At 52.1% G+C, this 282,842-nt stretch overlaps 5 protein-coding genes across 9 annotated transcripts; 3 read left to right on the plus strand and 2 right to left on the minus strand.

The window, feature by feature from the left end:
* The first annotated feature begins 4,255 nt into the window (after positions 1–4,255).
* On the plus strand, positions 4,256–41,722 carry DRC1 (dynein regulatory complex subunit 1). 2 transcript variants are annotated; one of them, XM_040993947.1, is made up of 17 exons: positions 4,256–4,410; positions 9,019–9,106; positions 13,634–13,746; positions 15,907–16,090; positions 22,054–22,191; positions 23,110–23,196; positions 24,450–24,572; positions 30,177–30,316; positions 33,622–33,756; positions 34,078–34,313; positions 35,478–35,578; positions 36,449–36,538; positions 36,950–37,036; positions 39,188–39,477; positions 40,564–40,707; positions 40,951–41,053; positions 41,606–41,722. In XM_040993947.1, the coding sequence occupies exons 1-17, from the start codon at positions 4,256–4,258 to the stop codon at positions 41,660–41,662; spliced, it is 2,271 nt and encodes a 756-aa protein (XP_040849881.1). In that variant the 3' UTR covers positions 41,663–41,722. The 2 variants fall into 2 exon arrangements, with proteins under 2 accessions (XP_040849881.1, XP_040849882.1); XM_040993948.1 differs by having other exon boundaries at positions 39,245–39,477.
* A 1,074-nt stretch (positions 41,723–42,796) lies between these two features.
* Positions 42,797–118,547, minus strand: OTOF (otoferlin). Of its 3 annotated transcripts, XM_040993950.1 has the most exons (47): positions 118,287–118,365; positions 104,118–104,176; positions 91,001–91,089; positions 87,095–87,194; positions 85,651–85,832; positions 80,387–80,431; positions 74,121–74,194; positions 72,874–73,000; positions 72,442–72,496; positions 67,296–67,427; positions 63,082–63,144; positions 62,612–62,696; positions 62,187–62,346; positions 61,251–61,437; positions 60,760–60,946; positions 59,192–59,415; positions 58,690–58,798; positions 58,232–58,412; positions 58,034–58,154; positions 57,712–57,812; positions 57,515–57,605; positions 57,281–57,397; positions 56,903–57,055; positions 56,486–56,675; positions 56,241–56,365; positions 55,816–55,950; positions 55,043–55,204; positions 54,779–54,898; positions 54,224–54,385; positions 53,923–54,085; positions 53,402–53,472; positions 52,540–52,569; positions 52,061–52,192; positions 50,458–50,524; positions 49,300–49,436; positions 49,089–49,223; positions 48,827–48,964; positions 48,448–48,575; positions 48,169–48,339; positions 47,651–47,811; positions 46,983–47,125; positions 46,573–46,661; positions 46,017–46,115; positions 45,696–45,937; positions 45,061–45,239; positions 44,853–44,953; positions 42,875–43,055 (listed from the first exon to the last, which is right to left on the minus strand). In XM_040993950.1, the coding sequence occupies exons 1-47, from the start codon at positions 118,363–118,365 to the stop codon at positions 42,875–42,877; spliced, it is 5,982 nt and encodes a 1,993-aa protein (XP_040849884.1). The 3 variants fall into 3 exon arrangements, with proteins under 3 accessions (XP_040849883.1, XP_040849884.1, XP_040849885.1); XM_040993949.1 differs by lacking the exon at positions 80,387–80,431 and having other exon boundaries at positions 42,797–43,055; positions 53,402–53,538; positions 118,287–118,547; XM_040993951.1 differs by lacking the exon at positions 80,387–80,431.
* Positions 118,548–121,920: 3,373 nt separating this feature from the next.
* On the plus strand, positions 121,921–135,212 carry FAM166C (family with sequence similarity 166 member C). Its single transcript, XM_040992758.1, has 4 exons — positions 121,921–121,994; positions 132,605–132,866; positions 133,630–133,742; positions 135,068–135,212. The coding sequence occupies exons 1-4, from the start codon at positions 121,921–121,923 to the stop codon at positions 135,210–135,212; spliced, it is 594 nt and encodes a 197-aa protein (XP_040848692.1).
* Positions 135,213–136,874: 1,662 nt separating this feature from the next.
* Positions 136,875–190,918, minus strand: CIB4 (calcium and integrin binding family member 4). Its single transcript, XM_040993964.1, has 7 exons — positions 190,865–190,918; positions 190,430–190,464; positions 180,650–180,746; positions 149,247–149,388; positions 138,740–138,849; positions 138,157–138,245; positions 136,875–136,905 (listed from the first exon to the last, which is right to left on the minus strand). Exons 1-7 carry the CDS (start codon positions 190,916–190,918, stop codon positions 136,875–136,877), a joined length of 558 nt encoding a protein of 185 aa, XP_040849898.1.
* A 46,923-nt stretch (positions 190,919–237,841) lies between these two features.
* Positions 237,842–270,950, plus strand: KCNK3 (potassium two pore domain channel subfamily K member 3). 2 transcript variants are annotated; one of them, XM_040993954.1, is made up of 3 exons: positions 237,948–238,230; positions 269,950–270,481; positions 270,554–270,950. In XM_040993954.1, the coding sequence occupies exons 1-3, from the start codon at positions 237,948–237,950 to the stop codon at positions 270,948–270,950; spliced, it is 1,212 nt and encodes a 403-aa protein (XP_040849888.1). The 2 variants fall into 2 exon arrangements, with proteins under 2 accessions (XP_040849887.1, XP_040849888.1); XM_040993953.1 differs by having other exon boundaries at positions 237,842–238,230; positions 269,950–270,950.
* The last annotated feature ends 11,892 nt before the right edge of the window (positions 270,951–282,842 follow it).

A 282,842-nucleotide genomic window follows, 5' to 3' on the forward strand; every position in this document is an offset into this window, starting at 1 on the left:
GTGTTAAATTAGCCACTGAAACGTCATCATGCTCTCCGCATTTTAGGATGCATAGGTAAATCACTAGTTTTACTGACTATGTAACCCACGTGATTTGTATTTTTCTGTTTTCATCTTTGATAGCGGTATGAGCGACTGACATTGGCAAGCACTTACTTTAGGGTATACAAGCAACCATAGTTGCTTTAACTTTTCTGGAGAAAGTGGTGATGTCTGCTTCTTCCTTGCATGGAACCATGGGAACTGGATTGCTTCAGTAACTCATTTCCACTGGTTTTTATAGTACAAGATAAATATAACATTTTAAAACTTGCATGTCAGTAATATGCTTTGCTCTTTAATAAATATGGAATAGGTAGTGAGGTAGCTGGACTTTTTCTTTTTATGTAAGTTAACTTTTAGGATAATGAGTGAAATTTTGCCATTGTAATTGTGTCCTAGGTAGCCTTAGCAAGGGAGTTGTGTTGCTTTTGGTTGGAGGGCCAAATTCTCAGAATTGGAAAATGCCACATGGGCTATTGTGGAATATTTGGATAAGGGTTTGTGCCTAGGACAATTCATTTGACAGAACACAGTGTTTCGGTGTGGAATTGTAGTGTTCTAACCAGTGTCGACTACAGTACTAAACACCTGCCCATGGATTTTGTTGTTCTTAACAAGCACATGTTACGATCTTAATCATTCTTGGGATGATTATTGTGGCATAATGGGGAAAACTGCTACCAATGATGCTGGCATCTCATATTGGCGCCATTTGTGTCCCAGCTGGGCCTATCTGACCCAGCTCCCTGCTTGTGGCCTGAGAAAGGCAACAAGGATGGCCCAGCTGGCTGGGCCCCTGCCATCCACATAGGAGACCCAGAGGAAGCTCCTGGCTCTGTTCTAGTTTAGCTCTGGCCATTGTGGCCACTTGGTGGGGAGTGGGTATCAACAAATGGGAGAATCTCCCCCTTCACCTTACTCTCATTCCCCCACCATTGCAGCTCTTTAATTTATTTTGAAAAGAGTTAAGTTCTTGAACTGAAACATGTTTAGTTGTTAGTAAGCTTGTGATAGAGGAGGTTAATTTTGCAAAATCTGTGAAAACTGTTATAAGTGCTTGTATTACTGTTACTCAGTATTGGATTTTGAGTTTAATTACTAATTGGAACAGCTCACAATACTAACACTTTTTGTAGGTTATTTTGTTTGTATAGCTAGCTTGGTTAGAAAAGCCACTCAAGAGACAAGAGACCTAGCTAAGTTTAATGATTAATTCATTTTGACATGTGCCAAGAAAGCAGTATCACTGTTGAACTCCAAATTTCAATTTTCTTAAAAAAAAGGATTTATTTTTATTATTTTTTTTTATTGGAAAGACAGATATACAAAGAGAAGGAGATACAGAGAGAAAGATCTGTCCACTGGTTCACTCCCCAACTGGCCACAATGGCCAGAGAGCTGAGCTGATCCTAAGCCAGGAGCCAGAAACTTCTGGGTCTCCCACACAGGTGCAGAGTCCCAAGGCCTTGGGCCATGGTCTCCTGCTTTCCCAGGCCACTAGCGGGGAGCTGGATCAGAAGTGGAGCAGCTGAGACATGAATTGGCACCTATGTGGGGTCCCAGTGGATGCAAGGCAAGGATTTAGCCATTAGGCTGTCGTGCTGCCTGACTCCCTCCCACCCTCCCCCCCCTCCTTTTTTTAAACATAGTGTTTCCTTTGGGTATAGGGGAAGGCAATGAGTAATTGCCAAGGGGGACCTTTTTGCTGCCTGCCTTTCTCCCAAGCCCGTGCTGCTTTTACCTAATGTACTAGATTAACTATGTAGCCAGCTGTAGAAAAGGAAATCGATACTTCGTAAGTGTAATGCCCTGTGAACTAAGAATAGGCCGACAGAATCTTGGCCAAATCCATTATTGATGTGTTTAGCTTGGTCCTGTTGTGGCTGGCCTTCTGTAGTGTTCTGAAACACGAGGACAATTCCATTCCTTCTCAGGTACCCAAAAACAGCTCTACCAGAGTGAGTGGAGTATATTTGCTACAGAGCAGACTTTATCAGAGAGGAAGATGACTAGGATTTGCTGTGTTCTGAATAATGTAGCATTTATTTAATCTGGTTGTGTGTGCTAAGTGTATATAGACACTTCATATGTATGATATATTCATGTATACATGCCATCTACTCTTATCAGCAAAACAGTAAGCCCTTCCAGCTGTTTCTTGTTGACTTAATCGTAACACAAGCCTTTGGTGGATCTGGAGCCAGTCCATCTTCTTCTTCATCTCGGTCCTTGAGACAGACTCTTTCTTTTAACCAAGCATGTATGTGAGCCAAATGATGGCTGCCTTCACTGGGTCTGCACTGCAGGGTAGCTCTGGGGGCAGCTGGTGGGGAGAACTTTTCGCTCTCCGAGCAACTCAACGTCTTGCCTGCTCCAGCTACTTAGCTGGAATGTTGCTCAGATCAGCTGGTGTGCACTGCCATGTTACATTTGCATTATCTGTATTACTGTTCACCACCGCCAGTCCAGATAGTCAAGACCGGACTGTTTCTTGTCACCAGGTTTTGGAAGTCTTGTCCTTACAGCTGGATTTGTTTCTTTCTATTGTGAAACCCCAAAAGTAATGCTATAGATTTTAATTTTAAATTGTTTAATTCTTTTATTGATAAATATTTATTGTAATAAAAATAAATAATTTTTAAATCCTTTTAACTGTTCTCAGATTGTCTTTCTTTGTGCATCCTTGGTAAGTCCTAAGGGGAGAAAAGTGTAATGGAAAAATTACAGTACTTGCTTCAGAGCCATTGGTTATTTCAAAGCAAAAACATTCCAGAGGTGTTCTCAGTTTTAGAAGTATCAGCCTGCTGGCTGCTGGCTGGCGGCTGGCCTCTGTTCCCATGGCTTCTTTCAGAATGCAAGAGCACAGGGTAAGCACAGTCACAGGTGTTCCCAACACACGTCTCTCCACTCTCACCCACCAGGCCACGGGGCAGCCTGAGCAGTGCTCATGATAACCATGACAGGTGTCTGCAGTGGTACTGGAAACAACTTTGGGGTCAGTGTCTCATGGGTCATTCTAAGTGGATTCTGATGGTCCCTTTGTTCTCTTAGCTATGTAACAGGTCAATATGCCTTTCTCATGATCTCCCTTCTTGGCCACAGACATGCACACACAGGTACTTGTGTCTCTCCATAGGGATGGTACCAACCAGGACCAGGAGGAACTTGTGGTTAGACACACCTTTCCTGTTCCATGGCCCCTACTGTTACAACCAAAGGACGGAGACTTGGCTGAGGGCCCTGAAGCTTGGAAACAAACTTGGAAAAGTGAATTTCAAAAACCTCCTTTTGACACTGGACAGGTGTTGCTAGAGGACTTCCCAGGGACCTGTCAGTGGAGCGGACAGGACAACGCTGAACCTCAAATAATCCTCAACAAGTTGTGACTTGCCCAAGGTGACAGGGCAGCACTAGGCCCGGTATGCACATTTTCTCATCCCTCGCCTACCCAGTTGCCTTTCCATAGGCTTCCATGAGCGGATGGGACAGGATTCTCTCAGTGCCCAGTTTGCAAGGGAAGATCTTAATTCTTGGTGTGAACATTGTCAACAGCCATGCATGATGTCTCTGCATCTCCCACTTGAGCTCCGCACCCTGCTCTCCTTCCCCCTGCCCCTCGTTTCCTCTTTGTGATGGCAGGGGGCCATGGTTACCAGATCTAAACCTGCTAATGGTCAGCATTAGGGAAAACAGGGCCACGTAGCCTCTAGCAGAGCTTCCAAGCAGCTTGTAAATGACACAGGCAAGGTCCTTTAGTGGTTACTCTGGATTCTCCATGTGGAAGGCACAGTTCCTGTATCTGAAAGGCTAGTCCAGCACGTGACATAAGAGGCACTGAATTACGTCTCACAAGTATGAAATTTAGGACTGTTCATCTGGTGTGGGAAGAATGAATGAGCTAATAAGGGTCAGTCAGCCACAAAGTCACAGAGTGGCTCAGGTCGAGAATGAAGATGAGGCTGCAGTTTCCGCTGATAAGGACAGGCCTAGGTGGGGATCAGAACCTTACCGGTACGAGCTGCAGAAGAGGAACAGAGCCCTAGTGTGAGATGAGAAGTGCCCGGTTCAGGAGAGTCATGGGTGGGTTCAGAAGGGCTGCGCACGCAGCCACTCGCGCTGCGGGTCAGGTGACTGCTTTCACTTAGCAACGGTTTGTTTCTAGCAACCTGGTGGTGGTCCAGCCGGGCTGCCTGGGGGGCGTGAAGCCCCTGCCATGAATCCAGCAGCGTCCCTTGGGGTCCTGGAGCAGAATCCGGACGAACATGCCTCCGCACCGATTCTTGGGCCCTCCGTATATTCTGATAACCCGCAGGAGCGGATCCAGGCTCGGCGTCTCCGCATCGCGGCGCGCCTGGAAGCGCGGCGGCGGTGAGGGGGCATCTGGGCGGGCTTTGTGCTTGGAGCCGAGGGCTTCGGGGGCGGAGCCGGAAAAGCCTTGTGCAGAATTGGGGGAACCGCCGCCAGTTGCCCGGGAGTGTGGGCGGGACTTATTTTGTGAAGAGTTGGGAAACATTTCTTCTCAGGAGTGTCAAGCAGAGCGTCGTTGTAAAGTCAGAGGCGTTTGCCCCTTGGCGCAGGCGTCGTAGTCTATACGCAAAGGCCTGGGGTCAGCGCTCAGGGTCCTGGTTTTCCTTCTTCCACAGGTGCGTGTGTCGTGGACCTCGGCTGAGGCTTCTGTTAAACCTTGCCTCTGGCGTGTTCCTTCACAGCTACTAGTAGGATTTATTGAGGGGAGGGGTACCTCAAGGCACCCCTGAGTTCCCTCTTGCCCAGTAGGATGGTGACTGCTCTTCCGGTCTGCTGGTGGTTAGTGGCAAGTGAGAGGTTCCACGTCAGCAGGTGACCTGTGGCTCTGTGGGAGCCAAAGACTTTGGGGACGTCAGCGTTGTGGAGACAGGAACCACACAGCGCCCAGTGGGTCTTCAGGAAGTAAGCTAAGGGGGGCTATGCCAGACTCCACACACTGCTGACACAGCCACTCTTAAGTTTCTAGGTTGGTGCAGTGCCTATGTTGGGGAGGCTGGCTCCCTGGTCCCCTGGGCACTGCCTTCAGGCCGCAGCTTCTGCTGGCCGCTCCAGGACCACCAGGCTGGTTTGACTTAGATGGTAGGCTGGGTGACATGATTTGCAGGCGTGGGCCCACTTGTGCACCCTGTGCCACCTGGAGAGTCTGTGGTGTCAGACTCCCTGGCTGAAGATGCCACAAGCCTGCAAGGCTCTCAGGCCAGCCCTGGGTGTGCCTGTCACAAAGCGGCTGTTTATCTTCAGTCTGAACAACTCTGATAACCCACAATTAAACTTGGGCCCTTTCTCCTTCACTCGGGAGGGAATCCCACTCATGCCACAGGCAGGGGTGTAGGTACAACAGCAGGCTGCGACGTGGGGGTCTGAGTGGAGCCGGTATATATCCAGCCCATGATTTCTGCTTTTGGATGGCTGCACAGCCCATGATTTCTGCTTTTGGATGGCTGCACACTGGGTCCCCTTTGCTTTCTGCCAGGCCTCAGGAGAGCTTGCTGAGATCTGTTTTCAAAAGCGCTGTCTGCTGCCGATGACATGCCTTATGCTGTGACTCTAGAGCCTGCCATGAATGCCATGGGGCATCTTCTCTGCTTGCTGCCTCTGATCCTGCAGTCCAGTATTGACCTGGCTTTTCGCAGTTTCTTTTCATGCTCTAGCACCACTCAGAACTGACAGCTTTTCATGTGAGCTGGAGCAGCGTTCCTTCATGTGGAGTGTGTTACCCTGTAAGATCCACAGTCTGGCAGGCTGGAGGGGGTCTTCTGGGGTTAGAGAGTGCCAGGACCAGTAAGCCAGCCTGTTTAACTTGTTGGGGCATCCCACTGGACCTTGGAAAATGCCAGTGATGGGACAGGGGCTGAGTCTCCGTGGAGTTAAACACCCTCCTCCTCCTTTGCTGTCTCTTGCTTGTGCTGCCTGGCTGCCTAGCTGTGGTGATGCTGTCCCCATGTGAGGCAGGGTTGGCAACCGATGGGAGATATTTCAGGCTTTGCAGACCTTCTGGTTTTTGTCCCAGCTGCCCAGCTCTTTGCCATTAAGGCAGCCATAGGCAGTCTGAAAACCAAGGGCTAGGTGCTGACAGAGCCCTGTGGACGTTTTTGTTTGTTTTTTACACATGAAGTACAAATTGGTCTCCTTGCTCTTAGACCAGCTAAGATTTTTTTTTTAAGATCAGTTTTCAAACGTGAGCAGAAGGTGTAGATTCTGTGTTACGCCTGGTCCCCATGTGCCAGTCAGCTTCCCACAGCAGGGCTTCATTTGCTGTAGCCACTGGTCTCATTCCAACAAGAGACCCTAGGATTTCCCCCTTGGTGCTGTGCATTCTGTAGTGTCAAGCACTTAAAAAAGTGTTTATTTATTTATTTTTTTTTTATTGAAAAGACAGGGTCAGAATTAGAACAATTGGGACTCAAACAATTTGGGATGCTGGTGCTGCAAGCCACTTACCCACTGTATCACAAGGCCAGCCTTTTTTTTCTGTTTTTTTTTTTTTTTTAAGATTCTATCTATATCTATCTATCTATCTATCTATCTATCTATCTATCTATCTATCTATCTATCAGGCAGATTTATAAAGAAAAAGAGAAAGATCTGTCCACTGGTTCATTCCCCAGTGGTCACAATGACTGGAGCTGAGCTGATCCAAAGCCAGGAATTTCTTCTGGGTCTCCTACTTGGGTGCACGGCCTCAAGCCTTTTGGGGCATCCTCTGCTGCTTTCCCAGGCCACAGGCAGGGAGCTGGATGGGAAATGGCTGCCAGCACTTGTGAAGGCAGTGGTGGGTGGGGTAGTGAGGAGGAGGTGGAAAACAAGACTTGGGCTTAGCACCTGGGAAGCCAAGTTGGATTTTGTAAGATGTTAACATTGAGATGTTAGGTAATCGACTGTGGGTTTGAATCTCAGACACCCTGGGCAGAGGGTGTGCAGCATTATAGCTGATTTAAAATCATGAGAATGAGTTAAATTACAGTTGGGGCTAGGGCTAAGATGGAGAAAAGATCTGAAAGCCAGCTTCCAAGGAAACCCAGCATATGTGAACTGTGGCCTGGGAAAGTAGCAGAAGATGGCCTAATGCCATGGGACGCTGCACCCACGTGGGAGACATGGAAGAAGCTCCTGGCTCCTGGCTTTGGATTGATCTGTTATGGTCATTTGAGGAATGTGAACCAGCGGGTGGAAGACTTCTGTCTCTCCTTCTCTCTGTAACTATCTTTCAGATAAAAAAAAAAATAATAAATATACATAGTGCAGTATGCATCCCTGCATCCAGACTGAAGGTGGAATCCAGGTGAAACTGTTGAATATATCCTGACAGTTGGACACTGACTTTCTGACATTGTCCATACCTACAATGTCGGAAAACACTTTAGTATTGGATTGATGGACTTGTGACTGTTCATGAAGGACTACTCATTGTAATACTAGGGGAGAAATCAGTAGATGGGGAAGGTACTTGGGGGGGTTCAGTCCCAGAGCCTATGGAACTGTATCATAAAATAATAATAATTACACACACACACACACGGGCTGGCCTTCTGAGACAGTGGGTTAAGAGGCTTGCAACACCAGCATTGTATATTGGAGGTCCTATTTGATCCCAGTGGTTTTGATTCCAACCTAGATCCCTACTCATGCACCTGGAAAGGTAGCAGAAGTTAGCCCAAGTGTCTGGGTACCTGTCACCCAGCCATATGCGGAGACCCAGATTTGGTTCCTGGCATATCTGAGTAAAGCAGTGGTTTGAGGATATCCCTGTCCTTTCCCCCCCCCTCTCTGTCCCTCTGCATTTCAATTAAATACATACATCTTTAAAAAAAAAAAAAGCTTGAGTGGGGGCTGGTAACGTTATCTGAAAAGCGGTGTCATATTGTGCAGGGCTGAGCTGGACTTTGATCAGCGGGGGTGGAGATGGAAGTTAGAAGTCAGAAGGAGTGAGATAAGAGGAGCTCGTGTTCCAGGATGGCTTAGTTTTCTCTGGCGGTGCTGGGATCCTCTCCCTGACGTATACAGGAATCATGAGGAGAGAGGGGTATGAGCAGGGGTCTGCTGTTCATGAAGTTCCCTCATGCCGTGTCTGATATTAGCCACCTTTAACATCTCTCCTAGAATGAGAGAAGAATAATGATATCGCACAAGACATGTGTGAAGCTGTTGGTATTTCACAATGTCTGTCTGCCATTTGGATTTCTGTTATAAATCTCCTGTTCTTGCCACATATTCTCTTTGGTATTTCTCTCTCTTTCTCTGCTCTGTATAGCATTGATTTTAAGGAGTTTTATTTAGTTTATGGGTTTCTGGGGTACGAACCAGTGCCCATATGAGATCTAGGCATGTGTAAGGCTAGGCCTTTAGGATACTGTGCCAGGCCCTATTCCTTGAGTTTTTTTTTTTTACATATTATTATTATTATCATTTTATGATACAGTTCCATAGGCTCCTGATATTTCCCTTATCCCAGCCCCAATTCCCCACCCCCCCACCTAGTTTGGAGACATTGTGGGCTCAATTGTACTATTGTATGTATGTATGTATGTATGCTGTGTGTCATTGCCTTACGTCGCTAAAGATGTTTTTATCATAACATGATTGATCAATTTGAGGTGTTATACCAGTTACAGGAATCACTTCACATTAGAAAAACAACAACACCACCCTCAGGAGAATTCTATGAAACATCAGAGAGGTGACTGAGTGTCCGTACAATGGGTGAGGCAGCAATGAGGTGACCAGAGACATTCTCCTGGGCTTTGCCATGCAGCCAGAAACTCCTCTCAGGGTTGCTAACCGAGAAGCGGTGCTCATCACACACCCATGCCATCCGACCCAACTGCATGGCTCCCCACAGGTGTATGTTGGTGTGTGTCCTGAGGAGCTCTGGAACCCCTGAACCCTCTGCCTGTAGCATTGCAGTCCTGGGCAGCGTAACTGTGGCACTCTGTTTCTTCTCCATTGCAGGGAAGCACTTGGCGAATACATAGATGGCAAGAAGGAGAGCGAGGAGGAGCAGAGCAAGAGCTACAAACAGAAAGAAGAAAGCAGACTGGTATGAACTGCTAACCTGTGGGCCTTGTCCCTAATAATGGACCAGGGAGCTGGGTGTGATATCATGGCTCTCACATGGAGCCCTCCTTTTCTCTGTACCCAGGCACGCCTGGGTTGGACACTGAGCCTAGTGAAGCTGACATTATTGTTTCTTATAGTTATATTTTCTTTTTTAAAAAGATTAATTTTATTGGAAAGGCAGATAAGATTTATAGAGGGGAGACAAGATCTTCCATCCTCTGACTCACTGTCCAAATGACCACGATGGTTGGAACTAAGCCGATCCTAAGCCAGGAGCCAGGAGCTTCTTTCAGGTTTCCCATCTGAGTGCAGGCTTCCAAGGCTTTGGGCCAGCCTGTACTGCTTTCCATGGTACAGTTAAGGAGCTGGATCAGAAATGGAACAGCCAGGACATGAACTGGTGCCAATATGAGATGCCAGTGATTGTAAGGTGAGGGATTTAACTATTGAGCCATTGTGCCAGGCTCCTGGTAGTGCACTTTAATGGTGGTTCACTCTTTGTAGGATAAAACCCAGAGACTCTAGCTTGCCATTCAAGACCTGTGCTAGTCTGTGTTACCATCTTACCATTCTAATCAGTTCTCCCAATGGTCACCTAATTCATGTCTTCTGCTGTGGTTGAACTGATTCATGAGTTCCCCCACCCCGAGGGGCCTTTGTTCACCCTCTGCTCCAGGCATTAGATCATCTAGACCAAGTGTCGGGTCATTTGGAATGGACAGGTCCCCACTCCCTCCTCTGTCCTCTCTTGACCCTGGGAAGACATCCCCATTCTGTCACTCCCGCTTGCAGCTCCTCAAGTCCCTTAACCTGGTCTAAGTCCCTGCAGATGTACCAGTTGTTTCATTTTAGATTCTTTTCTGCCTTGGATGACTGTTGTGGTGTGTGTGTGTCCCTAGGGAGAGTGTCACCGCTGCACAGGGTGCTGCAGAGCTTGCGCCCAGTAACCAGCCCAAACACAATTGCTGATCACTCTTGTATGACAATGACAGGGCTCTCAGGATATTAAGTGAAAGACTTGGAACCCAAGTATGCAGGAAGGATAAACCACAGTTCCAGCCAGCCAGCCAGCACTGGCAGAGTGTGGCATTTAATCCATGCTAAATGAGAGGCAGGCACTAGGAGACTACACTGAGTTACATCAAGCTAGACTGGGAGAAAAGGTTGTGTAGAAGAACTAGGACTTGAGACAAGTCTCACAGCAATAAAATGGGCTTTCAAAAAATGAATGAGAGAGGGAGAGCAAGAGAGGGGTAATGGGACTGGTATCATGGCACAGCAGTTAAACTGCAAACTGTGACACTGGCATCCCATATGAATGCCAGTTCAAGTCTCAGCTACTCCACTTCTGAACTAGCTCCTTGTTAGTGCACCTGGGAAAGCAGTGGAAGGTCCAAGACCTTGTGTCCCTGCCACCCATGTGGGAAACCCAGAGAGAGTTCCAAGACTCCTCGTGTCATTCTTGCCCAGTTCTGGCTGTTGTAGCAATTTGGGGCGAGGACCAGTGGATCTATCTTTTCCTCCTTCTCTGTAACTCTGGTTTTCAAATGAAGCACAGAATCTTTATAAAAGTCTGCAAAAATAGGGGCTGGTACTATGGCATAGATGATGCAACACTGGCATTTCATGTGGGTCCTGGTTTGTATCCTGGCTGCTCCACTTCCAATCCAGCTTCCGGCTAATGGCATGGGAAAGCAGCAGGGGAAAGCCCAAGTCCTTGGAACCCTGAACCCACATGGGAGAGTTCCTGGCTCCTGGCCTAGCCCAGCTGTTGTGGCCATTTGGGGAAGGAACCAGCAGGTGGAAGATCTTTCTTTCTTTCTCTCTCTGTAATTCTAATATATATATATGTATATACATATATACATATATATGTATATATATACACACATATATGTATATATACATATATATGTATATTTATGTATGTGTATATATGTATGTATGTGTATATATGTATATGTATATGTATATATACATATATAAAAATATATATATTATATATATAAATATATATATATTTATGTATGTGTATATATATGTATGTACATGTATATGTATATGTATATTTATGTATGTGTATATATGTATGTATGTGTATATATGTATATGTATATGTATATATACATATATATACATATATATAAATAAATATTATATACACTTATTTCTGCAGAAATAAATGTCTTGAGTGGGATAAAGGATTCTGGCTGCTGAAGTATTTTGCTAGAACCTAAGAATGTGGAGTGCTTGCATGATGTTGTGTCAGTAGTAAGCCGTTTGATTCTGGTGGAGAGAATATTGGACTGGTGCAGATTCTCAGGTCTGCTGCGTAGTAGATGATTCATGTCACTTCTTTGTACTCGGCTAGCTTCATCTAGTGGCCAGTAATCTCAGAACATTTCTGTGTTTGATTAAAGAATCTTAGAGTCTTGAAAGCCTGAGGTTGTTTCTGAACGTTTGTAGAAAAAGGACTTAACAAAGAAGCTTATTTTGGCACCCAAATTATTGGAATTCATGCATAGTATTTTTCATATTAATCTGCCTTTTCTATCTGCTTTTTGAAGATGCATGTTTGCATGGACTGCAACAGTTTTTGCATCTAGATCAGTATCTTTTATTTCCCATTTTCCATAAGCTTTCTGAAGTCCCCTCATACTGATATTCAGTTCATTCTGAGCTCTCTTTGCTGAGAATAAAACTAAATAAATAGTGTTGTTTAAAGCAAATTTTCAAGATTCTTCTTACCCAGAGCCTGAGTAATGAAGAACATTGACCTCATGGAGAAATCTATAACAACAACAACAACAAAAAATGCTGCATCCCTCTGGAGCCACTGCTGGTTCTACCCTAGACCTTATCAGACTAATCCTTGCCCTGGATTCTGTGCTTTGTCAGTCATTTAAAGAATTGTCTTCTGTGAAATCTTCGTCTATTTAAAGTTTATGAAGGTGTTCACCTATATTTCCTTCCAGAAGATTTATTCTGCCATTAACATTGGGTCTGTTATGCTGATTGATTTTTGTGCGTGGTGTTAGGTTAAGTTTTTTACTCAATGACTGTTTTTATCTGCATAAAGTTTTTTTTAAGATTATTTATTTGAAAGATTTGGAGAGAGGAGAAAAACAGAGAGAAAGAGCTCTTCCATCTGCTGTTTCACTCCCCAGATGGCCTCAATAGCTGGGTTGGGCCTGGCTGAAGCCAGGAGCCTGCAGCTTCATTCAGATCTCCCACATGGCTGCAGAGGCCCAAGAACTTGGGCCATCTTCTGCTATTTTTCTTAGGCCATTAGTGTGGAGTTCTATTAGAAATGGAGCAAACAAACCCTACCCATATGGGTACTATGCCACAAGACTGGCCCCTCCATGTAGAGTTTTAAGCAACCCTCGCTGTGTTTCTCATAAAGCTGAGTCTTCACTCCCTGCATTGAAGTGTGTTTTTGTTGTAAATCAGATGATTGCATGTGTGAGTTTGTTTCTGGGTTCTCTGGTCTGTTCATTATTCATTCTGACTGCCTTTGTTCCAGTTCCACATTAGTTCAGTTACTGTAGCTTTATAACAGGACTTCAATTCCGTCCTCCAGATTGTCTTGGCTTTCCTCCTTTTCTTTCTTCCCTCCTTTCCTCCTACCTGCTTCTTTTCTGAGAAGCAGAGAGTCAGCTGGGGGTCAGAACCCTGAGCTCACTGTGCTACGGGTACCAGATCCCATGTAGGGCTGTGTTATGGCATAACGGGTTCAGCCACACACTTGCACCGTCACATCCCATAGTGTGTGTGTTAAATACGCAGCTGTTCTACTTTCCATTCAGCTCCCTGCTAATACACCTGGGAAAAATGAGGATGGCCTAAGTGCTTGCCTGTCACCCACGTGGGAAATTGGAAGAAATTCCTTCATTTGCTCATCACATCGTTCCTCAGGCCCACATGGCACCCCATGAGAAAGGAAGAGCCAGGACAGTGGAGGAGACGCCTCTTCCCTTAAAGGCACCACTTGGGAGTGCACATCTCTGCTCACATGTACTGATCAGTCCTTATTCTAGTTGTAAGAGATGCTGGGCAATGTACCATGCCTAGCTTGAATTCGGGGGTTTTGTTTCCAAGCAGTGTGGGAACAAGGAGACATGAGCATTGTAGATCCACCACCTTGATTGGCCTCATGTCCCTAACAGATTTCTATAGAGGACTCCAGTCATGTCAGTCACGTGGACATTTGTCAGGGAAGGTACTGAGATATTCTGGCAGCACATGCCTGGTTTGTGGTTGGCCGATCACTGCTAAGGAGAGTGGGCTGCAGTATGTGGAGGATGGCTGGCTGCTGTTTGATTTGTCAGCAGTGACATTACAAACGACAATGCCCAGTAGATGCTGCCATTACAAATCTTAAGGTAGCTATTGAGTTCTGTTTGCTGGGACACTGGAGCTACAGAGTTGTTAAAAAATGTGTCTGACTTTTTAGATTCTTGGCAAGGCATTAGAACATTTACAGTTCTTACCTATTTGCTTTCAGAAATTGGCCAAGCTGCTATTGTGTGGCACTGAGCTGGTGACAAATGTCCAGGTGGCTGTAGACAACAGAGAGATCCACAGGAGGGTGGAAGAGGAAGAGATAAAGCGTCAGAGGTAAGGAACCACAGGTTGCAGCCTGGTGGGCATGAAGGTCATCTCTGTGGGCCTCAGGGTCCTCTCCAGTCTTAGAAGTGACTTTATTCAACTTAGTCGAATCCCCTTCTTATCCCTGAGAAATCCTCCTTCTTCCTCATATCCTTTTTTTGCATCCCTTCTTCCATTCCTGCAGCATTATGTTGCTGATATGTGCCAAACTGTATAGCAACAACAGGAAGGAAATGCAGCCTCTGTGATAGATACAGGAACATTCAGCCATAATTCATGGTAAAATAAAGGGAGGAGGCTGGCACTGTGGCACAGTCAATTATGCTGCCACGTGTAATGCTGGCATTCCATATTGGATCCTGGATGCTCTATTTCCAATATAATGGTCTACTAATGTACCTAGAATGGCAGCAGAGGACAGGTAAGTGCTTGGGTCCTTGCCATATTGGAGACCAGGATAATGTTCCTGGCTCCTTGCTTCAGATGGAAGATCTTGTTTTCTCTGTATATTCTATCTTTCAAATAAGTAAGTAGATAAATCTTAAAAACATAAAGGCATGTGTCAAGAATTGTGGAAACATGCATGAGGAAGCCTTGAATTCTCTTTGCTAGGATTATAGCAAATTTCCCATTTGGGGTTGAGCTACAAGAGATGAACAGGAGTTTGCAGAGTTGAAGAGAGGGTGTTTTAGATGGAGGCAACACTTGAGTAGAATCTTGACATCCCATGATGTTCTTGCTTCTGGATGAGAGGAAAGGGTGTGTGTGTGTGTGTGTGTGTGTGTGTGTAGGGTGGGTTTGGGAGCTGAGGAAGAAGAGAGGTGAGGCTGAGTTGGTTTTGGACAGTCCTGGCTTTAAATTGGTGAGAGTGGCCAGAGCCACAGACATTGCAGCATTAGAAACCATGGTAGCAGCATGTGCCTAGAAGGAGAGAGGGTCGGAGGAAGCCAACTCTAGCCATCTGTCATCAGTGACTTTAATTTCAAAACTACCTGCTGCCTATCTGGGTTGCATTAGGAACTGAAATAGCTGATGCTTAGCAGGGTGGACTTGTGAAAGACCCCAAACATCCTACTAAGGTCAGATTTCATCCTACAGACACTGAGGGAAAGTAGAAGAACTTAAGGAGAAGAATTGCAAATTCAGTGTGTTTTACAAACACAGCCTGGAGCTGATATTGTGGCACAGTGGTTTAAACCACCAGCTGCAATGCCAGCGTCCCTTGGGAGTGCTGGTTCAAGTTCCAACTGTTCTGCTTGCAAACTAACTCCCTGCTAATGTGCCTGGGAAAGTTGTGGAAGATGATCCAAGTGCTTTGGCCCCTACATCCAGGTGGAAAACTCAGGTAGAATTCATGGCTCCTGGTCTTGGCCTGGCCCAGCCCGCTCTTGAACATTGCAGTGATTTGGGAAATGAACCAGTACATGAAAAATCTCTGTCTGTGTCTCTACTTTTCAAATAAATTAGAGAAAAAAAAAAGAGAGAGAGAGAAGAAAAAAAAAAGGAAGACAATAGTGGTTTCACATTTCTTGAAAAGAAGAGTTCACTAGAATGGTGTGTACTACCTGCTGTAATGTAACAGGCAGGGTAGGGGACAGAAGTGGGAGGATGGAGAACAGCACAGGATGTGTGTGCCTCCTGCCCCTCAGGGGCTTCACTCTTGTGTGACAGATTGCAGCGAAGTCTCTGGTCTGTGTCTATTGATTGTTCTCAGGAAGGGCTCGCATCTCACTATTCCTTCCATCTTGTCTCACCCTCCATGCATTCGTTGCTTCCTCCCCAATATTACAGAGGAGAGGAGGGAGGCTCGAAGAGGGCCAGCAACTCGTCTGTGATTGACAGTCAGCAGCAAGGTCAGGACTTGAGCACAGCTTTTGAACTCCAAGGACCAAGAGCCTGTGGCTCTCATGTGTCACCATCAGAATGAGACTGGTTGACCCTTGGTGTGTGAGTGTGAGTGTGTGTGTGTGTGTGATGTGTGTAAGCCTGTGAAGTGTCCCTTGGCATTCTTACAGTTATGAAGCTAACAGAAGATTCTTCCGTGAGTTGTTTGGTTGGGGCAGGTGTGTTGAGGCCGCTGCCTGCACTTTGCCCTGTCTTGTGGACTCTAGAGAAGTTGCCCACTCACCTGGAGCTGGGCTGGCCTGGCTGTTCTATTTGTATTTGCAGAATCGAGAAGCTGGAGAATGAAGTAAAGACCAGCCAGGACAAATTCGATGAGATTATGTCCAAGTGGGAGGAGGGCAAGCAGAAGAGAATTCCCCAGGACCTGTGGGAAGTGCTCAACACTCAGCAGGTGCACTGTGCGGGGCTGATCGAAGATAAGAACAAGCTCATCAGCGAGTTACAGCAGGCAAGCCTGGGCTGCCTGGGGGCGCTCCACTTCTTCACTTTTACAGAAAGGAGAAATTACCAAAAATGCAACACTCAGGCTCAAGTCCTTATTTTTTTTTCTTTATTATGGTTTAAAAAAATGGCATAAGATTAGAGTACCCTCTTCATCTTGTAGCCCTGCAGCTCTTCAATTCCCTCTCCCCTCCCTGCTCCTGGGATTTCAGATGCTTTCCAAAGTAACTTTGCAGGACTCACATTTGTCCTTCGTGATGTGGCATCACCTCTTTGAGGTTCACCTAAGCTGGAGTGCGTGGCAGGTCACCTTATTTAAGGCTGCGGAATATTCCATCCTGTGTGTATGTGCCACATTTTATTGGTTCATCATCTGTGAGGGCAGACCTACCTCAAAAGACACTGCCCTGAATACGGCAATGCACATTTCACATCAGAATCCCACTTTGGGGGTTGCTGGGTCATTGGTAATGCTATACCATTTTCCTGCAGTAGCTATAGCAGTAGTCCCAAAGACAGCGCATCAGTGTTCCAAGTTCGGGGCGCCCTGCCAACACTTACTACATCTGTTGTTTTGCTGGTAGGTGTTGTTTTAATGGGGGTGAGGTGCTATCTCATAGTGATTCTGATTTGCATTTTCCTGATAATTAGGGATGTTTTGCATCTTATGTGCTTATTGGCCATTTTTGTATCATTTTTAGAGAAATGTGTTTAAATTCTTTGCATGTTTTTAGGTTGGATCATTTTTGTTATTATTGTTGAGTTACAGAAATTTTTTTAAAAGAATTATATTATTTTTATTGGAAAGGCAGATGTACAGAGAGGAGGAGAGACAGAGAGGAAGATCTTCCATCCGTTGGTTCACTCCTCATGTGACCACAGTGGCCAGTGCTGAGCCAATCCAAAGCCAAGAGCCAGGAGCTCTTCTGGGTCTCATGCGGGTGCAGGGTCCCAAGGCTTTAGGCCATCCTCAACTGCTTTCTGAGGCTGCAAGCAGGGAGCTAGATGGGAAGTGGAGCTGCGGGATTAGAACTGGCACCCATATGGGATCCCGGCACGTTTAAGGTGAGGACTTTAGCTACTAGGCCACTGCGCCAGGCCCTGAGTTACAGAAATTCTTTATGTATTCTAGATACTAGCATTCTACCAGATGTACACTCACCCTTTCCCCTTGTTGCCTTTCTTACTATCTTTATTGCTTCTTTGGATGTACAGAAGTTTCTCAGTTTGGTGCAGTCTCATTGATCAATTTTTATTTTAATTTCGTTGCCTGTGCTTTTGGTATTATTATGAGGGAAATGACTGTCAAATCCAATGTCCTGAACCTCTTCTTTTAGAAGTTTAACAGTTTTAGTATTATTATAAGGGAATTTATTGTCAAATCCAATGTCTGGAAGCTCTTCTTTTAGGAGTTTAACAGTTTTAGGCATTACATTTGGGTTTTTAGTTCATTCGTAATTCATTTTCTATGTGATATCAAAGTTTAGTCATTCTTTTGCGCCTGACTCCAGCTACCATGTGCACATGGTAAGCTGTCCCTGGGCCTGCCTGGGCTCTGGGGGCTTCTCCCCTCAGGGTGAGAACACCGAGGGGGACAGTCACGGGGGCCCGGGCAGGCACAGGGCCCACCCACTGCCATCAGTGGGCAGGGGATGGGATTGGAGGGGGCGTGACCTTGGGCCTGGGGGCTGAAACCTCTGGCAGCCTTCTGGCAGCTGGTGGGTCTTAGGCCAGGGCGTCTCCATGCTTGGATCCCTGACTCCAGCCACTGCGTGCACATGGTGAGCTGTCCCTGGGTCAGCAGGCGGAGCCTGGCACCAAATGGCACGCTGGCCACCTGGCCATGAGCTCTGGGGTTTTATTTCTTTAAATCGCTGCTTATGTAGCACCACGTTGAATCCACTGTGCTTCTGGGAAGTGAATCAATCCTATAGATTCCAAACGACAGAGTAACTTTTCCCTTGAAGAATTTGTAATCACTGAACAATGGTAACCACCGAACACTAGTCCATGCAAAACCTAAGACTTGGGGCTTGTCTAACAGGATCATATCCTATTACCTGACATGATGGTGGGTCACATTAGACAGAGCCACAACATTAACAAGCACGCCAGAGAACCATATCCGGAGGTAGATTCTGTGCGGGATGTGTGGGCCAAACCCTGTGGAAATTCTAGCCCTACATGTTAGTTCAAGAGTTGGGGTGGTGATGGACTAAGTTAGGTGTGACCAAGGAGCCTGCCATCAATCACAGGTTAAGGAACCGACAATAGTTTGGACTGGTCAAGGCAGCAGCACCTGAATGTGCATCCTGAATAGGGTATGGGGTGGACTGGGCTGAAACGTTCACCAGCTCATAAAAGGCCAAATGGAAGGCAGACTACGCTGGGCACTGGCCTAAAACCCAATCATATGTATCAGAACTGGGTATGGGAGTGGATCAAGTGGTGGAACTTGGGAAACTCCCCTGGTGAGTCATAGCTCCTGCTGGTGAACATGTGGTCCAGACCTGGGGTTCGGACAAGCTGCACAAAGTAGCTCCAACAGTTGGCTAATGTGTGAATAGGTAATAGAACAAGGTGTACCGGGCAGGACTGAGCAAACCTTAGCCCACAAATAAAAATAGAAACCAGGATGGAGCACAGGGCATTCTGAGCTAGGATCTTGCACCTACTGGTCTGCGTGAGTCAGGGACGCAAAACCACAGTGTCTAAGGCAGGGGTCGGGACAGGTGAGGGGCTGTGCCAAGCTGAATCAGAGCAACCACTGGCATGTGCATGATCTATGGCTGGGAACAGGCCTGGTTGGGGAGCTAAGGGGACACCCTAGCTGGGTTGAGCTTTCCAATAAGGGGCGTGTGGGCTGGAATAGGGGCTGTGTTCTGAATAGGAAACGGTTGTAGTCTCCCTTGGCACAAGTGTGGACTGGGACTGGACACACCTAGCCGGGCCAGACTCTAACACCTTCTGGTGTCCTGGAGGACCAGGGTAGATGTGCGATGGACTAGGCTAGGTCTCAACCCCTATTGAGCCGTGTGTGAGCCGTACGTGGTTACGGACGAGCCATGGCTGGGCTGAAACATCCAACGGCAAGAACCAGTTTGGGTTGAAGGCCAGTCAGGAAAAGCCACTGTTCCTGCTAGGACAGGAGGTGAACTGAGTAGGGCTGGCTCATGGACCCCCTGGTATGCGCAAAATCTGGCATTGGGAGAGGTTCTGATGGAGGAGCCTGGGCAACTCCTCAGGCAGGACACAGACCCGGCAGGTAAGCACAAGAAGCATGAAAGCAAACAGCCCAGAACAGGCCATGGAAAGTTTCCCATTGGCATACATTTGGCATGGGTTGGGGGAAGACCAGGCTGGACGAGTTCATGTCACCCACTGGCGAATCCAAGCACCAGCACAGTGTGGGTCGAGCCAGGTTTGGTCGTGACAAAAACCAGTGCACATTACAGAATGCCAAGGTGAAGTTACCTGTACCAGATGTGACCACAGCGCCCAAGAGCACACATGAGAACCAGGAAGGGAGGGGGCGGAGCCGGCAGGGGGAATATAGGGGGATTCCCTTGCTGGACAGCTACTCCCACTGGAGAGTGTGAGCTGGGATGAGGGCAGACCAGACTAGGCAGGGCTAAACACCTGTGGGCCTCATGTGGACTAGATCAGGGAAAAGTCAGGCTGGGCTGATTGTTCCTACTGGTGCAAACCACAGTTAGGAGGATAGTTTGGGCTTAGCCGCAGCATCAGCTGGCAGAAGCTGGCACTGGGGGCTAATTCCATCAAGTTAAACCACAGAACCACCTGGAGAGTGCATAATCCGGGAGTGGCAGAGGCCTGGGAGGGAAATAGTGGGCTCCTCCCTCTTGGGTTACCACTCCTACGGGAGGGCATGAAAACTAGGACAGGGGCTGGGGTGGCTAGACAGAGAGGCACCCGACAGCATCTGTGAGGGCTTGATAGTTGAGCTGGTTAGATGGAACTAGGCTTTAATACCCATTGACATGTATGAGAGCCGAATGGGATGTTGAACAGACTGGACTAGTATGCTACACATACTGGCAAACCAGGGTAGGGGGCAGGCCTGGTGGGGATTATGTGGGTTGCTCCGACTAGGCTGCAGTTCCTACTGGTTTATGTGAGGATCAAGTATGTGCTGGGCGAAGCCAGGCTGGACTGCAATACCCATTGGATCCAGTGGAGGACAGAGCTGGAGACAGGACTAGCCCAGCAACTGCAACCACCAGCTCATTGGGGCAATGGACTGTGCTGGGCCCTGTACTTGCTAGTACATACAAGAATCTGGTCTGGGAACACCTTAGACAAAATTTCTTTGGGGATGCCCCCATTCGAACTGCTGGGCTCAGAACCCTAATCATGAAAAGACAGAGGACAGAACAAGTCAATCAACCACCTCAGCTATATGTTGGCAGTGAAAAGCTGAGCAAACAGAGACTCTATGATGGACTGTTAATCAGTGGATTCTTCAATGACCTTATCGTGCTTGGAGTGGTGAGATTGGCAGCAATTTATAACTGTTGAACTATCAAAACCACTTGAGCAAGACCCTTGGAGCATGCCCCACATCCGGGACCTGGGGTGGGTGGGAGACTGGGTGGGGCTTCTTCCTTAAAATCCCCCTTTACCTCAGATATGTGAAGGAAACAATATGGAATAATAGTCTTACCCATTTTCCTGTAGCCCTTGAATGTTTCTGCCCTAATTAACTATGTAAAAATTGTCAAAAATACAATTAAAAAAGTAAAAAACAAAAAAAATCATTCTTTTACACGTGACTATGTAGTTTTCTCACAACCTTTGTTAGAGAGACTGCGCCTTTTTCAGGTGTAGCCTTGTCAAAAAAAACAGCATTATATCACTTCTGTAGGGGGTTTGTTTCTGGGCCCCCTCTGTTCCACTCCCTTGGTCTCTGGATCTACCTTCGTGTCAGTGTCAGCCCTTCTGCAGGACCTCGGCTCAGTGGGGTGTGTGAAAGCCAGGGAATGTGAGGCCTCCATTGTGTTCTTTGTCAAGATCAGTGTGGCTCTTCAGGGTCCCTTGAGATTCCATCCTGATGTGACATTAGTATGTCTTTATTTCTGCAGAAAATGACATTGGGACTTGTGATGGATTGCCTTTGACTGTAGTCCACGGTGGGGAGAAAGGACAGTCCCCAGCACTGGGGGTTGCACACACACAGGATGTGTGTGTGTGTGTGTGTGTGTGTGTGTGTGTGTGTGAGGTTTTTCAATGTACAGGTCTTCTGCTTTCTTGGTGAAGTTACTCCCTACTGTTTCATCACCTTTGATGTGACAGTAAGTGGAGTTATTTTCTTAATTTCTCCTTGGGTTGTCCATCATTTGTGAATAGGAGTGGAACTGGCTTTTGAGTGTTGAGTTTGTGTCCTACAGCTTTGCTGAATGTATCAGTACTAGTAGCATTTTTTTTTTTTTTTTTGTGGGTTGGACCTTCAGGTTTTCTATGTCACCTAGGAACAGAGGTGATTTTTCTTTTTCATTTCCAATTGGCATGACTTTTCCAGTGGTAAGGTTTTGATCACAAGAAGTGATTTTGTAGTGATTTTGGAATGATTTCCACCTACTAGATGCCCTTTAGTGATAAATGTCGCCTCAGGTCTTATGTTCTTAGGGATTGGGACTTGGAACCTGGGACACTGACTCCTCGGCTGGGACACACTAGGCTTTCTGGGAGCTGGCAGGGAGATTTACAACAAAGGATAGTCCAAGAGCTTGATCCTGTTCTGACTGTGCCCTGAGCCAAATCCTGCTTCTCCACCCATCTGCTTCTCCTCGGGCATCCCCAGGCCCTTCTGAAATCACTTGTTCTTTGCACAGTTTTAATCTCTGGTGCTTACAGCCCCAGATGAGCAGGAGCCAGGGGACACTGTGCTTGGCACCTGTCACTTCTGTCTCAACTGATGAGCCATCTGCCTTCTACATGTTCCTTTTAAAGGAGCTGAAAATAAAAGATGATCAGTATGTGAAGGACTTGAAGAAACAGTCTGATGACATCTGCCTGCTGCTGGATAGGATGGAAGAACAAGTGAAGAGCGTAATGAAGAGCTTCCGGCAGGAGCTGCATCACATTGAGGTGACGGCTGGGAAAAGGGGCCTGCTCTCTGTACCCGGGAGACCTCTGGGGAGAGGGGCTAGGTAGGTCCTCGTGATCTGATATGCCTGCTTACTAATTTATCTACTCACTCATTTCATTAGTCAACAAATAAGCTTCAAGGGTTTGCTGTGTGCCAAATTCTGTTGCATGGGACAGGTGCACAGCCATGAAAACAGTGAGGGCCTTGGTGGGATCTGTGTTATAGCTAGGCAAGAAGCAGCTACATTACCCAGTAGCTATCTGAACAGGTGGTAGTAAGTGCTTTGAAAGAGAACAAGTGAGGGAAGGGGATGGTGGGGGAGCTAGGGAGGCTGTACCCCGCAGGCTTGGGTACACTTGAATCAGTTATTTCTGGATGGCAGTCAGAGAGGAACAGATAGAGTGGACAATGCCAAATAGCATTTGAAAATTGATACCGTGAAGTTAAATGCCATGTTGAGGTTTAGGTCTTTGCAAGACGAAAGAGAGCCAGGAAGGTGGGGACCTCCCTCCCTCCCTTGAGGTCATTTCAGACTCATTTCTGCATGCCCAGACCTCTGCAAGCTCCATGTTGCCCTTTGCTTCCTGGGAACTTGGCCGTGGCAGTGCACCAACCCTAGTCAAGGTCGGGTTGCATGCCAACCAGGGCTCTGGCCTCCCTCCAGCTGCTGCCTACCTCTGGCTGACAGTTGACTTGTGGGCAGGTTTCCTCTTGCCGTGTCTGCAAGGTCTAGTCTTTCTAACACTTGATTTTTCTATGCAGCTCTTCCTGCAAGCATTTGGTTGTATGAAATGTGGCAAGTTCACACTTGAGATCGACTTTGTATATGGGGTTGGCAAACATGAAAGTCCTTTTATACTACCAGGAACCGCCTACACCAGGCAGCCCCACAGAGCCTTGTTCCTTGTTGGTTGTAGAAAGCATTTGAGGTGGAGCGGCAGGAGCTACTGGCCAGTAATAAGAAGAAGTGGGAGCGAGCGCTGCAGGCACACAATGCCAAGGAGGTGAGGCTGTGGGAGGGTGCCTGGGCAGATCCGTGGAATCTTGGCTGGTATTGACTATGACCACATTTGTCAGCCTTTTTTGTGCCTTGGGTGGGATTGCCATGGCAGAGTCATATTGCCACACTTCACCTATGATCAGCCTTGTGGAGAGATCTCTTTTGAGGTATTGGGAACTACCTTTGTAGCCTTCCAGAGGTTCCACGGTCTTGTCACTGTCTCCTAGGAGATTTGCCTCAGCCATGGATATTTGTGGTTCACAAAAGTGTTTTAAAACACATCTAAAAAATATTTATGGGACCTGTGTCATGGCTCAACAGGCTAATCCGTCACCTGTAAGCACCAGCATCCTATATAGATGCCGGTTCATGTTCTGGCTGCTCCACTTCTGATTGATCTCCCTGCTGATTACCAGGAAAAGCAGCAGAGGGTAACCCAGGTCCTTGGGCCCCTGCACCCATTTGGGAGACTCAGAAGAAGCTCCTGACTTCTGGCTTTAGATAGGCCCAGCTTTGGCCATTGCAGCCATTTGGGGAGTGGACCAGCTGATGAAAGATATCTCTCTGTAAATCTGCCTTTATAAAAAATTATTTAGTTTTATTTGAAATGTACACAGACACACAGATCTGCCATCCATTGATTCATCCCCCTTGTCCCATCCCAAATGCCTGTGACAGTCAAGGCAAAGCTGGGAGCTGAGCACTCATTCTGGACATCCTACACGAGTGGCAGGGACTCAAGAACTTGAGCCATCACCTGCTGCTCCCCACGATGCTTGTTAGAAGGCACTTGGAATCAAGAATAGCCTGAACTCCAACCCAGGTACTCTGATATGAGATGCAGGCATGCAGGTGGCATTTTAACCACTAGGCCAAACATCCGAGACATATTTTTTTGAAGGGTGTGGAGTTATCACTTAATGTCAGAGACGCACAGAACAAAGAGACGTGGCTTTGCCAAGATCCGGTGGATTTTTTTTAGGCATCTGCACATCTGATTGTGTTCATTTTTCAAGGGAGTATTCTTGGCATTTCTACAGAGAGAATCCCATTAAAGCAATATGAGCCGTGATCTGAGAGTTCAAATCTGTGCTTAGGGCTTCCAGAAGCCATTAGAATGCCTCTGGGGCAAGGAGGGGAAGAAGATTTGAAACCGTCAAACCTCCTGTGCCAGCAGGTGCATCAGGGCCACCTGAAGAGCGGAGCTGGAGCAGGGATGGTCCCTCACCCCACTCCCCTATCTTCCTGTGTCTGCAGCTGGAGTATCTCGTCAATCGCCTGAAGAGGGTGGAGGACTACGAGAAGCAGCTGAACAAGCAGAGCATCTGGGACTGCGAGGAGTACAACATGATTAAAGTCAAGCTGGAGCAGGATGTTCAGGTGCGGCCGTCGCTCTTGCATAGGGCCCGGGGGAGTACCTGTGGGTGCTTCAGCATTATCGCCTGCCCAGGATGTTCTAGAGATTAAATGTGCAATAGCTGTTTACCATCGGACTTGCTGTAACTCAGCTTCTTGAAGAAGAGCTTGTTTTAGGAAGCCACTGGAGCTGGGCTGCCAGGATGCCCCAGGAGTCCTGAGGCCCTGGTAGGACTGAAGCTTCTAATGGTTAGACCTAACGAGTATGGAAGAGGGTGTCCCATCCAACAGATGTCATGAAGCTGAGTGCTTGTGGCTGTCTCCCATGTAGAAGATGTGTGTGTGGGGGCAGCCAGGCCATGGGGGTGTGTCCTACAGTGGGAGGAAGTGAGATGTTCTGGTTTTCAAGATTTCTCTCAAGCCAAGGATCTGTTTCAGCATCATCTTGGAGAAATGCATCTCTAATGACATCCAGATGTAGTACAATTACATCTCAGTAGCCACACTCACAGATTCATTTCAGGGTCAATGTAGACAAATGTTTGAGTTCCCACCTACTCTGGAGCTTCCTGCCATAATGTTGGATTAAAGACCCCATTAGGCTCTAAGTGCATTTACCAGTCTGGAGAATGTGCTCAGGTTTTCCCATTTAATGTCACAGAGTTGGAGTTAAGATGAAGAACCATGCCACGTCTCTGATAGGGGTGGGCTATACCTGTTAGGGTTTTCCTGAAAGCAGCTTTCTGAATGTATATAGCAATCAATGTGGAAAAATGACATACTCTTGGCCTCGAAACAGGGAGCTGTATGTTACCTCTTGTTCTTAAACCAATGTTCAGATACTTGAATGAAGCCAGAAATTCTAGGACATGGAGAGTTGGGGTGGTGGTGAGTGAGATGGGAGGTGAGGTTTAGCCAGGGAGCCTGAGACCCCTTCACCCTCCTGGATGTCCCTGCCCAGATGGGCTGACACTAGAGTGTGTGGATATGGGAGGCAGCACATGGAGCCTTTCAGGCTGGGAAACAGGGTGTAGCTCTTTATATCACCGTTCTTTCCTGTCTTAGGTTTGGCCAGAGCAGTACTCATTGCCCTTTCACTGGGGGGTGGGGGATGCATAGTTCTGAGACTGCCCACCCTGCACACACTGGATATTTTAATGCCTCCTGCTAGTCACAGCTCCACTCACTCGACATGTGCATCCAGTGGCACTGATTCTACCAGGAAGATGGTAGAAATCTGACATAACTCAGCCTAAAGTGTGCTCTACCCAGCTCAACCTCAGACCTGTCACAAACCACCACAGTGGACAAAGTCTCACATGTGATTTAGGCTGAAGGTCAAGGTGACAGTAACTGGCGCAGAGGGACGCTCAGGAACCTAAGACATTGGAAAGGGATTTTCCCTACCCTCTTCTGCCACCCCCGGATAAAACTGCTAGAGGCCATTGGGCAAGGTGATTCATCTTGACCTGGGGCCTTGCACCTCAGGGATCGTGGTGTGATGGTCCCTTTCACCTTCAGACATTGTTAGCTTCAATCCCAGCATGTGAATCAGAAAAGATTTCAATGTTATTTTTTGTTATCTTATGTTGGGCAAAGTTCAGAGGTAAACACAGTTAGAGCCCTGCTGCCAGGGGCTTGTTCCCCATTGAGTAAGAGCACAGGCTGTCATGGTTGTGTCAGAAAGCATGTGTAAAAGCAAGGACAGGCAAGCTGTGCTGTGTGCTGGACAGGAGCTGGCTGGGTTGTACCTGGTTCTAGAGGGTGTCCTGTGTGCCTTTCCTAGGGCTGAGATTGATGGCAGAAAGGCCCATGAGGGCCCCTGGAAGCAGGCAAGCGGGGTGAGCCGGGGATTTGGAGAAAGGCTGTTCTAACCCTTTCTTGGGGAACCTCTTTCCATGGGCCTGCGAGCAGGAGCTGGCCCTCAGCAACAGAGGAGTTTGGGTTGGCTTGGCCCTGGAGAAAAAGGGGCCAGGGTGGGCAGCGTGTGGGTCCATGAGCCCTGCGGGATGTCTGCAGCAGGTTTAGTTGCAGTCTCTGTGCATTGTTCACAAACGCTGGACACCGTGTTGGATCCAAGTCCTGGTAACCTATTTGCAAAATCACATCTTTGGATCCTTGACTGGTGAACACAGGTGTTGAGTAAAAGCCATTCTACTTTATATATATATATATACAACTAAATCCCATGTCCAACAATCAGGGATGATTCTGGATGGAAACTGCAACACGAGGTGGTTAATAGTAACATCAATGCTACTAAAAGGAGCCTGAGCCGAAGCTGAGAGTAGCAGTTTGGAGGTCATGGTTTGGGCTGCTGCTCACTGCAGGCTGTGTACTTGAAGGAGCCACAGGCTGTGACCAGGTCTGGGGGTGCCCAGCCCACACCGCTCCTAATCTAGCATGATTTAAGATCTTTCATATCACAAAGAAAAAGACATAACTCATTTCCTTTAGCTCAGTGTTTTGTTAACTGTGTTTATGTAGGTGGAATACTTGAAATGTTTCATCAGTGCTAACAAAGATCATGATGTCATTGATGCTTTTTACCTTTTAGGATATTCAGGTTTGTAGGCAAAAATATACATAATCCATGTACACTGTCATTATTATTAGGATGGAATCATCTGCCTTTAAGATTGAAGCTCATGAGAGGTCATGTGGTAGGGCATGCTCTCGCAATGTTATAAAAACTGTCCCACAGCGTAGGAATCTGGGAGGTACTGTCAGTGAAAGGGCTTAGTGAGATGCCATAAGGGGGAGAGCGCCCTGCAAGTTATCTGAGCAGGTGTTGGATATCTGGGTCTTGGCTCCCCACCAAGACTGCAGGAGCCACTTGTGTCACCCCCCAGCCCTTTTTTGGGCTGTAGCCATCTCATGGCACAGTGACCTCCCTTGTGTCCAGCCCATGTGTGTTTGGTGTGTGCTCTGGGTCTTGCCCATTTGGTAGGGACCAGAGCTGGGCCTGTTAGTGGCAGCAGGGCTGGTGCCATTCGCAGATTTGAGGGTATAAATCTTCACAGCTTTCCAAAACAGCAAAGAAGCTGACATCTCCTTTCTCAGATGTCATTCAGGGACAGCTCAAGAAGGAGTGCCCAGAGCCACTCATCCTGGGGCCACCTCAGGCCACCCAGGTCATTGTGCTTGAAATGAGGCTATGCCGTCAGTTTCTCCCATTGGCCATGTAGGATTTGGTGCACGTCAACATTAAATTTGGGTGGACAGAGGCAAGTGGAATTTCCCATAGCTCCCTGCTGTACCCAGAGTAGCCCCAACCAAGGGCCACCCTCTTCCTGGGGGCTCTTGGCTCTGCCCTGCCCGATGTCAATGCTCATGGTGTGTGGGGAGCCAAGATTTGTGTCCACAGCCCGTGGGAGCATGATCCACACTCTGCCTCACTGCAAACCTTGGGCCTCGTCATGTCATGTCTGAGAGTCTCCCTTAAAGAAGTTTGATACATAACTTATCCCAGCATTATTTTGTAACAGTGAAAATGATCAAGACAACATAAACATCCACCTGTAGGGAAATGATACATGTTAAGTAGTAGAACATATAACAATGTTAAGTGATGCTGAGAAAGCTTTACTAACATGGACGTTTCTTGTCACATTATCTAGTGAGCAGGCAGGCTGTAATAGCGCAGACATAGTTTTTTCCATCTTGGAAGCTGTCAGGAGGGTGAGGTGCCAGTATGTTCACTGAGGGTGCCTTTGGCACTCTGGGTCATTTTCCCTCCCTCCTCCTCTGTATCTTCACTGTCTTTTTCATTTGCTGTACTTTCCAAATTTTCAACAGTGAGTGAATATTGCTTTTGCAATGAGAACAAATATTTACAGCGTGGAGTGTCTAACTCAAAAAAGTATATGTAAAATGGACTAAGTGAATAGAGACATTAAGAGATGCAATAAGGTGTCCCCAGAGGGACTGGTGTGTCCACTCCTGGGCCATCTGTTGAGGAACAGATCTTACACTCTTGTGCTCTACAGGAGATGTTCCAATATTTGTCTCAGAAGGGAGACTAAGGTGGTCTCGCAATAGGGGCAGGCATTTTGCTTGGTGCTTAAGACACCCACATCCTATATTGGGGTTCAATAGCTGGCTCTGGCTCCAGATTCCAGCTTCCTGCCAAAACAGACCCTGGGAGCAGGGGTGATGGCTCTGGGAATGGAGCTCCTGCTGCCCAAGGGGGAGGCCTGGGTTGAGCTCTTAGATCTTGGCTTTGCTATCCCAGGTGGAGCTGGCCTTTTGGGAAAGTGAACCAAGAGGTAGGCATTCTCCTTTGCTCTCGCTCTGTCTCTATGCCTCCAAATAAATAATAACAACAACAATGATAACCTCCTCTGCAGTAGTTAGTAGAATATGCTTAACCAGTTCCTTCAGCACGTGGCGGTCATGACATTCCACACTGAGTGCTTGAGTGACTCTCCTGCCACCTGCTGCTGCCTCACCTCCTAAGCAGGACCTTCCATGACCCCAGGTGGGGTCATGATGGCTGTGGGCACTGTAGGTGTTCCTGGCCTGGTCGGGGTACCTGGAGGCAGCGTGCAAGCACAAGCCTGTGCGGTTGGATCGGGGCTCTACCTGTGATGGCTTTCTCTTTCTGACCTTCCCACCTGGGCTGCCATGGCCCTACCGCAGCCTTGCTCTGTCTCAGCAGCGGTCATGGTGACCCCTGCCACTGTGCCTGCTGGGTCATTTCCCAGCCCTGCTTCTCTAACCATGTTTCCCCAACTCAAGGAGATACCACCGGGTAGTCTCTCACAGCCGGCCCATCTTGCTTTCTCTGTACCTGCTGAGGTGCTGGTGGCTCTCACGTGCCCTCTTTCCTGCCTCTGTTTTCAATCGATTTTCATTTTCATGGTGCAGGGGGAGGAGAGAGAGAGAGCACATGGGAGATTTTCTGTCCTCTGGTTCACTCTCCAGGTGTCCACAACAACAGGGGCTGGGCCAGGCCAAAGCCAGGAGCACTGAATCCATCCGGGTCTTGCACATGGTTGGCAGGAACCCAGGTACTCAAGTCATCACCTCTTGTCTCCCAGCATGTGCCTCAGCAAGAAGCTGGGACTCGAACCCTAGACATTCGGATGGATGGTGGAGTATGGTGTCAGAATGCCCCCTTCACCCTAGGTCTCATGTTGCTTCTCTCCAGCATGCTGTCCCCTCAGGCGGCAGATGACTCCCACTCGCTGGTGGCGTCTCCTGGTGATGTCTTCCCTGGCCACCACCTGCTCACCCTGGAGTCTCTCTGTCTTAGTTCACACAGCTCTGCTTGCTTCTCAGCCCTTGGCTCCACTTATGTCTGGTCCCCTCTGAACCAAGTGGCTCCCTACTGGTCCCGCAAGCCTGGAGGATCAGACCAGGAAAGTGCCGGTTTCTGGGGCAGCAGCCTTGTGTGTGGCGGTCTCAGTGGGTGTGTTCCCGTCTGCCAGAGGTGGCACCAAGTTCCTCCTCCTCAGACTTGACAGCTCCGTGAACTGCCACAGGTTTTCAGCTTGGAGTTGATTGTATTTAATCCGGTTGGCCCTCGATTGGCCTCTTATGATGGATTTCTCTGGTCCAGGGCTGGGGCGGATCTCTAGGGTTCTTCTGGCCTGGTTTCAGCCTGCTGTCCTCCTTCCCATCCAGATTCTTGAGCAGCAGCTGCAGCAGATGAAAGCCATCTACCAGCTCAACCGCGAGAAGCTTGAGTACAACTTCCAGGTGCTGAAGAAGCGAGATGAGGAAAATACGGTGATTAAATCACAGCAGAAAAGGAAGATCAACCGGTGAGCATCTCAGGCCCTTCCGTGAAGCCTTTACAAAGATAATCAACCCCTATTCAGAGGGTTTCTGGAAAAGAAAATGCATCCAACAAGAAAAGTCCTTCTTGCTCGCCCCTCTGCTCTTGTTCTGGCCTCTATCAACTTCATTCATTTGTTCCCGCTGGGATGTCTTTGCCCATGTGCGACCATACAGCCTCACTCTTCTCCTTCCCTTACCCAAATGCCCGTGCTCACTGCTCCGTGTTCTACATCCTGAACTCCTGGTCCAAGCTTACAGAGCTTTCACGTTATTTCTTTCTGCTTTTATTTTAAGGTTTATTTGATGTGGTAGCCTAGTGGCTAAAGTCCTGCCTTGCATTCGCTGGCATCATATGTGGGCACCAGTTCGTATCCCGGCTGCTCCCATTCCTATCCAGCTCCCTGCTTGCAGCCTGTGAAAGCAGTAGAGGATGGCCCAAAGCCTTGGGACCCTGCACCTGTGTGGGAGACCTGAAAGAAGCTCCTGGCTCTTGGCTTCAGCTTGGCTCAGTTTCAGCTGTTGCGGCCAGTTAGGGAGTGAGTCAGAAGACTGAAGATCTTTCTTCTCTGTCTCTCCTGTCTGTAAATCTGACTTTCCAAGAAAAATAAATAAATCTTAAAGATTTATTCTATTTGTTTGAAAGACGCATACAGAGAGGTCTTCCATCCATGGATTCACTCCCTAAATGACTGCAACAACCAGAACTGGGCCAGATTGAAGCTAGGAGCCTGGAGTTTCTTCCCTATCTCCCACATGGGGAGACCTGTTGCTTTGCAAGGTGCATCAACAGGGAGCTGGATTGGAAGTGAAGCTGCTGGGACTCAAACCAGTACTTATATGGGATGTCAGCATCACAGGTGGTGGGCTTCTCTAGAACCCCCTCCCCCACAGCTACTTTGTACCCCACTGTGTGGAGATACTGTGAGTGACTGCGCCTGTCTCTGCTGGTGGACACGTGGACATGGCTTCGAGTCTCCTGCTGCTGCATGTGTGGGCACCAAAGTGAGTGCTCAGGGCAAGGTTCCCGGCTGACCTTGTGCACAAGCTATAACTCATTGCCTGCTGTTTCCCTTCCCTTCCTTCTCCGCTGCCTTTCTTCTTTAAGACTTGTCTTCTTAGTTCCTGACAGCACAAGGAATGGTCATGGGATAGTGTTTTTGGAAGCATTCTGCTGGGTGTGCCAGCTAGAGGAGCAGCATGGCCCTGCGGTGTTCCTGCAATGGCCCTGATGCTTCTCCCGATCAGCTGTCTCTCTTTCCACTTGAGTCCACAGCAGTCTCCTGCCCTTGCTGCCCACTCCCTGCCCAGCTCCTGATCATGTCTGTGACCTGACCTGTGTCTCACTTCATGCGAGTTGCTGTAGCCGGACACCAGGGACTGGGCAGTTTGTACAGAATGGGGATTTTCTGCTGGTGGTTCCACTGATCGGCAGGTTCAAGGTCAGAGCATCGGCAGGGTTGCTTGTCTGCCAAGGGCTGTGTCATCCACAGCGGAGGGAAGCTATGTCCTTAAGGAACTGGAGGGTAGAAGAGCTCATCAGGGGCTATTGAGTGCTCTTATGTGGGCCAGGGACATGGTCAATCCATAGGGACCTGTTATACCACAGCAGGGCACTTTTGGGTGTCACCAGCACAGGGGCTGTTCCATGGACCTCATTCTAACAGTTTCAGCTACTGAGCTGCTTTCCTTTGTTTTTTCTGGCCCTAAAACATTTGCTCTTCTTTCTGGTTCATTCCATTATCGGACCCTTTAGTGGGTGGCCCTTTCTGGCCTGATGATCCTTGAAGATCCAGACCAGTTTATTTCCAAGGCCCGGGCCTGGCCATCTCCCTGTGCTTTCTGTTTTGACTGCACCTGCACTGCACCTCAGTCTCAGCATCACGGTTCAGCTTAGAGCATGTCTCTGTCACCTCCCATGTGGGTCTTCAGAGGGAAGCCTTGCCCACATTCCCAGCCTCGCTGTTCCTCGGCTCAAGCCCCTGCTGGTCACTAGAAACTCTTCATTTCTTCGTTGAGCCTTCTCTTGTGTATTATTTTTTTCTTTCCACTCCCCTTCCTGAAACCTGGGCAAGACCTTCTGTTTGCTCTTGGAGTTAATTTTCGCTGCAGTGACTTCTATGACAGAAGGATACATAAACGCTTCCTAACTGCACTGGTGACTGTTTCAGCACTGACTGTTACCCCTGTCCCTGGAGAGCTTCTTAAAACTTAGCTGTAGCTAAGAAAATGCAGTAGAGGTGTTTTTTTTAAAATTATGTATGTATGTATGTATGTATGCATTTAAAAATTTTTCTTTTTAACTTGAAAGGCAGAGTCTTACAGAGAGAGAGAAGGAGAGACAGGGAGAAAGGTCTTCTATCTGCTGGTACATTCCTCAGGTGCCCACAGTCACCAGAGCTGAGCTGATCTGAAGCTGGGATCCAGGAGCTTCTTTTGGGTTTCCCACATGGGTGCAGGCTCCCAAGGCTTTGGGCCATCCTCGACTGCTTTCCCAGGTCACAAGCAGGGAGCTGGATGGGAAGCAGGGTGCTGGGATTAGAACTGGTGCCCATATGGGATCCAGGCATTTTTTTTTAATGACTAATATATTGAGAGCTGAGACATATGAGAGAAACAGAGACAGAGAGCCCCATCCACTGGTTCACTTCGATGCCATCTGCTCCCCCATACAGTTTGATTTTGTTTGTTTGAAAAGTGTTTATGAAGGGACTGCTCTGTCAGGTGCAACACTGAGCCTGTAAAATTAGTGAAGCTGCAGTTTCTCACTTCAGAGATCCCAGTTTGGTGGCATCTGGGTGTATAACTAGATAGTTATAAATAGTTAAGTGATGGCATTAGGGAAGGGTTGGGTGTTGTGGGAGGGGAGAGCAGGCAGTTCCAGGGTGTCCTTCCCGTCCTTGTTTCAAAAATGAAACAAGCGTGCAGATTGTGACCATATACTAGTTGGGTCAGAGTGAATGTGCGGGGTTGGGGTTGGCCCCGAATGTGCACATGCTATGTGTCAAGGACAGCTCCTTGGCACCATGGATGAAGAGATTACCTCCCATGGCTCTGGGCTCTTGGACTGTCTCAGACACACCTAGTTCCGCACAGTCCCACTGCCTGCCAGGGTCCCCCCTTTCCTTGGTCACAGTGGCAGCCATATTCTGGAATATATGAGAGGTTTTCTGCCCTTGCACAAACCCATACCTGGGTCTGCAGCAGCGCTGAGTAAGGTGGGGGAGAGGTATGTCCATTGCACCTGTGTTCAGTTGTAGACGGAGTCTCCCTCTTTCTCCTCCTCCCCCAGTCTGCACGACATACTTAATAACCTGAGATCCAAGCACGCCAAGCAGGTGAAGCAGTTTCACGAGGAGAACCAGGCCTTGACGATGGACTACAGACGGCTTGTGCTGCAGTTCAAGGAACTGCAGAAAGCCATGAGGTACAGGGGCCCGGGGCCCCTCTCCTAGGATAGAGTGGAGAGAGGTGGTGGTGTCAGCGCTGTGCTTAGACCCGATGTGTCAGCTATGTTGGAACTGACCCAGGGCTCAAAAGAGGCCAGTGGGCTGTGTTTCCTTGTCCCTTTATTCCCAGGCCATCTGCCTTCTGAGATGTGTCGGGGTGGGATTGGCAGCGCTGGGACTGCCAAGAAACGACCTAGAAACGACCATGGCAGTTATTTGCCTTGCTGCCAATTAAAGGCACCCTGATCAAATCGAGGCCTGGCATTGGCTGGTCACACACCATGACTACTCTTCCTCAGGCATTTTGATCTCATTGATGATGAGAAGTTTCAGGAGATCTGGCTGATGAACGAAGAGGAGGCCAAGGATCTAATAAACCGAGCCTTTGACGTCGACAGGATCATCCACACCCACCACCTGGGGCTTCCCTGGACAGCACCTGATTTACCCATCCTGAAGAATGTGGGGCCGATCTCTCAGAAGCGGCAGCACAAATCAGCGGCCCAGATACTGGAGGAAGTGCTGATGCGTGCAGGTTACCTACCATGGAGCCCGGGAGGGCGAGGGGCCTCCGAGAACATCAAGTACAGAGTGGGGGAGCTCGGAGATCACTGAGTAGCTAACATGGCCCCCCTTCTTTTTTTTTAAAATACTGTTTATATAGTTGAGAGGGGCGCACACCCATATGGACCACCAAATAGGGTGGGGAGGGCCAGATATGGAGGAAGGTGGGTGAGACAAATGTTTCAGTTCTTTTTACTTTTTTCCTCCTGTGTCCACAGTGGGGAAAAAGGAAGTAGCTGCTCCTTGCTGTCAAACTACATCAGCACCTGGGGATGGGGAATGATCATTTGATGACACCATAGGGATGCCGATGTGGGGAAGAAGGTGTCACTTGGGTGATTTGATGTTTCTGGGAGGTCATTGACTTTGTGACACCAGGTTTGAGAAAATCTTCCCAAGGTCTGTTGGCTGACCAAGTCTACCTTAGTGCGTCGACAGACCCAGACCACTTACTGCAGAGCTTGGCTAGGAGAGTTATCCAACCTGTTCTGCTTTCTATCCTTTGAAGAGGCAGTGTCTTCTGCTGACCTAGATGAACTGGTTGTCATGTCCCCCATGTGTGCCTGGGCATGCTGTCCACTGCACAGGCATCAGAAACTGAGGAGGCCCAGTCCTGATGCAAGCATTCCAAGGTTGGACCACATATCTTGCGATTTTTCCCTGTGGCCAAGGTTTGAGTCCAGAGGTCTAGTTAGGGAACCTCCCAAGAAACTCTGCCTGGGGTGACCTCAGATTTGACTCTTGCGTGTGCCAGCTGGTGTAGGGTCTGATTCAGTTTATCACTGCACCAGCCAGTGCACATACCGGTGGATGCAGCTGCCTGGTTAGTTCTGCCCCTAGCCCCATGTCTCGCATAAACTGATTGGTGCTACAGCCTAGCCTGTCCTGTCCTGCATTCCCATTTGGCTCTTGTGCACACCCATTAAGGGAAGGCTGTGAACGTTCTCAGTTCTGACCCTAGGGCCTTCTCTCCCTCACGCAGCAGGCTGTCCCAGGACAGTGCCAGAACACCCACGGCATCTTCATGAAGCCTCTTTAAGGATCGAAAGTCCTTAAAGTCCTTTCTGAAAGTCGACAAGGCCCGGAAATCACTTTCTTCTGCTTTTTTCCATTTCTTCTCCATGACCTTCTCTAGAAGAGGAAGGAGCAGAAGAGATGGAGTCCTACCTGGACCTGCCCAAGCAAATTTCAGCCAAGACCACCAGGAAGATCCTGATGCTCTTGTGTGACGAGTCGGTGAGGCTGGGCCAGGGCTGCTTCTGGGGACCACGCTGGGCCAGGCCTGGCCTGGGGTCAGCAGTAGGCAGTGCTTCCCCTGACCATGCCCCGGGCAGCAGGCCTGAGCAGCAGCACTGGGGGCAACATGCCAAGCTGGTCCAGTGGACTGTGGCCCAGTCCTGCTAACATCTTGCCCATTTTGAAAGAGATGTGGCATTGGGTGCCACCCTCTAAAGGGGCCAGCCTGCCTGTGTCCTTCCTCGAAGGGTACAGTTTAAGGATGCCCGAAGTTTGGTAGGCTTGCACTCCTATATCATATGTCCACAGTGTCCCTTGGCTGGCTCAGCCGGAAGTCGGATTGTTACTGGACATGCTCAGTGTTGATTTGGAGTTATGGCTCTGTAGTGGGTAGCAGTGATGGAGCAAGGATTGGCACTTTCCCTGGGCACAATTGGGTGTAGCTTTGTCTAGTTCAAGGGCTAGCACTTGCTAGCTGGCAGGGCCTCCCCTCCCAGTGTGCAGGGCAGCCCGCTTTGTTGAGAACAGGTACCCAAGTCCTACACTTCCTATGCACAGTGCTCTGATATGGCGTGTCCACATCCCTTTGAGCTGTGGTCTCCTCTGCTTGCTACCCACTGCTGTGAACTGTAGCATCTGGGGGGCTGGGAACCTGTTACTTGCTCAGACTTGGACTGCTAAGGGGTGCCTAGGTGCATGCCCAGTGGCAGGTGAGTGAGAGAAGTTGGTGCCTTTCTTGAAGTGGAGCCAGTCTGGACTTGTTCCAGCATGGGCTGCACAGGGCCCCCCTCCCTTCCTGAGAGTCTGCGCCAAGAAACAGGTGTAGGTACAACTGCCTCCTGGAAGTCTGGCTTTCCCATGCCTCCCCAGGGTTTCCTCATTGAGAGCAAGCTGATGAGCCTATTACTACCTCTGGAGACGACGGAATGCTACCTGCTGCGGTTGGACGCCATCTTTTCAGTGAGTGCAAGGGGTCCCAGGGAATCACCCCCACATGTGTCTCAACATGGGAGCCAACAAGGGTCTCCCAGGGAGTGGCCGGGCTCTGTGCCACACAGCCATTGGCCGTGTCATTGGGAGATGGCCTGTCCATGATCCTGTTCCACCTGCCAGCTCTCCCTTGTGCCCAGCTTTCATTATGGGGCTCCTTCCTTATACCCCTAAACTCAGGCATGAGTGCTGCTTCCCTTAGCCTCCTCACATTCCCCACATTTATTGTCAGTGTGGTGGGCCCCCTTCCCCATCCTGCTCCCTACCTGGGATGAGGGCTGTGGCAGCTTTAAGGTCACTGATGGGGACACACCAGACTTCTGCTGCTTCTAGCATCCCGGGCCCAAGGCCTCAGAACCCCAGATGCCATTTCTTCTGCAGGCCCTGGGAATCGAAAGTGAAGACGATCTGTACAAGCTGGTGCACTTCTTCCTCAAGTACCGGGCTGAGCACCTGTCCTCCAGCCAGGTGAGGAATCCTCAGTCAATGGGAGAGCCCTTGGGGGTGTGGCTGACTTGGAAGGGTCCTTCTGGAGAAGTGTGGGTAGGGGGAAGTGGGGCATCTCATGGTAAGGATAGCAAATGCGACTTTCCTGTTGTTGTTCTGACTTTCTCTGTTCGCAAAGAAAAGAGCAGGGGGCAGGGGCAGGTGAGATGCTTTGGTGTTCAGAGGCCCACCCAGGAGGTCAGTAGAAGGCACTGTGAGGTCACTTCCTGTACACCTGATCCCACCATGTCCCCTGCATAGCAGGTCCATTTGCCGCTCCCTTCTCCACTGTAAGCCACGTCGGCCATTCAGAAGAAGTTACTGTACTGGCAATGTGAATGTTAAGTTTTAATCTGAAAAGCAAAATTGGCATTTCACACACTTGTTCTCAGGATTGCTAGCCTCAGCGTGAGTATCCCGATGTGTCTCCAGGAGGAGCTGATAGGTGAACAAAACCGAAAGCCATGAAGGAAAACAAGAAAGATGTACCAGTGACACCCGAAGACGTTCTGCAGAGCCCAGTCCCGATGAGCACACTCAGGAGGCAAATGCCATCTGGTGAAATGAGTATTTTGGACTCTCAGTTCAGGGCTAGTTTCCTTGCTATATAAAAAGCTCCTGTAAATCAATATGAAAATGACCAAGAATTCATTACAGTGCATGATAGGGAAGAATAAACACGTCTTAAAAGAGGCAATACAGAAAGGTAATCGGGTTCCCTTATCAGAAGAGAAGCATTTTAAACCAAAGCTGCCCACATTCCGTTTTTTCCCCCACCTGCCAGGTTGTCAGCCTGCCAGTCTGCCAGCTTCTGTGTCTTAATCTTCACCCCAGGCCTGTCTCCCCTCCACTACCAAGAGACACAAGTGCAAAGTGGCGACCTAATATAGTGCACCAGTGAGAAAAGGGGTTCCTTCACAGGGACAGTGAACATTTCCCATGTGAGTGGGGGCCGCCCTGGGTGAGTGGCACCTGCCGGGAGCAGCCCAGGGTGTAGCCCCTGGGGAGAGAGGAAAGACCAAGGCCAAGGATAGACATGTCCCTCCCCCACTGTAAGTTTGTCCTGGAAGGTAGCACCTCCTTATGGGATTTCACATCTCTGCGGTCATCACAGCATCTCTCCCTTTCTGGTCCTAGTTGAGGCACAGGTGTATCCCGGGAAGTTGGGCCTATCAAAGCCGGCAGGTGAAAGGACTGATGCCACAATGCAGAATTAGTCACAACTTGCAGCTCCCCTGGGTGACTCACTCCCTGCCTCACCTCCCCACATCAGGAAGATGACTGAGGTGCTAGAAACAAGCAGAGTGAGATGTTCCTGACGGGCCTGTCACTTGTAACCTCCGCCGAGCACGTTAACTGCAGAAGCGTATGCCCTCTCCCCTGCACCTGCCCTTTGGCCCTTTTCCTGTGGCTGCATCTCAGTGCACTTAGCTGACGTGTGGATGACCTTCCTCGCTGTGGCGTGGTTTGACATGGCAGAAGGTCGAGAACAAGCTAGACAGCTGTGGTCAAGGAGCTGGCATGCCGTGCACCTGCACAGTGGGGTGCTGGGTGACTGTGAAAACCAAGGTATCCTTAATGTACTAGTGTGGAAGAAGGACCCCTCCGTTTATCGACAGGGGAACCGAGTTGAGTGCAGAGCTGCATGTGCAGCGCAGGCCTGGTGTAGCAGGAGCTGCAAGGCCACAAAGTGGGGTGTGTAGTTTTCTGTCTCGATGCCCAGGGACATGGGATGAGAGCAACTTAGGAACATTTGCCTGATCCCCGAAAGTAAACTGGACAAACTTCAAGACAGGAGTAGGAAGCAGTCTTTTCTAAATCGAGAATCGACAACAAAATTAATTTTGTATTACGATCTGAGTGGTATTTATAAAACTTTGAGAACAATCACTGAAAAGCACTCCTGGGACCCCAACGTGGGACGGGCACCCTGGCACTGTTCAGAAGCCCCTCACCCACCGTGTGCCTCCCACTTCCTTCCCCTGTGTTAGTCTCCATACTCATGTCCAAGGGTAAACGTCTGCTTTGGCAAAGTTTCTGGAAGTTTCACCCTGTGCTTTGCTTTCCCGCCATGCTCGGTGGCTGTATGTGCTGGTGTGTCCCTAACCACAGTGTCTGGGCTCCCTTCTCTAGATCACCCTCCCGGACCAAGTGAATGAGGACCGTACAAGCATGGTGTCAATGCTGGAGCAGCTGAGCTGGCTGTCAGGGGCAGAGCATGTGAACCTGGCATTGGCCGAGGAGGAGGAAGAAGAAGAGAAGGAGAAGGGGGAAGAGGCTGAGCAGACAGCGCTGGAGGGGGAGGAGAGCCTGGTGGAAGGGGAGCAGAGAGAGAAGGAGAGCCCGCCTTCCCCCAAGCTCATCCACCCCAATGAAGTGCTCAAGGTGCTGGAGGCCTTCGTCATGGGTCTGAGGAAGCCCAGGTGGGCTGTGATACTGGAGCGGGTGAGCTGGGCAGGCTGGGAGCCTGGCAATGGGCAGTGAGAGGGCAAGGGACTGCTGAGTGAGAGAGCTGAGGGACCAGGAAATGAGTGTCCAAGAGTAGAACTGGAAGGACCATTGGACATAAGAAAGAAATGGGCTGTGGGGGTGATTGGCACTTTCTTCACATCATTCAGCAAGTATTTCCTGGGTGTGCCATGTACAGGCATCCTGGGCGTGACACCTGGCCATGACAGCGGTCAAGGTGCAGCACCAGGTGTAGCATGATTCCTGGGCAAGTGACCGTCTCCATCTGGTGCAGCAGCAAGGGTTCTGGAAGGAGACAGCTCAGGAACTGGGTGCTGCCGGGTGGGTTGGTAGGGCAAAGGGTCTCCCAGCATGTAAAGGCCCAAGGGGAGGCATGGCTGGCTCGTGCAGGATGGCCACCGAGTCACGGGTCTGGGAGGCAGGGTCATCTGGTGGGGAACTAGCCAGTTGTGAGAGCACCTTGCTTGCCACCTGCGTCTGCCATCCCCATCTCTACTGCTGGGCTGGGGTTTGGAGCAGCCGGGGACCCTGGCTAGAGGTTACCTTTTAGAAAAATCCTGTTGGCAGGTGTGTGTGTGTGTGTGTGTGTGAGAGAGAGAGAGAGAGAGAGAGAGAGAGAGAGAAGGTGCTGAGTTAGGGAGAGCCATCGGGAGACTTGTCCAGGTGAGAGGTGACAATGTCCTGAGTTGAGGGCATCACAGAGAAGATGACAACATTTGAGAGCTGCTGAGGAAGCGGCTCAGGTAACCTGCCATGTGTGAAGGAAATGCGCGAAGTAATGAGTTGCCAAGTTTGGGGCGGTAAACTAACCAGGAGAAAGGAGCTTCCACAAAAGGGACAGTGGCACCTGGAGTCAGGGGGCGTGTACTTTCCTAGAGTCTGCCATTGCCATGATCTGTGAGACCCAGACAGATGAATGGGACAGCGACAGGTGGAAAAGCAACGAGTATGTGACTGAGCTCTGTGACTGTCACTACATGGGGGTGCGAGAGTGGCAGGAGAGTGGTGGTGATGGTGGCACCAGTGCTGTTGACCTCCAGGGACACTCGGCTGCCACGGAGGATGCTGAAGGACATGCGTGATGACTCTGAAGATTCAGCTTACTGGCAGGCGTTGGCGACTGTCATTCCCGCTGCCAAGCAGAACCTGTGGGATGCGCTCTACGTGGCTCTGGAGAAATATCAGTGAGTGTGTGTGGCAGGTCCCCAGTGGGGGCAGGCAAGCAGAGGGGCTATCCTGCTCCAGGCAGCAGCCACATGGACTACCCACCTGCCTGATGAAGTCAGGGAGAGAAAAACCCCCCTTGGCAGTTGGTGCAGGGTGGGCAACCTTTGGCCCTGCCCTTGCTGGCCTGGCTCAGCAGGTGGCTGGGTGAAGGGACAAGGGATGATTCCATAGGCCCCTGACCCTATTCTTCTTCCCCAAAGCCTCGTCCTCACCCAGAGGGCAAAGCTGCTGCTGGAAAACCAGTCTCTGGAGAAGCAGAATGCGGAGCTGCAGCAGCTGTTGCGACAATACCTCAATGCACAGGTGCAGATGGGCAGGAGATAGGGGCTACTGCTCAACAAGTCGGGGCACCTAGTGGGTGTGACTAGCAGGCTAGCAGATGTTGCCTGGAGTCCCTCTCTCCCCACCCCAGAGCAGTGGGGCTATGACTGTGTGCCCTGGGGGCTCATGGCTTTGGTGTCATCACCCCTCTGGGACCACGGGTCTCTAAACAACTTTGCGGTTCATGGAACCTGCCATGTGTAATCTCCTTCTTCCATGGGGTAGAGGTTGTCTACCTCACTCTCCATTTCACAGACAAGAGAGAGGACACACAGAGGCCTAGGGATGGTCCTGAGTTGGGCCTCTCCCATTCCACCTCCCAGGCTCTCAGTCTGAGGTGTGCTGGCTGGGCAGGTGAGGTGGGAAGGGGGCAGGCTTGAGGGGAGAATGGGGAATGCCACTGGAGCAGGCACGGGACAGGCACCCATGTTTGGTGCTTAGCTTGGGAAGGAGACAGGAGAGGTGGCACGTGGGGAGCCAGCTGGCCACACAGGAGGGCCCTGGAGTGCTGACTTTTCACTCTTGTTTTTCTAGATCAACTCTGAGCTGCAGGTCCCTCCGACCCAGGTGTTCCGGGTACCCACAAAGTAGTAGCCGACCTGCACAGGCTGAGACATCAGGGCTGGCACCGGGGCTGGCACCTGCCCCTACTCCCAGGGCATGATGCCCAGGCCCACCCTCTGGATGGTCCAGAGCTATCTTTACCAGCCCATCAGAGCAGGGCCATATGAGGCTTGTGTTACACCTACCCTGCAGTTGTGATTTTGTGATTAAAGTCTTTTTAAAGTTGTGGCTGAATCTGTGTCAAGAAGCTGGTCCAGTGACATGGGGCAGGGCGGGAGTGTGGGATTGTCCCCTGCCCCACCCATGTCATTGTGCACTTGGTTCCCAGGTTCAGGTTGCCCATGATCTGAGATGGAGTCCAAGGCCAGGGCTGAAGGACCCCTTCCTGTCTTGCTTGGTTTCCGCACTGGAAGCTGATGCTGTAGAGCCTCTGTGGGGTCTTAGGCTTGAAGGATGCTGTTGATACCGAGTGGGACCCCTGGGCTTCAGAGTGAGGATTCTCTTCTGGGCAGCCTGGAGAGGCCACCAACAGCTGGTACTGAGTTTACCAAACCAGATCTGCCAACCCTGCACTCTGTCAGACCAAGGCTGCCTTGCCAGAGTTTGGTTTCTTTTATTATGAGACAGATCACACTCAAGACAGCAAGGACAGGCCACAGAAGCCCATGAGCAGGCCGAGGGCAGCACTTGGGGTGGGAGTTCCTGCCTTGGCAGAAGGAGCTCTGGGAAGCGACTGAAACCGACCAGGGATAGGGTTTGTATGGTGCACCTGCTGGAAGGCTGCCTTAGGAAGAGAAACCCAGGGCTGGGGTGGGGACATCAGGGCAGCCTCCTCGTCGCTTGGGGACAGGGCCAGGCTCATGGTTGTGGGACAAAGATTCTGATGCTTTTGCTCCCCATACCTGAGCCTGGGACCCTTGGTGAATTTTTTTAAAGCTTTAATCCCAGACTCTGGAAAGATAGGATGGATTTGGAGAGGCTTTTTGTGGGACCAGTCCAGGGCCCATAGGAGGGTGGTGCCCGAGCAAGATGGAGCAGGAGGACATTGCTCTGGGGTCCCACCCTATCCCCATGCTCCCCACCCCCTGGGCAGGGATGGGAGGGACCATTAGGACAGCAGGTGCTGACTGGGGTTGGAAGGGTGACTTGGTCGCACTCCCACTCCTCAATGGGGGGCTCCCCAGGGCAGAAGGGGAAGTTCAGGCCACAAGAAGGGCAAAGGGAGTGGGCATGGGGCCCTTAGGCCCCCAGCAGCTTCTTGACCATGTAGCCGGGCATGCTGTAGAGGAACAGCGCCAGCATCAGCAACCCCAGCAGTGCCAGCACGATCTTGACGATGAGCCACTTGTAGCGGGTGCAGATGAGGTACTTAATGGACTTGAGCGGGTTGAGGAACCACACGAAGGCCGTGTCAGGCCGGCTGCAGGGCGGCGGGAGGGGCTGATCAGGCAGCGCGCAGCCTTGGGACACACATGCCACCATCCTCCCACACCTTTAAAGCTGTATGTGTGTGGAGCCCAGAATCAAGTCTGTTTCCAAGCACCTGACTTGCTGTTTACAAAACCCTGCTCCCCTGCAGGAGCTCTCATGTTTTCTCCCCTCCCTGGGCCTGAATGGCTGCATGTGAACGCAGGTGGACAGGCACAGGCAGTCAGCACTGTGGGTCATTAAAAAGCAGGTGCTCGTGGCAGTGCATGGCATAAGGTCCAGTGGCCCATGTTCCCCAGGAAGGGTGCACTTGTTCAACCTCTTCCTTTTTGATGAGCCTGTGACCCCAGCAAGGCCTGCTAAGGTCCTCAGCACTCTGGTGGTCACATCCCCTGCCAGCACAGACTCCTGTTACTGTCAGGGTGTGGCTCTGCTCCTGCTGGCCAGCCTTTCCTGTTTGTCATGTGAGTTACAAAGATAATGGGCTCCATACAAGGTCAGATGCCTAGTGTGCCCCACCCCCTCCTGGAGGACATGGGCCACTCCTTGGGCTGGATTTCCTGCAGGGGGAACTGTGAGGTGAGTGCTGGGCTTAATGAGGTTCATGAGCTGGTGTGGGTGAAGCTCAGGGTACATGTGGGTGCCAGCACCCAGTGGCTACCAAAGGTGGGAATCAAATGGAACCCTGTGTACTGGGAGGTTTCCCGCTGTGTGGAGTCTTGTCAGGACTCTTGGTGGATTCCAGCCCAATCCTTTCCTTCTCCATGTCTCAACATGGTTCTATCCCAGCCCAACCCATTCCCTCTCTTTCAGCATGGTTCTGCCGGTGGAACTGGGTTAGAGTCTGTGAGGCAGGTGGCTGGGCAAGGGTGTGGTGGAGTACAAAGAGTGCTGGGCTGACGGCTTGGGACCTGGCACTGGAGGCCCAGCTCTGCTTCCATTTGCTGGGAGATTGTGATTGGGCTGCTTCCCCTCTCTGGGTGGGGAAGTAAAAATGTAAGATAGTCACTTCCAGTTCTGGGAATCTGTGATTCAATCTTGAAACGTGTGTATGTGCTTCCATACACATGTGCTGATGCGTGTGCTTAGCTATATGTTGATGGGTGCCCACATGTGTATATGTGTGTGTGTGTGTGCCCATGTGCCGCCCAGCCATTGGTCCCAAGATAGCAGAGAGGAGGGAAGGTAGCAAACTCTGGAGGCCCAGAAAGCAAGCATCTTCTAGCCCTGGGAGCCAGGTACGGAGCAGAGGACCAAGGCCGGCTACAGGGGGAGCAACTGAGGTGCAGCCAATGGCCTGTGTGCCATGATAGTAGCATCCTCGAGGAGTCTCAAGAGCCAGCTACAGCCTGGACTGGCCTGGCTGGAGAGGGGGGAAGAGCAGAGGAAGCCTGTAGCAAGGATGGAGGCTGAGTAGCCACCCCATGGCAGGGGGAGATCATGGCTATGGGATGCCCCTTTTGGCTCCACGGTGGAGTTTCCAGTACCTTCCAGGCTGTCAGGGCTGGCTGGGGCCCCAAATGCCACAGATGCAGCTGCCTGCCTTTGGCAAAAACTAGGGAGAGCCTCTGTTGTGGCTAGATGGAGGCCTTCCTGGGGAGGCACTGTGCCTGAAGGCCTCTGCTTTAGAGGGGAGGGATGGGGCAGGAGGTAGTTCCCTCCAATGAGCCTGTGGCCAGGAAGAGACACAGAAAGGGCTGGGAGTAGGAGGAGGAAGATGGAAATTCTGGCTGTTCCTTCCTTTCCCAGTGCCCCAGAGCCAATGGGGCTAGGTGGGCAGGGCACTCACTTGGGTTTCTCCAGGGGGTCAGGTTCACCACGGGCCAGGCCCACTGGGTTCTTCTCCGCCTCCTCAGCTGTCAATAAATGCAGCTCGGCCTCCACCTTGCCCTGCAGAGGAAAAGCAGGTTCCAGGGCCTGGAGTCGGGGTCAGGTGCAGGAAGGTAAGTATGGGAGGGGCACCCTGGCACTGCAGCCTAGCCCCACCCACTGCCCACCGTAAGCTCAAACTCGTCATTCTCGTTGCGGGCGAGGAGGGGCCACCAGCCCTTGACACGCTTCTGCTTGAAGATGGATACCAGGGGCACGTCCACCTCCCCCGTGGCCATCTCCATGGTACACTGCTTGGCTGTCTTGGCTCCACGTGGGAACCGGTTCAGGTCCAGCTCAATGGCCCCTGCAATGACTTCAGTGTTAGCTCTGGGTTTCCTTGGCCTTCCTGCCCCGCTCCCCAGCCCCACTGTCCCAGGCTGGCTGCTTGGGCTCTCACTCCTGCACTTAGTTCAGGCCCTTCAAGGGGCAGTTGGATGCTTCTCCTGGGGTCTGCCCTGCCCAGCCTGACAAGGTGCCCACTTTGCTAAGACTCGCTGTCCTCACAGGCTTATAGCTGGAGGTCAAATCCAGGAGGAAATCATGCTTTTGGAGAAGCAAGCCGAGGCGCTGCCTGAGCTCCAGCCTGCCCCCTCCCTCCCTGGTGGACCTGGAACCCCCGTCATCTCCTCCCTCCAACTACTCCCACCCTATGATGACACGGAGGATATATGCCCTGGCCACGGCTAGGTGGGTCCTCGGGGCAGAACCTTTGGCTTGTTGGCCCCACCCTAGCTGACCCGCCCCCTGGTCCCCTCTGCACCCAGGAAGTCATCGGCGGAGAAGTGGTCGGCGTCCCAGATCTGCAGCGTGAGCCGCGCGGGGATCTTGTACTCGGTCTCATCCCAGGAGAACATGGACTCCTTCTTGGAGATGACGATCTTCTCCTCGGCCGCCAGGTAGTCGAAGGGGAACAGGTAGCGCCAGTTGAAGTTGCCCTCACCCGTGAGTGAGTGGTAGTGCACATCCGTGTCCTGCTTGTCCTCCTGCTGGCCCTTCAGCCACCTGCAGGGCATCATGGCTTCAGACCCAGGGCTGTGCCACACTGAGCACAGTCCCTCCCAGCCTGCAGCCGCTCACCTACCCTCGCACAAAGATGTCACTGGACTTCTCCCCCGTGAAGAAGTCGTCGTCCTCCAGGACCACCTCGTCTGTGTTCCACACAATGACCCGCAGCTCGTACCTGCAGGGGGCATGGGACTGCTGAGCAGGTGGGGCCATGGGTGGGAGATGAGACCCAGACAAGCTGCAGGGACTTGCGGATGAAGGGCCAGTATGGGGGGATGGGGCCCTGAGACCCCTCTGCCTAGGGGAGGCCCGGGAGCTGAGGGGTGTGTGCATGTGTATATGTGTAGGAGCATGTGTGTGCATGAGTGTGTGTGTGTGAGAGAGTGCATATGGACATGGGGCATATCTGTGTGAGGGGGAATACAGGGAGCGCCCCTGCCTTGCTAAGGGGATCCTGTGGGAGCAGGCCCTGCAACTCCAAAGATGAGTGAGTCCACTTCTCCCACAGCAGGCCAGCCGGTCACAGCTTGGGGCCCATGGAACTGGTCTCAGGCAAAGGCCAGCGCAGCATCCTTCACGAAATCTGGGCTGGGTGGGGAGTGGGCAAGAGGGTGGGGCCCTGGGCCACTCACTTCTTGGGCTTCCGGGGAGAGATGTCCAGAGGTGTCCCAGGGGCTGGCATGTCCATGGGAAACATGTCCACCCACAGCTCTAGGCGGCCCTATAGAGGGGGGGACAGCAGGTCTCCATGGACCCCCCCACACTGTCCTTGGCTACCCAGAATCCCTATGACAGCCAATCATGACTCTAGGGGACACAACCCAGCCTCCTTCCTCCCGCCCCACCCTCCAGTGCTGTGCTTCTCACACCAGCAAAGACAACTGTGAGTCTGGTTGCCCCAAGGGGGCAGCGAGAGGGGCCTGACAGGCTTTCTAGAACTCAATGGAAAGCACCAGGGCCCGTTTCAGGCTCTTTGGAGCCAGCACAGGAAGCACTGACTTTCAACAGCCCAGGGCCCAGACCCTGGCCAGGCAGGGGTTACCTGCTCAATGCCTGGCTTGTCGGGGTTCAGCAGCGGCCTCGTTTCCACATGCTCTGGCACCAGGCGACAACCCACTCGCGGGATGTCCTCCCAATGCCGCAGGGCAGACAGCGCCACGTGCTCATCCGTGGGCTTCCTCTGACCTGTGGGCGCACAGGGTCAGAGGCTCCCCACTCTGACGGGGGCTCCCCAGAATCAGGAGACTTGTGCTAGGGCCAGACAGCCATCCTCCTGTCCACCCCACTTTCATGTTACTATTGGGGAAATTGAGGCATAGAAAGAGAAGCAGATTGGCTGAGGTTTTGTGTGCCCCATGGGGCCCAGAGAGATCTGACTCCTTGGCTTCCTGTGCTGGGGGAAGCTGGCCAAGGAGGCCTTGTGGGAGCAGAAGGGTGCAAGTTTTCAGCACAGAGTACCCCCGGATACCCTGGAAGGGGCAGGTCACATGGGCACAGGATGGGCGAGCCATGTGACCTTGGGCAAGTGGATTAACTCCCTGGGCTGCTCCCCTGCAGAAGGGGAGGGGTTGGAGAGAGAGGCAACACACAGGGCGGCAGGGGGGCATGAGTGGAGGCTCACAAGGCGCAGGTTTGGGCCAAGGACGCCCAGGCCTGGGAGCGGTAGGACCCTTGCTGCCTAGAAAGCCCCCTCACGGGAGGCCCCCTCACCGTTCTCGTCCTCAATCTCTGAAGGCCCTGTGAAGACGCGGTTGGCCACCTTCACCCTTCCGGGGGGCCCAAAGTGAGGACCGTCCACCTTGCCCTCTTTGCAGAGGCGGCTCAGAATTTGGCTGGGCTTCAGGGGGTCCCGCCAGATGTTGTAGCCATGTCTGTGGGGAGGGGAGCACACAGGTCGGGCAGGACTGTCCCCCCCATGGTGGGGGCAGCTGGTTCTGCCCAGTTGTTGACACTGGCTGCAGCCCCCCTGATAGCCACAGGGACTGCCCCGGGCTCCAGGCCCACCTGGGACATCAGTGCTGCTAGCACTGACCCCTCCCACATCTGGTTCAGTGTCCCCAGGTCCAGTTGTGCCGCATCCCCCACCAGCCCACTCCAAGTATCAAAGACGAGGGACTTGACCAGGCTGTACAATGTATGGATGCTGGGCCTAAGGCCTAACTCCAGCAGCTTGAGGGGTTGGCAACAGACACACCCCCTACCCTGCCACCCCCAGAGTGCCCACGCACGTGGAGTAGGTGTGTGCAATGCCACAGGTGGCCCGGTGCTTGCTGTAGAAGCGGTTCTCCAGGTCAATCTTGGTCTCCCCGATGAGGTCATCAGTGCCCACAAGGTCCCAGTCGTACACGGCCACGGTCAGCATGGACTCCATGGGGAAGGAGGCCTCAATGTCGAAGGACCTGGCAGGTAGGGTTTCAGAGGAGGGAGGTTGAAAGGCAATAGGGACGTCTGGGCTGGGACAGGGACAGTCAAGGCCACCCCTCCTCCGCCCCTCCTGGAGGCCTTACTTCCCAAAGACAGGGTTGAGCTGCTTGGAGATGTAGTTCTCCTTGTCTCGGATGTCGGTCTTGCCGAGCCGGATAGCGATGTAGGGGTCGGCTTTGCCGTTGATGTCAGCCGGGTGCAGGTCTGTGGCCTGTGGTGGTGGAGAGGATGCTGACTGGGCAGGGGCTGTGCTGGCGGAGGACTGGGGCATAAGGGCATGGGGTTGCAGAAGCCAGGAAAATGACTTGAGGACAGGCTGGGTGACATCCCAGGGCCCTCCTGTCTGGGGCACTCAGTTGGCAGTTGCTTCCCTCCTTCCTGGGCGGTGGGGCGGGGGGTGGGTGGGAGGGGAGACACAGGGGCTTGCAGGGAGGGGTGCTGGGTGTGTGTAGGAGATCGCACCCGAACCACGTAGACGCGGACCAGCACGTTGATGGGGTCATTGCTGGGGATGCCCTGGAACATGCCGTAAGTGGGGTCGTAGCCAGCTTCACGGGACGCATCCTCTGGGAGCGGTACCTTGTACACACACAGGGAGCCCTGTGATGAGATAAGCAGCTCAGCGGGGTATAGGTTCCCTGGCCCCAGTGGGGCACAGGGCTCTGCCGGGGTCATGAGGAGGGAGGTCCAGGGCAATGGCAGGGGGCTGCACTCCTCGCTTGACCTTGAACCTGCCCACAATACGCTCGTCCTCAGTGGAGCCGTCCTCGTCGTCCCCGGTCTTGCCCCGCAGCAGGTTGAAGGTGTGCAGCCAGTCCTCGAAGTTGTCAAACTCTGACTCCAGCTCCTTGGGATACACCTGGGCCAGCCAGGTGGTCAGGAGGGACCTGGCACCTGCTGCCTCCGGCCCCCAGTGCCCACACCCTCATCCCCACCTTCAGCTCGTCAATTTTGGGTTTTTTCTTCTCGGGGGGCTCGGACCCCTGGCTGATGCTGGGGGTCTGCATTTTCTTCTTCTTCTCCTCCTTGGCAGCCCTCGCCTTCTCCTTGCCCTTCACAGGCCCCTTGGGGCCTGGCAGGGGTGGAAGAGGAGAAAGCCTTGGTCAGCATTGGGTCAACTCTGCCTCCCCACCCCCATGGTGTAGTTGGCTACTCTAACTTCTTGGGCCTCAGTGCAGTCATTTGCAAGCCATGGATGACACATTTGGGAGCGTGCGTGCCTCTGGCAGGCAGGGTCAGGTGTGTCATTGTGCGGGCCCCGCCCTCACCTTCCTCCGCAGTCCAATGCCAAAGTATCCATGCCATCAACAAGGGCATTCTCCCTCAGCATTGCCAGGCAGAGGGGAGGGGCTGGCACGCTTGAGGGCAAAGCGCAATGTGGCCAGGCAAGTTAGGAACATACTTTTCCTCCCATTTATTTGTTTTCATTGTGAAGGGTAGAGATAGGGAGACAAGCAGAGAGAAAAAAGAGATCTGCCACCTGCTGACTCACTCCCCAGATGCTCCAGGCCAAAGCCACAAGTCCAGAACTCTCCTGTTGGATGGCTGGGCCCCACACAACTGAGTCATCATTGGCTGCCTCCCGGGGCGCACAGTGCAGAAAGTAGGACCCAAAGTGCAGTAGCCAGAACTTGAACCAGGTACTCTGAGGCAGGTGTCTAATGCAGCTCAATGGGACTGCAGTGCCAAACACCCACCCCAGGGAAATATTTTATGCCACATCTTTCCTTTAGAGAATTATGCCAGCAGGTGCACACCCAAGACTCTGAGAAGTCCTGTGGCACAGGAACCTGGAGTAACATTTCCTGAACTGATCTGACCACAGAACCCTCGCTTCCTTCCAGAGCACCTGCAAACGTGATTCCATAGCAGGGGCCTGGAAAGGGCTGCAAGGGCTGGACACCAAGGTCCCGTCCAGCTTGGCTATTCTGTGGCTCTGAAGGTTCACCTATGGCTGTGCTGCAGCTTGGTTAGCATAGGTGGGGCCATGGCCTGTTCCCTGGTGCCCGGGGCCTCTCAATGATGTCTGTCCCTGGCTACTGTGGCCCTCAGGGGTGGGGCAGGTCAGCAGAGAGCCAGGCCCCAGGGCTCACCCTCTACATTGTCCGCTTCCTCCTTCTCCTCGATGTCAATTCCTGAGGCCTCTTGTTGTCGCAGTTGCTGCAGGGATACAGGGATGAGAGGAAGGTGGGCTGCCTGGGAGGGGTCGGCTGATGCCCCACTGCAGTCTCTGACCCAGACTGGAATGAAGTGTGCTGGGAACAGAGACTCCTGTTGCTGCATCTCAAACTTGCCTGTGTGGGACTAACACAGGTTTGTACACTTGATGAGGTACACAATGACCACGGGTGTAGCAGCCTTTGACTCTCTAAGTCGTGCAGCATCTACATGCACTGTGCCTCCAAATGGCAGTAATGATTGTTTTAATGTGCAAAAGTCTAATCCCGAGAGAAAATGAGCTTTACTTTAGCTTTACTTTATGTGCACGTCATGGGACACATATGTGTGTATCATAGGAAAGTCTAGCCCAAACTAGGTTTCAACCAAGTCGCCACCGCCACCTGGTGGCAGTGTGTTGAAATTACAGGAGCAGAACAAGAACAAGCAGCCTGTTGGCGCTAGGGTCTGGCATCTGTTGATGGAGGGAAAAGACGCTGCCAGTGGTCCCTAATGACTTGCTCTCCTATTCTTAGGACATTGTGGAGCACATTGCTGGCTTACAAAGATGATATTTCCCTGCCTCCTTTGCAGCCAGGACAAATTCTGGCCAATGCAGGTGGAAGAGGCCTGGGCATGGCCCCAGGGAGGCAAGCCTTCTCTCCTCCTTAGGACATAAACAGGTTGTGAGACCCTGACACCACTGAGCTACCAGCCGGGCTGACTCCTGCCTTCTGAGATGCTGGAAGAGAAAGGATCTTGTGTCTCCTGTCCCGCCCGGCTGTGGGGATTGCTCAGCTTGCTCTGGGCTAACATGGATGGGTTCTAGAGAGTGCCTTGGTGACAGGAGGGTCAGTTCAGGCTACAACAAAGAAACCCAACTGCAGGCACATGACTCTCTGGTCACTTGGCCAGGGAGGGAGTGTCTGAGAAAGCAGCAGCATGGAGGAGAGAGAAAGAGTAAGAGGAAGGACATGCATTCCCCTGGAAGCTTCCATATGGTTCATTGGGCAGAATCCACAGGCACGCAGCCAGTATTGGTGACCAAGATGTAACGAAACAATATGAGGAAGGTCAGTGAGCACTGCCGAGCAGCAGTCACACCCTGCTCCTTTTTTCTCAATCTCCTCCACGCAGCCTTCCCTGCCTCCCCGAGACCTGTCAGCTGCTTCTGTGTCTTGTGCCCAGTAAGTCCAGGGGCTCCAATGGTTGGGTTTGGTGCCGTATCACTTAGGTTCCACAGGACCTAGCATGGTGTCTGCCTCGCCATGTAGGCACCAGTGATGCTTGTAAATGAATGGAGAGGATACAGGGAGAGCCCACAGGGAAGGCAGATGGGGCCACTGGCCGGGCAAAGCAGAGTGCTGGGCTGGACCCTCCAGGAGGGGGGCCAAGGCCATGAAGGGCTCATACCAGTGGAAGTGGAGGGCTGTGGGGCCGCCAGGGATGGGAGCGGCCAGGGCTGGGGGCTAGATTGGGGGCCGGGCTGGGGTTGCCTTCCCTCTCCTGGTTCCCAGCCTGTGCCCAGGGCCTTCTCACCTCCCTCATGGTGTCGATGGAGGCAAAGTACTTGGACCACCAGTCCAGCACGCTCTCGTCCGTCTCCTCCTCCTCTGGCTCTTCTGAGTTGCCCTTTTTTTTCTTCTTCTTCTTGTCCTTCTCCTCCTCGGCCTGTGTGTGTGTGTGTGTGTGTGTATGTGTGTTGGGGAGGGAGGGGCAGGTGCAAAGTCCCGCTGGTTTCCCCACTCCATGGCCCAGCCTACAGCCATGACATTCCCAGGGACCCCTCCTCCATCCTGACCCTGTATAACCCTGGACACCTTCATTGTGATCCTTCAGAATTTTGAGGACCCCCCTCCCTGCATCTTGACCCTGTGCTCAGGGAAAGCCTTGGCCACCAGGAGGCTTGGGGGGAAAGCAAGGGGCCTTGCAGCACCCCTGTCTGGGTTCTCTGGCCTGACACTGATGCCAGCTTAGGGCCCTTCACCCCAGAGCCCCTCTGTGGTGCCCATACTCACCACGTCCACCTTGACAACAGCATCAGAGGTCTACCAATGAGAAACATCGAGATGGGTGTCAGGAGGCAGCTGTACCCAGCCCAGGGAGTGCAGGACAGGAGGGTGGGGTCTCGAGTAATGGGCCCACTGCCCAGGCTGTGTGCCAGGCTATGCTGCTGCTGTCCCTCACAGCTTCTGGGATTGGCCTCAGCCCTGGCTGCATGTGACATCACTGGAAAGCTTCTACAAAAGACACTGCAGGGTTGGCCTGCGTGGCTGTGGCTGAGCAGGGGAGGCCTGCTCGGGCACGCAGGCTACGCCCATCACGACCAAGCTGACACATGCACAATTACACAGTGGGAAAGAATGCTAGCCAAAATGCCCTGCCAGGAGGGGGCCGGTGCCACCCAGCCTGTGCTGATGGTGACCTGAGGCTGGGGAACAGGGATTTGGGAGGCCAGCACCTGCTCTGCCCGTTGGTTGGGACCTCCCTGGGGTCAGAGATTCATGGTCAAGGGGTCATTTCCAAGCAAGCTTAGACCTCAGCAGCTGCCTGCAGTGGTGAGGGTGGGAGGCGGAGAGCAGTGTTCCCACCCACACCATCTTGTCCCCTCTGCAGGATTCACAGGGAACCCCTTGACTCCAGTGCAACTACTGCAGGCCACTCCTTCAGACTGTCCCTCATGCATACACATGGCCACACATACATGCATGCCACCTGTATACAAGTGATGTGTGTGTGTGTGTGTGATCTGGGACAGCATCAGCATGGAGGTGTGTGACTAGCACGCCTTTCTCTCTGGGGGCCCAGGGCCCGGCTCACACCACATGTCTGTCTGCTGCCGCTGCCTCGGCCCAGCCAGGGTGCAGATCCCAGGCTTACCGCGTCCAGTTTCACCATGGTCTCCAGTTTCTTCACAGGTACCTCTGGCTCCATGCTCACCACAATCTCCCCTGAGGAGTGACAGGAAGGAGGGGTCCCCCATTGCACAGTAGTCCCCCACCTCCAGAAAAGCCAGGCTGGACAGAGATACAGACAGACAAGTGGACAGAGAGAGGGAGGAGCAGGGGCCCAGGACTGACTGGAATATTCTGGAGGGAGAAAGATGGGTCTGGGACGGGAAAGAGCCAGAGGGAGGAAGAGGTGTGCTGGGGCTGAATAGCCTAGAGGAGGATGGGAGGGCCCTGCCAGGGCCCAGCTCTGCCCATATGTCCGTGGCTTGGCCCTCACACTTCCAAACAGTGGGGCTGTCCTGGGCAGCCTTCTTCTGTGCACAGAACAGGGCTCATCTTCCTGAGCCCTGCCAACCCCTCAAGCCAACCCTGGCCCTGCACTGGAGCCCTACGTGGGAGGGTGAGGGCAGCCTGGGCTTCATGTGGCCATGCCCGTGACCCTGGCCATACCTGTGGTGTTCCAGCTGGCGGCTGAGCGGTCTGGAGGCCGGTAGATGAAGCGTCGTAGGGAGCTGACGGCATGTGAGCCCACCAGGGTGTAGCGGCCAAAGGCCCTGCAGTCCACCACGCGGATGTTCAGGGGTGGGTGCAGAAGCTCATTCTCGGGGAGATCCTGGGGAGTGGGGAACCATGGGGGGTCTGGGCCTCAGTGCAGAGGGCCGGGATACCCACAGAAGTCACAGCCAGCTCTTCCCCTGTACCCATGTCTATCTGCTGCACTCAGCCCCCCCCCAAGGCAGCTGGCACGCACCACCTCAAACCACTTGACTAGGGTGCTAAAGTTGGGGTTCTTCTTGTAGTTGTGGATCAGGGACGATTGCACCCCCTTCCCTGCACACTCGATGTCCACCCGTGGCCGGTCCACTTGTGCCAGGTTCACCCGCTTCAGGTCCCGCAGGCCCCAGAACAGCACCTGGGAGAGGTGGAGTAGGGGAGGAGGAGAGCAAGGTGGCTCAGGGCCATGGGACAGAGAACAGATCTCAGAGGTGGGGCAGGGCTGGGGGAACTGTCCCTGAGCTGTGCAGAGAATGAACACGGAGACACTCTAGGAGGCCAAGGACAGCCTGGCATGGCAGTGTGACTCAGCACAGATGGGGCAGGGTGGGGTGGGTTAGGGAGCAGGCCCTAGGTCTACTGTTGGCTCCTGGCAGTGACTTTGCACAAGTTACTTCCTCTCCTGGACCCCGGGTCTTGTACCAACAGTGCAGGATGCAGAGGAGGTGAACGGAAATGAGGATGTGCGGTTGGAAGTTGCAGCGAGGCCATGTGGGGTAGGAGAGGGGACAGGGAGGGGGCCCTCACCCACCTCCACCCGGTACTTGCTCAGCACGGGGCGGATGCCCACAGGTACGGGCATGATAGGCCCTCGGTCAGCGTCCACCGGGCCATTGATGGGGGGCAGGTCGGCCTTCCCTGCTGGCCCAATCTGCGGAGTGGAGTCACAGGTCACTCAGTGATTACTCTCTCCCATGATCTGCATGTCTGAGCTCAGGGGAGACGGAGCAGGCCAAGGGACCACAACCCCCTGCCTGAGAAACGCTAGGAGAGGCTTCTGGGCATGGCATCCCACCTGCAGGAGCTCGAAGGCAGCCAGTAGGTCTCCAGCTGTGGCATTGCCGCGGTAGATCTGGTAGTACTCCAGCTGGGGCGGGAAGCGGGGTGGGCAGTATGCCTCGTCTGCCATCTTCACCAGGGGCTTGGCGAAGGTACGGCCCATGAAGTCGGCTTTGCCCTAACATGGTAAGCACCCGCTGGTGTCTGGTGCTTGCTGCGTGAGTTTGCACCTGCCGCCTCCCTCGGGCCTCACCGTTGCCTCGTGAGTTATTGCACGGGGCAAGTGCGACCACCCCATTCCATGGATGGGAAGACCAAGCCATTCAAGACATGTTCAAGGCCAGGAGTCAGTGAGCAGAAGACAAAGGATTTGAGATCTGATGAGAAGTCCTCCTACCTCTTGGGCAGAGCTCCCCAACTCTTAGGGGTCACCCTCGACTCCCCACTCCAGAACCACTAATGGAGAGCTGTGGGGGGGAGGCTAATGGGTAGTGGGGAGGCATTGTGGATGGGGGCTGGGAACATCAAGACGTGCTGCCCAGCTCCAGGAGGTAACGACGGCCTGGCCTGGCTCCTGAGATCCCTTGAGGGCCTTGGTGTCGGGGTCAGGATGCAGCAAGCTGGCAGGAAGCCTCTAGAGGGGCTGGTGGGCTGCCCAGACTCCCACTTCTCAGCAAGCACGCAGCAGGGAAGCATGGGTAGGGCAGCTGGTACTGCCCAGCAGAAGTGGAGCACAGGGAGTGAGGGGTGGGCATGGCATGGCGTGGCACGGAGAGGGCCCACTCCTACCATGGTGTCCTGGTCGTAGATTTCGATGACAATGATGGGGGGGTCGTCCCGCAGCTCGTGGGCCTCGCCATACAGCTCCAGGTTGTCGAACACCAGCATCTGGTCCCAGGTCGGGCACAGGGTCTCGTTTAGCACCTGTCGTGCAGGGTGCCGAGAGAGAGGGGCTAGAGCCTTGCAAGGATGCCACAGCTTCCAGGGGTCGGGGTGGGTGGATAGGAACTCTGACTAGGAGCGTCAGCTTCTCAGACAACTCTAGGGATCTCAGGGTCAAGGCCGAGGTGAGGTCTGCTCCAGCCCCTGCCAACAGGTGCCCAGTCCAGCTAGTACGGCCCCGCCATCACAGCCTGAGCCCATACCAGTGTGACTAAGGCCCTCTCAGAAGCTGGCTGACCGTCCAGGCCTGTCCGACACCCCCAGGTGCTCACCTCCGTGCACTGACTCTGGTTGATGAAGAAGACACGGGCGAAGGGGTCTGAGAGTCCACTGCTGTCTGCAGCAAAGAGGCTGCGGGCCTGGTACATGTGGGCTCGGAGCTGGAAGGCCTGTTTCTCTGTGTGTGTGAGCAAGGAGCGGACTTGAGGCTGGGCAGCGGTGCGGGTGGAAGCCCTTGAATGCCCCCGCTCCCCCCGCAGGATGACAGGCCTAGGAGGGGAGTGCATCCCTCACTCACTGGTGTAGACCAGGCTGATAGGCGGGAAGGAGTGCAGGCCCAGGCCCTGGGCTGCCCTGACCTCCTCAAAGCCGCAGGGCAGGCCGCACAGGAAGTCCTTGCGCTGCTTGCTGAGGCCTAGCCACAGGTAAAGCTCCACTTTGGCTTGCACCGTCCAGCCTGCTGAGCCGAAGCCCCTCTTCCCCGGCAGCTGGGGGTGGACACAGAATTACCGGGAGCCTGACAGCTGCCAGGGCTCAGGAAGTGGGGGGCTAGGGATGGGGAGGGCCTGGGTATGGCAGGGGCTGCAGAGGGCCTGGGTCAGAGTGGCTCCTCCCTTGGTAGCCTGTCCCTGAGCATCTGCTACTGAGAGTGGCACCCAGGCCTGCCATGCCCAGGTGGGCCCCGCAAGCCCCCGGGGATCCTGTGCGCTGGCACCTTAAGGAAGAGCGTCTTGACCTTGGCGCAGTCCTTGCCCATCTCCTCCTGTACCAGCGAGAAGAGCAGGTCCTGGGAGGGCACCCTGGCATAGGCGATGCGCTTGTTGTTACTCATCATCCAGACGAACACGTCAGGGATGCTGTGCTGGGGCTACGGCCAGGATGTTGGGGGGCGCCGGTTAGGGGGTTCGCTGGGACCGACTACACTACTTTTCCACCCCAAAGCCAGCATACATGAGGACAAGCTGGGAGGCCTCTGTGGGAAGGGTGTCAGTGTAGCTCGATCTTCAAGCTCGTCACAGCAGGGGACCTTTTTTATGGGGGGTCCCCAGCACCCCTTACCACACAGCCTAGATCCCCCTGAAAGCCCCCACACCTCATCTGCCAGGAAGCGTAGCTTCTGCAGAAAGTTCTGGCATAGCCGCAGCTTGTCCCGCACCGTGTGTCGCTTCACCTGTGCCCTCAGAGTCCTTGCCTGCTGGCCCATGCTCTCCTGAGGGGATGGCAAGGTGGGGAAGAGGGAGAGAGCTGTGCCCTCCGAGGGGCTGGTGTTCCCTTTCCAGGCTAGAGCCTGCCCCCAGCACCCTTCCGTCCCCCTATAGACCCTTACCAGCTCCCGCATGCACGACTTGAGACGCTCCCGGTCGAGCTTGGTGCGGGACGCATGCCCCTGGTCCTTGTCAGCGAGGGACAGGAAGCGGCTGGAGGGGTGGGGGGTGAGGGGGTAAAGTTGGGGGCTCAGCCTGTGACCCTCCCCCGCCCCCGCCCAGCACTGGCCGGCTGGGCCCCACTCTGACACCCGCTCACTGGCAGCCGCAGCTCAGCTCCTCCAGCACGCCCCGCAACCGCCGCTCCGGGAAGGGCTTTTCCGTCTTGATCATCTCCTGCACATCATTCAGTCCTTCTTCCTGTGGCCAGGGTGGGCATGCACTGACCCTCGGGACTGGAGGGCCCATGGGACCTCGGGCTCCTCCCCCAAGCCCAGGCCGGAGCAGAGGTGCTCCTGAAGTCATTTCTGCAGCCGCCACAGTTCCCATGGCCAGCCCTGGGCACACAGGTCTGTGCCCTACAGGCCACACCTGCGTCCCCTGCCACCCCCACTCCTCTCCTGCCCCCAGCCGGCCCTGACCAGCTTGTCAGCTATGTGGTCCATGATATTGGTGTTGTACAGGCGGCGACGCTGGTCTGGCCACCAGCTCTTGATGTAGATGCACGGCTTGCATTCCAGGTAGGGCAGGTGGAAATAGTTTCTAAGAAGAGGAGTGAGAGCTTGAGGCCTGGGGAGGTGGGAGGGCCAGGTCGCAGGAGGGCAGGAGGCCAGTCCTACCTGTCTGTGATCTGGGGCCGCATGGGTGGAGTGGAGGAGACAGAAGCCAGGTCCCCGCCGTTGTCCGCCTCGTCGTCGCTCGAGTTCTGGATCAAGTCCACTTCCTCCTCGTCCCCAGTCTCTTTCCGGGGCCGGGGCCGCTGGGGCCGTGACAGGCCATCGACTTCATTCCCGTAGTTGCCTGGAAGCGGAATAGGTATTCTAGGGTGGAAGGGCCTCGCCGTGGGGGCTCCACCTGCCCTGCAATCCAGGGGCTGCCTTGGGGCAAGGTGCGGGGAAGCCAGGAGTCAGGGCAGTCAGGCCCACCCAGGATGTTCCCACGGTCCTTTCTCCAGCCCCAAGGGCCTGCCCTCCTTCCCTCTTACTCTTCTTTCTCCATAGAATGTGGTGTGCCCCTGCCCACCATGTACCCACAAAGGTGGTGTGAGAACAGGCTGTGAGAAGACCTTCCCACTCACCTATGGTCACCTCAAAGGTGATTGGTTTGTCTCCATTTTTCCGATCAATCATTGAGGCTTCTAGGAAGGCTCCAAATAGAAAGAATTCTTCCATTTTCCCTGTGCAGCTCTGTAGGGGAGGCAAACCGTCCTTAAACTTCAAACCGTCCTTAAACTTCAGGGGAACTGCAGGTCTCACAGCCCTCTGTGGGGTGGGGGATGCTGACAGCAGCCTGTGAGCTACACAGGCTGTCACTGGACCCAGGGTGGGGGCTCGGACTCTGTACCCACAGAGGCAGCTGTGGCTGAACAGAGGGGTGGGTGCAACTGGTGGCTATGGTGGACCTGTGGCCAGGACACAGGCAGGTGGTGGACAGGTACCCAGGTCCCACTGAGGGGTGGAGCAGGGGATCACTGCCTCTGCAGGGAGGTTGGCCAGGTCCCAGAGTCCGGCTTTCTTGGGGAGACAGGACAGTAACAGGAAAAGCCTGGAGGCTGCCATCTGGAGGGTTGGGGGACTCACCTCGGAGATAGGCGTGGCCTGCTCCACCTGCACCTCCGTGGAGCTGGTGAGCTCAGGGTTGGAGGTGTCCAGGATCTCCACGGCCAGGCCCAGCATGAGGCGGGCACGGAAGGACACACCCTCGCCCAGGCCCTCGTTCAGGTCCTGGTGTTCATCCAGCAGTGTGTAGTTGCGAGTGGAGCCATACATGTTCACCCAGGCCGGGCCCAGTGTGGGCAGGAAACCTGTAGTGACCAGGACAGGGTGGAGGGGCCCATATCAAGCTTGGGGCTCCCCTGGGGCGAGGGCATCCTTGCAGGGGGTGGTAGCTGCTGGCTTCCACCCCTGCTCACAGGGCTGAGGGCTGGCTTTCTGCTGTGTGTCCTGGGAGGGTACCCCCTTGGGTGTGTACACAGCACTTGGGTTCTGCCAAGCCTGAGTAGGGCATGGTGGGAGGTAAAAGCAGACCCCCTACTTCCTGCTGACACCCCACTTGCAGGATGGAGGCCAGCCCTCCTCGGACTCCTGAGCATGGCCTGGGGTCTTGGAGGACATCTTGGGGGACACATGTCCCATTGTATGTTCCCCCTGCTTGCAATATGTACCCCTCCTTTCTCTGCCTGGGGGTGGGCTTCTTCAGAGAGAACCCCCCCAGTTCCTGGTCAGCATTCACACCCCCATGCTTAGGATTTACTGGGGCTTGTGTGTAGTGTGGGCATACTTCTACCCTTCTGCCCTAGGTGTTGTTTCATTCTACCTTTTTAAGAAATATTTATCACATTTAAAAACATGTATCTGAGCATAAAATCTTCCCCATTTAAAAATACACATTAGTAGTTTTCAATATATCTACTAGGTTGTGCAACTGTCATCTAATTCCAGAACATTTCCACTCTTGGCTCCCATGCAAAGAAACACTGTGCCCTTGAGTGAGTGGCTGGCTTCCCCTGCTTCCTGGAAGGCAGGAGTCTGCCAACTGTCCTGGATGCTCCATATACATGCAATCAGACAGCCTGTGGCATTTTGTGTCTTCTGCCTACGATGGGCACAGCCAGCCCTGAGGACAGCGGAGGTTGCTGTCTCACCCACTATCCCTGAGGCGCTTGGTCCCCACTGCTACCATGTGGAGGGGCTGCTGTAGAAATGGTCATTATTTGGGTATTTCAGCAAGTTTATGGGAAATGCAATTGAACGATAAGTCTACTTATGTAGAAAAGTGGCATCCATGGCTGGCTGTTTTTGTTTTTCTAAGATGCACTTCCATGAACGATCTGAAGTAGATATATCTATACGGCATCCATGTACAGGCGCACGGAACAGTCTGGACTTCATGCTGAGGTTCTGATATTATCTAAGGGGGAGTATTTCCACTGTTGAGATGGCCAGGTGGCACAGAGGGCACCTGCCAAATGGGCAGCCAGGCTCTGGCAGCTCCCAGTGGGCCTGAGCTACAACCCCCCCTTTGCCCTGAGGAGGGGGCTGCTAACAGAGCCCTTGGGAGGCTAGGGGTGGCGCTGAGGGTGGCATGGTGGCAGTGGTGAGACAGAGCCTTTGGGAGGCCGGGATGGCATTAGTTCTCAGGGGCTCACCTTTGTCTCCATCATTGGAAATCTTGCGCAGGTCAATGAAGTGGGTGCCGATGGCCACATCGTTGACCTTGTCTGAGTCTCGGATCTGCACCTTTATGCGTTTGCAGAGTGGGGGGAACAGATCTGTGAAGACCACTTGCTCGTTCCACAGTGGCTCATAGCTGCTCTTCTGCACTGACGTCTTGCCCTGGTGGGAGGGAGTGAGGGCCAGGATATGTGTGTGGTGTGTGTATGTGTGTTCATGGAGTTGCCTCCTGCACTTCCTCCCAACCCTTAGCCACCCAGACTCTACCCGCCCCTCCCCTCCAGGCCAGTCCTTGGTCTGAGAATGCCTTGAGGCAGAGGATTCCTTAAACTGAGTTCACAGGGACAGGAGGCTCAACCCAGTCTTCCCCTCCCAGCTCCACCCAGTGGAAGCCTGTGCTTGTGCCTCATGTCTGCTCCCAGACCCCTGTCCATCACCTGTCCCTCGGATGCCTGTTACCCAGTACCTTCTGACCAGCGAAGAAGACCTGCACGTAGGGGTCAACGAGGTCCTTGTTTTCACCAATGAATGCCTTCTTGACGTTGGCCATGAGGCTTGTGTTCATGCGGGGCAGCCCCTCTGCGCGGTATATTTTCACGTAGAACCGGGCCCACTGCCGTTCTGCGGGCACGCCCTCAGGCAGCAGCAAGTTCCTGTTGACACAGGAACCAGGTCCAGGCTCCCTGTCCCATCCCCCACCCCTAGCACTGCCATGCCCCTGGGCCCTGACGGTCTTGTGAGCAATAGCTGAGAGGGGCTAGGCACCAGGAAAGACACCTGCTTCCTCAGGGGATCCTGCCTGGGCAAACTTCCCCTTCTTCCTGAGCTTTGCTTGTCTCTGTTGCACTGTAATGATAATCCCCATCCCATCCCGCAAGCACTATCAAGCTCTGAAAGGTTTATATGAGGTGTTTGTCATCATCAACCTCTTCCCATTGTGTGTGGGGCTTTTGCCTCCCAGATAAAAACCTCACAGGCAGCTGCCCTCCCTTCCCTCGCCCACAGAGCGCGAGACTCACTAGATACCGGCACCTTTCCCACTGAGTCTAGAGAAGGTTCCAGATTATTTCCAAAGTCTGTCTGGAAATGGCACATAGGATGAAATCTCTTTGCTCTCTGGGATATATCCTGATGGGACCTGCAGGCCCTGGGCTCTGGTCTGCCAGCACCCCCTCTTCCGGCCAAATTTCCCACAATCAGGGGTCTAAATGACCATCATTCCTTAACCACCTTGCACCAACCCTGGCCCGACCCTGCATAGTCCCTGCCGGAAGAATGGGCTGTGTGGGTGAGAGCCAGGGCCAGAGTAGTATGTGGCCATGCATTTGTGGCCAAGTCCACCCCTGGGAGCTTGCTTTGGGGTCAGGTCTCCAGGGGAGCGTGGGCTGAGTTGGGTCCTCACCCCTCAATGTCCTCCTCATCCGTCTCGTTGGCCTTGTGGGGTGTCTTGATGTTGTCCCCCTTGCCCACCACGGCGACGTCACACTTCACATAGCCCTTCAGCCCAGCAGAGATGTCATCGGGGTCCGACAGGACGGCCCACTTGTGATGGAACTGGTGTTCTGGGGTGGTGAGAAGTGGGCACTACACCCAGCACCTCACCCTGGGGGATTCACCGGCCACTGTGACCACCCCCCAAGCTGCACATGGCAGGAAATCAGGATCTGGGAGGGGTGCTTGCCATACTGTTTGTGCAGGCTGCATGGCTATGAATACACCGTCCAGGCTGTGGCAGTGGTCCCTGTCAGGCTGAGCACAGGGAAAAGGCAAGCCTCATGCCCTAAGCCCAGGACACCGGGGCTGCCCGGCCTGTGCACAGCTACTCACCAGGCTGGGAGTACACAGTCCCCACGTCCATTTTGAAGGAGCCCACCAGGGTGCCGCTGCGTAGCAGGTTCTTGGAGTGAATCACCTTCCAGCAGAATCCCCAGTCAGGTCTGGTGGGGGTGGCCCCATTCCAGTCTTTCTGGGGGCCTGAGCTTTGTGGTGACACAGGAGGGCATTTGCAGGGTGTGTGTGTGTGGGGGGGGTGTGTTTGTTGGGTTCATCACTGTTCCTGATGCTCACACCTGTTTTTCTTTTTCCTTTGACTGATGCTATGCACAGCCAGCTGTGCACTCCACAGAGGCATCCTGCTTAAGAGGCCCAAATCCAGCCTGGGTGCCCCATTGTCCAGCAGGCCTGTCCATGACAGAGACTGCCTTTTCATCATGGGCTTAGCCAGGGGGACTGCAAGTTTGCACAAGGGTGCTGCTTCACTGGGTGGCCACGCCAGCTGGGGTTGTGCTCACACTCACCGAGATCCTGATGATCTTGTCAAACATGACATCGGGAGAGACATGGAAGTCGAAGACGAAATACTGGAGAGGGGAAAGGAACCAGGCTGCCATCATTGGTGGGCAATAGTGGCAGCCCTGGACAGTGCCTGTCTACACCCTGGCTGTTTACCATGGGCTGTTTCCCCTGAAGATTTCCTAAAGTCCCGATGGTCAAATAGGTAGGCTGCAGGCAATGGGTTGATTCTGATTGCCCCTGGGAGGGAGGCAGGGCCTGACCACTGGGCGGGGCCAATGCAGACGGCTGTGGAAAAGCAGGTGGAAAGTCTACATCCACAGGCCAGGGCCAGGCGGCCAGGGAGACCTGGGGTCTAGTATCAGTTCTGCCCCTGTCCAGCTGCAAAACGGGGACAAGGACAGAATCCCTTCTCGAGGCCCAGATGAGAAATTGCAGCATATGCCATTGACACCTAAGATGCCATGGACTACAAGCTGCCCTATGGTTTGATGGTGCCATGAAACTACAACCTCTAATAGAAGACGTGCCCCGAGGCCCAGCCTCAGTGACATGAAATGTACAAGGCAGGTCTTACAGCAGATGAAACTTGGTGTGTGTTGCGAAGGCATTCAATGGGCTCTTAACTGGGAACTTCTTTGCCCCTGGCCTGGGTGTCTCAGGCCCTGGGGGAAGGGGTGTGGGTAGTGAGTAGAGGGCCTACCGCCTTGTGGACCTGTGGGCAGTGAGACTGATGAGCTCAATGTCCAGACATGACAGGTCCCGAGCTATGGAAGGCTCCTATTTGGGCACTAGGGGTCAAAGTGCCAGGGATTGGGCTATACCTGGTAGGTCTGGCATCCCTCCCTGAGCCTCAGTTTACCCCTCTGTGACGTAGAGACTGTGATCCTGGGCTGCCCCACTGGACCATTCTGGGGGAGAGTGTTAGGGATTCAATGGGAGCTCTGAGGTCAGAACAAGATGAGCCCAGTCCAAGCATGCCGCCCAGGGTGTAAGCGGTGAGCTCAGTGCAAAGGGTGACCACTGGGAGCTGGGTAACAGGTGCAAGTGCTACAGTTATAGTCAAATCTGTAGTTCTGGTGACAGGGAGAGGCTAAGGGGGAGGAACATGGAAGCCTTAGGGGTGGAGGGAGGCTCTGAAGGAGAGTGAGGGAATCCAGGCCACAGACAGGGCTCCAAGACAGCAGATTTTCTGTGGTGGTGGGCCAAGGAAGGGGTCAGGAAGAGGTTTGGGGGAGTGGCATGGGGCAGACAAGAGGACAGGGGGCTGGGCAGCTGTGGGTGAGGTGCTCAGGAGCCCCGAGGAGCCAGCTTTCAGTGACACTGTGGAGGAGAAGCTTCTGCAGATTGAAAAGTGACAGGAGCAAGTAAGGGGAGGGGAGGACAACTCCCACGTCTGTCTGTGCAAGAAGGGAAAGGAGCTGGTCCCCAGAGAGGGTTGTGGGAGTGAAGGAGGCCGCCATCCACTGACGGACAGATGCCAGACTTCCAGTTCCTGTCCTGGGCATCTGTGGGGTTTCCTGGTTGTGTTCAGGTAGTATGTGCTGGAATAAGATCCTTTGCAGTCCGGTGAGGGGCCGGGAGAAAGCAAAGATAGAGCAAGGCTGTTGGTGAACAGTGTGATGATACTGGATTCTTTGGGATGCACATGGAGAGGATCCGAGGCAAAGGGTAGCACTGATCTTAGGTGGGAGGAAGGACAGGCCTCCCCAATGCCTGCCAGAGGGGCCAGATGCATGCAGGTGGCAACCCGATGGAGCATCTCTTTTGCTATGTCCTGCTAACTGCTCCCTCTGGTGTCTTAGTGCATTTTGGAGGTCAGCCAGAAGAGGTACTTGCATTGGATAGGACCAGGGCATAGGAAGAGAAGAACAGAGCAAGCAAGCCGTGGCAGGGGCAGGAGGTGACCACAGCAAGGCAGTTGAGTGTGGAGTCTCCAGTGGGGATGACTGTCACCCCATGGGGAACATTAGGCCATGTCTGGAAACATTTCCATTGGCTACAGCTGAGGAAGAATGTTAGTTGCTACTGGCCTCCAGTGGGTGAAGCTAGGGATGCTGACCATGTCCTATCATGTCCAGGACACACCAATAGAGAATTCTCTAATTCATAGCAGCCACTGTGCTGGGTCTGAGAAACCGTGGGTCAGGAGAAACCAATAGAAATGAAATCAGAGCTACTGGGGTTTATGAAAAAGGAGGAAACTGGGACCAGGCACAAATGTAAGATGGTCCAGAGAGGAGCAGGATAGCTGGGCTTGGGGGCTGCACATGGGGCTTAGAAGCTGCCCTTCAGGCTGGAGCCAGGAGCTGAGCTATGGGGCACAGACTGTGTTGCCATTGTCTCCAAGCTCTCAATCCTCCTCCCACCCCTCGGGCTGCTCCACGTGCGATGGCCTGGTACACAGCAGGTGCTCAGCAGATGCTGATTTCTTTGCCTGGGAGACAGTCTACTCAGCCACATGCAGACCCTCCAAGTCAGGTCTGCATCAGGCTCTGAGCTGGGCCAAGGTGATGCAGGAGGCCAGAGGGGATGCAGGCATGAAGGCTCAGCCACAAGTCAGGGACAGCCTTGACCTGGAAGGGGCGGGGACACTGGAGTTGGGCCTTGCAGGGTGAGGAGGAGTGGGCAGGAGGAATTCTGGAGCCGGGAGCAGCTCTGTACCTTGGCATGCATAAGCAGTTTGAATGAAGCCTAAGGCTTGTGGGTTGGTTGCCAGATGAGCCCCACAGCCAGTTGCAGGGAGCTTGGCCTTGGCTGTGGGAGAACAAAGCCCTGTCTAAGCTAGGGATGTATCCTGTCAGATCAGGAGCCTGATGTCCCAGCTCTGCCTGGGGCTGGCCAGTGACATTCCACCCTGAGGACCTTGTGTGCTCATAGGGAAGAGGGTACAGCTGGGCCCTGGGCAGAAGTCAGAGGTATGTACAGATTTTCTCCCAGCAGGTACAGGGATGGACGCTCCCTGACCTGCCCAAGGGGAGGACATGCTTGGTCCCACGCCCTCACAGGACATGGGACATAGATGCCTCACTTGGGCCAGCCTGCGGCTGCCAGGAGAAACTAACTGGGTGTCCCCTCTGAGAAGGGGCTGTCCAGGTGTTGTGGGCTAAGGAGTTGATTAGCACTTGTTAAGCTGAGCACTTCAGGAAATGGGCTTGCAGCTGAAAGCACCTGGTCTAATCAGACTCATTGGCATCCTGTTGTTCTGTTAAAGGGCTTGGGGGAAAGAGTATATAAGGAGTAATAAAGAGAGGCTTGAGAGAGACTTCCGCCATCACTGGTCTCCTATTAGTGCCTCATCCCCAGACCCTTGTTGCGTCCACATTACTGGCTCTGCTGGCTGGAGCACCCAGGGCCCTGAGACCAAGGACTTTTTGGCTGATCTGACAGGTACACAGGCACCCTCTCACCCAAGGCTCCCACATGGAGTCTGAAAGTCAGGACACTGTGACTGTGTGGTGCCCAGAGATTGGGCTGGAGGCGGACGGCATAGGCCCCACTCCCTTCGCACCGCTCTCTGAGGTTGTGGGAAATGATCTTACATTGAGGTCTTCGGGAGATGGAACTACTGGTTCCCTGAGGTCAGCCACCTTCTGTGTGGCTTCGGTCTGCCCTAAAGGACAGGAGTAGGTTCCAATTGTTTTCTCTTGGGCACCCCAAAGTCAAGGCCAATGCCTAGACAGCCTGTGGTGGAGACTCGGCAGCTGGTAATGCACAACAGCTCCCAACTCGGTGCTTAGAGAGCCTCAGGGCTTCCTGTGTGTAGGGATTACAGTGTCTGACACCACTGAGAGAGCCAGAAGAGGCCGGGTGCCCCAGGCCTTGGGAGAGTGACTTGGGAGAGGCCTTGGGAAACTGTTTGTTGACAGTGCCAATGCCACACTGCCCCAGGCAGGCAGCTGGGACTGGGCCATGTGAGAGTGTGAGGTTTACAGCTGGAAGCACTGGGGGTGCCAGGGCTGTGTTCTTCCAGGACATGTCCCCTGGCTAGTCCAGGGTCAGGCTGGGATCTAGATTGGCATCAAAAGATCTGGCAGTGTGTGTAGTGTGCTGGCGGCTATTACAGGTTGGGGCAAAGCCATCCCTATTGGTGGCCTTCTGTGTCCTTCAAATCCTGGCTGCTGCTCCTGGCCTCACTGGCGCTCAGACCGAACTCGTCTGGAGAGTGCCACCTCTTAGTCCCTACCCCCATCACCGCAAAGGCCCTGGGGCCACTGACCTCATTGTAGTAGGGGCAGTTCGTGGACTCCTTCATGGATGTGTACTTTTTGTCGTCGCCCACCTCCACGCACACCACGGGGTCCATGTTCAAGCCCACCAGCTGCCGAGCCTCGATCACTGTGATACTGACCTGCAGGTGGGAAGAGGCCAGGTGGAAAGCTGGGTGGGGCCAGGAGCCAGAGCTGGGCAGGTGGGGCTGAAGGGTATCGGGGGGTTGGGGAGCTGGCATGGGGTCAGGAGTTATGAGCCTGGGCTCCATGCCAATCACTGCTGTGAATTTGCTGTGTGATCCTGGGCTCGACTTCTCTTTCAAAGCCTCCATTCTTGGTTCCTAAAGGGACACAGGCTGAATAGCCCCCAGGGTCAGCTCTGAGTGGAACTGGAGGGATGGGTGCTCAGGCCATGCTGCAGACCCAGCCCATCTTGCATCTGGGGATGGCACTTGTAGAGTCTCTAGGCGATGATGCCAAGTGCTGAGTTCTCCTCCTGCTTCCATGGTGCTGCCAGACCCATGGCATGAGCTCAGCAATTAAGCTTTCAGTCTCCAAGGACTTGCATTGAATTTCCTGCTCCGAGATTTCTCATTTGAAATCCTGAAGCCTGCAGGCTTTTGAGAGTAATTTGTATTTCTGGAACTGAGTCCCCTGTTCTGCACTCCCGCCCTCTCTCCTCTTGTTCAATATCTTTGGGATGGCCTGGTGATTCCTGTGTGCATTCTTCTGTGTCCTACACGTGGCCTGGGTTCCTGCCTCTGCCCTCGGAGCCTGTTTCGGTTGTTCCGTTCATTCAACAAATCTTTATTGAGCTCCTTTCTGGGGCCAGGCACTGGCAGATTGATGCAAACTCCTTCCTTTTTTGCAGCTTATTGTAAATGGTTCCTGGCTGCAGATGTCAAGTAAAAAGATTACCAGAGACTCTCACTCCCTCAAATCTCTCTGTTTTAACGAGAAGCTCAGGTGAGCAGTCTTCTTTTCTCTCTCTATCTCTAAGCTTTATTTATCATTTGAAAGGCAGAGTTATAAACAGAGGGAGAGGGGACTGGTACGGTAGCCTAGTGGCTAAAGTCCTTTCCTTGCCTGTACTGGGATCTCACATGAGCACCAGTTCATTTCCCCACTGCTCCACTTTCCTTCCAGTTTCCTGGTTGTGACCTGGGAAAGCAGCAGAGGATGGCCTAAGGCTTTGGGACCCTGTACCCGCATGGGAAACCTGGAAGAAGCTCCTGGCTCCTGGCTTTGGATCGGCTCAATTTTGGTCACTGTGGCCACTTGGGGAGTGAATCAACAAATGGAAGATTTTTCTCTATATCTCTCCTCTCTCTGTAAGTCTGACTTTCCAGTAAAAATAAATAAATAAATTGTTAAAACTTTTATTAAAAATGTGTGAAAAATGGAAAGATTAAAAAAAAAGAAAAATTAAAAGGTAAGTTTATTTAAAAAAAACAAATAGAAGGAGAGACAGAAATCTTCATCCACAGATTCACTCCTCAGTTGGCCATCCCAAATGGCCAGGTGAAGCTGGGTCCAAAGGCAGGAGCCCAGAGCTTCATCTGGTCTCCCATGCAGGTGTAAGAGGCCCAGATACTTGGGCCATCCTCTACTGTTTTCCTAGGTACACTAGCAGACAATGGAGCAGCCAGGACTTGAACCAGTGGCCATGTGGATTGGTGGTAATGAAGGTGGTGGTTTCAACAACTATTCCACAACACCAGCCTCTCTTTTCCTTCCTCTCTCTCTCTCTCTCATTTATCTATTTAGAGAAGTATATAATTTTTCTTTTCCTGCCATTTAACCATCAGTTCTCACTTGGGATTTGGAAGTCTGCTCATGGTAAAACAGAATGGACTTGGCTTTGGCCTCAGACCCAAAATGCTACCAGATGCTGAATACAGACAACCACACAACCTCCATGAGCCTCCCCAGACATCAGCTACCCAACAGGTGGTGCAAGGCTTAAGTACGCCAATGCCTAGGAAGCAGTAGAAAGCTCTACAAAACCTGAGCAATTGTTAGAGAAGCCTTGCTCCGTGGAGCTCCCTGCTTCAGTTCTGTGGCTGCTGTCTCAGCAGCCGGTGCACAGTAGTCTAGACTGTTGCATTTGGCCTCTTGAACTTGTGTTTTAACACAAAAGCCTTTCCCGGTCTTGTCTCAACCTTTACCACGGGGCTGCTTCCCAATCAGTAAGAAAATAGCTGCTAAAGCTATCTTCCACTGTGCTCATCAAAGTCTTGGAAATATTCTGCGTGCCGAGAAAAAGCCGCACACCAGAAGGAAGAAGGGAAGAAGACGCCAGCAGGATTGTTGTCAGGAAGGCAGAGAAATAGGAAATGGCACATTTAAGCATGAAGCGATTGTCAGACTGTGAAGGCTGCTGTTTCTACTTGGAATTGTGGTGCCAACAGGAGTGACGGGAAAGCCTGGGATCTGATACCCCAGAGAAGTTCAGAAACGCCCACTTCTTCAAGCAGTAAAAGAAGAACCGGGGTTGATGAACTTGGCTCTGAAGCCTTTGCTGGGAAGACAGTAGACAGAACTTGCAAGTCCATCCAGAACACTCTTTGTACAGAAGTTTACAGAGTTTGAACCTCCGTGAATCTTTGGCTGCTAAGGGTTTTACAAAATTCCATTGTTTTTTTCCCCCCACAACAAATGCTCAACAGGAAAGACTTGGACAACCCTAGGCTGGGAGTCAGACAGACACAGTCCTGGTGGGCACAGGCACCAAAGAGGAGTCCTCCCAGTGCCAGGAGCTGGTTTTGGAGACTTAGTGTGATGGCTTGGTGGCTCCCTCCATTTTTTTTTTTTTTTGCCAGGTTCCTAAGTTTCCACATCTGCCAAGGAAAGGAGCCCCAAATGGCGACAGTCATTAGATGCTCTGACACTAAAGGCAGGAGGTGTATGGAGGAGGACAGAGGTTTGAAAGATGCCAAGACAGGGAGATGGACTCCCAAGGGTGCTCTTTGCTGGTTTAGGGGAGACCCTGCAGGGGCTACTGAGCATGCCCGAGAATGGTCGCCTTAGGCATGGTGTTGGGCACAGGGGATGCTGCTCCTGTCGCCTCCCACCCCAGCCTGGCACTCTGTAAAGGGGAAATGCAATAAAGAAACACTGGATCAGGTCTTACACGCACAAGGACCCCATATGGGCACCGGTTCTAATTCTGGCAGCCCCACTTCCCATCTAGCTTCCTGCTCGTGGCCTGGGAAAGCAGTAGAGAACAGCTTGGGGTCCTGTAACCTGAGTGGGAGACTTGTAAGAGGCTTCTGGCTCCTGGCTTTGGATTGGCGCAGCTCCAGCCATTGCCACTGCTTGGGAGTAAACCAGCGGATGGAAAATTTTCCTCTCTGTCTCTCTGTATATCTGACTTTCCAATTTTAAAAAATTCTTTAAAAAATCATTGGGTCATTCCTCACAATTCCCCAGCTGGGAGGTGGGGTGGGAGGGGACTGGCCATCCTATGCGTCCTTCAGCACGGGGACTCAATTTTTCCAGGGTGGAAGATGAGGAGGCTAACTGAGCCCTGACTGGAGCCAACTGACCAGCTACCTCTCTGTGCTGCCAAGAGGAGGGACGTAGTCCCCAGGGAGTTTCAGGATGTGGGAACAATGAATGGGAAACCTATACCTCCGTCCTGGGGAGAGCCTGAGAGGAACTGTACCCTGTGACCTGCTTCTGAGGAACCCGATCTAGCTTCAGGAACACCAGTGGGGGCTGGGGGCTGGGGCCCCCCCGCCCTAGCCTTTGCCTTTACGCTGTTCCCTGGAGGCTGAGGGAGCAGGGAGGAAGTGAGGCTGTGGGCTCCTACTGGAGCCGGGGGTAGGGAGGGTGGGAGGGGAGAGCTATGAGGGAAGGGAAAACCAGAGAGGCCTGCAGGTGCACAGCTGGAGTCTGGGGTGCCAGGAGGAGGGAACAGGAAGAAACCAGCTGAGAGCTCATCAGCTGGGCAACTGGCTGGCCACCTTTGAGCCTTCCAAGTCACGTCCATGCTAAAAAGAAGTGGTTGATGACAGCTTGGCTGTCTTCTCCAGGCCTCCTTCCGGTGAGAGTCAATCTTTAGGATGGTCCCGCACCCTCCAGTCCCCCTGGTGCAGTCCTTCACTGAATCACCTGAGTGAATGGGGCCTGAGAAGTGCTGGTTTAGGGGGGACCCTGCAGGGGCTACTGATCATGTCCAAGAATGGTCACCCGAGGCATGGTGTTGGGGACAGGGGATGCCACTTCCCACCTCCCACCCCAGCCTGGCGCTCTGTGAAGGAGAAACGCAATTTAAAAAAAGAAAAACACTGGGTCAAGCCTTGCACACACAGAGAGCTTTACCCTCTGACTCTGGGACCAGGCAGAACACCCCTAGCATAGGGCCTGGAGCACTGGATGGTCCCAGCGTCTCTCAAGAGACGCCATCTCCTCTGCTACCAGTTTACAGATAACTACAAACTTTTCACTTGTACGTCAGTCTGTTATGAGTTGGGCTGATGTCAATCTATCCCCCCAGGCCTCTGGCCACTCTCGAAGAAGGGTCCAGATCCAGAGTCTGGCCCTGCAAAGCTGAGCCCAGCGCGACCTTGGCCTAGAAGCCTCCAGCCATGCCTGTCTCTCCCACCCTGTCCTCCTTGCTCCGTGGCCAGGTTCACAACCGTACAGCTGCAAACTCCTTCCTCTCACCTCTTACTCTGCAGTCGCAGAAACACATGAACAAAAGCTAAGCGTGAATTGCAGAAAATATAGAAAAGCAGAGAGAAGAAAGATCACCCGAGGTCTAACCATCTAGTGATCCCACTTGTAGCACGACAATGAACACAAAATAATAATTTTAAAAACCACACTTCTCCACAGGCTCCAATTTTAAACTATTAATCTGGTTTTGTGTGGATTTCCCAGGCCTCTTAATGGTTTTTTCAGGTCCCTCTTGCTTTATGCCGTCTAGTACCGGACACGACATGCCGGCACAGCACAGTTCTCAACCCCTCTGGATTTGCACCTGTTCACTTTGACACATCCAGGACTGCCCCCACAGCAGCAGCAAGCTTCATTTGGGAATTTCTGTTCAGGCATGGTTCTCTGCGACTCCCTAAGTCTAGGCCTCCATGGGGTCCTAGGTGCCCAGCTGGCAAGGACTTCCCCTCCCCGACCCCATTGTCCACCTACCTGGTAGTCCATGGGTCGCCCCGCACTCGGCTCCATCTTAATGTCTGGTTTTGACCTGAGCAGAAGAGGCTGTCAGCTGGGCATCAGGCGGCTGCCTCTGGGGTATAGGCAGTGGCACATGGCTGTGATCATAATCTTCAGACATTCAAAGACACTGGGCACAGTGGTACTGGCTGCCCTTAGAGCCCAACAGAGGGGATGCACTAAAGCAACAGATAGACTAAAGCAACAGTGGCCTGGGAGTGGACCTGCACTCAACAGTGCCTTTGTGGGGAGACAGGCAGAAGGGAGATACATTAGAGGGAAAGGAGAAAGGCTGAGAAAAGCTGCATTTGGGCTCTGACTCTCATCCCTTCTATCAATTTCAATCCCAGCAAGCTGGTCCTATGTGATGGGGGAGGCAGTTACGGACATGGGCTCCTGTCTGCTCACCGCTTGTTGGAGACATTGGTGGTAACTGCTGTTACAGAGGCGAGAGACATGGAGTCGGGGTCCAGCCCATCTCCCAGCTGCATGGCCAGGTGGTCGAGGTCCTCCATCTCCAGCACTGCTGGTTCGTCTGCAGAGGCACAAGAGCAGGTGTGTGTGTGTGTATGGTAGGGGGCAGTCCTGATGGTGGGCCAGTGACTCGGTTTCCCCTGTACTTTGGTGTCTAGAAAGTGGAGAATCAAATGCAAGGTATTGTTGGTAGCATCTCCTTAGCCTGCCAAGGTCTGGGCTTTGGCAGTTTTCTACCTAACTTTGGTTTTCACTGACATCATATCCAGTCTTGCTTTTCCATTTTTTCTGATTGTAATTTTGACTGTCCTTGCCTTAGGCTAAGATGTCCATGATATGCTTTGCTGAGTCAGCAAGTCTGCACTTGGTATTATCTACAAGGGGGTACCACCTGTCAGTCACATCACACACCCAACCCCAAATACTGATGGGGATGTTATGGCTTGGAAAATAAGGAACCCATGAAAACTAGTTCATGGGATTCAGGACTTAACCCCCTGCCAGTGTGAATTCAAAGGAGAAGAAGAAACAAGCATTTCAAGAAGCTGCCTTAGCAGGCTGGCTGGTGTGGACATCGGCCAGTCGCTGTCCTCTCTTCATCTAAGGGCCCTGCAGAACAGGGGCCAAGCTGACGGGGAGCGGGGATGCTGAGCGCCCCATCCACTCCATCTTCCTCTGGACTCCCACTTGGGCATAGCTGCTGTGCCCCTTCCCCAGCTGGCTGCCCAGTGAGGGGTTAGGGAGGGCCAAGTGGGCTGTCCCTGGAGCCTGGTCGCAGCCTACTGAGGAGTACCGGGAAAATGAGAGACCCTGAAACAGAGACGTGGACCAACTAGCTTCATTTTTGCTCTTGCTCTAATTAAGAAACCAGCATGCGGAGCACCATGGGCAGGCGACGCCTCCTCAACAGGCCCCCAGTCCACCCCGCTACCCACATCTTTCCCACCACAACCAGCCCCAGGTATGCGCCTTCTTAAAAGACCAAGGCTCTCTGGGCGGAGCCTGCCCTTCCATTGGCTGGCTGAGAAGCCAGGCCTGCTCAGGTGGCACTAGCTGCCCAATCTTAGGAAGGTCGGCTTGGGATCTGCCTCGGAGAGGCTCCATGGTGATCACGTGGTGAAATGTGCCTCCCCCTCTCCCTTAAAGGGCGGAGCCAGGCAGAGCTGGTGCACGTGTCCTACCTGATCTTTGGGGCTCCTCCTTGTGGGGTCGGTGCTTGCCGAGCTTCATGGCGGAGAACACGCTCCTCCCGGCTCTGTGAGGGTGGCCGCCAAGATGAAGTAGAGGGAGATGGTGCATGGAAGAAAACACACACACAAAAGCCCGAACACGGGGGAAACACATTAGAGAAAGGGAGCCGGGGATTCCAGTCCCTTACTTCCTGTCCTAATATACATTGAGGGCTTAACTTCCCGACCTGGGGGGCATGCAAGGAATTAGGGCAGAGGGAGGTCCCGCCCTCTTGGAGCCCTTCAAAGCGGGAGCAGGTGGGGGTACCCAGCATGCAGGGAAGATAGGCAGGTACTGGGAAGGGACTAGCAGCTGAAGGGCCTGGGGTCTTGTGCTTCTGGTCCTGATGTCAACCCCTTGTCCTGCTGCTCCGAGCCAGCAGCACTGAGCCTGCAGCACCTGAGAGCACCCTCCCTATCCCTGCTCCCAGCCCGCAGCTGGTTGGAAAGAAGCACCAGAAAGACAGCTGTCAGAACCGAGGGAGGGAGAGATCAGAAGGCACCGGGAGCGCAGAAGCTGGCAGGAGATAGGAGATGCTGGGCTCTGGGGTGGTCCCTGTGTTCCAAGCTTACCTTGTCTTGCTCCCACCTCTCCCGCCCCAGGATTCTCCTCAGTCCCCTGTCTGTCTCTGGTCTTGATCTTACCCTTCCAGGTGTCCCTGCCCCCTCTGGAATCCCCTTCTCTCCCCAATCCTAGAATCACACAGGTGGTCCACAGATCCTACCTCTTCCTTTGGCTTGATATGTGGTCTTGTGCCCCGGGTGAAGGGCCTTGCAGTCAGGGGGGCTGAGGGAAGGGGGCAGGGGTCCTCACTGCCCTTCGGTGATGTCCCTGAAGCCGAGCCTTTAGTTTCCCGGCACCAGGAGGGACCAGGAGCAGGATCGGCAGGGGGTGAAGCTCAGTATTCCATTACTGCATCCATATTGCATGAGCAGGATACCTGATTCCCTCTATTTCCCATTCCCCTCCTCCTGGGGGTGGCCCTGGCATCCTGGGGAGGGAGTGGGAATGCAGGGATGCCTCTGTGTTCATAGCATAGCCTATGTTCTTGGGTCTGCATCAACACCACCAGATCTCTGTGGGGTTGGGGAGACCATGGTGGCATCTGCATAGAAGTGACCTGGCATCCTCAAACCCTTCTGCCCAGAAATGGGGCTCCATCTTGTTGCCCAAACCGAGCTATAGCCTAATCCTGGGTCTTCTCTTTACTGCTTGAGTGAAGGGCAAGCCAAGCCCGGATCCCAGGTATGGGGCAGGCAAGAATCACCCACTTTCCTACGGCACAGCTCTCTGGCTTGCTCACGCTCCTGAAGGTAGGGGAGGGAAAAAGAGGTGACCGGGCGATGCTGAGGTATGCCCTGCCCAGCGCCAGGTTGTCTGGGCAGAAACAGTGGGAAGAAAGGGGCTCTCCAAAAGAAAAACAGATGACTTTGGAACTAGTTTTCAACGTTCTTCCCTTTCTAATAAGGATGCCAGTCATAGACACACACCTCAGTCATAAAACAGCCAGAAGAGGTTGCATAAATCATTGTTGAGCAACTACTAACAGGGCCAAAGGCTTTCTCACAGGCTTGCCCATTTTCTCTTGCTAGCAGGGTCCATGTGCTCCTCATTCTGCCAATGACAACACACAGGTTCCGAAAGGGGACACTCACCCCCAGGTCCCACCAGAAAGGACAGGACTGGGCTCAAAGCCCAAAGCTCCTGAGTGGCTAGTGACCAGCCCTGAGCAGCTCAATGGGCCCATTGGAATCAACATGGAGTGGCCAGAAAGGGACCACCCCGGCTGGCTGGCACCAAGCATCTTGCAGAATTTCCTCCCTGCCTGGTGCCCTCTGCATTCTGACCCCTGCGGCAGGCCCAGCCCAGGAGGGGTGACTGCTGCCGGCCTTGATGTATGTTGTGTCTTCTCAGGGGTCCTTCTTTCCTTGGGATTTTAGTTTTTCTTCTGCCCAGTCCCAGGGCTCTGCTGTTCTGGCCTGCACTGTCCAGGAGTCTCCTGGATGGATTTGTGTTTCTATGCTCACTTCCTGGCCCTTCCTGGGCTAGACCTTTCTGAAGAGTCCCCAGACCTGTGACGTGTGTGTCCTGCATGATGCTATCACCGTGGCAACCTGCTCCAGCCACAGAGCCCTCATCTTGCCCCCCTGATCCCTGAGGGTGGTGCTCCAGCATATCAGTTCAAGGTGGAGTGGACCCTCCCTGAAGAAGGCAGCTGCTCAGTGCCGGCCCAAGGGTCAAGGCCAGAGCCAGAACCAGGCACCAGGACAGTGTGGCCTTCTGACACAGGTGCCATAGACCTGCCCTGTGGAAAAGGGCCTCAGGAAATCCTTGGGCAGTTCTAAGCCTTTGAACTTGAAAGTCAGTATCTTCTATAACCTATTTAGATGTAAACATTGAGATTTTAGGGGAAAAAAATACTTCTCCTCTAACATAGCCTGAAGCAGTTTGGAGGAGACACCCTCCTCCCTTCCCCACAGGCATCTGACCGCGCAGGCTGCCTGGGTCCCTTCTGTGTGCCTGGGGCTGTCTCAGGATGCTGTGTTGGTCCCTTGAGGGGAATTACAGAGATGTGTAGCAGTGGGCATGTGTCCGAGGACTGTGCTGTGTGCTCAGTGCCTCTGGATGCTTCTTATCAATTGCTCTTCAGTTTATGGAGCTGTAGGCAGCACAGCCTGAGGCTGTCGCTGTCACTGTCAGGAGTCTTTTCCTGACCCATGGCACAACAGAGTGTCACTACAGAAAAAGGCCTTTCTGGGGCCAACAGCATGGCACGGCGACTTAAGCAGCTGCCTGTGACACCCGCATCCCATCTGAGAGCCAGTCCTGCTCCCTGCTGATATGCCTGAGAGGCAGCAGAGGCTGACCCAAGTGCTTGGGCCCCTGCCGCTCATGTGGGAAACGTGGATGGAGTTCCAGGCTCCCCAGTCCTAGTTCTTGTGACTGGGGAGTAAACCAGAAGATTTCTGTCTCCTTCTCTGTTTATAACTTTGTCTTTCAATTAACTGACTAAATAAATAAATACCAAAGGGGCAGGGGAAAACCAAGTAGCCCTGTCTGTCTTCTCGCTCGCTGCACGGCTCTCCACAAGGAGTCTCCCTGCTGCTCTTGATTGAATTAAATATTAACATCAGCAGGGAATTTTGGAGCTTTTCCATTTGTCTTAAAGACATGGATTAAAAAAAAAAAACTGCAATTCTTTGGTTAGGTTTCATTGTAGTGAGTTGTTTTTTAAGGAAAAAAAAATTCGGAATTTGGTCTAGCTGGATTTTCTAAAGATAGACTGCTGAAGAAATAGACTTGGAAAGCAAGCCAGCAGGCCTCGGAGTGCATTATGCCAGCCACGTGCTCCTGACTGATGGCTGCATCACAGCATGGAACACGGCAACCAGGGCCGGCAGCCACTCAGGGTCCTCTGGGGGGTCGGAGCCACGTGCAAGTTTATTACAGGTGGAGTGATACGCACCTGTGGTCTAGAGGAAGCCCTGGAGAGAGGATCTTAAGGTGATTTTACTCTGTGTGATCGTTTCATCCGCACAGCTCTGGAGCTCTCGCTCGCTCCTGGCTCAGGTTTAGATGTCTGTCATTGTGGTGCTGTGATGCGTGCTGTGCCCTAGAAGAGAACCTTGATTCACATGGACTTGGGGATGTTCACCCCACTATATTAGTCCTCTATCAGCTCTGCTAACTGGAGTCCACACATTATTCTGGAAGTGAGGACTTAAAAGGGGAGTGCCTGCAAATGGCCATGCCTGCTCACTATCCAGGGCGGCACATGTGGGAACTGTCTAGGTTTGTTAGCTCAGAGATCAGTGCATCGTGGTAGACAAAGTCTGGGGACCTGTGTGGTGGTGTAGCATGCTAAGCTTCTACCTGCAGCACTAGCATCCCATGTGGGTACCAGTTTGTGTTCTGGCTGCTCCACTTCCAATCCAACTCCCTGGTGATGGAAAGCAGCAGAGGATGGTTCAAGATATTGGCCCCTGCACTCACATGGAAGACCTGAAAGAAGCTCCTGGCTTTTGGCTTCAGATTGGCCCAGTTCTGGCAATTGCGGCTATTTGGAGAATAAGCCAGCAGATGGAAAATCTCTCTGTATAATTCTGACTTTCAAATAGAATAAATAAATCAAAAGCAAACTCTGACCTTGAGGAGTTGGGCTGTAGTCCTTCCAGCAATCATTGAGACTCCACGATGTGTTCTCCAAGTGCCCCTTTGGTGGGCTTACTTTTTTGATTTGTCCGCACCCCAAGTCTGGTTAATTTTATAGGGGTCTATACAAGAGCATGCTAGATTTCAGTTTGTCCCTAATAGCCTCTCACAGGACAGGCTGATCCTTCAGGGGAGAACCGTTCTGTCTCTGGCCTGTTTGCACCTGTGCCTGTGTCGTACCACGGACTCAGGAGACCTCACGTATTTGTTCCAGCCCCAGGACCACCAGGAAAGCTGGCTCCTCCGTTCTCCCCAGTGGCTCAAGCAAACAGCTTTGTGAACATCTGTTTCCCAACCTGTCCTCAAATTCCACAGATGCACATGGAACACGCATAGCTTTGTGGCTTGAATCTGAAGTTTTCCCTACTGTGACTTAAACCTGTTTTCCTGTACCTCCCCTCGGTAGAGACAGAAATGGACCAGCTTTGCCACACAGAGATGCAAAAACTGCTCCCACAGTTTCCCAGGCTGGAGGATTTTTGTTTGTTTAATTTCTTCTTAGAAATTTCCATGTTCCTATTCTTTAAATAGACCTAAACACTACCATTCAAACAATAATAATCCTACAGGACAATCTGTCTTGTATGTTAATTGAGATAGCAAGAAATTAGGTTGCGGAAGGACTAGGAGCTTTGAGTCTGCCGTGGGCCTACTATGTGCTAGTGCTGGACAGCACCTCTGACTCTAGCTAGGGCCAGTCACAGGGACCAGGCCAGTGTGAACGCTTTGTGGGTCTGCCCCAGGACAGACTGGGGGACTTTGAGTAGAGAGCCTGGGGAAGGGCAGGGTGCTTAGGCCTCATGAGTACTTCAAAAAGTTAATGGAAAATGGAATGAGAAAGTTAGTTGATTTTGGCACAGAAATCTCCCAAGTTTGTGCACTGTTCCTCCACAGGCTGCATTCTCCAGGGATATTCTGAAGACATGGAAGATTTAACAGCCCTGAGTCTATGGGAGACTTCGGCCTTTGAGTTCTCAAGAGGACCCCCAGCTTGGTATCCCCACCACCCCAGCCTGCCCCAGGGCTCTGGATCCCTCTCTAGGCCTAGACACAGTGCTTTTGCTTGTGGATAATGAGCGAGGGAGCGGTGAGTTGTCTGAGATTTTTATATAAGCTCATTGCATGCCCATGGCCCATGGGACCCACTGTGCATGCAAGCCTGGTGTTGCCATGGTACCCTCGTGTGAGTTAGCTTGAACGTTCAGAGCAATCCACCACCATCTCTCTGGGGTTCAGTTCCCATCTGGAAAATGAAATCTATACTACACTTGGCTTTTCAGCCATTGTTGATGGGTTTAGAGAATTAAGTTCAGGATATACCCAAGAGCTCTCAACTTTCGGACGCCCTGTGAATTTAATTCCAGCTTCATCTCTGACCATGGGCTGCATGTTGCCCCTCTCTGGGACTCACATAGGTCACCAGCAGAGGAAGTTGACTGGGTTCTCTCCACCCTGGGGTCTCCTCCTCGCGTCCCCACCACCTGGTCATGTGGGCAGGCGTGGCTCCTGCTGCCATGTGAATTCTCCCATGATGCTCCCAGCCGGTCCAGCCCCTCCTCGTTCCTCTCCCAGACAGCCCTGATCTTGCCCTCTCTGCAGGAACTGTTTGGGGACATGGGGATGGGAGGACCACCCCAGGGCTCACCTCTCCTTAGCATCCTAGATGTTCATGCTCTGGGCCAGCCTGCAGCTATGCAGTGCCCAGAATTCATCCTTGGATGTGCATCTCTCGCTGTCCAGCCCCAACCCCTGCCTTGACTGGAGGGCTAGAGCCATGAAGGGGGTGGGTGTCCTCGCTTCTCATGCCCTTCCCGACCCTTTACCCCTCCCCACCTCTCAGGGAAGCCTTAAGAAGTTGAGCAGGGCAGTGGAGGAGAAGCAGGATGCGAAGAGGAGAGAGTGGGATCAGAAGGCCCCAGCCCAGCCCCATGCCAGCTGGAGAAACCTCCCTCGCCTGCGTGCCCCTGCCAGCCCCACCAGGACTGCCCTGGCCTGGGACACCTACTTGTGCTCGCCATCTCTGCCTCCCTTGGTCTTCTCTCTGCCTTTGCTGAGTAGGGGGAAGAAATGAGGAGATAAGGGGATGTGTGAGAGAAGGTGTGGCCCAGAGACCCAGCAGCCTCAGCCCTGGCTCCAGTGACCCCCGTGTTCCTGAAGACCCCAAAGCCCACAGCCTTTAGCTACAGCCAGTCTGGGCCTGTGGGCAGGGTTCAGTGGTCTCAGGCTGTCTCAGGCCCACACCCTGGTGATGCAGCAGCCTCAGAGCATCCCCAGATTTCCTGAACCCCAGGCTGGGTCTATGGATTCCAGAATGTGGGTGGCAGGTTCCTCAGGGAAGAAAAGAGTGGGTGAGCCTGGCCACCCTGAAGGCTGTGACCCCCTGCTTCCCCGCACCCAATTCAGCCAAGAGGAACACAGAGGCAGAACCTGAAATGAGAGAATGAAGGAGGCCAGGGAGGCAGAAAATCTTTCTAGAATGTCCTCTTAAGTCTTTCCCAATGTTATAATGCAGATGAAGACCATACACTGAGTAGCAAGAAAAAATTGTTTCCTTTCCTTACACAATGGCTGGCACAGGGCTTACCCAGGTAGCTTTGGCTCAAAACCTGGGCAGTTGGGCAGGGACCCAAGGCCTGGACAGGGGCACAGCTGAAGTGCAGCCTGGCTAGGTAGCCTTCAGGAACCACTGGTTTGGTCTCTGGCTACCCAAGCCAGGTGAGAGCCCTGAGCAGAGAGCAGTTCCCTGCAGAGCAGTGTGAAGAAGTCCACAGCCCTGCCTTGGCTGGTTGGTCTCAACGTGCAGTCCAGGCTCCCCTCCCCTTAGCATCTTCTCCATGCAGGGCTCCCCAGGGTTTGCCTCTGTGTGGCCCCCTGGGGAGCTCCACTGTTCCCACTTCCCCCTATCCCGCCCCAGCCTCATTAATCCCAGCAGGGCTGCCTTTCTCTGAATTCTCATACCGGGTTTTCACTTCCTGAAGAATTCTAGGGTTCTGGGAAATTTGAAAAGCTCTTCAGTAGAGGAGCCAGAGAGGGAGTGGGAGAGGTTGGGTTCACCCAAAGGGACACCCCCACATCCTCCCCATGCCTGCTCTGTCCCCTCCTCCCATGCTGTAGGTTGCTGGGCAGGGAAGGAGACACATGAAGATGCCCCCACTTCCTGTCCAGGTGAAGAAATGGGGAAGGAACAGGACTGTCCATCTCAACCAAAAGAGGAACCTTTCCTATTTACCCAAGCCATGTGAGTCCTGCCTCTGACACTAGCCATAACTGTGAGGCCCTGTCTTCCAACCTGCCCACCATCCTGGAGGGGCCTCATCCTCACCCTGTGCTCCCGATGAGGCTCCAAGGCTCAGCCTGCCCATGGCCCCTGGCAGACAGGCAAGGACCTGGATCATGAGCGTGGTGCCAGGTTTTCCTGGGACACCTGTGCGCACATGCCCAGCTGTCCTAGCCCTGGTGTGGAGTGTGGAACATGGCTTTCCTAGGTCTCCCCTGGGATGGAAGAATGACCCACTTTGAGGACAAGATGAGTGAGACCAGACAGACAGCGGCACAGCTGGGAGCCCTGCTGCCTTCCTGGGGTCACTGGAGATGGGGGTGGCCATGAAGGAGGAGGAGAAGGGGTCAACAAGCAGTGAGGGGGAAGGAGGACCAGGCCCAGAGGAGAACACAAGAGGGGAGAGGGAGGAGAGAGTGCAGGGCACAGGGAAGCCAGGGAAAGGCCCACGGCTTGGGTGCTGAGCCACAGGGTCAAGGTGGGCTCCTCTGTGTTTGTTTCTAAGATGTGGCTTCTGGGCCTGGGAGCAGCACCCCAAACTGCATGGTGTCATGCATGGAATGTGCATATAAATACACAGCTACCCAGGCACGCGTGTGCGTGTGTGTGTGTTCAGGACCCAAGGCTCCTTTCTCTCCAGGAGCTGGCACAGATGCTTGCTGGCACACAGGGCCCAAAGCCCAGGTTCTGTGCTTCTGAGAACCATGCCTACAGGGAGCACCTTCTTTCCTCCCCTGCCACAAGGACAGCCTGGAGAGGTAGGGGTGAGTAATGAAGATCCCTTGTTCCTGTTGCGGCACTATTTGCAGAGTCCTTGGAGGAGCTGAGAAGGGGTTTACTCACAGCTCAAATCTCAGAGCTGGAAAAGTTGGGGGTTGGGTGGCTAGGTGTCTGTGAAGAAGAGGAGAAAAGGAAGGAACCCTGGTTGAGCACCTGCCACATGCCAGCCCCTTCCTTTAATTCCAATGCTCCTGTGCTCATCTGGTGGGAGTGGAGCTCTGCATGTGCCCTTGCACTGCCTGGCCTCCTGACTCATTCTGGGGGCTCTAGGGTAAAGAACTTGCAGGGGTGTGAGGCATCCTGCTTGGGGGATGGGGACAGGAGAAGGTGCCCAGATGCCTGGCATTGCACAGGGCTTAGGAAGGATGGAGGGGCAGTGGGAGGGCTAGGGGCTTCTGGGCAGAGCTGTGGCTAAGGAAAATGGGGGGACCTTGGGCGTTTGGGGGATGACAGAGGCAGAGCCCACAGAGGGCCCTTCCAGCTTGTGTACCTCACAGGAGCTGAGAGGTGAGGTCTACACCAGCCCTTCTGCAAACCAGCTGAGCCCAGGGTGAGGTCAGGAGGAAAACAGGTGAGGTCTGGGAGAAACAGGTGCAGGCTGGGGCAGGTGGCTAGAATCCAGTTAGGGGGCAGGGGGTGGGGGGGGGGCGGGTGTGTGTGTGTGTGTGTGTGTGTGTGTTCGGGGAGTGTTGGATTGCAAAAACTCTAGATATGGGGGGTCCTGTGCAGGTAAGACTGGTCTCAAGAAGCTGGGGTCTTCTGCATTTGAATTCTGGTTGCCTGCCTCAGGCTGTGTATTAAAGTGCACAGAGGTGCTGAGGAGACCCTGGGAAGTTGGCTTCACAGGACCCCTAGCCTGGGTGCTCCTCTTCCCCTCCTCCTCCTGCCTGCCAGCCCCTGGTGGGAAGGCCAATCCCCTTGTGGGCCCATAGCTTCAGCCAAGCATGAGCAATACAAAACCCTACTGCTGGCCAGCAGCAGTGGCTCACCTGGTCCCTGACCAACAGCATCTATGCCTCCCCAGTCTATGAGGTGAAAATGGGAGGGAGTGTGGACTGAGTGTCTCCAGGCAGGTGCTTAGCAGGCCCCTCCCAGGAACAGCAGGGAGGCTGATGTTGGGGGCAGGCATCCTTTGGGCATCCACACCCCTGTCCTCCAGAGCCTGGAGGATGCATGGCTAAGCTGGGCAGGGGATGGGGAGATGACATCCATTCCCAAGGGACTCTCATGCCTGGGTAGGGAGCTTCAGTGGCAGCTGGGGAGAGGGCTCAACCCTACGTGGGGGCAGTGACACCTGCAGGCCAGGGATCTGGGTGCAGTTGTCATCCTCTCCCAACTGCCAAGTGTCTCCCCCTGCTCTGTTTCCTGCTGTGCTCGTGAAGATGGGCACAAGGGGGGGTGCCAGGTCATGGTGCCAGTAAGAAAGGAGGAGTCCTCAGCTGTGCGGTCCTGGGGCCCACAATGTTCTGGAGTCCCCTGGGTATGTACGTTTTGTCTTGTTTTGTCTGGGAATTGCAGCCTGAGCCGCAGCTGCTTCAGGATCAGCTGCTCCAAGCTGCCGGGGGCTCCCAGGAGAGCTACGCTCTGTGGATCTGGGCCGATGTCACAGCTGCAGAACCCTCTCCTCTGCCTGGCCCAGCAGGGCAGACAATGTCCCTGGTAGTGACACAGGAAACTTGGCACTCTTCTCTCTGTAAGTCTTGGAGCTTATATGACTTCCTCTACAGGTCTCAGAAAGCCCTTGTTTAGAGACCCCTTACCCCACAGCCTCCCCTCTCTGCCCATGCTAGGCCTTTCTTTAAAGGATAGGGGGCCCCATCAGTAGCAGTGCCCCCTTGTCATGCCTCTGTTCCTTTTATCACTGCCAGCCCTGTTCCTGACCCTGGCCCCCTACAAAGAACATGTCACCAGCAGTCCCATAGACAGTACCCCACTCCACATTCAACCTGTCCTTCTCTGGCCCCTCCAACAATGACAGAACGGTGGAGAGAGGGCTCCAGGGATTGCCTGAGGCAGAGCTGGCCCTCAGGCCACTGGGCCTCTAAGATGGAGTGGTCAGGTCCCTGCCAGCCCAAGGTAGGCACTGTGCTGTGCTTGGCTCAGGCCCGGTCACTTGGACCTTGCTGCTCTGCCTCTGCCACCTGGTGCCTCCGGGTGTTTTAGCAAGCTTTCCTGTGAGAGTAGAGGAAAGTGGTTCCAGTGTAAGAAAAAAAAAAAAAAAACACATCCAGGCCCAGCGTGGTAGCCTAGTGGATAAAGTCCTCGCCTTGCAAGCACCAGGATCCCATATAGGCCCTGGTTCTCATCCCAGAAGCCCTGCTTCTCATTCAGCTCCCTGCCTGTGGCCTGGAAAAGCAGTTGAGGATAGCTAAAAGCCTTGGGACCCTGTACCTGCATGGGAGATCTGGAAGAGGCTCCTGGCTCCTGGCTTCAGATTGGCACAGCTCCAGCCATTATGGCCACTTGGGGAGTGAATCATCGGATGGAAGATCTTTCTTTCTGTCTCTCCTCTCTCTATATCTGACTTTCCAATAAAAATAAAATAAATCTTTAAAATAAAAAAAAAAAAGAAAAAAACCCCACATCTGATCAGTTGGAAAACAATACCTCAGTCTTGGGTTTTTCTAGCCAGGAGCCGAGTCAGCTTGTGCTGTTGGGAAGCCAAGTCATGGGGGATCCTGAGATGCCCTCTCACCTCCCGGGGACCCTGGCAGCCATGTACAATGCTGGCCTGGCTGGGCCTAGGTTCCATCCCTCTGGGCTCAAAGAGGAAGACAATTAGCTGTGTCTTCCTTTTTTAAAAAAAAAACCCAAAAACAAAAATTGAGCATTGGAATGACCAGTCCTGGACCACCTCCTGCCATCTGTGTGCAGTGTGGGAACCCTGGGTCCCCAGGGATGAGAGTTGGCACCTCTGGGCGTTGAACCAGATAAGCCAGAACTCCCGTCCCCTTCTTCTATCCTCTGAGGAAGGCAGGTGGTCTTGGCCTTCCTTCTCATTTCCAACCCACCCTCCCGGGCCTTCTCCCTGGGCTGGGGGTGCCTGGTTGAGCTCTTGTGCCTGCCTCAGGGAGCAGAAATGCCCTCCACCTCTCCTGGGTCCCTTCAGTGGTGAAGATCTGCACATGAGCTCCTTCAGGCCTGCAGGGGCCAGTTGGGAGAGGGGAGGCCTTTGGCAAACTACTGGTCTTTCTGGGGGCTCGGCCTGTTACCTGCGGAAGCTCTTCTCGCCAGGAGGCCGGGAGCTGGGCCGGGAGCCAGGCAGCAGGCCGTCCGTCTCCTGGCTGTCCTTCTCTTCCTCTTGAAGAGACTCATCCCCCAGAAAGTCCCCATCGTCCCAGGAGCCCATTGTGCCATCCACGGCCTGGTACCGGACCTCCACACTCAAGCTGGTCTGTAAGGAGAGGGGTGTGGTAGTGAACAGCTGAGGTGACAGTCTCTGCTGCCACTGGCCACTGTGCAAAAGGAACCACAAGCTGTTCTTCCATCTCTCACCCACCTGGGGAGGGCACACTGCATGTTCTCCCCTTCCCACCAGCCCATGTGCCAAAGAGGACATGCCAGAAGACTGGCAGGTGCAGATCAGCTTCCTGGGAGCCAGCTGCACTTGGTCACCTCCTGTCTTAGAAGTAGGGCTGCCAGGAAATGGGCCGGAGTGCGCACAGTGTGCCCATGGGAGGGGACCATGGGCCTGGACTCCTTTTGTAGGCATGGGGTCAACATCCGCCAGCCCACCCCTGACCCCCATCCTCATCTGACCCCCATCCTTCCTGTCCTGGAAGGGAGGGGACCTTGGGGGTGCCCAGGGCTTGTGCACTGGGAGGAAGTACAGCAGCAAGGCTGGGCACAGGTGCGACCACTGAAAATCCTGATTGGCCTTTTGCTCTATCTCCTTGGGTTACTTCCTCTCCTTTCAGCTCACCAGCCCACCCGCCCCCCACAGGGCATAGGGAAGGCTCCCTTTAGAACTTTCTTTAGCCCACCTGGGCAACAGGGGTCCCCCTTTTTCACAGGCCTGGAGGTGTCTTGCCCCTAGTGCCTGGGGAAGGGGAAGGTATGTGTACTTTCTGGACCTGTTTCTGGCAACAGTGGAGCAGGCAGACCTCCAGGATGCCTTTGTGGGAACACATGCTCAGGGCTCACGGGCAATGCAGCACTCATGCCACGCATGCCTGCTGAAGGCTGAGCTGTGTGACCCATGCATGGGAAACTGAGGTTCCTGCCTGCCCAGAGTGTCCTGTCTTGGAGAGAAGCCAGATGAGCGGCATGAAGACTATACTCTGGGGAGGCCAGCAGGTCTCAGCCAGCCGCTAGGTGATGCGAGAAGCTTCTGAAGTGATACCTAAGCCACGTCCAAATAGAAGGACCACTGATGGAAGAGAGGGTGTCACCAGCACCCTTCCCTGGGCGTCTCTCTGCAGGAAGGGTGGGGTATCCACTCCAGGACAGCAGAACCCCACATGCTGCAGGGACTCCATCCTGGCTTTCACACAGAGCAGCTCCAGGAGTGGGACCCTGGTCTCCCCGTCTTGCTGCCTCCCAGGCCAGGCACACAGAGAGTTCCTGAGGTCACCCAGGTGTAGGGCAGAGGCAGGGGACGCAAGCTCCCAGGCCACCCCTCCCTGTGGGACAGCTCAGGGACTCTGGGCGTCCCACCTTGATGATTGCATTATTGTCATCCATCAGCGTGTCCGTCACCTCCACATGACTCTGCTCCACCACCTGCTGTAGCACCATGCGGAAGGTCCCAATGAGCCTGGAAACACAGAGGGATGAAAAGTGGGGCTGGAGTGAAGGGCAGGGCAAGGCTGTGATTGGCTAGGTTGAGTGTATCAGGATGGGGCAGGCAGGTGCATTGGTGGAGGCTCCAGGCTGGGATAGGAGAAGCCTCTCCAACTCTCCCTGCTTCCATACCCAGCTTTGTGTCAGTCGCGTTTCCCTTTTGGTGGTGGGGGGGTGGCTCTGAGGGACAGTGGCTCTCTGAACTGTGGGGGCCAAGGTGGCAAGGACTCTAGCTCTAGCTGAGTCCCTGAAGAGCAGCTTCCAGATGCCCAGTGTGGGTATTGCTGGGGGAGGGCCAAAGCTCCTGGAGACACAGGTAAGCTCCCTCCCCTGTCCCTAGCTGCGACCACAGCATCCACCCCTTTACCAACATGCATGGCTCGTTCATCCCACATCTGCAGCCTGTAAACTCCTGGAGGCAAGGGCTCACGCTGCTGCAGAATTCCCATGTTCCCAGCAGTAGAGAATGGATGGGCAGCATGATGACGTGTTGAAGGACATGGTCTTGGGGCAGAGAGGCAGACTCAAGTCCATGAATTGCCTGCTTTTTGGGTGATTTAGCTAAGTGTTTGTATGCTTGGTTGCCTCAGAAAACAAACAGGAACCCCTCCTTCATGGGGTTGTGGTGTGGGGGCTCCCTGAGCAGCTCTGTTAGGGCTCACTGGAGTCCCAGCCCAGGTCAACCAGTGTTACTGATGCCATGGCTCTCTCAAGTGGCAGTCGGTGGGCAACCACTGATTTTTCCCATCTGCTAGACATCTGCTGGCTGAATAAATGAACCACAGTGGGTGGTCAGTGTATGCTGATGGAGTTGACTGGAACCCATCTCATCCTATGGCTAGAAGTCTGTTGCTTGGGAGATGGCAGAAAACTACCTACAGTGCTTCCATATGGGGTAGATTAAAGCTTGCAACCCACTCCCAGCTGGAGGGAGGAAGGCTGGGGGGACAATCCACAGGGTGGAGGGGGGTGAAGAGGAGTGTGGTAGCCCTGCCTCCTTTGGTTTTTCTCAGACTTCACCTTAAACAGAGCCATCTGGAGGTTAGACTCATACACAGGACATGCTGGCCAGAGGTCTGTGTCCCCCCACCACAATCTCTAGCTCCCACCACGGGCCATGTCAAGCTTTTAATGTAAATCAGTGAACTCACAGCCAACTGAGCCAACTGGGTCAGAGTACTGATCTTGTCCCAGAACGATGGTTGAGAAACAGGGATGGGGTGCAAGAACGTGTTTCCAGCCCATGTTGTGATGCTGGCACAGAGAGCACCATCAAGCTGTCTGTTCTACATCATCGCTTGCTCATGGCTCCTCAGGCCACTGCTCATGTCTTCCTGTTCTTGGATGCTCAGGATTGCAAAGGGAGGTTGGATCAGAGGGATGTTGCAATGTGACCAGACACCTCCAGGGGGCAAGGGAGAGCTGTTCCCACCAGGTATACTCAGAAGGTGCTCCTCCTGAGCTTCAACAGTCTCTGCCCTTGAACTTGGGGGCTTGGCCAGCTCTACTTTCAGGACCAGGTGGGAGAGATCCTTCCTGACACAGGCTCCCAGATTCTGTGAGACTGCCTGGTGACCTTGATGGTGACAGGGATGAAGACAGGGCTCTCATGGTTAATCCCTGTTTCATTGTTTTAATCACACAGGGAGCTGAGCTCTCCCACCAGCCCTGGTCCATATCTGTCCACAGTCAGACTAAAGGCCACCGCTGAAGAGAGGCATATGGAGAGCAGCCTGAAGGTCCAAGGGGGATTCCAACTGCTGGCAGCTGTGGGAGTCCCAGCCGTCCTCCCTCCTCTTATCTCCCAAGGGTCAGCCTCCTGAGAACTCTGCCATGCCTCCCTCCACCCATATACAGCCTTCCCCACCCTGGTTCGAGTAGGACTGGCCTCTTTCTCTGCAGGGGGCAAGGGGCATGTTGTCTTTGGTCCTGGGTGGGGGCATTGCACAGCCAGAGGAGGAGTCACTCCAAGGGGCTTTAACTGCAGATGGAATCCCCACCTTTGCAACTTCCTCCAAATAAAAATGGTAAAACATAGTATTTTTTGAAATGCAAAATTGATAGTATCTCGGTTTTATGTGAAGTGCATGGAAAAACATTTGTACAACATGCTGCTCTTTTTTTTTTTTTTTTTTTTTTACAGGTGCATTCTGTACTCTTTTCCAAGTATGTTCCATACTGTCTGTAGGTGCATGAACAGGTGCTCACTAGGAAAACTGCTGCAGAACGGGGTGCCCTCATGCCACCACCCCTCAACCGCGACTCTCTGTGGCACTTCCCTGGAGGAGAAGGATCTGGGCCCAGGAAGGGCAGGGGAAATCTGGGATCTGGCCCTGGTGTTCACTGCAGCCGTGCTTTGTTCAGGGTCTCAATGCACTGGGGGTGGCAGAAAAGGGAGCTCAGCATGGAAGGGCAGGCCTTGCCGACTGACACAGGTGGGCTCCTATGCCCCCTGGACAGCTGGATCATCTCTCGGGCATTGACAGTGTCCAACCACCTGCTCTGTGGGAGGGAACACTGGCCCAGGCTTCCAGAGGTCTGTGTTGAAGACCCAGCCCTGACATGACTCGGCTGCATGATCCTGGACAAGGTTCCCTGGGCTGTGAGATGAAGGAGCTGAGCTCGAACCCTAGGGCCTATCCAAGTCACCTATCACAAAATGAGCACAGCTCATGTGAGGCCAGCTGGGTCTCACGGAGGAGCCGGGCAGGCAGGGAAGGCCTGGGCTGGGCCTCTCAGGCAATTCACTTGCAGGGGGTAGGGAGGCCTCAGATGCAGCCAGGCTCCTGGACAGGGCAGAACAGAGCGGCTGGCAGGCACCACTCATCTGTCAATAATTCATCATGTCCCCTTGGGAGCCAGTGTCAGGTGCCTGAGCCAAGCCTCCACTGCGCTCCTGGCTCCTGAATTATTCAGGCATCCTGGCATCCTCAGAATCTGGGAGGCTGGCGGCCAAGCCAGGGACCAATGCCTCTTGAGGGTACATCACTGGCAGAGCTGAATGTGCAAGATCTGGGGAACCCAACACCCTGACCTCACAAGAAAGCTGGACACTTCTGGAAGGGGGCCCTTGTTCCAGGTGGGGCTGAACAGGCTTAGGGCTGTCCTGCTGCATCTCCAGCAGCCCCTGGCTATATATGAATGTGAGTGCTTGAGAAACTGAAGAATCAACAGCCACCTGATAATGTTGGAAGTTAAGGTTTCAATTAGATGCTCTTAATGGCAGCACGAGGGAAGGTGTTGATCCATATTGCCCTCTTCTTCCCTCCCTCCTATTCCCACACAGGAGAAAGTAGGGAGAGTGAACTTGGCTGACAAGCCCTGGGGTGGGCTTGGGAACTCTGATGACACACGGGGAGCAAGATCAAGATGGAGGCCAGCACTGTGGTATAGCTGGTATATAGGTACCACAGGGCAGCACCTGTGGCACCAGCTGCCCATAAAGGCATCGGTTTAAGACCTGACTGCTCTGCTTCTGATTCAGCCCCCTCAGAGGAGGATGGCCCAAGGCCTTGGGACCCTGCAACCTATGTGGGAGATCTGAAAGAAGCTTTTGGCTCCTGGCTTTGGACTGGTGCAGCTTCTACTGTTGTGGCAATCTGGGTAGTGAACCAGCAGATGGAAGATCTCTTTCTCTCTCTCTGTAATTCTGCCTTTCAAATAAATATATACTTTTAAAACATCAGCCCGACACTTCTTTGAATATCAATCCAGGGCAGGGCAGGGACGAGTACCCCAGCCCTTCCAGGCCCCATCTCTCCCACACTGCCCCAAACTCACTTGTTACTGAAGACTTTGCTATAGTTGAAAATCTGAATCTCCAGCATTTCATTTCTGTCGATGCCGCTGGCTACCGGCCACCGGAACGTCTGTGGAAAGGGACAGCTGTGGCATTAGGTGGACATGGCAGGTGGGGGCTCTAGGGGGTGGGAGGTGTGGATCCCCACCACCAGCCAGGTAGGCCCCTGGGGTGGGCCAGTTCTCACTGCGTTAAGGCACTCCCATCTGCAGCCTCTCCTGACCCTGACCACTACCTAGAATCTGGTTAGTGCTGCCCCAGGTCACAGGGTAAACGGAACTCCTGCCATGCTTTCCAGCTGCCCTTTCCGCCGCATTCCCCCCGCCCCCACCTGCTCAGATAGGCTGCTGAGTGGATGGCAATCAGGCCCAGCAGGGACTGTGGTTTGTGAGCCTGGATTTTAGGGTGTGTGTCCCCCCTTTCATCAGACGACTGGGGAAGGGAAGGACGGGAAGAGCGATGTCTCAGATGTGACATTTTGCGGTCCTTCCCTGAGGAAACAGCACATGGAGCTGGGGTGCCTGCAGAAAGAGCCAGCCTGATGCAAGCTTGCAGTGGCACAAGCCTGGGTAGTGGGCTGGGGTCTGCTTCTCCCTGGAGGAGGCCCTGCTGCCCAGTGGGGCTCAGGAGCCATCTGGGCCACTATTGTGTGTGGCTAGGGTGTATTTATTTGAAGGTCTGTTGGCCCTGAGGGATGCAGCGGCTTGCTGCTACTCTCTCTCTCTCTCTGAGGGCTTCTTAGGCGAGGACAGGACCCCAGGAGCAGGGGTTGGGGATGGGTGGGAGTGGAACCAGGTCTCTTAGATTGGGATACACAAAGCAGGCTCCCCAGGACTCTGATGGAATCCATTCACGTGGTGTCCATAGAAATCATTATTTGTGGGCCTGTCACCCTAATGCCACCTGGAGCAGATTAGAGCTTGCAAGTGAAGCCGGCTGCTACACCACAAGGAGAGGTCATGTCCGTGACAGGGGATGCAGAATCAGAGCCTCTGCTATTGTACCCAGCTGGACATGGAGTGGGGTCCATGCCCCACTGCACGCCTGAAGCCACCGCATGAGAGAGGGGATAGGAGCAGCTGGGGAGAGGGCGCCAGGTGGAGCCGTCAACCCTTCTGCCCAGGCCTTGGTCTGAGGAGAAGGAGCAGAGAGCAAGAGGCTCCCCAGGCTGTGGAGGAGGAGGGGTGGAGGTGGTGGTGGCAGCAGCCAACAGCAGCTTCTGCTCCTGCGCAGCTCAGCCCAATGCAGTTTCCTTAATGAAGTTGCTTTCCTGAGGCTGCAGGGGAATAAACCAGCTCAGGGAGATCCAAGCCAGCAGCAAGGTACCCAGAGGAGGCGTGGAGGGGCCTGTAAGACTTCACTCTACTGGGGACCTGGGGAAGGGATGCAGGACCCTCCTGAGATCTGGGGCAGGAATCTTGGCACCAGCAGGAAGGTGAGGAGCAGCAGGAGACTGGCAGTGGAAGTAGCACAGGCCACTTCACCAGGTGGGCAAAGAGCAGCCATGGGGGTCATTTGCAGAAAGGGGAACAGACCTAGCCTAGGGGCCTCTGTTCGTGGCTAAAGAAGATCCATGAAATACAATGACCTAGGCCCATCTGCTGAGTGACAAGGAGGGGTCAGGGAGGGCTGGTGGCCTGGACTGCCCACCAAGATCCAGGATAGACAGCAGCGGACAGAAGTTCCCAACGTGGAGCAGCAGGTGCTAGCAGGGCCTGGGCGGCCACAGTCATCCTGGACAACAAGGCCCAGTCCCTCTAGGAGGCAGTCTGCAGGGGCCAGCAGAAGCTCTGTAGTCTCTGACTTGCTCCTTGTCTTGCACATCTTTTCCTGCTTGCTCTCCTCCTCTTGTTTCTCAGTTTGCCTTCCCTTGGCCTCTGCTGTTTCTCCTCTCACGTCCAGCATGTTGTCTTACTTTTGTCTCCTGGTCCCTGCATCTTCAGGTGGTTCCTGATCCTGGCCGCTTTTCTGAATCTCTAGGTCCCAAGGCTGCTGAAGCCATGCTCTTCAGGTGGGGTCCAGATATCAGCGGGGACCCCAGCTGAGTGGCTCAACCTCCTGGTGGGGGTAGGATTTGGGGCTGAGACTGCCATCTGGCCACCTTGGAAGCACAGGCATGAGTTTCAGTAAAGTGACTCTTGGGTTTGAGGTCCCCTTGGCTATTGATCTATATCTCTCTGTTAATTTTTTTTTCATGATGACTCCACTATTTCCCCAAGTAGCTACAGGCTCCCTGTCTTAGCATCCAAGGTCGGGTGCACTTGCAGTGGTCTTTGTAGTATTTCCAGCTCTGTGTCCCTTCACTGGGCAAGCATCAGTGAGCTCTGGGTACCACAAACACCACCACCACCACACTGACAACACCCAAGCTTGTAGCTCACACAGGTAGAGATCTCCATGGTGTTGCAGGAACTGAGTTTGCATCAAACACCCAAGTTCCAGCTCTGGCTCCTCCATTAGTTTTGATTGCTGTGCCTCCACTATGATTGTCACCTGTGGCATGGTGGAGGGTAGGGGTGGTTTTGCTGTGATTTGAATATATCCTCAAAGTCCTATGTGAATGACCCTGGTAGGTGGTGACTTGGGCAGATAATTGGCATTTGTTGGAAGGTTGTGGCCCACCTAACAGAATGAGTGGATTGGTGAAAAGAGGGAGACCACAGCCAGCAGCTCCCCAATGTGAGGAGTGAGCAAGAGCCCTCCCTGCCCCAGATACCAAGCAGAGCTGGCACGGCATCGTGTTCTGGGACCTCCCAGCCTCTAGAATCCTGAGCTGAACCAGCTTGTCCTTCTTCATAATGTTCCGGCTATCAGGTGTTTTACTACCGCAGTTGCTGATGGAAGCTAGAAGTGCTCACACGGGGCCCAGCGCTGCAAGCCTCAGTGGCTTGCTTTGCTTTGCCATTTTCCTCTTGGGAACTCCATGCAAACCTGTGAGTGACGCCTCTTCCCAGCAATTTCCCTCCTCGTGTGTCCATCACTTCCTGGCCACTTCCTTGGCCCTTTCCCCCATCCCCTTCCAGACTCTGTCCACAGTCTCTCTTCCTCCTTCGGGTGTCATTCGTGCTCTTACTTCCTTACCTCCGCTTGGGGCGCTGTGCACATGCAAATGCAGACACAGGTGGCAGTGCGGAGCACAGGAGCCTGAGGGGTGGGAGGTGGCTGGTTCTCTCCACCCCATGGAGTTGCGAGCTGTTTGGGGGAAGGGATGGGACTTGGGAAGAGTTACAGCCGGTGGCCCTCAGAGTGCTCATCACCGATCCTGAGGTTCAAGGCAATATGACAGACACGGACACCTCTCACAGCAGGGAAACAGAGACTGAGAGCTGCCCAATGGGCACTGAGGCAGGAGTGGACTTCATGCCTCTGGGTGCTGGGAGTCTGGGACTTAGTTCATGCCAGGGTACCCTCTCCTGAACAGGCTGCCTCAGTTCAAGTCCCAACTGTCACTTCGCTGCTGTGTGACTTTAACTTGCTATGTCCTTATGCATTCAACATAGATGATGAGGTTGTTTGTCCCAGTGCCCTGGCACACAGGGTGGACTTTGACAACGCGGCATCTGATGCTGTTACGGAGGAGTCTCATTGCCTCCAAAGCCAGTGCTTTCCCTCTCACGGGGACCTCAATGTCCCCTGCATCCCTTTTGGCTTTGAGATTTTACCTCCCTCCCATCCCAGGGTGGAGTCTATTCTCCCCTACTGACCCTAGACTGGCATTTTGATTGGCGTTTACCAACAGAGCCCATGTGGCACCCGCACCTAGAAACTTCTGTTTTCACTCTCCTAATGGCCAGTTGCCATGTAAGGAGGTCTAGGCTACCCTGAGGGAGGAAGGCTGCAGGGACACAGAGGCCCTGAGGATGTGAGGCCAGTGGGAGGAGAACCCAGGACACCATCTAAGATCACCCCCATCTCAGCCTGCAAACCCTAGGAAGTGTGCCTGGTGCTGCTGAGCCAATGTCACCACTCAAGGTGTCACAGGCCAGCAAGCCCCATCCTGTCACAGCATGGCTATGCACATTCCTGTGTGCCGCATTCCTGAGGATACTGCTGGATAGTTAAAGAGACAGACACACTGACCTGCAACAGGACTGTCAGTGAGGGTGTTGTATGTGGCAGGAGAGAAGCAAGCGCTCAGGAGTGTCGTGTCCCGACCCTGCTCACCAGCTCTAGGCTCAGCTCTGGCCTGCCTGGTGCTGGCTCGCTGCTGTATTCTGCACCCAGCAGGCTCCAGAGACTCAGAGCTCTGCACACAGGAATCCCTGGCCCGTGTTGGAGACAACCTGGAATATGCTCCCTGGGCATGTGCTGGGGGCGCAGCACCTTCCAAATCCTCTGGGTCTGTGAGGGACATTGAGCTGCATCACACTAGAGTGTGAGAAAAGGAGACATCCTGGGAGCGCAGATCTGCTTGTGCTCCAGCTGCGGTCTTGACAACCCACTCCGCTTCACTCTTCTGTACCTGCTTCTCCAACGATGAAACAAGGGGGATGCCTTAGTGGCCTCTGGGTGGCTTTAAGTTATCTTGCCTTGCTTGCATCACATGGTGCCAGCCCTGAGACAGGGGCTTGTACACAGCCCTAGCTCTATGCACTCCAGTTTAGCACAGACCTGGGGTGACAGGTGCCCAGCCACTGAATGTCCACTCTTTGGCTCATTCTTTCACATGGCAATGATCTCCAAGCACCATGCTGGCTGCGAGGGCACTGGTAGACAGTAAAGGTGCATTCCTGCTCCATGTGGATAAAGGGAGGCTGGCCTCCCTTCCTGGGGCTCAGAAAGGGGTGGCCATCTTTGTTTATACTGGCTCCATCTTTCTACCAGGCTGAGCCCTCAAGGGCAGTACCTAATCTTGTCCACTTGGCAGGGATTGTGCATTCTGGAATCAGATTGACGTGGCTCCAACTCTGGCAAGGCTCCTGTGACCTGGCCTGCTGCCATGCAGAGAGGGACAGGCAGAGGAAGCCTGGCTGAGGTTCACAGAATCTCCTACCACTTACGGAGAGCTCAGTTAATGGCAGTGGCTCTCCTCATTCCTCCTTGTACTGTTAGGATTCAGGTCTCTCCTCGAGGGTCTGCCTGGTGCCTGCATTGCAGCTCAGCCAGACTGGTTTGCAGGGACCTTTGGGTGGCCATCCCTGCTCCCCAGGACACAAGGCCTGGGTCTCTCCTGTCCACCCCATCCTCCAACTCCAAGCTATAGGTGAACCAAAGGAGTTCAGATTGCAGCTTCTGGGAAAGGTGATGCCAGACAGGTTCTTTCCACCCATTGTTGCAACAGCATTGTCTTTCTTCCAGGCCACTGCACCCGCTCAGGTTGCCAAGCCCAGCCAGCAGAACCTCTGTTTCTGTGACCTGGGCTCTCTGTGCAGGAACTGAGGGCTGGGAGGCAGTATGCAAAGACCCCTGCCTGGCTCACTAGAGCACAATGCTGAGGTGTTTTCCTTCCTGCTTCTTGCTTTAATTTTGTTAGCTACAAAGCAAGATAGCCAAAGGGGAATAAGCAGCAGAAGGGGAAACTGAGGCCCAGAAGGGATGGTGTCAGTGAAAACTGGAGCCCAGGTGTCTAGCTCCCAGGCCACACACCGCATGGCTCTGTTGCTGGCACCTGAGAGCTCTGGGTAGAACAGGTTGAGCAAGGAGACAATGGAAGCTAAGAAGACTTGGACGCTGATGACCAATGTTTGCCAGGCTGCAAGCCACCTCTCTGAGGGAAAGATGGAGGCAGGGGTGTGGGGAGACCATACCAGGTCCTGGTAGGAATGGTGGGATGGGAGTCAGGTCCTGGGCAGCTCTCTATGGCTGTATCCAAAGAAGAGTTAGAGCCACATCCTAGGTGGGGTCACCTGAGTTGGGCTACTGCCAAGGCTGGAGAGAAGAAAAACTGGTCGGGGAGCAGGTGCTGTTGCTGGCTGCTGATGGGGTTCCCAGCATGGAGGCTGTAGCTGTACAAGCCACGTGGCATCCCAGTGTTGAGCTCTCTGTGTGTAAAGAGGTGTCCTGTATCTACAATGGGTGAGTAGCACTTCCCCTAGTCTTGTGGCCACCTCAGACTCTTGTCCTGTGCTTTTGCCGACAGTACCCTGGCCTCTGACCTTCTGTCCACTGCCTCCCAGCCCTCAGTTTCTTCACAGGGATCCCAGGCTCCTCCCTTTGGGGCATCCTTGGCCCAAGCCAGCAATCCTTGGATGCTCAGAACTTGGTCCATATTCTGGGGTAGTTGGCATGGACTTTCCAGCTGATGCACATTGGGTAGTGCTGGGAAAAGGGTGGATGTGGTGATTAACCTTGAATGTCATGTATATCTGGGGCTCAGGTGTCCTGGGGCCACAGGTGCCCTTGGAAGGGGCATCAGGTTGCTCACTGGCCAGAGGTCTGAGTTGACAAGTCCCCCAGCAGTCTTAGAAGAAGGGAGTCAGATGTGACACCTGGAAGCAGTGTAGGGGACAGAGGCACAGGAAGGCTGGCCTGAGCCCCTCCACTCTCTGTGGCTCTGGGGAAGGAGATGGGAAAAGGTAGTGGGCAAGCTGGAGACCTCCCCAAGATAGTCACCCTGTGAGGCCTTGGTTCAGGGGGAGGGGAAGTAGTGATCTCTCACTCCAGGAGATTGCTCACACTCCTGTTTCTAGGATAGAATCTGCCTTGAGGCCTTCCCAGCCCAAGAAGAGCCACAGAATAGGGTCAGGGCCCAGGACGGGGGCAGCAGGGCGGGGATGGCGGTGGCTACTTTGGGGACCAGCAAACAGAGCTTATAGTTCTTGCCAGGTTGGTGACTTTGGCCTGCTACATCAAAACCCAAAGCAGCAAGAGGGAAGAACCCTCTTGCTAACCCTAACCTTAACTCACTCCAGGGAGGAACAGATGGATGATAGAGACCCAATGGGCGCAGGGTGGTTCTGGCTGGCTGTGTGAGCACAGAGGCTGTCGAGGAGGGTCAGAGGGGGCTAGAGGCTGGGAGGGAAGTTACTCCATGACCTATGGTTCTATGCCTGCCCCTCGCTGAGCCTTGTTGGGGATGAGGATTGAAAAGAGCAGATGCTGATGAATCAGCAGCCTCCATCTGTGCTGAACCCCCAGAGCTTTGGGTAAAAGCCTAGACTACCTGCTGGCAGCCAGGACTCCCCTTAATGGTGCACAGATGGGATGCCTGGCTTGGGGGGAGGGCGCCTGGGGTTCCCATTCTTGTGTTTGTGTTCAGCCTCTAGGGACTCATGCAGACCAGCCTTGGCAGGGGGCAACCCCCTACCTTGGGGACCAGAAACTGGCTCATCCTGGAGCAATCCAAGGAGGACCAAGACAACAGACACGTGAAGAATGCATCTGCAGAGGGAAGGCAGCACATAGGAGAGCATCACCTCCTACAACACGTCAGTAACACCTGCTAACTGCCAGGATAGATATGAGCAATATGACAGGAGGCTACCGAGTGATTCAGACAGAGGACACGTTAGTCAATTGAAGGGTCCGCCTGAAGAGCCCCCTCCGAGGATGGCAGGGAAGGATTGGAAGATTCAGCTGACCTCAAAGCAACACCATCTGAGAAAAACAGAAGCTGCACAGGAGAGAACAACATAAATAAGGACGGACTGAAAGGAGTGTTTGAAAAAGCCAAAAAGGTAGAGCTTTCTGCTATGCCTGAGAAACTGAAGTGCTCACCAAGTAGCAGTAAAACAGAAATGATAAAGAAAACCCACAACTGGAGACATGACGATGAAAGTTAAGAATATATAAAAAAAGGAAATAATGACACTCTTTTTCTTTCCAGTGATAAAGAGGCACCTACTTGCAAAGTTGCAAGAACGAGCCTCAAACCTCACCACGGCAACCCAGAAAGGGACTTGGGAAGATGTGAAGCAACAACTTCAAATAAAGCATTTGATATCCAGTGAAACGCTAATTCAACTCTGAAAAAATAAGAAACATACCCTCAGATTTACAGTTTTAGGTGTGCCACACAAAGACCCAAGTGAGAAACATTTTTTGAAGAAGTGTGCAAATGAGAAGAGAGTAATTCAAGAGATGCGTCAATAGACACAGAGGAGAGAGGTCAACCATCTTAGGGAAGGCTGTGGTTATATTAGGAAAAAGGTTAGAACAAATAAAATAAAGAAGATTGCACCTTCGTAAGAGCCTCAGTCTGCACATGAGCAATATCAGCACAGGGTTGGGGCAGTGCCCTGAGGTGGGATCCTTAGAGAGAAGAGAGAGAGATGAAAGCATTTTCCATGTTAGAGAAAACTAGGGTTCCTGATTTGTGTGAGCTCTCAAGAGGGATACATAATTTAGTAAGGGTATCTAGTCTGGAAACAAAAACAAAATGCACAACTTTTTAAGGAACAAAAGGAAACCTAACCTGCCCAGTGGAAAGCTGGAAAGGAGGAACAGAGCATCAAACAAAGGTACAGTAAATGGAAAATATCAGACAAGATGGTGTTGAAAAGAGACCCAATGGGGATAAACTGACAATAAATGGAAATGGGTACAATTTAAAAGACAGACACTCCCCCTCTGGGGAAGCCGACGAAGATACACTGAAACTTAAAATCCTCAAAATACGAAAAAGCAAAGCAAGAATTGGAAAAAATACACCAAGCAAAGGAGCCAGAATGAGCTGAGGAAGCAACCTTAAAAGCACAAATTAATGTAAAGTAAATCGTAAGGGACAAGAAAGGGTGTTAGATAGCAGTAACAAGTAATATACCAGAGACAAGAAGATATAGGGAACCAATAATACAGTCTCCGAAAACATCAAGCAGCAACTGGCAGAATTGCAGGAGAAACACATAAATCAGCAATTGCAGTGGTGGATTCTATCATAACTCTTTTCGAAACTGATAGAGAAACATAAGCAGAAAAATGTGTAATCTAATTAATCAGCTTCAGCTGATGCAGAATGGGCCCCGGGCTTTTGGCAGGCTATAAATAGAACTCCCCACTGAACTCATTCCTTCAAAGCCGAGGGAGTATTTGCAACCAGAGGTTAGGCTGCGATTGAAAGATTCATAAATTGCAAAGGATCAGCATCACACACAGTTCTTTGATCATAGTGTAATGGAAATGGATAAAATAAGGAGAGCTTAGAAAGTCACATACTTGGAAGCCAACATGTTACTATGTAAACCTTGAGTTTTAAAATCATTAAAGAATACAAGAAATGTTTAAAATTGAATACTAATGAAAATTCTACCTATCTGAAAATATGCACACACAGTTAAAGCTGCTTATAGAATAAAATTTATAGCTTTAGGAGCTGATATTTTGATACAAGCAGTTAAGCCACTGCCTACGATGGGTTCTGACTTCTCTACTTCTGATCCAGTTCCCTGCTAACGTGCTGGGGAAGTAGCGGAGACTGGCCCACGTGTTTGGGCCCCTGTCACCCACGTGGGAGATCCTAATGGCATTCCAGGCTCCTGGCCTCGGTTTGGTTTAGTCCTAGCTGTCTCTGTCATTTGGGGACTGAACCAGCAGATAGAAGATTCTCTTTCTCTCTGCGTCTCTCCCTCTTTTCTTCCCTCCTTAAGACCTTGCTTTTCAAATAAATAAAAATGTCTTGAAAAAAGAAAATTTAATGAGACTCTTTCGGCTGTACCTTCAGACCAGAGACTGTCTCCCCATGAAACTGTTGAACTTATCTGGACAATAAGATGCTGGACTCTATGCTTTGTAGATGCTTGCAAGGAAAAAATCTCAACTGAATTTGACCTGTGGTAATGCAACAAGATGGAAGAATCCACCATGGGGGCGGGGAGTAGGTTTTGGGGAGGGGAGGGGGGAATCCCAGTGCCTGTAAAACTGTGTCGCATGATGCAATGTAATCAATTAAAAAAAATTTTAAAAAAAAAGAAAAAAGAAAATTTAGAACTTCAAAGGCATTAATTATGAAAGCACAAAAAGGACTGCAACTAATAGGATTAGTACTCCACCCAAGCATAGAGCAAAATTAAAGAAATAGATGTGAAATAATCAAGAAAAGGCCAGAAGTAAATGAAATGGAGTCACTACCACGAGTCTCCAAGGAGATTAATGAAGCAAAAAATTGGTTTCTCACAAAGATTAATAAAATAAAGATATTTAACAAAACTGATGAAGAACAAAGAGAAGATATTTTAAAAGTGAAATAAGAAACAAAAAGGGGAAATCACCATAGGCACAATAAAGATATACAAGTAATTTCCAAACATTATCATGAAATATATGCTAATAAGTTTGGAAGCCTAGCTAAAATGTAAAACTGCCTAGGAAATATAAAACCCAGACAAAGTTGTTACAAAAAGATATAGGGGCCTGGTACAGAAGCCTAGTGGCTAAAGTCCTCTCCTTGCATGTGCCAGGTTCCCATGTGGGCACTGAATTGTGTCCAGCAGCCCCATTTCCCATCCAGCTCCCTGCCTGTGGCCTGGGAAGGCAGTAGAGTATGGGCCAAAGCCTTGGAACCCTGCACCCGCGTGGGAGACCGGGAAGAAACTCCTGGCTCCTGGCTTCAGATCTGCTCGGTTCCAGCTGTTCCAGCCATTTGGGGAGTGAATCAGTGGATGGAAGATCTTCCTCTCTGTATATTTGACTTTCCAATAAAAAGAAATACATTTTTTAAAAGAAAAAGATAGAGATTAGAAAGGGATTCAAGGAGATTTCCTCCCCCACAAATCCAGGCTTAAGTGATAAATGAGTCATCCAAAATATCAAGGAAGAATACTTCTATGTGCAGTTCAAAAAAGAAAAAAAAAGGAAGCTCCAAAATTTTATGAGCTTTATGAGCATGGCTGCAAAAACTCTAAATCTAAATATTTGCCAATTGAACCTCATATCACAATTAATAATTATGAAACATACTGAAGGAGAGAAATTAGGTTGGTCTCAATCACACAGAATAAGCTTTTGATAATGTCCAACAGCCTTTTATAATGAAAAACTCAAAGCCCATCAATAAGACAAATTTAGAGAGTAAAATCTATGACCAGAAATGTACTTGATGACAAAACCTTAGGTGCATTTTCTTTTCTTCCTTAATGTTGAGATGCCTACCATCACTACTGTTCACCAAAGACCCAGAGGTCACGGTCAACACTCTATGGAGACACAAGGAACTAGCTCACTAAAGATTGGGAAGGAGAGAGAAAACACTTCTATAGTAGACAATATGTTACACAGAAAAACAGAATCGGCAGGTAAACAGTTCAAACCAACAAGAGTTCAGCAAAGTTGCCAACAAACCACGGTCTTAAGACAGCTGCTTTCTATGCTGACAATGACCAACTAAAGAATGCAACACAAGCCTGGGTTCACGCACGATGATCTCAAAACACTAAAGCACAAAGGAAATGATCAAGAATCCCTGAGACTTGTAGAAAATGTAGAAACCTGAGCGATGCATGGCAGCTAATTTGGATGAGGTATTTCCTATGATCTCCCCACTTTCAGTGCAGGCTCAATCAAAGTCCAGAGTTAAGTTTTTGGAAGAACTTTTTTGAACTTACTTTGAAATTTATCTGCAAGGATCAAGATCCATACATGGATCTATAACTTTGTTATTATGTTCTTGAAGATTTATCTTATTTGAAAAGCAAAGTGGCACATAAAGAGACCGGTTATCCACTGGGTGACTTCTCAAATACTGTAGCAATGTGTTGATGGCATACAAAAGATCCAAATTAATGTAGTTAATTGGGGAAGGTTCCAGAACAGACATATCGACTAATGAGGTGGAACAGAGGACTCAACACACAACTTACTAGAGTGCAAATATAGGGAGGAAAGCTGCTGACTGAGTTATGTTTGGAAAAGGGGCTTCTTACATAACAATGAACCTAAACCCTTATTGGACACCACAAATAATGTATAACTATAAAATCAGAAGGGCATACATACGTAACTGGGAGAGGGACACTTCTTCCAGAAAACTTGAAAGTGCAGAAGAGTTAGGGCTTTGGAGCCTCACCACAGACTCAGTTAAGAGACACATGCAGACTGGGAGAAGGTAATATCTAAAGTCAACAGGGCTTGGTGATGTAGCAAATACAAAGAACATTTGCAAATCAATGAGAAAAAGCCAAGAGGAAAAACAGGCAGAGTATGGGGAGACAATGCTCAAAAGAGGAAACTAAAATCCTGAAGGCATAGCCAGAGAGGTTCAAACCCATTAGTAACTGAAGAAGTGTACATTAAAGCAATAATGAGCTACTACCCTCAAACAAGCATGATTCGAGGAGCTGGGAAGCACCTACCGATGGAGATGCGGGCACAGGTGTGTCCAAGTTGAGTCTGATGACACACACAGTGCCAAGAGACACACACAGCACTACCACTGCCTGTTGGAGGGGCAGCGAGCTAGACTCTCTCCCTGGCAGCGTGGGTAAGATGCGTAAGGAGGTTTTCCTGAACTTTCCCAGTGTCAGCACTGACAGTCTATGTCCCAGGCTGTCCCTCGGTCCCAGGCAAATGCGAAGAGTTGTCACCTTGCTATGTATCAGAGGTGTCCCCTGAAACATGGTTTCAATACAGGTAAGACTTCAAAACAGTGCACAGGGGGCCAGCGTTGTGGTGCAGTGAACTAAGCTACCCACCTGCAATGCTGGCATCCAATATAGGTGCTTGTTCAAATTCCAGCTGCAACACTTCCAATTCAGCTCCCTGCTAATGGCCTGGGAAAGCAGTGGAAGATGGCCCAAGTGCTTGGGGCCCTGCTACCCACATGGGAAACTTGGATGGAGTTCCCTCGCCCAGCCCTAGTGTTGCAACCTTCTGGAGAATGAATAAGCAGATAAATCTCTCTCCCTTTCTCACTCCCTGCCTCTCCCTCTCCCCCTCCACACACACTTTGTAACTCCTTTTCAATTAAATAAATATATCTTTGGTGGTGGTGGGAGTGGGGCAAAGAGTAGGAAAAATGGAAGGCCAGATAAATATTAATTATATGCTCCCAAGACAGTAGGACACATTTTGCAAGGATACGCAGGAAGCCACAGGAAACGCATGAAAGACATTGCATCGGTTGCATTTGAGAGAAGGGTATGCAGCGACAAGAGAGAAGGGGGACATGACGACTGCTGGTTGCCCAGCAAGTGCAAGACCATAAGAGCCACGTCTTGGGTGTCCTACCTCGTCAAAGTCAGCCACATCTTCACAGTTCTCCAGCACCCGGGAGTAGAAGGACTGGCCTGTGGAGGAGAAAGAGCAAGTTCTAGAGTCAGGCTAGTCTCTATCAAGAAGTTGGAGTCAAACTGGAGCTGACACAAACACACCTGACTCACATTTATTGTGAACCCCAGCTGTCACAACTCATAGGATCCTCCCAGGTGGGGCAGGCCCCTGTGACCTTGCCTCTGACCTTCTGGGGCAGGTCACGCCATCAGTTCCCCTTCACAGCAGAACTACTAAAGTCCAGGAATTCTCAAGCCTCTGTGAGAGGGCTCCTGCTTCCACCTCACTGCTTTCCCAACAGCCTCCATCTGCTTTCCCTAGCTCTGCCGGTGGCCCTGCTCTACCCTCACCCTACCCCCATCCCCCACCCTAGCAGAAGCCTAGTCCTGAAGGCAGCAAGTCCCTTGCCTGCTGACAAGAGGTCTGTGGAATCAGCTCCTTGTGACTCCTTGTGACTTCTTGTGACCAGCAGCCACCCCAAGTAGTGTTGCTTTGTGTTGTTCACATTGTCATTCCCTGGCCAAGAGTCTTGGCAGGAGGAAAAGCCAGGAATTGCTATGCACCTGCCTGCCTCACACCGGCACAGGTAACAGATGGTATGTGAAGTGGGTACACTGTCCCTAACCCCTCCTGACACTAACTCAATGTGGGACTTAGAACTAGCACTGCCCTCTTTTCTGGCCTACCTGGTACATGACTGGCCCGTTTTGGTCAGAGGAAACAAAATTGGGAGAGAACCGGAGGCAAGTTAAGCATGGTAGGACTACATGAGGGGGCTCCAGCTAGCTCGCCAGTAGGCTCTGATGTCCTATCCAGAGCTGGGGATAGATGGATGGACAGAGGGTCAAAGGTACAGGATCCTACCCCTCAGCTCCACCAGGGAACTGGGACAGGTACCTCAACAGGTTACCATTTGCACAAGTCAGAGAAATGAATGGCACAGAGAAGGGAGGACAAATAATGCTTGGGAGTGAGAGGGGCCACATGAGAAGGAGTTTCCAAGAGAAACCGGAAGTAGGAAAGTTCATCAAAAATTGCCACTGAGAATGATTTAGTCCCCTCTGAATTTCAACTCCTGAAAGATAGCCCTGCTAATCAAAGACTCCACCTTCTAATTACATGTGCATGTGTTTTGCTTCTGAGTGGACAAAGGTCTCAGACCATTAAAGATGTTTGTATTCCTGGAAGAGAGAGGGAGAAAGTGCTGGAAGCAGCAGGCTCTGCTCTTTGCTGTCCATAGGGGAGTTGGATTCTGTTTAATGCCCATCCGTACTTTACTTCTTCCTGAAAGCAAATTCTGAAAAGCAGCCTCCATGGGTCTAAGCCAGCAACCCAGACCTTGAGGGCTGTCTCCAGGAAGAGCCCACGCCTACCTGGGCAGGATGGGGGATCAGGGAGTCAGTGTGGGTCAGTACTGGGGGGCAGGACTGGGACCTGCATGAGAGGAGCACAGAGTTCTCCCCACCGCCCCGCCCTGAAAACCTGGGAGATCTGGCTGAACCAGGGCCCAGCTGGGGAGGAGCTGCAGGTGAACCTGCTTTAATCACACCTGGGCGATGGGGCTGGGGGCTGAAGGAGGCTCTGCAGGGCAGGCTGCTGCCTGTTGGGAACTCTGCCTCTGGCCAGATTCCTGACTTAAAAGGCCAGTGGTTTTCATGTCTCAGGAGCTGTTCTAGTTTGACACAGAGTTGCCCAGTGATGAGGTGGGCTGGGGACATGATGGGGGGGTGGGGCGCTTAACTAGAGGCTTGTGGGTGATCTGAGGAAGCAGTTGTGTGTGTATTTGGTAGTGGGGATTTAGTGGGAGGACTGCATCCAAAAACCTGGGGCAGAGGCAGTGAGCAAGAACCTGCCCACACAGCAAACAGATGCAAAGGGGATGCGGTGGGAAGGAAAGCATCTTCAGTGCTGGCTAGGGAACAAACAAAAGCTGACTATCAGAAACAAAAATCTCCAGCACGGAGCCCAGGGCAGCCTGGGGAAGAGAAGGAACAGGAGTGGGGCAGCCTGTGCTGGGATCCCAGGGAGGTATTTCCCATGGGGGACTCCCACCTGAGACTGTGAATTAGGAGAGTGTGTATGGAGGTGGGGGCAGAGGGGGGTACTTCTCCCAGGGCTCTGTAGCTGCTCACTTGGAAAAAAAAAATCAAAGGTGTTTTTCATCCTGGAAGGTCTTGATGATGCTGGGATTACAGCTGCACTCGGGGGTCTCCTGTAGTGGAAAGTGGAGCAAGCCAGCAGGGAAAAGGAGGGACGGTGCCAGTGAGGCCCTCTGAATGGGGTCAGTTCCAATGCAAGCTTTCAATCAGCTCAAACCCCAACTGCTGGCCTCTGTCCCATAGGCTTGCTTGAAAGGAGATCAAATACCTGTGAAAGGGGCCCTGGCAAGGCTCAGCCGTCAGGGCTGTACTTTGAAATGCACTAAAGCATCTTGGACTCAGGCTCTGGGGAATGACCGCTGGTCAATACCCTCAGCCAGGATGGCCTAACAGGTTCCTAGTATAGAGACCATAAAAAGGCTGACTTAATTAAGCAAACAGCACTGTCTTGGGCCTCTGTGATGAGAGACTTGTTAGGAAAAATGTGCACGGTGGCAGGTGTCACTCCTGCTGTTTTTCTTCTCAGTGACAGGGCCAGGGACCTCTGTCATCCACTTCAAGTTATCAGTAAGGGCTACCAATCTCATCTCCTCAAGTTCATTGCCACCTAACACCTACTCACTCAACACATCTTTCCTTTTTATTTGAAAATCAGAGAGAAAAGAAAGAATGGACCTTTCATGTACTGGCTGCAAAAGCCAGGACTAGGCCAGGACTGGGTCTCCCACATGGGTGCAGGGGCCCAAGCATTTGAGTCATCCTATGCTTTTTTCCCAAGGCATGTTAGCAGAGAGCTAGGTGGCAATGGAGCAGCCAGGATGACAACTGGTACCTATATGGGGTGCCAGCACTGTAGGAGGCAGCCTAACTTGCTGTACCACAGGACCAGCTCTTCACCAGTCTTACTAACATTTCAGCTTCATTTCAAATGAGTGCCAAGTAAAACTGAAAACTCCCAACCTCCAATTCCCTTTCTTGCCACAGGAAAGATCAAGAATCAAATTTGGAAGAACATATTCTCTTCCCTGCATGGAGAGACTTTCTGGGATCCAGTGAGCAGCAGGGGTGAGTTGGGGAAATTGAACTCCAGCTTCTCTCTTTGCAAGGCATGGGAGGGCTGTGCTGTGTGGTGGGACATCTGCCCTCCCCCTGGGAGTATCAGTGCAGAGTCTGTAGTCCCAGTTTAGTAAGCGCCGCTGCCTGGGATGCACACACTCCCAGCCAGAGGGACTTTGGATATTGGGTTCCAAAGCTAAACAGAAACTGCTTTTTGCTTTTTGCTATTTGACAACGTCCACACCATAGCTGGCCTCCTGCAGGTGTGTGTAGGTGAGCTCAGAGCTTGCTTCACAGGCAGGTCAGTGCCCTGGACTTCCATGGGATATGATCTAAGTGTACCAAACAGCCTACCTGCTCAGGGCATCTCCCTCTTGCTGTTGGCTTACCCAGCAGGAGCCAGACCTTGGTGCCAAGGTAGGTCCAGAGGCACTTGTGCCTACTCCTTTGCCTTCTTCCATTTCCCATCTGGGTCTGGGTCAGCATGACCACCTGGCCGTGGGGGAGTGGAGTTCTGTGAGGATCATATGGATCTGAACAGTGGGTATTTAACTGAGTGGTTAAGATACCGGACATGATGACTGTGTCCCACAAGCTTAGGCTTGCTTCCCAGCTCTGTTCCTGATCCCAGCTTCCTGCTCATGCAGATCCTGCAGCCTGTGGTCATACAGGTTACCTGGGCTCCGTGTGTGAGACCTGGTTTGTATTCCCAACTCATGACTTTGTTGTGGTCCCCCGTCCTGGCCATTGTGGGTGTTTAGGGAGTGAACCAGAAGATGGAACCAATCTCCCAAATATCGATAACACAACTTAAATCTGAATGCTACCTGTAAGAGTTGATTACAGAGAAGGCTATGTCAAGCATGGGAAAATTTATCGTATAGGGCAGAATCAGATCGATGGTTCACAAAAAAAGCATAAAAAAGGAAGAATCCAGGAAAAAAAAAAGTGAAATTACTGTCAGCTCAGTTTGTCAAGGCAGACATTGTGGAGGGCTGGGCAGTAACACTGGAAGAGCAGACAGAATCCAGAGATGCAGACAGACTGTGGGACAGGAGGCAGAACAGATGTCCCGGCAGAGGGCAAAGCGTGAGCATGTGTTTGAAAGGACTCTGCTAGGGGTGTGCTGAAGGCACTGGACAGAGCATTGCTGCAACTTCTGTAGGAAAGGGAGGCATGAAAGAGGCTGTGTCCTGGGAGGGGTCTGTAAAAGGAAGACTGATTGTGATGCTAAGAACCCCAGAGAGCCTGTGTGTGTGTGTGTGTGTGTGTGTGTGTGTGTGTAGCAGGGGAAGGAGGAGGGTAGCTGAGGACATGTTTCAGAGACATCATGATTTTGCCAGCACTGAGCCCTGTGACCCATTATCCCAGCAGTATCTTGGACTTACACCTGCTATCTCAGATATCATTTCAAATTCGCAGAGCTTCCTTGCAAGCACTGCCTGGATGAACCTCACAGAACATCGGCAGGCACCTGCACCATGCCCTGGCATCTGCTTCCCTCCCACCCTGGCTCTCAGAGTGGGGCCCTGTGGAATTTTCCTTCTCCCCAGTTGAGATCAGCCTGTGCCTTTGGATAGGCTCACTGCTCTCATGGAGCTGCAGGGAGGGAATCAGGCATTCATGCATGCAGAAGTGGACCTGGAGCTGTGACATGGAGGCTGGGAGTCCTGCAGCTGGGCATTCCAATCCTTAGGGTCTAGACTTGTCAACCTCAAGAGGTTAGCAACCACGATCGGGGTGACTAGCCTATGCCCTGGTCTTATCAGGGTCTGTGGAAGACTGTTTCTTAGAAAGTCTGAGTGACCCAGTATGGAGGATGATGTGCTAGGTCCAGAGTACCTGAGTTCAAATCCCTGCTCAACACTCACTAGCCATGTGTCCTTGAAGAAATTGTTGGCCTTTCTAATCTACCAACCACGGGAAATGGTAATGCTTAGGGGAACAGCGCTGAGCTCATGGTTCATTATGCAAAAGAAACGTCAGTTATTCTTCTACTAAATACTCCTGTCATCCGTTTGAAACCTCAAGTTAGGTGCAATGTATCAAAAGGGTCTTCTCTATTATGAATCACATCTGCAGTATATTTTTAGTAGCATATAATCAGAAATACGTTCTCCCTCTTTTTATATACTATTTTTGCAGTTCTAGGTCTTTTAGGCATGCTAATGTCTTCTTTTTTTAACTACATAGGGAAGATTTATATTCACAGATCTTAAGGGAACAATGGAGGGAGCCTCAATATATGCACATCATTGTGTATAATCACCACATAGCCTAGAGGTGCCCTCTCGCAGTCAGTTCTTTCCCACTGCCCTGGAAATCGGAGCTCTGGTTTCTAGCATCAAAGATGAGTGTCTGACAATGTTTTCCACAGAATGTACTTTCCTGGAGCTCGTCTTCTTTAAATCAATGCTGTGCTTCTGTGATCTATCCATACTGTTGCCCATATCAATGCCAGGATCCCTTGGAATCTGAAGGGAGTCCCAGGCTTAATTCCTTGCTGTTACAGAAGTCCTTGGATGCTCAAGTTCTTTCTATATGATTTTGTAGTGTGAATATTTGCACATAACGTATGCACACTCTCCTGTCTGCTTGAAACTATCTAGATTTCTTTTAATACCTGGGACAATGCTAACATAGCATAAATCATTGTTACACTGAATCGTATAATCATGATAAGAAAATGAATCTGCATGTATTTAGTACAGACACTTTTTTTTTTTTGCTCCCAAATATTTGCAAGCTCAGCTGCCTGGATCTGTGGTTCTAGGGCCAAGAGCGCAGAAGGCTGGTGATCCGGTTTGTTCATTTGTGTTGTTGAGGACTGCTTTGGTGTGAGAAGACACATGATTGTCGGTCCAGTCTTGGGCGGCACTTCCAAGTTGCTGCCAGTGTTGAGCTAGCTGTTCATGAGAAAAGCTGTCGTGAATGTTCTGGTAGGAGTCTCTCTGTGATGACTGCAGTTCTCTCGAGGAAACACCTACGTGCAAGAGCGCTGGTTCACAGGGTAGGGAGCTGCTGAACAGAGATCCTCAAGCTGTGTTCTGACGGGGTTGCTCCCGTGTACAGTCCCATCAGCTAAGCAAAGGTTTGAGTGGTTCTGCCTCTTCACCAGCAGCTGCTTGTCACCTGAAGACATCAGCATTTTGGCCATTTTAGAGTTTATGGCCTACGGTCTCAATGTAATTTGGATTGTCACTTCTCTCATGACTGATGGAGTTGACTACGTTTTCAAGTGTGTATTAGCCACTTGTATATCTGATGTTATAAGTGTCTGAGATTTTTGCCTATTTGGAAAATGTGATTGGTCACCTTTTCCTAAATGATGTCAAAGCATTCTTTGTATGTTGTGGCTAAAGTCCTTCATCCGATAAGTGTGGTGCTTTTATCGTGTGTGGCTTCCTGGCTCATATTCTTGTGTGACTTTGTTGACAACTAGGAGTTGTTACTTTTTTAGAAATCTTAATTTTTAATGAAATCTGTTTCTTCTGTTGGTGATTTTTTGCTGTTCTCTTGGAATCAATCTTCACCTAACTGAAGAATATAACAAAAAATATTCTATGTGTTCTCCTAGAAGCTTATTTTTTGTCTAATTCTACAATCATCTTGAATTAACTTCTGTGGGTGTTGTAAAGTAGGAGTTGGAAGTTCTGTGTAAATATCTAGTTTTTCTAGGTATCCAGTGCCTTGGTTGGAAAACCACTTGATTCGATGGGATGTGTTTCTGAGTACTGGATTTTGACCCACTGGTTTGTATGTTAATTCACGGGGTGGCCAATGCCATGCTGTCTCAATTCCTACAACTTCACAATAAGTCATTTAGTAGTGTAGACGCTCCAGATTTCTTCTCCAACTTCAAGGGTTGTTTATTTCAGATCCTTTGCATGTTCATATATGTGTGTGTGTATACAAACGTCATTATTAAAAATGTAGCCTGCTGTGATTTTTAATTGGTATTATATTTAGTCTATACATGAATTGTAGAGAAGTAGCATATTTTAATCCAAAAAACATGAAGCATTTTCTACAAACTTGAGTTTCCTATCCCATACGTGAGACCCAAGAGGAATCTCTGGCTCCTAGCTTCTGCTTGGCACAGACCTAGCTGTATCAGCCATCTGGGGAGTGAAACAGCAGAAGGAAGACCTCTCTCTCGCCCCTTTCCATTCCTTTCCTCTCTTCTCCTTCTATATTGTTCTACATTTCAAATATATTTTTAAAAGATTTATTTGTTTTTATTGGAAAGGCAAATAAGATTTACAGACAGGAGAGACAGAAAGATCTTCCATTTACTGGATCACTGTCCAAATGACTGAAATGGCCAGAGCTGAGCTGATCCAAAGCCAAGAGCCAGAAGTTTCTTCTGGGTCTCCCACGTGGATACAGGGTCCCAAAGTCTTGGTCCATGCTCTACTGCTTTCTCAGGGGATGGGAAGTGGAGAAGCTGGGACATCAATTGGAGCCCATATGGGATGCCGACACTTACAAAGAGAGGCTAGTCAATTGAGCCATTGTACTGGACCCAATAAATAAATCTTTTAAAAAGGGAGATGAAATTCAGTTCTTCAGATTTTTCATTTTTTTCTTTTTAAAAATATTTATTTATTTTACTTGAAATAATTGTAGAGAGAGAGTGAGAGAGAGAGAGCAAGAGAGAGATCTTCCATCTGAAGATTCACTCCCCAAATGGTCGCAACAGCCAGGGCTGGGCTGATTTAAAGCCAGGAGCTTCTTCTGGGTCTCCTACAGTTCAAGGGTTCAGGGGCCCAATAGCTTGGGCTATTTACCTCTGTTCCCAAGCCATAAACAGGATGCTGAATCAGAAGTGGATCAGCTGGGACCTGAACTGTTGCCTGTATGGGGTGCTGGTGCTGCAGGGTGAGGAGTACCATGTTATGCCACCATGCTGGCCCCTTCCACTTCTGTGTATCAGTTGTAGCAGGTTGCTTCAAAAAGATTTGTTTGAGTTGTAGAATTTACTGGGACAAATTATTTGTAATATTCCCCTGTTTTCTTTTAAATGCAATTACACTACCTCTTTTAAAAAATAATTTATTTGAGAGGTAGAGTTAAGGAAAGAGAAGGAGAGAAGGAGGGAGGGAGAAAAAGAGAGAGAAAGGGAAAGAGAGAGACAGAAATCTTTCATTAGCTGGTTTACTCCCCAAATGGTCATAGTGGCCGGATTTGGACTGATCTGAAGCCAGGAGCCTGAAGCTTTTTCCTGGTCTCCCATGAGGGTGCAGGAACCCAAGGACCTGGGCCATCTTTTGCTGCTTTCCCCAGAAACATTAGCAGGGAGCTGGACCAGAATTTGAGCAGCTGGTACTCAAATCAGTGCCCAAATGGGACGCTGGCACTGCAGGCAGAGACTGAACTTACTATGTTACAATGCCATTTCCCATAGTCCTTTTTTTCCTGACATCAATAATTTATATTTTCTTGGGTTTTTTTTCCTTGATCAGTCTTCTCTATTAGAGCAAATTTTACAAAGAACCAGCTTTTGCTTTTGTTCATTTTCCTTGGATTTTTATCTATTTCCATTTCCTTCTTCTGTTTTTTTTTTTTTGAGGGGGGAGGTTGTCGTTATTTTTGTTTATGAAAATACACTTTACATCTTATAAAACCCTCTTTCTAATAAAAATGCACAATCCAAGGGCTTTTAGTTCATGCATGAGGTTGAGCAACCAACACATCCACCTATTTCCAATACCTCTCATCACTCCAGAAGGAGACCCCATGCCCGCTAGCTGTCACTCTCTCTTCCCCACCCCCCAGCCCTTGGTCACTGTCCAACTACTTGCTGTCTTCATGGATTTGCCTATTCTGAACATTTCACTTCAACGGAATTATAAAATATGTGATTTTTTTTTGCTTGCTGTCTGACATTTTTCATTTAGCAAACATATTTCTAGGCTTTGGTTTCATTTGTATTTCTCTGGATACCTTGCTAAGCCCACAATATGAATGACAGTTTACTCTTTTCTTTCCTGCTGTATTTAAACCTTTAAACATTGCCACGTTTTCATTATCGTTTAATTTGTGTTCTTCCTTCTCATGCATGATTAAAGCTGTAAGTTATCTTATTGATCTCTAATCAGATTCCACTGTAGACAGAGAGCAGGCTCTGGAGGATGCCAGGTTTTGGAAACATGAGGCTCATTTAACCGCCCAGCCTGTGGTCTGTCTCAGTGAGCGAGTATTCCACCTGTATGGAAGAACACAGACATACTGCTTTTGGTTTGGGAGTGTAACACCCCAGAAATGCCATCTGGGTCACGGTGGTCTCCGACAGCATCCAATCTCCTAGACCCCTAATGGTTTTCCTTCCTAACTGTTTATGATGATCTGTTGAATAACACTTCTCCTCCTGTGAGGAACGCAGAAGGGGAGTTAATGGCACAGGAGCAAAGAGATTCAATTCCAAAAAGAATCATTTAGGAAAGCAGCTGAGTGCCTTAGGCAGCAAGCTTAGAAATCAGTATCAACTCGCCGAGCCAGATGTGGTGGGGTGCTGGGGACCCCTCCGGTAGCAGGAGGCTGCCCGTTTCCTTCTTCCATTTCTTAACCAAGCATTGGCCCCCTCCACCTCCAATCCTTCATTTTGCACAAATTGTTATTCCAATGCCATGTGCACCTCCTGGTTCACCGTCCCAGAGACGCACAGTGGAACCCCAGGCTCATGTATGAGTCAGTGGCAGGGCAGGGCTGGTACTTCCTTGCTCTGTGGCACCCTACCCGTCTCCCAGACACCCCCTTGGTCTTGGAAGTAGCTGCTCGTTCTGGTTCCCATTGTTCAGACCCAGGAGCAAAGGATGGGCAACAGCACGGTGTTCCTCTTTGAGCTCCTCGTGCTGCCAGCCACACACTCAACAACTGCGGAGTCCCCGTCCCTTTGTTATAGGGACAGATGGAGGAGCTGGTGGTCCTATTGACTCACAAGCTGTGCTGAGCACCCGTTCTGTGCCAGCCATGGGGACGGTGATGAGGCAGAATGGGAGTGTGCCTGCTGCTACACCCTCGAGCTGGGTAAAAATACCGTTCTGACTTGATCTTCCTTGCTGGCTTTCAAATAAGCTGGTGAATGAAACGTGAACTTTGGTGAAACAGGAGCTGCCCCGCTCCTTTGAAAAACACTGAACAGAAACTAGGACTGTGGAATCCGTTGCCTGGAGAGCGGCTCAGTCTTCCCAGAAAGAGGCCTTGAGGAACAGGGTAAAGACGATCACACCACATCCTCTGTCTCAAGAGACTTTTCTGGAACCGTGGGCAGGAGACACAGGTCTCTGCCTGGTGCTGCTTGCATCGTAGATTGCCCTGGGATGCCTGATGCTCACTGACTGCCTGCTCCTGCCCCTGCCCTGTGTTGAGCACCATGCTGCTGCTGGCAAAGCGGCTCATCAACCTGCCCACCCCTGTGGGGCTGGCTCCGGCCCTCCATGTCTGGCAGATTTCAGGATGTTGGCCACTGGTGTAAGGATCGACTGAGGCCCCGCCCACTGCTCCCTGGATTTCCCTGAGTCCTCTGCTGTCCCCAGAGCCACAAACCATGCTCCTCTCATTCCGAAACACCAAGTCCTGCCCTCCTGCTTGCTCCCCCAGATCCCAGCATTGCCCCTCCTCTCTGAATGCCAGGTCACTCCTGCCTGCCACCCCCACGGCCTCTGCATACACAAGACCCCAGGTTCTTCCCTGGGCCCACTTCCTGTAGCCTTACTGGCTTCCAGAAAGTTCCTCCCCAGGTCAGAGCTTAGGCTCCTGGCTCCTGCTGAGAATGCTGCCTAGCCCTACCCTGACTCCCCAGCTCTCTGTGTCTCCAATGGGGCCTGTCATGGGTTTTGTCTATGAAGGCTCATCCCCTCTGCTCAGTCTAAACGCCTTCCTGGGCCCTGCCCTTCCCACCTGGCCTTGCACGTTCCTGGTGGGGTGGCTGAGTCCCCTTCCCCTCCCTTAGTGCCTCCTCCAGCTCACTCTGGCTCACCCTCTTTGGGCAGCCCCTGCCCCAAGCTGCCCCGAGGCTGCCATGACAGTCTGCATGCTCACCCTGATGGTGCCCTGAGCAGTGACCCACACTTGCCCCACTTTCTGCTGCCCACCCTGCCTCAGGACACACAACAGCCCTCAGCACAGATTCACCGCCTGGATGAGTAAGTGAAAGAAAGAATGAGTCATTAAATAAATACTTGGTGTGTAAAATACCAAAATGAAGCTCTAAATAAATTATTATTAAAAATTACATTGATGGGCGTGGCCTAGTGACTAAAGTTTTTGCCTTGCATACGCCAGCATCCCATATGGGTACTAGCTTGTATCACGGCTGTTGTACTTCCCATCCAGCTCCCTGCTTGTGGCCTGGAAAAGCAATAGAAGATGGCCCAAATCCTCAGGACCCTGCATCTGTGTGGGAGAACAGAAAGAATCTCTTGGCTCTGTATTCAGATCTTTTCAGCTCTGGCTATTATGGCCACTTGGGCTAGCGAACCAGATGGAAGATTTTTCTCTCTGTCTCTCCTTCTCTCTGTAGATCTGACTTTCCAATAAAAAAAATCAATATTTTAAAAAAGTTGACAGTGATGAGATAATAGGACTTTGATTACTGACTGTTGGATGGTATAGGGAGTTATGATTTGCCGTTTAGGAATGATGAAGTTTGAGGGGTCTTGGAGTCTTTATCTACTGACTATTCGCAGATAAAATCCTGTGGCCAAAATGATCTGGAGTGGGAGTGGGAAGGGGTGCGAATGGAACAGGAGTGAGAGACCTTGAATAAGTTCAAGATCATGGTCACTGGATGGGGAGAGCGACCGGCTGCTGTACTGCTCTAACTGTGCTTGTGTATGCTTAGGATCTTTTACTATAAAAAGTTACAATATAGACCAATGAAGCTCAGAGCTGGGGGCTGGGAGCAAGGGGAGAGATGTGACCATGAAAGGCTGTGAGAACTGCAGTGGGGACAATGGTCCCTTGGCTCTGGAGTACAGGGTGGAAGTCACAGCTGAAGGCTGTGGCAGCAGAGATGACATGAACAGGTATTCCCACTATGGGATGTACACACCTCCCCAGAGCAGAGAGAGCCAGGGGAGGTCTGAGGACTCCCATGTGGGTTCTCAGCTGCCCTGCATGGCAGGAAGTGGGGACATCACCCACCTGGGGCCTTGGATCCAGAAGATTCCAGATACATGTCCTCATTGTTACACAGAGGAAGGACACCTCCATTGCATCTAACCTGGAGTCAGGTAGTCTGGGCAGCCACCAGCAGACTCAGAATCTTGGCTATATTCCCAGCCACTGCCCTTGTCTTTCAGGTCCCTCTGGCCTGAGGTCCTGTCAGTCCCTTATCCAAAACAGCTGCACCATCTCTATCTCCACTCACTGCTCCTATACCTGCCCATCCAACATCCAGCACAATCAACTTCCTCCATCCCTAGGAACCAGGCTGATTCCTGCCACCTAAACACTGGCATCTATTTTTCCTTCCTTCAGAGTATTTACTCTGACATTGGCAGTTCTGTGTGTCAGCAGATGCTGTGGAAAATTCTGGAATGTGCTGGGGTCCTTCTGACTTGCTGTTGGTGCTGGTCTCCTGGGGAGCACCTGTAACTGTCTGCCGCTGAATGCCACAGGTACTCTGCTGACGATGTTGTTTCTAGAGATCCTTATGTCCTCTAGTCCTGCTGCCAGGACCTCTGGCCCCGGCACCTCCCACAAACACTTGAAGTGGATTTCTCCACTCAGTGAGGGTCCAGGTGGTTGGCATGCTAACTCCTGTTGGGCGCACCTAGGATAGAGGGCCAGCCTCTGTGCTCCAAATCTAGAGGGATGTTATGCAGACACAGGGGCTCCCCTACAGCAGCTGTAGGACTAAGCAACTGGCATGAGCTCCTTTAAGCTGAGACACCATGTCTTGGCCCCTTTGCCAATGTCACGAGGGTCTGTGTACACCTGAACTTGGCCTAGCTGCAATAGTACGCGAGCTGCCTGGTGAGCACAGAGCCATACTCGAAGCAGGGAAAGGTGTGCTTGTCTGTTCTAAAGCTGGTACAGGATAGCAGGTGCATCCACAACTCCGGGGTGCTGTGGAGGAAACAGTCACTGGGCTGGGGTGGGAAGGAGCCCGCCCCTCCTGTCTGCCTTCTTCTAGTCGACAGAAAGTCTGCTGTCATGTCCACTTTGCCTCTCTGTGCCCACCATGGACAGCTCTGGCCTCTCTGCCTTTGTGATGCAGGTCCCCTTTCCCCAGCCTTGGGCACTCTGTCCTCTGCCTACCAGGTCCTCATCTTCTCATTCCTGCTATTCCACAGGTTTCAGGAAACTCTTGCCTCCTCCCAGAAGCCCTTCCTGATTGTCAGCCTCCAGCCTGGGACCAGGTGCTGCCTTGGGGGTTTGCATGCTATCCCCCATCTTCTCTAAAGCACACACACACACACACACACACACACACACACACACACACACACGCACACACGGCCCTCTCACTTCTCTGCCCACTGGTCCTCTTGGCCCAGGAGATGTGGGCTCCCAGTGGCTTCCTTCCCCCAGCCCTGGTACAACAGGACTCAGGATTGAGAGGATCAGGAGAGCGTGGACACAGGAGAGTCAGGGTTCCCGCCCCCACAGAGGTTAGTAAGAAGCCAACAGTATGCTCTGCTGCTAGGCTCAAACTTCCCAAGCTGTCCTGACCTCAGGCAACCCTAGACATCCAGGTCCAGCCCCCATCCCACTCCATACCCCAAAGGGGCCAACCTGGAGGTGGGAGAGAGAGCTCCAGAAGGCTCTGCCACACACTGGCACACTAGTGATCATAAGGGGAAACCCCAAAGTACAGGGGACCCTGATACTTGGGAAAATTCCCTCATCTCCCCAGCTCCTGCAAGAACTTCTCCATCCAGCCTCCCTCCAACCCTGCTTCCTACCAGCCTGCCCCAAACCCCACCAGCCTCCGGAGCGGAGTGTGGGCTAGGTGACCCCCTACCTCGGAAAGTCACTTTTGCGATCCGGTCGCTCTTGCCCCGTAGCTCCGAGACTGTCTTGAGGTGAATGAACAGGGCCATGCTGGCTGTGAAGAGCCTGGCACTGCCAGGGAGGGAACGGCTGGGAAGAGCAGAGCTGGTGGAGCAGCACACACGCCTGCCTCTTCTGCCAGCCGCAGCAGCCACCTCCTCCTGCACCCCTGCAACGCTGCCCACAGAGACCTAGGCAACCGAGGGAGCTGCTCCTTCCAGCAACGACGCACAGAGCCTCCAGCCCCGCCAGCTCCCGCCCCTCCAAGTTGTCAGCCCAACGTTGTGTGTGTGTGTGTGTGTGTGTGTGTGTGTGTGTGTGTGTGTGTGTGTTGTGCACCAGCGTGCAGTCTGGGAGCACAGAGACCGAGCTGGATTCATTATTCAGCAGCTCCCAGATAAAGCCCTGTCCAGCTTCAGGTGTCTTCTCCCAGCTCCTGGAGCAGAGGCTCCTGCCCAGCTTTCAGCCTGATTCGACAAGCTCTGTCTGCAAGAGTGGGCAGGTGGAGGTGGATGTGAGCACACGTGGGGTGGGCAAGGGGCTGGGGCATCCGCCACCTTGGGGATCAGAGACTTCATAATTGGTGTCCACAGACTGTCACATTAGTGTTTGGCTGTGTGTGTGTGTGTGTGTGTGTGTGTGTGTGAGAGAGAGAGAGAGAGAGAGAGAGAGAGAGAAAGAGAGAGAGAGAGAGAGAGACCCATGTCACTTGCTGTACAGTCAGGTTGGTCACCAAGCTCTGGCCACCTGGACAGGCCATATACATAGAAATCCTAACCCTGGGTCTCCCAGCTGGAAAGCCAGCACCTGCCAGGCAATGTCAGGTATCTGCCAGACAGCTGGCCTGTGAGACATTGTTGTACAAGAAGGATGGAATGTGTTTGTCCCACCTCTGTCCACACTCTGAAACTGTGCCCCCAAGAGGGTGCTCCCTGGGCTCCCTGCCCTCAGGAGGCCCAAAGGAGTCCATGCATGTCCTGAGTGCTAGGCCTTGCAGCCAGCACAGGCTGATGCTCTACCAGGTGCAGAACGTCAGGATCCAGGACTCTAACCTGGAGAGAGATATGAGGGGAGGTGCTGTGAGCAACTGCAGGGGCAGGAGGACCACGGGAACGTGCCTCTCCCTTCTCTAGCAGCACATCCCAGGAGGGCCTCAGAGGGAGAATGGCCTGGAAGGAAAGGAATCCTGGGAATTGGGACTCCAACCCAGGGACACCTGTGTGTCCTGGCTCCTGCCGTTCACTCTTGATGGAATGTCTATCAGCCCACCTCTGCCCGCTGGCCTGGGTTCGGCTCCTGTTGCAGCCTCTGCACCTGCTTCTTGGCTGGTCATGGTCTGCCCAGTGCTTCCCCCACCCCTCTTGTGGGTGCCAGGGCATCCTGGGACTGTCCATGACCTCTCCCCACTGCTGCCCCGGGGCACTCCTAAGGCACATCATCTTTGCTGCGTTGTACATGGTGGGATATCCAGTGAATGTTGGCGGATGAGGGGCTGAGCTTGGGGAGCCTGTTTGGACGTAGGCTGAAGGCTGAGAAAGAGAAATGTGGGGTTTTCACAGCATGGCGGCCAGGGGCTGTTCCCTGAGCACGGCAGTCTAGGGACCCCAGGGACACCACAAGAGTCAGCACCTTCCTTCTAGGGCTTCCTTGCCACGTCACCTGGTTCTTCTCTGTTTTCCTTCCTTTTCCTTCTCCCTTGTTTTGTCTCCAATTCCAATTTACCCTTCTCAGAACCTGCTACAGGGCCAATATTGGCAGGCTAAGCCTGTGACGTTGGCATTCCATATGAATGCCAGCTTGAACTCCAGCTGCTCCACTTCTGATCCAGCTAATGCACCTGGGAAAAGCAGCTCAAGTTCTTGGGCTCCTGCACCCACGTGGGAGACCCAGATGGCATGCCAGGCTCCTGGCTTTAGTCTGGCCCAGCTCATGCTGTTGCAGCCATTTGAGAAGGGAATCAGCAAATGGAAGAGCTTCCTCTTTTTTTTGTCCTTTTACTTCTCCCTCTAACTTGGCCTTTTTAATAAATAGATAAATAAATATATTTTTAAAAAGAATGCTTTAGAATATTGTATCTATTGAATACAAGTGAACTTAACAAACATGTTCAATAAATTAAACATTTTTTTAAATTTAAAAAAGTGAAAGAGAAAAAAATATGTTCAATGTTTCTCCTAAAAAAACCCTTAGTTCCCGAGCATCTTCCATCAGCAGGTGGTTTGTGTTCAAGGCTTGGAGGCAGTTGTTAGGAAGATTTTATCGCCTTCAGCCCCTGCATCTCTCTGTGGAGGGTGTCATGCATTTGGGGGACATTTTGACCTCCTGGGGAATCTGTGTTTCTGGGGCAAGCATCCAGGCGAGGGGTGATATATTGGGGACCTGCTTATAATAAGACCATGAAGGCTTCCCAGTCACCTGACCCGCCCCGAAATCCAACCCGGGTCTCTCATTCTGAAATTTCCTTTTTCCTGTCTGTCACCTGTTTGGACAACTTTATTTTATACTCCAGAAATTCAGAAAGCTTGTGGAAAAGATTGAATTAAAAGGTAAATTAATTTCGGTGCAAACATTCTGAAACTCATGTGTGTACCTAGTTTCCCAGAATGGAACCCACGAAGGAACCAATGTCACACATGGCTGCTGAACTTCCAGCTAGGCTATTGGCCTAGACGCCTGCAGAAGTGACAGACGGAGCCCAGTCTAGGCAGACACACCCAGAGACTGCTGTTGGGCAGCAGGGGGGCACTTCCCAACAACAGGAGGCAGGGCTCTTATTAACAAGGTCAGTGGATGCTTTTCCTACTGCAGTCAGGCCCCCCGGGAGAACCCAGAAGCAAATCTGCCTGCACGCGGCGGGCAGGGCAGATGCGCCTTTGCCTGGGCTTGCAACCCCCTTACCTGTGGCTCCCCCTTCCCCCCACCCTGCCTCCAGCAGGCCTCACGGGGTCTTCTGTCTTGTACCCCCGCCGGCTGTCTCCTTTCCACTGTTAGCTGTCAGGGAAAGTCTCGGGAGAATTCTAGCGGTAGCAGCAACAGCCGCCTGTGAACTCATTAGCGTTCCTTTTTTCCCAGCTGCCTTTACACAGTCCAGTCGTGAAATCCACGCTTGCCCCTGTCTGACCTCTCCTTGTTGCAGAGTTGCAGTACCGGGACGTGGGTAGGCAGGGACAGGGTCGCTGTCACAAAGCATGAAGCATCTTCGATGCTGTCTCCATGCTGTCACCCCCAGTACTAGGCCTCAGCAGCCCGGGTTAGGGCTTGGAGCAGGCTCTGGGCACACTCTCCAGTCTGTCACTCTCTCCGCCAGGTTCCACACCTGGGTATCTTGAGCTGGTAAAGCAGCACACGGGACAAACCCCACGGGGTCTCTGGGTCCCACATCTGAGGAGCAGGACCACAAACAGTTTCGACCACTGTGCAAGCCAGAGGTGGCTGCGCGAGGGCCAGCACATGGGGACAGCACGACTTGGGATCCACCCCCACCCCCCACCCCGGGAGGCCACAGCGATGACCCCACGGCCCGACCCTGTTGCCAGGTGCTTGGTTGCCGGGTGATCCGCTGGGCTGTTTACGGTCAGGCAAGACCTGCGCCTGCTGCTCCCACCATGGCCTCTCGCAGTGCGGGCACCCTGCTGACCGAATTCAATGCTGCCTACGTGCCCCCTGGTCTCATGCCCGGGTAAGGTCGCCGCCGTGCCCAGGGCCCTGCTTGACCTAGGCCGTCCGAGCCCCAGGACATGCCGCCTGCGTCCAGCTTGCTGAAGCTCCAGCCTCTGTCGCTGGAACTCAAGCAGCCGCTCCTTGGGGACACATCTGTCCCTGGCGTGGTGCCCCTCACTAGGGGGTGCACAAGCAGCCGGTGTGGGGAAGGGGGTGCTGCAGATTGGGGGGAAATCTCCTGATTTCTCTGTGTCCTGGTGAGTTATGAAACTCTCATGTACTGGGTCGGGGTCAGGGGAGCGGAAGGGGCTTTGGGTTTGCACCGGTCAGGTTCGGGTACAGAGCAGGCTCTTCCGGTGCAGGTGCACCTACAGGGCTGGGCATGCTGGCAAGTCGCATGCTCCTTGGCAAAAGGGGTGCAGGGAGGCGAGCAGGTGGGAGCGTCCTCTTGCCATCATTTTGTGGGTAGCCCTCTTGTTGGTCTCACTTCTCACAAAATGCCCACTTTGCAACTTACCCTTGCCACCATAGCTACCTTGCTTGCTTAGGAGTTTTCAAATGCAGGTGGCAAACCCCAGGAATGTCCAAGGCAGGCAGGCCTGTTCTCACCCATTCTTTGCCCCCTCTCTCCTGAAATCAGCTGTTCCTGCTCTCAGCTGCCTCTTAGGGTTTGTGTGTGTGTGGGGGGGGGGGCGGTCCTCCTCTCTGCCACTGATCCACCTGTTGAGTAGGGAGCTTCGCAAACCACGGGTCAGCCCGGGAACTCATGGCTGTTTTGAAAGGCTGCTTGGCAGAGCTGGGGAAAATGCAGCCTCTCTCCCACAAAACTGAATGGATTACAAGATGAAGGGAAAACCTTGTGCTGTGTTTTCTTCCGAGTAGGGTTGCTGGGACTCAGACCAGGAAAGGCATGGAGGGGTGATAATACTGAACCCATTTCTGGAGCCAGTACAGGGAATGGGGGGCTAGTGTTCCAGCCAGCCCTTTGTGGACAGGACCCTTCTCTGACCTGGGACACCCTAAAAACAGCTGAGGTTCCCTCCAGCCAAAGCTGATTTACCAGGTCACAGTCATTTCTGGAAGCCTGACCAGGTGTGTTAGAAAAGGTGGCTGAGGCTTTGCCTGTAATTCTTGGCTTTGCCTTGGCGCTGACTTGGAAAGGTGGCAGGTGTTATGATGATGCTGGTGAAAAAGGCAGGGGTACGAAGGAGTGGTCAGATCCACCTTTGCAGCAGGGCGGTGGTGTCGGCGCAGCTCTCGGATGCTGAGGGTTAAGTTTGGTTTTTATCCTTGAAGTTTTCCCGAAGTGTCCCACAGGTGGTGTTTGGATTCTCTTCTCTCACCTGACCATTTGCATCCTAAGGTGTGTGGCCTGGGAGGGGCTGCTGCAAACCCTGCCCTGCCATCCAGCCCCACTTGCTGTCTGTAAAGGACCGGGCTTGTGGTGGTTAGAAGCGGCCAGCAGGCTGCGCTATGATTGATTTAGATATGAGAATGGCAGGTGGATCATAAATGAGGAGGCTTCCTGCCTGGCCTGGGCAAGTAGGAGCCTCTGAGCCTGCGTCCGCTGCTCTTTCATCTGGATCTTCCTGGAGGTGGGTTGGAAGAGGGGTAGTGCAGGAATGTGCTCTCCTTAAACATTCCCAGCAACCAGGAGCGAGTGTCTTTTTTTTTTTTTAATGCTCGCTCCCTCATTGGCAATTTTATCATCTTCACTGAAGAATCCCAGACTCCCTACCACATTCAGATAATTATTTTTTAAGTGTTAATCTCTGGGTGTTCAGCACAGTCTCTTCTGATCCTTCACATCACCCCATGTGGCAGAGATTTGTGTGAGACCAGCCTCTTCCTGTCCCTGTGGTCACTGTAGTCCAGGATGGGTGGCAGGGGGCCACACTTGCCTGAACCCCAGAGCTGGGCAGGTACCAGGGCCCTGATGTCTTGGGGAAAAAGCCCTGTGCACCCCAGCTCTGTGCCCGGCCCTTGACAACCTGTTTAAATTTGTACAGTGACTGGAGTAAAGAATGAGCACTTACTCAGGGCCCTGTAGGTTACTGAGTCAAGTTATTGTGCTGTCAGCACTCCCTTCCATGCTCTCCCCCACCCCCCAGCTCCAGGAATTATCCCAAAGCCTCAATGGCCCTCTCACACATCCTCCTTCCCATTCAGCCTGGACAGAATGGGACCATTAAGAGCTGGTTGTCAGCCAGCCTGCCTGGGTTTGCAGCCTGACTCCGTCACCATCTTGCCCAGCATCTTGGTCCTTATCTTCTCTATAACTCCCTTCCTTGGTCTTTGGGATGGAGATGAGCAGGTGCAAGGTGGTCAACACGTGCAGTTCCTGGCACATGACCATCATCAGCTATCACCATTGTGACATCCCTGAAGCTTGACGCCAGCCAAAGAGATGGCGAGGGTGCCAGTCATCCTCTCTGGGGGTGCCTGCCCTGAGAGCCATCCTGCAGTGAGTAGGGCACTCTTGGGTCAGAGTTTCCAAGGCTGGAAGGCTTTTGAAAGGAGTCTGGCTCCAGGGAGCATCTGTCTCTGGCTGGCCGACAGGTTGGGTCTTGCTCTCTGCCTCTCTCTACTCTTCCCTAGGCTCTCACTGCAAACACACATCTGGCCACCCAGCATGCTTAGCCTGCTGCTGACCCTGGTGTCCCCAACTCCTGGTCACTGGGAGTGAGGCAGGAGGGCATGGGCCCAGCCCCTACTCCCATCACCTCATCTGGCAGTTTGGTCCACCAATGCTACTGGCCTGGGCTCCAATGAGTGCATCTCACCCTTGCCATCATCAGGACAGTGTGGGGCAGGGGTGTCCCACAGAGAGTGTCCCTGTGTGACAGGTGCACATACCCGGTGTTGTGCTGTTGCATGTTTAACAACCAGCTCCTCTGCGGGAGGAAAGTGCCATACGTCTAGCATCGCTGCCATATGTGTACACAGCAGGCACAAGTCATCCTGAGCATACACAACAGAAAAAGGTAGGAAGATCATTAGGGAGGGGTGAGTGCCCACATGGGTGGCAGAGCCCAACTTCCTGAGCCATTCCTCCTGCCTCTCAGGGTACTGGTTGAAGTCTGGAGTCACAAGTGGAAGCATGCCTCCAACCCAGACACTCTGATGGGGAAGCAGGTGTCTTAACCAGCATTGAAAGCTCCACAATTAATTTTTTCACTCTGGCTGGTTTAATAGACTTGACAGGTTCCTGACCATGCAGCAGCTGTCTGGCTCTTCTCTTGAGGCTTGTTCTAGCCAGAGCGAGTCACCCATCTGTAATACAGTGCTGTGTGTGCACCTGCAGCTTCCATCGGCCTGTGGTCTCACCTGTTGGGGGAAGACAGGTGTGGGAGGCTTGTGTGTCCTGCGTGGACACTTGAGTCAATGCTGGCCATCAAGCCCCTTTCCCTGTTGTACTTGGAGGGACTGAGGTTGAGCCTCAGCTTCAGAAGTTTTTAACCCTTCCAGGTGCATCCAGCTTATCTGGGCATCTCTGTGGGGGCCTTTGCCACACAGAGGCTCTTGTTAAAGTGGCAAGCCTTGGCTTGTTTTCTAAGTATTTAAAGAAGGGACTCCCAATGTGGGCCTTGCTACCTGTGCCAGCCTCCATGGCAGTCTGTTCCCAGATTGAGGGATCTGACTGGGGCCTGGCAATCAGCAGCCTTCCACCAGTTCTCATCTGAGACAGAGGAGCAGGTGTATCCCCAAGTAGAGAAGTGAGAAAGTCAAAAGTCCCTGCTGGCCCTGCCACCTCCAGACCCTGACCCTGGAGGCAGCCCTGAACGCTGTGCTCCAGGAGGCATGTGGGGGGTCAACTGGGGGTCTTAGCTAGAGCAGAGTTTTCCCTTCCTGTGGGGTCACAACCCATTGCTGCTCCCTCACCCTTTCCAGGGTCCTCTGTTCCGAACACTAGCCCCTGCCCATCTCTTCCCTGGAACTCCCTTTTTAGCAGCTCAAGGGAGCTGGGCCTTTTAGATAGGCAGCTGATGCCTCTCTAATACCTTAAAGAAGTGGGGAGCCACAGAGAACCAGGATTCAGGGGTCCCTGGAGCCCTAAAGAGAAACCAGGCCTTAGAAATTGCTCCTGGCCCAAGCTTAGCAAATATAGGGCACCTGCTGGAATGCAGTCACCAGGGGCTTGCTGTTGGGGAAGAAAGACTACAAGTGCAGCTGTAGAATGGCATCTGCAAGGTGCAAGAGCTGTGCGCTGCAGGGGCTGGGCAGGTTCTCTAGGCTAAGTCAGAAGAGATCTGAGGCCCAGAAGATGTTCCAAATGGATTTGGACTTCAGGAAAGGAGAGAAGTATTGGGGGAGATGGGGAGACAGGGCGGGTGGCCACAGAGAGGGATCTGGGGGCGGTGGCGGGACGCTTCAGGCAGAAACAGCTCTTGGAACAGCAGACAGATCCTGTGGCTCAAATGGCAATGCCAGGATAGGAAAGCATCAATGACTTCCTGGCGGGGGGTCCCGAGCAGTTGGCCCAGTTTGTTCCTCATGTGGTGGGCAATGGGGTGTCCTGGCAGGCTTTTGCTGGGGGAAAGGATCTCATCTGTATCATCCTTGGGGAGCTCTGGAGGAGGTGGTGCACTGTGGACTGGGAACAGTAACAAGTTAATTAGCTCATTAGTTGCCTGTGGGATCCCCAATGGCGTGCGGTAATTAATTCTGATAGCAGCCCAGAGGCTGGCTGGTGCTGGTAGGGCACTGGAAAGCAGTGCACTCTGGGCATACCCTGGCCCCAAGCGGGCATCAGGAACCACCTGTGATCAGACTCTGGTTGGCTTAGCTTTGGCCTTCACCCTGTGGATTCTAGACTTGATGGGAGGGACATGAGGGGGAGGCTGTGCAGCCCAAAAGCAGATGCCTCCTTTGAGACTGCTCTATGCCACCCTACAAACCCACCAGCCTTACTCTTCCAGCTTGGCTGGCCGCCAGCAGGGCTCCACAGGAGCTGCACAGGTCAAGGTTCTCTAAGGTGCATGCACTTGACTTAGCTTGCTAAGTATGCCTGCTGAATGCAAAATCATGTGACCATGTAGCTGGGAGTATGCATGTGTGTGCATGCACACACACGCACACACACACCTCTGAGGAAATTGGACAGAGTTCTCCAGGCTCAGAGGCTTAGGAGGAGGACTTCTATCCTATTGGGATGCAAATATCTTGGCATTCAGAGAGGGAGGAGAAGCAGGGAGCAGAGGAGTGTGGCAGAGAGCCTGGGGGTGGCTGAGAAAATCACCATGCCGTATCACCAGTATTGCTCTAGCTGCTTTCTGCAGAGAAGCCAGCACTGTGGGCGGGAAGCTCTCTGCCTGTCAGTCCTGCCCGTGGCAGCCAAGCCCCACTTGTTGTTTGTTTTTTTTTTAATATTTATTTATTTGAAGGGAAGGGTTCGATCAGAGTTAGATCAAAGTAGAGGTGGGGATCTTTCATCCACTGATTCACTCCCCAAATTGTCAGCAAGAGCTGGGGCTGGCAGGCCAAAGTCAGGAGCCTGGAGCTCCATCCAGATCTTCTGTGTTAGTGACAGGGTTGCAGACACTTGGGTCATCTTTCCTTACTTCCCCAGGTGCTTTAGTAGGGAGCTGGATTGGAATTGGAGCAGCTGGGACTAGAGCCATTGCCCATAGGGGATGCCAGTGTCACAGGTTGGCTTACCCTGCTGTGCCACAACATTGACCCCAGCCTGGCCCTTCTTCAAATAATGCCCGAGGACTTCCCCCTCCTTCAGTGCACATGGTAACACTTGGTAGGTGCCAGGCACTGAGGAGCAACAGAGTGGGCAAAGGGTGGTAAGCCTGGCAATAAGCACAGAGACCAGAAACAAGTGTGCTGGTGGGGAGGCACACAGAGTGCTGGCTGTATGAGGTACATTCCTCAGTGGCCAGCAGAGGAGACAAGGAACTGGGGGTCCCATCCAGACCCATCTCTTCCGGCTGCTATACTCTGGGACATTCTGTAAGCTTCACTCATCCTTGAAGCTCCGCCCACCCCTTCTGGTTGGAATGGGCCTCCCTCCTTCTTATATACGACAGCCCTAGAGCCTGCACCATGGTCTGACTTGGGCAGGATCTGGCCGTGCCCATGCAGGTGCCAGTGTGGCACTCAGCAACTTCCAAGTGGGCTGGGCTTGGCCATGGTGTCCACAAATGCCTTGATGCCACCTGACCTGCTGTTTAGAAAATGTCCAGTGTCCTAAGAAGAATATAATAAAGCACGCAGATCTCTAACTCAGGAATTAGGGGAGCTCAGCATCTGGTGACAGCTTCACCTTGGGCTTCTCTATGTTATATTCAGATCAAAGATGAGGCCAAAGGCTGGGTGGATAGGAAGACAGAAGTCATTTCACAGAACGACAGGCATACTGGGGAATGCATTTGGCCTAGTGGCTGAGCCGCTGGCTGGGCCCTGTCCCCTCCCCACCAAATCAGAGCACCTGCCTCCAGCTCTCATAGCTGCCTGCTCACAGGCATTTTCACGAGGTGGGTTAGTGAATGATGGCTTAACTGGTTGGGTCCCTGACATCCACAGGGGAGAACTGGTTAGATGTCTTGGCTTCAGCGTGGCCAAGCCTCAGCTGTAGGGGTCATTCTCTGTCTGCCCCACCCCATCTCTCTCTTTTTTACTCTCACTGCTCAAAGAAGTTTGCTAAGGGCTTGGTACAGTAGCCCAGCGGCTAAATCCTCACCTTGCATTCAGCGTCTCATACCAATGCATGTCCCGGCAGCTCTGCTTCTTGTCCAGCTCCCTGCTCGTAGCCTGAGAGGGCAGTGGAGGATGGCCCAGGGCCTTGGGACCCTGCACCCACATGAGAGACCTGGAAGCTCCTGGTTTTGGATAGGCTCAGCTCCAGCTTTGCAGTCACTTGGGGAATGAACCAGTGGATGGAAAAATTCTTTCCCTGTCTCTCCTTCTTTCTGTAAATCTGACTTTCCAATAAAAATAAGAAGCACGTTTAAAAATGAATGTGCTACAGTAGGATATATTATATTTTTATTTCAAAATGAAAGCATAAAGTTTAATTTTACTAGAATCCAACTGAAAAGAAATAGAAACACAATGGAAAAATAGATTTTAGATATATGTCAGTTAATCATATTAGTTTGTAAGAATTCCATGTAAAGAAGAGAGTGAGAAGGAAAAAGGGAGTTGGGGGAAGGAGAAAAAGGAGCGATGAGAGAGAGCAAGAGGTGGGGGAGGAGGGAGAGAGAGATGGAGAGAGAGGTGGGGGAGAGAGATGGAGAGAGAGGTGGGGGAGAGAGATGGAGAGAGAGGTGGGGGAGAGAGATGGAGAGAGAGGTGGGGGAGAGAGATGGAGAGAGGCAAGTGAGTTGCGTTTGCAACCTGTTTGGGGTTGAGGTGCCAGGAGCTGGCTGCTGTAAGGAGACTCTTGGCTACACGCGCCCCCATCTACACCCACCCCCTGATTCGGGTGCTTAAATTCCCTTCATTCTGACAGGTTTTTATAACATTGATGTTCTATTCTGCAGTTCACATCCACCTGGCTGCTATTCCCGGCTCTGTCTGAAATAGCCCGGAGCGCCCCACGCGTCACACTCAAGTAGCCCCACCTTGCAGGGCTGCTTTTGCTCTCTCCGATCACCTCTTGGTTGGTTCTGTCACCAAGCTCTCCCCCTCCAAGGAGAGCTGTGAGGGTCTCTGACTTTAGTCCTGACCCTATTCCTGAAGATAGAGTGTGGAGACAGACCCTGAGGCAGCCCCGAGTCACTTGATGCTGCTGCTGTGGCCAGGCAGGCTGCCTGAACCTCCTGGGGCTTCACTGAGCATGCTCCAGCATCAGGAGAGGGCCTGTGAGTGAGAGAAGGGGAGACTCATACTCCTCCATGGAGGGGGTGCTTTGGGGGGTGTATTGGGGTTCCCTAGAGCACCATCACTGGTCTTTAGGTCCAACTGTAAATGTCATCCAGGATATTGACATGGTGATCATGTGTCATTCCCTTTTTTAAAAAAAAAAAATTGCTTTTTTGAGAGGAAAAGCAACAGACGGATCTTCTATCTGGTGGTTCACTCTCTACATGTGTCAAACAGCCAAGGCTAGGCTAAGTGGAAGCCAGGAGCCAGGTGCTCCATCCAAGTCTCATGTGTAGGTACAGGGTCATCTTTCACTACTTTCCCAGGTGCAAAGCCAGGAAGTTAGATTGGAACTGGAGCAGCTGAGACCAGAACTGGCCCTCCCATAGGAGATGCCAGTATCCCAAGTGGTGGTATAACCCACAATGCCACAACACCTAGTCTGCATCCTTTATTTTGTTAAGTAAACAACTTCCCATCCATGATTCCCGTACCAGATCCATTACTGAGATCCAGGGGTGCAGCCATGAATAAAATGTGGCCAAACTCTACTCCCCTACAAAGCTTGCTGTGTAGGAAGGTGAGATGGCAGCAGAGACGTGGCTAAGAGCGGGGGCTCTGGGGTGCCTGGGGGAACAGGACCCCATAGCCCTTGTAGAGCTGATGGTTCTTAAAAGAGTGTGACCCTGGGCTGATCTTGAAGGACTATTCAGTATCTGGGAGGCAAAGACCAGGGGCTAGAGGATGTTGGGGTTTATGGGTTGGACATCCTAATGGGAGAAGAAACAGGAAAGGAAGAGAACGGGCATCACTTCTAGAGACCCACAGTGGTTCTTTGGGCCGGGGTGCAGGTCAGCCGATGAGGCTGGAAGGGTAGCCAGGGCCAGACCTCGGTGGCTGCGATGCCAAGTGATGTTAACCAGCATTTCCTTGCTGTGCTGGAGGACCTAAGGAGACCAACTTGGTAAAAATGAAAGGCTCATTTAGTTCAGTTTCAGAAGTTCAAGTCCAAAATGGGGTAATCCCATGTGCTTGGCTCCTGGGTGAGAGCAGGAGATGGGAGTGATGATGGAGAGAGAACTCAGGAGGTCAAAAGAGAATGACCTTCTGAGGGTGCATCCCCAAGGACTAAGGACCTCCCACCTGTACCTCCCTGGGAACACGCAAGCTCATATTCCAGCCATAGATGCACTCAGGACATGCCTATAGGTGTGTGTAGTCCACAGGAGGAAGGGAGGTAGCCACTGAGGCCACAGTCTGGGTAGCTGGTGGTTGTGCCTGAGCTCTGACAGTGCAAGAGGGGCTGCAGGGTTCAGGACATGAGGAAGATGGACACCAGGCAGGATGCTCTTGTGAGGCCACTGGGGAATGGGATCCTGCCTGAGGCCACAGAAGCTACCACAAGTGAAGTAGCACAAGCACAGTAATGTTAGCACTAAGTAGTGTAAGTGAAGTGGGAGGGAGAGCTCCAGGCGTGCTTTGGTGATGGTTCCAGCAGGTCCAGATGCTGCTCTTTGGGGAAAGCCTCAAGGGATCCTGGCAGGGAAGAGGGATCATGCTGGAGAGAGGAGGGCCATCAGAAGTGTAGACAAAAACTGAAGGATGGTGAGAATGTGGGTGATAAAAACAAGCCTGGCTTTTCTCTGCTGGACCTGGAGTGGTATGGGGTGCCCACCAGGTTCGAAGGATTTCAGAGTCCATATTGGAAGTCAGAGGATGGGAGTGAAGGGGGTGCCTGGGGCCACCACCTTCGTGTTTGCTGGAAGTCTGCTGCCCATGTCCTTGGGGTGCTGCTGCCACCCTCTTTGCTTTGCCAAAACCAGTCTCAGGCTATCTCCCAGCAAATCCCTTTAGACCATGGGCAGGTGGTGTCGCTGGGATCTCCACTCACCCACCTCCCAGGGCCTCCCTGGTGCTCACTGGGGGTGGCAGCCGGCCTAAGGCTCTCTGGTCTAAGGCTCTCTGAGGCTGTGGTGTGGGGATCGGCCCCAGCTTTGGCTGTGACAGGTCTGACACTGGTCCCCCTTCATCTTTTCCTTCTCAGTCTCTCTCTGCTCTTTAATGAGATGGCCACAGGGCTGGGGGTGGGGAGGAGGGAAGGACTGTCTTCGGATCAGGGCCTGCCCAGATGTCCTGGCATCTAAAGATGGCCATCTGGGCAGACTTCTGTGTGTGTGGCGGGAAACTTCTATTTGCACCTGCTCAATATATCTTTCATATTTTTTTCTTTATTTTTGACATTCTTTACATAGTTAATCAGGGCAAAAAGGTTCAAGGGCCTATAGGAAAGTGGGTAAGACTATTATTTCCACATTGTCTTTGTCACTTATCGGGCTAGAGGAGAAGGTAAAGGGAGACGCCCCACCCAGTCTCCCACCCACCCCAGGTCCCGGATGTGGGGCATGCTCCGAGGGTCTTGCTCAAGTGGTTTTGATAGTTCAACAGTTACGTGTTGCTGCCAATCTTGCCATTCCAAGCACGATGAGGTTGCTGAAGAATCCACTGATAGTCCATCATAGAGTCTTCGTTTGCCCAATTTTTCACTGTCAACATATAGCTGAGGTAGTTGACTGACTTGTTCTGTCCTCTGTCTTTTCATGGTTAGGGTTCTGAGTCCAGCAGTTCGATTGGGGTGCTCAGTATATCTTGGGAAGCTGGCCGAGGCCAGGGAAGCCGCAGGACCCCACTGACACGGTGGATTGTTACGGCATCTCTCAGAAGCCACCCTAGAGTCTCTGGCTGATGTGTGGTGTCCTCCCCGTACACTCCCCCTGCCATGGCCTCGTCACCCTCCCCCTCCTCTCCACACTCTCCCAGGTACCAAGGTCACGTTCCCTCTGTGGCCTTCTCCTTTGGCTCCTCCTATGGGGCTGCCACCCTCAAGTACTTCCAGGACCAACGCTTTGCAGCCATGGCGAAGGGCCAGGCTCTGTTCAACCGCAGCAGCCACTTCCCCACTATCTTCTCCTCCGATCCTGGCCTGGTGCTCGTCCCCAGCCGGGCACGCCGACTGGCGCCCATCTACACGCGCTTCAACCTGGATGCCAGCCGCTCTGCCAAGCTTGCCCATTTCTACCAGGTGAATGGCCTCTGCTGTGAGGAGTAGGGGTGCCAGCCAGGGTGTGTGTGTGTGTGTGTGTGTGTGTGTGTGTGTGTGTGTGTGTCAGGGGGACACCTTGTACCCTACAGAACCCCTAAACCAGTGGGAAACAGGCAAGGGCCCAGGCCCATACCTCCCTGATCTGTCCCCATCCCCACGTCATGGCTTACTCCCAGTGCTGCTAGAGCAGGGTGCCAGGGGGCCTTGGGATTGTTACTGTCACTGTCTGCTCCTAGAGTTTCTGGAGGACCCCATGCACCTTGTGCCTGAGTAGAAGACCGCACTGATGCCCCTTAACTAAGGCTGGGGACAGGGCAGGGTTGATGGCATTGGGCTCAGAGGGACTGTGGGACCATCTCAGCGGGGCTGTGATTGTCCTTTACCGAGAACTTGCCTTAACCAGGAGGGAGGGTGAGAGAGGGACAGACAAATCTGGGTCAAGCTCACACTGTGCCAGTTGCATGGGGGCTGCGTGGACCCCACTGAGCTGGGTTCCCATGCTGAGCTTGGAGGTCTCAGGCTCCGATGCAAAGTTGGCATGGCAGGTGTCATCAGAAGAAGGGCTGAGGCTCCCAGAGGACACCCAGCTGGCTAGTGATGGTCAGGGACCCAGCAACTGTGGGGACCCACGCTGAGGCTCAACATGGGGCTAGATACCCTCCTGCCCATCTGGGCACAGCTGAGCCCCAGATCGCAGCTCTTTCAGGTCCCATGTGTTGTCTCTCCTTCGGCCGAGCTGTAGCTGGCACAGCAACACCGGAATTACTATCGAGACAAGACGGGCATGCTGCCCCGGGTGCCCTACTTCGTGCTGCCTGTGAAGGAACAAGACCTCTACCCCATCCCCACTGACTTGTAAGTATCAACCTTCCCAGCGCCTGTGCTGCCCCGGGACATCTGCCTGCCTGAACACCTGGACTGAGAGCCTGCAATGCACCAGGGGCAGGAGCCTGGGTTCCATAAGGGAGGGGCCAGAAAGAGTGCCCCTCGTGTCCTGGCAGGTGTAGCGCACAGCTACCCCATACACACAGTCCCTGGGAGCAGCAAGGAACTGCTGCCCTCTAGTGAATATGTCAGGTACTACATGGGGCAGGGAGCCAGGGGCTCAGCACCACCCATGGACAATGCTTGGCCAGGAGTAAGTATCCTGAAAGTCCGACTGTCCACTCTAGATAGGACAGCACCTCATACTCCACCCTCCCACATGATTTTCTATGGGAGATACTCTTAGAGCAGGCCAGCTCTGTCCTGCTGTAGCCTGGCCCAGGAAGCTAGGAGGGCTTCCCAGAGCGCAGTTCTCCCTCCCCCGGCCATCCAACCTTCTCCCACCCCAGGGGTAGTTGTCAGGTCAATGGACAGGTCTAGGGTTTCCAGAGTTCCACATGGACCCCTTGCTTTCCCCAAGGGTCCAGAGCCTCAACCATTTCCGTGCCCTTTACAAATTTGTCAGGAAAGGGATTTCACTGTCTGGGCTCATTCGGTAAAGAGAAACTGCTGCTTGCTGATGGCCTGGGGGGCCAGTGCTGGGGTCCGGCTGCTGGAGGCCAGATTTGGGAGGGACTCTGTGTCTCTTCCAAGACTCTCTGGCCCATCCGCACTGCTTGGTGTGGCCAGGAGCCAGTCTGTCCCTAGAGACAGGGTGAGTCTGTCTTGGGACGGGTCTATGCTTGAGACCACTCTGGCCTGAATATGCGCCTCCTGGAACCTTGAGGAGCCTGGGAAACTTTAGTCTTTCCCTTTTGAAATTGTCTGCAGCCTACGCAGCTGCTGAGCATTTCACAAGGGGCTAACCAGGTGGTTGGAGGTAGGAGGGTCATTGGCTCACCGTGTGGCCTGGGGCAGGTCCCGCTCATTCTGGGGTGCCATCTCCAGCCCCATGAGCAATACCATATCATCATCATCATTACTGTCACCACCATGGCCATCTAACGTCATTGTCATGAGTATCACCATCTCTGTCATCATCATTCAACACCATGTCATCATCCTCATTGCCATCATCATCACTGTCATCACCACCATCACTGTCATCATGATCTCATTTTCACCATCATCGCCATCGTCATAATCATCATTACTGTCCCCGACATCATTGTCATCATCACCATCTCCATTATCGTCCTCATTGTCATCAGTATCATCACCATGGCTTAGTTCTGGCTCTGATCCTCACCCTCCAGGCCTCCTCTGAGCCCGAAGGACAAATGGCACCTTTTGAGACTCTCCCCGGAGAACCTGAAGACCACCCAGGCCTTCCCCTCAGGGAAGAGGGTCTCCCCGCAGGAGCGACAGACGCGAGATTGCTACTTTGAATTCAGAGCATGAGGCCCAGTGCCTGATGCCAGACAGCCAGGCCTTGATCGGGTTGGTTGACTTGGAATAAAGCCATTGGCCATGAGAGCCCCCTGTGTCTCATGTGTGGCCCCAGCAGCATAGTAGCTTAATTAAGGGCCTGTGCCAAGTTCAGCCCAAGGGATTCCAGCCAATGAAAAGCAATGTGCAGACACCCCTTATTTCCCCCAAGGAGAAGCTGTTAGAAGCAAGTGATGGATGTTGCCCGAGTCCTAGTGGTGGCCCACTCCGGTACAGAGACTTCCTGTCCACTCCTGCTTGCATCACAGAGGAAGACCAATGACCCGGATCTGAGACTGAGGGCAACGTGGCCCCAGAACAATTGCCCTGGGTGTGAGATGGGAAGGCATTCCCATGGGAGCTCCATGTTGCCTTGCTGGCTCCCCATGGTAACCTGCAAGGGGTCTTACTTTTCCCACACATCTGGTAATGTTATTGAGGCTCAGACATGTGGAGGAAGCTGCCAGCAGCTGGAAAGTGACAGCCAGGGTTGGAACCCAAGTCTTTCTGACACCCATGCCCACTTCTGCTACTGTTCACCTGGCCTGTGGCCCAAGGAGATACACAACCCTTGGGACACTGAGGAACCCTGCAGAGGAGTGGGGCCTGGGAGGAGCAGCTGCACCCTGCCTTCTGCCCAGTCTCGGGCGTGGGCAGGTTCATGTGGTACCCAGCCCCTGGAGTGGGGGATATTTCTAGAAGGGGAATGAGAGGGAATGATCTCAGAAATTAGATGCTCAAACTGGGTGACTGAGAGGATGTCCTCTGACCAGGCTGCAGCTTGCCACCTGCTGAGAGGCTCCGGGGAAAGGAGTAGGATGTGGGCGATGGCCCCTCGGTGGACAGGGGCTGGGCTGGAGCCCTTGAGCTAGGTACGCCTCAAGCCACAGGCCTTCTCCAACATCCCAACGCCCCCTAATTGGGTCCAGGGAATGCTATCCTTGCCTCTGAGTTGGGGAGTCAGGATGGAGAGCTGGGGAGCCCAGGCAAGGAGCTCTTGAGGGTAAAAGAGCCACTTGTAGATGGTGCTTGGTTTTGTCCCAGGACAGGGCAGAGATGCCCCTCATCTGGGCATCTGGACACCTGAAGGTGGGGGCTTCTCCCATATCCCAGTGTCCCCGACCCTGTGAACCCTGAAGAGCCTCCATGATGTCTAACTTTATTCCAGGTCATGGCCAAAGAGCTGAACAAATCAATCTGGGAGCTGCTAAAGTGCAGGCTTCTCCCAGGGGCCTCGGGGCCTAGAGGGACCCAGATGGGCCCAGGTGCTGCCTTCCTCGGCCAAGGACAGGAAAACCAGGTGCCAACTGGAATGGCTGCCATCCAAATGTGTATCTCTGGGGTTGGGTGATGGGGGTGTTGATATTTTCTCGGAAACTCTCCTGCCCGGCCTGGGCTTGAGATCTGAAGCCAGTCTAGTTAACTCAGCTGCACCAACTGGCAGACTCAGTCCCTAGCACAAGCAGTCGGCGCAGGGCTGAAGGCTGATGGAGCAGCTTCTGCTTTTGTTTCTTTAATAAATAATATCCAGAGACGGAGGGAGGCTCGGGGACAAAGGTTTCACCCTTCACAACCGAGGCTCCAGTGTCCCAGACGTCACATCCCTCAAGGTGGCTCGGGTCATTGGTGGCCCTGTCAGCATCCCCAGCAGTGGATCCGGAAGGAGCTGGAAGGAGGAACACTGTGAGCTGTTGGGGAGCCTTCGATGCCAAGGGGATCCCTAGCTGCCAGCCTGTGCCCTGGTGATGCACTTGTCGCAGCCAGATCTTGGCTGTCCCAAACTATCCCAGACCTACTCTCAGCCTCTTAGCATCCCCGGGGTGCAGAGGGCCTCTGCAGAATCAATGTCAGAAAATGTGTGTGTGTGTGTGTGTGTGTGTGTGTGTGTGTGTGTGTGTGTGTGTGTGTGGAGGGGGTGCGTTTCACAGGGGAACCTGGGCTGTGCTGGGCTGCCATGGGAGACACAGGATCACCCTTGGCTGGGGTTGTTCCTTGTACAGCAGCCACGTGGGAGCGAAAGCCTACCCTCCACCCAGTGGAAGAGGGGTGGACATTGACCCCTGCCAGGCAGGCATGCTCTCTCTGGGCAGTGGGAGCCAGAGCTGCTAGACCTTGTCAGGAGTCACTCAAGATCACCCAGAACCCAGGAAGCCTACACTTGGCCTAACACAGATGGCTGGGAAACAGCAGGAAGCTGAGTGCAGAGGAGAGCTAGGGTAAGAGGTGGGATGCTGGTGCAGAGCATGGCCTGCCCTGTGCTGCTGTCACAGCTGGGCTTGGTGAGGCCACCCAGGTGGATACACTCACTTGCTGGTTCTCCAGAAGACCCCTTGGGCTGCGATGTCTGGGCAGAATAAGACCCTGGAGCAGAGGCTGCAGGTCCCCAGCCAGGAGTGCCCCAGGTCCAGCAGGGCTATCTTCTCTGGCTGAGCACTACCTCCAAGGGGAATGGGAGGGGCCCCCAAAGACTAAGGCTGCTCAGAGGCTCCCCCTGCCCTGGGACAGGCGAGAACATCAATTACTCAGGATATTTGGCCAGGATGATCCTTTTCTGCTGTGGGAGCAGAACTGACCGCTGTTTGCCCTGTGACCTCCAGCATCCACCGTGTGGATCCGCAGCTCCCAGAAGTTCCCCATGGAGCCTAGTGGGTGCTGGCCATCCCATCCTGACCAAGCCTGGTCCCCTGGCCTCCTCTCTGGCTTAGAAGCTGCCAGGGTCCCCTCATTCCTTAGCGGTTCCAGTTTTGCTGACTCTGAATCTGTGGAGTCTCCCTCTGCCCTCCTCCCCTCCCCCCTCTCATCCTTTCTCCCTCTCCCCCCACAGGCAGTTCACAAATTCCTTGGGAGGACTAGAGGCCCCACAGGCTGATGGGTAACCAGGGCCCTTTCTGTCCCTCCCCCACCCAGAACCCCTTACTTCATGAAGTCTGGAGACTTGGCCATGGCGTGCTCAAACTCAGAGAAGGATAGCATGTTGTCGTTGTCCAGATCTGACTCCTTCAGGACCTGGTTGGGGGCAGGGAGACCCAGGGCAGCCTGGTGCCAGACAGTGCGGAGGGGGTATGCGGCCACAAGACACACGCCTGGACTTATCCCGGGGTCCCTCCGCCAGAGTTAGGATTTTGGGCACTAAGTCCTGGACCCCTCGGGCTGACGCTAACTTCCCGGAGGATTCTCTGTGGCTCTGCCAGCACACGTGGCAGTGAGAGCAGAGGTATAATACCACTTGGCAATTCTCCTGGCCCAGGTGGGGGCTCTGCCAGGCAAGGCCCAGTCAGGCTGGACCAATGGGCAGGGAGGACATAACTGCTGTGTGGAATCCCAGGAAGGGTTTTATAAGAAGGATGGAAAATTGAAGGTGGGCTTTGCCTCCTGCCATGTGCCCATTTCTTGGGAGTGCTTGGTGGTGCTGCCACCCAAGGATGTGTGCCCAGACACCAGCAGGTCATTCACTTCATGCTGGGCCCTACCTAGGGGGAAGCGGGGTGCACGGTACATACGTGGTGCGTGAGGTCGATCAGCAGGTCCTCAGATACATCAGCACTGTTGAGCAGGCGCAGTATGATCCTCTGCAGGTCTTCCTCGTCGATGAAACCATTCTCATTGAAATCTGCGGAGATTGGCCAGGGCTCTTGCTTTGAAGTGAATTGGCATGGATGGGGGTGCACAGGAAGAATCCAGGGAGAGTCCTGGGGGGCCCTGGCCCAGGCTCCTGTGAGCTTCTGGAAGACCCCTGTGGGGTCTACCTGACTCAGGTGGAGCTAGAACCTGGGACTCGGAGGATCCCAAGTAGGCTTGAGGGGTGGTGCTGTGGGTGGAGCACACGTGGTAGTTCCAGGGCCAGCTATAGGCAGCTGTGGTGCCAAGTAGCATGGTGAGAATGGCAGTGATCATAGCCATGTAAGTCTTGACCAGCTTCCTGGTCGATCTTTCATTGGTTTTAATTTTATCAAAAGCAAAGCAAGGCACTGTGGTGTTGTGTGGTGTGGCTGTTCCATCAGGCCATGGAGAGGCAGGGGTATTCAGGCTCAGGTGTTTTGACTCCTGAGCTCGCATCAGGCACTGTGTTCTGGGAATCTGCTCTCAGGGCTGGGAAGGAGGCGGAGGAGCCAGGCAGGTGGAGAGCAGCAGGTGCCACACACACACACACACACACACACACACACACACACACACACACACACACACACACACACACACACACACACACACACACACACACACACACACACACACACACACACACACACACACACACACACACACACACACACACACACACACCCCCCCCCCCCCCCCCCCAGACCCTGCTGCTGTCCTCATGTAGGCTTGCATCTCTCCAGTACTCATCTTAGAAGCCCCAGTGACTAGGGAGGGAGCTGTCCAGGGCTGACCACGCTTAGTGGGTCCAAGTTGCTTTGCTTCTCCATCTGCTGCCACAGCCCAGGTGCCCCTCGCCTCCAGGACAAAGCCCTTTTCCTAGCTGTGCCACCGAGCGTATGAGCTCCCTCCTGACCATGGTCAGACCAAGGATCTCTGCCTTCAAGTCAGAAAATGCTGCCGTTGCATGCATCTCCCAAGAGAATTAGGCTGCCAGGGTCTCCTGACCCCTGACCTATAGACACACTACAGAAAGGGGTCTCACCTGAAGTACTGCTACCCCCCAAGCAGGGGATGTCCCCTTTCATTCCCTGGGCCTCCCAGAGATGCCTGAAATGTACTGTGTCCTCCATGGGGGTGGGGCACATCACTGGGCCAGGCTCCCAGTGCCTAGCTGTGCCAGGCTAGTTCCTGCTGCCAGGAGTCCCTGACCCTGGTGGAGAGAAGACCACTGAATACCAAACAGGTTGACCCACCCAGGGCCACATGGGCTTGAGGGTGCAAAGAAGGCTTCCTAGAGGCAGTGGCTTTGGGAGGCACCTGAAGGGCCTGGACCTGCAGAGGTGGTGTGATAGGAGGGACTGGATTATTGAGGATGGTGGCAGGAAACACACTCTTAAGTATTTAGTGGGTGCCCTCTGTGAAGGGTACAGAGGGGTCTGGAGGGAGAAGAGTTGGAGGTTAAGTCTGGAGGGGCTGCTGAGCCACGCAGGAAGGGGCAGTGGGCCTCACGTTTCCTGTAACCTCCCCTAGGGTGCCCCTCACTGCCCCCGAGCCTTGTTGGTGGCTGGTAATGATCCCCATTCCCCACAGACACACAGACGTGCCAGGCAATGGGCTGGCTGCTCTGTGTTGTGCTTTTAATCCTCACAGCAAAAGTGAAGAAGCTGAGATTAAAGACCCATGCTTGGGGCTGGCACTGTGGCACAGTGGGTGATTGCTGGGGTCCGTGATGGATGTGGAAGACAGGAAGGTGTGAAGAGTATCGTTCCTTTGCAGGCAAGGCCGCAAGGAATGTCCCGCTGTGTGGCAAGGCCCGGTGGATGTCTCTACAACACCTGAGTGCAGCTCTGCCTCCCTTTGCATGGACACCGGACAACCCCATTGAGATTTCTGTAATCTATTTAGGCATTGTCTGCCTCTGCGGAGTTACTGTTAAATATCAATGGGAGCTTAGAAGCTGATATTGCTGTTGCCGTTTTTTTAGCCAAAAAGCTGTTATTGCTGTTCCGGCTGCATCCTGTGGCAATATGCTAATCAAGGGTGCTAACCCCCTCTTTTGATCCTATGCTAATCAAGGGTGTTCTGTCTTCAGTGTAGTGGGAATCTGTTCTTTCCCTCTTTCTTTGATCTTTTAGGTCCCTCCTGTGAAGCCCTTCCTTCCTTGACTGTCTCAAGACCAAGCTGTAGAGTAATTGTGGTAGGAATGTATTAGTGATTGATATGCACCATCTATTGAGAACTTTTTCCTAGCCAGGCGCCAGGTGCCAGGCACCAGGTGGTTAACATCCTAGCCTTAGGTGAAACAAATGGCAGTTATCTTTAGAAACACCCACTTGACCATGACGTAAAAAGTCTGAGCCAGAGTTTGACTGATTTTGTATAAATAAAGCGGACAGCTTTTGTGCTTCGTCCATTATGATGATGAAGTCCTAGTGGTCCGTCTCTTTCTTTCTTTGCGCCTCATCCACGCACCCTTCGCGAGTTCCGAACTCAGCTGGGGCTGGACTCTGGCAGATGATGCCACTGCCTGCAGCACCAGTAATCCACAGGGGCACCAGTTCGAGTCCCAGCTGCTCCATTTCCCATCTAGTTCCCTGTTAATGAGCCTGGGAAAGCATTGGAAGATGGCCCAAGCTTGGTTCCTGCCATCTGCATGTCAGAGACCTGGAAGGGGTTCTTGGCTTATAGCTTCTACATGGCCCAGTCCTGGCCATTGTGGCCATTTGGGGATTGTATCAACAGATAGAAGATGCTCTTTCTCTCTCTCCCTTTCAGTATGTATATATATATATATATAAATTACTCTTTAGAAAATAAAATAAGAACCGTGCTGGCTGGTGCTGGCTTTTCAACGCTGTTTGCCATGTTTCTGACCCCACCCAGTATGACTACTCCCTGTTGGCTCCCCTTGGAGGGGTGGTAGGTCCCTTGTCCTCCACTCTGGCACACCCTGACTTCTGGTGCCCCTTGCCCCATCCCACACCCGCTGCCCTCCCAGCAGCTCCTTAGCTGTACACGGGCATCTCCATCCTCAAAATGGCAGAGACCAGGGTACATGAAGTCACTTCCAGTTCGCCCCTCAAAAGACAATGGGCCCAGATGCTGGCTGCTGCCTATGCCCACCCCCCTCCCCTGGCCCAGCCAGTGTTCAGCCTTCTCCTGTGGATGGGGACCAGGATTGTCCAGGCAGCCTCTGGCTCAATGTGCCCCCTCTCACTTGTCCCCTTCAGGCTGGGTAATGCAGCAGCCAGAGTGAAACACAGACCACCTGCTGTTCCCCCTCCATCACTCTCTTCTCCCAGGTCCCACCTGGGGTCCTGAGCCCACGACTGCCTCACCCACACTCTGCTCGCATGCTAGTCCTCTACCAAGCCACACCCCCTGCCTCAGGGCCTTAGCATGGTGATCTTCTCCTCCCCAGAAGAAAGACCCTTTGAGTATTTTGTCTGGTCCCAGCTTCTCAGGGAACATGGCACCTACATACAGCTTCTCTTGCCATCTCTCTGTTTTATTATTGCCCCCCCCACCAAACATGACCCATCTTCTTGCCGCATGTATTACCTCACTTCCCTCCACTGGAAATGAAGCTTCACATGGCCTGTGTTTGTGTCTGTCTGTCCACTACGGTGTCTCGGGATGGAGGAGATGCTCAAAGACAGCTGCTGGATCAGTGAATGAGCGAACTCACAGACTACCCAAAGTTGCTCACCAGTCAATGGCTAGACCTGACCAAACCAAGGTAGTCAGACTCTCTGAGGAGTCTGCATTCTTCATCAACCTGTCACCACCCTTGTTCCTCCAAGATGCCAATTGTCAGCTGGCATGCGGTCCCTGGAAGCCCACAGTGCATTCTCCAGCCTGCCTTGCCATTTGCTGTGCATGTGTGACTACATTCTGGGCAGGGAGATGTGAGCAGAAGAGGCAACTTCCAGGAAAGACTTGAAAGGGGAGCTGCGGTCCTCTGGGCAATGTCGTCACCTCTGCAACAGAGGAAAGAGCCAGCAGGCAGGAAGGGCCTGGGTCTGGATGCTGCACAGTAGGAGTGCAGTGGACGGCTGCATGTGCAGTGGACACCGCTGCATCTAGCAAGGGGCTGGGGAATGCGCAAGGCCCAAGGAATCTCTAGGTCTGAACCTGCCAAGCAACCGGAGGTCATTCTAGAAAATCAATACATCTGTAGCAGGGTGACTTTTTAAGTTGATCGTTTTTGAGGAAATGATGTTTTAAAGTGGTCCTTGGCAGAAAAAAAAAAAAAAGAATTCCCCACCCCTGCTAGAGAAACAAGACACGGCTTCCAGCCATCTGGGATACTAGTTGGTGTAAGCCACCTCCACTTGTAATTCCCACTGTCGGCCACCAAGCTGACATGATTCATCCCTGGAGCCACTATCTCCTCATCTGTAACGTGGAAGTGGCATGAAAGTTGTGTAAGGGAATATGTGGACATCACTCACTGGGGTCTGGAGGTGAGCACGTGCGTCATACAGCAAAAGTGTGATGTTACTTTGGACAGTGAGAGTTACACACTACAAATGCCAACCTCAAGGACAGTGTCACAGCCTGTGCCCACAGAATGGATGTTGGAGCTGCCTCAGGCTACCAGGGAAACTGAGGCCTAGGGTCTGCTGGCACCACAGGGTCCCCTAAACAGGATGTGGGTATGGAAAGCACAATTGGCCTCCAACTTGCCAGAGCAGTGTCTGACTGTTGGTCAATCCTATGGACAGACCAAGGCCATCATCCCTGAACAGCTCTGCCATTACACTCCCTCCCAACACCCACACATCTGGATGTGACTCTGAGCAGGTGAAGGGGGAGGAGGGACCAAAGTGGTGGTCAGCACGGTGACACTGCCCTGCCTGGGACAAGCTCCACAGACTGTCTGGGAAGACCCCGCAGTGTCCCCGGACATCCTGCTGGTCCAGCTGCCATCTGCAGAGACTGCAGCAAGTGACATGGCTCCGGTCTCATGTCGCCTGGAAGCAGATGATTTGCTGGAGTACAAAGTGCTCCAGGAGAGTCCCCTGTGGTGTGGGTGCAGGGGCCCAACAGCCTCTACAGTTTCTGCCCATGAAGGTGGTGGTGGTGGCTGGGTGGACGGGGGTGGTTGGCAGGATCTTCCTTTCACTGTCCCTCAGCACTGAGGGGGATCCTATGGGAGTTTGAGATCAGCCGTTAGGTACATTACACCGTTCCTCCCACTCCCACCTCCATGTCTCTACCCTTCCTCCTTGTAACTTACAAATGAGACAGGAATCTGTCTCACTCCCAGGAGCTTGGCTTTTCCTCGCTGGTTCCACCCAACATAGTTTCCCAGAGGTTGTGTGTCAGGTGTTGGGAGAATCTGCCTAAAGGAATGGGCAGCTGGGAAGGGTGTTTGATGGGGTGGGTCTCTAGCAGGTAGGAAATATCCTTGGTGGTGCTCCCTGCCAACAAACAGGAGCCTGGAGCACAGCAGGTGCCTTTCAGTGAGGTTTGGCCAGCTTTGTCAGATTCTCAGCCATTAGCTGCTCTCTGCTGTCCCCGTCCTTTCCAGTGGGACTGTGGCTGTGGCTAAGGATGACATCATGTTCAGCTGAAACTCTGCAGCTTTCAGCCTTCCATGTAGCTCTGGATGGCCACGGGCCGTGGGTCTGGAGGAAACAGCAGTCAAAGCCCCTATCAGGGGCAGGCTCCTAGCGATAGGAGAGTGATGTGTCCATACCTTTGAGCGTCCTGCTTGTTCTCATCCTTTCTTCTATTCCCATTTTCTTCTCACCTGGGATGCAGGTGTGATGCTGGTGGGCACAGAAGCCATCTATGGCCATGAAGACAAAGGTCCTACACTGCTGGCAAATGAGGAAGCTTAGAGCAGGCTGGCCGGGACCCTGATTCCTTCCAGCAGCCCCAGCCCTAGACTTTCCAGCCCCTGACTTTAACCATAGGCATAGTAACCCAGAACTAGGGACACCACTGACTGATGCGTTGGATTGGAACAATGGCTTTCAGATTCTGCCACACGTTGGGACTACCCAGGGAGCTTGGAAGAAGCACCATCATCAGGTCACACCGAGGACCCCTCTTTCAGGTCTCCAACCGGGGCCCAAACATTTGTGTTGTTCTGAAACTCCCAGGTGAGACACAGTTTAACTGCACAGGTAACGTGCAGTTAAGTGTGGGGGCCAGTGGGCTAGAGAGAGCAGAGTCCAGGAGTCATGGAATCTCCTGGGGGAGCTGGTAAAAGGCAGATCTGATTAATTAACTGTGGTGTGAAGCTCTGCACCTCTAATATGCTTCCTGGCAGCACTGGTTGCTACAGGTCTGCAGGTGCCACACATTGCGGGTTGGGGGCTAGAGCCAGAGTTAGGTCATTGGACCTGCACTAAGGATCACACCAGGGCTGTTGTCACGGCCACCTTCCGTCCTCTTCCGTTTTTTTTCTTTTCTCTTTCTCCTCTTCTTCTTTTATGGTAGGCCACTCCCACCCGGATTGATTGACAGTTGCCACATGCAGACGCTGGGCTCAAGGACTCACTTGTCCCATCGCTGATTCAGAGCTCAGAGAATTCAGTGTTGCTAGAGCAAGCCTGGGAGTTGAAGAGTCCCTGGGGGTGCTTAGAGGCACCACTGATTTGCATGAAAGTGTGGAGTTTTTTGTTTTCCTGCTTGGGCTCACAGAGGAAAGAAGGTACCTGCTGGGGGGAGGGGAGATGAAGAGGGATGGAGGAAGAACCCCAGGGTCCTATGAGGAACCATGGATGTCTGCCTCTGCACCTGACTGCAGATAGCCTGGCCTCGGGTGACAGGACATCCCTCCTGTTTTGGAGCTGAATATGATTTAACTCCTGTGCCTTAAGCCGAAGGAGAACCTGCTGCTCAGCCAGCTTCCTGCAGGCACAGCTGTTTTTATTTGTTTAGCCCTGGAAACCATGGAAAGACAGCTAAGGCAGACGTCTTTTGGGACATCTGCCCAGCCTACACTTTGCTATCCCTGGGAAGTGTCCCCATCCCCCTAGGCCGCCGCTGGAGCCCTGTGTGTTTATGTGACCCTGCTTCTCCTTGGCTGCAGCTGGCTGGCCAAGGTTGGTCATTCAACCCAGGGGCAGCTAGGCCATCAGCTTGGCTGAGCCCACCTGTTTCTCCTGGGAAAGGAGACAGGTCGAAAGAAGCAGAGGCAGTGAGCAGAGGGCAGGCAGGAGCCCCTCACTTCTGACCCCTTCCCAGCTGTGCCCTGGGTACTCTGGGGACCTAGCTTGTTCCCCTCATGGGTGCCATGCTGCTTGTGGTGGAGAAACTTTAGGGTTCCCCTCTCCTACAATCGGTACCTCCTAGTATTCATTGCTTGGTATTATCCCCATGCCCCTTTATTTTTAAAAAACTTTTTATGTATTCACTTTCATTTTATTTGAAAAGTAGAAAAAGAGAAAGAGCTCTGGTTTGTTTTCCAAATGCCCATGGCAAGCCAGGACTGGACCAAGCCAAAGCCACAAGCATAGAGCTCTGGCTAGGTCTCCCTCTTGGGAAGCAGGGACCCAAGGACGTGAGCTATCATCACTGCCTTCCAGAGTATGCATAACCTGGAAGCTGGGTTGGAAGCAGAGGAGCCTAGATTTGATCCAGGCACTCTGATTTGGGGATGTAGGCATCCCAAGCAGCAATGGGGCCAACACACCAAATACTGCTTCACCCTATTCCCCCTTAGTTGTGGGTGGGATGGTGACTTGTTTCTAGCCAATAGAACTTGGCAAATGTGATGGACAGGTCTTTCATCATAACCTGTGTATGCAAGATTCCATCCCACTACCAGAGAGGCTCAGAAGACAGTTTCCTTCCTATTCTGGGAGAAGTGGTGACCGTGTTGAGAGGTCCCTGTGCAAAGATCTGAGATCAACAAGAAGTCCCTCAGCCCTACAGACACAGGGTCTTGAACTCTGCCGTCAGCCCGAGTGAGTGCCTGAGCAGCCTTCCCTATTCCAGCACTCTGCTTGGCCAGAAGCTTGACTGCAAGCTTGTGAAGCCCTAAGAGGAGGACCCAGGCAGGCCATCTCTGAGTGCCCAACCATCTGCAACCATGAGAGCGTACAATGCGTCATCTAAAGCTCCTGAACTGGCAGTAATTGATGGAACACTCTTCCTTATGCAGTTGCTTTTATGCAGATGAGATTCTGAGACTTGCAACCCAAAGATTCTTGGCTACCACATGAACACAGAGCACTGGCTGGCATTCTGGCATTCTTCCAGCAGAGCTGCCTTGGTCAGGGGAGCACCAACAGGAAGATCTGACCTAGAGCAGCAGGACCAGCTTTTCAGATGTGCTTGGGGTAAGGAATAAGAAAAATGTATGGATGGGTGGGGTTACTAATCCAACAGAATTCTGTATGTATGGCTTTCCTATGCTTAAAGTCCACTGTAAGTTTGTACCTTACATCAAACTTGGGTCATTGTTTCTTCAAACCTTTGTGATCTCATTCATTGTCTCCTTTCCTTCTGAGACTCCAGCTGAACGTATGTTAGACCTTTCTATTGTCTTTCAAATCCTAAGGCTCTGTTCTTGAATTCCATCAACATGTGTCCTCTGAATCATTTTCACTGTTTTATCTTTAAGTTTACTGTGTTGATTTTAAATGTCAGGGACTAAGGAATGTCTTAGATAATTGGCAAAGCACTATTTCTGAGTGTGTGTGTGTGTGTGTGTGTGTGTGTGTGTGTGTGTGATTATTATTTTTTTTTTTTGAGGAAGAGACTAGCATCTGAATCAATCATGTGGGTAAAGAGGATCCCACATCAATATGGGTGTACATCATCCCATCCATTGAAAGTTCAATCCCCAGGCAGGGACAGGGAGAAAGCCATGCCTCTGAGCTGAGCTTCCATCTCCTGCCCTTGCACATTGTGTCCCTTATGCTGGGGGCCTGTGCACTGAGTGACACCACCTGCTGTCTTGCTTCTCCAACTTTCAGACAATAGAGGATGAGACTTCTTAGCCTCCGTAATCAGATAAGCCAATTACTACAAAATCAACCTTTCTTTCCAATTGATTCTGCCTCTCTGGAGAATTCACCTAATATAGTAATAGTGATTTTCGCATATTCAGTTATCTTTGAGAGCATCGTGAACATCACATCATGAGTTTGGTTGGGGGACTCTGTATTCTATCCCCTAAAGAGTGTGGAATTTTTGGTTTTAGCAGGGAATTGGTTGAACTCAAGTTCCCTGCCACTTCGGGACCTTGTTGGAATGTGACAGCAGCTCTGATCTCAGTGCAGTTCTTTAAGCCTTAAGTGAGCTTCTCTGTGCCTTCCCTGCTATATGTGGCTTGAAGGTCGGAGAGCGACTGGACACATTTTATGATGCTTGAGACACCAGGACTCCCCTTCCCTGGCAACCTTCTTTCATGGGATCCCCCCTCCCGCCTCACCTCTCAGGGCCGTGGTTGCCTCCAGGCTCTCCAGTTCAGGTCAGAAGGCTTTGGGGATTCTGTGTCTGTCTTTTCTAGAATCTCTCTTGTTTTAGTAGCTGTCAAGAGCCATCTGGTAGTTGATTTTAACATTTTGCTTTAGAGTTTATGGTTGCTATCTATAGGAGTGACAGTGTGATAAGAGATTACTCAGCCATTCTCAGGAGGAAAATCTATGATTTCATTCATGCTTATTGGATGCTGAAGTGAAGGACACGGGTGATAAAGACGTTACTAAGTCCTTTTATGGTGTCATCCGTGAGAGAGATGAGAAGCTGGCAGGAGAGGAAGGCTGGTGTATGTGTGAGTCTGAAGGCACAACTCTTTAGGGGCTGAGGAGCTGTGGCAATGCATTGAGGTCTTGAACATGGTCGGTTTGCCAATTTTTTAAGATTTACATCTTCCCTTTTGATTTCTTGCCAGGCAGCCCAGCTATGCTAAGGGGCTGTTTACCCAGTGAAGAACAGCACTTTAGTGGAGTCTGTGACTGCCCTAGACAGAATCAGAGACCAAGGAGCTGTCTTTGAACATCTCCAAGATAACAAAACTTTAAGTCTCCCCCCAAAGTGAAATGGTTTGTGCAAGATGGCTTAACCATTTGGGGACAAAACCTGTTCTAACATTTGAGTTTATTAACTCCCTCAGTCAGCTATCCTTCTGACCAAGGAGCCTACCTCCTCACCCCCACTCTGCAGTTTCTCTGTGTATGTCTTTGCCACACCCATATCACTCCTGCCCCCATGGCAGCGCCAACTACTCCAGAGGGCTTCTGCTGTGTTTAGGGAGGGTCCCTGGGCATTGCAGTGGTAGTTCTCCATCCTTCTGTTTGTTCTGCTCCCTTCAGAGGCACATAAACCTCAGGAGCACAAGCAGACACCATCCCATCAAAAACAAGTGCATTGAGAAAGACAGGATGCATGCTCTACTGCCCTCCAGCACTGCCAATCCTCAGTGCCCACAGCACATACCATAGATGCGAAAGGCGTACTCGATCTTCAGGCTGGGGCAGGCCTGCTCACTGAACACGGACGCCATGCCCAGCACATCCTCAAAGGAGAACACACCGTTGTGAGAGAACACCCTGCAGATGCGGTCTCGGAAGGGGTTGACCTGTGGGAATTGGGGAGATACCTCAAGGTCAGGGGCCAGGCCTGCCTAGGCCTCCCTCCCTCATTGTAAACACTGTGTTCCAGATTTGAACAAAACAGTGACGGCATAAATACTGTGTGGACACAGCCCCCAGTAAGCCAAGACCTTGGACACGAGGGAGGTATAGGGGCGAGTGCCTGGTGTGGCATCATTTGCGCTGCTATTGTCACTTCCTCCAAAGCCTCATGTTGGACTGGGTTGGTCTTTGTTGTGGTTATTCATTTTCCTGCATTTTCTGTAGAAAACTGGCAAAGTGGGAAAAACCAAAGGAGGAAATGGGATACAAATTTCCTGTAATCCAGTCCCCAGAGTTGGTCACTGTCAACGTATTGACACAAGGGACAGCCAGCCTGAATCTGAGTCTCAGCTTTGCTGCTGGAGAGTGGGTGACTTCAGGTAAGTGACAGGGTACCCCAGAAGCTGAGATGTCTCATGAACAAGGCAGGTGGGTGATGATTCTGGCAGCTGCTGTGGGCCACCAGCAGTGCCTGGCACACAGTAGCTGTCACCACACACACACACACACACACAGGAGTGGCCGGGGCTGAGGCACTCTCTGCTGGCTCCTCCTCCCCTGCAATCCAGCACTTCGGAAACACTGGGTTCCATTGCCTCAAAGCAGCGCCAATAACTGTGCTGTCTAGCTGTGATGTGGACTTCGCCAAATGGCTTTTAGGGGTTGTGCTACCAAACATTCACCCTATTGATTCCTCCCACAGAGGAACATGTGGCTTCACAGGATTCCTGCCAGAGACCCACAACTGGAGGTAGCGATGAAAAGGGCAACTGCATGGGAACAAGGATGCGATGTCAGGGCCGATGCATCTCAGGTCCAACTCCCCGGGCTGGGAGGCATCCATCCTCCGTCCCTGTCACAGACAAGAAATTCACTGCCCAGTGTACATCTGGCATGGGAGCAAGGGCCCCATCCCCTGACCCTGAGAGCCCCTCCTCTTAGCCTACGCCTTAGACCCCCTGTTTAGGAAGGCAGACATCAGCCCATGTGTGCATGAGAGAGAGAGGGAGAAGGAGCTGAAGACTGATCTTGTGATCTTCCTGTGGTCAAGTGAGGGAGGAAATGCAGACTCTCACCCTAGGAGCAGACCCGTGCGTGTACATCAAGAGTCTGGCCAATGGCTGGCTCCGTGGCATAGTGTGCTAAGCCTCTTCCTACAGCACCAGCACCCCATGTGGGCATCAGTTTAAGTCCTGGCTGCTCCACTTCTGATCCAACTCCCTGCTTAGGGCCTGGGAAAGTAGGGGAGCATAGCTCAAGCCCTTGGGCCCCTGAACCCATGTTGGAGACCTGGCGGAAGCTCCTGGCTCCTGGCTCCTGGCTTTAGAACAGCTCTGCTATGATCATGGCAGGCATTTCGGAAGTGAACCAGCAAATGGAAAATTCTGTGTCTCTCCTTTTCTCTGTAACTCTGTCTTTCACATAAAAACAAATCTTTTTTTTTTTTTTTTTTAAGAGTCTGATCAAGTCCAGTGATTTGCTTAGGTAGGCAGCCTGGGGAAATTTTCTCAGCCTTGCACTAGGGCAGTTCGTGGGGACGGGGGTCGGGGAGAGGTTGGCAAGGAGCCCAGTAACACTATATCCATTAAGTACTAGGAACAATTTCATGGATTCCATTCCAAGAAAGCTTTCCACCCAGGAGCGGGAGTAAGGAGAAACGATGGGCCCTTGCCCCAGTGAATGCAGCCTGGGCACTGAGTTCTCTGCCAAGACGCCTGTCCAGGTACACTGTCAGGTGTACTGTCATCGTTCAACTCTGTTCCTCACTATTCCTCACTGTCTCACATCATAAGAACCTTGGATATGGGCCTGGTAGCAGACTTGTATCACATGACTCTTATCTGTACACACACACACACACCCTTTTCATTTTAACACACATATGTTCCATGTCTTAGCAAGATTGGAAATGAGGCAGCTGGCATGGTAACTGTGGTTACAAGCATAGAACACACAGCATGCCACAACAAAAACATGGGAAGATGTTTAAAATATATATATATTGCCAAAGGCAGCCAGAAATGAACACTAGAACAGACTCTAGGCTGTAGAAGTCCGGCTTGAGAGTGAAGGGCTGATGTCCCCAATGTGGCCTTGTCACATTCCATGTGAAATACATGGAGCACTACATTTCTGCCTGCTGTTCAAGGCAAAGGTCACAGAGACTGAGCCATAAGTGATTTCATGCACCAGGGATAGGGACAAGTGAGAGTCAGCACAGGAGGGAGAAGCCACTCCAGGGCCCAGAGATGCTGGTGGGGAGTGTGCTGGGACAGAGGAGAACCACTGGTCTCAGCTGGCTCATGTTCATTGCCACAAAATGTCCAAGGCAACCAGCCACTGTTCCTAGGAGGAAAGGTGGCTTGAGCTCATAGTTCAGGCACTGGAACCCATCTTTTCACTAGAACCACCTTCCAAGGCACGCCCACCATGCACCCTTTGGTCCCCACAGTTGAATTGCATTTCTGCCTGCAGAATACCCTTAAGATAAGCCCTGAATAGGCTCAGGGGCCAAATCACATTCCAACTACAACACTAACTCCTTGCAAGATCTCTTTAGGGCTGCTGCAGCCCACAAGGTGGATCTACAAGAACAGAGTGCAAGAGAACACACTGATGGGGTTCATTGAAAAAAAAATTCTTTGTAGCTCTTAAGACACCACATGAGACACTTGTGTCCCATCTTTCCCAGCTCCACGTCCAATGTGAGCTTCCTGCTAATATGGCACCTAGGAAGGAGCAGCTAATGGCGCAAGTAGTTGGGTCCCTGCACCCATTTGGAAGACCTGGGCTGAATTCCTGGTGCCTGGTTTCAGCTTCTGTGGGCATATGGGGAGTGAACCAGGGAGTAAGAGAGTCTCTCTCTCTCTCTCTCTCTCTCTCTCTCTCTCTCTCTCTCTTTCTCCTTCTCTCTCTCTCTCTCTCTCTGCCTTCCAGAGAAATAAATCAACAGACTTGAAAATCTAGTAGGACATAGGATGATCTGGGTTCAGGTGGGAAGTGATTCTGGGACTCTTTCGAACCACATGGGGCTGGTTATCTCCTGGCTAAGGTGCCTGAAAAAAAATCATCCAGCCCAATGATGAGTTGTATGTTTTCTTGCTCAGAAAAGGAAATTCGCTGACCTTTTAGAATGACAAGTGGCTGTGGGTGGCTTGCTACCTAGCAAAAAGTCACCAACGAATGAACTCACATGCACTTGCTTCTTCAAAGTAAAGGTGACTCATTTCAGCCTTATTGCTTTTCCAAAGAAACTCCCACTTTGGAGAGAATAGGTTGAAAATGGGATTTTGCTGTTAAAAATAAGTGCTATCACCACCAAAATGCTTACCTCTGCATCCCTGGAAAATATTAGAATCATATTTTTTCTAGCTATTTTGAAAATCGCCCAATAAAGAGGGTAGGTGGATTCGAGTCCATTTATTAAATTTAAAACTGCAATATTTTCCAATTAGCTCCTGAGAGTCAATGACTAACACAATGACAGCCAGACAATTCCTAACTTACTTTCAAAAAAAAAAGTCCCTTCATTGATAGATGAGGTTAGAAATGAAAACCATGACTTAATACATAAACCCATGACACATTTCTTCTCTTCAGATCAGCTATGATAGCTATTATAAGGAAAGGAAACTAATTGTACCCCATAAATATGTACAATTCTGTGTCAATTAAATACTTAAAATGTAAACCGAACTAGAACCAGGGCTCCGAATGGCTCGATTTCAATGTGGTAAAGCAAGATTTCAATGAATAATGAAGCCTACTCAAACCACACTTCTTTCCCTTACAAATTGTTAGTCATTATGTGCAACCAACAAACCAGCACAGGAAAGAAGCTTTGTTCTGGGAGTGTGTAGAAAACGCAATTAAAAGATAAACTTCTTTTGGTGCCAAAAGCCTTGAAATCTGTGCATAGTTTTTGTCTAAATGTCTGTGATAGGAGACTTACCATCCAGACCTCCCCTTATGGATGTGGAAATGGGGCCCACCCAGTGAGTGAACAAGCCAGGACAGGACATGGCTCTCCTGAGTGTGACCCTTGCTGCCCCTATGATAGTACCTAGCACTAAATAAACATCTCGCACAGATAGCTGGGAGGGAAGCCAAGCACGTGACCACTAAAGTGTGGAAAACCTGGGGCTGGTGTGATATCATGGGTAAAGCGGCCATCTGTGAGGCTGGCATCCCTATAGGCACTGCTTTGGGGGCCTGCTGCTCCACTTTTAATCCATCTCCCTGCTGTTGCCCCGGGAAGAGCAGTGGCAGAAGGCCCAGGTGCTTGGAGCCCTACCACCCACCTGGGAGACCTGGCTCTGGCCTCTAGGTTTTGGCCTGGCCCAACCAGGGCTATTGTGGCTGCTTTGGGAGTGAAGCAGTGGATTGAAAAAGATCTCACTCTCTCTCTTTCTGACTCTGACTTGCAAATAAACAAACACATATTTTTACATATGGAAAACTATGGAAATGGATTCTTCAAAAGTTCTGATTTTAACAGAAACACCATTTCTTGTCCCAACATGCAAAAGTAGGATCCAGACTGAAGTCAGCAAAGTGGCCTGTGGTCCAAGAGTCCTTGGTGAGTGGGTGGCAGTCACTGCATCACTCAGAAGGTGTGTGTGCTGGAGGAGGCCCTGCTTCAGGAAGGAGAAGCCAGGACAGGGAGGGGCACAAAGTCAGGTGTGGGAGGGAGGAGGAGCCAGAGCAGGGAGCACAGGGAGGGCACAGAGCAGACCCCAGGCTGGTCATCTGCACTGTATCTGGGCCCTTGAGGCCAAGCAGGCAGCAGGTGCCTTTCTCGGAGGCCTGGTGACCCCTGTTAGGAGAGGGACCCAGGTCTATCTCCATTTCCACAAGTGGCAGCTTCCTTTAAGCTCAGGCACCTTGTTTCATTACTTGCCCTGCCGACAGCTCAGGCCAGAGGAACCCTATGTCGAGGTGTCTCGGTGAGGTCCGGGGTGCTAGGGGAGGAGCTTCTAAGCTCCCTGAGGTGCAGCTGCTGTACCTGTCCCTGCTGTCTACCCCGAGCTCCATGCCAGCTAAGCTCCTGCCCTCTGGTCCCCTGCAGCCCATGCCTGAATAGTTGAAAAGGTCAGCAAGAAAGAGGGCAGCAGCAGAAGAACCCCCCTCCCTGCCCTTGCAACCACAGGTGCGGTGCTGTGGGCTCCAGACTTTGAGAGCCTTCATGTGAATGACCTGCAATGTGAAACAGTACCTCCGGGGGCCTATCCGGCGCGTTATGGTCTTGCTTAGATCTTAAATCGTTCTCGTCCAACGGAGGAAGGAAGTGACCACTGTCGCAGCGATGCTTCCATTTCCAGAACAACATGTCCTGTTGCTCGAGGGCGCTCTCAACAGCGGGAACATAAACACATCAGCGTGGAAATTTACGCAGGTAGCACGTAGTGCCAACTCCGAGCATGCGTAATACAACCCCAAATGATGAAAATAAACCCCACACGCTGGAGGGGTTTTTGGAAACAGAGACTGCAGTGTGTTGACAATAAAAACACCGCGGGCCCTGCCAGGGTGCTGAAAGTATTTATTTATTTATTTTTAGAAGATCTTTCTCGAAGTTATTGAACAAGAGATTTGATTTGAACATGAAAGAGGGAAAATATTTGGACTAAGCTTAAAAATATTTCCTTACCATGCCTCCAATAAGTGCCTTGTCAAAAAAGAGCTTTTTACAGAGACTGGAAAAAATCCACACGAAAATATGCTAGTGATTCAAAAAATGACATCAGCGATATGGTGAGGTTTGAGACCTCATCCTTTTGGAAAAGCATTGCAACGTTACTTCGTTTACAGTTTTTCATTGCTAATGGAATGCTGCTCACTTCTGGCATAAACTTTGAGTCAGATTCGGGTTTTGGTCACCGTACTTGGCTGTCAGTTTTTATGCAAATGATGTCGTTAATTGTAGTCGAAGGAAGAAGCTGGAGGTGTGTGCTAGATGGGGCACATGAGTGACGGGACATCTGTCAGTCTTGAGGAGTTACCTCAGTTTCCTGGCGTGGGCTGTCATGGAGGGTCGTACTGCCTGAGAGACCCCTCACAGTTGGGCAAGGCTGGTCGGCAGACCCCGTGTCCTGCAAGGTGGGATGCCCCCAGATCGCCTGTGCTTGACTGCTTTTTGTGTCAAGCATCCCTCCACCCCTGGGATACCTGTCTGTGGCCTGGAAAGCTCAGTTGCTAAGCAGTTGATTCTTCCCAAAAAGAGCCATGAGTGGCCACAGTTGTAGCTAAAGTCTTGCAGCTGCTGTGTATGGGGACGTGGGGACGGTCACATTAAACTTCACCTGGAAATGCATGGTGTGAAGAGTGGCCCCAGCAATTCCAGCAAAGACTGAAGTGGACAAACAGTCACCACAAAAACGAAGAGCCACACCAAGCTCTGGAAGAGTCCAACGAGGCATTGGGGCACGGACAGGCAAGCAGGTCCATGGCCACAATCCAAAGGGCTGAATGACCACAGCCACCTGACTTAAGACAAAGTTAGATTGACAGGTGCAGTGAGGGGGAGGAAGAGTTGCTGGGGCAGTTGGGTCCCATGAACACCTACACAGGTGTGAAGCCCACCCTCACACTGTGAACAAAGCACCCTAGCAGGACCAGCACTGTTTTTATTATCAACACACTGTACTTTCTGCTTCCAAGTTCATCACTAATGTAACGTGGACGGCCAGTGTTGCAAATAAAGTTTCACAGGAGGATGTCCTCACAACTTGGTGGCAAAAGTTCTTCAACAATGTGCAAAAAACCTTCGGATCACCAGAAAAGGGCTTGATGTGATAGCCTAACAGTATGCACCAGGATCCCACATGGGTACCAGCTTGTGTCCCAGATGCTCTGCTTCCCATCTGGCTCCAGGCTTGTGGCTTGGGACAGCAGTGGAGGATGGCCCAAAGCCTTGAGACCCTGTACATACATGGGAGACTCAGAAGAGGCTCCTGGCTTCGGATTGGCTCCAGCCATTGTGGCCACTTGGATGGGGGAATCTTTCTCTCTGTATCTCCTTCTCTCTGTGTATCAGCCTTTCTAATATAAATAAATCAATAAATCTTTAAAAAAAAAGAATCACAGGAAAGAAAATGATAAAAGCAAAACAACAACAAAGGCAAGATGCTGGAGAACCAGGAAGGGCTGCAGATGGCAGCAAATTCAATGGCATTACAAACATGTGGCAAAACTTCACCAAGTAATTTTAAGAAACAAGGTACTTCAAGATTAGGTACTGTCAGTCTAAAGGATAATGAGTAAACACTATAGGTGATAAGCTTTTATTTTTTATTTTAAGATTTACTTTGTTTATTTGAAAGGTAGCATGAGAGAGAAAAAAGGACAAATAGAAAGATCTTCCATCTACTGGTTCACTCCCTAAATGACTGCAATGACCTGGCTGGGCCACACCCACCCCAGGAGCAGGGAGCTTCGTCTGAATTTCACACGTGGGTGCTAGAGCCCTAGCACATGGACCACCCTCCATTGCCTTCCTGGATGCATACGTAGGAAGCTGAGTCAGAAGAGGAGCAACTGGAATTCAGCCCTGTGTCCATGTCGAATGTGGATACACTAGCTGGTGGCTTTACCTGCCACACTAAAGCATTGGTCCTAATAAGCTTGCTTCTTACAGAGGTATGATTGGACAATTCTGAGACTATGTGAACCAATAGGTAAAGAGATAGCAGGTAAATAGATCACAGATAGTCTAGGAAGGGAAGGTCAGTTGTAGCACTAGATTGCTTCATGACATCAATTTGACCATAGGCCAGATGGGTAGATTCAGACATGGGTGCTGAGGTGTGGTACACGTGGCTTAGCACACATGGTTTCACTGTCTAGCTCTCAACCCTGGAATCACCTTAACCACGCCGTCCAGGTGAAAGTCATCGGCAATGAACCATGTCGATGAGGTGGGATGACAAGGACACTGCCTCTGTGACGGTCTCTGTACAAGACAGTGGGGTCTTCTGCCCCACTGTCACGAGCAGAAACAAATTGAGGATTATCTTATCAAAATACCTGGCCAGTGCTTTCCAGAAAGTCAGGAAAGATAAGCTTGATAAACTATCAGGGATTAGAGGAGACTAAAGACACGGGATGGCTGAAGGGGAGAAAGGACATTCACAGAAACTGGTGAACTCCCAAGTTTATCCCAAGTTTATCATGGTGTTCGTATCACTCCAGTCTTAACACCAGTTAACTACAATTATGAAAGATACTGATATCACAAAAAAGCTAGATTAAAGGTAGACACAACCTTAATAAGTCATAAAGGCAAATCTTGTAAGGATGAAATGATCGTGGTAACAAAACTACACCCAAGAACAAAATCCAAGAAATGTAGCTTCATACAACAAAATTAAGCACCTCAAGATATAAAATATACAATGGCTATTGGCATCTAAGAAAAACAACAAAGTGCCATTCTTACAATGAGGTAGGAAAATAAGATGTGTTACCAGTTAACAATAAAAACAACTGATGGAACAAATGCAACAAATAGTAAAACAATCTCCACGATGACACTCCGTGTTGTTTTCATTTTATTTTTAATATTGATGACATAGTTGAGAAGGAGGCCCTCAGTGTTCTAGAAGGTGGACGAATGCGTGATATGAAAACCACAAACATACATTCACGACACTCCAATGGATGCCATTGCAGGGCAGACTTGGAGAAAACCAGACCAGGTCACACGTCACCCAATTGATAAAAAGACCCAGGAAGAAGGAGAAGGGGGGTAAAAAACACACCCAAAGGAAGGACAGTGCTGAACACACAAACACAACGCTAGAAGCAGAAGAATCGAGGAGACCATGGCAGAAACCTGCTGCCTGCAAGGAGGCTTCTCCTATTGTTCTATACCCAGCGAAAATAGCTTTCAAACTCAAAGACAAAAGATTTCTGTTCTCCAAACAAAAGCTGGGAGAGGTCAGCCACGGCAGACCAGAGAAACAACAACAAAAACACATCCAAGGAGACCTGATCCACACAGAGTGGTGAAAAACAAAAGAAATGATAACGGTGTGAGAAAACTGGAGGCCTTTCCCTACATTACATCCTTTTCAGAGAACAAATCCACAGTGATAGTAGACTGATAGGATAAGTGGACTTCGGCTCAAACCATTAGGATATAAAACATTTTAAAAGACTACCAACTGTACCTAATGGACATTTTATAGAGTGTTGCTCCTAACACATTTTATTTCCAAGCACTCTTGGAATGTTTACCAAGGTACACCCTACTCATATTTAAGAGGATTTAAATCATACAAAATATGTTCTCTGACCCCCATGACATAAGTCAGAAATAAGTGAAGGAAAGATCTTTGGACAAACCTCCAGCTGAAAGTCATGGAAGACACTGAAAAATAAGTTCAACTGGAAGAAAATGAAAAACACTGCATGAGAATTTATGGTGACAGCAGCAGGTACAGGAAAGTCAAAGCACCAAATGCTTATGTAAGGAGAGGATAAAAGTCTCATGTGTTTATTCAAGAGAAAAAGAGAAACATCCTTTAGCCCGGGGGTGGGACGCGGCTATGCGGGAAGATCTGCAAGAGTGGAGGCTGCTGTAACCCTCACCCACCTTGTGTCCCGGGGCTGCCAGCATCCCAGGGAGTGGCTGCTCCTAGGAAAGGCCAGAACTTGCTGGGGGCAGTGGCTTGGATACCAGCGGTGGCTGTGGGATGTCTCCCATCCACCACCCTTTATTCAAGAGGAATTGCTAGTCCTTCTGCATAAGAACAGCTCTACCACTAGGTGGCAATGTTAGGCAGGTGTGTGTCAGTCAATTCACAAACCTAAGGCAGTGGAGAGCCTACTGTGCGCAACACACTGGGTAAGACTGCAAGAGACAGGAAAACTGTCACTACTCTGTTGCCCAGAAGGAAGACAGTCAAGTCAGAGGAAGGAAGGCATCTTGCTGGAGAAAGGTCTGCACTCAGTCTTCTAGTCCAATATTCTTTCTGTGGTTTGCTTTCTTGGGCGTTTCATTTTTCTCTCCTATAAAATGCCTCAAAGTTGCATTCCTTGACATACACAGCAATGGCAAGGTTGGAATCAGGGCCCTGAGTCCCACGTGGGGCAGAGAGTCACTCAAGGAAGGGACCAACATGCTGGTTCTTCAGCTGAGAAATATTATGGGAACACAAAGCTGAGAATTCAAATTTCCAGCCTTGGCAGTAAATGCCTATGCAGGAGTAGCTGGGCACCAGGTTCTAAACAGGTCCCGGGGCCTCTGGCCTGATGGAGAAGTTACCTCTGCCATCCATGAAACTCAGCCTGGGCTTCCACGGGGGCCTCTTCACACACAGGCAGCTTAGAAGCACGGAAGTCAAGTAGCGTTGGTTCTTTGAGTTGGTCTGACAACCAAGATGACCACGAAGCAATGGGCAGGTGGGTATCAAATACAGGGTAGAAATGTTGGACCTAGGGCTGTCTCACACGCTGAGCAGGACAGCATGAGATGTCCTCATGGGATGCAGAACTGCTCATCTAGGGAATGTTTCATTCACTGTTCTCAGCCTCCTGTAGCCCACAGGTGACTTCGGTCCTGTGGCTAAGCGGAGATGACTGTGCAAACTGACAAGTACCAACCTTCCCAACATCTAACAGAAAAGCTGCTAGGAGCCATCTCCTAATGACAGATGGGCTGGCAGGGATCTGCCAAGGATGCCAGCAGCTGGAGATGGATTGCTAATGCAGCAAAGGGGAGAGAAAGGCAATGTCAATGAGAAATATGAAACCTGTGACCAGGTGGCCCGAGAGGGGCTCAGATCATCCAAGGCCAGTGTCTCCCCGGAAACCAGGCCCACAGCACCTGCTGCTGCCCTGAGGACACTTCCAGAAGATGCACCTGCCATGGCCTCTCCTGGGTGGACTTCAGGGGATGGCAGACCTGAGCTGGGGGGAGCTGCCCATTGTCTGGAGCAAGGGGGTGTCGTTACAGGGGCTCTAGGTCAGACTGACTCTATAGAGCGAGTATAGCAATGTGTTAGATGGTCACATGGTTTTTGCTATCTTGCAGCTTTTGACTGGACCTTTAAATCCCAATTTTTTTTTTTTTAAAGAATACAACTTGTGCAAGAAAAAAAATGAATCCAAAAGCCAATTGTTTCCTTAATTGTTTATCAACATTTGCAAGGGGGCTTCAAAATGTTCATGGAAAAATGCAATTTAATGATGTTTATTTTGGATGTGAAAAAAATGTTGACATCCATGTCCAATTTTTTTTTCATAATAGACACTTCCCATGACCTTTTGGAAGACCTCTTGAATGCATGGATTTCAAAAATGTTTAATTTGTATTTATGTAAGATACAGAAAGAGGAAGGGAAAGTGTGAGAGAGAGAGGACATGTCCTCCACTGGTTTACCCCCTAGATGCCAATAACATCTGAGGTTGGGCCAGAGCCAGGAGCTAAGTACACAATCTAGGTTCCAACATGGGTAGCATGAACTCAATCACTTGAGTCATCACCACTGGCTCAGGGTCTGCATTGGCAGAAAGTTATCAGAAGCCAGAGCTGGACTTTGAACCTCTGTATTCTGAGTTGGGGTGCGGGTGTCTTACTGGTACCATAATTGCTAGATGAAATGCCTGCCCCTTCATCATCTTCTAATGAAATGCTTTTATTTATTTAATTAATCTGAAAGATTTACAGAAAGAAGAGTTGAGAGAGAGAGAGAATCGTTAATCTACTAGTTCACTCTGCAATTGACCACAACAGCCAAAGAGGGGACAGCTGAAGCCAAGATCCTGGAACTGCATGTCACAGATGCAGGACCCAAACACTTGTGCCACCTTCTGCTGCTTTCCAAGGCACATCAGCAGGGAGCTGGATCAATGCAGAGCAGCCAGGACTCAAACCAGTGCCTACATGGGATTGGAGCCTCACAGGCAGTGGCTTAACCCTGTGTACCCCAACACCAGCCCTAAACTGTTTTTTGAACAACTGAAGGTCAACTTTACCGTAGTGTAAAACAAATTACACAACATTCAATTTTCTGAGTAATAAGAACAACAAAACCAAGCTATGTGACTCTGGGAATGGTGGAGCTTCCATTTCCCCATCTAGATACTATGAGAAAATTCATACTTGGCTGAAGGGATTTCTTGCAAAGTAAGGGATATCATATTTGCAAAACACTTGTTACTGATAGCTCCAGGGAATGGGAGCTCCACTGATGACCCCTCCCCACTTCCCCTGCCTTCTGTCAGGGTCACTTTATTGGAAAGGCAGATATACAGAGAGAAAGAGACATAGGGAAAGATCTTCTGATGGCTGGTTCACTCTCCAAATGGCTACCTAACAGCTGGAGCTGAGCCGATCTGAGGTCAAGAGCCTGGAGCTTCTTCTGGGCCTTTCACATGGGTACAGGATCCCGAAGCTTTGGGTCATCCTCCACTGCTTTCCCAGACCACAATCAGGGAACTGGATGGGAAGTGAATCAGCAGGACATGAACAGGCACCCAAATGGGATCCCGGCGCTTGCAAGGGGTGGATTTAGCTAACTGAGTCATTGCTCCAGACCCAAGAGCTGTACAATTTTGAGCTCCCAAGGGAAGGAGCCATTGCCTGGGGAGTCTCATTGCCCAGCGTCTACATGCCTGCTGGGCTTGGCTCCTCGGGATCAGCTGCTGACTTTGACTAACATATCTGATGCTCACTGCGTGGGAGACAAAGAAGTGCGGAGGCCTGCAGAGAGCCGAGACCCCACTCATACTCCTGATCCCCTCTTGGAGACAGACCCCTCCTGGGAACCCCAGACTCTGCGTCTCAGCTGCCTGTCTGGGTGCTGCTCATGTGGCCAGCTCTTACGAGACATGAAGTAGCCAGTCGCCTCACAGCCCCAGATGCTGTCAGTTGACTCCACAGTCTAGCCCCTGCACACCAGGCCAGAGTGCTCCCCGCCAGCAGGAGCTGGAGAAGTGACAGTGGTGCGGACAGCCTGTCCCAACTCCACCAAGCCCTCCTTCCTGCCCCCGCCCCCACCAGCTTCCCGGACTACAGCCCACCTGTGCCCACCTGCTGCTCGCCCCTGCCCTCTCACAGCCAATTGCACCTATAGCCAACAGGCTCTCCTTCACATACGTCTTTTCACACTCTTCCGTTTTCCTTCGCCCTCCGATTGCTGCCAGATTTATTTTGGGAATGTTTCCATTCACCGTCTCAGCCTTTCTGACAAAAACCACTTGTCCCAGAGCGGCAAATAAAAGGCTGCTGGTGAATGAATGGCTCTAAAGTTCAATGCCACAGCTCCACCACTAGACTGAGTTACAGAGAGACCAGGAGGAGGAAGGACAAAGCTGCCATGGTGCCCAGGGAGGGTGGAGCCAGGGACCAATCTCTGCTCTGAGGGGCCCTGGGTGAGAGGAGGGATGCTGGGGTGGCGAGGGGAGGCAGGTGGGGGACAGGCGGGATGCGTTGACAGAGGCAGAGGGCTGGAGGGTGTGAAGGAGAGGCAGGTACGCCATCTCCCCCAGGGAACTCTTCCCAAGACCCTCTCTGACTGCCCCTCCCAGCCTCTCCCACCTGAGTTGGGGTGGTGGGGTTGGGGATGGGGAGAGGCAAGGGGCTCCAGGGCTCCTGGCTGTGGCAGCAGCACCCCAAAAGGGAGCTGGTGGACAGTTTATAGCTTTTGCAGTGGGAAAGGCAAACAAGGTGTCCTAGAAAGCCTCTTTAAATTGGGAGCCATGTCCGCCAGTGGCAGGCACTCAGGCTGGAGCAGGGGGCAGGTGGTCAGTCATCCCAGGTCGCAGGGCACTGGGTACCTAGAAACCGCCCAGAACACGGGCTCCACTGCTTCTCGTGGGAGCCATCCGGCCCCAAGGCTGTTTACATGCTGTCTTCCTGTTTGTGCCCAGTTGGAGGTTCTGGACGGGGTGGCAAGGCTGCTTTGCAGCTGTTCAGGGACCAAGGGTCCCAGGACACCCTGGGAAGCACATTCCCCTGGGGACTCTGTGGGATGCAGACCTGTGCATCATGGCCTTGGCTCGTCTTTGATCAGTGCATTGGAGGCCCCTCACTTCATTTCAATGGATATAAACATAAAAGGTCTCATACTCCACCCCCCTCATGCTGTGGTCATTCTTTCTAGGACATTAAGAGGCTCTGGAAGTCCCTGGAAAGTCCGAACCTAAGCCACGTCAGTGGACTTTATTGTCCCAGCACCTGACAGTTCAGACAATAAGGACTTCCAATTCCTTACTTTCCGTGATGCTCTGCCTATTGTATCCTAGGGACGTGGCCTCAGCAGCAGCAGGTTGTCCTTGGCTGCTAAGGACCCAGGGAGCCAGTCACGACTTTTCACTACCCAGGCATTTATTAAGTACCTGCTGTCGTCTCAGGACTGTGGCAACCACAGGGTACAAAGAAGGAGGTTGGTACTCAGGAAACCCACACCGGAGATCAAGTGCTACATCAACCACGTCATATTCTTCATCTTTTCCTGGCAAAAAGTGGAGGCAGCCTAGCCATAAAAGGTTTATTTTGGCTCCCAGTTTCAAGCTCAAGATTGGACAGCTCCATGGGTTGGCTTCTGATAGGAACAGCAGGTGGTTATGGCAGAGCCTAGGTTGAGGAGAGTGGCACCCTGTGAGCCAGGAAAAGCAGAGGCTGGACGACCCCATGCAGGTCCTTCCTTTCAAGAACTCAGGACACAAGGCCTCCCATCTGACAACTAAGTGCCATAATTGGATGAACTTTTCTCTCCTTTAGCACCTGTGAATGTAGGACTTGAATGTCTGCATGAGCCAAATGGCATTCAAACCACAGCACGTGCACATGTGTTTCTTCATCTACCCCTTTCATATCCAAGCAGTGAAGATCAGAAAACCAAGGAGCTCCACCTGGGCTCTCTGTAAGGGACACACTCCAGAAAGCCCCAGCACCACCTTAGGGAAAAATGCACAAGCCTTCATTCAGTTCCCCCCAGGCTGACAGCCAGGGACCAAGTTCATGGCAAATGATGGTGCCAGCTCCTGGAGTGTAAGGCAAGAAGATGGAAATGTGAATCCTGCTCTTAGTTGGGGTGGCCAGGAACTGTCACAGAAATGATGTGAAATCCTCTCCTCCCATACCCTTCAGGACGGCACCAGCCAGGCCTCACCAGGTCTGTGGCAGATGTTGGGGAACCTGACCCCACTGGGGATGCAGTGCCAGCAGCACCATGACCTGCCAGTGTGGCACACCTGGGGACATTGTGGTCAGACACCTTCACAGAGGAAAAGCACTGGGCAATGCCCATCCAGCTGCCTTCTGAGAAGCCACCTGCAGAATAACCCTTAGCAGCCGTGCCAGCTTGCAGGATGCTCTCTGGTGACATGTTGCTTCATTTTGTGCATCTGTATGCATGGCTACATACTCACAGGGTAGGCAGGCAGACAGGGCGAGCTGTTGTTCACCTCTTTACTCCCCAACACCTGCAAGGGCCAGACAGGCTCAGCCCCACTGAAGGCAGCAGGTAAGAACAGCCTCAATCTGGCAACCGGGAACTCAATCAAGTCCTTGAGCCATCCTGTGCTACCCTGACAAGGGGTGCGGAAAGCCCGGCTGGTAGCCCAACATCCCAGCCAAGTACCTGCCCCTACCTGTCACTGCAATGGTTCAAATTCTTAATGTGGACGGCGCTCTCATGAGCCAGAGAGAAACTAGATGTCCAAACTGAGAAAATCATTCCAAAAAATAAATAAATAAAAGGAAGAGAGAGAGAGTGAGAAGAAGAAGAAAATAAAACATGAGGATGTTTATTGCAAAATTATTTATAGTAGCAAAAAAAATAAATAACCGCCTGGCAGCGATGTGAAGGTCCAGCAATGAGGACATGCTTTAGTAAATCAGAACTCAATGCAATTATGTAACCATTAACATGATAATTATACAGCATGAGAAATCATTTATCCCTAATGGGGAAAAAGTCCAGAATACAATTGTGTCTGCGTGTGTCTCTGGTGTGGTAAAGTGAAGCTTGCCTAACGATAAGGACAGTTAAAAAAAAAATTGCAAACAAGAGTTCATGTTTGGGTTGTTTTGGCGGTAAGAAATCATTTTTTTTTTCTTTTTAAATGTACTTGAATGCTTAGGTACTATTTTAACAGGTAAAAATTTGGGGAACAGAAAGCATTTCCCCAGGGACTGTTTGCTGAGCAAGCAGACCATCATTTTTCCTCGAAAAGGCTCAAGGAAGGAGCTTTCTCTTTCTCCCTCTGGCAAGGGCCAGGGCACCAGCACTGGCAGAGTCAGACTCACGGCTCCTGGACCCAGAGTGGGACCAGCGCACACCTTCTCCTGGAAGAGCCAGTGGAAAATAGGGATCCTATTGAGCCACTGCGTTGGTGAAGAAGGGTGCTCAGGGCAGGTGGTCCCCGCTTTTCTCTCTGTTCAGTGTTTGAACCCTTCTGAATGATTCCCCAAACATGTGGCCACAAATGGGAAACCAACAATCCATGAGCATTTTTTACCAAAAGGGCCATAAGATGCTAAGTGCCCTGTCAACTCCTTGTGCTAATCCTGCCTGCAAAGGGACAGTGGTCCCCACCTTCCCATCCTTTTGCACCCTAGGTTCAGTGGGCAGGAGAAGGAAGGGGACAAAGGGCATCACACAGCACACAGAGGCCCCCTCTAAGGAGGCTAGGATTCAAGGGAGGAGGAGGGACCCCAACCTGCTGCCTGGCCCTGCAGTCAACTTCCCTTTTGCCTGGGGAGTCTGCCTTCTCCAGGAACCCATTTGCCTGAGTGAGCCCGCAGAGGCAGCAGCTGAGAGCAGAAGCTGTGGCAATGCCTAGGCCTACCCACCCTGTTCCACTTGATGAGGCTCCTGCAGCTAAGACAGCTCCTAGGGGACTGGCATGAGCGAATGACTGCAGCCACCCAGGGCCTGGGTCAGGGGGTGGCAGGTGCCCCCAGCACTCCCTAAAGAGAACCCATTTTTGATCATTGAGTCCTCTTCTGCCTGGAGTCTTGGTCACTGGCCTTTGCTTTTGACCCGTTGATGCTGCCTGGATCTCTCCTTGGTGTGTGGCCTCAGGCTGAAGGAGAGTGACCACTTTCCCTAGGGTCTGGCTGGGGTTCAGGGTACAGTGACTGCCAGCAGGTGGAGGGGCACTGATAGTACCTGCTCCTGGTTTCTGCTTCCACTTTTGGGACCAGTAGGGTCAACCTCACCAGTCCTGGATCTCCATTGGTCAGGTCCTGGTCAGCAGGTGCTGGGAGGGCAGAGCCTGCCCTGCTCTGCCCAGGCCTCAGAGCTGTTGCAGAACTTTCTCTTCAAGATCCATTGAACTGCCTGGCATTCTTGCTGCCACTCAACTTGGTGATACTTGAGGGACCAACTCTCCTCTTCCACCCACAACCAAGTCTGTACAGATGTCTGCATCCCTCCTGTACCCTCAACCCGCAAATCACCAGGAGGTGCCCCTGGTTTCTAAATTTCGTTTTAGACCGAGGAAAATTGCGAACCCTCCAGGTCACCAGTTCATTTCCCAAACACCCAGGAGCCAGGGACTCTATCCAGATCACACATGTGGGGGTACCAGGAGCCCAAAGACGTGAGCCATCACCTGCTGCCTCCCAGGCTGTGCATCAGCAGAAGGTTAGAACTGGGAGCACAGCACTCCAAAACAGGCTGCCAGCATCCCAAGCAGAGGCTGCCAGCATCCCAAGCAGAGGCTAAACCACTGGGCCAAGCAGCTGCCCCCTTAAAGAAAAAAGTGTATTTGTTTATTTATTTATTTGAGAAACAGAGGGAGAAGTTGGGGTGGGGTAGAGGGAGAGAGAAAAAAAACTGTTTCCTAGCCACCTTCTATGTGGTGTGTTCTGGGTCCTTCTAGCAGCAGGCTGGTTGGTGGGCCAGGGACCCTGCTGCTTCCCTCTGGCCCACTGGGTCCTGTCACTCAGAGGCATGGCCACACTGCCTGAGGTCCCACCCACATCTTTCCTCTCCTCCAGCCCTTACAGAACCCTCAGAGGCAGGCAGGGCTGCAAGTGTGGTTCATTTTTCAGATGGGGAAAAATGAGATCATGCACAAATTCCAAGTTCAAGTGCAGGACTTCAAAACACAGGCCTGATGAGCCTGCTGGGGATCTGGAAGGGGCCCATAGTCCCTTGAGGGGCTGAGGAGTACTCTAGCAGGTTCCTCTGTACCCCAGCCTTGTGGAGCAGTGGTGACACCCAGTACCGACACCCCGAGGGCCACCATGCCTGGCCCTGCAACAGCTGCTTGGACCTTCAAGGCTGCAAGGCGTCTGGTCTCTGTGGAGGCAGCAGGCGGCCCGAAGCCCGCACAGAGGTCAGAAGTCCTGGGAACAGAGCCCTGGCTGGCCGGGCCAGCACCTCGTTAGGAGGCTTGAAAGGGGGAGGGGCCCTTCAGGAACAATGTTGTTTATTTTTCTATTTTTAAGTAAGTCTAAGGTCTCTAGGGGGCACAAATGAAGTTATCAGAAAAGACATGAACAGAATAAAGCCTCAAGCCAGCGGGCTGAAAAAGCCCTAGGGACAGAGCTCTTGAAAAGCAGGGATGGGGGTTGTTTGCTTGGGCTCTGCATGGCAGGACCATGACCATGACTGGGTGCTGGACAAGGCTGTCCCAGGCCCCCAGTTGCCTCCCATCTACCCCTCTGCTCTGCTCCACAGCAGGGACTCTACCTACAGACCCCATAGGGCCAATGTCCCCTTCCACGGCCATCCCACCTGCAAGAGGGATGTGATGGAAGGAGCCCCAAGAAGTCTGTGACTCTCCTGGAAGCTGGGCTGGTTCTGCTAGAGTGGCCTGCTCTGCTCTGGGAGCCACAAGACAGAGACAACACTGGCTAACGGCAGCGAATGAGCGATGCGTGGGAGGAAGCTGGGATGGGGCTGGCCCCATGGCCACAGGGCCTGGATTGAGTCCTGGGGCCTGTGCACAACTGACAACAGTTGCTGGTCACCAACTGGGTGATCAGCAGGGTGCAGGTCGCTCAGTCACCCCTGTCCCCATTTCCCTTGCATCTGGACACAGCACTAGAGGCTGCTCTCCAGTGTGAGGCAGGGTTGAGGGGGGCGGGGTGCTATAAGGAGGCAACTGGGAAGCAGCCAGGCTTTGGATGCGGAATGAGAGCTATCGCCAGCCCCAACCTCTAGACCATGTGAAAGGGGTCCCCCCTTTGAGAGGCCCCGCACATAGCAAAATACCCTGCATCTCCCTTGCACTGGGGAGGGGATGCCCTTGGCCATCCCTGCTGGCTGCCCCTACCCTGCTCAAAGCTTGGAGTCCAAGGTGCAGGCCCTGCCCTGGGTTCCAGGTGGAAGTCCTGGTACAAGGAGGAGGGTATTGGTCTAGGTCACTGAGTCAGCAGAGGTGGGAGCTACCAGGGAACCCCTCAGCACTCTCTGCCTCCCCAGCCCACCTATGTGTCACACCTATTTCCAAGTTGAGGAAATGGAGATCCTGTGGTGAACAGTGGTGTGCCCAAGACCATTGGGTACCAGGGTCAGGCTGAAGCTGGGGGCCAGATCCTGCCCCTGTGCTGCCTCCAGCTCAGACCAGCTCAGAACCCCCCGGTGACACCCCTGAACTTCAAAAACCAACCTCTTAATTATTTGAATGTCTAAATAAGGGTTTTGGCCATTGCTGAGCCCTGCTCGTTGATTGAAGTTGTCATCTAATGATGCTTGAAAATACCAAGAGTGGGCCAGTTTCCAAATCTTCCTCCCAGCTCTGTTCCCACTCCTTGAGACCCTCCCATGCAGCTGGGTGGGGGGCAGATGTGAGAGCAGTGGTGGTCGAGACCCTGGCTACTTCCACAGGCTATATAGCTGTGAACACACTGGCTTAACCCTTCTGATCTTCTGTTTTGCTAGCTGGGAATGAGCTTGCAGCTCCCAGGAGGATCAAGCGAGCTGGTACATGGGCAGCCTTCTGGCGCATGGGTGCTGTCTCAGGGGTGAGAGTGGAGGTATGAGGGGGTGTGCCCAACTGGTGAGCCCTGGGCCATGGGATTGCTGAATGACAGGCTCCTTGTCGGGGGAGGGCACTGGATCAGCCCTCTGTATGTACACTGAGGATCCTGGGAGAGCCAGATGCTTTCGCATGGGATGAAGGCTCAGCAGGAGATATGGGCGGGGGAGGGAGGGCCTGGGAGCCCCTCAACAGAACGTTTGTTCCACCCCAGAGGCTGGGCACTGGGTTGGGTGGGCTGACTTAGGGCTTAGGGAATGGGACAATTCCTAGGACCTCAGGAGCTGTGTGCTAGGAGCTCGGCGGGGGGGGCACCCTAACTCATGTGTGACCCACTACTCCAGGATGCCCATTTGCATCTGTCCTTGACTGCCTGACCACTGTAGCTTCCCACTTTCCTTTCTCCCCTCACCACGTACCGCATACATGTAAACACATACGCATATACACAGAGATGCGTATGTGCCCTACTCTTGGTGACACAGAGGTATGTAGAGGAGCAGGGAGAAGTCTTGGGTTTGAGTGGCGCTGTGAATTTTCAAGGTTTTTATTTCCCAGGTCTAGGTTGCAGCATCTAGGCGGGGGTGGGGGGCCCATTGCATGGTGCAAAGACAGCTCATGAGCACGTAGACCGTGACTAACGGCAGAGGACGCCGAGGCCCGAGAGTGGAATTGCTGTTTCCAGCCAATCTGCTGCTTTTTTTAGCAATCGGGGAGAGTTGGAGGGTGAGGGAGGGGCTCAGAGGAGTGGCCTAAATACAGCCTAAGGATTAACACCAGGTCCAGCTGTCCCTGCCTGGCTGTGGCTGATGAGACCCAGTCCCCGGGGGCTTAGGGGGGCTCAGGGGCTGCTGACAGCTGGGTGCTCAAGGGCTGCCCTGGGTACAGGGAGTGAAGGGTGCTGGCTAGTTCCTCCTCCCAGGTCTGTGCTTTAGATGCGCATGTATTTGGAATGGGGCCCAAAGTGGGGACTTTAGAGCATGGAACCTGGACACAGCTTGGAATGTGCCTGGGGCCCACCAAGCCCCTCAGCATCCCCTCCCCAGGCCGTGGGGAGGGAGGGGATGCTTCTGAAGTTCTAGCCAGAGTGCCACTGGCTAGAAGACCCTTTGCCCATTGGCTGGACCATGTGAGACATCTGTGCTCCAGCTCTTGGTGCTGGGGCCTAGAATGTGCCTCTGCAAGGTGTCCATGGATTTTCATCATCCTGATCTTTACCCTGAATTCCTTAAGAGCTCCCCCACCCGCTCCCCAAGACCTAATCTGGCCAGTGAGGACCATGTGTGGGCTCTCTTTGCTCACAAGCAGCTCCTAGAAAGGGCTCCCACCCATGAACATGAAAGCAGAGGGAAGAGGGGTGACATCTCCCAGATCCAATGAGCAGGGGTGGGAGGCTCTCCAGGCAGGCTGGCTGCTGGGTGTCCCACAGAGAGGAGCACCTGGGAGGCTGGGAGAGGAGGGGTAAAGGGCGGTCTCTCTGTGTGCCCATGGGGCTACCTTCAAATACCCCCAACAGGTGCCCAAAACACCAGACAGCACAAGCACACACCTGTGATAAAACTTAATGAATGCACACATCAGGCAAAGCTAGAGACAAATGACAGCTACTAATAAAGTATGTCATTTATAACTGCATGCTGTTACAAAAGGTATTTGAAGTGTATAAATTGCTTGTTTCTGGATTTTTTTATCTAGTATTTTTGAATGACAAGTTGACCACGGGTAGCGGAAACCGCAGAAACCGAAACTGAGGATTAAAAGGGGGATTAGCTCTGCATAAAAACTTTCATCTGGCACTCTCACTGTTGGTCTAATCCCAGCCTGTAGAGTTACTCAGCCAGATCAAGAAATATTCATTTCAAATTGACACTGGATGGCTGTCTAGACATTGAAATAGCACTTAGCTTTAAGCTGGGCTGCTTCTCCATGCTTGGCTGTACACCTGGCTGACAGGTGTTATGGCCGGGGCAAGAAGAGAGTGCAACCAACACTGGCCTCTAACCTTGTGCCATCTGACCCCACTGAATCAAAATCTGAGGGATTTGTTGAAAGTGTGGGCCTCAGAAACAGAGAGGGCATGGGGCATGAGAAACAGGTGCAGCAGTGACTCTACCAACATGAGCAAGCAGAACCCAAGCCTGCTGCAGGGTCTACATCCAGAATCTTCTGTAGGCACTAGACCTGGAGACAGAGGTCATCTAAAAGGAGGATTGATAGAAAGTGCTGGCAAACAAGCTGGAGTTCTAGAAGCTTCCCTTCTCTACACTGCAGCTGCTATAGGAAGCAGGAGGGCTGTACTCTGGGGAGAGCTAACAGATGCTTTGTCACCCGGTGATCACTAAACGAAGGGATGTGGAATGCTGAGACCCCTCCGGGAGTCTTTGTTGACTTGGCTCTGCCATGCTGGCGGGCAGAAGGTCCCTCATGGCTTTTCCAAGGATGCCTCCAGAAACGGCCCCTTGAGCTCATCCTCCAGGGAAGCTCCCAGTCAGTAAAGCTCACCCAGGCCCCAGCACTTCAAACAGTTTTGTCACAAGCCTCCCTCTGTCTTCATTAGAAGCAGATGATTGCCAGATAGTCCAGAAGGCCTCTGCCACAAAAGATAAGAATTGCAACAGGCAAATGGAAAACAGCACCTGGGAGGGAAGATCAGAGAGAAACTGCATCACGGAAAAAGGAGAGGAGACTCTTGAAACAGGGGCTGTTGGAGAATGAAAGCCAGTTCTTAATGCTGGAGTGAACACCCCAGTTGGAACTGGAGACCTCCCAGTGAGAAGAACAAAGAGACGGAGGTTAGAGTCGGAGGTTAGAGATGTGAATAAAGGAAGCAGGTGGGCATGTACCTGGGTGTGAGTCTTAGCTCAGTAACGGTTCAAGTCCTAGGAACCCTGCTATGCAGGTGTGAGACCTGGACTGGGTTCCTGACTCCTGATTTTCATACGGCTCAACCCTAGCTGTTGGAGGGCATTTGGGTAGTGAACTAGTAAATGGGAACCTACCAAACTAACTAAATAAGTAAATACATTCAAAATCACTAAAGGATCAATTCTGGATTACAATGCCAGATATTCGAGTTCCAGAAAGAAAGAACAAAGAAAAGGAGACATTTTGAACCTGTCATTGATACTGTCTCAATTCATGTGTTTTGAAAACTTGAACTTGCATTATTTTTAACATATTGTTTACTTAATACTATGTCAATTAATTCCATAACATTGTATATTGTTGCTGATGTTTTGTTGGAGCTTTTAACTGACTGGGACTTTACTCTGTTAGCTCTACCTTCAGACCAGAGGAGGTCTCCCCAAGAAGCCGTAGAACTTATCTGGACAATAAGATGCTGGACTCTAAGCTAAGTATATGCTTGCAATGAAGGAATCTCAACTGAACTTGAACTGTGGTTATGCAGCAAGGTGGAGGAATCCACCATGGGGGGAGGATTGTGGGAGGGGTGGGGGAAATCCCAGTGCCTATAAAACAATGTTATTAACAATAAAAAAAAAAAGAGACAGAGAACAATATCAAAGAAATAAAGGAAAGATGCTGGAATTGAAGATTGGAGACTGAGTGGGTCCTAGGTGTGTCTCAAACACAGAGAAGACCCACACCAAGATATAGCGTCGGGCCCGGCACGGTGGCGCAAGTGGTTAAGGTCCTCACCTTGCATGCCCGGGATCCCATATGGGCGCTGGTTCTAATCCCGGCAGCCCCGCTTCCCTGCCTGTGGCCCGGGAAAGCAGTCGAGGACGGCCCAGGGCTTTGGGACCCTACACCCGCGTGGGAGACCCGGAAGAGGCTCCTGGCTTCAGATTGGCATAGCATCGACCATTGCACTCACTTGGGGAGTGAATCATCAGACGGAAGATCTTCCTCTCTATCTCTCCTCTCTTTATATCCGCCTTTCCAATGAGAAAATAATAAAAATAAATCTTTAAAAAAAAAAAAAAAAGATATAGCGTCAAAAATGTCAGATACTGGGCCCGGCGCGGTGGCGCAAGTGGTTAAAGGTCCTCGCCTTGCACGCCCGGGATCCCATATGGGCGCCGGTTCTAATCTCGGCAGCCCCGCTTCCCTTCCAGCTCCCTGCCTGTGGCCTGGGAAAGCAGTCAAGGACGGCCCAAAGCTTTGGGAACCTGCACCCGCGGCTTCGGATCGGCATAGTATCGGCCCGTTGTGCTCACTTGGGGAGTGAATCATCGGACGGAAGATCTTCCTCTCTGTCTCTTCTCTCTGTATATCTGCCTTTCCAATGAAAAAATAATAAAAATAAATCTTTAAAAAAATGTCAGATACTACAATCAAAGTCTCAGACATCAAGGGAAAGTTTTCAAAAAGGAGACAAAAAAAATAGATTGCAAAGACAGACCAAGAAGCAGAAAGACTTTGGGCTTCTCAGCTGTAATGATGAATGCCAACATGCAATAATGATTTCCAAATTCTGGGGAAGATTGGTATCTAACCTATGATTCAGTTCACTCAAACTTTCAGTCCAGTGTGAAGGAAGACATTTTCAGATGTATGAGATCTCAAAATCTCTACCTCCACGCGTCCTTTATTAGAGCACCACTTGAGGGTGTGCACCACCAAAACAAAATACACACACACACAGAGAAGACTCCTTGGTTTCAAGACCCAAGGACAGGGTGCAGAGGTCTTAAGATGACCAAGAAATAAGAGCCAAGAGTCCTACCAGGCTCAGAGAGCAGGCCAATCCTGGTGGAGCAGATCAGAAAACTCCCAGAGAATGGATGCCAAGAAAAGGCAATGGACAGAAAACCTCTCACTTCTGAATACCTTTGGCAGAAGTTTGGTGTTGACTTCAGGATACATTCACAGAAAACTAAGCAAAAACAATGACTACATCCAAAAAGAAAATAGTGCAAGTATGCATGTAGAGGAAGCAACCACAGCTCATTTCGTGGTTCAGATCTGAAATGATAGTAAATAATTTCATCCCTGGCTGCCTTGATCATTTAGGTATCAAGCCAGTAGATGGGAGGTCTGTCTGTCTGTGTCTCTACTTTTCAAAATAAATGAATAAACAAGAATGGGGTAGAAAAGAGTCAAATCTGCTAAGAGCATAAAAAGGCTGCCTTCAGAGACAGGAAATAAGGCAGGAACCTTAGCTCTTGCCATGTATAATTCATTTTGACTTGAAAAAACAAAACCACCCCCAGCTATAGACATCTGTCTAGGTTGCCTTGTACCTAGGCAAGTGTTACGTTGCTGGGAAAAAAGCAGCCAAAGCTGGTGGGCATCCTGGACCTGGTTCATGCTAACTTTGTGTTAACAATACCAGCATGCTAGCACAGATCCCTATTCTTTAACGTTAAATCTGCGAGAGATGGTGGAGGGCAGGAGGTTACGTAGACTGCCACCACCAGCTTGCCGGGGTCCATGGACTGAGGTGGGGGACCACTAAGGGTTTTGATGTGGGCAGAGCTGCAGCTATGGGCCTCACTGGGCTGGTGTGCAAGAGCTGAGTGGAGGAAGGCAGGCAGGGCTGGGATCCTAAAGAGTGGGCATGCCAGGGACCCATGGTCTAGGCCACAGCACCTGCTGTTGGGGCAGGTCCTCCTGTGGCTTTTGGCATCAGCAAGCAGCACATCCTTTCATCTCACAGTGGCCTCAAACACGTCAAGACCTCCTATCTCAGGGGCTAGAATCCATGGGTAAGTCATCTGGCCTCAGTGCACACAATGCCTGATCAGACCACCTACACTGCTGACTCCTGTGCAAAGAAGCCAACAACATCTCGGAGTAATAATGAAAGTGTAGGGCACATAGCCAGAGGCACTGAGTAGAAACTCTCCAACTTGTGAGAAGGATCCATTAGATGAGAACAAGGATTCCAAACCTGGGATAGGCAAGCCCTATGTTACTAATCAGCTACAGAAGCTATGATGAAATCTGCCAACTTTGGCAACCCTGAGTTTAAGAGCTGGAAATCTTGGAGGATGGAGTGAAGTGGAACAGGTTGTGGTGATCTTAGAGTCATGAGCTGGACGCCACACTCAGCTTTTTCTTTGTAAATCCCACCTGCCTATCATTCAGTGAATGCCCCCAGGAGGTAATTCCCTCACCAAGAATCTGGATATTTTAAAACCTCTCCCCTTATCAAGGTCACATGAAGACTGGTGATGCAGAGCATGGACACAGGAGGGCATGCAGAAACATGTCCTCTCTCCCACCTTCTCCTTCTGATCCTCTCCAGCCCCTAAACATGTGCCAGGTGTGCCTGTGACCTCCCCATCTTAAATAAAGTTAGAAAAAAAAATTCGACATAAAAACGTATCATCCTCCCTGCCGCTCCTACTTTGGCAATTTTCAGAGAGACTGAATGAAAGGTCCTGTTGCTGCTTCTTGGCTCTGGGAGGGGCTTCCCAGCAGGTTGTTCTGAACAGTTAGATCCCAGGGCCCCAAAAAGGACTCCCAAGGTTCAGGAAACCCAAGGATGGTAGGACCCAAGAGCCACCCCCTGGGGCATGCCTCCTTCCTCCTCTCCCTGCTGTGATCCTCGCAGGATGCAGGAGGTTTGGGTGATGCCAAGACAGCCCCTGCAGGAACCTGGGTTTGGGAGGGGCCCTGTTTGTGTGCAGGCCTCCACCCCAGCTGCTCTGAAACTTTGCTATCCACCCACAGTCCCTGCCCCTGGCTATCCTGAGTTAGACACAAAGGCAGCCCTGAGCCTGGAAACTGGGCCCTACGTATTGCCACACTTCATGCATCAGCATTTACAGTATGCAGGCTCGTAACTGAAAAGAACAGAAACATCAAACTGTTTCATCCTCAGCAACTCCATATACAGCAAACCAGGAAGAAAACAGCAGTTTCTACATGACACAGGGATGGGGGCATCTTGCCCCAGGCTTTCCTGCCCGCCTTCGCTGCCCAGCAACCTCCTGTGCTTTGTTCTCTGTGTAAGACAAGACCCTTCTTAGTACTAAGAAGCCCGCTTTTCTAGCAAAGGAATAAAGCTAAACAACAATAAAAAACAGAACTTTAGAGGCCAGCTCTGTGACATATTGGGTAAAGATGTCAGCGGTGCCGGCATCCCATGTGTCTCAGCTCTTTCACTTCTCATCCAGCTCCCTGCTAATGATCTGGGAAAGTAGAAGATGGCTCAGGTCCTTGGAGCCTTGCACTCAGGTGGGAGACCAGGAGGAAACTCCTGGCTCCTGGCTTCAGCCTGGATCAGCCTGGCCCTTGCAGTCATTTGGATGGAGGACTTTGCCCCTCTCTCTGCCTCTCTGCTACCTTTTTTTTTAAAAAAAAATTATTTATTTGTATTGGAAAGATAGATATATACAAAGAAGAGAAACAAAAAGGAAGATCTTCCATCGGATGATTTACTCCCCAAGCAGCCACAATGGCTGGAGGTGAGCCAATCTGACGTCAGGTACCTGGAGCCTCTTTCGGTCTCCCATGCTGGTGCAGGGTCCCAAGGTTTTCCCAGGTCACAGGCAGAGAGCTGGATGGGAAGCAGGGCTGCCAGGATTAGAACTGGCACCCGTATGGGATCCCAGCACGTTCAAGGCGAGGACTTTAGCTGTTAGGCTATCACACCAGGCCCTTTGCTACTCTTTCAAATGAATAAATGTGTCTTTAAAAAGCAAAAGAAAAAAGCAGAACTTTCTTCCCAGACACTCAAGCCCCCGAGCCAAGGCCTATCTTTTTCCTGGGATTCTGTTTCCAAAACTTGCTCCAAAGAAGGGTTTGGGAAGCATGAGTCACAGGGGACACAGGCCCACCCTGGCCCAGTTCCCCATAAGCCACATTGATTGCCAAGAGTTTGAATGACATGAGGGACATTTAATGCTAGGTTGAAGTCTCTTGAAGACCAGTGATGGATCAGTGACAAAAACTGATGACACAGGGTGAAAAAAAAAAAAGGATTTCAAGGAATATGTTTGGGCAACACTAGCTTGTTTCTGCGACTGAATACCTTTTTGCATTTTTGTCTTAAAAATGAATATTTCCTGGAGATGCAGTGAGAGTGAGTATGGATTCTATGTATTTTCTAACATCTTTACTTGGCAAAATTGGAAGTTGGCTCTGCTAGTTCCTCTTCAAAATAAACGCTGTTTGGAGAACAAAAGCTGCAGCTGATAGTACAGAAAAGAACAAAACCAATTTCAGAATCCAGTTCAAGGCCACAGTCAGAGACTGGAAGGTGAGAAGGCACTGTTACCTATCAGCCCATCTGTCCTGGATACTAGGTCTGCTAGAACACCCCTGCCAGGAGCTTGGCTGGCCTGCTGGCTCCCTGTCTGACAGGAAGCTAGTCCCTCTGCGCAATTAAGACCGTTAGAAAGTGCTTTCTGAGGCTGGTGTTGTGGCATAGCAAATAAAGTGACTGCCTACAGCCCTGGCATCCCATACGGGTGTCAGTTTGAGTCCCAGCTGTTCCACTTCCCATCCAGCTCCCTGCCAATGCACCTGGGAAAGAAATGGAGGATGGCCCAAATGTTTGGACCCCTGTATCCAAGTGGGAAACCCAGAAGAAGCTCCTGGCTCCTGACTTTAGACTGGTGCAGCTCTGGCCATTACAGCCATTTACCAAGTGAATGAGCGTATAGAAGAATCTCTCCCTGTTTCTCTCTGTGTAACTCCACCTTTCAAATAGATAAATAAACCCAAAAAGAAAGAAAGAGGGAGAGATAAAAGAAAGGACAGGAAAAGAAAGGAAAGGAAAGGAAACAGAAGAGAAAAGAAAAAGAAAAAGAACTTTGTTGTGTTGTTGAGAAAGGCCCACTATCCTTGCGCTGGTCAGTGACTTGCCCAAGATCACATGGCTGGCAAGTGATTGAACGCCCAGTACTCCACCTGGCTGGGGGCTCTGTGCCCTGGTTCTCTGGATGCGGCAGTGGCTCAGGCACCTCAGCTCATGCCACAGTTCTGGCTGTTCTAGACCTGCTGGAAAACCAATGAAGAAACCCACAGAGGGTAAACGTGTCCATGTGATCCCAATCAACACTTAGGTATCCGCTCAGAGAAAGGTCGGGAGGAAACCGGCCAAGCAGCCATGGACCTGCAGGAGATTTTTATATCTGCTTTTCCATGTTTTCTAGCCTTTCTATGAGGCATTGGATTTTACCTACATGGTAGAATAAGACATGATCATTTAGAAACATGAAATAAGTAACTTGAAAAGTGGGTGTTATGACATGGTGGGCTAGCTACTGTTTGGGATGCCCAGCTGCTTTGCTGCTGATACAACTCCCTGTTAATGTGCCTGGGAAGAGGGTGGTAGAGCAGGTGACAGCTCAAATCCTTGGGCCTGTGCCACCCACATGAGAGACCAGGATGGAGCTCCACCTAGTGCAGCCCTGCCTGTCATGGGAATCCAGGGAGTAAATCAGTAGTTGGAAAATAACTTCTCTGTGTGTGTCATTCTTCCCTTTAAGTAAATAAAAATAAATAAACTTTTAAAGGTGTGAAGTAAAGTAAATGTCACATGATTCAAGACTCTGCTTCCTAGCCACTCTCCAATGATGGTCCATGGACAGTGCTCAGCTCAGCCTGGGGTCAGAGCCTGCCCATACCTCCAGAGTGTGGGCAGGTCCTGGCTATGGCATGCATGATTCCTGGACAGGTTATTTCCCTCAAAGGGTCTCAGGTTTCCCTGGGCAAAATTAGGATGGGAGCATTTGACTGTGTCTAGGCTACGCAAGCTCTGGGTCCTTCCCAGTCTTACCACTTGGTGCATGAGCCACACCCTGCCCTGGGCAGGGCAGCAGCCCCATCCAGCTTCGCCTCTCTGATTGCCCTTGGCAATCTGCCCTTGCCCAGATCTAAGATGTCCCAGACACTGTGTGTACACGTGTTTGAGTGTACATGTGTACACTCTTTATACCTATGTTTCAGTACTTGTCTTGTGCACCATGGGTGCGTGTGTGCATACCACATGTACATTGTTTGAGTGCATGTGTAACATGTGCTCAAGTATATGTGTTTGAGTACGTGTGTGAGTGCATATGTGTCTTCAAGTGCACATATGTTCATTGCATACGTGCATAGTTTGAGTGTACATGTGTGCAGTGTGGGTACCTGCGTTTGAGTGTACACATGTGTGGGGGGTGTTGAGATGTAGGGGTGTGTGTGTGTGTGTGTGCAAGGGCTTGTGACAGCAGGACCAATTCTGTGTTGCTTCTGATCCCAGGCAGAGTCACTCCATCTACCTGAGCATTTGACTTCTTTCCATTCTGCGAGCCCAGCCTCTCCTTGCTCCCGCCCCTTGCCCTTTCCCACTCTGTCTTCCCCATTCCTGCCTGTTTTGATCTCCAGCTTTGCACACGTTCTAGGTCTCTGTCTTGCCATAGGTTCAGACTGCCCTCTAGGTGAGCCACGGGCTGTCAGTTGAATGACCATATGTGGGCCCTCCTCCCAGGGCCCTGGGCTTCTCACCTTTCAGCCCCAGACAGAGAAGAGAAGGCCTCTCCTTGCTCACAACAGACTCTGATCTCTTTCCAGCTGGGCTCTGAGCGAGCAGCCGGGAAACCCGATGTGCCCATGATGTGTGACCCTGACATCTGCACACAACATGCACATTTTGGTTCAATCCCTACAGGTGGTTTGGAGGTCCTTTGTGTACCTCCAGGCTCCTAAGGACTGCTCTGGAGGAAAGACAGGGCCTTTTCATAAGAGAAAAAGCTTGAACAGTTGTCCTCCAAGGACTGGAAGGTGATGGCTGCTGATGAGTCTGAACTCATTTCATAGGTGGAGAAACTGAGGCTCAGGGGAGTGGGTTGCACAAGGACCCACTCCTCACACAGATAGGATGTGTGTGTGTGTGTATGTCTGTGTGTGTGAGAGGGTGATATGGGTTCAGCCTGGGTAACAGTGGGGACATTAGAAGCAGTGCAAGCACTTGACTCTGCCCCCCCTGGCATTTATCAGGAGCCTTCAGCGTGGGAGGGGGTGCAAAGAGCAGAGACACAAACACCCTTCTCTCCTGGGGCCCCCAGAGTAGGCAGCCAGCAGCCTGGGAGCTCAGTGGTTCGGCTCCCAGTCTCTCTCCTCCAGTTCTTCCAGAAGAGCCATGGACTATGATGGCAGAGGGGCCAGCAGAGGTCTGGGCATGGCTGAGAGGCATACTGGCTCGCCCAGGCCTGGGCTCCTGCACCCAGTCCTGGCCTTCACATTCATGGGGAGGCCGGGTGTGCAGAAGAAGTCCCAAAAGTCCCAAAGCCTACCTTGCCGCACTCCTGCCCCTGCTTTCAGCCCCTGACCCTGACCTTGCCCAGCCCTGCTCACACTCACCCTTAGGGCTGGCAGGGAGCTGAGCTGCTCTGAGGTCAGCGTGGCCTCCTTGTAGGACTTGCCTGTGGGGCACAGCTTCAGGAAGGTGTCATGGATGCTGCGGAGAGAGGTGTGGTGGCTATGGGGGCTGGGGAGGGGGCCAGCAAGCCCCTATCCCATGTGTGTGATACCACCATAGGGGAAGAGGTTCAAGACTGGTAGACACAGAAAAAGTAGAAATAGGGACTGGCACTGTGACATAGTAGGGAAAGCTCCTGCCTGTGACACCGACATCCCATATGGGTACCAATTTGAGTCCCATCCAGCTTGTTCCACTTCCCATCCAGCTCCCTGCCAATGCACCTGGGAAAGAAACAGAGGATGGCCCAAGCACTTGGGCCCCTGTGTGGGGAGTGGGGTGCTAAAGCCGCTCCTGGGTTTGTAAGGAGGCTTTAGGCTAATGCCCCACCCCCGCTGTGATTGCTGGCCTATCCTAGCGCCACGTGGACCACGGGCAGAAGTGATTGATTACTGGCCTATCCTAGCGCCACGTGGAACACGGGCGGAGATGATTGATGGAGAACGATACAAAAGCAGCCGGTGGAGAACGGGCAAGGAAGACCGGAAGACAGACAAGAGAAGACCAGAGGACAGATGAGAGAAGACCAGAGGACGGAGACAGAAGATACGAACTGTACGCCACAGCCTGCTCTACCAGTCTACGTGAATGTCACCCATCAACATCACCTGCCCCTTCGCAGCAGTTAGAAGCACCACGGAAAAGGACACGGTGTGTGAGAGCTTCTCTCTGGAAGCCCAGGGAGCTCTCCACACCCTGCACCCATATGGGGGACCTAGAAGAAGCGTCTGGCTCCTGGCTTTGGCCTGACTCAGCCACAGCCATTTGAAGAGTGAGATCTCTCTCTCCCTCTCTCTTGCACACTCGTTCTTGCCCTGTCTCTGTAATGTTCACTGCAAAATGAATGAATCTTGAAAGAGAAAAAATGGGAAGGAAAGAAGGGGGAAGGAATAAGCAGAGATAGCTCTTTCTATAGAATCATCCCCAGGGCCCAGCATGCCCATCTCATGGTGTGGCTGCAAAGCTGAGCCTGGCATGAGCAAAGGGCCTGGCACACTCTGAGCCCACACACGCCTGCAGCACGGGAGAGTGAGAGGTGCTTCCAGTCCTTCTCTGCCCAGTCCTTCAGTCGCAGATGGAGGAACCAGCAGGGGCCCCACCTCCGGCCATCTGCCCAGCACTGTCCCCAGCCTGGAGGAGAAAGGTCACTTGATGACCTCCCAGGAAAGCCAGGGTGACAAGCCAGCAGCCAGCAAGCCACACAGCCCCGCTGGCCTGCTAGGCTATGAGCCAGGTGCAGCAGATGGCAGGACACAGCGGCCTTCCTCTCCATGGGCCCTGCGCCAATCCAGGGGATGTAGCTCGTGAACCACAGCAGAGGGGAGGCGGCAGGTGCTTCCCCAGGAGGAAGAGGCCCCCATGGAGAGAGAGGACATGGATGGGCCCCAATCTTGACCTGCAGGATGTGGGACCAGCCACTGAAACAGCCCAGGGAGGACAAGGGGAGATGGCTTGGAACACGAGTCCCTGATGCCAGCTCCTGCTCTGGCCATGTTGTATGACTTCAGCATTAGTGTCATTGTGTGGGTAAAGGGCACTGACAGTGAGACCGAAGGGCTGAGTGTGTGAGGGTATGGGAGGAGGGTGAGCAAGAATATAAAAGTGTGAGTGTGAGTGTATGTGCTGCATGTGAGTGTGGTGTGTGTGGAAGCTGAGTGTGACTGAGTGTGTACTGGTTATTGATAATCAAGACCAAAGTGTGCTTTGCTCTCTGCCTCAGCCCCTCAGCAGTACCCAGCCCTTGGGCAAGGCTGAGAACCCCAACCCTCGGCTCCCCCACCCAGATGCCCATTTTCCAAAGATCACTCAAGGGGGTCCCTTGCACGTCAGCCCAGCGCCTGGCACCTGAGCGCATGCATGCTGTGCAGGGCCTCACAGGAGAGCTGTGACTACCGCATCTCTGTGTGTGCCCCTCTCCCGCATGCCAGGGCCCAGGCCCAGCCCCAAGAACAAAAGCCTGCCCCCTCACCCGGCCTGATCCCCTGCTTGCCCCAAAGGTCCCTTCTCACTCCAAAGCTGCCGCTCCCTCCTGAACTCCTTTGTCAGCCCCCCTCCCCTCCTCTGATCTCCCTGAGTGTGGAAAGGCCAACAATGGGATGGAGCTAATTCAGAGAGAGTGACCAGCAGCCCCAGGAGATAGCTGAAAAGGGCCCAGCAGAGATGGGCGGGGTCTCTCCTAGGGCCCTGATGATGGCAAAGGGAAGCCCAGCCCCAGCAGGCCTCTGCTGGCCATGAAGGGCCCCAAGCTGATCTCAGGTCCAGGAGGAAGCCTGGGGAAGCAGGGTGGAGGGGCAAAGGGGGACTTCCTCCAGGAAGGCAGTGGGGTAGACTGGACACTGCAGACACGGGAGAATAGAGGAAGCCACAGCGGCTGGAGGCATCCATGTGGCCTAGGCTCAGAAGTGGGCAGGGCCATGCAGGGGGTGGCATTCCGTCACTGCTGCTGGTGGACTTGTTGCTGTAATGTGAGTAGGTCATTTGCGGTGGAGTTGTTGCTGTCTTCTTTTCCTCCTCTTCCTCCTTCTTTTTCTTCATTCCCGAGGTAAGGCAGTGCTGTGGTATAGTGAGTAAAGCTGCCACATGGGTACCAGTTTAAGTCCTTGCTGCTCCGCTTCCAATCCTGCTCCCTGCTAGTGCACTGGAGACAGCAGCAGTAAATGGATCAAGTGTTTGGTTCCTGCACTCATGTGGGAGACCTGAAAGAAGCTCCTGGCTCCTGTTTCAGCCTAGTCTAGCCTTGACCATTGCAGTCATTTGGGGAGTGAGTCAGCAGATGGAAGATTTCTTTCTGTCTCTGTCTCTTTCTATCTCTGTGTAACTCTGAGAAAAAGAGCCTCAGGGCCTGCAGGGACACCTGCTCCCTGTGTCCCCCGTGGCGTGCCTACTGTGCACTGCCACTCTTGCAGACAGTTCCTGATGACCTTGTCAGAAAAGGAGTCATCTCTCTTATTGAAGAGGGAACCGAAGGCCATAAGAGGTGGCACACCTTGCCTCAGGTCACCCAGTGACAAGGACCAAAGCCCCACAGCTCTCACCCAGTGAAGAAGGCTGGGAAACTAGGCCAAGGGCAGGAACCCATGACTGCCACCAGCCTTGCTTGTGCTCCAGCAGGTCAAGTTGGAGTGCACTCAATCACACTCTCTCGTTGGATCTCCCTAGCAACCTTCAGTGTGGGAGGTGTGAGGTTCTGACCCCTATAGATGGGTAAACTGAAGCTAAGCGTTTATAAGACAAGCCCAAGGTCATAGGCTGAGGAGCCAGAGTGGAGGGGTGAACCCCAGCTTCTCCAGGCTATATTGCCTACTCCTCCAGAGTCCACGGCTCACCAGGTGTGAGACCACCAGCTTCGCCCTGCCGGTCCTCTGCCAGTCTTGGCACCTCTCAAGGCTGTCTCATGGGCAGGCTGCCCGCAGACAATTCATGGCTGCGTCTCGGCTGCCACAGACACGCTTGCCCTCTGAACGTGGCTCTAATGGAGCTCCGGATTAATCGCTAATGCACTCAGAGTCAAAGCCGCAGGGAAAACTCACACACTTAGCCTGCCAGAAACGAACAGCCCCAGCCGAGGTTGCCTTCCAGGCCCAGTCCTGGATAGGGGAGAGGCCCAGCTCCATGCTAACTTCCCAGGAGCCGTGCCCCTACCAAGCCCCCTCCCAGGCCTCAGTTTCCTCTTTGCAGAACAGGAGCCTCCAGGATGCCCCGACCCCTCACTGGCCTCCCACACACCACCCCCATGCCTCTGAGATCCCTGTATGATTGTCAGCAGGGTCCCACGTTAGAATCACATAGGGAGTTTGTAATAGGATCTGCGCTCCCTCCTCCACCCGCCAGCACTTCTCATTCAAGGCCATGGCAAGGTCTAATATACACGGGTCCTACCAGCTCCCCAGCATTTCTGTTGCACCAATGATGTCAAGACCACAGCTGAGAACAAGCCCACTGTCGGCTCTCAGTCTGGGGCCCAGACCTCTGGGCTTTGTCTGCATTTCTTTGGATATACAGCTGGCAGATATTTCATAAATGGCTCATTTTAGCCTGAAAATCGACTTTTGGTCCCCCGTCCTGCTGTTTCCAAGCTGTAGGACCTTGGACAAGTTGCTCCATTTCTCTCTCCTCCTCTTTTGAGATTGGCTTTTGTGGCTCCCAGCTCATCCTGTTGTATAAGGATGGACGCCAAGGCTCAATGAGGCTAAGAAACTCCCTCTGGTTAGAACTGAACCTCAGACTGTGCCCTCTCCCACCTACTGACCACAAGGTGAATTTCCAGGGGTAGGGAAGTTGGGGCTCATGGCCAGGATAGGGCTGGGGGAGCGGTTAGCCTCCAGGGGTACTAAAGAGAAAAAGCAACCTTGAGGCTCCATCATCCCAGGCAAACGCTGGGAGCAAGCTTCAGTCTCCCAACCCAAACCCACACCCAACCCAAGCAACGCAGAATAGTTCAAAGAGCTCAGGCTGGGCATAGCCTACCCAGTGCCAAGCCACAGAGGTCTGGACCAGACCAGGCTCTGCTCTGTTTGGGCAGCCAGGGGTACCCCTCTGGATCTGCAGTGTAGCCAGAACCAGAAGGGGCTGATCCCCCAGAGAGGCATTGGCAGGGAAAAAGAGGCTAAGGGGATAGTTGATTCAGCCAGAAGTCAAACAGAGAGACCTTGCTCTTACAGAGATCAAAGGATGCGAAGATCAAAGGCTGGGGAGCCAGGCCAAGGAGGTCCTGGACGGGCCATGGGTCTGGCAACCAGGCCTTTCTGTCCTCACGCAAGACACAGGTAAGAAGGTAGGAAAGGAACACTCCCCTCCAAGTTTCCTCTGCTATCCGGCTCCTCCATGCTTCTTTCAACTGGGTCAAGTCCATCCTACTGTCTGGTCCTCCCCAACATGTTTCTGGGTTACAGTCACAGAAATTGCAACACTTTCTCCAAGACAGAACAGGAAAAATACTTAACAGTGACCAGGGCTTGCTCTGGTCTTGGCAGCCCATGATGGTCACTTTCTCCCTTGAGAAGCTAGGGCTGTCTGCTCCCTGAGCCAGCACCATGCATGTGAGCGTCTCTAACAAAGCTTTCCCTTCATGCAACAGGCAGCACTTGCAGCCAGACCCTCCAACTATCTCTCAGTTGAGATGGATATCCTTCCAGAATGTTCTCCATGTGTTTAAGTAGGCATATCCCTTTACTTTACAAAAGCAGTAGCATCCTATGCATACCCATACAGTTATCCAAAGTAATATAGTTAAGTAGGTTGAAATGCAGAGTCCCCTAAGTCTTATGATTTAGATGACTTGTATCTAGGATCCCTCTCCATCCCTTCACAGAGGCAGAATTTTACAAACATTTTGATGTTTCTCTTGTTACTGTCACACTTACACAGAGTTTCTTCTTTTTTTTTTAAAGATATACTTTTTTTTAATTGGAAAGTCAGAGACACAGAGAGGAGGAGAGACAGAGAGGAAGATTTTCCATCCATTGATTCACTCCCGAATGGCCACACAGTTGGAGGTGAGCCAATCTGAAGCCAGGAGCCTGGAGCCTCTTTTGGGTCTCCCATGTAGGTTGCAGGGTCCCAAGGCTTTGGGCCATTCTTGACTGCTTTCCCAGGCCACAAGCAAGGAGCTGGATGGGAAGTGGGTGCCCATATGGGATCCCAACACGTGTAAGGTGAGGAATTTAGGCTAGGCTACCATACCAGGCCCTACACAGCATTTCTAATACTGCCCTGATGCTACCACATGTTGCCATGTCTTCATTATAAGCATTATCTTATGACTTCCTGTGATAGCAAAGTTTATTTCTCTATATATACTTCATCTCCTTTCCATCATTTTCCAAGATAAAGCGATTAGCCTGGGTCAGTTAGTCAGCTTGTATTATTAGGAAGTGATAGTCTCACACTGCTCACAGCCAAGTTTCCTAGTGCAACGTAATAGTTTTCTTTCTTTATTTTTTTTTTGCAAGACCTTTTGTTTTTTTTTCTAAAGTTAGTAATCACTTTGTGTTTCTTATGTTTAAGTTTATCATTATGTCATCTCCAAACTTTCTGCATAACTGCAAAGTTTCTCTTGCTGTGGTTAAAGAAAGATATCACGGGATCTATGAATTCCTTTTATTTTCTTGGAGGCACCACTGCTAGGACCCTTGGTTCCTTAATTCCGCTATGGATTAGCTTTCCAGGCATGTTATACTGCTACCATAATTTGCCTTGCTTTTCCTGTTGCCTTGTAATTCACTTTGTTTCTTCAATGTTCCAAGTCTTTCCTGGACCCTAATATCCTTTTTACCTGGGTTACTTTCTAGTTTTAATTAAACTTATTTCCAAAACTTCTCTAAGAGCAGGGGGTTTGGGGAGATTTTGAAAGTTTGTATGTGAAGAAACAGCGTTGTTCCACTTTCACTCTTGGTCATTTCATTTTATTTGAGGAGCAGAGTAAGAGAGAGGGAGACAGCACCTTCATCTGCTATTTCTCCAAATGCTTGCAATAGCCAGAGCTAAACCACGTCAAAACTGGGATTAGGGAACTCAAGCCAGGTCCCCAATGTTGGTGGCTGAGACCCAGGTGACCTGAGCCACCTCCACTGCCTCCCAGGATACACATTAGCAGACAGCTGGAATCAGTAATGGAGCTGAAACTCAAATCCAAGCACTCCCATATGGAAAGTGGGCATCTCATGTTGTGTCTCCTTCACAGCACAAACACCTACCAGTTCAGCTAGAAGTTAAGTCTAGATTGATCAATATCCTTAAAATTTCAAAGCTATTTAGCCACTGTCTTCTGATGCAAGTCCAAAGCTAAGTCTGATCCCTAATCTCCTGTATGGAACCTATTTATTTTTCTCCGTGGAAGCTTTGACAAGGGACTTATTATCCCCAGCTCTCTGCGATGTCATGATGACATCACTTAGTGTCTGCAACCTGACTTCTCTCCTCAAATACCGGGCATCCTTTGGCTCTCATTTCAGACTTACCGCAAGGCTCTACGTGCTGACCAGAGATACCTCTGCTCCTCGTGTACCTGGTGGCCCCAGCTCTCATGGACTCCAGTAACCTGCTGTGGTGGGCGGATGTGCTCCGTGGGTTACAGTGAGAGAAAAGGAAACACACACACTTCCTGTCCACCTTTCTGTTTGCACCTGACCCCATGTCCTGGTACTTAGAAGCTCCTCAGCCTTCCTGGGTTCTTGATTGCACCCTTCCAGCCCCGCCGCCAGCCTCCACAGTCTACTTTCAGCTCAGCGCATTGCTAAGCCTCTGGCTTGTGGTCCTGTGCACTTGGAGCCTGTGTTTTTGTGAACTTTCCTCCTCTGCTGACATGACATGCGTTCTCTTTGTCTCCAGGGGTTTCTTCCAGTGTTCTTTTAGGAGAGGAGGCAGGTTTTCACAAAAGATGCTTTCTTCTCTCCACGTCCCCTGGCTTTCTTCACTTAACTGTTGTCTCCATGACACAGGTACACACAGCTCCTGCCCCTTGTTGGATGCAGTGGTGTTTGTGTCACTCGCTGCCCTTCCATGTAGGTGGAACGACCAGGCCAGGGTGTCTTTCTCAAGCTGAACCAGGGTGCTGGGGAATCTCCCACCTTTGCTGGTCCTCTTGCATGCTTCAGAGTTGTCTACAACAGTTCCAGGTCCTTGAGGGGCTCTCCAGGCTGTGGTGGTCCCCTGGAGCTGGAGGCTCACCTGGGTTGGGAGTGGCAGAGGACTCTCTCTGCTGTTGCCCAGCCTGTCCTGGAGTAGTTCCTGTCCATCCCCAGTGCTGGGCTATTGTGTCATATATAATGGTGTCCAATAGAGACAGTTTGAAGCAGGGTGTGAGTTGAGGTCCCAGCCAGCACTCTCCCCATCTTGTGCAGTGGTCTCCTCGCCCCATGCCCCTGCTCTTGCAGGCTCTTAAGGGTGGGGGCTCTGGGGTTATCTCAGGCAGGCCATGGAGCCCCCTGCTGCTCAGGAACAGGATTCTCCAAAGAAGCAGAGCAGACAGAGCTTGGAAAGAAGCTGGATAGAGACATTTGGCAAGGACTGGAGCCCTCCCTGGCAGCTCACATCAACACCTGTTCCCCTAACCCTGTGTAGAACAGGTACCCACCTCTCAGGGCAGGGGCACCTTCCACAGGGACAGAAGGAAGCATTTGTAGGGCCTGGAAGGGCAGTTCAGAAGAAACAGTATCTGATGACAGCTTTCTTTCTGGATGGCTTTTTTTTCCCCACCCCCAGAAGCCAGAACAGAGTAAATGATTATCCGGTGGGACTGGGGGCAGCGTGTTCAGGAGACAACCTGAGCCTCTAACATGCTGCTCTCCATTCTTGGACCCTCAAAACCACTACTTGACCACACTTGGTCCTGATGCACAGAAACAAGACTTAGGACCCTGTGACACCACATGGAAGCCCCCAGAATGGAAGGAGAATGTGCCCAAACACAGTTATTCTGCCCCTGAAATCTTGAATGTGGTCAGAGGTGAGGAGCTCCAGACATCCTCTCACCTGTCAGAGGAGTGTGTGGTACCCAGCCCCACACAGCTTAAGTGTCCATCACAAGGAGGCGGGGTGCGGACCACAGTGACCCTAGGAGGGAGTGGTTCAGAATTCTTGCCTACAACCAGTCAACAGGAAACCCTACACAAAACAACACCTCCAGCAGTATGAGTGGAATCCACCCTGCGGGATGGGTAGGGCAGAACCGTAGAAGGCCCCATACACAGGACTATGGCTGGAAAGTTCTGGAAGGCAACATGAGAAACTAAGAGTGAACTCCAGGGAGGAGAACACAGACAGGTGCTTTCTACTCTTCGTTATTTTCAAGAAAACTTAACCAGAGTGGGTAGGGAATACGTATTTTCCTAGGTTTAGAAGAGCAGGTGGCTATTATTTTGCAAAGGACACAGGACAGCTCCAGGCCATCCCTGGCCTCTGTAGCTCTGAGGTTCCTGCCCAGCTCTCATCACACTGTTGGCTCCCAGGCTGAACATAGTGACTACAGAGGGCTTGTCCAGGCAAAGATGATTATGGGGAAGGACAGGAACCCAGGCCAGGGTCTGAATGACCTCATCACTCTAACCTTACACCACCCCCTGCCTTCCCCCCAGAAGGTAGCGTGGTGAGCTAATGTGTTTCTCAAGGAGGTTTTGTTCAGAATGGCTGGGGTCAAACTTGACCACACCTGTCCTCCCACCCTCTCTACATCCCATGACGGGGCAAGAGCAGACTTTGCACATTGCACAGTGGCTGTCTTTGACTGGAAGCTGTGCCCTCTGGACAGGACTTGTGTGAGGACAGAACCTGAGACGGCTCTCCCTCATACCCTAGTGCCTGCAGATGCAAGCACAGGTGCAGGGAAACGGGGGAGTGAGAAAGGGGCAGAGAGGGGCATATCACATCCACTCAGCCAGCAAACAACTGATGTAGTCTTCTGACCTTTGCCTCCCAGAGGCCGTCCTCATCGTCCCCAGAAGGTGTAACCAGCACTGTGACCATCCAAAGAGGGTCAAGATGGCAGTCAAGACACAGCAGCACAGAACCTGATGTCTCATTGAGCCCCAGTGGGGTCGTAGGGGCTAGGGACCAGCCCTGCCCTCCCTGTCCCAGCCTCATCTGCATGGACACCCCTCCCCCATTGGGGACCAGAATGAGGAGACAGCAGAGGAGGGTAAGGGGCTCCAGGACCCTCGACTCACCATAGAATTTCGTTCCTGGTCAGGAAGGTCAGGGCCTGTAGCAAATCACAGGAAAGTAAGTGCTCCCCTCAGCCCATCCCTGTCTTGGCTGTCTGTGGAATGGGGAAGGGGCTTTGGGGAATGGAGAGCAGAAGCTAGGGAAACTGAGGCAGTCCAGTCTGAGGTAGCAGATGGTTGAGTGGTGGTCAAGGAAAACACAGTGACATCCCTTGGTCTTCTGATGGCCTTAGGCGGGATGGTGTTAGCCCAGACCTAGACAAGGATGAGATGGGCTCTGGGACAGCATACAGACCAGGGAGGACTGTCCTGGCCACATGGATATGGGTCTAATGAAAGCAAAACCTTCACCATCTTGCTCGATGAACCTCAGCACTTGGGGCAGGAGTCAGCTGTTCACCCCACCTATGTCCAGAATCACCAGTGTCCTCTACTTACCTGGTATTCTTCCAGATCCTCCCAGTGCATCTGGTACCTCAGACACTGCCCCATGCCCCCCTCACCCTCCTCTCTACCAGCAGGAGAACTTCAGCCCAAGGATGTACCTGCTGATCTGGTTGTCATGGTAACCTACATTCCATCTTCTGCCCATTCTACCCAAGCCCCCGAGTTGGCAAAGAAATAGGCTGTTGTGACTGTCCAGGGTCAGAGACATTATTCCTAGAACAATACCCAGAAAGGCAGCCCCATGGGAGGGCTGAGAGCCCTGTGGGAGATTCGGTTGACACATTGGCTCGGGCCAAAGCGGAGACCAAGTGGCCTGGGGCAAGCTATTCAACCTCTGGGCATCCCATTTGGACACCAGTTCAAGTCCTGACTGCTTCTGAACCAGCCTCCTGGTAATGTAGTTGGACAGCAAATGAAGATGGTTCAAATCTTTGGGTTCTTGTGCCCAGTTGGGAGACCTGGATGAAGTTCCTGGCTCCTGACTTCTGTTTGGCCCAACCCAAGCCGCTGTAGTCATCTGGGGAGTGAACCAGCGGACAGAAGATCCTCTGTCTTTTAATAAATAAAAATTAGTCTTTAAAAACCAAGTGGACACTTCAGAAAGTTCATAGAAAGTAAGACTGGGGCCAGCACTGTGGTGTAGAAGATGGTCCCATGCTCAGGCACCTGTGTTCATGTGGGAGACCCAGAAGTAGCTCTTGGCTTCAGCCTGGCCAAGACCCGGTCATTGAGACCATTGAACTGGACATTGAGGCCAGTGAACCAAAAGATGAAAATTTTCTCTCTGTCTTTCCCTCCCTGACTTTCCAATAAGTAAAATAAACCTTGATTTAAAAAAAAAATATGAGATTAAAAGATGCAATGAAACTGTGTGCTATATCTTGACAATGGATGCTGGACTCTCTGCCATTGTCCATGCCCGCAATGATGGACATATGACTGTGTATCAAGAACTATATTTTAGTAATGATATAGAGGAACTAGGTGGGGGGGGGAGGGAATTGGGGAGGGGATAAGAGAAATGCCAGGAGCATATGGAATTGTATCATAAAATAATAATAATAATAATGAAATGTCAAAAAAGATGGTTTTTGTGTGGAAAAAAAAGGAATTTTATATACAGCTTTTTTCACTTTCCATGAATTTTTGGAAACCCCTTGGTATAGTAGCTGGTACATAGAAAGTGCCCAAAGCACAGGAAGACATCCTATAGCCTCAGTGGGGACAGTGAGTAGAGTGGAGCAGGCAGAGTGCATGTGGGGAGACAGAGAAGATGTTCAACCCTGAGCAGGTGTCGCAGGCCCAGAGGGGCTATCCCCCCCACCCGGGAGGAGCAGGTGCTTGCTCCTGAGTGAAAGGCATGTCCTCCCACACTCTCTACCATGGAAACAGTCCAGGGCCTCCTGGGGAGATAATGGGAAGTCTCCAAGACTGCAGCTGCCTGCTGCTGGTTCTTCGCCCACCACCCCCGCGGCTTCACTGGCCTGACAGGCCGGGGATGCAGCATAGTCCTGAGCAGAGAGGTAGGTATTTCAGTGTAGTCTCAGCCTCCTCCTTCTCTCCAACAAGCACGTGAGGCACACACTCACTGCACCTGGGAAGTGACAACACAGAACAGAAAATCTGAAGGGCATGAGCTGCCGGGCAGTTACATCCTCTTGCAGGTGGGACACCAAGTGGTTGTTGGAACATGATGATTAGGAGCGCGCAGGTTTGAGGACCTGTAGCGTAGTGGATAAAGCCCCCTGTGATGCTGGCATCCCTTTCAGGTGTCAGTTTGAGTCTTGGCTGCTCCACTTTCCATCCAGCTTCCTGCTAATGAGCCTGGGAAAGCAATGGAGAATGGCCCAAGTGCTTGGGCCCCTGCACCCCTGTCGGAGACCAGAAGGATGTTCCTGACTCCCCGCCTTGGGTCTGGGCTAGCCCCAGCTGCTGTGATCATCTGGCGATGAACCAACTGATGGAAGTTCTCTTTCTCTCACTGTCTCTGTCACTCTCCATCTTTGTCTATAATTCAAACAAAAGAAACCTTTTTTTTTTTAAATGCAGATTTGGAAGTGTGAAAGATCTGACTGAATCACCTTAAGCAACAAATGAAAACCTCTCAAAGTCTCCATCCCTTCCTCTGCACAATGGGATTAGTACATCTCTAGCAAGGATTTGATACAGTGACACATGTAAAGCTTCTTGTCTGGCAAGGTTCCATATTGCATTCTCAACAAAGGGAAATTGATACTGTTGTTTAAGCTGGGTCAGGAGAAAGAGAAACTCTGAAGCAGGCAGTCAGTCATTTGTTTTAAAGTTAGTTTATTTGCTTGAAAGACAGAGTTATATATAGAGAGATTTTCTGTCCAATGGTTCACTCCCCAAACAGCTGTAGCCAAGCCAGAATCTAGAAGATTCTTCCTGGTCTTCCACTTGAGTGAAGCGGCCCAAGCATTTGGGCCATCTTATGCTGCTTCCCCAGGCACTTCAGTGGGGAGCTGGATTGGAAGTGGAAGCAGTGGGGACACAAATTGATTGTTGAGCACAGATTTGATGCCTTTGCACCACAAGGCAGTAGTTTAACTCGTTATGCCACAATGCTGGCCCCCCACCCCTCAAAGGTTGTGTTATTTAGTTTAGAGGCAGAGACAGAAGCCAGCCAAAGTGCTTGGAAGCCCAGGAGAGGTAAGAGAGCTGCGGGCTCACCCTGCAGCCGCCTGTGCCCTCCTGATGACATGAGGTACAGGTGGCACTGTGCCACTGCCTGCTGTGCTGGAACATCTGCTGCCACTTGCTCACCGGGGAACAGAGAGCACAGCTAGAGGCTACTCTGCAGCCCCTGCAGCTGCTGGCTGAGCCCTCCCTGTTCCCTGAGCCAAGCAGAAGCAAGACAGGCGATTAGGACGGTCCATGCAGAGCCAGAGGAGCCCCCAGGAACCCACATCCCTCAGCCACAGTGGGAGCACCTCTCCCACTGGGGAGAGACTGGGGCTCCTGACTTGCTGCCTTTCCAAGGAGGTGCCCCAGGAACAGAGACCAGAGGTGCAGAGCAGGGAGCCAGGTATCCTGGAGGCCATAGATGCCAGCTTGCACTCAGGAGCATGGCTAAGTTTCTGTTCTGTTTGGTGTGGCGTCTTCCATTCTGAAAATGATGCAAGCTTGTCCTTCCTGCCTGGGATGCGAAGTTTCCTTTACCAACACACGTTGAATGAACAGTAAAAGGAATTCACTTAAAGAGAAGAAGTAAATGATTATATAGATCGTAAAGAAATGTGCTAGAAATCGTAAGTCTTCCTCTTTTTCTCTCTGTCTCTCTCACACACACACATATATACACACACACCCCAGCGTCAGCTTCAGCTTTCAATCCCCAGCTTAGTACCTGACCCCCAGGCTGGGCGACATCCTAGACAGAGTTTTAATTGGCTCCTACTGGCAGCAATAGGAGCAAGGAGAATATCACCTTTCATTTTCATAGCCCCTTTACAATTCCATCACTTGTTTTTTTAAATGTCCCATCTCATTTGCCTAAGAAAGACACCCCTCCCCAGGTCATTCTGGTGCACTAACCAACTGGAACCAACTGGAGTCCTTCTCATCTCCCCAGCTCCTGAGGTCCCCAGCTCAGCAGGGTTGGTGGAAGAGGTGTCGCTGAGCAGAGAGCGGGCTCCAGAGAGGGACCATCCTACATCCTTCCCCCCACAAAGGTTCTGCTCACGCACCAGCCCTCCATGTGGGGTGGAAAACAGTCCTTGCCACCTTGCAAGATGAACTCCACAGGCAATTTTAACCATCGCAATCACTGCCTGACCTAGATGTCTTTTAAAATTCAGGAGACATGGAAAAAGAACTTGTATTTAAAATATGCAAAGAACTCTTCCAGCTCCACCATAAAAAGGGCCAATAAAAAAAATGGGCAAGCTATTTGAACAGACAATTCTCCAAAGAAGATATGCGAATGTTCAGTGAACATGCTCAGTGTTACTGGCAATCAGGGAGATGTAAATCAAAAGCAAGAAATGCTCCATCTTGCTCACTGAGATGGCCATTAAAAAGGGATAGGACTTTCAGCTATGTAAACAATATTAAAAATAAAATTAAGATTAAAAATAAAATAAATTTTAAAAGAGAGAGAGGAACACAGCAAGCTAACCCCCAACCTATGACACAGGAATCTCATATGAGTGTTGGTTTGTGTCTTTAAAACAAAATTATGAAACATTTATTAAGATTCTTTTTTTCTTGGAAAGTCAAATTTACAGAGAAAAAGAAAGACAGAGAGAAAGATCTGTCTGCTGGTTCACTCCCCAAAGTGGCTGCAATGGCTGGAGCTGAGCTGATCCGAAGCCAGAAGTCAGGAGCTTCTTCCTTGTCTCCCTTGTCTCCCACGTGGGTGCAGGGTCCCAAGGCTTTGGGCCGTCCTCAACTGCTTTCCCAGGCCACAAGCAAGGAGCTGGATGGGAAGTGAAGCTGTCAGGACATGAACCAGTGCCCATATGGGTTCCCAGCATGTGCAAGGGGAGGACTTTAGCCACTAGGCCATTGAGCCAGGTCCATGAAACATTTCTTTAAAAAAATTTTTTTATAGCAGCTGAAACTCGGCCTCCCCTGTGAGGTCCTCAAGACCACAATGACAGAAATGACTGCCTTGAGAGGAACCAGGTTCAAGCTAAGCTAAAAAGTCACAGTAGCAGCTTTTAGGGGGATGCCCAGGACATCTTGTTTTTTACTTCCTGGGAGGCTGAAAGCAATCTACCTGCTCAATAGGAAGAGGCTTTGAGGAGCTCAGCCCAGGCTCTAGCACAAAGCTCTAGGGAAGTTTCCCCAGAGAGACTTTTTCCACCAAGGCATAGCTCCTGCCCCTCCCCGCCCTTCCCCTCACAAGGGCACCTCTGGGAGAGCTTTGCAAGGGAGAGCCAACTCCTTTCTGGTTCCTCATTTGGAATATCTCTAAAAGGCACCTGTTTTCCTTCACTTAGTAACATTTAAACAACAACAACAACAACACAAAAAGAGCACATCAATGTGGTTAACTGCCCAGGATACTCAGTTCTTCAAGGAGAGAGTGAATGACTGGTCCCACCACTTGTCAAATGGTCCTGAATTTGATTCATCTGAGGGTGAGAGGTCAAGTTTGTATCTATGATTTTTAGCCTTTAAATTTCCATTTTTCATGAAATGTACAAAACAGGCAAACTCAGACAGTAGTAATGGCAGTGCAGCTCTGTATGCCTGGGAACCATGGAGTTAGGTTCTTTAGAAGAAGGAGTTACAGGCCGTGGCAGGTTGGGCCACTGCTTGTGGTACTGGCATCCTACATCAGAATGCCAGTTCAAGTCCCAGATGCTCTTTTTCCAATCTAACTCCCTGCCAATGTGCCCAGGAGAACAGCAAAGGATGGCTTGAGTGCTTGGGCCTCTGCCACCCCCGTCGGGGACTCATAAGATGTTCCAGGCTTCTGGCTTAGGTCTGGCCCAGTCTCAGCTATTGTGCTCACTTGAGGATTAAACCAGCAAATGAGAAGACCTATTTTACTCCCTTTCCCTTTGCCTTTCAAACAAACAAATATGTGGATTTTTTTCCCCCTAAGGAGTGAATTGTAGAACTGTATGGTATGTATTTTTGAAGAATTTCGAAGGGTGTTGAAATCCAAACTTGGTGCCTGGCATGTGGTAGGTTTGCTGTGGCTATCATTAAAGGAATGTGTTGAGGACAAAATGCAGATCTCTGTGGTCAGTCCCATAGCCTGGGGGCTCCACCCACCAAAGTCTCCCCACACCAGGGCCAAGGGGCAGATCCTGCCCTAGCAAGTCACTGCCTGGCCCTCCCCGCACATCAAGTAGATTTTTGTTTGAGTTCCCAGCAGCCGAAAGCTATGCTTTGTCTGTAGGAAGGATTTTCTAAATTCCTTTGGTGTGGCAAGAAGCAGGCCTAGTGGCATATCCAGATTTCTTTAGGAACCTCCAGGGTAGACGGGGTGAAAAAGAATGTGGGCTGGCCTGGTCAGTGGGGCCTACCGAGGGATGCAGAAGTAGGCAGTGCAAGAGTGCTCACTGTGGGCTCACCATGCCAGGGCCAAGCTGCTTGATGCAGCCCTGGGCACTGAGACCCTGGTGCTGGATCACTCTCCCCTGAGCTCCCAGTTTGCACACCTTGGGAAGCCTGCCTTTTGCTCTCAGCCATTCTGGTGCCATGCAGGTCTGGAGAGGAATGCCTCAGGCCAGGTTCCTGACTCATTAGGCTTGATGGCAACAGGCAGGAACCCTGTGAGAGCCTGTAAGAGCTCGGTGGCCTGGCCAGGTCCTGGCGGGGATGAGGAATCACTAAAGCACTTACCCAAAGGTCACAGAGACCCCAGGGTCAACACCTGTCCTCCATCCAGCCCAGTAGGCAGACATACATGGACAGGCAAAGCATTGAGACTGAAATCTCGGTGTTCCTTTTCTACCTTCTCACATGGTTTTCTTTAGTTGCCCATTCACATGGCTTGAGGACAGGAGACTCAGGAGACTTAGCATAGCTGGAACAGTCTGTGTTTTTCTTTTATTAACAAACTCGAGAATCAGAAGGGGAGGCTGAGGGAGGAGGTAGCGTCTACAGAGTATAAAAGGAGGACAGATGCGGGGAGGGGAACAGACAGGGCTGGTGAGGGGTCTTCCTGCTCTGGGTGTTACCAGTGCCAGCACTGGGGAATAACCACCTCAGCCAGTCACTGCCACCTCAACATCCTTCTGTCCTACAGGCACTTAGGGGCTGCCCAGTGGGAAGACAGCTGCATTTCCCAAGCCTTCACTGTCTCCTAGCTCCAGTCCCTCCCCCAGCTCCACCCTTAGACTCCAGAACACTCCCTAAGAAGGACACTGAAAGGCCTTGACATTCAGAAATCACAGCACTGGGTCCCCGGTGCTGGGCAGCCAGGCATGACCCTGTCCTTTCCCAGCCTACCTCAAAGCCCCTGGTGGCCCATGTCACTCCCTGGCTGGAGGCACAGGCACGTGGACAGGCCCACGTGTGCTCAGTCCATCTTCTGTCATCCGTGTGTAACTTGGAGACTCAGGTCTTCATTTCCTGCCCCAATACTTCTCTACATGACTCTCAGCCCACCAGCAAGCAGAGCCCAGAAGTGCAGCAACATTCCTGGGCTGACCCTCCCTAAGGGGGCAGGAACTGCTGGAGGAATGGACCCCTCACCCCAACTTCCAGGAGATAGCTCTTGGAGGATCTCAGAGACACACGTGACCTGGGGCCCAGCTGGACTTCTTGCCTTTGTCCAGCCCCTTGCTTTTGCACCCTGGGTACAGCTCTCAAACTACCTACCCAGAAGCCCTGGTTTCAGAGGCTGCTTCCCAGCAACACATACTATGTCACCTGGCACTACTAGGGGTCCTTGGGCAACCCTGGCCTGCTGAACATGCTAGAAGTGGAGACCAGCTGTTTGGCACAAAGGGGAACCCCCAAACCTTGCCTTCTAATTTGAGTTATTCTGAATCTTTACTTTTGAAAAGGTTCTGGAGCTTTTGTTTTTTCCACCATGAAGAAACAAATGTACAACATTATGGAATTAATTGACATAGTATTGGGTAGGCATGTGTTTGCAAGCAATGAATCTCAACTGAACTTGAACTATGGTTATGCAACAAGGTGGAGGAATCCACCATGGGGGGAGGGGTATGGGAGGGGTGGGGGGAATCCCCAGCGCCTATAAAACTGTACTACATAATACAATGTAAGCAACAATAAAAAGAAAAGAAAAAAAAAGAAACAAATGTGCCAGTCACCCTCACTGGGTCTTCACACCTTGCATATATGCATTGAAAGACACCACAATAAAGATGCACTATTAGATGTTCATTAAAGTGAAAAAGAATTGTAAGTGAATTCTCACAGGCAAATCTTAATGACGCTCTTGCTGTCCCTTCCTCCCCACAGAGGCACAGCCGGAGGCCATGGGGAAGTAGTGGCAGAGCTGGCCCGGGGAACCTTGCCCCTGGCCTGCTCTCTCCCCCTGGCCTCTAAAAGCAGCTTGCTGGCTGGAGGCCTTGGGGCCAGGCTGAGAAGATCCTATCTACGGAAATGCCTTGTAAACTGGGAAGCATTACAGAAATGCCGTTAGCCCTAACTTTGAGCCAGGCCCAGGGATGGAACCAGAGCTGTGGCTCCTTGGCTGGTACTATCTCCCAACAGTGTGCTGGTGGCTGAGCCAGGGAGACAGTAATGGTAGCTGTCTCTCTCTTTCTTTTCTTTCTTTCTTTCTTTCTTTCTTTCTTTCTTTCTTTCTTTCTTTCTTTCTTTCTTTCTTTCTTTCTTTCTTTCTTTCTTTCTTGCCACTGTCCTTATTTCTTGTTTGATAAGTTAGGTATAGAACTTGTGCTGCCTGTGCGCCTCATGTGGACCAGATCAGGAAAAAACCAGGCTGGGCTGATTATTCCTACTGCTGCATTCTACAATTGGAGTGTGTGAGGGTTGTTGGGGCTTAGCTGCAGCATCAGCTGGCAGAAGCCAGCACTGGGGGCTAGTTCTGTCAAGTTAAACCACAAAACCACCTGGAGAGTGCATAATCTGGGAGTGGGAGTGGCCTGGGAGGGAAACAACGGGCTCCTCCCTCTTGGGTTACCACCCCCCACGGAAGGGCATGAAAACTAGGGCAGGGGCTGGGGTGGCTTGCGAGACACCCAACAACATGCATGAAGGCTGGATAGTTGAGCTGGTTAGATGGAACAAGGTTTTAATACCCATTGACATGTATGAAGGGGATGTTGGACAGACTGGACTAGTCTGCTATACATACTGGCAAACCAGGACAGGGGCCGGGCCTGGTGGGGGTTATTGTGGGTTGCTCCGACTAGGCTGCAGCCCACATTGGTTTAGGTGAGGGCCGAGTATGCGCTGTACAGAACCAGTCTGGACTGCAACACCCATTGGTTCCAGTGGAAGACAGGATGGAAACAGAACCAGCCCAGCAATTGCAACCAACAGCTGATCGGGGCGATGGACTGTGCTGGGTCCTGTGTTTGCTAGTACATACAAGAATCTGGTCTGGGAACACCTCAGACAAAGTTTCTTTGGGGATGCCCCCAATCGAGCTTCCAGACTCAGAACCTTAACCATCAAAAGACAGAGGACAGAACAAGTCAATCAACCACCTCAGCTATATGTTGGCAGTGAAAAACTGGGCAAACAGAGACTCTATGATGGACTATGCCAATCAGTGGATTCTTCAACGACCTCATCGTGCTTGGAATGGTGAGAATGACAGCAATTCAGAACTGTTGAACTATCAAAATCACTTGAGCAAGACCCTTGGAGCATGCCCCACATCCGGGATCTGGGGTGGGTGGGAGACTCCCTTAAAATCCCCTTTCACATCAGGTATATTAAAGAAACAATACGGAACTAATTGTCTTGCCCATCTTCCTGTAGCGCTTGAACCTTTTTACCCTAATTATGTCAAGATTGTCCGAAAAATAAACTAAAAAAAAGAACTTGTGCTGAAGCACAGTGAGTTAAGCCACAGCTTGGGGTGACCGCATTCCTTATCAGAGAGCCTGGCTCACATCCTGGCTGGTCTACAATCCAGTTACAATCCAATTCAGCTCCCTGCTGGGGGATAAGCAGGTGATGACCCAAGCACTTAGGTTCCAGCCTTTCAGGTGGGGGACCTGGATGCAGTTTCTGGATCCTGGCTTCAGCCTGGCCCTGCCCTAGCTGTTGTGGATATTTGCAGGGGTGAACCAGCAGATGAATTGAAGAACCTAGGCGTTTTCTGCCTTTTGTGATTCTGCCTTAATGGCTTGGCTGGGGGCTGTGTGAACCTCAGGCCTGATAGTCTACGTGACACCCGGCAGGACACCTGGCAGGTCACGTAGGCAGACCACTCCTCAGGAAGGAGGTACCTGGTGTTTGATAAGATTCACAGCCCAATAGCTCATCGATTTGTACTTTTTGAAAGTTGCTTGTTTCAAACCCACCAATAGAAGCCTGCTAGATCATGACTGTATAATTAATAGCCCGAAATGTATAAGAACTGGGGGGCTCGGGCTCCCTCGCTCTTCTGGCTCGCGCTTCTTTTGTCCTCCTTGTGGATCCTAGCAGCCTTGGCTGCGGCTGCCCCTCCCCCGCCCAGCCATGCTGGGCTGGGGGAGGTGGCTGGGTTACCTAGGCTAACCTGAATAAACCACCTTTATGCCTTAGCACCGACTTCAGACTTGATGATTATCTGGGGATTTCAAAAACCGGCACAACAGAATCACCTCTCTCTCTCTCTCTCTCTCTCTCTCTGCTCTGTTGCTCTGCCTTTCAAATAAATAAATACACAAATAAAGTTTTTCCAAAAGGTCATTGATCTTGAGATTTCCCAGGCACTTTGCTAGTGCTAGGGGATATACCAAGTGCCTATCCTCAAAGAGACTAGAGGCCTTATAACTGCGGTTATGTCAAGAGCTGTGACCAGAGCTGGGAAACTGAGAGCAGCAGATGACTGGAGTGGGGTGGGGGACCAAAGGACGGGCAGAGGTAAGGCAGATCTGGAGGGAAAGATCTCCCCAGAGGGAGGACAGTCAAGGCAAGGGCTGGAATGAGAGCCAAGGGCAAGAGCCAAGAAAGACACAATCCTCTTCAAGCTTTCTGCTCCAAGCAGTACGCAGTCACAGAGGGGGCTGTGCCCAGAAATTACATCACCAGATTTTGGTTTTCAAGGGATCACACTACAGAGAGGGTAAGGTGTTGGCTGGGGGCCAGCGTGGCGCTGGCTGTTAGAACTGTGAGGAGACTACTGAGCAACCCCAGGGACATGCTGCCAGGAGAGAGCAGCATGACTTCATGGGACGCTCTGGGGTGGGTCAGTCGTGCTGGGAGGCTGAACTGGGGTGCACAGGAAGCCAAATCCTACCCTCCTCCCAATCCTGAGCATGGCAAGCCTCAGCATCCCAACCTCAGAGCAGCAGGGGTGTGGAGGAGGCAGCGATCTAGGCAGAAAAGCACTATTTGAGCTTGATGTATCTATAGGACAGCTACATGGGGGTGAGAGGGACAGTAGGACATGTGGGACCAAAAGCACAAGACAGAGCACTGGACTCTGACAGACATACGGAAGCATCTAGACATGGGTGACACTTAAAGATCAGCCAGGGACCACAGTAGGGACAGAGCATGACAGCCCTACCCTCCACCAGGGTATTCTATGGAGCAGAGAGAGGATTTCACTTATGGGAACATCAAAACTGCCCCTGCAAACAAGCCAGACAAAACACACACATAGGCTATTCCTCGGAGAGGGGATACACAGCCAGGTGACCAGGTGCTACCCCTCCCCTTGCAGCACCTGCTGCTTGCTGAACAGCTCAAGGCCATGTGGCTAGACACCAGGAAGAAAACAGCAGAGCTAAGAACTTCAGCTGAAAGGTTTGGCAGTTTCCTGGGGCTGGGAGACACATCTGGAGTTCAAATTCCAAGGCAACAGGAGTGGAGAGCCCATGCCTCAGGGTTGATAAAAGAGCTGCCAATGGTCCCAGTGTTCATAACCCTATCTCTTCATAGGAGTAACAGATTTACAGGTAGAGTTCCTGCCTCCCATTCTTACCACAAGCAGTGAAGCTCAGCTAAGAGACTTGCAGACAACAAACTTGAAATTAGAGTTCTACTGAGGAGGACACACCCTAGAAGTCTAGCCCAGGTCTTTGGTGCCGCGCCGGGAGTAGTGAACACATCAAGAGACGATGGGGCAAGGGGCAGCCGGAGCAGCCTCAGAACATCTGACAGCCAGCTCTCAACGAGCTCAATCCCAGACCGGATTAGAATGACCTTCCGCTCTGCTAACTGCCTTCCGGAAAGCAAAAAATAAATCCTCTATGATGAAAAAGAACATCAGTCAGAGCCAAAAAGTATCTCCATAATAGAAACGGCCCTGCAGGTGATCCACATCTTGGTTATCTGATACATACTCCAAAATAGCTGTGATGAATGTGGCCAAGAAAATAGATGTCAAGTTGGAGAACTGCACCAAAAAGCTACAACCCATGCAGAGGAACCAAATGGACATTCCAAAGGCAAGGGCAGTGTATACTCTTCAAGAATGGCTAACATGTTTCCAACAGCCAGGAAGAGAAGGGCATCCCCTTCTCACCCAAGAAGCAAGGACTGACAGCCACATTCAGGGAGAGGAACATTCAGGCAAGCAAGGGCCATTGGAACCACATCATGTTGGAACCTGAAGGTTGGATAGGGGACATGAGAATTCCAGGGCAAGCGTTTGGCATAGTGGTGGAGGTGTTGCTTTTGAGATGCCTGCCTTACCTCTTGGTGTGCCTGAGTGTGAATTCCACTCCACGTCTGATTCCCACTTCCTGCTAATGAGCATACTGGGAGGAAGCAGAAGGGAGCACCTGCCACCTACATAGGAGGTGAGGATGGGCTCCTGGCTCCTGGCTGTAACCCAGCCCATATCTGCCTGTTGCTGATATTTGGGAATGAACCAAAAGAGATCTCCTTGTGTCTCCTCTCCTTTCAAATAAATTAATAGAACATTTAAGAAATAAAGAGAAAGAAAACAAGGAAGGAAGGAAGGAAGGAAGGAAGGAAGGAAGGAAGGAAGGAAGGAAATGAGAGCCCCACTCTGTAGATTACACGTGAACAGAAATTGTGCTGCACCTCTAGTTTTAGTTTGCTTCTGCATCAACAAGAAAAAAGGAGAAAATGATGGCTTGAATAATAAAAAAAAAATTAACTCTTCTTCCTAAACAACAAAAAAATGCAATCCCTGCACCACTTTTTCTGTGATAAATTTTTTGAACCATATAATCTACCATGTCACAATTTGGGACTGTGACATTGAACTTTTAAGCAAATTTTGTTCCTGAGCAAGGCCTTTTCCGGCTGCCTTCTTTTGTCCTTCCTTTACTGACCTTGTAAACTACTTAATTGAGAAATGTGGTTTGTCTCCGAGTGCCTCTTCCCTTTGTATTCTTTCAAACAGGAGCTTTTTTCCATTGCACAGAAGGACAAGGGCAACGTCCCTAACACACCGCACACAAAGCAGGGCTCGCCTCCCCACTTACCGGAGACGCATGCTTTCCATCAGCCAGCCTCCCTTCCTGGCAACCACCGGGCAGGATTTACATGTGAGGCAGTGCACAGTCTGCACCCCCCCCACCACCACCGCCCTGACTGGCCTATTTGCTGTCTTCCTTCTTCCCCCTGTTTCACAGGATCCTGCCTCTATCTCTATTCCTCTGGTGTGTGAATCGCCTGCCAGGCGTGACTCATGGAACTACCCCCTCGAGTGTGAACCACCTCTAGAAGAGTGGGCTCATCTACTGGCCTCACTGCTACAGGACATGGCAGCAAGTCAGGGGTCTGAGGGCTCAGAGGCTGGGGTCGTTGGGGTGCTCTACCGCGACACTGAATCAGAGAGGAAGCCAAGCTCTCCTGTTCCCACCAATACCATGGGCATCCTACTTTCTGCTCCTCCCTTCCTGGAGTCACTGGGAGGAAGGCAGGAAGCTGCCCATTGGTTCATTCCCCAAATGCCTAAAACAGCCAGGGCTGGATCAGGTCAAAGCCAGGAGACAGGAACTCCATCCTGGTCTTACACATGGGTGACAGGAACCAAAGTCCTTGAACCCTCAGCTGCTGTGTCCCAGGACCTACATTAGCCAGAAGAATAAATTAGAAGCAGAGTTGGGTCTTGAACCTAGATCAGTGCTTATAGGTTGTGGTTGTCCAAAGCAGAACAAACATCCACCCCATAAAAGCACATCTTGACTCCATTCCTACTTCTCCATCCCCACTGCTTAATTCTGGTCCTGGGCACTGTCTTCTCTCTCCTGAACACCTGTACTGACCTCCCCATAGGGTCTCAAACTGCTGTATCCTCCTTCTAGCATATTCTCCCTCCTCACAGAGGCAGTGCAAGCCTTTAAACATACAGACCAGATCAAATCAGGCCCCTACTGAAAGCCTCCTCCATGGCTTTTACTGCACTTTCATCCAGGAAAGTGTCTGCTCCGGGCTTCATGTGACTTGGGAGCAGACTTGGCCTGGGCCTGAGTCTAGCCTCTCAGGGCATGCCTCCTTGCTCCTCTCCAGGCTGCCTGACCAGCCTGAAAAGCTCAGGGGACCCAGGTGCACCCTTGATGCAATACTTGGGGGAATTTGTAACCTGACTCCTTCCCTCTAGGACTCAGAGCACACAGTGGAGTTAAGGATTAGCCAGGGCACATTTCTCAAATACTTCCCCCAAGTCGAGTGCTAGGGGCTGGCCAGAGTCATGGACCCTGGGTCTGAATTGCACATTGTTAGAAAATGTCTGGTGGTCCAGTTCCAACACAGAATGGAAAATTACTTTGAGCTGACTTACAGATGGAGCAAAACTCAGTAGGCAAACAGGAGGTTACAGAGCCAGCAACCCATACAAGGTAATTGAACCCAAGAAAGAAGGTGAAAGATAACTGTAACTTAGGTGATATTCGGGGAAAGATTGTACACCCCATAGTACTCAGCCAATGAGCAACCAAGGGAGGGACTTGTGTGCTAGGATATAAGTTGCTTGATACACCAAACAATTTATATCAGACACCAGATCTTGCAACACCAAGTGTCACTTTCATTGCACTTCCTGAGCCCAGGTTCATCTTTTGAGTGGACAGGGAAGGCCATTTACCATCATACTGTGAGCCCCTCAACTGCATGCAAGATTGACTCCTCTCTCTGCCCTCTGCAGCAGCCAGCAGAGCTCTCAGATGTTGCTGGAGGAAGGAAAAGTGGGGTCTTCCTGTGGCTTCATACACCTAGAGGCTGTTCATCCAGTTTGGGAGGCAAAGGAATGAGGCCTGGGACTACTTTGGGAAGGTGCTCTCATTGGTGTGGTGTGGGGAAGGGTGCTCAGCAAGTGCTGAGGAGCCAGGGATGCTTATCTCCTGGGGTAGCAAGGTGGCACCAGGTAGACAGGTGGTGCTAAGCGAGACATCTCTGGCCTTTAGACTCAACCTGAGCAGCAGGAATGGAAAGCTGCTGTGTACACAACCAATAAATATTCTTGCTCCTCTGCTTCCCAAAGGGGTGGTATCGTTAGCATCAAAAACATGGTAGATCTCTTCCTCCCTGGAGACTGGCGTGGGAAGGAATAAGGACTCAGAATTTGATGTGTTCAAGCAAAAAGGTCAGAGATTGCTTCAGACATAGCCTGGAGCAGTGGGTTGGCGGGCGGGGGGTAGTGCCATGAAGCCCTCTTCCCCCCACAGGAGAAATGAAACAGGGCTGGGAGACTGGCTGTGCAGGGAGCAGTAAGTTGGGGGTGGGAGGAAGATGAGATGGCTGGGGAGGTGGGCGAGTGGGGATATGGCCAGAAGAACAGCCGATGTTCAAGTTGGTGTTTTCTATGTAACACAGCTCTCCCAATCACATAGAGGGAAAATATGTTACATGTGCTGTGTGCCATGGCAGCTTCGGGGAAACTGAAGAAAAAGATGCATGTTTCATGTTCATCTTGAACCAAGATCCAAAAAAAAAAAAAAAAAAAAGAGCCTTGGAAGGGAGGGAAGGAAAGAAGGCAGGGAAGGAGGGAGGACGCTGAGGAGGAGGGAGGGAATTCAACGGTAACAGGCTGGCAAAATAAGAAGGGACACACCCTGAGCTTTGCAGGAAGCCCTGGGTCTCCTTCCACTGAGGGTCGAGAGTCCTATTCTTTCTGTGTTGGATATGAAAAGGCAAAATGGTCCCATAAAGCCATCAGATCTGGGAACACTCAAATGACAGACTCTGGGGCTTAACTTCTCTGTAAATGGCTAAATGAATAGGATGAAGAAAGACAAATAAAGAGGTTCCCCTGGCTCAGAATTCCAGGTTTGCCCAGTCTAAGTGCGTCCTCAGGCCACCTTCTCCTAGACCATTACAGACAGCCTTACAGGATCAGCGAGGGAGCGACACACTGTTCCGGCTACACATACACGCATGATGCATGTGCATGCACATGCACACACCACCTCAGCCCAGCCAGGGAGGAGGCCGACTCTGTTTTTGCTGCCCACTCTTCCTTGCTATTTTCAAGCCTTGCTTAAATTATGAACAGGCTTATTCACAGCCGATTAAGATGATGGATGCGCTCATCTGCCCTGGCCTCCCCTTGAAAGTGAACCAGGGCTCATGCCTTGCCTTCCTGCACACTCAGACACCGAGGTTGCTTAAGGCATTTATCTCAGATCTCCCCAAGGTAGAAACGTCAGATCCTACATGGAGGCAGTGACCAGAGTCCCTCTCCAACAGCCTCCCTGGCTCCCAGGGTTCAGGCCTATGCATCCTTCTCTTCTCTATCCTGCAGCCTCCGAAAGAGGCCTTGCCCAGGGAACTCATGCTACTATATCCACCCTAAGGAAATGCCCAGGGTAGACAACGTCTAGACACAGGTCTATCTCAGGTGTCCTGATAATTAGTCATGCAAGGTCCAGGGCCAAGCAAACTGCAGGGAGCACACAACTGCCAGCTCAGACCCTCCTGATAATTTAATAAATGCAGCAAAAGAGATGAAGCAAGAAAGTAACAAATTATCTCACTGGGGATGAGCAGGCTGTAGGAATGGTTGGTTCCAGTCAATCTGCAACATCCATCCTTGGATTCTCTCAGTTTCTCTCTCCTCCAGCTGTTTGTACTTGGCATTTCCATGTCTGGATCCTGTGCCTTCAGCCACTTCCCTAGAACTCTGGCTCATACCATCTCTAAAATATTTTCCCTGTGTGACAGAAAACCTTTTGGATCACCAGGAACCCAAATTAGTAGCCCTATCACACCCCTCCTTTGCCCCCAAACAAGGTAATCTTTCTTAGCAACTCTGTTGGAAAAGTCCCAGGCTCTGCTACTTGGTTCAAACTTGAAGCATTAACCTGTCCTCAAAGCAGCACCTTAGCCAGACCCAGGGCTCCTTGGGCCTAGTCTGGTCACCAGCACACTCCTTGTTTTTGAGAAGATGGCAATCAGCGGTAGCCAAACCACTTGGCAAATGTGCTCCACAGAAGCGAGGGGCTGTGTTTCCACTGGAGCAGGAAAAGAGGGGCTGGGCAGACAAGACAGCAGCTGTAACAGACAGGGATTGTCTCCTATGTAATGCAAGGTAAATGGTATTAGTCTTGTGCCTTACAACCCTATGGAGATTCCCCACAGCCCACAAAACCACGGTCTGGTCCCTCAGCCCTACCTGCTCAAGCCTGACTCCCTGCCCAGATCTCTCCCCAGGCCCAGAGCCTTTTCATATCCAACACTCAGAGCCTGTCACCTTCACTCTCACCTCCTAGTGCATGGGCCAGATCTTCTCTTCCTCTGCACACAGCCGATGACAAATGAAAGAGTCCTGGGATCTTCAGGGGAGCCCAGGAGTAGCCACCAGTGAGCACCCTCTTACTGTCCTGATTGACAGTTACATGGCCCAGAGCCAACTTCCAGTCCTTGTCAAGGCCCCAGTGCCTCAGGATAAGTCTTCTCCCTGCAGTAGCCACATCCCAACCATACCCCCTTTCTTGGAGTCCAAAGTCTCAGTTCTCTCTCTCACACATACTCATACATTCTCTCACAGACATGTAGTCACAGCCATAGATAGCACCTACGAATGCACACACTCAGCACTCAGCCACACACTCACATATACACAATGGCTACACACATGTTCATACTGTTGCTCACACATGCTCATACTCACACACACACACACTACTTATACATGATGGGGGCTGGCATTGTGGCATAGTAGATAAAGCTGCCCCCTGCAATGTCAGCAACCCACCTGGATATCGATTCAATCCCCAACTGTTCCACTTTCGATCCAGCTTCCTGATAACGTGCCTGGGAAGGCAGCAGATGGCCCAATAGTCTTGTGGGAGATTCCGAAGAAGTCCCAGCTATTGGCTACACCCTGGCTCAGCCTGGGCTGTTGTGGCCATCTGGGGAGCAAATAAGTGGATGGAAAATGTTTATCTCTCTGTTTCCCTGTCTGTAACTCTGTAACTCTGGCTTGCAAATAAATAAATACATCTTTGAAAGCGATACTTAGCATACATTAACACACATGCTAACACATAAGCACACACTCGCAATCACACACAGGTACACTCATGCCACCTACATTCACACCACATGCTCACGCATCCCACAACACAGCCCCAGGAAGTAATTTCCCTTCCCATTCACAGGAAATATGTGCTTTCCAAGCCCTTCCGTCCTGCCTGAATTAGCCTCTTCCTTGTATGCTGATCCAAGTAGCCAACAGGACATTGTCCCAAAGCTGGAATGACCAGATTAAAGCAGGCCCATGAGGGGAACATCAACTACCAGGTCCATGCATGGCCTGGGCCATTTGCACAGCTTTGTCCCTGACCCTGTCCTCCGTCCCCCTGTTCCATGCAAGAGGAGGAATGGAGATCTTCCAGTCCATTCTTCTCCATCCAAGCTCCTCAACTTGGATGGACACCCAACACCAGGGTGGCACGAATAACTGCAAGAACACACCAATCCCTGGCCTGGCCTGGCCTGGTTTGATCACAGATTAGGAGGGAGGGTACTCTAAATAGTATCACCCCCAAGCACAAGACAAAGTCAACAAAGGCACTGACTGCATGTCACTGGTGGGTATGGGCCTCCCTGTGAACATCTCAAGCCAGGTGATCTCCCCTTACAGGCACTATCGGTGCTTTTCCGGTCACTGAGAAACACAGGAGCTCTACCTTAGTGTAGCTCAGGGATGTACTGAAACAGCACATCCCACAGCAAAGAACATCTCCCAATGAGCAAGTTCTAGTCTTCCTCCAGAAAGGCGAACACCACTTGTAACCCTAAAATGTCACTGTTTGTCTCAGTCTAAAAAACCACAGCTTATTATACAGTAATTCACTAATTCCAGACAAAGAGAAACAGGTGTGGTGGGGTGCAGTTGAGGGTTGACTGCAAGATTTTGTCATGGAGAGTCTGTAAAATGTCTCATCTAAATAAAAATCTAATCAGTCATGGGAAGCCCCCCAAACCTGTTCCCAATAGCAAAATGTCACAGGTTGGCTTAGAATTTATCTAAAAAGGACAACCAACACCAAAACTCATTGAAAAAACATTTCTAAGTACCAGATATGAGGTAGAAGGCTGGACCACAGAGGATCAGAAAGAGCAAACCCCCAAAGAGTCGGAGGAAGCAAGAATGGAAGGACCCCCCAAGGAGACCTTAATGGTCCAGGGCACACACAGCAGTCCTGCAAGAAGTTCTCTTGAAGATGAGCTCAAATACAAAAATTATGGAACAGATAAGAAATCCAATGCTAAGGTCGATGTTCTATTGACTTAACCAGGGGGATAGCTCACACAAAGGAAGCAGACTTAAAATTGGTCTCCAAAAGGGCCATAAGCTGGACTCAGAGTTTAAATAAATATAGTTCCCATGCAAAAACAATAGAAAATTATGAAATAAAAACAAGAGAATTTATCATTTCTACTGTGAAAGTTTATCTGTTTCTCCTGTAGTTCTCTTGCTGTTCCGTGTGTTTTGAAACCTCCTGATGAAGCACAATACACATTGAGAATTACTATGTCAGCCTGAGGAACTGATACCTTCATCATGAATAAGTAGTTTTCTTTATCTTTGAAAAATACTACTTACTTTGAAACCACTCTGCATGGTATTAATACAGCCACTCCAGTGCTCTTTTGATTAGTATATGCAGTGTGTATTTTTAGGTAATGCTTCACTTTTAGCTAATCTATGATTGTATTTAAACTGAGTTGCTCCTAAGCTATGTATTGTTGGTTCATTTAAAAAAAAAAATCGAGCCCACTTGGCAGTGGCTGAAGTCCTCGCCTTGCGTGCACCGGCATCCCATACAGGCACCATTTCTGGATGTTCTACTTCCATCCAGCTCCCTGCTTGTGGCCTGAAAAATCAGTAGAGGATGGTCCTGTACCCACATGGAAGAAGCTCCTGGCTCCTGGCTTCAGATCAGCTCAACTCCAGCCATTGTGGCTACTTGGCGAATGAACTAGCAGATGGATGACTTTTTTCTCTGTCTCTCCTTCTCCATAAATCTGACTTTCCAATAAAAATAAATAAAACTTTTTAAAAATTCAATCTGACAATCTCAGCCTTTTAATTGGAAACAGATTATTTACACTTAATACAATTGCTGATTTGGTTGAATTTGTATCTATTATTTTGCTTTTATATTATACCCATCTCTTCCTTGTTCCATATTTCCTCTTTTTTTTTTCTCTTAATTTTAAAAGCTTAATTGAAAGGTAGAGTAACAAAGAGAGAGGGAGTGGCAAAGATAATTTCCTTCAGTTGACCCACTCCCCGTATGTTCTTGACAACCTGGACTGGGTCAGGCTAACTCCATCCCAGTGTCCCGCATGAATGTCAGGAACACAGGTACTTGGGCTATTATCTGTTGATTCCCAGATGCATTAGCAGGTGCTAGAGTTTAAGGGAAGGCAGGAATGGATCTGAGACATTCTGATATGGGGTGCAGGCATCCCAGCAGTGGCTAAGCAGCTTAACCTGGAGTCACACACTCATTCCTATTTTTTAAAGTATTTATGTTTGAAAGACAGAAACACACACACACAACGCAGAGGTGGGGTGGGGGGGGAGAATCTTCCATCCTCACGTTTACTCTCCAAATCCCCAAATATTTGAGGCCAGAGCTGGCCAGTGCCAGGGCCAGTATTCCATCCAGGTCTTCCACATGGGTGATAGGGACTTCATCTATCAATGGTGCCTCCCAGAGTTCACTAGCAGGAAACTGGTTAGAAACAGTTTTAGGATTCAAACCAGGTGTTTCAATATGGAATGCAGACATCCCAAGTGGCAGCTTAACGACTATACTGCCGTGCCTGCCCTCTTTCCAGTTACTTAATTATGCTGTGTGGTTCTCTGCTATCACAGGTCTGCCTCGTTCTTTTTCATACCGGTATAATATTCCACAGTGAAACTGTACTGTAACTTGTTTGCTGATCAAGGGAAACTTAAATGGTTTTACAAACCATCAGTGTTACAGAAAATGCTGTAATTAATGTGTTTATATATTTTTCTTTGTGCTTTTCTGTAGGATCAAGTCATGAAAGTGAAACTGATGAAACCAAAGAAAATATTTTCATTTTACTGGAGTTCTCCCAAAAAGCCGTTTTAATTAGTCCCAACAACATCCTTTCTCTAAATCCTTGCCAATTCTAGATATAATCAATCTTATTTCCTTCATGTTTGTCTTCATTTATGTCATCCTGTTCAGGGGAGGGGATCTCACCCCTGCCTTGCCCTTGCGCATTTCTGTGATCTAATGATAACAAGTATGCCACATGCATTTATTCCTCATTTGGACTTCTGTGAATGCCTATGGTTAGGAACTGAATGTGTACCCGCCCCCCAGAAGTCACACATTGCTGAACCCCAGCAATCTCAAAAAGTGGCTGCTTAGTAGATCTAGGGATTCTGACGACAAAACAGAGGTACGAAGAAACCACCTGGGTAGACTCCAATGCAACAATCAGGTGTATTTTAAAAAGAGATTTATTTATTTATATTGGAAAGGCAAATTTTACACAGAGAAGGAATGACAGAGGAAGATTTTCCATCTGCTGGTTCACTCCCCTAATGGCCACAACAGTCAGAGCTCTGCTGATCCAAAGCCAGGAACCAGGAGCTTCTTCTGGATCTCTGACAGGGCCATCCTCCACTGTTTTCTCAGCAGGGAGCAGCCAGGACTTGAGCTGATGCCCGTGTGGGTTGCTGGCTGTGTGCTGAGTGTGCAGGTAGAGACTCCAGCCGCTACCAACAGCTTGTTCTTGGACTTGCAGTCTCCAAAACTGTGAAAAAATGAACTCCTGTTGCTGATGACCTTCGTTGACAAGTATACCTGTTCCTACTTACTGTCTAATTTTCTCCTAGTTATCTTTTCCTTAATGCTAAATTTACTAGTTCTCTGCATATTAGCAATAATAACCTTTTGCCTGCAGTGACCATGTAAACTTATCATTCAAACCAAAACACTTTTGGACAGTGACAGTCAGATGGGACACCTGCACAAATACAAACTAGAAGAAACCTGAGAAAATGCTAGTCTGTACAGGACCTTACTGCTGTCTGCAATACTTGCTGCTGAATTGTTTTTCCACACATGTGAATTACGATAACTTTTCTAATAGATATTTTTAGGACAGTATCTGTTTCACAATCTCAGCAGAAGGCCCAGGCCCTATACATCACCTGTCTCCCCAAGTGCCCCTCCCTTCCCACACACTGTTTCACCATTATTAACATCTTGCATTAGAACAGTCCACTTGTTACAATTGATGACTGGTGCTGATACATTAATATTAACTAAAGTCCATAGTCCACTTCAGAGCTGCTTCTCTGCCGAGTGCGCTTCCATGGATATTGACAAATGCACGATGTCACAGCCGCTGTTCCAGTGTCATGCAGAATGACTGTCCCCATTCACTCACCCCTCCCTCCCATGTGTCCACACTCCCCAGAACCCCCAGCAACCACTGAGCTCTATCCTGTCGCTGGAACTGTGTCCTGTGCAAACTGTCACACACAGCTGGCAGTGGCCCACAGGCAGCCTTTGGACACTTTTCCTTATTTAGTGACACACTACATTTCCTCCTTGCTTTTCCATGGCTATTTAGGCCTTTCTTTTTGGTGACAATGTCCTGCTCTACCTGTGTGCCATAATTTGCTGATGCATTCACCTATAGAATAGCTTGATTACTTTCAGCTAATGGCAACCGGGAACAGTGCTGCATTTTTTCAAAAGTGTACATTATTATTATTAAAGGCAGAGTTACACAGACAGGGAGACATAGTGGAGAGAAAGAGGGTAAGAGAGATCATCCATCTGCTGATTCACTCCTCAAATGGCTGCAAGAATCAAAGCTGAGCCAATCTGAAGCCAGGAGTCAGAAGTCTCCTCCAGGTCTCCCATGTCGGTTTAGGCCTCCAAGGACTTGAGCCATCCTCCATTGCTTGCCCAAGCCATAAGATGGAAGCTGTGTTGGAAGTGGAACAGCCAGGACTCTAACTAGCACCCCGATGGGATGCTGACACTGCAGGTGGAAGCTTAGCTTTCTATGCCATAACACTGGCCCTAGTGTGTGCTGGTCTTAATGTGAATAAGATTCCTAAATCATTTTTGGCAAATGCCTAAAGCAGCAATTGCTGGACTGTACAGTAAGATCATGTGTAGCCAAGAAGGCTCCAAACTGTCTTCTAGAGTGGCCAGACTCCTAGCATTCCCACCAGTAATGAGAGAGCATTCATGTTGCTCCACATCCTAGCTGGCACTCACTGTCACCAGGATGTGGGGATTTGGCCATTTCAGGCAAGCACCAGCCTCTGATTGCTTTGATGTGCAAGTTCCTGGAGACACAGGGCACTGAGCATCCTTCAGGTGCTTGTTTCCTGTCTCCATGTCTTCAACAGTCGGGTGTCTGTTTAGATCTTCCACCCATTTGCCAATTGGGTTTTAGTAGTCTTTTCTATATTTTACATACAAATCTTCTCAAACTGTGTTTTTCAAAGATTTTTTTTTTAAAGTCTGTAGCTTGTGTTTTAATTCTCTTAACAGTGTCCTTCTCTGAGCAAAACAATTTAATATTTTAGATTCTTTGTTAATACTATATTTATTTTAAATCCACCTGTTCAAAAGGGAGGCAAAGACAGAGCTCTCGCATCCTGTGGTCCACTTCCCAAATGTGTGCTGAGGCTGGGCCAGGTCTAAGCCAGGAACTCGATCTGGGCCTGCCATATGTGTGGCAGAGATTCATCTACCTTTTTTTTTTTAATATACCCTTATCTATTTGAAAGACTGAATCATAGAAAGAGAGGGAAAGATGGGACAGGGCTGGGTGGGAGGAGGGAGATATCTTGTATCCGCTAGTCCATTCCCAAACAACTGTAATGGTCAGGATTGGACCAGGCTAAAGCCAGCAGCAGGAGCTTCTTATGGGTCTCCCCCATGAGTGCAGAAACCCAAGGACTTGGACCATTTTCCATTGTTTTCCCAGGCACATTAGCAGGGAGCTGGATCAGAAGTGGAGCAGCTGAGATTTGAAGCTGTGCCCACATGGGATGCTGGTGCTACAGGTGGCAGCTTTACATGCTATACCACAACTTCAGCCTCAGGACTCAACTGCTTGAGCCATCATCACTGCATTCCTGGGTGCACATTAATAAGAAGCTATCATTGGAAATGGAGTCCAAATCCAAACCTAGACACTATGATATGGAATGTGGACAAGTGATGGGTTAACCCCACTGTACCAAATGCCTACTCTACAAAAGTGAAGCTCAAGTTTGCGATATTTTACTTACATGCATCATACTTTTGGTGCTGTGTCTAAAACGTCATCACTGAACTCAATATCACCTGGGATTTTTCCTGCATTATCTTCTAGACATTTTATAGCTTTTTTGTTTTTTATAATAAGGTCTATGGTCTATTTTGAGCTGATTTTTGTAAAGACTATAAAACTGGTATCTGGATTCATTGATTTTCCATGTCTCTGTGCAAACATTCCAGTACCTTTGTTTAAACGACTATCTTTGGAATGGATTAAGGCACCGTTTGAGATATTTGCATCCCAGAAGGGAGAGCCTGGGTTCAAGCCTGGCTCCACTTCCAGTTCCAGCTTTCTGCTCGTGTGCACCCTAGGAAGCCCCAGGTGGCACTCAAGTACTTGGTGCCTGCTACCCACATGAGATATGCAGACTGAGTTCCGGCTCTGAGTTCTGGTCTGGCCCAGCCGCCGCTGTTTGCAAGCCTTGTAGAGAATGAACTAATGCGTGGGAAATCTCTGACTGTTTGTCTTTGGGCTCTCTGCCTTTCAAACGAAAATGAAAATAAATAAATAGATATTTTAAACCTCAGTGAAGTTTCTTTAGAACTCTTTTCTCTAATTAGTTATTTTTCTCCTGCTGCCAAATCCCACTCTACTAGATTTGTGCATTTCTATTTCCAGGCACCTTCTTCTAGGCAATGGTGATTGTCTCTTCACTGATGCCACCTGCTCAGGGTTCCCAGGGCTTCCCGGTAAGTCTCCTAGTCAGGCAGCATCCGTTGTCTGGCTCTGTTGTCCCTCGGTCTTAGTGGACTCTTTGAGTTCTTTGTCTCTCCATATGAACTTCAGAATAAATGTGTTGATATCTACAAAATCACTGGCTGAGATTTTAATTGGGAGAGTGTGGAATCTATAGATCATGTTGGGAATCACCAACATTTTAACAACATTTATTTTTCCTACCCAGGAACACAGAACATTTCACCATTCACTTATCAACTTCTTCAATCAGCCTTTTGTAGTTTTCTTCACAGATAGCCTGTATGTACTTTATTTTATTTATACCTAAGCCATTCTGTCTTTCATGAGCTCATGTGAATGATATAACTTTTTTTTTAATGTCAGATTCCAATGATTTGTTGCTGGAACACAGAAAAGCAATTGACTTTTGTGAATTAACCTTGCATTTTGCACTTAGTTCTAATGTATTAGGGTGTTTTTTTTCTGTAGGTCCTTTGAAATATTCTATCATGTTAATAGCAATAACATATTAATAACAAAAAACATAATAACCATGTTGTCTACAAACAAAACTAGTTTTATTCATTCCGTCCTATTTCATATATCTTTTATTTCTTGTTCTATTGCATTAGCTAGGTCTCTTAGGACACTGTTTGGTAGAACTGGTGAAAGGCGACATGTTTGTCCTGCTTCCTGTCTCAGGGGAAAAGCATTTCGTTTCTCACCATTAAATGCACTAGCATTAATCACGTTCTTAATACTTCACAGAAATTAGTGAAAACTCACTTTAGGTATTTCTATATTTTCTAAATTTTATCTTTTTTTGCCAAGGTTGTAGAAATATGTCCCTATATTTTCTCCTAATAATTGCACAGATTTTTTTTTAAACCTGTACTTAATCCACCTGAAATTTATCTTGTGTGTGGCATGAGGCAGTGGTCTGTAAGAGACAGATACCATATATTGGCTTGCTCAAAATTGGTATCAGCAATCTCCTGGTGTGTCTTTCTGCAGAGCAGAGATTCCCTTCAAGCTACGATTTCAGACGTAGTGGAGACAACCCCAGTTAGATGCCTCTAGATACTACCCCAATTCAGAGCGAATGGGAGGAACCTAGAACACAGATATTTGTTCCTGCTGTGGGACTCCTGTATAAGCATTCTGTCACAGCCAAAATTTTTCCCAGAGCTGTCCCAGTATGAAGCTTTTTCTCTCCCATTCTTCCTTCCTTCTCTCTTTTCTCTCATTCCTGCCAGAACTGCTTCTCAGTCAGATGGCTTTCCCAGCTATTCCTGTGTTCTGTTCCCTTTCTCATTCTCAGACACAATCCCCACCCCCGAATTGTCTTCACCTCCTAACTCCAGCTCCTGCCTCTTCCTAGAGGCACTCACGTGTGGCTTTGGGAGATAAAGGCGGTCGTTGTGAAACCACCACACTTGTCAGGGAGCGGTTTCCAGTAGAAACATTGTTTCCCATAGTGACCCAGTTGGGAGTGGTGGCTTTGGAATGTGTCTCTGTGAGTTCAACCTGAAGTCTTTCTTTTGACCACTTGCTGAAATTCTGGCCTCTGTACATGTTGTCTTGGCCTTGGTTTGTTGTAACAGAAGACCTGACACTGGGACATTTACTAAGAAGAGGCTGGACAGTCCCAGAGTGTGACACCAGCATTGTCTGGCTTCTGGGCAGGTAGGAATCAGAAGGGAAAGTGGACACAGACAAAGAGAGGAAACCCAAAGGGCAGTCTCTTGTGAGGGCAGCCTTATCCTCAGTGCCTCGAGAGGAAAGCATCTATCCCAACTGACTCTCTACCTCCCAGAAAGTCCTGTGGACAAGTGTGAACCTGCATTGCAGAGGGTACAACCCATGTGCAAGCCATGACACCTGCCTTCCACAGGTTCCTTTCTGATGAAAACACCTGGAACAAATGACATTCTCAGGAAGTTAATCCACACCAACATCATCTCTATTGTACTTCATTCCCAAATAGGAAATCTGGTGTCCCCAACCTGTTGTTGCAGAAACTGGGACAGTCAGTTCTTGCCCCTTGCCTTCAGGTTCTCCTTAGCGTGCACTGGATTTCCAGGATTCCGTGTCTTCACTCTGTTCCTTTGATTGGATCATCGTCCTTGCAGCAGTATTTCTCTGTCGCTCCCTTTATAGTAAATGTTTGGATGTGAGAGGACTGCTTCCGCTCCATTGTCCTTTCTGTGTTAAAATGCTCTTGGCTATCCTTGTGCATTTTTTGTTTTCCATGACTTTTAGAATTGGCCTGTAAAGCTACATTTTTAGAACTCTTATTAAGTTTTTATTGGGATTTCACTGAATTTGGAGATGAATTCTGGAAGAATCTATGTCTCTACCATACTGGCTGGTCCCCAGGACCCACTTGCATTGGGCTTTGTTGGAATTGGAGGCATGTAGGCTCATCAACAGGCAATCCCAACAAAATATGATTGTGGCCTTGGTGTCATGGGGTCACGGGAGAACCCCTGCAGGTCCTGGGAGAGTTCAGGTTCTTCACAGACCCAGAGGCTGCACTGGGGCTGAGATTTAAAAGATGACTAAGATTTTCCCAGGAAGAACGGTAAGGGAGAGTGTATTCTAGGAAGGAATAGCTTGGACTCAAGCGTACCAAGGCACACAAAGATAGGGAGCATTTAGGGCACTCCAAATTGTTCTGAATAACTTATACGTACAATGGCAAGGGTGTGTAGGCAGGGGTTGCAGAAACAGTCACTGTTTAGGCTCCATGGCTTTCATTAGACAGCCAGCGTGCCAGGCACTCTCTCCTAAGCACTAACTAGCTCATGGATCCTTCACGACCTCCCAGTCAGGTGACTGCTGTTACACTCCCCTCTCTACAGGTGACACAATCTGATTGAAGAGATGAGAGGTGACTGTTTCAAAATCATCTGGCTTGATAGCAATAGACAGAGGATTTAAATCCAGGCAACCTGGCCCCAGGAACCTCCCCCATTTTCTTCACTACATGATCAGGAGGCGTCCCCTGTACTGAACCACGAAGGCTGACTTGGGTTGTCTAAATGAGATTTGCTAACCCAAGAGAGGAGAGATGTGGAAATTTCTTTAGCAAAATTTTCCATCCAGCAGCAGTCTCGGAGGAGCTGAAGCCTGGGAGACCCAAGACACTTGAGCCAGATAGCTGCCATGCAGCCAACAGAGGAGAAAGGAGGGACCAGGGCCATTAGCACTTAAATTTCGACTTTAAATTGAATCTGTTTTTCATATCATATTGTCATTCAACCATCTATTCATATGGAATTATCAAGTTGTTACTGAGTACCAACCAGGCTGTGTGCTAGTGCCAAAGTGCATACTGCTTCTGCCCTGTGCTGGGACCCAGAGCGATAGCAGCTGACCCTTCAACACCATGTGGTAAGAAGGCCCAGAGCATGGACAGCCTCCCCACTGTCTGATGCCAACCTTGTCGCCCCACCCAACTCGCTTGGGACCCTAGCCTCCATCCTCTCTACACTGAATCTCTCTCTCTCTCTCTCTCTCTCTCTCTCTCTCTCTCTCTCCCTCCCTCCCTCCCTCCTCCTCCTCCTACTCCTCCTCTTTCCTTCCTGCAAACAGTCCCAGATGATTGCCCACCTTCCAAGCTCTCACTAAGTACTTGAATATGAATATGATGAAGTCTTACCTTGAAGGATTTCATGGAAAACGTGGAGGAAATCAACATGGAAAAGAGCCCAAGGAGGGCTCCAAGGGCATGGAAGTGATCAGTTCTGAGGAGGCAGGGAGGATGGACCAGGTCCACTGCATCACCATTTCCACTTCATGAGAAAACTGAAATGCAGATTTTTGCCCAGGTTCACCCAGTTGGTATCAGCAGGAGGTAGGATGGGAAGCCAAGTCTGATGGCCTTAAGAGCTCCACAGTATGGTGCAATGGCTCAACGGGCTAATCCTCACCCTTTAAGCGCCAGGACCCCATATTGTGTCCCAGCTGCTCCAGTTCCCATCCAGCTCCCTGCATATAGCCTGAAAACACAGCAGAGGGTGACCCAAAGCCTTGAGACCCTGCACGTGCGTAGAAGAAGCTCCTGGCTTCAAATCAGCTGATTTCCAGCAATTGTGGCAACTTGGGAAGTGAACTAGTGGGTGGAATATCTTTCTCTTTTTCTGTCTGTGTAAATTTGCCTTTCCAATAAAAATAAATAAATCTAAAATAACAACAACAAAAACCCTCCAGGCCTGGCTCAATAGCCTAGTGGCTAAGTCCTTGCCTTGCATGCACAGAGATTCCATATGAGCACCAGTTCTAGTCCTGGTAGCTCCACTTCCGTTCCAGCTCCATTTGTGGCCTGGGAAAGCAGTCGAGGATAGCTCAAGGTCTTGGGACCCTCCACCTTCATGGGAGACTTAGAAGAAGCTGCTAGCTTTTGGCTTCAAATCAGCTCATCTCCAGCTATTACGACAGCTTAGGGAGTAAACGAGCAAATGAAAGATCTTTCTGTCTCTCCTTCTCTTTGTAAATCTGCCTTTCCAATAAAATTTTTAAAAATAAATCTTAGAAAACAGACAAACATATCCACACCCTGCCTCTGTGCTCTGCTGAGGCTGATGGTCACTGCTTGTGCTCAGGGTGCAGACAGAACTCTGAATCAGAAGATATGAGCTTGAGCCTGGCTCTACCACTTTCCAGCTATGAGATCCTTGCACACAACACTGCGGGCCAACAGAATGGCTGCTCGCCCAGGCAGCTGTCTGCCTTGGGGACAAGGCTTACAACAGGCCTGGGGGCTCCCATGTCACCTCTCCTGGGCTTGCAGTATGCCCTTGTGGTCCCCTGCCTCAGCTTCTGCCTTGTAACTACCCCAGCCCCAAGCCCTTCCTTCTGCCTCTCCCCTAGACCAAAAGAAAGCAAAAGCCTTTCTAGAACTACTGGAATCCTGCACCCCCTAAGTCAGGATGGGGTTCTGAGCTCTGTGACTGAAGGAACACTCTGGAAAAAGGAATCAGGTCACCTGATGATTGTTGTCAAACATGGTTCCACTGTTCATGAAATTGAGCTGCCTTCCACCATCACAGCCCCAGCAGGGTGTTTAGGGCTCAGCCTCTCTGTCCTGACATTCAAACAGCTTTTGGTGGGAGGGGCTGTGCAGCATATCCTAGGGTTCCTGAAAACCACACCCCTGCTCTGTGGCAGCATACGGAAGGCACTCAACTACCCTCCCAGGACTTGCACTCTCCTAGCCTAGGGATGACTTTGACCATGAGTGAGACAGAAGGCATTTGAGGGCTTTTAAAAGAGATAGGCACAGAGCCTGACCATAGCCAGGATGAGGCCTGTCTCTGCGGCCAGGCCCACCAGTTGATCCTATGAGTTCCCAGATGAGTATATGCACATACATCCGTACCTGTGCGTGCATTGCCATCTGTCGCCATGCAGCAGTGTGCTGGTTGGATGCTGGTCGTGCATGTGTTGACACTGATTCTCACAGGTGTCAGGAGGATTGCAAGGTGATTGAACATGTGGAGAACCCACAGCACTCAGAAGTGGGAAAGCCATGCCCAGAGGAAGGCATGCCTAGGTGGGACAGTTTCCCAGGATCCAGTGGTCTGGGCAGAAAGTCCAGATTTGATGGAGCATGGCCTTGACCTGGATGGAGAATAGCAGATTTGGGTTTTGCAAAGGGACCAAATCTCTCTGAGCACCAAGGCAGGAGAGAGCATGAACTCGGGCCCCAGACAGAAGGAAGGGAAGAAAGAAAGGTTGGCTGGGCCAGGGGCTGAGCAAGCGAGGCAGCCCTGGCAGGTGTGCCAGGTCGTCCCAGAGCGCTGTTGAGTATGCACAGGCAGAGGGATCCAGAAGACACAGGCTGGAGATGCAGAGAAGCTGGGGTGGCCCTGGGAGTCTGACATTCATGGAGGAAGGGGGAAATGCTATCTGTGGGAAGAGGCGATTAGCAGGGCAGGGGGAAGGGAGGCTATCAGGGCAGGCAGCATCTATCCAGGGACCTCCCGGGTTATGGCCTTTGTTCTCTTTGACTCTGATTCCATACCAGGTATAGTGAGCACCCATCTAACATGCAACAGATGAGGAATCACAGGCCTTTGTTGACCAGAGTACTCAACTCTGACCAGGGCTCCTAATGCCCAAGTCCTGACTCAGAGAGCTGAGGCTGTGAGTTTGGGATCTATGCCAAGGCCCAAGGTCCACTCTAACCTCAGCCATGAGAGCCTCAATGACAGAAGCTGTCCACGCCCAGCATGTGGCCTGGTGGTAATAGAGTTTTAGATGCAAGGACATGTCCCCGTAGTGCTGGGCACATACTGCACGCTGAGGCCTGTGGCTGTCCTCAAATGCCACCAGGTCTATTGGCTCTACCCTTGCTCTACCACAGCAAAACCATGGTTGAGTCTTTAGTTCTAGGGTTAGCAAAAGGGCCCTCCTCAGTGGACAACCCCAGCTCTCCAAGGGGAGCTGCTCAGGGCTGCTCCTGGCCTTATAATGCTGTAAGATTCTGCCCTCCAAAGATATCGGTGCTGATGAGAACTCAGCAAATGTGCAACTATACCTCTCAGGTGGCACAAATGGGAGGGACCTAGAGCCCAGAGAGGGGATGCAACCCACAGATATCCCTGAGCCCTAGAGCTGGACTCATGACAAAGCCATGGCCTCCTGCTGCCCTCTTCCTCCCATCAAAGCTCCCTGCACCACTCCCAAGTCCGTGCTGTAGACCCTGAGCCCCAGCAAGTTTCCTGGAGCCCGTGTGAGGACCCCGCCCCACTTTTCCAGAAGGAGCAGTGGTGAGGGCCATGGGGACTTATGACCGGGGCAGGAAGGGGCTGTCTAAACATGTGGTGGGGCCTGTGCGTCTGGCCGGCTGTCACCCGCTCCAGGTGGGCCTCTGACACACAGCAGAAATTTTCCACTGGCGCATCCTCTGGCTGGTTGGGATCCAAGGCATTTTCAAGCCTTTTCCCCTTCATTTCTGTTATCATTCCAACCCCGTGGAAATGTACCCTTGGGACCAGAACCTGGGGGACCCCAATTCTTCCTGGAGGCTTCAGGAAATGCCACCTTCTATCACCCAGGGGCGGTTGGTCAGATTTGGAAACACAGAACCCTAAAAAGTAGGAGAAACAAAGCAATTGGAGAAATCTCCTGAGGTGAGAAACTTGAAGTTCAGAGAGAAGAGTGATACAACTAAGGTGGGTGAGACACAGGTTTGTCTCGCCTTGACACTGTGCCTGTTTCTCAAGATTAAGAGTCAAGATCACCATCACACTCAGAGCCACAGGAGGGAGTTCAAAAGAGAAGACAGTGAGGGCTGAACCCTTCACATGCAGGGTCACAGGATAAGCCCCGGGGTGGATCTCCCCTTCTTCGTTTTCTTTGGGGCTAATAGCAGCAGCTCATTTCAGGTCAAAGCCAGCCAGGGGTTAGGGGATAACCCCTCATCCTACACAACGTGGAGACCAACTGTATGGGCAGCCACCAGCAGGAGGTTTGTTCCAAGGCCATGTTCCTGGTGGCTAGGGCGGTCCCTGAGCCTGCAATGCAAGTTCACAGCCAGGATTAAAAAAAAACCCCATTCTCTATACAGAATGACATTGTGCAGGCTCCTCCCATGGACCTTGTCGCAGGGTCATAGCTAACACCACAGAGCTTGACCCTTCTACACAAAGCCAGATCCTTAGCCTGGCCAGACAGGTAGGCAGGTAAGGAAGGCAATGATAGAAAAATCCAGAGTGCTATTTTATACCTGTGCAACCTCTTCTCCACTTGAAATCCCAGTTCCTCAGGTGGCAGCCTAACATTCTTCAAAGTTTTGTGGGGGGAAAGTAAAAAGTCAAAGAATACTAGAGGGGAAAAGAAGCCAAACTTTATGGTCAAATAAGTTTGGGAAAGTGAATTAAATCATTCCTGTCCCTCAAATTCATTGCAAATTTCCCTCAGAGCTCCTAAATGACAGTTCTCCATCAGGGATAAAATTTGTCTCCAAGGGGACATTTGGCATTGCCTTTGGACATTTTTAGTTGTCACAACTAGGAGGATGTTGCCAGGATCTAGAGGGGAAGAGGCCCGAAGGTTGCCTTCTTCCTGCAAGGCACAGGATACCCCCGAAACAAGGAAGTACCCAGCACCAAAGCCAACAATACTGAAAACCAGAAAGTCCCTATCCCAGTGCATGGTGGGCTACCCGGGGGAGGCATCCAGGGATCCCAACAACAACAACAACAACAAAAACCCTTGCCTTTCTACTGTCCCTTCCTGTGTTGGAGAAAGTTCCCTGTGTTTGGAAGCAGAGGCTGTCTCCCAGGAGAGAAGCTATAAGGGGCCTGCCACATTGTTCCAGCTTCTCTTGCAGCTAGCGGACAGGCACACAATCTCACCCCTACTAGCCAGAAGCACTTCCCTGGGCTCTGAGTCCAAAGTCAGTGACATGAAGAAGCAGGGACCGGGCAGGACTCTGCATGCCAGTGCTGGTGGCAACAATAGTTCGTTTTCAGAGGCTGTGCTGAGGGCCACAACAGCAGCCAGTGCTGGTGGAGCTGGTCCCCCAAGCAGGAGTGCATGCAACTGTAGGGGCTTCCTGGGACCAATACTATAGTGTGGCTTTGGGGTGTCATCCCTGGTTTCTCTGCCTCTGATCCCACAACAGAAGGTTTTATGGACAAGCCAGGGTCCTTCGAATGTGTACTTTTCAAACGTAAATGTTGAGCATCACTTTCTCGCTTGCCGATGATAATTGACTTAGAGTCATGCTGGATTCCCTGTGGCATCCAAGCACGGGATTCTATCTTTTGCAGAGCACTTCAAGGGACCATGGTTCCACAGAGCATGACTGAAACAATGTTAACCAAAAGGAGAGCCAGAAAAGATTTCCACATTCCCAATTGCAGCTGGAACCAGACTGCAATGGCTTCGCCTTTCCCCAAGGCCCAGACCTCCTGAAGGCCCAGCACCACTCTCCTGGTTATAGATAAGCCAGGGTTAACCCACCACACCCTTCCTCTCCAGTATCCACCAGAGCTGTGAATGACCACAGCTGGCCTTGAGACTTGGGCTCGGCGTGAAGTGATTTGCAGCAGGCACTGATGCCGCCGCAAGTGAACCCAGCTGCTTGGCAGGGGTAATGCTGTTAGCAGATCAGCTGCAGGTTTAAAAAGATACTGAGTTCTGTGCTTCAAGGGTGCTGTGTCTGAGAGGAAGGGGACAACTTTCAGGGAGGGCCAGGTACCTACCCAGAGCAGAAGGAAGCTTTGTTAGAGAAATCTATGTCCAGACTTGGCGGAAAGTGCTGGGTCTGCTCAGGTGAGTTGGAAGGAAGCATCTGAAATGTCATTTATATATATAAACATATAAATATATAAATATAATGTGCAAGTATTAAATATTAAATATATAAATATAATATGCATGAAAACAGACTCCACCAGGGGTGGCGCTGTGGTACAATGGGTTAAACTACAGCTTGCACTGTGGGCATTCCATGTCAGAATTCCATTTCAAGTCCCAGCTGCTCCACTTGAGAATCAGCTTCCTGCTAATGTTCCCAAAAGACAGTCAGTGATGGCCCAAGGACTTAGGAAGCTTCTGTCACCTATGAGGAATTCCTGGATTCTGGCTTCAGTCTGGCACAGACCCAGCTGTTGCAGCTTGGGAAGTGAACCAGCAGGTAGAATATATTTCCTCTCTTGCTCTCTAGTAGTCCTTCCTATATGTTGCTGTCCCCTCTGGAGCCTAGACAGATGTTGAGCACCAGGTTGGAATTGGTCTCAGGTATAACTGTGCATGCTGCTTTCGGGGCAGGAGGGTCAGGGTGAGAGGAACACGCCAGGGGCTTCTTGGGAGAGAGACTGATGAAGGAGCTGGCAGATGGGTTCCTGTGGAGGCCAAGCCGGAAACAGCACGGCCGCCTGGCTCGGGTACCTGAGCGTAGCAGGTGCACTTCCCAGCTGGCCTGTAGAAGGATTCAGAGCCAGTTCTCCAGGGCCATGCCAATACCACGGGAGATCCAGATTACCCTGAAAGTGCAGAGAGCCATTCAAGGGGAACCTGAAACCCCCAAACCTCCACGTGCATTCTTCAGTGACCAATGCAGGGAGCCTGACCCCAGGCACAGGTGAGAGAGTCTATGTGAGCTGAAAAGAAGGAGATAGCAGGACCAAAATGGGCTTAGGGAAGCAGCCACTGAGTGCCGAGTCATCTGCAAGTGCTCTCTGCTGGACTGTAAGCTTCAGCAGAGTCACAAGGGCTGTTGACGTAGTCCTGGCCACGCTCGTGCTTCCTATGCCAGCCTGAGGGTCGTCAGAGAAATAGAGAGGAGCTGGAGGAGAGGGAGGAGAAGAGGCAAACAGGCAAAGGGTGACTTCCCCCAGGCAGCAGGAGCAACCTCCAAAAGGTGGGCTGGACAAGAGTCTTGGAATTAGCTGATGCACCACCCACTTGACGGATGGGGAAACTAAGGCAGGGATCCACCGCCTGAGCTTGATGTGAAGCCCAGCCCTTTAGCTCTTCTCCCTGCTGCTCCAACCCAGACATCTGTGTGCACACACATCCACACACGTGTGCAGGCACGGCTGAGACCAAACCATCGGTCTTTCCACTCCTCTTTAATCCAGGCTGGCCATGATGTCAGCAAGAATTAAGATGTTTATAGAAACGGGAAAAAAAAGTGCTTAGGGAAGAAGTTAATCTCTTGGGTAGGGGTGGGGGGGGGTGTCCTGTTTCAGAAGGTTAATGTCTTGATTTTTTTAAGCCCTTTTCTGTTTTATTCAAAGAGGATTTGGTGTTCTCAGTCCCAGCTGGGAGCTTAAGCAAAACGGAACAGCACTGCTCAGCCTGCAGCCTGTCCTCACAGGCCAGATCTGGCTGCAGGATGTCTAGCACCCAGCCTTGGCTTGGGGCAGCTCTCTGCCTCGTTCCCGCTTTCTAAACAGAAGGCCAGCCTTTCTTGGCTGTCACTCATCCCTGCTCTGGGACACAGGGTTGGTGCAGCCCAAAAGCCCAAGTGCTGGATGGTGAAACAGAACTTCCAGATCAGCAGATGTTCAGGGAGCTGCCTGGCAGCCGAGACTGGGAGTGGGTCTTAGAGGTGAGGAAGGTGCACAGACCGTGCTATGTGGTAGCGAGTGAGCCAGGAATCTGGCCTCCCACATGGATTGTTCTGGATGAAACAGGAGCCACTCTCTTCCTTGGGAAAATGGGCCATGTGTGGGGCCAGGCATGGGGCCATGCATGTCCCAGATGTGCTCTCAAGCCCATGTTTGGGGCAAACACAAGCGTGCATTTCTGGGGTTATCGGTGATAGAGTGGCCATTTGAATCCCCCTAGGCAGGCCCTGGGGGTCATGATGCATTGGAGCCATCAGCAACTCCCTGGAATTCCCAGGAATGACTTTGCTGTGCAGAAGACTGCCTGCCCAGTGCAGCGAGGGGCCCCAGAAATTCTGACCACAAGCAAAAAGCAGGTTCTAATTCCTCCAGATCTCCCAGGGTCAAGACCAACCTGTGTCTTGTACCACCTGCTGCCTTGGCCACTGCCTGGAACTCCATCAACACTTTGCCAAGCAAAGATGTTTCTGGAAACTAGAGAAATCTAGGAATCCTAGCAGTGGGGTCTGAGTTTCACCAAGCCCAGTGGCATCCTCACATGGGTCCCCCAGCCTTTCCCCTCTCTGGGTCTTTCCAAATTAACCAGGTGATCTTCCCTTGGGCACTTGTCGCAGAAGTCCCATCAGCTGAGCTCTGTTACAGCCCACTGCTCTCAGGCCGGGCCCATGGAACCCCTATCTGCAGCCAGAACCCCCAAGCCTCAGGTTGGTCTGTGACTTGAGGATGCTCGGGCAGCCCTGACCCAGAAGAGAAGTGGTGACAGAGGCATGCACCACATGCGAGTCCTGACCCCTGTACTTTTGCATACTTGTTTCGCTTGATATTTCCAAGCCCCCTTAGTCCTCTAAGCCGGGCGAGGAGCAAGGAAAGAACAAGGTCAACCTATAGCCTCTCCCTGGCCCAGCTGAAGGAGTGTGGCAGACTTGACTGGCCGGGAGGCCTGTGGCCACTCGACCCATCCAGAAGGCTTACAGTTAGGTGCCAGAAAAACAGCAGGAACCAGTACGGCATTTCCTTCCCTGCCTCCAGGCTTTGGCTCCACCCCTGCCCAGGGCAGTATCAAATCATCAGAGGACATCCCTGTACCCGTGGTAGCCATCTGCCCATCTGTCCTTTGGGTCCAACAGGTTGCAGCCCTTCCTGCTGCTCACGTCATCCCTAAGCTATGTCACTTCTTCCACTTCTCCAGTCCTGTGTCCTTGTGCCCCTCTCCAGGCACCTGCAAGTTGCACAGCATGTGCCATCTTCAGAGCATTTGACACCTGCACAGCCCCGAGCCACTGGCCTTGGGCCTCCCCATGGCAACTCAGAGCCATGACCAATCCTTGTCCTTGTGCGTGGTCCATGCCCCTCCTTCAAGTCCTTGGGGACCCAGCCCTTCCCCACCCCGGGCTCCCAGCTCAAAGCCCCAAAGTCCTCCCTCCCTTCACAGAAGCACATGTGTGAAGGCCTCTGTGGGTCCCTGCCAGGGATGGGGTCTGGGCACCATGCAGACCAACTCAGCCTCTCCCTCCCTCCTTCCTCTCCACCCTGGTTGAGTCTCCAGCGTGCCCACCAACATCTGTCTCTTCCAGCCTCTTTGCCAGCTGCATGTGGTCAGTGTCACCCACAGCAATACTCTTCCTTTCTTCTCCAAGTCCTGTTTCTTCTGTACCTTCAGGGGTAAAACCAGGTGATGGGTCCCAGCCTTTCCCAGGTCTGCAGTTCTAAACACCTCAGTCATCCCTGCCACTGGTGTTTCTCTGAGTGTGAGCTCTATGCCAGGCCCACGGCTGATAGCATCTTCTGTTTTGTTTCCCTGTTGTTGCCCGGCTCTGCCCTCCGTCACCGTGGCAGGGAGGGAAAACACAGCAGCGGACTGCCCTGGGTTTGGAGCTTGGCTCTGCCATTGGCTTAACTTTAAGAGTGCAGACGAATTTTTCTCTGTTTCCTCATCTGTAACCCCAAGCTGGGGAGGGGGGAGCACTAAGTACATTCGCCAATGGATCTGACAGAATGTGTATTCTGGCATCAGGACAAGATAAAACCTAGTGCATTGGGAGGAACTGCAAAGAGCACAGCAGAGCAGGTGCAGAGAGCCTTAGAGAGAGCAGTGGGAAGGAGACCAGGGGAAGTGGGCTAGGTGGATCATATCAGGCCTAACCACCATTTGACAGTGTCCCACCTCTGCTCCTGTGTGTTCTCCTGCCTCTGAGCAGCTTTGCAGCTTTTCTTTCTGTACCAGGGCTTTTGGGGCACACTTTCTTTCCTTTGACTCTGAGAATACAGTGAGGAGCAAAGTGCCATTTACCCATCCCTCTCTTGGCAAACAGTTAGTGTTGGGTGCCCAGGAGCAGGATGATGCTGGCCTGCCTCCCTCTGTGCTCCAGCACCCATATCCCTCCTACCCCTTTTCCTCTCCCCCAAGCCTCATTCAACAAAGCCAGTTCTCCTCAACTCCAGTCTAAGTCCAGGTAACTTCTCATGTCTCCTCCCCAGCTCCTTGCAAAGGCTATGCATGGCCTATCCAGGGCCACTAGCTGCCAAGCAGCACTAGGGGTCCTCTCGAGAAAATGGACCAAAGCATCAGGCTAAAGGCATGGGCACGGCCAGCAGGAGTCTTAATGTTTGCTCATGGGGCAACTACCATGAACCACCAAATGAGAGAAGTATTTCCAGCAGCGAGTCCTGGGGTCCCAGCTGTCAAGCCTCCCCTTTGTTAGAAAAGCTGAGGTGGGGTTGGGGAACAGAGAAGGGAATTAGGACTCAGAGGAGAACCAAAGCCTGCCCAAGATCTCCCAGCCAGGAACTGCCCAGGTCTCCTGGCCAGTGGTCCCTTGCCCTATGAATTTGGGTCATATCCATTGCCTGGCCTTGGCCCAAAGCCCTCAGCCTTTGGTGTTGGAAAGGACTGATGTTTAGACTATGCTCTGTGTCCCAACAGTGACCAAAAACCATCTCTCAGAAGCTTCTCCCTGAGAGCCTGTGTACAAGGAATGCATGCTGCCAAGGCCAGGCATCACCTATGTCTCATCCTGCCCATCCCTCCCTTAGGCCCAGGAACCACCTCCTCCCCATGTGTCCAGACTCTAACATGACCCAGCTTCCCCGATGAATATGATACCCAGAGGACCTTAAATCATGGTTTAAAAAAAAAAAAGTCAGGACTGGTTTGGGACCTTAGGGAGCGGGGGTAGAGAGCACAAGGAATACAGATTTCAAAACATTTCTAGAGAAAGAGAAAAAGAACATCAATCAGGCACCTGTATATTTTAATGTACCATTTAATGCATTAAGTTCTTTATAGAACCACGGCCTGAATAATTGGGTCATGTTTGATGCATGTCCATGTTTGGAGATCTCAGATGACTGTCTCTCTAGCTTGGTCAGCTTCCTTGAACGTAGCTAAGAATGCAAACCAGAGGGCATCAGGTAAACTACAAGTTCAAGCTTGGGATGAACCCTCTGATCCACCTCATTTGCTTGACAGGTAGAGAAACTGAAGCACAGCTCTGCGAAGTTCAGCTCCTTGGCAGCAAAACAAAGATTTTGAGTCATTCCCTGGGTCTGGGCCTGAGATCTATCCAACCTGCAGGAGTCTCAGAGGACCACCTTCTGGGCAGCCCCTGGCCTCAGACCAGTCTGCTGGCCCGGCCCATAGGCTGCCTTGATGCTCGTCTCACGCATGTGTCTGGCTCAAGCGGTTGTCCCCTTGGACGGCTGCAAGGGGCTGATTAGATGTAATTGCTTTGCCGGGAGTGAGCTATCTGCTTAATAGAATCAGCTCCCAGTAATTAGCCTACCAGAGGCCTGTTCCCCTGCTGGAGTTCCAGGGCCCATCAGACCTTTACCCCAACACCTGTGCCTGCGCAGGGTACCTGGGGTGGGCTTTGGGCTTGGGAGGAGCTGGAAGAAGGAGGTGCTGTGTGGGGCTTCAGGGAGGAGAGCTCCAGATGCAACCCTTTCCGTGGCCTGGGGCCAGCGGATGGCAGCATTCCCAGGTTGGAGGGACAAAGAGCCTCGCAAAGACAGACTGCTCCCTAAGTGCTGGACAGAGCCCAAGAGAGCCAGAGGGCATCTAGAGCAGCCCTTCAGCAGCACATTCAACAGTCAAGCCCGAAAGACAGCCCATGCAGCCCTACCACGTCCAGCACTGCACTACCTCCCAGGACCTTCCGCCAATAGCCACAACCCAAGGGATCAGGCAAATCTTGCTTGCTTACCACCCTTGACTAGGGGTTCCCTACCAGCCCAGGCAGCTGATCCTTCTCTGCGGGCCTGGAGAGTGCTGCATCTCTTCCTTCCCTGCTATCCAACACCCGCTCCACTCCCCCAACCTGCCCGGGCCCCCTCATTGACTCACAGAGCAAAACCAATCTGTCCTCGTGTAACTGCTCACATGTCTGCCACATCTTTCCTTCAAGCTGAGGGACTCAGGTTCTCTCGTTGGTGCCTTAAGCAGTGGGCCAGCAGGAATCCTTGTCAATCTAGGTGACAGGTCAGGAACTTGCTTCTGCTTGTCAACTCCTTCATCCCAGCACAGTCTGGAGCCCAGGAGCCAGGACCACAGAAGCCATGATTCCTTGGTCGATAGAAACCTCCACCACATACCCAGATACAACATGACGCTACCCAACGGGCACTGTGGCTGTCAACAAGCCCCTTTGCCAAGGGGAAGTTACCACAACCCACTCATCAGGAGCAGAGTGTGTGCTCCTCTGCTCTCTCTCTCTCTCTTTCTCTCTCTCTCTCTTACACACGCACATACACTGCCATGCACACCCGCAGGCACCACTCAATTCTCACCAGCTGATTAATCATTGCAAGTGCGATTGTAATTATTGTGCTCAGTGCTAAGTACAGGCTGCCTCTGCCGGCTTCTAAGAAGCCATAAAGCTGCAGAGAAGGATGGCAAGGCTTGGGAGACTGCTGACTCCATCTTTGGGTTCACTTCCCCACCCCACACCCCCCTTAGCAGATCATGCTGGTTAGGGGACACAGGCCACAGTCCAACGGCAGCATCTCTGGAGCAGCCCCAGCATACATATTTTCAAGTCTTCCAGTGGGTGGAGTGGAGGCTAAGGGGTGACTTCAAAGAACTTTTCTTGTTGTTAGGGACTGGGAGGTCAAGAGAGCCAAGCTCCAATCCCACCCTGCCCTGCATGCTGGGAGGCCTACAGGTGCCCTTGGCCCTTCACCTGCCTCCTGGGCACTGGATGGTCTAAGATTTCTGTAGCTTGAATTATTCAGTAATCTTTGGCCATATTCAGAGAAGAATATGTGTGGGAGGGGATATATGGATAGCTGAGAGATAAAGGAAGGGGGGAAAAGACCAGGACTGAAGCGGGACTCTCAGGCTCACAGCCTGCTACAGACACAGACATGCATGCACACACATCAGGCTGCTCTACTCCCAGGTCTGGCCTCACTCTCATCACCTGCTGCCCTGCCCAAGTGCCCAGAACTGTCAACATCTGCTAGTGCCCCTGCACGCCTGGGGGCGAGGCAGGGGACCGACAGGGAAGGAGGGCAGCTGGGAGGCAGATGAGCACAGAGCACATCAGGCTGGTGAGTAATGCCAGACTGGGGAGGACCCAAGGACAGAGCTGGCATCTCTGGCACTGTCAGGAGAATGAAAACCAGCTGAGGACAAATGGCAGCTTCTAGTGACACACAGCAGGAATGTCCCAGGGATGTGCCCTGCAGACCAGGGTGCTCTTCATGGGTCACAATGAGCCTGGCACTGGCACAGGTGTCTCTCTGGGGAAAGTGTCTACATGATGTTGGGAGTCAGGGGACAGGCATGGGGTGGGACTTCCTGCTATAACAGACACTTCACAGAGCCAGCCCTGAGCCCACAGCCGCCCCAGCAAGGCCACTATGCCTCCCTTGCTGTGTTGGGAGAACCAAGTCCAATGTTTCCCAGATTTTTTAATTTGGTGGCCTCTCCTGTGGCTCAGAGACAAGCAGCTTGTTGGCTGACTCACACAGCTCAGGTGGGGCAGGACTCAGAGCAGGGCCAGGTGTCCAGGCTCACAGCCCCTGCAGCCTGCAGAGCAGCGTGACTCTGTTAACAGTTGCCTCTTTGTGTTTGATCTAGGTCTGGGATGTTAAGCAAACAGCAGCTGCCCTGGGGCCAGGAATGCTCTGTGAAGCTCTCTCCCCACAGAGACTACCAAGATGTGGCCCAGTCTGCACCCAGGGCCCCCCACAGCTTCATCACGCAGCAGCCTGAAGCTGCAGTTGCCTGGTACAGGGCTCAGTGCCAGCCGCCGGCCATCTTTCTGCAGCAGTTCCTGGGCCCAGCTCACCTCATCTCAGACCTGACATAGAGGTCCTGGCTCTGACCACTCCTTCCTACAGTAACCCAGGGCCCTGAGACCCAACCCCCTCCCTCAGAAGCCAGGCCAACTGACATAAACAGAGACTACTGCAGAGCCCTTTCTCTGGGCCAGCTTCTATGCCGAGGCCTATGGGGGACAGAGACCTGCAGGAGCTGCATGGTCAGGTCCAGGCAGGATGCAGCAGGCTCTCACAGGAGCTCCAGTTTGGCTGGTGATGAGTGAAGGCGGGATTTGACCCTCTAAATCAGCCTTTTCTCTCCCATTACGGGGGCCTACCCCTACCTTCCAGTCCAACTGCCATTGAAATTGACTGGAATCAGCAAGCATGCAGGTGCCTGGGCCCTTCTCCTTCTTGGCCTTGTCGAAGAGCCTAGGTGGTCAGAGGGCCAGAAGGTAAAGGACCCTACACTCCCAACCTATAAAAAAAAGTCACCTGAGGGTCCCAAATCCACCCAGCTAGTTGGTGTTCAGGGGCAGCAGTGACACCAAACAAACTCCAGGCCTCTGGACTTCTGGTTCAGTTTTCTCTCTTTGCTTGATATACACAACATGTTATCTCAGGCATTCAGACACATCTGACTCTTTTTTTTCTAAGTATTTAAAAAGAGATTTCATTTGAAAGGCAGACTTATAGAGAAAACAGGAGAGAGAAAGAGAGCTCTTCCATCCACTGGTTCACTCCTCCAATGATCACAGCTAGGGCTACACCAAGCCAAACCAGGAGCCTAGAACTCCATCTGGGTTCCCAGCATGGGTGGCATGGGTCAAAGCAGGCAGGCCATCCTCTGCCACTTTCCTAGAATCTTTAATAGGGAGCTGGATCAAAAGTGGAACAGCCTGGACTCCAACTGGAACTCAGATGGCATACCGATGTTGCTGACAAGCACTTAAGTCTTCTATGTCCAAACACTAGTCCCATATATCCGCCTTTATCCTCTTCCCCTAAACTGGGCAGCTTGCAATGTGTCTGCCTACAGTATCGCAGCAGAAAATTCCCAGGTTTTCTCTGCCTGCCGTCTGCACCCCTCTGCTGTTCTCTAACTCAGCGGGTGTGGGATTCTCCAAGTCCTTCCTTCCCTTGTGACCTTGGTACCCAAAGCAACACATGGAGCAGCTCTGCTGTGCGAAGCACCATGGGAAGACCAAGAGGAGTACAGGCCTCCAGCCTAGGGGCGTGAACACAGCAGCAGGGAAGATGAATATTAAAGGAACAGTGAATTCACCAGGCAGAAACACCTGCTCGGTTGAAGTGTGGATGGGGTGAACACTTGCTGAACCAAGCCTTCAGTGGAAACACCAAGCAGCCCGTAGTTTGACAGGAGGTCACTGAGGAATTCCTTGTGGAGCTTGTCTTAAGCTCAGATAAAGGGTTTGACAGACAGAAGGCGGGAGAGATCAGGAGGCACCAGCATGCCAGAGGACATGAACCATATGATATGTGAAAGTACTTGGATGTGTTTGGAACTTAGTGAGGAAAGAAGTGGAAGATCCAGGAGGAAAAAAATCATGCCTAATGTCTCAGGTATCATGGAGCGACTAGTGACAATGATGCTGCACTCTTCACTCTGTGAGCATCTCTTTCCTCACACGCTAGAGCCCAAAAAAGCTCAAACTGTGAGTGTTTTTATGTTCCCATGTATCAAGACAAGAACTTGGGACACAGAGGCATAAGCAGTCCAGGCAATCGAACGATCTGCATGGAGGGCAGACATGTGCTGAGCCAAATTCCTCCATGTAGGGACGTGCAAGCTGAGGCCCAGGGAGGAGAGGCTGGCTTGAGCACCACAATGGACTACATAACCAGGAGCAGGTGCAGGAGGTCTTGGATAGAAGGAAGTAGGGTGGCCTGCTGGGTCTGAGGCATCCCATCATCTTGGGGATGAGAGGAGAGGACTCCTACCTGCAAGTCTGAAGGGGTTTTAGAAATCTCAACAGGAACCCACTGGGCTCCATCACCATAACTCCCTACAGAAGAGAAGGAAGGGGAGGAGAGCCAGGCCGCCCCTAAGCTCCAAAGCCAATGTGGCTGTGTCAACTGCTCCTCCCTGCTGGGTGCTCTCACCCCACACATAATGATGCCACAGGAAACCCCGTAGCCAGGGGCATGTGTCTGGGTCTCCCCTCACTCATTGTGTGCCCTTGGGCAGCCCTGTCTCTGCTTGCCGGACCTTGGTTTCCTCATCTGTAACATGACACGGCTTGACTGGTGACATCTAAAGGTCCTTCCAGGTCTGAAGTGCTGTGAAAACAAACTTCATCACAATCAATAATAGATGACTTACCCCTAAAGTCAGGGTTCCTTTTCCCTTTTCAAAACTCCACCACTTGTGATATCCCCTTTGGTATGCACTGAAGTCTGGCTTGGTGGCCAAAAGCAAGTGGACCCTGGCCTCATACTTTTTCACCCTGCAAACCGAATCTAGCAAGCCACTTGCTCATCTATACAGCCTTCGGGGGGTACTGGTTTCTGGGGCCTTTATGGCTCAGAACCGCAACATCAGAAGTGCACAGAAACTAAGATGCAAAAGCCAGCAAGTTTCTTCTAGAGATCAAGGGGGAAAGCTTTCCCTTGGCCAAGTTCGTGGTCAGAGGGCAAGACCAGGAAGTTGTGTCTGCAGAGGAGCAAAGATCTTCCTTTCTGGGAGAACAGCTGCTATGGATTCAGGTCTCTTCCATCAGGCTCTGACCAGAGATGAACCCTCAGGAAACAGAAGCTGTTGAAGAGCCTCATATCACCCAATCTGTACCCAGGCAGTCTTCTCTGATCCCCTTAAAGCAGAGAGCTCAGGAGAGGGTGCAGAGTTGAATGAAATTGAGGTTCAAGAAGCCATGGAGATGAAACTGGGCTTGAGACAGACCGACAGCAGCCATGTTCCAGCTGAGTGCCTTGGGTGGTATTCTGCCTCAGTTTCTCAACCTATCAAACAGGCATAACCATATGCATCTTTCAGGATTGTGGTAAGGACCAGGAATAATGAACTTAACTGTGTGTCGCGTGACACATAGCAGATGTTTGATAAACACTTGCAGTGAACAAATAATTGGGGGAATGAATGGGTTGGTGGCCCTCCCCAGATGCTGTGGACAGAGTGCAGCAACTAGCAGCAGCAAGTCAGCCCGGGATGGCTGCGCCTGGGCCAGGGACCCTGGGGCCTCTTCTGTGTCTTTTTGTGTGGCCCCATGCCAGGGTCCTGTGCAGGACTCTGGCCCTCCTTGGCACCAGAATTCACATTCCAAACATTCTGCTCACCCAGCACATACAAGCCTGGAGCTGAGCAAGTCCTGTGGGAGCATCTGCAACAACTTCCTACAAGGCATAAAGATGGCAGGTGCCAGGAAGGGCAGCGACCAGGACCCTTCCTTTATCACCAGCACAGTCACCTTGTTGGTGAGTGGAGAAGCAAAAAGACAAGGAGTGGGCCAGTGTGTGTCTCCAGCCGAATCCCACCTTCTCTATTCCAGCCAGATCCCAGCCCTGTGGGGACATCCCAAGCTGGTGTCCAAGGCTGGCCCTGGCAACCCAGCCCAAGCTCAACCTGGGTACACTGACGCAGGCCATTCTGCAGGGCCCTTGGGGGCAGAGCAGAGGGCCCCAGGAGCCCAAGCTGTGCCTTCTCATCCCTTTCCAGGAGCTGTGTTGACTGCTCCCCAGAGCCAGACTGTCCCCTGGGTGTCGCTCATGTACGCACAGTTCTGCAGCCGGGCCTGCCTCTTCTTAGGACAGCCAGGGTCTGGCACAGGACAGGGAGTATGGCCCAGGAGGAAGGAAAGCTTGGCAGAGTCCCAGGGCTGTCCCTGCCTCACTGCCTGCCCTTGGCTGTTACTGCACCTCCCTGTGCCTCAGTTCCTCCATGCGTACAGGAAGAAGCAGGACAGCCAGGCCAAGGCCCCTGCCAGTCGGACAGCTGTTGGGGATGGGGTGGGGAGCAAGACCCACTCTGCTGCTCCTTCCCCTTCCTTGTTTCACCATCTTCTTCTGTGATATCAGTTTACCTCTTGCTCTCTGACACAGTCAGTCTCTCTCTCTCTCTCTCTTTCCCTCCCTCCCTCCCCCCACTCTTTCCCACTCAAGCTGTTCTTTGTGCTTCAACTTCCCTTCTGTGTGTTTCTGCCTGCTTCTGGTACTTCTGTGTCTGTCCATCCACCTCGGGATCTCTCTCCTATGGGGTCTCTTCCCCGGGGCCTCGATCTGCCACTAGTTATCTCTGCCTCTGGCTGGCTCACGCTCTCTCTCTTTCTCTCCTCCCCTCCCCCATGTCTCCCTCCAATTCGCCCTCTCTCCCTCCTGCTCTCTCTCTCTTTTCTCCCTTTGCCACCTCCTCTGTCCGGCCCAGGCTCTCCCGCTCGCCGCCCTGCCCTCCCTCCCTCGGCCGTCTCCCCAGTCCTTATTTGGCTGGGCGGGAGGGCTGGCGGGAGGAGGCGGCCTGCGGGCGCGGGGCGGGGGCGGGCGCGGGGCTGGCGGAGGAGGGCGGTGGGTGGTGCTGAAGGGACAGCTCCGCGGCGGCGGCGGTGGCCGCGGGCGCGCAGTGGGCGCCGAGAGCCGAGCGCAGCCATGCCCCAGGCCGCCTGTGGGGCAGCAGCAGCGGCGGCCGGGGCGCGGGCCGGGGGCGCCGGGGGGCCGGCGGCGGCCCGGGCGCCACGATGAAGCGGCAGAACGTGCGCACGCTGGCTCTCATCGTGTGCACCTTTACCTACCTGCTGGTGGGCGCCGCGGTCTTCGACGCGCTCGAGTCCGAGCCCGAGATGGTGGAGCGGCAGCGGCTGGAGCGGCGGCAGCAGGAGCTGCGGGCACGCTACAACCTCAGCCTGGGCGGCTATGAGGAGCTCGAACGCGTCGTGCTGCGCCTCAAGCCGCACAAGGCCGGCGTGCAGTGGCGTTTCGCCGGCTCCTTCTACTTCGCCATCACCGTCATCACCACCATCGGTAACTATTCGCTTGGCGGGGGCGAAGGGGGGACAACGAGGGGTAGGGAGGTGCGGACACGGGTTGGGGGCCGGCAGCAGAGACTGGGGTCCCCGGAGAGAAGCTGGGCCACCCACCCCCGCTCCGCGCCCCCAGGAGCCAGGGCTCAACCAAGCGGGTCCTCTGCGCTGGGCTGGGGACTCGGGGGAGGCGGCGATTCTTGGCTCAGGACCGGCCCCTCCAGCCGGGCCAGCCCTAACTTGGCCCTGCCAGGCCGCGCCAGGTTCCCCAGGGGACTGTGAAGTGTGTGAGAGGGGGCAGGCCGGGCCGGCGGAGACTAGGGAAGGAGGGGTGTGGCCGCGCCGGCCCCGGAGCCGGGCTCTGGGCGTGAGCGGCAGGGAGCGCGCCGCTGCTCCGCGTAGCTCCTCGGCGTGGGCTCCGCACCCCGGCGCGTCCACACCTGCCGGGCTCCAGGGAGGCGGGAGGACGCCCTACCCGGACGCTCGCTCAGCGGCATTCTGGGCACCAGAAACACCCTCTGTCCCCAGGGGTTGTGAGTGCTGCTCAGGGTGTGTGCGCGCGCGTGTCCTCCGTGTGGGGTGTGTGTGTGTGTGTGTGTGTGTGTGTGTGTGTGTGTGTGTGTGTGTGTGTGTGTGTGTGTATTGCCCGGGTTGTGTGTGCGCGCGTGTGCCCAGGTCCAGGAGGACTTTAGTCACCAACAACCAGTGCCTGTAATTTTCTTAGAGCAGCTGAGCCAATGCCGGAAGCCAAATCCAGCCTCACCAGCCTTCTCCTCTCCCCCTATCTGCAAAACAGTCACCTCACAGCAATGGCCCCAAACCAGGCCACATGCTCACCCAGACTCTGTGACAACAGAAGCACAAGCACACATACTCGGGTACAGCACACAGACGAGTGTCCAGCAAAGGGGTCCCTAGCCAGGCTCTTGAAGGTGCTGTCCAGTGTGTCCAGACAAGAGCAAACACTGCACCTGCTCCTGAGACCCCCAGGACCCCCCACACCTAGCCCCATCACTATGCCACTGTGTGACCTTGGACGGGTCCCTTTCCCTGTGCTGGTCTCAGGCTCACCTCCAGACAGGGGGAGGTTGGCCAACCAGATCTCAAGGACGCCTCCTAGCCCCGACGTGCCTGGATTTTGAGATGGGAAACCCACCTTCCCCCAGGGCCCTTTGGGATGCCTCCAGGAGCTGTGTCCACCCTCTTTCCCGCTCCTTCTCCCCTCCCTGTCTTGGCTGAGCCTCTAGGGGCTCCTTGCCATTTGGCATGGCCCATGACAAGATGGCAGTGTTTTCCTGGGAGTCAACAGGCGTGGAGGGGGTAGAAGGCAGGGCTGGCCACTGTGCCGGCAGTCTAACCACTGCAGGACTTTGTTCCAAAGCTCTGCTGCTGTCTGGGGTGGGCGCAGCACGGGGAGCTGTGCCTTGTAGTTTCAGAACCATATCTTTCTAAAAAGAGCAAGAGAAGGGGCCCTAGGTGTGGATGTGGCACCTCTGGGTCCTGCCAATCCTGTGAATTTAGGATAGTATGATCTCACCCAGGTCTTCCCAGAGAGAGGGTTGCTTCCCTGAAAAGGACGAGGGACACGTTTGCTCCTGGGTCCCCTTCCCTCTGGCACCCTACTGCCACCTGCCAGGGTCCCCAGGACTGGCCGAATGCATGGAGAATCGGAGTGGACATCCTCCCGCCTTCTGTCTCCCTCTTCCCACTTGTCAAGCCCTTGCTCCTTGCCCTTCCCTTCTTCATCCCATTGCCCCCAGCTCCTAGCAACCTCCTCGCCTCTAGCCTCATTCCCCCAACCAGGACAGCTTACCCCTGAACCAGAATGCTAGAAAGACTCTCCCCAAACACAACTCTTTCACCAGACCAGTTCTGTTCTCAGAAGCTCCCAGTGGCTCCCCATCCCTCCCCCAATGGTCCACACTTCTTGTCCCTGATTTTAAGGACCTGCATCCCTGGCTCCAACCTTTGTGTCTGACTTCACTCTTCACTTCTGCCTCTCCCGTGGCCAGGCAGTGCCCCCAAGCACACCTTACATGTGCTTGTTGGGTGCACCTTATCCTCAGTCTATTGTTTATCTTGTCCAAACCAACCGTCTAAGTCCCACACAAATCCTCTCTTCCTTCGAAACCTCCAAGGGCAATTGGAGAGGACTTAGTGTCAGGACGACCTGCCTGAGACAGTGCAGGCACTTTGGAACAGTTATTTACATTTTCAGGGATGTGCTGTGTCTCTTTAATCATACAATAACTAACCTCCACGTGGCCCAGGCCCTGGGACTCCCTTCCTGGGCATAGTACCCAGTGGCCTGTCATGATCACTTAGAGATGGGCTGAAGGTGGGCAGAATAGAGAGGGTGCTGTCTGGCTCCTCCATCTCTGCTATTTCCCCAAGTGCTTGGTTTCCCCCAACAAAGGAGATGCTAAAAGCTGGATATGGAGGCAGATGGGGTGCCCTTTCAATGACTAGATTCAAGCACATGGCAAGAGCCAACATCAGGCTCCCCTATATCTGGAGTATGCAGGGGGTGGGGGAGTGGCTCCCAGATGGACACTGCCCACTCTGAACCATCTCTGGCTTTTTGTCACCTACCACTTCAATGGTGCCACTTAGCCAGAAGCTGTGCAGAAGGACTCTGTTCTGAGAAAAAAAAAAATCAGCCAGGGCTATGAACAGATAGTTGGAAAAGGACCTTAAGTCTGATTGATGTTACTGATCTGACTCTGAAGCCAACAGTCCCTGTCCGTCTGACCCCTTGGGGATCCTGAAAGGGCCCCTCCTTTTGAGACCCGGGAGCCCTGTCAGGATGGAACCATGCCTGAGTGTCCCATTGGCTTAGCCCCTTTGTGCCCACAGTGCTCTCATCCCCAGTCCCAAGCATTAGACCTCACAACTGAGGGGAGTCACCAGGCTAGCGTCCAGACAAAGGTGGAGAGGCCTGGGGTAAGGGCAAGAGCCTCTCCATCACAGTATGTCCCAGCTGGGATACAGTGGGGTCAGGACTGGCAACTGGGTCCTCCAACTCCAAGCCAAGGGCTCTCTCTCTCTCCCTACTTGGCTCTGTGCTGCTTCCCTGGCTTCCATGTGCTGTGAAGCCCAGACATGGCTGGGCTTTGTCTGGCAGAGCCAAGACGTGCTAGGGAATGCCAGTGTGCGGGACACACAAGGGCAACCCTGACTAAGGACAGTTGGCCTTAGTAATTCACCTGTTAGTAACCAACTCCACTGATGGCAGGGCTTCCTTCAGCCCCTTTGTCCCTGACTTCCCAGCCAGGAAAATCTTCCTTCGTTGTACTCCAAGTTCCCCAAACACAAACTCATTTCTTGGAAAACCTAACCCTTGTAAGCCGTTGAGTCACTTAACTCCTCCAGGGCCCCAGCCCCATCTATTCATAGCTCAGGGGCTGTCGGAGCAGGAGGGGCTCGGAGATCAGCTGGCACAACCTCTGTCTCTTACAGAGTGGAGAACGGAGCCACACGTTGGAGCAATGTGGTTGGATGTGACAGCCATACCTCACTCTCCCCTGCTTCCCTCCAGGTGCCTCCTTATTTATTATTTTCATTAGCAGCCACAGTGATAACAGCAGTTACTGCCTATTGTCTGTCTTTTTGAGATATTATTTGAAAGGCAGAGCTACAGAGAGAGGGAGACAAAGAGAGAGAGCTTCTGTCTGCTGGCTTGCTCCCTAAAAGGCCACAGTAGCTAGGTCTGGGCCAGGCTGAGGCCAGGAGCTAGGAACCCCATACAGGTCTCCCACATGGGTAGCAGGAACACAAGCACTTATGCCATCCTCTGCTTTCCCATTTGTAGGGAGCTGAATTGGAAGTGGAACATCCGGGGCTCAAATTGGTGCTCAAATAGGATGCTAGCATCACAGATGGGGCTAAACCCACGGGGCTACAACCCTTCTGACCCCACCCTACTATCCACTCTTTGCCAGGCCGTCTCCTAGCTCCTCATTTGTGTGCCCTCATTGACTGCCAGCTATCCTGCCAGTCCTTTACCACAGCCCTCATTATTCTCACTGCCCAGAAGAGACCCCTGGGCTCAGTCGCAGTGCCACCCAGACTCCCATACTCTGCACTTCTTACCAGTCCTTACTCCACTTCACACTTGCCACCCAGAGCTGGAGTTGTACCTCGGCGACCAAGGAGTCCAAGGCTTTCCCCCTGGCAAAGTTGCTCCCTCCCCCAGAGGAGAAGGCCTGTGGCTCCCGCCAGCCCCAGCCACCTGCCACTTCCCTGCACCTTGGCTCCCTGCCCAATCCAGACCACGTGTCAGAGCTGTGCCGGGCACCAGGACTGGCACAGGCTCACAGGTGCTGGTTTTCCCACCACAGCTCCCGGGAATCCTGTGGCTCTAAGGCAACGAGCAACCAAGCCATCATCTCACTGACAGAGCCAGGGCAGGAGGCCTCTTCTTCCTGCGGCAGCTGCCCTGTGCCCAACTGAGCACAGCCTGCACAGCTCCCCACATGGCCTGGAAACCCTGTTGCAGGGAATCCAGGCTTGGTGGCACTTGAGGAAAGCTATCTGTTGGACATCTTTCTGAGAAGATGGGGAATGTGCATCCCCAAAACCTCCAGAGGAGCTAGTCACCATCATCAAAAGCCCAGACCAGTGAGCAGCTTGCTCAGGGTCACCCAGTAAGGACAGCATCAGATACTGTAAGAGCCCAGGCCTCCAGGTACCCATGCAGGCATTCTCTCTAGCACCCCAGCTTGCTCCTCCATACCCCCACCCATATTTTTTTTTACCAGAAATTCCTCTGGTAGCTTCTCACAATTCTGAGTTGTCTTTTTCAGCCCTCTTGTAAGGAGGGTTGCCTTGAAAAAGTCCCAGTGCCCACTCTAAGCCAGCATTTCCTCTCCTCCCCCATCCCACTTTGAATGACCAGCCCCTCATCTCTGACCCCACAGGCTTTTGCTGCAGGTGGAGCCCTAGCCTGGAACCCTGAGCTCTGGGGTTCACCTACATCTGTTATTCATGCTCGTACCCCACTGACGCCTGCTGTATAACCTGGGACAAGGTATTCTAAAACCTGAGAGTTTGTTTTATCATCACCTACAAAATGCAAATCATAGTATCTGCCCCCACCAGGATTCAATGGGACCATGGCAAGAAGGGCCTGCAGTCCCAGCTCCTGTCTCCATGAGTGTTCATGTGATAGGAAGGACCTACTGTGTCACCAAGGACTGCTGCAACCACAACCAACCCAGGTCTTTCCCAGCAGTTAGAGATGGTAGCTTGGTAGACCAGGAGGCTGCCTCATTCCTGCCCTCTCATCTCCCTGTGCACAGGCATAATACTGGAGCCAGGAGTGAAAGTGCTCATGTGCTCAGCATGGTAACTGGTCCCCCAGCAGCACCCTCAACTTCCTCCTCCACAAAGTGGGTGTGTGCAACCAGGGGTCCTTGTCCAGGCCTCCTGCCCTCCTACATCCAAGTCCAGTTCCCAGACATCGCAGGAGGGGGCTGGGGCTGGAGGCCTGGAGGGAGTGGGAGCGACACTAGGACAGAAATAGAAGACACGCGCCTGGCCGCAGGGGGACAGGACAAACACAATAAGTATTTCCAAAGAAAACATAAACAATCACAGATGAATGTAGTGCAAATCACCACTAAAAACAGCTTTCAGCTGGCAGCGCAAACGGTGAGTCTGTGAGTTGATTTAGTAATTTTTTTTTAATGTAAAAGTGATTTCCCTGCAGCCAGGCAGCAGCCCAGGAAAAAACCATTGTCGCTACAGGTGAAACTCAGCTGGGACACCCCTGAAGGCCAACTTCCCGTCCAGGGCAGGTTGGAGGAGAGTGGGGTGGGTGGGATCACCTGGATGGCAAGGAAAGGGAAGTTCAGAAAGGGCAGGGAATTTACCCAGGACCCTACTAACTTGTCAGAAGCAGGCCAGGACTTCCATGAAAGCCTGGAGGGTGCATGTTGCCATGGAACTTCCTGCGTTTCTCTCTGTGCCAATGCCACAAATGATGCCAGACAGGCACCTGGGTCTCCATAATGCCCTCCGCCAAGACCTGGCTTTAGGGTTTCAGCCCCAGAGCAGTGGATGGGGCAGGGGTCCAGGAAACATTGCGAGCTTTTGCTCCAGCCCTGGTGTTTACAGCACAGTCACCAGAACTCCAGATTGAACCAGAGACTTGCTCGAGGTCACACTTGGGTTATCATATGAGCCGGGCTCAGAGCCCTGTTCCCTGATCCCTCCACTGGCCTCTGGCCCTCCAAGACCCACATGACAGACGTCTCTTGTGGCAATACAGGGTGGCCAGCTGCCCAACTCCTTGGCCCACGCCTTTGCTGTCTTCAGACAGCCTTGGAGAACCCACCCTTCACCTGGAATTGTCTAGACCCAAGCCATTGCCCTAACTCATACTTTTACCTTACCACGTAGCAAAACTGGCCTCCACTGTGGCTGGGGAGGGGTCGCTGAGTGAACGGTGGCCTCTCCCAGGCTGGAACCCTGGGACCCCCTCCAGACTGCAACTTGGATCCTACCCTGACTCTTCCTAAAGGTTCTTCCCCTTCGGGAACATGAACCTGGCCTAGTGCTGGAGCTAGGCTCTCTGTCGCCTAAGAGCTTTCCTACCCCTTCGGCCATGACCTTGACAGAGGCAGACGGCAGTCATCTGCCCAGCTGCACGGAGGAAACAAACACTCCAGGAGAGAAACTGGGGAAACTGGGGAATCCAGGATCAGTCCAGGGAATCAGCATTTCTAAGCTATCTCCTCTTGCCCACCCTACAACAGGACATGGGACTCTAAGGCTGTTGATCCACAGTCCACAAATCAGATGACAAGAATTTGAAAGGACCTGGAATCTTGGCTTCTGGGGATAACCACAAGGTGTGGATGATGGGGTTAAGAACAAGATCTCTAGAACTGGAAAAAGCCATAAGAATCTGGTAGTGGAGACGTTGGAGCTGGGGTCCTAGGAACTGCAAACCTTTCCTTCCCTGGGGCTGGAGCCAGGCTGCATCTTGCCCCAGGGATCAGCTGTGGAGCCAAATAGGGCTGTGTGCTATAGCCAGCCTGTAGGGTTGGGGATGGCAGGGGAAGCAGAGGCAGGGAAGCTGGCAAGCAGAACACCTGTACACCAGGGCCTGGTGGCTGGAGAGTAAAGGCCAGAGTGGGGTCCTGAGCCCCTTCCTGAATTGGCCACCCGGGCACCCGTAACCGTAGAATAACAGCAGCCTAGGCAGCTTACACAACCCACGGAGCCCAAGAAGGCCAAGATCAGGTGCCAGAACTTCCAGTGTCTGGCAGGGTCTGTCTTCTTGGTTTACAAGGGGCCATCTTCTTGCTGTGTCCTCACATGACAGCAGAGTGGGGGACATGGGGAACTGGGAGGGAGCGAGCTCTTTTCTCCTCCTTTCTGGGCACCAATCCCATTTGCAAGTGCTCCACCATCATAACCTAATTAGAGTCCACTGTGTGAATTTGGGGGATCCACCCACACACACGCCCCATTTCTGCCCAGAGGCCCAAGGCTGATACAGCTTCCAGCCCACATTGGAATCAGCAGCCCAGGTTCATTGCTTCTTTCCAAACAAGGCTTCCCAGGAACAGGCCAGGATGCAGACATTAGAGACCCAGGATGGGTCCCAGGCTCATGATCTGAGGACTACCTGTTACAGATAAGGTGGAATGGAAATGATAGCACAAAGCATCAGTTAGAAGAACAGTGGGTCAAAGGTTGGACACCTGACAGTCATGGGGAACAGAAACCGTATGACCAGAGACTTGCTGGACTACTGCGAGCTGCAAGGACAGTCTTGTCCTGAGATGGCCCATAGGGTTGAACCCATAAAGTTCACAACAAGGTTAATTTGGTCCACAGTGCAAGTCAGAATTGACCAAAGATATCCTGTGCTGCCTCAAGTGGTGGTGAGCTCCCCATCCCTAGAGGAATGCAAGCAGCACCAACCGGACATGCTGCAGAAGCCACCTGGATCAACCTGGTTCAACCAGAGAAGTAGAGCCATTCAGAGACTGTAGTACAAAATATAATGCAACTAGGGTTGGAGGGAGAGGATGGGGTTGGCCAGGCAAATCCAAAAATTTTAAGAGGGGCAACCTCGGGCTCCCCACAGCGTGAGCCAGAGCCTCTGGAGGCCTCTCAGCTGATTGAATCAAACTCACCCAGGACAAGCTCAGTAGATTACTGCCAGAGAACATTCTAGGGCTCACCCTGATCTCCTTTACTTAGCACCAACTGATTATGGATATTACCAACATCTACAACACAACCACATGATTAGTATTTCATTCACTTGGACTTGGCCTACCCAAGTGGACACATCAAAAAGATCCCCATTTGCTACCTAGGTAGCCAAATGGGAGGCAGTCAATGGTTTTCTAGATTCTTCCTAGCCTGGAGATGCTTAGATGTCTTGATCTTTATGGAGGCAGGCTGGGAAGTGGACATACTCAGCATGAAATTAGAAGTGTTCTGGGACCCCCCCCCCAGACCACACACACATACACACACTCCATTCAAATTGAAAATTGGCTTTAGCCTTCAGTTCTGTTCAATTCACCAAAAATTAGTGTCTCTCTGGAGAGTTCTTCTATGCCAGGCATTATACAAGGCATCAAGACGAGTGAGAACCTGGATGTTTCCCAAGCAGTCATGGGGCTTGGGGACTCTGAAAGGAACAGGTTGCATGGTGTCCATGCCAAATCTACAGACACTGGCTCCAAATGGGGGGGCCTAAGAGGCCTCCTGGGGCCATGTAGAACTTGAGGCAGGCTGCAGTGGAGAGCGAGGACTTCAGTAGGCAGCAGTTGGCAGAGAGAGCTTCTGGGGCAAGGGGTGGTATGACAGCCTAAGGGGGTTGAGTGTGCTTGGGAAGAGGTGGCCGGGAGCAGATCCTGGAGGGGTCTGGACTTTCATGGGTAGATTTGAGTTGATGGGCACAGGAGGAGGATAGGGACAGGCCCAAGCTGTCTACAGCCTGCCTCCAACCCCAGCCAAGCCAGTAGGTGCCTTGTGGTCCTAGTTGACACTGTAGGGGATCTCGTGACCTCAGCTGAGCCCATGGGTACTCCGTGACCCCAGCTGAACTGCAGGTACTCCTGTGACCCAGGAGCCATGGTCACCTGACCCTCACTCTGGTCAGCTAATCCCCCAGGGAGCTTTCCCACTTCCTTTTCGAGGCCAAAGGTCACCTCTCAGGCATGTGCGGGAGCACTTGAGGTGGTGCTAAACTGGAAGAGAAACTGCTGTCACACCACACCATGCTCCTGCTGGCCAACCTGCACCCTCGCAGACCAAATGCCATGTCAGGCTCCCAGGTAGCTTGTTTCCCTGACTTCTGCTCCAGGCTCCAAAGTCGGGCAGGAATGCACAGGCAAGAACCAGTTCAGAAGTGCCCAGAGGGCTGGCTACATTCCAGTCTTCCAGCCACCTCCAGGGGCTTCTTGAGGGACCCAAACTTTTTGCAAGGGACAGAGCATCCTGGAGAAAGCGGGGCTGGGCAAGAGAGCTCCCTTGGACCTGGCACCCACAAAATACAGGTGGCATCCAGGAAACAAGCAACTCTGTCCTGTCTGTTCCTGACAGATGAGACCCACAGCAAAGTAGCCAGTCCTCTTGGGGCCTGCCTCAGTTTCCACAGTCTTAAACCCTTTCAGGCTTAAACCTGGCCCTTCTCATTGGAATACAGCTGCCCTGGTCCTGGAACATGGCTGGAGCTGAGTCTTTCCCCCGGTGTGGCTATTAGGGACATAACAAAGTGGGCAGTGTTAGCCACAGGGATATGGGGATGAGCTCAGCATTGGGCTCAGTTTTATGTATTGGTTAGCACCAGCCTACTGCCTGGGGTGGCAACCTGAACTAGCAATGGGAGCAGAGTGACAGTTCCCAAGAAAGGCTTTGTGGGGGTGAGTTGGGCAGTTCATCTGCTCCTGAATGGTGAGGAGGTAGGTGAGAGGACCCCTGCCATGCAACAATTCTGTGAAGCTGGAGCAGGGGGTATCAGGGCTCTGCCCCCAAGGTTCATTCATGAGGGCTGGGGCAAGCCCAGGAGGCTTTGCAGTTTGAGGACTCCCCAGATTGGGGGAAATTTGCAGCCAGGTGTGGGATCCACAGGGGAGACAAGAGCTTATTAGGATCAGCACAATGCCGTGGGGAACCCCGGCCAGCTGCCAGCTGCTAACATTTTCTTTCTGGATTCTTTTAGCATCTCAAAAACATGGAAAGAGGCTGTGCTGATGCCCAGTGCTCTTGGGGTGAGCCGGGTGGCAGATACCGGCGGGGGGGGGGGGGGGGGGGGGGGCAGGGAGCCGCCCTTCTCCAGGAGCCATATCCTTCCCACCCAGGGATAGGAACTCAGAAGGGCTCTGGGATCAGGCCGTTAGCCATCTCCTGCCTTCGTGGTTCTAGTTCTGTGCCTGCCCTCCAACCAGGTCAGACAGGGAAAGGGGGCCACAAGAGGAGACCCCTCCTGGCCAGGCTGAGCTGGCATAGTCCATGCCTCAGTCTATGCCTCAGCATGGCTCTCGGTCATGGATTTTCATTTGCCAGGGTCAGAGCAAGCCCCTCAGGGGCCCTAGGAATCCGGAATGGGAGCCTTTGTTGTCCTTGGTTCACCTCCAGGCAAAGCCAGTGGGGGAAACCCAGAGCTGCCACCTTCTTTGGGCCCACAGACCTGAATGTTCATCCCCTAGATGCTCCCAGCCTGTGCCCGCAGGGTTTCTGTAACCAATGAGTGACTTGGCTGAGTACAGCTGAGCTAAGTAGGGTATAAACACCCCTGTACTGTTTCCTCTGCGAGGCCTGAGGTAGGGCTTGCCTGGTCTCTGCATTGTCTTTGAGGGACTGAGCAACCAGGGCTTAAAGCCCCTTGCACTTCAGATCTCCCTAGCCCCTGCCAGTACCCCTCCACCCTGAGCAGCACACCAGCTCCCCAGCCTCGGGATCCTGCCCCTGTCCCCACTTCACCCCACGCTGTCCAGACCCTGGACAGACTTCCTCTGTGGCCAGAGCTCCAACCAGGACCTCCCAGTCACCCTTTTCTGGAAAGACAGCATTTCTGCTCGGGGCCAAGGTCCGGCTTATCGGCTGAATGAGTCCAGGGCCCCAGCCCTTGGGACAGCTGGAATGCGGGAACCACCCTGCCGGAAGGGCAGCCTGCTCCCCGTGGCAGCTCCCACAGCAGGGCCTGGCTGCAGCACTGAGGCCCAGAGCAGGCTGACCCCAGGAGGCGCCTTACGATGGGGGTGGTGGGAAAGTAGAGATGGGAGTGAGGCAGCAGACAAAGCCCTCCTGGGCCTGAGCTGGCCCAGGATGAGCGATTTGACAGCCAGTCCAGCTGTCCTGCGCTGGGTTCACCAGGGCCCCGGGGACTGACTCTGCTCATGGACCAGCCTTCAGCCAGCTCTGCCCACACCAGTGGCCTGCTGGGCCTCTCTGAAGGGCTATGGGTTAGCATGGTATGGCATCTCAGAGTGACCCTGGGCACGGAGTAGTTGCCTGTTGCAGAACATGGTATAGGGCACATTCAGGATGCAAATGTGATGATTTAGCCCTGGAGTCCTTCAGCACAGTCCTCTTCTGCAAGAGGAAGGGAGCCCTGGGGTGGGGACGGGGCCAGGCCTTAGAGCCCCCAACTCTGCTCTCACAGTTTTTCCTCCACTGGCTTCCCCTACCAAAGCATCTCTCCTGAATCAGGCACAGGCCCCCAGGGACTTAAGGGGGAAGCAAAACAGCCACTGTTCCCTCCAACCCACCCCTCTGCTGGGGCCTACCTCCTAGAGGAAAGAGATGGACAGTAAATGAAATTACATGGTTCTGAGTAGGCAGCACCAGTTCAGTGGGAAGAGAGACCCAAAAGACAGGACAACAGGGGGATGTGGCAGAGAGAGGTTGAAGGGGGAGGAGAAGAGCCGGGTGGCCAGGGTCACAGGGCCACCAGGTAGCCTGCTCTGTAGATATGTGGGGAGGGAGCCTTGCAGGCAGGAAAATGGAAGCAAGGGCAGAGGAAATACAGCAGGGCTGCAGCCTGCTGGACTTGAGCCGCCATGTTGAGGGTCTGCACTTGATTCTGTCCCTTGTGTTAGTGTGTTCAGGCTTCTGGAACACAACCCCATAAACTGGGCCGCCTATAAACACCACCAATGGTTTTCTCATAGCCTTGGAGGAGCCCAACACTGCAGTGTTTCTGCTGAGGACCTACATCCTGGTACAGAGATGGCACAGCCAAATGGGCAAAGCAGCTCCCTGGAGCCCTCCTCCCCCTCATGAGGATGTGCCCCCATCTCTTCCCCTCCCCCCGTGCCCCCAAGGCTCAGCTTGTAATCACCCTCACAACTTGGAACTGGGGCTGGGGGTGCACATTCAGATTATGCAGTCCCTGGAGGGTCCTAAGCAGGCCTGTGACATTCATAGGGCTTCAATTTGTCCCCAGTTGCTCAGGCTGCTCTGTGGAAGGCAGGTGGTTATGGCGCAAACAAAAGCAGGGAGGTGGAGCAGCCAAGCCATTAGAAACTCCCAGAGAGAATGGCCGGGAGGTGGAGGGTGCCGGTGAATTGAGGCTCTGATTTTGAAATCAGAGTGTATGGGCTTGCTGAAGGAGGCTAGATGCACATGCTGGGGAGAGGAGTAAGAGAGAGATCTATGGGAAGGAGACAGAGAGAGGGTCCTAGTCCTGAGGTTTGGCTGGATGGTGAAGGCCTTCTGGATGAGAAATAAAGCCTGGAGAACAGGTGTGGTGAAGATTTGAGACTCCTGTTGTAGACATGCAGTGTCATGAAGTGCTTATCACCAGCCCAGGATGCTGGATCGAGAGGCAAGACTAAAGCACAAGGGAGAAGTCAGAGCTGAGGTTTAAGCTGCGAGGTTATCAGATAGAAATGATACTGAGTCAGGTGCTGAGTAAGACGGTGTTGATGAGAAGGCCAGAACGCCCAAACCCTCCCCACACACCGGAAGCCCGAGCGAGGGAGGAGATGCAAAGAAAGCAGCCCAGGGGCCAGGAGGAATGGTCCAAGGAAGGGAGCAGTAAGCTTGTGCTGACAGCCACTTGGAAGTCAAGTCCACTGACCACAGAGAAACCCCCAGTGAATGTGACAACATGGTCACCACTGGAGACAGAGACCGTGAACACTATCGCGGGCAACAGCTCATTCCACGAGGAAGGGAAGGAGGGCAGGGCTGGGGAGGGGTCTTTTGCACTTGTTGGACCTGTTAGGAGAGTGATCCGATTCCAGCAGAGGACAAGCAATACCACAGCTCCTTCTGTTTCCAGATCTTTCACAGCACTTTCACCAACCTACAAAGTCCAGGAGGTAGTGATCATTATACCTCCTTCGCAGGTTATGGGCCAGGGCACCCAGTCCACGTGACTCTTCCTCTAGCAGCTTCCCTGACCCCTGCCAACCATCAGTCCCACCCACCTCCCCATCCACAGCTCCTTCCCCGCCCATCCAACCCCCTTCATCCTAGTCCTTTGATCTGTTCTCTCCCAGCGCTTGTGGCCTCTGCCTCCTTCCTCTGGGAAAGTTCTTCTCTTTGATCCCTGATCCTCTGTCCTCAGCTCCATCCTGGGCTTGGCCCATGCCTCTCCCTCTCTCGCTCCCTGTCCCTGTGGGATCTTCTCCCACTCTCTGCCCAGGGGGAGGGGTGGCTGCAAGAGCTTCCAAGAGGATTGGAATGTAGCCCTGCCTGGAGGGTCTAGGGATACCCAGGAGACAGTCAAGAGGGGGCTGTCAGGAGGGCCACACACACACACACACACACACACACACACACGTGCCGAACCTGATGGGTCAAGAATCACCTCCACATTGTTCCCCCTAGCATGGCATAGACAAGACCCCGTGGGCAGGAGTCCTGGATGGGGTGTCAGAAGTGGCAGGGTCATCTGTCTAGCTGTCGCCCCCACCTCACACACTTTGGAGAAGAGAGTGGACCAGGAATATTCTGGTGGGAAGTCATGAGCAGGGCTTAGTGACAAGGTAGGGTGGAGAGGGCACCTGTGGAAGCAGCTAGTGCACCTGAACCATCCCCTGCCTGCCAGACCAAACCCCTGCTCTGCCCAACCTGGATGCCCCTTTCCTGTTCTGCCTCTCCAACCAGGCACCCAGGGTCCTCACAGCCACCACCAGCCTGGATTCTCAGGATTCTGAAGGCCTGTCTGCCCCCAGAGGCAGATCCTGGTAACCATTTCCCAGCAGGCAGCAGCGGAAGATGAGGGGACCCTGCATCCAGATACCACGGGGGCCCCTGACAGGGGTTGGAGTAGTAATTAGCGCCTTACACAACCCGGGGGATATTTTTATGCCTCCTTCTTCCCTGGTTTATTTTTAAAGTAACTCTGGCACGAGGCCGGCAGGCTGCCCTTCCCAGGTGCCCGTGCCAGTGTGAGACAGGAGAAGAGTGGGACAAACTGCGCCTCCCATGGTGTCCCCACTGAGAGCAAGCGTTCAGCAACCCCTCCCTGGATGCCTGAAGGAAAGTGGGTGTGGTTCCTGCGGCAGCTAAGCTAGGGTCTGGCCTGGATGAGCTGGTAGACCAGGAAGTCCCCTAGGAGATTCCTACTTCCCAGCTAGGCCTTTCCCACACCCTCCCATGACCTTGACCAGGCCACCCCACCTGGCTCAAGTTCAGTCTGTGAATGATGGTAACTTGCCTCTTTCACTGTCAGCACACACACATCAAGGACTGTTGTGAGTTACTCCAGGGGAACTCCACACTTGGAGCCAAGACCCCCACCTCAGTCTTTGAGAGGCTCCTCTGCCCTCATCTTCCGTCCCCTGCCCACCTACCTTCCCATTATCTGGCTAGACTGTGGAGCTGAGGGGAATGACTGCCCCAGGTTCAGCTACAGAGGGGGAGCAGTGGAGAACCCCCACTCTACATGTAGTTGCTGTGTGACCTTGAACAAGCACTTGACCTCTTTGTGGCTCAGCTCCTGCATCTGTAAATGGGGTTAATAATAGTCTGCACTGAACAGGGCTGTTGGAGTATTCAACACAGTACATATATTAGCCCGCTCAGAGCAGCACCGGGCACGTAGTAAGCGTGTATAAATGTCAGCGAGTATTGTTTTGAACTGGAGAGGAGGAGGGTGACAGAAGCACTTAATCATCTGAATAAAGTCAAGTGCAGACCAAGCCAGGCTGCCTAAATCCGCCTGGGGCCTGTGGTGGGGCGGGGGTGGGGGTGATGGTATGGGGAGGGGCAGGAGGGGGCACAACAGCACCCTAGGCAGCAGCTGGAAAGAGCTGGGCCCCTGAAGGAGATTGCCTGGGCCCTGGGGACGCTGCCCAGCCTGGAGCTGTTGGCACCATAAAAAGAAAGCTTGAGACACCAGTGCATAGCTAGGCACCCTCTACAGGCCACGTGAGCCAACACGTCACTCTCTCATTAGACCCTGGCCTAGCCACTGTCACAGTGAACTGGACAGAAGGGTCAGGAGCATGTGGAAATCAATGGGAAGGTTGGCAGGTTAGAGGTCAGGATAGAAGGGCCAGCCAGGTCTGGGCACAGGCAACTGTCTCCCTCCTCCCTCAGGGCCATGCCCCTGAGGACGGAAGCAGCTGGGTGCTGACCCTCCCAGGGGACAGGCACAGAAGATGCAGCAGAGGTGTCAGTCACTCCACTTTGCCCAGGGATCATTTCCAGCAGAGTTTGGCCCCAGCCGAGTGTGTTTCCACGGAGAGCACTGCAACTTCAGTCTCCATGAGCAGTCTGTATCCACTTGGGCTGGAGGGAGGGAAGATGGAAGTGGAGAGGACTCATCCTGTGGCTGGCCTAAGGGCCAGACTTGTGGGAACAACAGGGGACAGCTCCCTTATTGAGGCCGACTCTCCAGCCTCCCTGTTCTGTCCATCTGCATGCAGCCTGTCCACCTGGAGATAGGGACCGTGAACACAGCCTATTCCACAAGGGAGGGAATGAGAGCAGGGCTGGGGAGGGGTCTTTTGTACCTGTTGGACCTTCTAGGGAAGAGTCCCTGCCTTGAAGAGAGCCGTGCCAAAAGTCCACTGTAGAGAAAAGCCAGGGTTGGTGTTGGTCAGAGTAGGCACGTGTGAGTGTCGGAAGGGTAGGGGAGGGACATGTCCCCAAGCTCACTCAGAGGGAGAGGAATTCACAGCAGCGGCCCCCAGGCTGAAGTCCCTGATGTCCTTCTCCAAGTGCCACCATCTGAGCCCCTCGGCCCTGGGGAGGGTGCTGTGCCTAAGCAAAGCTTTGTGTCATATCTGCCAGCAGCTGCTTCCAAATTCCCTGTAGCCCAGAGCTATCTGGACCATGAGCTGTGACCAGGAAGTAGTATAGGGAGCAGCTGATGGACCAGGGCCAGTGAGCCGAGTGACCCATTGAGGCTCTGGCTTCAGTGTGTGCTGGGTGGGCAGTGGACAAAGTGGGTCAGTGTTAAAAAGGAATAGACCAAGTTCAGGGTGATGAGGGCAGAAAAAGGGCCATCCTTCTAGTCAGAGGAGAGGGAGAATATCTCAAGGCAAGCAGACAAGCTAGTAGGGGCAGGCAGAAAAGATGAGGGAGGGCACGCCAGGTAGCCACAGGCCCATAAGGAGGTGCTTAGAGGTCAGGTTCTGGGACATTTTGGCACACAGGAAAGGACAGCCAGGTTGTAAGCGGGTCAGGTTGAGGATGCTAAGCCAGCAGGCGTGGGCTCCAGGAACCAAGCAAGGAGAGTGCTAAGGGGAGAGTGCCAGCTCAGAGCCGCACCTCTGAAACTAACAGAGGACATCCAAAAGTTTGTGGCAAATGGAACTAAAAACTAGGTTGATTTTGTGGCCAAAAGTTGTTAAGATCTGTACTTATAAGAGATCTGCAAGAATTTTATAGAAAATGAATATTATGAAAAGTATGATGCATGGGATTAAAAAATGCTTTTGCATTATGAATGTAGGCTTCTGTTTTCTGAGACTCCCCATGTGCCAGACACGTATGAAGTGCTTTGTCACCATGTATTTATTATTGTTGTTGTTATTATTATTATTAAAGTTTATATGGAAGGTGAGATCAGAGATACATGTGGGGTATGTTTGGGAGGGAGTGGCATGGGATGGGAAAGTTGGAAGGAAGAAAAATGTTTCTGCCTTCTATCCTGTGTGTGTGGGAAGACAGAGATTGCCCCCTCTGCATTACCAGACTTCACAGGAGCCTGGGAAGGGAAATGGTTTCATGATCATGTCCCAAAGTTCCAGGTGAGGAGCAGGACATCATTTGATAGATAGGCAGGTGGGATTTATAAGGAGCAGGCAGAATGTGGCTTTCAGCTCGTAATGCTAAACTAGCTACTTACCTGTCCCATTTCATTCCTCTCCAAGATTTCAGACTCTTACTCTAAGTGTTGCTGAGGGGTGCAGATTCATCACATCTTCTGCAGTTACATCTTGCTGATTAGGGATGTAGGGCCTGCCTATTCTTGGTTCAGAACTCTCAGTGGTTAAGTCCCCCACATCTCCATCATTATTCTGTGGAGTGTGGGGCTTTTTTTTTTTTTTACACAGGAGTCAGCAATGTAGGTGGTGTGATCATAGATCGTGTGCACGGAGGCCAGACCACACACCCACAGGTTTTGGTTCTTGATCTCAGGAAGGTGGAAGAAGACACACATCTGGGAACAGGAGCCCAGGACTGAGGTGTATCCCAGCTTGTTCAGGCTCCATCATTTCCAGTTGTCAAGGGCCTCACCACCACTTAGGGATCTACATGGGGTTGCAGCTGGAATTAACTCTCCAGAACGCTATGTCCACACATGTCTCCTGCAACCAGAGGTTGGACACCTCTAGGATATGATATGTAGGAGCTTATCTAGAACATGATGCCCCTTTGGACAAGGGCAGGAAGATAGAATCCCAGAAATGGAATGACACCAACCAGCCAGTGCCAGAGACCAGCAGGCAGAAGGCCAGACCTCTCCTCCCTGGTATCTCTGTCTCTGCATTGCCCCATCCCTGCCTGCTTCTCTTCCCCAGAACACTGGTGTGAATGTGGCTATGACTCATGTTGCTCCTCGATAGGACCCCATTCTTTGCAACCTTGCTACTCAGCTGCCCAAAGCTGACCCCACACATCAGTCCCTTAGCCCACTCCTAGCAGAAACTCCTAGAGAAAACCTGGCTGGTTTGGCCCATGCCCAGCCTCACCTGGGGCTGTTGAAGGGAGAAGGAAAGGGGCAGACACCCAGTCACGACCACACCTGATAGACCTCCAGTGCCCAGAGGTCCCTACAGGGAACCTCCGAGGCTGCCCCCTCTACCACAATCACCCTGGCTAAAAGCAAGGGCTGGACTCTGGAGACAACACCTTCACCCTCACCAGTATGCTCAGCAGTACTGGTTATAAGGCTGGAGCCTGCCCTGAGGGGCTTGTGGTGGTCTTGCATGATACCCACTAAGCTTCTGTCACACTCTTTCGACAGATGGAATAGTCCCAGGGATGCCTGGATGATCAGATTTTCATTTTGAGGATCACAGTGGGGAGAGAAACCAATCCATGTGAGGGTGGTGGCAGGGTCACCTGATGCCATGGCCATGGTCAGCAGAGATGGAAAGAGCAGAGAAAGCCCAGGCTTGGCTCTGGAGTGGGGGCATGTCTTCCTCTTTCTTTCCTTCTGACACTGTCCTCAGACTCCCACCTGCAGCCCCAGCCTCAACTGTGTGGGTAAAAGGATAGGAGGCCAGAACCTCCCCCTTAGGGGACCAGACCTGCGTCCTGGTCACTCTCAAAAGGCTTGTCCATGGCCCAGCTGCCCCATGCTGACAGCCCTCAACTCCCCACACTGCACAGGCAGATGCGACAGAAGGAACATTGCTCACCAAATTTCACTGTGCACAGCCAGCATCTGCCAGAGAGGTCACGTGGCTGCAGAAGTGCATGTTCCCGGCCCAGAACAGGAGGCAGGCTCCTTGGGAGAAGGCAGTTGGAGGAGGAAGGGAGGTAACACTAAGGCTGGTGTGACCTCCTCATGGAAGAGCTGAGCTCAGAAAAGGGAGCTCCCCACAACACTTCTATATATCTAAAACTGTTCTAAAATCAAGTTGATTTTAAAAAAAAAAAAACTAACAAAAGGGCAGCACAGACAAACCAAATGACAGGAAAGAGGCAGCGAGAGAGGATGGCCTTGGACACGAACCTTGAACAATCCATGGTGACTATCAGGGTGCAGTAGCTTTCTGCATATACCAACCTTGAACTCCACGACCCAGTGTCAAGGGTTGGGAGCAGTGAACATCCAGCTCCCAGCCAAGCGATTGGCGCATTTGCTGTGCCTTCCAACTCCCTGTCCTGGGTCTTAGGGCAAGGGGTCCCACAATGCTACCTTCACTGGATGGCTCCTGGCATGGCCTTGGCTCTTGTCCACCAGCCTACCGGGCTCTCCTGTCCCCAGAAGGTGAAGTCCAGCTACCACATCTCAGCAGCAGCTCCTAGCACTTGGCGCAGGCCTTGGCATGGGGGAGTGGATGCTTAAGCAATGTTGGCTCAGTTAATTAATTAATGAAGACAAGCTAAGAGGGAATGAAGCCCTCTTTGCTTCCTGATTTTTCAGCTGAAATTCTTGAGATCTGCCAAGTGCTGCAGTCTCTAAGGGCCGCCGCCTCTGACTCAGGCTCCCCAAAGCACACAGTCCCCTCTGCCAGGGCAAGTGCCTATCCACTTCCGGACCTGGCTGACCTGTGGCTGGCTCAGGCAAGTGGAAGAGACAGTGTCCCCCCATGGAGATCCAGTGCATAGTCATGCCATGCCGGGAGGAGGAAGACCTGCAGCTGAAATAAACACCTGTCCACCTGCTCTTCCCCACACCACCACTTCCCCAGAACAACCTGCAGAGGTACAAGTGATTCACCAGGTCCTGCTTTGAAGGATCATGGACCCTGATTCCCTAACCCCAGTCCCGAGATCCTGATGGCCCCCAGGAGGAGGAAGGAAGACAAGAGGACATGAGCTCAGAAGACCCAGCTCTGCCACATACCATTGTGGCCTGGACCAAATCCCCCATCCTCTCTGCTCAGCCTCCCTTGGGCACCTGGCCACTAGAATTCAGTGTCTGCTCTGCTACCATTGCTTGGGCTGTGCAAGGTGATAGACCTGAACTTGGATCCAGACTCAGCTGTTGACCAACTGCGGGCACTTGGATGAGCTAACGGAGCTTTTATGTCTCCGTTTTCTCTTCTCTGAGATGGAGATGAAAATTGTCTCCTAAAATGGTCGTGACGATTACCTACAATCACGTGGACAGGGCCTCTAGAACGGCTCCTGGTGCACAGATGCTATGTACTGTGACTGCTGGTGGCAGCCACAGCCTCGCTGTCACCCGCTGTGTGCCAGGCCCTTTGTCCTCAGGAGCCTCGGAGTGCACAGAGAAGCAGGGGAGGACAAACAGGGCCAGAATGAGGAAGCAGCTGCAAGGCTGCACAACAAAGCAGGCACTTGAGGCCGCAGAGGCTAGACTCCAAGATTGGGTGGAGGAAAGGGTGTGAGGGGCTCCTTGGGGGCTCAGCAGTCAGCATGTGGATCCTGCCACTCCCTGACTCCACAGGGCCCTGGAGGCAGGAAGGTGCCTAGAGTGGGGATGGGGCAGGATTTTATCTCTGCAGAGAAGGCTCCGATTGCCCCAACACTTCAGCTGAAAGCTCCCTACCGCTCAGGAGTAAGTGGACCAGGGTCCTCACCCTCCTGCCAGGCCAGTGCCTCTCTGCTCAACGTGCTAGGTGCCGGCAGGACTGCGGTCCCATGAGCACCCAAAGCCCAGAGCATTGTCTAGGGCATCTGGCAGCCCCTCGGGAGCCCTTTGTCTCTGGGCTACCACTGAAAATCCTGCTCTCTCTACTTGTTCCTGGGGCAGATGGACAGGGACCCACCCCCAAAGGCCTAACCTCCTAGCAGGCCATGGATGGCCTCCAGAGAGAGGTAGGGTCTTGGCTGGCATCACCACAGGATCCCACCCCTAGGTCTTCTGACTCCCACCCTGGCCAAGTACAGTGGAAAGAAAACTGCCTCAAAATTTCTAGTCTAGAACTAAAGGACTAAGATGAAATATATCTTGTGCCTCAGTTTCCACATCTGTTAAACTGGAATAACAGTAGTCATGCCTCTACAAGATTGTGTATAAGCTCAAACAATCGAATTCACAGGTATTGTAAATGATATATAAAATACCAAGAATGAATATTATTATTCGAGAACTTAGAGCAGAAATTGTAGTAAGGGCCCCAGCACATCTGCTGATCTCACAGCTGAGGGTCTGAAGACGGAGGCCTGAACAAAGGGTAATGGGAACCCTCTCTGTGTGTAGGTAGGTAAAATCAGAGAAGGCTTCAGAGAAGAGGTGATTGCAGATGGGTTTTAATGGAGAAGCAGAAACCTGTTGGGCAGGAAAAATAAATGAGTAATTCCACATAAACATGGAAATGGGCCCTCCCAATTTTACAGGCAGGTAAGGGCCTGGGCCTGCTCCAAACACAGCCCTCCCCTCAAGGCCTATATGTGCATGGCGCATGAAACAGGGGGAGAAGCTAGGGATGGATTAAATTCCAAAACAGAACTTTCCAAAGAAGGACAGGGAACTTTTTTTTTTCAAGATTTATTTAATTTTTTATTTGACACTCAGATTTACAAAAAGAAGGAGAGATAGAGAGGATCTTCCATCTACTGGCTCACTCCCCAAAGAGATGCAACAGCCGGAGCTGAGCCGATCTGAAACCATGAACCAGGAACTTCTTCCATGTCTCCCACGTGGGTGCAGGGTTCCAAGGACTTGACCATCCCTTACAATTTTCCCAGACCATAAGCAGAGAGATGGATAGGAAGTGGAGCAGCTAGGATACAAACTGGTGCCCGTATAGGATCCTGGTGCTGCAGTGTGGAGGATTAGCCTGTTGAGCCACGCTGGTTCCTTGGGTATCTTCTAACATCCCATTTGATGGACAACAAAATCTAGTCTCAGGGAGCATACATGGAAGCATACACGGCTTAAAGAAAGACCTAGTGGGCCCAGCGTGGCACAGAGGCATCGCGGTTAAAGTCCTCACCTTGCAAGCACCAGGATCCCATATGGACACCAGTTCTAATCACAGCACCCTGATTCCCATCCAACTCCCTGCTTGTGGCCTGGGAAAGCAGTCAAGGATGGCCCAAAGCCTTAGGACGTTGCACTAGAAGAGACTCTGGGCTCCTGGCTTCGGATAGGCACAGCTCCAGTCGTTGCGGCTGCTTGTGAATCCTCAGACGGAAGATCTTTCTCTCTTTCTCTCCTCCTCTCTGTATATCTGAGTTTCCAAGAAAAAAAAAGTAAATGGGGAAAAAAAAAGAACGGAAGGAAGGAAGCAAGGGAGAGAGAGAGGGAGAGAGGGAGAGAGGGAGGGAGGGAGGGAGGAAGGAAGGAAGAAAGGAAGGAAGGAAGGAAGGAAGGAAGGAAGGAAGGAAGGAAGGAAGGAAGAAAGGAAGAAAGAAAGAAAGAAAGACCTAGAGTCTACTAATTCGATTGATTAAATTTAGCCCACCAGTTTTACCAATAAAGTTTTATTGGAACACAGCCATGTTTGTTTATGGGAAACCTGTGGCTGTTTTCTTGGTTTCATTTCAGAGCTGAGTAGTTTCAGAAGACCATCCTAAGACCTAGGAAGTCTAAAATATTGAACCATGTGGCCCTTGACAAAGCATTTTTGCTGACCCCCTGACCTGAAGCTGGGTTGGGAGCCAGGCCTCTGCACTCTTGGTCAGATGTTCTTTCTGCCTGTGCACCTGCAAGTGCCTGGACCCCATCCCGTCCCTGTGGCATTGCCTGCAAGATGGGATCTGGCACAGCCAGGCTGTGGACCCACATCTGGCCTGGCCATTGAGACATGACAGGACTAACAAACCGCACTTGGTCCTCCTCTGGGGAACCCACCAAGGAAGCACCAACCCAGTTCTGCCTTGTCTTTCCTCCATGGCCATAAAGGGAGGAGACAGGGCAAGAGGGGCCCAGTCCCAGGCTAGCGTTACAGATGCACCCCTTAAAAGCCAGGGAGAGGGAGGGAGGGTGGGTATTCCAGTCTTCCACCAGGAAAGCCATGTCCACTTTCAATGCCAGGCTGCCCCTGGGAGTAGGGGAGGATTCACTTAATTAAAACTCCACCAAACCATTTTGGCTGGGTATTCCCAGTTCCTGGGCACCCTCTCCAGATATTCCTAAAGACACAAAAATTCTTAGGTGCCTGGTCCTGGCACCAGACTCACCTGGCACCTGGCACCTGGAGCCTGGAACAGAAACCACAGGCCCCGGGTCAGGGTTCCCCTTACCCACAGCAGGGCTACCGCCAGCCAGGCCTCACCCTCCATTACAGCCTTCCTCTCTTGCTCCACTCCATTCAAGCCTCAGATTCATGTAAATGCATCTCCTCTTCTTAATTTGTTCCTTCCATAGGGATTTCTTAAGCCCCAGTTCTTTGCCAAGCACCCTTCTGACCATAGGGGACATATTTAAGAAGAAAAGGGGGCAAAAGCCTTACTCTGCGTGGCCTGGTTTCACCCACAAAAGCACCAGTTTTTGCAGGTGCACTGTGTGTGCACCCTGCCTACCCCCTGCCCTCCTGAACTCTTGAATTCTCCACTTCTCCCTTCTTCAGGCCTGACCATGCCCATGCCCCTGAATGGACAGACCCGCCTCCCACCTCCCACTGCCATCCCCTCTGCCAAGAGCAGCTGGGACAGCTCCGTGCCCTTTTGAGCTGGTCCTCCCTTTTTAGGACCTGCCAGTGGTTTCCCATTGCCCCTCACAGAGGATGTTTACTTCTAAGCTTACCCCCCAAATTCTCTCAGAATTTAGCCCTTGTCCATCTTCCCAACCTCCATTGCACTTCACTTGAGCTTTCTGGTTCAAGAACACTGGAATTTTTGGAGTGGGGGGAAGTTTGTCATGTCATCATTTTCTACTTACAGTAGCCATAGATTGTTTTATTGAGCATTATAGGTTTTATGAAGAGAAAAACAAAAACTGTAGAGAAACTAACTTCGGGCACTTTGTAGTGTCTTTCCTACTATATATTTGTGTGTGATATACACACACTAAAAAAAAAAAAAAAAAGACTTATTCATCTTACTTGGAAAGTTGGGGGGGGAGGAGATAGGGAAATCTTCTTTCTGTTGGTTCACTCCCCAAATGGCCACATAGACCAGGGCTGGACCATTCCAAAGCCAGGAGCCAGGAGTTTCTTCCAGGCCTCCCATTCTTGCAGGGGCCCAAGGACCCAGGCCAATCCCCGCTGCTCTCACAGGCCACAGCAGAGAGCTGGATCAGGAAGCAGAGCAATCGGGACACAAACAGGTACCCACACAGGATGCTGGCACTGACATGTGGAGGATTAACCTGCTAATGCCACCACGCTGGCCCTGTATGCATGCATTTACAGGAAGTACTGTGCCAAACCCCTTAATTTTGCACCATGTGGTGCTTTTCCATGCTACTGAGGGGTTCCCCAAGAACAGCACTGTCATGGTAGCCTGTGTCACCCAGCCCTGCTTGGTGATCACTTAGACCATTTTCAGCCTTTCACAATGATAATACTTGTCCAGAAACATTTGTTCGCACCCCTGAGGTTTTCCCAGCACACGTTCCCAGAAGTGGCACAGCAGACTCAGAGGGGACAGGCACTCTCGATGCACTTCTGGCACATCTGCTGGTCCTCACTGCCTCCCAATGTCATCTGCTTCCTCCACCCCTAATGTCCCAGGTGTCTTTCTAGCATGGCATCCTGACTGGCAACTCCCCCCTCATCAGGACCCTGAGCTGCCATGCTCAGGGAAAATGTTGTCACCTCCTCTGAGAAGTCCTCCCTGACACCACAGCTGAGGTTCCCTCCAGACCGTTTTCAACCTAACGCATGTGTCCCCTTTACCTTGCATTTGAATCATCTGAGTAAAAATAACCTTTTCTTTAGAATGGGGCATTCCACTGATGAAGCCCATCTGATTTACTCCCACACAGAAAAGGTTTGGAGGGCAGGGACATTGGTTTTGCACATCTGGGTCTGCTTCTCCTGGCCATTGCACCAAGCTCAAGTCTAGCCCAGCCTCCAGCCAGCCCTGGATTGAACGGAAGGGTTTAACTTGCCTCCAATACTCCTTGGCCAATCAGAATGGGGGTAGGATGTGCCCATCCACAGCAGGAGGCAGTAAACGTGACTGAGCCCAGAAGGTGCTGGATTCCAGTCCCGTCTGTGCCTCTCTGGGCCTCGGTTTGCCCATCCATACAATGAGTGACTTGAATGACATCAGCCCCTGGAATTCCTGGATGGAAGGCTCCTGAGGCCCCAGCTCCCAGCCCACCCCACCCCACCCCCAGCAGCCCAGGGTGCCCCCCAGGGCCTCTGCACAAAGCTGGCCTCTGAGACAGGCCAGAGGGAGCCGGCCGGAGGGAGCTGGCCGGGTAGGCAGGCCTGGCTCCAGGCCAGACCCCATCTGCAAACACTGACCTTGGCTGCCGTGGGGATTTTCCATGACACCAGCACCCTCCCCTCCAGCTCCCATCCCACGCGGGCCTAGGGAGAGTGAGGGAGGGGCGTGCTGGGGCCGGCCTTCCACTAGAGCACCTGTGGGTGGGAAGCAGTTCTGAGGGAGAGGCTAGAGGGGGAAAGTAGGAGCTCATGAGGCTAGGGCCGAGGTGAGAAGTAGGGATGAGAAAAAGAGGAGGGGGAGGTGTGAAGAGAGGTTTGGAAAAGAGGAAGGACAGAGGGGGTGGGTCCAGCCTTCGGAGCTGTCCTTCCCCACAGCTCTGGCCTGCAGGGGACAAACTCCAGACTGGATTCTTGATGCTGGCCCCACCCCGAGCCCAGCTCCATGGGCCCCGCATGGTTTCCCAGGCCTAGCTCTAGGCTTGGCCAGGCCAGGGGCCAGGGGATCCCTTCTAGGGCCTTGAAAGTGAATCTCATTTGCAAGGGGCCACAAGGCCATGACAAGGACTCTAGTAGTGATGGTGGTGTCTGAGGGGATGTTTGTCTCATCACAGTCACCCCCACCAGGCCTTGGACAGCACATGGGAGGGGACTCCACAAGTCTTCCAGGGACTCAGAGCATGGCAGGAGGTCTGGAGAGATGTGTGTGGGAGCGAGTCTGAGGGAGAGCCAGGTCCAGAAATTTCTTGGAGCAGGCAGTGTCCGCATGGACCTCCCAGGATGGACAGAGAGAACCTATGCCATCTTCCCAGCTCTGCCAAGCTGGTGGCACCCCCTCCCAGGGGCCTGAACAGCTTCCTTCCACCCATCAGCCTTCAGTGCCACAGCAGGGCTGGCCAGAGCCACTGGTCCCACATCTCGAGCCTCCTTCCCCTCTGCCCCCTGCCGTTGCCATCAAGCCCCTCAGACCCTAGGGGTCCGCGGTTCACACCTGCCCACCTTTTACCCCCATAATAGGAGCTCTCAGCTTCCTGTTAGTGACTGCATTTTGCAGCCTCTCACTGGAGCCCACGCTCCTCTCCGACTGCACCTCCAAGGCCCATGCAGCACCCCAAGGCCAGACTCCCCCCCTCATCAGCAGGAAGCTCACCACCTGTGGGTGCCTCAAGTCACAGGTCGCCTCCTGCATCCTCCCCCCAGGACAAATATTAGCCAGCCCAGGCCGTGTTTACACTAGATAACGGGTCTGTGGGGAGACAGGGGTGTGCAGCAGGGCTGGGTGTGAGACCCGGGAGGGTGGCCTGGGAGGCCAGAAAGATACATAGGAGTACTGCCCCATCAGTGCAAGGAAGGGGGCTGATGGTCCAACCAGCTCCCAGCTTTGCCCGGCCTTGCCTGTGGCTGCCTGAGAAACTTTATGCTTCCGTCACATAGTGACCCCTGTGGAAGGCAGCCTTTTCTCAGTTTATTTCAACCAAGCAACCCTTTCCTCACTCCATAGTAAGTCATATTCCATGCAGCTGGCCAGAACCCTAAGATACTAAGCCTGGGAAGCACTGATAGCAAAATGTCCCTGCTGAAAGGGATTTCAATTAACATCTCCACTGGCATGTCCCCCAAATGTTCATGTTAATTCTAAATATTTATTGATCACAATGACCAAAGCCTTTTTTTAATCCAAAAGCTGATCCTTCTTAAAAATCCATTTTATTTCCTTGAAAGGCAGCATTACAAAGAGAGAGGAAAAGATAAAGATCTTCCATATGCTGGCTCACTCCCCAAATGGTTGCTGGGCTGGATCAGGCCAAAGCCAGGAACCAGAAGCTTCTTCCAGATCTCCCACGTGGATGGCAGGGGACCAAGCACTTGGGTTGTCTTCTGCTGCTTTCCCAGGCTTATTAGCAGGGTGCTGGATGGGAAGTGGAGCAGATGAACTTGAACCAGCGACCCTAAAGGATGCCAGCATTGCAACAGCTGCTTAACCAGCTGCACCACAATGCCAGCCCCACAAAGCCTTTTAAATCTGCCAACTCATCAAATCCCATAACAACGGAGTGAAGGGAGTATATCCCTGTGGAAACTGAGGCACAGGGGGAATAAAGGAACTCTGCCAAAAAGAGCTGCTTAGGAGCCTATGGCCTGATCTATGCTCTTCAACTGCAGACATTCCCTTCTGTTTTCAGGGTTTCCCACGTCCAACAGTAACTTAATTCACTCACAAAATTTATTGTGCTATGCTAATCTGCAGTTCTGATCAGCAGATGTATTCTTAATTCTGATAAGGATGTAAATGAATTGTGGCTTTAGCAGTGATCTGGTTAGTGCCAGCTCTATGTAATATTCACTCTGTATCCATCAACCTCTCATACTTCATATGAAAACCTTTGAAAATGTTGACCGCTGGTGGGAGGAGCGACCAGGAGGATCGCACAAGGCCTGCAGAGCAGTGGGAGGAAAGGAGAGTCCTGCTGTCCTGCTCAGCCTTGCGACACCTCTGAGCCAGACAGGGGACAGGGACTAGCCAGGACCCAAAGCCAATTAAGGTCAGGGTCAAGGCAGATCCCTAGCTCTCCTGCTCCTCCAACCTCCTGCACGAGCCTGTGGCCAGCTAGGTCAGGGGCAGGAGATCAGCAGGTCTGTGAGACAAATGGGAAACAGGCAGGCCAGGCCAAGCCATTACAAAATGCCTCAGTATGGGTAAGTGTGTTGACCAGGAAGGACAAAATCCAGTCAGCAGAAGGCCAGAACTTCCCAGACCCACAGCTCCCTGGCAGGCAATGGCTTTATCCCAGGAGGAAGAGGAGTCAGGACCCACGAGTCCCTGTCCCATCCCTCAGTTTTCTGGTCTGTCTGATATAATGAATATTCAGCTGCATCCACCTGGTCTTCGCAGGTGAATGCTGGGCGTCTCAGAGCCAGTGCATCCCTTGACTGAGCTGCTCCAGAGAAGGAGCTGCTAACCCTGATTTGATGAACAGTTGCAACTCTGGGTATACCTAAGCCACTTGGCCCTGGGCCCGAGGATCCTGGGTGACCATCTTGGTTTTGCCACTTGCCAGCCCTGTGGCCTCTAGCAGATGGCCTCAGGACCTCTGCTTCTTTAACTGAGCCATGCAAAGACTGGACCAAATGGCCATGAGGGACCTTTGCGACACTGAGAGCAGAAAGTCTGTGTTGGGGGTTAGAGAAGCAGGTACTGCTGGAGAGGCTCCCCCAGAAGGTGAGCAAGCAAATCAGGAGGGATCGAACTCAGAGAAGTCAGGCACCACCTTCTGGACCTTCTGCTTGTAACCCCAGGCCCTATGTGGTGAGGGCCAGGCAAGCAATCCTTGTCAAAATCCCACTCACTTTCCCAGAAGTTCCTGAGTCCCCTGAGACCAGCTCCACCCGGGCAGGCACCCCTGCAGGCTGGGTGCCCATGTCAGCCGCACCTCAAGTCCTCGTGCCCTTTCACCCGGTGACACTATGGGGGAAGTGAGCAGGGGAGGGGCTACTTCCTGGGGCCATAGCTATCCTATTTCTGCTTTAGGCACAGTGTCCAGAGTTGGGGGTCCTGTTCCCTTGGGGTCTCAGCTTCCCACCTTGGTTGCCCTTCCAGGGTGATGCACGTGCCCTGAGGCACTGGAGCCAACTCTGAGTCAGACAGGCCAGTGGCCTTGGCCACCCTCTCACCCCTCCCCCAATCACAGCTTCAGGCCCCAACTATGAAGCAAGGATAGTCATAACAATGGCCCTGGGATGACGTCAGTTCGTCTCTGAAGGGCACTGGCTTATCATTCCTAAGCTTCTGCCCATGGAGGGGGGGCAAGAAGGGACAAATCCTAGGGGACAGCTGACCTCCAGAGGTACCTTCTCCATTCCTGCTGAGATGGTGGCTCTGTTCAGGGCCTTTGGTAAAAGCTGGATGTGTCACTGGCTTGGAAAGTGTCTGAATTCAGCAGGAGGAAGGCAGGGGCTGGAGCTGTCACTTGCAGCTGAAGCTGGGTCCCAAGGGTGCCCAGGCCCAGACAGGAGAGGAAGAAGGAGAGTGGAAAATATAGTGGGAAGAGCGTGGTAGGTACATCCGGGACATGGCGAGGGAGGGACAGTATGGTAGCCACTAGGGGATCCATCAGGGCAGGCCCAATCAGATCTATGGATGGGAGTGCCAGCAGCCAGGGGCTTTGTGAGCAATGAATAGTTGGCATGGGGCTGTGAGGCAGGCAGGCCTGAGGTAGTGGGTCCCGGAGAAGTTTTCTACTTACCATGCACACAGTACAAGGTGCTGACAGTGGTGGAGAGGAGAAATTCCATGCCCTAGTAGTGGATATGGCCACTTGACCACTCCCCCATCCCAGTGAGAGTTCCTGACCATCCCACTGGCTCCCCAGGCTCTGCTCCTCTAGTCTTTCCTTGCTCTGCACTGGCAGGCAGCCAGGGTGGGGATTAACACAGTTCAGTCCCCAGAGTGCAGACATAGCAGGCCCCCAGAGAAGGAAAGGGATTTGCCCAAAGCCACACAGCATGCAGGGTCATTGTGGCCAGGTCCGCAACGTTCCCCACACCCTGCCCAACCCCAGTCCCAAGGGGCCATGCTTTGGGGACAGAGAACAGGATAAGAAACAAACTCTGGCTCAGGGCTTGTCCAGCTGTCGAGGTGAGTTGTGGCCTGGCTGGTGGGTAGAACTGGTAGGTATGATCTGTGCTCACCCTTCTGGGGCACAGACAGCCCACACACAGGGACTCAATGGCTCAGCTGTGTCAGGCCCCCCGGTAAAGGGCGGCACAACCACTGGCTGGACGCAGTGGGACAGGCAGGGCAGTCTGCCATGCCTTGAACAGCTGTCCCCAGATCCAAATGCCCCTGGGCTGGTGGAGACACCAGCTTTATTGGAACTGAGCTGCCCCCATGCCTGCGTGCACTCTTGGAAACACGGCAATATCCTGGCACCCCATCCATTAGTAATCATGGTGAGGCATGACTGAGCACTTGTTATGTACCCTAGCTAAGTGCTTTACACACATCATCTGCCTTGCTCTGCCCCAGGAGTACTGGGAAGCAGGTGCTATCTATTAATCTCACCTGGAAACTAAGAGGCAGAGAGGATCCATACACACACACTCCGATCGCACACACATGCATAACATGTGTATGGCTGGATGGTGGCAAGCCAGGATCCAAATTCAGGTCAGACACCAAAGCACAAGGCATCCTGCCCTGCAATTAAGCATAGTTTTGGGTCCCCATGCCCCAACTGGGAGTGGCTGGCAATGTGGAAGAAGAAGCTAGAGGGGAATGTGACACAATTCAGCAGTGCATCCACTCCCCGCACCCCCTGCCTCCTGCCCCAAACTAGAATTCAGCTGACTGGGCTGGCGCTAGGGCTAAAATTGGCCCTGATGGTTCAAAGTGCCACACAGCCAAGGCAGAGAGGACTTCCTGTGAGAAACCCAGGAAGACTGCCCGAGAGAAGTAGCGTTCAGCTAAGATTTGATAAGGCTTAGAAAAGAGGGAAAATTGGGAAGCCTGCCAGCATTACTGTCTTCATATGCTCAGCGAGGGGAAGTGTTGTGCCCAAACTCACCCAGCCACTTCAGTGGTACCAGGGCTTGTACCCAGGGCTTCTGAGTTCCCAGCGAGGGTCACCTGTAGAACTCTTGCTGTGTGAGGTCACTGAGTGGCTGGCCTGACTCCCAAGGGAAAACAGTAACACACCAGGAGGGTTCTTGCTTTGTCCAGCATCATGCCACTTCCCCATGTGGGCAGGCCTAGGGCCCCAGCCTCAGGGGCCAGTGAGGACTCTGAGGCACTGATCCCTCCCGCTGGGGAGCATCCCAAGCAGTCTCCAAGGCCTCCAGTTGCCAATCACCCCCATGAGCCTTGGCTGGCATCCCATCTCACTGCTTTTCCCTCCAGGAGAAATCACTGGAAATTCAAACCCACTCAGTGCAAACATTGTCCCTTATAGTCAAGAAAACTGAGATCAGGCGGGGAGAGAGGATGTGCCCAGAACATACCCTGGGCCAGAAAGCATGTCTTCGAGCTGACTCTGGGTCCTTCCCTGCTCTCTGTGCCTCTGTACCAAGTTCCCAGCCGCCCCATGATTCAGTCTGAGCAGCCACAAACTCCAGTTCAGACACAGACTTGCTCTGTTTGTAAACCAGCATGGCCTCTGGCCAGGCCCTCAGCCCTCCCTGCTCCTTGTTTCCTACCTTTGGGAGTTGTCCCAAGCACCCATTGTCCTTGGGCACAGATCTACCAAGAGGGCTCCCCAGGCCTCAGGGGTGGGGCAGGGAAGGTGGCCAGGCTGGACAGGTATGGGACAGGCAACCACTCAGCGCACCTTTTCTCTCTTGCACCCGCATTCCCCCCTCCTCCCACGCAGGTTACGGCCACGCAGCGCCCAGTACGGATGGCGGCAAAGTATTCTGCATGTTCTACGCGCTACTGGGCATCCCACTCACACTGGTCATGTTCCAGAGCCTGGGCGAGCGCATCAACACGTTCGTGCGCCACCTGCTGCACCGCGCCAAGAAGGGGCTGGGCATGCGGCGCGCTGACGTGTCCATGGCCAACATGGTGCTCATCGGCTTCTTCTCCTGCATGAGCACGCTGTGCATTGGCGCCGCCGCCTTCTCCTACTACGAGCGCTGGACCTTCTTCCAGGCCTACTACTACTGCTTCATCACGCTCACTACCATCGGCTTCGGCGACTACGTGGCGCTGCAGAAGGACCAGGCGCTGCAGACACAGCCGCAGTACGTGGCCTTCAGCTTCGTCTACATCCTCACGGGCCTTACGGTCATCGGCGCCTTCCTCAACCTCGTGGTGCTGCGCTTCATGACCATGAACGCCGAGGACGAGAAGCGCGACGCCGAGCACCGCGCGCTGCTCACGCGCAACGGGCAGGTGGGCGGGCTGGGCGGCTGCCTGGGTGGCGTGGGCTTGGGCTTGGGTGGCGGCGCGGGGGGCGGCGGCTGCGGAAGCAGCAGCGGCGGCGGTGGCAGCGTGCACACCATGGACACCGCCTCCTCCCCGGTGGCGGCGGCAGCGGCAGCCGCGGGCGGTGGCGGTGGAGGCGGCGGCTTCCGCAATGTGTACGCCGAGGTGCTGCACTTTCAGTCCATGTGCTCGTGCCTGTGGTACAAGAGTCGCGAGAAGCTGCAGTACTCCATCCCCATGATCATCCCGCGGGACCTCTCCACGTCCGACACGTGCGTGGAGCAGAGCCACTCATCACCAGGGATGGGCGGGCGCTACAGCGACACGCCCTCGCACCGCTGCCTGTGCAGCGGCACGCAGCGCTCCGCCATCAGCTCCGTGTCCACCGGCCTGCACAGCCTGTCCACCTTCCGCAGCCTCATGAAGCGCAGGAGCTCGGTGTGAATGCCCGGTGGCGGTGGTGGCAGCAGCGCTGGGCAGCACCCAGGAGAGCGCAGGCCAGGGCTGGAGGGTGGAGATGGGGGAGAGTGGGTGTCCCCTGCGGGCAAGCATGAGCGGCTCCAAGCTAGGGAGGAGCTACACACACACACACACACACACACACACACACACACACACACACACACACAAGCCGCCCTTGGCTCCGTGGGATGCCCGCAGTGCCCCCTCCCCACTGTCCCCCTCCCCTCATCTCTTGACTGTGCCTGCTTGCACCAGGCTGCTGGCGGAAGGCCAGGGCAGGGAGCCCTGCAGATTCCGAGAAATGTGAAGCTTGGGAGTGGGGGGTGGGGTAGGGAGGATTGGGGAGAAGAGGCAGTAACTGAGAGCCTGCTTCTGCGGCAATCTACCAAGAGGGCTCCCCAGTCCTCAGCCAGCACCTGCTGGTACCCAGACCCACCCCTACTCCCATACCCCGTCCCTGCCGCCCCAGGGACCTCCAAGTTCCTGAGTCTATTTGCATCTCTATTTATACCTCTGCCCTGCCAGGTCTCCCACCTCTCCTGGGCTCCAAAAGCCAGGGTGTCTTTTGTCCAGGCCTCCCCAACCTGGTCCCAGTGGCTCCCCTCCCTTTTCCTCCCTTCTCCTCTGCCCCAGCTGCATCCCCCAGTCTCTCCCTCTGTGAGGTTTGCATGGCTTTGCCCATTAAGGAGAAAGTGGAAACCCAACAGCCCCAGACGCTGGTCCTCAGAGGGCAAACAGAAGGCAGGCATCCAGGGGGCACACCAAGAGGGGCAGGAGGAGGCGTGGGCACCTGACCTCCACCACATGCTCCTGAGAGGGCACAGGCACTGCAGCCTTCCAAATGCTGCCCAAGGATTCTGGAACCAAAAACTGCAGACTTACTGACCGTGACCCCAACACATCTGCAGAGTGACTTTGAGCTTTCAAAACCCTTGCACTGCCTACTCACCACAACCCCATTGAGTCTCCAGGGGAAGAGTCCTTATCCCCATTTTACACATAAGGACACTGAGGCCCAGGCGGGTAGAATGACCTGCCCAAGGCAAACTAGGTAGCCTAAAAGAAAGAAGGGAACCTGGCCCAGCCTGCTTGTTCCCAGCCACCAGCGTGTTTTGCCCCCAGTTTGACCTGTTCTTCAAAGCAGAATTCCGACCCTGTGCACCTGGCATCATGGGGGCAGCATCCCTCTTCACCTGCCCAAAGCAGAAGCCAGGTCTGGGCTGCTTCTGAGGCTCTGCCTAGGGACCAAGGTAGACAGGGCTACATCTTACAGAGGAAATGGCTGGGAGCGGGGAACCCTGCGAGTTTGGGAACTGAATAGAACAGCCATGAGAACCAGAGGGTATATCCTCCTGGGACAGCAACCTGGTGCCACAGCCAGCCAAGGGGCTAGGGAAGGAAGGTGCAGCTGCACACAGGTGGGGAGTTTGAACATGGATGCCCTTCACCCATCAGCAGCTCCTCTGGAACACAGCAGATGGCTCAGGAATGTGCAGCTGGATCAGGTGCAATGACCAGGATAGCACCAAGGGTGGTCTGGGACCCCCTTCCTCCCTCAAGACCACCTTCCCAGTGCTGTGCCCCGCTCATCAAACCTTGGTAGCTTCTGAGCAAGGCTAGCCCTAGCATCCAGGCAGGACGTGGGGCAGGGTGCTCAGATGATTGGTCTCCAGCCACTGTCCCCTCCCCAGCCCCAGGCCTGGCCCCAGTCCCAGCCCTGGCCATGTGTGTGTCCTGAAGTCTTGGGGGGACTGCATGGAGGGAAGCTGTCCCACCTACACTTGTGAGTCTTGTCTCCATGTGGAGGAGCTGGAGAGGGGGGATGTTCATGTGCCTGGGACCTTTGTTTATGTTGGGGTGTGGGCAGTGTGACCACCTCTGTCCTGTGTGTGACCCTGCCCTCGAGGGGTCCAGTCCTGTCAGTCCCGAGGGAGCCACGACCAAAGTTGCAGAGAGACGGTGAGGAGGAGGCAGAGCAGCCCGGGCTGAGCACGGCAGGTGGCCGGGTTCCAGCCGGCTCTCCCCCAGGACCCTGGGAGGCTGCTGCCGCTGCTTCCCCTTCTCACCCTGTCCCATCGCCGGCAGCCTTTCTGCTTCCCCGATGCCTTATGCCTGGGCACACTGCCACAGAATATGCAATATGTGTGGGTGACACACCCCACACCCACACCCGGGCAGCCCCTTGGGCCCCCTAGGCTGTGGCAGTCACGGCCTCCCCTCAGCTCCCCCTGCCTATCTGTCTTCACATTGAGAATGGCGCCTAATAAATGCTGTCCTTGGAGACCAGGCTCTGGCTTCAGCTGCTTCTGTCTCTGTCTGCCCATGGTGCAGCCTGGGGTGGGGAGAGGAGAGGACAAGGGGATTGGGGGCTAGGCATCCATACTGTCCCCCATCCCACACCAGCCAGAGGCCTGCAGGTACTCCAGAGGGCTCACTCACACTCTCATGGCCAGTTTGACTCTACAGCTAGGGCCTTCAGGACAAGCCTGCAGACCAACATGGACATCTGCCAAAAGATCGTTTTTTTGAAAGGCAGATCAGATTTACAGATAAAAGGGGAGACAGAAAGAGCTTCCATCTGCTGGTTTACTCCCAAAATGGTCACAATGCCCGGAGCTGAGCCAGTCTGAAGCCAGGAGCCAGGAGCTTCTTCCAGGTCTTCCACTTGGGTGCAGGGTCCCAAGGCTTTTGGCCGTCCTCCACTGCTTTCCCAGGCCACAAACAGGGAGCTGGACGGGAAGTGGAGCAGGCAGGACATGAACCAGCGCCCATATGGGATCCCAGCGCTTGCAAGGTGAGTGTTTAGCCACTCAACCATAAGGCCAGATCCGAAAGATTCATTTTCTTTTCTTTTCTTTTCTTTTCTTTTTATTTTATTGGAAAATCAGATGTACGCAGAGGAGGAGAGACAGAGAGAAAGATCTTCCATCTGCTGATTCACTCTCCAAGTGGTTGCAATGGCCAGAGCTGAGCCAATCCAAAGCCAGGAGCCAGGAGTTTCTTCTAGGACTCCCATGTGGGTGCAGGGTCTTAAGGCTTTGGGTCATCCTCCATTGCTTTCCCAGACCATAGGCAAGGAGCTGGATGGGAAGCAAGGGCCAACAGGACATGAATCACTGCCCATATGGGATCCCAGCGAGTATAAGGCGAGGACTTTAGCTGCTAGGCTACTGTGCTGGGCCTGAAGATTCACTTTCTTAACATCTTCCCTGAAACTGATCAGGACAGAGGGACCTGAGAAATCCCTGGAAACCTCCTGTACCCCTTGCCCAGTTCAAGAGGCCCAGAGAGGGTGGAGTCATGTAGTGATACTGTGAGTCACAGACCTAGGACAAGAACCAGAACTGGGGATCCCCCAGAACACACACACACCCTCTTCCCAGAGTCCTGCTGACAAGGCTTCTCCCTGTTGGCCAGTACTCGGACACCCTCCTCTGTCCCAGTGGGGGCCCCCAGCTCAGCGACCCAATGCATATAAAGATGTTCCTGCGAGACCAGGGTAGAGCCAGACAGGAGAGCCACACTGCTGACCCTTGCACCCCAAGTCAGAGAGCCAGAGGCATCCATACTTCACAGCATCAACCCACATCATACATCCCAACTCAGCAGCCAGCTGTGTCTGCGCATCACCTGCCCTTCTACCATGCGAGAAATCACCCATAGCGTGTGGCCTTCTATTTCCTGCTGCTCAAGGCTTGTCATGTTTCACTTTAGCTCTTGACCCACGAACGGTTTGCTGCCTAGAGACTAAAACTAAAAAGGATGGAGATGAGAACCAGTTCTCTACCCTCCTATGTTGCGGGGTGCGAGCAAGATCACGCCAGACATGTCTAAGGTTTATTAATGAGTCTTTATTATCCAAGCTTGGTGATAACAGGGCCCACTAGAAATAGCAAATCACAAGTCCATATGGCAATCCAGTTAATCATAACCACAGGAGGAACAAATGGTCATTACCCTGAATGAAGTCCATCCATTAAGCTGAAGATCTATGTTCCAGCTTCCCCAACAATACAAGTTATCTTAAGAGACATGCAACGAATAACCTGGGCACACTTACAAAGCTGCAGACATTTACCTTTCCCTGCCCACATTCCATATGGGCCCTCACCTCTCCTGGAACATTTGAAGGTACACAAAGAAGAAATTCAAAGCATCTTAGCATTAACATCTTCACTGTCCCACCCAAGCAGTGAACATAGGGTGAGGAATACAGACACACAGGGGCCATGCTCAGGGGCTACCTGTCCTCAGAATCTGTCCGTGGGAATCCAGAGAGCAAGCAGGTACTGGGGAGGCCAAGAGTTCCAGAGTGAAGAGGCACACAACCGAATGAATGAGCCTCTCCCTATCATGAGCCTTTATAGGGGCTCGTGCGGGGAGTGATTACACGGCAATGCAATGCCACCCCCTCTCAGGTGCCAGTGATAGATGAGAGTCACAGGCGGGCAGGAGGGACACCTAGGTGGTGCGGGATAGTGTCTTCCAAGCTGGTGACCCTAAACTATCTGCCTACCTCACTACACTATCCATGTGGGCCAATTGAAAGAAACAAGAGGGATCCGAGGACCGAAGGGTCAAGCTTCCAAGGAAGAAATGGTGGCTCCCATCCTCTCACTCCAGAGGCAGGACACAGCCCACCTCCTGGTGACAGTTCCCCCACGCCCAGCTGCTTCCTGCCACTTGCAGGTGAGTTCCAGGTCATGGGTCAAAGTCGTGGGCAGAACTGGGCCTTAGCTCCCATTGGTTCACCATGTCTAAGGCCCCCTCAATCAAGTCCAGACCTTACAGGCCATGGCCCAACCTCCTCTGTCTTTCTCAGAACAGCTGGAAGCCACCTTAATAGACATTTGCACATCTGGGGTCAGCATGGCCAGTTCAAGGTGACTTTCACTTTCTCAAGTGGTGTTTGTAAAGCAAGACCACACCAGCATTGACACTTGCCCTCATTTCCTCATCCATGGCCTGGAGCAAAGTCATCACAAACAGACTTGGAAGGAATCCCCCAGGGAGGTGTTCGGTGTTTATTGCTGTCCCTACAGGGGTAAACAGTTTGGAACACAGCAGAGAACCACACCCAATGCCTGCCCACAGCCACTGGGGGCTCAGCCCAGCCATTGGTTCCAGCCCTTGGGTTACTGACCTCTGGGAGATGCTGACCCCCCAATCTGTTGGCATCCTCTCAGAACCTGAAGCTTCCATGCTCCAAGACTGGAGGACAGCAAAGAGAAACAGCAGGCCAGCTCCCAGATACACAGTACCTCCTGGCCTCGCACCCGCCCCCAGGGTTGGGCAGGAGACAGGGCTTCTGCTCCGCCAGGAGAAAGAGGGGTGCAGAAGCAGCTGTCCCCAAGAACCTGTCCTGTGTCCTGCCCCCGGAGAGGGTTCCACTGGTTGAATGAACCTGGGGAGGCAGTGCACAGTCGCTCAGCAGTGAAGCAGAAGGGCCAGGCAGTAGGGGATGCTGGGACCCCATCACACATGACAGCTTCTGACGGAGCAGCCCAAAACAGGAGCTTCCTCTGTATCCCAAAGCTGAGTTCAGGTTCAAAGACTGTTCCCTGTGGTCCCTGCAAAGCCCCGCTGGGGCCACAGCCCCCAGCACCACCTTCACATTTGCAGGGTGTCACACACACACACGTGGTAGGTCACTGGCCTAGCTCTTCCATGGGAAAAAAAACACTTGAGTTCCTAGAGAGGAACAGGCATGCCCAAGGTCACAGAGTAAGATCACGGGGTAGCTGGCACCAGCACCCACACCTCCCAGCTTCCCGGCACCCATGCATGCACATGCGTAGGAGTCAGGGCCCAGCCTTCTCTGACTCCTCTGCCTCTAATTTCAGATGAAAGCCGCTAATCTCGAGTTGAGTCACTCTCAAGGCTGGAAATTTACCACGTCCACATCTGCCAGAGCCTGGGAGCCACTCCTGCCCTGGTCTCCCCGCTGTTGGAGCAGGGGCGGGGGGTGGTCAGAGAAGGGGTCTTGTGGGAGGTACCACCTGTCTGGTAGGGATTATGAGGGAGTTGACCTCTAGAACCTCCACCCCAGCCAAGAATGCACTCCAACAGCACTTTGCCCTTGACCCTTCAAGACAGCACAGATCCTGGCTGGCATGAACACCTCCACTTTACAGCGGACAGGACTATCACTCAGAGAGCCCAAGACCCTGGGAGCAGGCCAGGTATCACACTGTCCCTGTATCAGAGGACAGCAACTTCTTCACAGTTACAAAACAGGACTTCCCCCACTTCACTCTGTGTCCCAGGCAGCGTCTGCAGAACCCTGGACATTGGAGTAAGGGCAACCTCTGACCTCCTGGGGGAAAGATCACGCCACTGACCCCAGCTGACCCTCACACTGATGCCTTCACAGTTTCCCTTCCTTGAGGACACACAGATGATAAGGGCATTTCTGACCACAAAACAGCCTGGTCTGACACTTCTGACTCGCTCCATCTCTAGCATTAAGGAGTAAGACATGGTCGTTCTGACTGGCCCAGGTCCAGCTGGGGAGACCTGGGATGTGCCACCGAGGCAAGCAGACTGGCATGGGGCCGTACTCTGCCTTCACTTGGGTACTCTCTTTTTTGTAGAAGAAATTCCCATTCTACCCTAATTCTAATCCTAATTCTAGGACTGAAAAAGCTCCAAGGACATTTTTGGCCACCACGGGCCACCATGCAACTGGGTCCTTGCCAGCTTCCTTCCAAGGCTGTGCTCATCTTGGACCCTCTGGGTGTAACACACCTACCCCTCCCTTACACTCCATGCTTGGGAAACACCTACCCAGCCCCTTCCCAAAGCTAGAATTACCTCAACAGCTTTCCTCACTGAGCGGGGACAGAAGCTTGGGGCTACCTTTGCTTACGCGACCCCCGCACTCCGAGGCATCCCCTCGTGTGAGTAGCAGCACCAGCAGATACATGCCTACCTTCTATTGAGACAAGGGCAGCTTCCAGTTCTAGATCCGGATCTGTCTTCAAGCACTTTCTGCTTGGAGATGGAGCCTGTGGTTTCTCAGGTCCTCCACCTGCCCAGCCCCCATCCTGGGGATCTAAGTCCATCATGGTGACCTTAAACACAGTGCCAAAGGTCAGAGGGTATGAATGTACTAGGTCCCAGTAATGACCTCTTTGGTGATGTCATCTGGGGGTCTACAGAATTATAAGGGAGGCCATACTCCACAACTTACTGTTTTTGTTTTGTTTGTTTCTTAAGATTTATTGATTTAACAGAGAGAGATCTTCCATCCACTGGTTCACTCCTCAGATGGCCACAATGCCCAAAGCTGAGCTTGGCTGAAGCCAGGAGCAGCAGCTCTATCAGTTCTCCCACGTGGGCACAGGGACCCAAGTTCTTGGGCCATCTTCCCCTGCTTTCCCTAGCCATTAAAAGGGAGCTGGATTAGAAGTGAATCCCTGAGACTCAAATAGGCATTCCCATGGGATGCCAGTGACGCTGATGGTGTTTTAATCAGCTGTGCCACAACACTGCCCCATACCCACTCATGACTCCAATGAAATTTTACCAGATCTCTTGGAATCATGGCAGTCTTTTTGTAACACACAAAAAAAGTAACAGAGCAGGGAGATGGAGAGCTGAATTGTTACCATGGCATTGAACAAGTCCCAGAAGCCTGGGCTTCAGGACCACTTGTCATGGGAAATAAGGCCATGACAGGCTCAGATGGTTTTTCTGTCACCCTATAACTGGAAGCAGTCTGAACCCACGGACCACTGAGGAAAATGAGGCTTCTTTTCTCTCTTCCCAATCTTCAAGTTAGCTGTCTCATTCCTGAATCTTAAGGGGCAGCTAAGGCCAATCCCAAAACCTGGGGGTCATGCCTGGGAGTAAGAAGCCCTTTGCGATGCTTGTACTATACTTGTCCCAGGATGGTGCAGTCCCCAGCCCCAGGCGCTGCTCTCCCCACGCCCATCTGACTGTTCTGCGGTTGGCTGGGGAACAGGAAGAAAACATGTGAAACTCTTCATGCTCCATAGGTGTGGCAGGGCTCTAGGTGCTGGCTGTACAGGCCACCCCCTGGGGTTCACTGCTTCCACAGGGTTTCTCCCAGCCCTGTCCTATAGAGGGGCACTCCGACGCCCCCACAGCTCAGCCCCTGGAGGTTCTCAGAGCCTCCTGCCACCAACCCTCACCACCTCCCCATGGGCACTTAACCTACAGCACAACTCACACATCCTGAACATGCCAGGCACTGAACATATAGCCAGCTCCCAGAGGTCCCTGCCACCTCTTCTCGGTGTCCTGTCCCTTAATCAGGCAGGCACCAAGAGAGAACAAGCACAAGGCACAGATACCCAGGGATGGGATGGGATGGGCATTGGGACACAGCAGATTAAGTTGCTGATTGGCACCCCTGGAGCCTGCACTGAAGGGCAGCTCCACCACTTTTGACCCAGCTCCCTGCCAAGGGGCCTGGGTGGCAGCAGCAAATGATGGCCCAGGTCTTTAGGTCCCTGCCACACACGAGTGGCCAGAATGGAGCTCCTGGCTTCAGCCTGCCCCAGGCCTGGTTGTTCCGCAGGCATTTGGGAAGTGAATAGACAAAGGGAAGCTCTCTTGGTCGGTCTCCCCTCTTGCCATTGTGTTAAGTACTTCTGGACCCTTCTGACCCTACCTGACGGGTCCCTGCCCCTACTTGGCAACCCACAAGGACGGTGACCCTCGTCCTGCCCCTTAGCTCTCCAGCCTGGAAAGAATTGAGGAAGGCTCTTTGTCCTTGGCTATGCATCCTAGTGGCAAATTCCACAGCTAGAGAGGAAGTCAGCACCTGCTCTGCACTTTGGAGCCAGGACCCTCTTGCGCTGAGGCTGAGCCATGACCCCAGGTCATGTCAGGGCTGAGCTGCACACCCGATGGATGATTCCAGGCTTTAGACGATGTCCAAGGTGTGGAAGGCTGGTTGCACAAGGAACCCATGCCCTCCATTTCCTGGTTCCACCTGTCCCTCCAACTGGAGAATGGCGTTGCCCACACCATTGCTCAAGCCTCTGATTAAAATACCCAAGAGGACAAGGCCACAGAGAGGTCCCTTAATTCAGAATGACATCTATGCCCACATGCTCATGGTGAACTGTTGCTGGCTCCCATCACTTACCACTGCCTTTTATCTGGGTGCGCTAAAATTCTCTGTTCAATAAAAGCCAGCAGGTGGTCTGGCTCCAGTCATGTTTGCTCAGCTCCCTGGGTCACCACAAGGCCAGTGACCCAAGGCTGCAGGCTTGAATTTGCTGAAAATAGCAGGTGTTCACTGGACTCACCCTCCTTGTCTTCGCCACCGTAGCCACCACCCCCCTTTCTGGGCATCTTCAAGTAGCCCAGCTCTCCGGCCTGCAGCCTCCCTCACCCCCTGCCCAGCTTTTACGTGGCTCTTCCGTCAGGTGACTGCTGTCTCCCTAAGGGGAGAGCTGTTCCTGGAGGGCTCAGAATGGCCCTCAACAGTTGACTTCTGCCCATGCCCATGGTCTCTTTAGGTCAGTGCAGGGCTGGAAAGGGCAATGTGAAGAGTGATTTGCAAAGCATGTGCCAGGAGCTGGACTGGGAGTCTGGCTGAATTCTCCTAGCACCCCTGTGGAAGTAGGTGTAGCAGCTATTTCCACCCAGAAATGAGGAAATGGGCTAAGGGAGGTTACCTGGCTTCCCCAGGGTCACCCAACCAGAACTGGTTTCCAAGCCTGTGGCTCCAAACTCCAAACCAACCACACAGCTGAGCAACTGGGGACGCTGGGAACCGCTTCAGAGGTATTAGAAGACCAGCTGAGCTAAGCCCAGCCCTCCAGGGACCTTCCCCCCCTACAAATGGCCTAGGAGGGAGCAGCAGGATGACCAGATGACATCAGGTGTGGGAAAACCACTTCGGTGTCCCTGAGACCTGAATGATTTGGGATTAATCTTCCAGATCTGGCACTAGGAACCCACCACCCCCCTGCACCCTCAAGCCCCATCACCATGAACAGATGGGCAGACCCCTGTGTAAGGTCTAAGTAGGGCACTGCTGCAGTGGCTGGGATGCCAGGAGCAAGGCCACGCATGTGGAGGGTGGAGACAGCAGGGGAAGGCCAGAGCCAGCTCCATCCCACCCTGCTCCGCCTGTGGGTGGGTGGGATTGAAGAGTCAGCTCTCTGCTTCCCCTTGAGGCCCCTCCTGGAAGTGCAGGGGATTCCGGTTCCCCAGAAAGCAATTAACGACTGGCAGTCTGTGCATAGCTTGGTGTGGGTGACAAACTGAAACCAACCCTGTACTGGCTGATACATGCACCAGTAAGGTCTGGGGTCACTCCGGGTTAGGTTTCTTGGGGGATTCCCCAACTGGGAGCCACTAGGTTCAAAGCTCCAGCCACAGAGAGAATTGTAGAATTTGTGGTCCTACCTTGGAATACATGTATCGGCCCTGGGCCTCCACAATTACTGCTGCCATGCAGTGCATGGCATGCCTGGGTGCATAAGGGGGGTGTGATGGCCAACTCATTTGGGCCTACAGAGGAAGTCAAATGCAATGTAAGAAGATGGAGAACAGAACAGGTTGGACAACGCTCCTGATCAAGATTTGACAGCAAGTATCCGGGTGAGTCGATGCACTGGGGTAGACTCTGTCGGCCGATGAATCTGGGAGGATTTCAGCAAAATCAATAGCGTCTCAGAACTCTCTGAGCCACTCAAGCAATACTCTCCAAACACTCTTCTCTACATCCAAATTTCTAAGATCCCCGGATGCTGATGTAGTTTGGCAGAACAGAGCAGCCCCCTCCCCTTCTCTCCCCACTCCCCCCTTTACAATATGAGAGAAAGGGAGGGAGGGGGAAATTGGAAGCATTTGCTCTACCCACCTTCCCCATGCCTCAACCTTCTTCGCCCTGTTCGATGGTCTTCATGGGCCTACATTCTTATCAACTCTGTAAACTACATCAAAAATAAACTTTAAAAAACAAAAGAAGATACTCAAGGGCTTTTCTAACTCCACACTCCTTAGCCCAAGCCCACCAGAGCAGATGAGTGACAGATATGTACCCCTCCAGCTCCAGAGTGAACCTGGAGCAGCAGCGAGGGCCCTGGGGAGACAAGGGTGGGGTGCCAGTTGCTGTCATAATGGAGGAACAGACAGCTATCCGGCAGAGCCACAGGGATCCTGAGGCACTGTGACGCCCATGTCTCTGGTTTCAGACGAGGATAACATGCACAGAGTCTGGAGGTATAACACTGCATCCCTGTCGGCACCAGCTGCAGGGCTTTGTCTGTCACGGCCCAAATCGATACAACCCACACGCAGGTCAGCAGGTAAACACACTGGGAGACACAAGCCACCCATGTGTGCACCCAGCAGCACTACTCCGTCATCAGACTAACAGCTCAGCATTCCCCCAAGGTAGGAAGGCAGGCAAAACGGCACACCTGACAGCATGCTGCATCTGTGAACTCTAGAGCTTGCAAACTAACCTAGAGCTATGGAGAGTAGGCTGCTGGCTGCCCTACAGAGAAGGGAACTGGGAAGGGGAAGAGCTGTGGCCCCACACAGGGGTTCCTGTTACAGGCCTCACAGGGCACGCCGATGCCCCAAGTCATCACATTCTGCAGCTGAACATCCTGGCATTTATTATCATTCATTTTGCCTAAAAGGAACTATTAAAGAAACTACAAAGAAGTGAAAGTGGGTGTGGACGGGGGCAGCACTGTGGCATGGTAACAAGCTAAACTGTCACCTGCAATACCAGCATCCCATCCCAGAGCCTGGGTTTGAATCCCAGCTGTTCCACTTCCAATCCAGCTCTGTACTAATGCACTTGGAAAAGCAGCAGAAGATGGCCCAGCATTGAGCCCCTGCACCCACGTGGGAGACCAGGATGGAGTTCTGGGCTCC

This window comes from Ochotona curzoniae, unplaced genomic scaffold (genome assembly GCF_017591425.1).
Source record: "Ochotona curzoniae isolate NIBS_2020 unplaced genomic scaffold, NIBS_Ocur_1.0 contig_883, whole genome shotgun sequence".
In the NCBI taxonomy this organism is placed as follows: Eukaryota; Metazoa; Chordata; class Mammalia; order Lagomorpha; family Ochotonidae; genus Ochotona; species Ochotona curzoniae.

Coding starts and splice junctions, on each gene's coding strand:
- OTOF (XM_040993949.1), bottom strand. CDS start 118,365: ATGGCCCTGTTCATTCACCTCAAGACAGTCTCGGAGCTACGGGGCAAG. Junction 58,799..59,191: donor AGGCCACGCCTATCTCCGAG/GTGAGTCCCCCA, acceptor CCTCCCCTACAG/AGCTGCACAGGGAAAATGGA. Junction 48,965..49,088: donor GTATTGTGGGCAGGTTCAAG/GTCAAGCGAGGA, acceptor ATCTCATCACAG/GGCTCCCTGTGTGTGTACAA.
- CIB4 (XM_040993964.1), bottom strand. CDS start 190,918: ATGGGGCAGTGTCTGAGGTACCAGATGCACTGGGAGGATCTGGAAGAA. Junction 149,389..180,649: donor GCTCCCTGCCAGCCCTAAGG/GTGAGTGTGAGC, acceptor CAATTCCCACAG/GTCAACCCCTTCCGAGACCG. Junction 138,246..138,739: donor TGATCGACCTCACGCACCAC/GTATGTACCGTG, acceptor GCCCCCAACCAG/GTCCTGAAGGAGTCAGATCT.
- KCNK3 (XM_040993953.1), top strand. CDS start 237,948: ATGAAGCGGCAGAACGTGCGCACGCTGGCTCTCATCGTGTGCACCTTT. Junction 238,231..269,949: donor CACCGTCATCACCACCATCG/GTAACTATTCGC, acceptor CCTCCCACGCAG/GTTACGGCCACGCAGCGCCC.
- DRC1 (XM_040993947.1), top strand. CDS start 4,256: ATGAATCCAGCAGCGTCCCTTGGGGTCCTGGAGCAGAATCCGGACGAA. Junction 24,573..30,176: donor AGCTGGAGCAGGATGTTCAG/GTGCGGCCGTCG, acceptor CTTCCCATCCAG/ATTCTTGAGCAGCAGCTGCA. Junction 36,539..36,949: donor GGTTGGACGCCATCTTTTCA/GTGAGTGCAAGG, acceptor TTTCTTCTGCAG/GCCCTGGGAATCGAAAGTGA.
- FAM166C (XM_040992758.1), top strand. CDS start 121,921: ATGGCCTCTCGCAGTGCGGGCACCCTGCTGACCGAATTCAATGCTGCC. Junction 121,995..132,604: donor CCCCCTGGTCTCATGCCCGG/GTAAGGTCGCCG, acceptor ACACTCTCCCAG/GTACCAAGGTCACGTTCCCT. Junction 133,743..135,067: donor TACCCCATCCCCACTGACTT/GTAAGTATCAAC, acceptor CTCACCCTCCAG/GCCTCCTCTGAGCCCGAAGG.